The sequence below is a fragment of the Gouania willdenowi genome, unplaced genomic scaffold (assembly GCF_900634775.1).
Source record: "Gouania willdenowi unplaced genomic scaffold, fGouWil2.1 scaffold_340_arrow_ctg1, whole genome shotgun sequence".
Classification (NCBI taxonomy): Eukaryota; Metazoa; Chordata; class Actinopteri; order Blenniiformes; family Gobiesocidae; genus Gouania; species Gouania willdenowi.
The window spans coordinates 539-259,348 of record NW_021145103.1 but is presented as its reverse complement, the minus strand read 5'-3'; the positions used below and the strand labels follow the sequence as shown (position 1 = coordinate 259,348).

General features: G+C 36.3%; 12 protein-coding genes and 14 non-coding genes across 31 annotated transcripts; 10 read left to right on the top strand and 16 right to left on the bottom strand.

Annotated features, from left to right (window-relative positions):
- Positions 1-10,629: 10,629 nt before the first annotated feature.
- On the top strand, positions 10,630-16,967 carry LOC114459745 (spindlin-Z-like). Its single transcript, XM_028441905.1, has 5 exons — positions 10,630-10,734; positions 11,199-11,234; positions 12,530-12,789; positions 14,952-15,185; positions 16,140-16,967. The coding sequence occupies exons 2-5, from the start codon at positions 11,215-11,217 to the stop codon at positions 16,343-16,345; spliced, it is 720 nt and encodes a 239-aa protein (XP_028297706.1). The 5' UTR covers positions 10,630-10,734; positions 11,199-11,214; the 3' UTR covers positions 16,346-16,967.
- A 28,136-nt stretch (positions 16,968-45,103) lies between these two features.
- LOC114459735 (potassium/sodium hyperpolarization-activated cyclic nucleotide-gated channel 2-like) lies at positions 45,104-78,933 on the bottom strand. The gene is made up of 11 exons (XM_028441892.1): positions 78,915-78,933; positions 78,490-78,545; positions 75,311-75,496; positions 74,394-75,220; positions 71,713-72,136; positions 66,429-66,590; positions 58,790-59,008; positions 49,438-49,584; positions 49,092-49,332; positions 48,842-49,006; positions 45,104-46,561 (listed from the first exon to the last, which is right to left on the bottom strand). Exons 1-11 carry the CDS (start codon positions 78,931-78,933, stop codon positions 45,555-45,557), a joined length of 3,453 nt encoding a protein of 1,150 aa, XP_028297693.1. The 3' UTR covers positions 45,104-45,554.
- Positions 78,934-82,644: 3,711 nt separating this feature from the next.
- Positions 82,645-84,366, top strand: LOC114459752 (zinc finger protein 468-like). The gene has a single exon (XM_028441913.1). It carries the CDS (start codon positions 83,043-83,045, stop codon positions 84,357-84,359), a length of 1,317 nt encoding a protein of 438 aa, XP_028297714.1. The 5' UTR covers positions 82,645-83,042; the 3' UTR covers positions 84,360-84,366.
- Positions 84,367-85,269: 903 nt separating this feature from the next.
- Positions 85,270-102,416, top strand: LOC114459751 (SURP and G-patch domain-containing protein 1-like). The gene is made up of 14 exons (XM_028441912.1): positions 85,270-85,406; positions 89,396-89,561; positions 89,635-89,738; positions 91,771-92,019; positions 92,092-92,215; positions 92,288-92,409; positions 94,617-94,740; positions 96,023-96,345; positions 96,459-96,565; positions 98,672-98,849; positions 100,065-100,171; positions 100,721-100,866; positions 102,120-102,249; positions 102,390-102,416. Exons 1-14 carry the CDS (start codon positions 85,388-85,390, stop codon positions 102,414-102,416), a joined length of 1,926 nt encoding a protein of 641 aa, XP_028297713.1. The 5' UTR covers positions 85,270-85,387.
- Positions 102,417-104,467: 2,051 nt separating this feature from the next.
- Positions 104,468-127,754, top strand: LOC114459743 (serine/threonine-protein kinase STK11-like). Its single transcript, XM_028441903.1, has 11 exons — positions 104,468-104,489; positions 107,779-108,545; positions 112,691-112,774; positions 112,881-112,970; positions 113,210-113,342; positions 114,475-114,611; positions 114,707-114,834; positions 122,705-122,762; positions 122,852-123,045; positions 125,245-125,472; positions 127,622-127,754. The coding sequence occupies exons 2-10, from the start codon at positions 108,262-108,264 to the stop codon at positions 125,436-125,438; spliced, it is 1,302 nt and encodes a 433-aa protein (XP_028297704.1). The 5' UTR covers positions 104,468-104,489; positions 107,779-108,261; the 3' UTR covers positions 125,439-125,472; positions 127,622-127,754.
- Positions 127,755-133,121: 5,367 nt separating this feature from the next.
- Positions 133,122-148,173, bottom strand: LOC114459734 (voltage-dependent calcium channel beta subunit-associated regulatory protein-like). Its single transcript, XM_028441891.1, has 10 exons — positions 148,106-148,173; positions 145,093-145,243; positions 138,152-138,297; positions 136,958-137,019; positions 136,729-136,891; positions 136,483-136,669; positions 135,392-135,535; positions 135,110-135,284; positions 134,849-135,029; positions 133,122-134,766 (listed from the first exon to the last, which is right to left on the bottom strand). The coding sequence occupies exons 1-10, from the start codon at positions 148,171-148,173 to the stop codon at positions 133,122-133,124; spliced, it is 2,922 nt and encodes a 973-aa protein (XP_028297692.1).
- LOC114459756 (U5 spliceosomal RNA) lies at positions 140,042-140,154 on the top strand. Its single transcript, XR_003673456.1, has one exon. It is a non-coding gene; the product is annotated as a U5 spliceosomal RNA (small nuclear RNA).
- LOC114459755 (U5 spliceosomal RNA) lies at positions 141,492-141,604 on the bottom strand. The gene has a single exon (XR_003673455.1). It is a non-coding gene; the product is annotated as a U5 spliceosomal RNA (small nuclear RNA).
- Positions 148,174-153,481: 5,308 nt separating the features above from the next.
- LOC114459733 (midnolin-A-like) lies at positions 153,482-161,014 on the top strand. The gene is made up of 7 exons (XM_028441890.1): positions 153,482-153,701; positions 153,836-153,923; positions 154,008-154,070; positions 155,169-155,915; positions 156,007-156,097; positions 156,790-157,002; positions 160,573-161,014. Exons 1-7 carry the CDS (start codon positions 153,532-153,534, stop codon positions 160,722-160,724), a joined length of 1,524 nt encoding a protein of 507 aa, XP_028297691.1. The 5' UTR covers positions 153,482-153,531; the 3' UTR covers positions 160,725-161,014.
- A 1,417-nt stretch (positions 161,015-162,431) lies between these two features.
- Positions 162,432-166,832, top strand: LOC114459750 (cold-inducible RNA-binding protein B-like). Of its 2 annotated transcripts, none has more exons than XM_028441911.1 (7): positions 162,432-162,565; positions 163,148-163,258; positions 164,133-164,239; positions 164,320-164,425; positions 164,884-165,028; positions 165,105-165,154; positions 165,922-166,832. In XM_028441911.1, the coding sequence occupies exons 2-7, from the start codon at positions 163,159-163,161 to the stop codon at positions 165,933-165,935; spliced, it is 522 nt and encodes a 173-aa protein (XP_028297712.1). In that variant the 5' UTR covers positions 162,432-162,565; positions 163,148-163,158; the 3' UTR covers positions 165,936-166,832. The 2 variants fall into 2 exon arrangements, with proteins under 2 accessions (XP_028297712.1, XP_028297710.1); XM_028441909.1 differs by having other exon boundaries at positions 164,320-164,431.
- Positions 166,833-170,914: 4,082 nt separating this feature from the next.
- trnaq-cug (transfer RNA glutamine (anticodon CUG)) lies at positions 170,915-170,986 on the bottom strand. Its single transcript has one exon. It is a non-coding gene; the product is annotated as a tRNA-Gln (tRNA).
- Positions 170,987-173,274: 2,288 nt separating this feature from the next.
- On the bottom strand, positions 173,275-173,346 carry trnaq-cug (transfer RNA glutamine (anticodon CUG)). Its single transcript has one exon. It is a non-coding gene; the product is annotated as a tRNA-Gln (tRNA).
- Positions 173,347-174,001: 655 nt separating this feature from the next.
- Positions 174,002-174,073, bottom strand: trnaq-cug (transfer RNA glutamine (anticodon CUG)). Its single transcript has one exon. It is a non-coding gene; the product is annotated as a tRNA-Gln (tRNA).
- Positions 174,074-174,975: 902 nt separating this feature from the next.
- On the bottom strand, positions 174,976-175,047 carry trnaq-cug (transfer RNA glutamine (anticodon CUG)). Its single transcript has one exon. It is a non-coding gene; the product is annotated as a tRNA-Gln (tRNA).
- Positions 175,048-175,534: 487 nt separating this feature from the next.
- Positions 175,535-175,606, bottom strand: trnaq-cug (transfer RNA glutamine (anticodon CUG)). Its single transcript has one exon. It is a non-coding gene; the product is annotated as a tRNA-Gln (tRNA).
- Positions 175,607-176,320: 714 nt separating this feature from the next.
- trnaq-cug (transfer RNA glutamine (anticodon CUG)) lies at positions 176,321-176,392 on the bottom strand. Its single transcript has one exon. It is a non-coding gene; the product is annotated as a tRNA-Gln (tRNA).
- A 1,238-nt stretch (positions 176,393-177,630) lies between these two features.
- On the bottom strand, positions 177,631-177,702 carry trnaq-cug (transfer RNA glutamine (anticodon CUG)). Its single transcript has one exon. It is a non-coding gene; the product is annotated as a tRNA-Gln (tRNA).
- Positions 177,703-178,189: 487 nt separating this feature from the next.
- Positions 178,190-178,261, bottom strand: trnaq-cug (transfer RNA glutamine (anticodon CUG)). Its single transcript has one exon. It is a non-coding gene; the product is annotated as a tRNA-Gln (tRNA).
- A 2,413-nt stretch (positions 178,262-180,674) lies between these two features.
- On the bottom strand, positions 180,675-180,746 carry trnaq-cug (transfer RNA glutamine (anticodon CUG)). Its single transcript has one exon. It is a non-coding gene; the product is annotated as a tRNA-Gln (tRNA).
- A 319-nt stretch (positions 180,747-181,065) lies between these two features.
- trnaq-uug (transfer RNA glutamine (anticodon UUG)) lies at positions 181,066-181,137 on the bottom strand. Its single transcript has one exon. It is a non-coding gene; the product is annotated as a tRNA-Gln (tRNA).
- A 743-nt stretch (positions 181,138-181,880) lies between these two features.
- LOC114459744 (NADH dehydrogenase [ubiquinone] 1 alpha subcomplex subunit 13-like) lies at positions 181,881-186,311 on the bottom strand. The gene is made up of 5 exons (XM_028441904.1): positions 186,160-186,311; positions 184,494-184,572; positions 184,347-184,418; positions 184,187-184,256; positions 181,881-182,069 (listed from the first exon to the last, which is right to left on the bottom strand). The coding sequence occupies exons 1-5, from the start codon at positions 186,251-186,253 to the stop codon at positions 181,950-181,952; spliced, it is 435 nt and encodes a 144-aa protein (XP_028297705.1). The 5' UTR covers positions 186,254-186,311; the 3' UTR covers positions 181,881-181,949.
- Positions 186,312-187,419: 1,108 nt separating this feature from the next.
- On the top strand, positions 187,420-187,531 carry LOC114459754 (U5 spliceosomal RNA). Its single transcript, XR_003673454.1, has one exon. It is a non-coding gene; the product is annotated as a U5 spliceosomal RNA (small nuclear RNA).
- A 708-nt stretch (positions 187,532-188,239) lies between these two features.
- LOC114459757 (U5 spliceosomal RNA) lies at positions 188,240-188,352 on the bottom strand. Its single transcript, XR_003673457.1, has one exon. It is a non-coding gene; the product is annotated as a U5 spliceosomal RNA (small nuclear RNA).
- Positions 188,353-189,190: 838 nt separating this feature from the next.
- LOC114459740 (transcriptional repressor p66 alpha-like) lies at positions 189,191-211,834 on the bottom strand. 4 transcript variants are annotated; one of them, XM_028441895.1, is made up of 11 exons: positions 211,580-211,834; positions 199,394-199,869; positions 197,084-197,228; positions 194,514-194,642; positions 194,372-194,449; positions 194,148-194,267; positions 192,979-193,146; positions 192,625-192,883; positions 191,726-192,171; positions 190,345-190,612; positions 189,191-189,390 (listed from the first exon to the last, which is right to left on the bottom strand). In XM_028441895.1, the coding sequence occupies exons 2-11, from the start codon at positions 199,864-199,866 to the stop codon at positions 189,248-189,250; spliced, it is 2,229 nt and encodes a 742-aa protein (XP_028297696.1). In that variant the 5' UTR covers positions 199,867-199,869; positions 211,580-211,834; the 3' UTR covers positions 189,191-189,247. The 4 variants fall into 4 exon arrangements, with proteins under 4 accessions (XP_028297696.1, XP_028297698.1, XP_028297700.1 ...); XM_028441897.1 differs by having other exon boundaries at positions 192,979-193,143; XM_028441899.1 differs by having other exon boundaries at positions 190,483-190,612; positions 211,580-211,833.
- Positions 211,835-218,606: 6,772 nt separating this feature from the next.
- LOC114459746 (armadillo repeat-containing protein 6-like) lies at positions 218,607-225,552 on the top strand. The gene is made up of 8 exons (XM_028441906.1): positions 218,607-218,674; positions 218,891-219,035; positions 219,961-220,037; positions 220,133-220,712; positions 221,832-221,977; positions 222,047-222,178; positions 224,751-224,888; positions 224,961-225,552. Exons 2-8 carry the CDS (start codon positions 218,915-218,917, stop codon positions 225,171-225,173), a joined length of 1,407 nt encoding a protein of 468 aa, XP_028297707.1. The 5' UTR covers positions 218,607-218,674; positions 218,891-218,914; the 3' UTR covers positions 225,174-225,552.
- Positions 225,553-228,352: 2,800 nt separating this feature from the next.
- Positions 228,353-239,477, top strand: LOC114459742 (mitochondrial coenzyme A transporter SLC25A42-like). Of its 2 annotated transcripts, none has more exons than XM_028441901.1 (8): positions 228,353-228,649; positions 233,475-233,634; positions 234,675-234,786; positions 234,857-234,882; positions 235,875-236,041; positions 236,128-236,244; positions 237,116-237,267; positions 238,949-239,477. In XM_028441901.1, the coding sequence occupies exons 2-8, from the start codon at positions 233,554-233,556 to the stop codon at positions 239,272-239,274; spliced, it is 981 nt and encodes a 326-aa protein (XP_028297702.1). In that variant the 5' UTR covers positions 228,353-228,649; positions 233,475-233,553; the 3' UTR covers positions 239,275-239,477. The 2 variants fall into 2 exon arrangements, with proteins under 2 accessions (XP_028297702.1, XP_028297703.1); XM_028441902.1 differs by lacking the exon at positions 228,353-228,649 and adding an exon at positions 233,180-233,298.
- Positions 239,478-258,810: the final 19,333 nt, after the last annotated feature.

The following is a 258,810-nucleotide window of genomic DNA, read 5'->3' as shown; positions in this document are numbered from 1 at the left end:
CTGCCGGTGCCAATTTCCGGCTCTCATAGGGCGCTTGGCGGGGGTACACCCTGGACAGGGCGCCAGTCCATCACAGACAGTATATACTAAAGAACCGAATTTGAGAGAAAAATATACAAAACAACAAAAGTGCAAACAATTACAGAAAAAAACACTACACAAAAAATATACAAAATGACTCCAAAATCCTACAAAACAAAAAGACAGAATGTAAGGCAAATATAGAAAATAACAAAATTATACAAAAAGACAAAAAAACTAGAGAAAAATAATACTAAAGGATCCCCAAAAAATACACAAAATTACTTCAAAATCACACAAATCAACAAAAATGACAGGAAACACAGATAAAGTTTGTTTGTTTCCTGTGTTAATGTTAAATGTAATCAACAAAATTACTCCCAAAACAACAACAGATATACAAAAATGACTGAATAAAATACAAAACATTTTCTTTGTCATTTCCTGTGTTATGCTCTGATTGGTCATTATTCTAATGCTGACATGAATTTTGATCACGTGACCCTCAGATCTGGTCCGTCTCAGTCCTGTGGCCAACCTGTAGAGGTCATCTTTATCTCTACTGTATTTGCAGGTTCTTGTGGTCTTTTCACATATATTTGCTATATTTTTTGCTATATTTCACATGCTTTTAGCAGCTCTGAGTTGAATAAATAAATGAGCTGGTCTGTGTTTGTGATTTATAAATCTGGATCAGGCTCATGGTTGGATTCAACAGGAAAAGCCTTTGAAATGAAAGAGATTTGAGTGAATGAACACAAAGGTGTTCCTGCAGTGAAGTGGATGTGATTAGAATCACCTAAACTATGGACCTGAGTGACTCAGATGGTTTCAGCCTCTCTTCAGACTCCATTCATCAGTGAAATCATATGAAAGCTCTATTATGCTGATCAGATCAATGGATCCTCTCAGTGGGCAGATGTTGCTCCTAATGCATAATCTCACCTCCTGATGTTTCTATCAGACACGTCTACACAGCTGGATGGATGTCCCACATGGCTCCGCCCTAAGCTCCGCGGTTTCCCTCCACAGGTGAATCAAAGGATCGGATTTCAGAGTCAGTCAGCACTGGACCACGGACAGAGGACACACACACACTGAATACATGGAAATCAACAGTGATGCATGGGTTAACTGGTGGCCCGGGGGCCACATGTGGTCCGAATTCGGATCTTTTGTGTCCCCCAAAGGTAACACACAAAAGGACTCCCAAAAAGCACACACAAAATGACAGAAAAATGAACAAGAAGACTAAGAAATGATGAAAAATACACAAACAATAATTAAAAAAAAAATTGGAAATGAGAACAGAAATACATAAAATGACAAATTGTGAAAAATGGCACATAAAAAAAAATCCACAAACAGCAAGAACACACAATGATTTCAAAGATAAGACCATTATTCGTCCCACAGTGGTGACTTCAAATCACATAAAACAACAACAAACACATGCAATGTGATCTTGAAAAATACACAAAATGACTCAAACACAACAAAATGAGGACAGAAAAACACAAAATGACATTTTATTTGTCCCATAGTGGTGAAAATTCACAACAAATTTAACAAAAAAAAACACTTTTTAAAGAGAAAAAATGAAGAAGAAAAAAAGCATTAAAGAAAGATCACAAAAAACAAAAGCATAATTATTATTGTTATTAGTATATTAATGCTAAAGTAGTCATTGTTAGTGTAGTTTGTATCTATGATAATATAAAGCATTATTGTGAATGTAGGCGGACGTGTGCTAACCACTCCACTGTACATCCTAATAATAATAATGTATTACAATAGAGTGATTATGTGTATTTTTCTCTCAATACGTGTGTTTTTTATAGTAATTTTGTTTATTATGTTTGTTTTTTTTTTTTGCATTTGGAGTCATTTTGTAAAATAAAAAAAAATGTGTATTGTTATTTTGTAGTTTGTGTGTTCTCTAAGTCATTTTGTGTATTTTTTTTATCATTTCATGTGTTTTTTTCATTATTTGTATTTTTTGTTACATTTATTTTTAGTTTTGTGTGTGTGTGTGTGTTTTGTAATTGTCTCTGTATTTTGTTTTTGTTTTGTGTTTTGTGTATTTTCCTCTGGAAGAAGTGGCTTTGAGATCTGGGCCTCGCTGCTCAGGATGCTGCCCCCGCACCCTGACGATGAATAAACGTCAGGAAATGGATGGATGGATATTGATAATATTATTAGTGTATATAATAACAAATTATAAACATATAAATACATAGAGTATATTCTCATCATAAAACCATATTATTTTTGTCATAATGTACAGAAATAGAAAAATGAGCTGAGCGCGCGTGCGTGCGTGCGTGTGACACGCTGTGACGGAAGTCCTCGTCCGTCTATTGGCTGCGCTTTGGCGCTGGCCCCGCCCCCTCCCCGCATATAAACGGACAGATCGGACTCTCCCAGCCTACCCAGTAACACCAGCATCAGCACCAGCACTGGGAGCTTCAGCACTGGGAGCTGTCCGCGTGCACTGCCAACGCGCGCACGGTACCTCAAGGAGGAGGAGCGCGTGCACGCATCACGCACGCGCCACACCTGTTGTTCATGTCGGGAGGAAAACAGTGAGTATCAGATGTTTATGAACGTGTGCTTTAGTGGGAACCATTATGACGATGACGATGATGATGATGATGATGATGATGATGATGATGATGATGATGATGATGATGTGGGGGCTTTGATCTCACCACGATGGAAACTTTAGTGCAGCAGCAACAGGTGCTGATGCCTGTTGCTTCCTGCTGTGTGTGTGTGCGTGTGTGTGTGTGTGTGTGTGTGTGTGCGTGTGTGTGTGTGTGTTGTGTGTGTGTGTGTGTGTGTGTGTGTGTGTGTGTGTGTGTCTCCAGGCTGGTGGAGGAATCAGGGCGTCTCATTCAGCACCAAGGACAGCGACACACGCTGGATGCTGTTTCTTCTTCCTCTGCCTCTTCCTCCCAGTGTTCCCAGTGTTACTGACTGGAATGAACTCTCTCTCACCTCCATCCTTAACCTCCATCCACCCCCCTGTCCCCCCCCCCCCCCCCTCCTCTTCTGCGCTTGTTGCATAGCTACCAGCTCAGTAAAAACATGGAGGAGATGCTGGACACTGAATGTCTGACTGAAGGAGGGAAAGCAAAGCAAAGAAATCCTGTTTCCTGTTTTCTGCTCTGAGCGCCGACGACAACAGATATTTACTGTCAGATCTTCATCCTCCTCCTCTTCCTCCTCATCCTGTCGGTTTTATTTGAAAGGATGTTGAAAGGTTGGAGGCAGGAGGGAAACGTCCGCACGGCTTCAGAGGCAGGGATGGATGGGAAATGCATGTTCATATTCAATCATTATCTATTTGTGCTTCATTGTTTGTGATTTTTGAAAATACACAAAATAACAAACAAAAACGGACATAAAACACACAAAACATGAACAAAACAAAATTAGAAAAAAAAGGAGCAAAATTAAAACAAAATGAGAAAAGCAACAACAGAAACACACACACACACAGACACACACACACGCACACACACAGAGACACACACACACAATGATTTCAAAGGTACACAAAATGACAAAACAAACAACAACAAAAAGGGCAAACATTGTACACAAAATCAGAAACAACCACACACACTGTGACATTTGAAAATATAAAAAATGACACAAGAACAAAAAAACACAAAATGAGAACAAAAAGGGCAAAAATATTACACTAAATGAGAAATGACATACAAAACAACAACAAGAACGCACACAATGATTTCAAATGTACACTAAATGAAAGGAAAATACACAAAATACAATGGAAATACACAAAATAACAACAAAACAAGAACAAAAATTACAAAATGAGAACAAAAAAGGGTAAAAATCTTACACAAAATGAGAAATAATAACAAAACAAAAACCACACACAATATGACCTTTGAAAGTACACAAAATGACAAAAAAAACTAAAACAAATGTAAAATACACAAAACAAGAGCAAAAAACACAAAATGAGATCAAAAAAGGGCAAAAATTGTACATGAAATTAGAAATGTAATACAAAACAACAACCACGCACAATATGACTTTTGAAAAAACATAAAATTACAAAAAATATAAAGGAATTCACAACAACAAAAAACAAAACAAAAAAGGGGCAAAAATCACAAAATGAAAAATGCCATACAAAACAATAACAACCACACACTATATGACTTTTGAAAGTACACAAAATGACAAAAGCCTAAAAAATATAAAATACACAAAACAACAACAAAAAACACAAAATGAAATTAAAAAAGGGCAAAAATCTTACATAAAATGAGAAGTGATATCAATTTTTGATATATTTTGCTCTAAAGTTCCTCTTGAGTTCCTTGTTTACGTACCTTGTATTTTGTTGTTTTTCTTTCAGACCAAAACGAGGACGTATTGTTTGCTGCTGAGTGGAAGACTAGTGATTTTGTTGTTTTGCTAATCCAAGAACAACAAGTCCCAGTCTGCCTCTGAGCACATGCAAATCGCTCCACTGGACGTCATCAGAGCTGATCACATTCATGGAAAGTTATGTTCTTGTTTTTTGTGTTTTTTTCAGGAGAAATTTATTTTATTTTATTATTTCTTTGATCTAATTCCTTTTCTTATACTAATCTGAAATGTACCTGTTATTTTGTGTGTTTTAAGGTTATTTTTGTTGTCATCTCAAGTGTTTTTTAGTCATTTTGACTATTTCAGTTGACTTTTGTCTATTTTTCTTTCATTTTGTGTATCTCTGACATCATTGTGTGTGTTATTTCTCACTGTTCTATACCATTTTCTGTTCTCATTGTATGTGGTTAATGTTGTTTTATGTGATTTGAAGTCATTTTGTGTATTTTTGTCAAATGTGTTGCCAAACTTAACCACTGTCAGAAGAATAAAGGACTATCTTATCTTAAGTTTTTGTCTTTTTCTGTGTTTTTTGTTGTTGTTTTGATGCTAATTTTGATTATTTTAGTTGCCTTTTATTTTAAAATCATAGAAAATCGAAAAGAAAGGCTGCGATAAATTTTTTTTTAAAACCAATTTCTTACATATTTATTTAAACTTTTATTTTACTTATTTAAAAAAAAAGAAGCTTATTTGTTAAAACTTTACTATAGAAATATATATATACATTATAAAAAAAATGATTATGCATGTGTACGTTCCAAAAATGTGTAATTAAAGAGTAAAAAATACACAAAACGAGAACAGATTTACACCAAATGGCAATAAATTTAGTTGAGATAAGAAAAATTGTTAATTTCACTGCTTGGAAAATCAGGAACTTGGTTTTTCTTTGTTGATCTTTGTGAGTTTCTGGAGTTTTTGGTTGAAATTTAACATATTCCCCACATTGTGTGTCTTGTGTAGAGTGTTGTGTGTCCTTTTATCTCCTGAAATAAAGTGTGAACATGATCATGTGACGTGTACGTCTGCATTCATCAGCTTCTCTGCTCTTTATGCAGCTTTATTATAGGATGGCCTTCGATGAGTAAACTTTACTAAACACAGGTACGACACTTAGAGAACTACACACACTCATTAGTCATCAAAGGAGAGTCTCTGCACAGTGATGGAGCTTCAATAAGATCAATATAAATATCTGCCAGAGGAAAAATGAGGAGATCAAATGCACAAATTTAGAGAAAAATACACAAAAGTACAGAAATATATGCAAAAATAATGAAATAAATCTACAAATCATTCATAAAAATACCCAACAAGGCAACATTTAACCACAAAATAACTGAAAAATGTACAGAACGTTGATAACATTACACTGAGATAACTCCAAAAACTGACAAAACAACAAAAACAGAGAAAATGACGCCAGAAACACACACATTTACATAAGAATCAACAAAAGCAAAACAAGAAATGCACATTAAAACATATATAAACAAAACTAAGTGTAAACTGTATAAAATGTCAACAGAAATACAGGAAAATGACTCCAAAAACAATCAAGAGAACAAATGTACACAAAATAACACCAAAAACACACAAAATGACAGAAAAATGCTGAAAAAAGCAAAATCAACAAGATGACTCTGAAAATTATACAAAAATCAACAAAAACACATAAAATTAAAAAATATACACAAAAATAACTGAAAAAATACATATAATCAACAACAATACACAAAATGAAAACAACAAAAAATACTCAACACGACAACAAAAATATTGAAAATATATAAATTAATAAAAATAAAAAACAAAAGAGCAAAAAACATTTTTTTTTAAATTGAATTAGTTTCTTTTTGTTCAGTATAAACAAGGCTTTATACCAAAAAGAAAAAAATAAAAACAATGTCTATACGTGATGACTGAAGGTGTTAAGGCTGAAGTATTTTACTTATTGATGCCTTACCCCAAAAACACACACAATTCCAAAATACACAGAACCAAAGAAAAAGCAAAATGATGACAAATTCTGAGAGCTTACAACTGAGTACAGCAGGCAACAAGATAGAAAAAAATAAAAATACAAAATGAAATAATTCAGTTACAGTCATCATGAATCATGTCCAAGTTTAAACACACTAAGCCAAAGGATAAACAGAAAATAATTTTTCCTGCTTGTTTTATCTTTTTCATTCCTTCCTTTCTTCCCTTCCCCCAATCTCCCCCGCCCCCTTTTCTTTTTACCCTGTGTTATTTATTTAATAATATACATATTTATTTTTTCCTCCTTGACCTCCCCTCCCTCTTTGACTCACATACAGTACACACGCACACACCCTCACTATGCACATACACGTACTCTCATACATACAGTATGCATGAACACACATTTAAAACATAAAGCAAACACACAAATTAGCAAATAATAATCAGAATCAGAATCAGAATTCCTTTATTAATCCCAGGAGGATATTGCTTAGAAAATAAATAAATAAATAAATAAATATTTAAAAATAAGGATCAGATACACACACATTACAGTAGTAGAAAATAAAGTAGGATAGATCATACTAATAATAATAAATAATAATAATAATAATAGCAAAAAATAAATAAAATAATAATAATAATATGCAAATTATTTACAAATATGATACAGATATTTACAACAATCAAGCTGTGAGGTTACAGTTTATATATTATAATACAGATCAATCAAAATCAAAAGAAGGAAGAAGCAATTTTTTCTTTCTTTTCTCCTATTCTGTTATCAACTTACTTGGTTTTTTTTTCGATTTGACACACTCGCCCCTACAACCCACCACAACCCCCCCCACCGCATCCCGCCTCCCCGGGCCAGTTCCCCACATCGCCCTGTTTGTTCCAACCCTGAATCCATCACTTCCCTCGTATAACAGTTAAAACCAGCATTTCACTTCCCCTGTTCTGAATGTTTATTCAGTGTTCCTGATTTAATGTGAGATACATTAAAAAGCATTGTTCTTACCCTATACTGTCATGTTAATGTACTTGGTGTAACATGAAAAACATTCGAGGCAGGTTTGAGGGGCGAACCAGAGGGAAAGACTCTGTGCAGAGGAAAGCAGCCATAGATCCACCACACACAGATGTGTAATATAATATCCATATGACATACACACACACGCACACATCATTTCCTGTGTTAATGCTCTGATTGGTCATTATTCTAATGCTGACGTGAATGTTGATCATGTGACCCATCAGATATAATTACATGTTTTGTGTGATTAAAGTTGCCCGTTTCTCCTCTAAATGTTGTGTAAATCTTTAAAATGAACCAGATGTGTTTCATGTGTAAACCCAGTAAACCCAGTAAAGCTTCTCTGAAGTGTGTGACGACATCTTGGATCTATTTCTCCTTCTTGTTATTAATATTATTTCAAGTCTCTTCTCATGAACCTTGAAACTTTGCCTGAATCCTTATTGGCCAATCAACAGATGCACTTGACTCTTTTGTGTTGCCTAGCAACGCTAACCAGTCCCTGATTTTTTATATATGAAAAACCCAGGATGTGGCCAATCTGGAGCCTGGCAGGGTGCAACGTAGAGGAAAAGCAAACACAATGCAACCATCATCAGAGCTGGGAACATTACACAAATAAATAAATACAAAAAAATAGAATAAAAGTCATCATCACATGACGAGGGTCCAAACACAGCAATCAGATCAAGATTCACTCGACGTTCATTTAGTGATCAACACGTGAGTTTCTGTGAAGCAGAACAAAGACGATCAACCAGACACGTTTCCTGGTAACAAGGAACAAAAAACACTCCCTCGCTTTCATAATAAGAGTCTGAAACCTTTTAAACGTTAACTTTCACTCTCTGCACGCTGCTCCACTAAGAAGCTATTATTCTGGTTTTGACCTGAGGGTCACATGATCAACATTCACCTCAGCATTAGAATAACGACCAATCAGAGGCTGAGCATTAACACAGGAAAGTACAAAAGAAGTGTGTGTTTATGACATTAATTTGTGTATTTTAGTTGTCATTTTGTGTCTTTTTGGAGTCATTTCGTGTATTTTTGTTAAATACATTTCACCCTCATTTTTCACGTTGTGTTTTCTGTTATTTAGTTGTCATTTTGTGAATTTTTCTCTCACTTTGCATATTTCACTCTTATTTTGTATGTTTTTGGTATCATTTTATGTATTTGAATTGTCATTTTGCACATTGTTTCCTTATTTTGTATATTTTTGTTGTTAAGTATATTTCACTCACATTTTGTACGTTTCTGGTGTTGTCATTTTGTGAATTTTTCTCTCATTTTGTGTATTTTTATTGTTAAGTATATTTCACTCTCATTTTGTACATGTTTGTTTTGTGTAATTGAATTGTCATTTTGTACATTGTTCTGTCATTTTGTTGTTTTTTTGTGCCTTTTTGTGTCTTTCGCTCTCTTTTTGTGTGTTTTTGTTGTCATTTTGTGATTTTTCTTCTCTCATTGTGTATATTTTTTTATTGTTAAGTATATTTCACTCTCATTTTGTACATGTTTGGTATAATTTTGTGTAATTGAATTGTCATTTTGTACATTGTTCTGTCATTTTGTTGTTTTTTTGTGCCTTTTTGTGTCTTTCGCTCTCTTTTGTGTGTTTTTGTTGTCATTTTGTGATTTTTTCTTCACTCAGTATATTTCACTCTCATTTTGTGAGTTTTGGTGTCATTTTGTTGAATTTTCTCTGATTTTGTGTTATTTTGTGTTTGTTTTGTGTTTTTTGGAGTCTGTATATTTTTGTTGTTGTTAAGTATGTTTCACTCTCATTTTATACGTTTTGTATTGTTTGATTTGTTTTTTGTTATCATTTTGTGAAATTTTGTCTGATTTTTGTTTGTTTTCATTGTTTGTGTCTTTTTTCATTTGTGCATTTGGGTTTTTAGATGGTACTTCACTTGCATTTCTACATTTTTGATGTAATTTGTGTATTTCTGTTGTCATTTTGTACATTTTTCCCTCGTTTGTGCGTTATTTGACTGGTTGGTGGTGGAATTGTAGTGTGTTGGGCTGTTGCTGAGGAGCCTAGCACTATCAGGCAGATTGTTTCCTCCAGAAAACAGTGAGTGACGTGTAAAGGAAGTGCACAACGGGTGACAAACGGCCTCCTGTCAGTTTCCAGGAGCACAGACCTTGTGTAAAGCCTTGTTGTGTAGAGCATGGTTGTGTAGAACTATCTGGGCACTGAGCCCGGTGTGATGAAGGCCAACTGTTCCCAGCAAGCCGCGGCATTTCACTGCTGATATGTGCAAATCTAACGTAACTCCAGAATAAGAGAGACATTCACAGATCAGCTCTGAACACCACAGCCTGTAGCTACTGGGGCCACAAACATGTGATTATATCTGATCTAAGGGTCACATGATCTACATGTACGTGATCAATAAATGTGGTTTTTGGTTTTCAAAAGGAAACGCTTTGGTTTCAAGCATTGATCAAGTCAGACATGGGAAAGCTAAATGCAAAAAAGGACTCTAAAACACGCAAAATGACAGAAAAATAGTAAATACACAAAACAAGAGCAAAAGTACACAAACTGACAACAAAAACACACAAGATTATTCCAAAAACACACCTTAGGACAACAAAAAAAACACAGAATGAGATGAAAAAAAATAAACTACTGCAAAAATATTTATGACAGAAAACAACAGCAAAAGTACACAAACCACAACAAAAAGATGCAGGATTATTACAAGAAAACACACTTTACGAAAACAAAAATTAACAAAAAATACTCACAAAACACATAACGACAAGAAATTGCACAAAAAGTACTTGAAAAATACAAGATGATTCCAAAATTGTACAAAATACCAACAAAAACACACAAAATGACAGAAAAATATACATTACAACAACAAAAATACAGAGAAAGGATTCCAAAAACACTAAATGACAACAAAATGCAAAGAAATTACTCACAAAACAACAACAAAAACACACAAAATCTTTTATTCAGTATTTATTTCTGGGGCTTTATAAAAGTGTATTTCTTTCCAATAACTTGATCATTATTTAATGCCATAATTGATAAAATACTCGATTACGAAATATTTTACCGCTGCATCTAAGCCACATCCCCATTAAAGATTAAATAAACACACGAGAAGTTAGAAACCACATATCCCAGCATGCCTTGCGGCTCGAGGGTCTCTCTGGCCATTGTAGTCCATCCAGCTGCTGTTTCCGTGTTTGTAGGTGAAGGAATGAATCTGAGCTGAAAGATCAACACATGTGAACTTATAGCTCAGGTAAGGCTAACAGCTCATTGTATTCTTTCTAACACATCGACAACTACAAACACTTTATATAACCGTGATGTGTTTACCTTGTTTATTTCTGTTTATCTGTTATCAGCGGTGGAATGTGAGCTTCTCCGGGCGATACGGTTCCTTTTGTTCAGCTAAAGCTAGTTTAACAGGAAAAAACCGCAGAGCTTCACTTTAATTCACTGCTTCTCACAACAGGGGTTTTACCTCCTGTCTGACACCGAGGTGTGTCTATCAAACACCCGCTGTGGTCTAACACAAGAGCGGACATGTTACCGGTGTTTACCGCCTGCTGTGGTTACGTTTAAGTCACCTGTGTTAGCATGTAGCTAGCTACACTGATTAGCAACGGACTGTTACTGCTACAATTACTGTTGTTGTTGTTTACATCTGCTAGCCCGTTAGCCATTAGCCTGTGACTAATTTAGTTTTTCTGGATTCCACAGGAGAATTTATGGAAACATGTCGAAGAAACGGGGAAGGTAAGCTCACACAGACACTACATTTAGAAGGTGTGCCTCTGAAGGTGTACTGTGGTATCTGCAACCAAACCCTCAGCAAGTTTACATTCAGGAGCTCATTAAAGAGGCAAGTTTTAATTTTATACTCCAAAACTGGACGCAAAACAACAACAAAATGACTCTAACATTGTTCAATATAACCACAAAAACACAAAACGAGAGATAATAAACAAAAGGATGACAAAAATACACAAAATGACAGAAAAACATAAATACACAAAACAACAGCAATTCCAAAAACTCACCTTCCGACAACAAAATACACAAAACGATAGAAAAATATGCATTATGACAACAAAAATAAAGAGAAAGAACTTGCAAAACACAAAATGAAAACAATAGTGCAAGGGAAATACTTACAAAACGACAACAAAATTGCACAAAATGAGAGAAAATAAACAAAAATACAGTAAAAATACACAAAATGACAGAAAAGTATGCATTACAACAACATAAATACACAGAAAGGACTCCAAAAATACAAAAATGACACCAAAATGCACTAAAAGTAATCACTAAAGAAGTACAAAATGACAGCAAAAATATGCATTTTCGACAACAAAAATGTAAACAAAAATGCACAAAACGCACTCACAAAACAACAACAAAATATACATACTGTACGTAATATTACAACAAGAAAAATGCACGGAAAGGACTTGCAAAACAACAACAAAATACACAAAATGATTCAAACAAACACAAAAACACACAAAATGATAAAGAATAAACAAAATTACAGCAAAAAAAACACACCGTATGACAGAAAAATATGCATTATGAGAACAAAAAATACACAGAAAGGACTCCAAAAACACAATGTTGTGACAAAAATGCACAAAAAGTACTCGCAAAACAACAACAAAATACAAAAATGATACAAATAAACACAAAAACACTGAAAACGAGAGAAAAAAAATAAAATAGGAACAAAAAGAAAAAAAGGGCTGCAAACACACTATTACAAAAGAAAGAAAGCACCACACATTTACTTTATTTAAAAGCATTTACTCTAACAAAAAATAAATTAAAAGATGTATTTTTGAACAAAATCCATATTAATATATTGAGAAAAATGTATTTAATCATAAGCATTTATATATACAAATATTTAAAAGGATATTATAATTGAATACACAGTAGGGACAAGTTATTAACTTAGTTTTTACTCATTTATTTGCTCTGAGGACATTTTAATTAACCCTTAGACTGTGTGTGTGTGTGTGTGTGTGTGTGCGTGTGTGTTAAATAAACAGGAAGCGTAGCAGTGGGGAGCTGAGTGAGGGCTCTGCGTCCACACTCTGTCCTGATCCAGACAACCTGCTGGGGCGAAGGATCGAGCACACGTGGAGAGAGAAAGGAAACGTGACCAAGTGGAAAGGAACGGTTCTGGAGCGCCTCAGCGTCAACGCCTCCCTCTACATGGTCAAATACGATGGATTTGACTGCATCTACGGCATCGAGCTGTTCAAAGACAGCCGCGTGTCCAACTTACAGGTTCTCACTGAGAAAGTCGGTATGTCACAATCTCATCAATCAATCAGTTACATCACTGTCTGGCACTTTATCAAGTATTATTATTGCAGGCTCTGTCAATAGATCACATTTAATACTAGACCAGAGGCTTTTTATCACAGGGGGCGGAGCCACAAACATGTGATTGTATCTGATCTGAGGGTCACATGATCAACATTCATGTCAGCATTAGAATAACGACCAATCAGAGCATTAACAGTTTGTATTTTATTCTGTCATTTTTCTACATTTTGTTGTCGTGTTGTGTGTGTATTTTTTAGTTATGTTGTGTATTTGTTTTTGGGGTCATTTTGTTTATTGTTGTTGATTATATGTATTTTTTCCGTTATTGTTCTGTATATATGCTTTTTATTTGTTTATTTTTTTTCGCTGTTTGGTGTATTTTTCTCTAATTTTTTTGTGTTTTGGGAGTCATTTTGTATATTTTTGGAGTCATCTTGTGAATTTTTTTCTGTCATTTTGTATATATTTGTTCTCTTGTGTGTTTTTGGAGTCATTTCCTGTATTTCTGATGACATTTTGTACATTTATCACTTTTTTATGTGTATAGATGTAATTTTTTGCTTTTTAATGTATTTTTGTTGATATTTTTCTGTTGTTTGTGTATTATTCTGGAAATTTTTCTTTTTTTTGGAGTCATTTTGTACATATTTATTTTTTGTTTAGTCAGTTTTTGGATTTATCTCAGTGTATTTTTGCACATTTTTCAGTTATATAGAGTATATACAGTTTGTTGTGCATCAGAGCATTAACACAGGAAACAACAGTTTGTTTTTGTGTTTTATTCGGTCATTTTGTGTATTGTTGCTCATTTTATGTACAGGATATTTTTCAGCTATTTTTGTGTATATATTTTATAATTTTTTGTAATTTTCTGTGAATTTTGTGGGATTTTTTGCCACATTGTGTATTTATATATCATTTTGTCCATTTTTGTGGTCAGTTGGTGTGTTTTTCAAGCCATTTTGTGTGTTCTTGTTGTCATTCCAATGTGTTTTTGCTGTGGTGTTGTGTGTTTTTGTAAATGTTTTGCATATTTTTGTTGTCATTCCATATATATTTTGTATATTTTCCTGTAATTTCAGTGTATTGTTATGGTTTTGTGTGTTTTTGGAAATGTTCTGTGTATATTTGCTATCATTCTAAATACATTTCTGTCATTTTATTCTATTTCTCTTGTGGTTTTGTGTGTATTTGGAGATACTTTGTGTATTTATGTGCATTTGGAAGTCATTGTTGTTGTCATTTTATATATGTTTTTATCATTTTGTATGTTTCCTTTTATTGTTTCAGAGCCATTTGTGTGCATATGTGCATCTCGAAGTAATTTTGTTGTAGTTGTGCAGTATGTTTCTGTTATTTTGTGTATTTTTCTTGTGGTTCTGTGTGTATCTGGAGATAATTTTTGTATTTATGTGCATTTTGGTCATTATTTCATACAAGTTTCTATCATTTTGCTTTTCATTTTGTGTATTTTTTGTCATTCTATGCATTTGTTTTTATTTTGTATATTTTGCTGTCATATTTTCTCTTCTTAGTGATTGTTTTGTGTGTTTTTGGACCTGTTTTGTGTAAATTAGGTGCAATTCTGGAAGTCATTTATTGATTTTTGTTATTCTATGTATGTTTCTGTTATTTTTTAATTTTACTGTCATTTCAGTGATCGTTGTTGTGGTTTTGTGTCTTTTTGGACATATTTTGCGTGTTTTTGTTGTCATCCTATATATATATTTATGTCCTTTTATTGTATATTTGGAGTGGTTTTGTGTATATTTGGAGATAATTTGTTTATGTGCATTCTGGAAGTCATTTCGTGTAGTTTTGTTGTCATTCTATGTATGTTTCTGTTAGTTTGTATCTTTTACTGTCATTTCAGTGATTGTTGTTGTGGTTTTGTAGTTTTTTTTAGAGCTATTCTGTGTATTCTTGTTGTTGTCCTATGTATGTTTCTGTCATTTTGTGTATTTGTTTTGTGGCTTTGTGTATTTAAGTCATTTTGTTCATTTTTGTCATCATTCTATGTAATTTTCTCTCATTTTGTGTCTTTTCCTGTCATTTTAATGTTTGTTGTTGTGGTATTGTGTGTTTTCGGATCCATTGTGAATGATGTATCATCAGTGTGGTGTATTTCCTTCTCTGCAGTGAACAATAAGATCCGAGTTCCTCCTGGAGCCGAGGAGCTGGTGGGCCGAGCTGTGGAGCATCTGTTTGAGAAGGAGGAGGGGGGGAAGAACGAGTGGAGGGGGATGGTTCTGTCCCGCGCCCCCATCATGACCCACTGGTACTACATCACATATGAGAAGGACCCAGTGCTCTACATGTACCAGCTGTGGGATGACTATAAGGACGGGGACCTGAGGGTCCTCCCTGAGTCTGGTACGCACAGCATGAACAACAAAGCAAACTGTGCTTTTAGGGGTTTGTAGTCATAGTTTTCATTTCATTATGTGTGTTTATTTTTTATTTATTTATTTTTGGTGTGGTTTTGTCTGTTGTCTTGTCCTCTCATGTTTTTTATTTTTTAGTCATTTTTTTTTTGTTTTTAGAGTAATTCTTTGTATTTTTCTGTTCTGCGTGTTCTTGGAGTCATTTTGTGTGTATGTATTTTTAAACAACTTGTATTTCTTTCTTATTTTGTATGTTTTTTTAATCATTTATGTAATTTGTTGTGATTTTGTGTGTTTTTTGAATCATTTTGGGGTTTTTTTCCTCTCATTTTGTGTGTTTTTAAAAAAAAATTATTTTTTTTCTAATTTTGTATGTTTTGGGAGTCATTATGTGTATTTTTGTTGTGGCTTTATGTGTTCTTGTGGTCATTTTGTGTATTTTCTCTCTTTGTATGCTTTTTGAGTCATTTTATTCTTTTTGGAGAGTTTTGTGTGCTTTTGGAGTCATTTGTGCATTTCTCCCTCATTTTGTGTGTTCTTCAAGTCGTTTTGTGTATTTTTGTTGTGGGTTTGTGTGTATTTTGAGGCATTTTTGGTTAAAAGAAAAAAAAAATATATATATATATATTTTGTGTAGTTTCTTTTGTCTATCATTTTGTTGCAGAGGTTTTTTTTCTGTCATTTTGCATATTTTCTCTCTTTTTGTGTGTTTTTTTTTTAGTCTTTTTGTCTATTTATTTATAGTTATTAGTTATTTTGTGTATTTTTGCTGTGTTTTTGGATCCAGTTAGTATATGAGTTTCGGGGGCTGTAAATAAAATGAAATGAGGGGCTGCTCGCGGCCCCCATGTGTGACTTCCAATATATAATCATATCTGATGATTTAAGGCGACTCCCCCTGAACATTATTTTAATGGCTGTTCTTCTTCTTGTCTTTGTGCAGAGAACAAACACCTGCTGCCGGCGGACAGGAAGCCAGGGGAGGAGCCAGAGAGCCTTGTGGGTAAACAGGTGGAGTACGTGACTGATAACGGCCTGAAGAGGACGGGCCTGGTCATCTACCAGGTCCCCGCTAAGCCCACCGTCTACTACATCAAGTACGACGACGACGTCCACATCCACGTCTACGACCTGGTGAAGACCACCTAGGACTGATCCCTGACCCCTGACCTCAGGCTCGTTACCTGTCAGTGTTCACCTGTTCCTTTCCCTTTAAATGCTGACAATCAGCTTTTTCTTTTCAGCCGTTGGTGTAAATAACGACAGCAGAGGAACCGCCGCTGTCATTTTCTACTAAACATGACTCAGCTGTTATTTATTTCATCTAAACCCTGTGACCGTGTTGCTGGTAAGAAGATGATGTCGCTGTGCTTGGTGTGTCTTTTTGTAGAGTGTTAGAGTGACGTGCCCTTCATCATCATCATCATCAGTGTACAGTTTTTCTTACTCTACATGGAAATCAAGAAAAGAAAAGAAAGAAGATAAGTGTGTGTTTCTGTTGGATTTAACCTCAGAAATAGTGATTATTAATATTAGTATTACTGATTTTATTTTAAGATCAATGATGGTGATTATTTCCATCAGTCTTTGTACTTTACTATGACGTCCAAAAATTGGCCGCTGATATTCAGTATTTTGGGCTCTACTTTATGTTTTTGTTCTCGCCCTAAAACATTTGAATCGAGTTGCTCTTCCTTGTGACCCAGACTGTGTTTTGTTGTGTAAATATAATGAGACATTTCTATCAACGTTAAAAAAAAGCTGCTTGTAATTCAGTGATTGAGTGTCTGTTTGTTTCTGAGGATGCACGTGGGGAAAAAATGCACAAAATGACAGAAAAACACATAAAAGGACAACAAATAAACTCAATATTACTCTAGTAACACACAAAACTGCAATAAAAATGTACAATAAAGAAAATAACACAAAATGACTCAAATAACACACAATACTGCAAAAATATTAGTTTTCCTCCCAAAACACACAAAATGACAGTAAAATACACAAAATGCCCCAAAATATAAAACAGTGCCACAGATACACAAAATAACTCCAGAAACACACACAATTATGGAAAAAACAATTTGACAACAAAAATACACAGAATGACTGACAGAAAAGTACATGAAACATAACAGACACACAAAACATCGGAAAAATACATCAGAGGTAAAAAGAAAACAACACACAAAATGGGAAAATATGCAAAACTACATGAAAATACACAAAATGACGTCAATGCAAAATTATAGTCATTAAAAACTACCAAATTAAAAATATATATATAAAAAACGACAATCACGATTATACACAAAATGACCAAACCACACAAAACAATAGACACGATTGCAACAAATTTCACAAAAAGACTACTACTAACATAGAAAACAACAAAATTAGATGAAATTACACAAAAACAGCAAAAAAATGAGAAAAATACACTCACTGACCTAAAAATAACACAAGAAATGACAAAAAAACCTCAGAAACTCTTTGTAGTTTCCTGTGTTAATGCTCTGATTGGTCATTATTCTAATGCATACATGAATGTTGATCATGTGACCCTCTTTCCATCAAACAGATCAAATCAATGACGTCAGTAGATCAAGTACTTTGATTAACCACAAGATGTCGCTCTGAACACAGCATATTTCATCATTTCTCAGACAGGATGTACCTGATACTACTCAGAGTGATGATTCAGTGTCTGTTTCCTGTTCTGACCAGATCTGATGTTTAATGACCTGTACCTGATGGTACCAGGATCAATACATGCTTTAAAGGTTTGTATTAACTTTATATCTCCATTAATAACCAGTACAGTAGGTCACAATGAGATGAGAAAAACCTAAAGTCAGTCCAAGGTTAAACATGTTTATAGGTGTGTGTGTGTGTGTTCATTGATTTCCTTTTATTATACAGCCTCTATGTGCCCTGAGCCAGTGTCTATAAAGAGGAACATAAATAAAGCTATAAGGGATCTGATCTGAGGGTCACATGATCAACATTCATGTCAGCATTAGAATAACGACCGGTCAGAGCATTAATACAGGAAACAATGAGTTTGTTGTTGCTTTGTGTATTTTTGTAGCCATTTTATACTTTTTTCTCTAATATGGCATATTTTCGTAATTATTTTTTTTATTTTACTCTCAATTTGTGTTTTTTGTTTTGTGCATTTTTGGAATCGGTTTGTTTATGTTTGTTGTCATTTTGTATATTTTTCTCCATTTTTACATGATATTGTAATGTTTTTTATTGTTCTCTAATTTTGTGTGTTTTTGTTGTTGTTTTGTGTGTTTTTGTTTTATTAATTTTCCTTCATTTTCTACGTTTTTGTTTGTGTTTTGCGTATTTTTGTCGTCATTTTGTATAATTTTCTCTAATTTTGCACATTTTGTACTTTTTTTTAACTTTTCTCTCATTTTCTTTTTTTTTTTGTAGTTGTTTTATGCATTTTTGGATCATATAGTGTGTTTTTGTAATCTTTTTTTATTTTTCTCTTCTTTTTGTCTATTTATTTCTCTTCATTTTGTAATTTTTTCTCAATTTTTGTGTTTTTGTAGTTGTTTTGTACAATTTTGAAATCATTTTGTGTATTTTGTCGCATTTATTTTCCTTCATCTTATGCATTTTTGCATATATTTGTAGTCATTTTGTATATTTTCCTAGCTTTGTAATCTTTTAAAAAAAATCTCATTTTGTGTTTATGTTCTTGTTTTGTGCATTTTTTTTATATTTTCGTTGTTCTTTTGTTTATTTTTCTGTATTTATAGAATATGTTTGTGGCTTTTTGTTGTCGCCTGTTTTTGGCATCATTTTTTGTGTATTTTCATTGTTGTAATGTAGACTTTCCTGTTATTTTTTGTGTATTTCTTTACATGTTTGGATGTTTTCAATCAATCCTAATGAGTTTTTCTTGGTTTAAACTCGCTCACAGCTCACTTTGAAATGGGAAAACACCCAGATGAAGTATCTGGAATATTCTGAGTGTGATAAAGAGTTCCCAGAGCGTGTGAGGTCACCTGATGCTCAAACACACATCGTTTGATCCGAGTGTGCGTTTCCTTTGATGTGTAGATGAAAGCTCACATCCCTGCACAGCTGGGACTGTGTGAAATGGTTTTATTTTTGGCATCAGTCGTCCAAAGGAAAACAGAATCCGTGGAGAAAACTTTCTTTCTTTGACAAACTCGGCTCCTTCATCCATTCTAATAAATGCTGATCCCTGAGAGAGCAGCACGTTACACACTTTAGCATGAGAATAAATAACTGCTGACCTCCATGTGTGTAATTAAATCCCTCGGCGTGTGTTATGATGAAGTGGTGCAGTGGGCACCACACATTTATCCTTCATCTGCTGTGATTTATTCCAGCTGTCCTTCACAAACTAGCCTATGCTAGCTTTATGCTAGCTTTAGCAGCCACCGCTCATCATTTAAGGAAAGAACAGAAAAGACTGTTACCATGGTAACTAAGGTCGAGCAGCTAACCTATTTAATATCAGGGAGGACGAACCAGAAAAACAGTGCAAATAGAAAAATATTGTGACCTAATTCACTCTTTACTGTAAACAAATGTTTGTATATTTTATTAGAACAGAGACGGGAAACTTTTATCAAAGGGGGCGGGGCCACAAAACATGTGATTGTATCTAATCTGAGGGTCAAGGGCCTGTACTACAAAGCTGGATTTCCTCTTATCACTCTAACTTCCTGGATTTAACTGGTGTGTTCTGTACAGAGTAAAAAGTAGCTCAATTAAATAATACTCAAAGTAAAAGCTACTAGTTATGTTCACCCTTGATGTTTATTTTTGATAATAATTCTTGGTACGGTTCCCTTGCATACAGTAAACATCTCATCTATAAATCTATCACAATTGGAATTTTTCTTTCCACAAACACATCTGTATAAAATACAATTACTTTTTAAATAAATTAACACCAGTGAATTAAACTCAAAATAAAAACATTATCGGGCTCTAAGTATAGATACATTTATGAACTTTAAAACAGAGAAAATAAGCTCCATTCAATGATGTTTTGGCGTCGTGCATTACGTTTAATATGATTGGTCAGAAAGTAGAAAATCTAAAACATAGATATATTCCACCTTGATCATCTCACACTTTTATGCATTAACAGTGTCAGCAGCTTCCTGTCTGTTCTTCTCTTCCTGATGATTTTACTGCAGAAACAGTGTTGTTTTTGGTCTGAATTGTGGATTTTAATTCTTCACATTTTTAATGAATTATTCCTCAAGTTGATCTGCACAATTTCTCTGTGATTGTGATTGATCTGACGCCATAATACCCCCCATTTTGGTGACGTTCTGGCTACCAACAGAAAATATATAGACATATGTCCCATTATTTTCCCATCCACACTGTGGAACTTTAAAACTGTAAAATTCTGACATCACCACTGTTGATGATGTCACAGTCCTACTGATACAGTGATGACACTGGTATATGCTCAGGTGGTGGAGGGTCGTCTTCTGATCGAGAGGTTGGGGGTTCGCAAGCAGTACCTGACTATGTGTCGAAGTGTCCTTGGGCAAGACACTGAACCCAATGGTCGACTAGCGCCTTGCATGGCAGTCCTGTCCCACTGGTGTGTGAATGTGGGAGTGATTGGGTGAATGAGCTGATATGTAAAGCGCTTTGGGACTACTTCAGTGTGGTGATAAAGCGCTATATAAATCTAGTCCATTTACCATTTTACCATATATATATATCAGCCTATGCTGAGTCAGCTTTGGTGAATACCAAAAATGAGAAAATAGCACTCGTTGAAATCACAATATTGGTGGATGTGCTCCTTTAAGCGTGGTGGCTTATGGGTAATGTAGTCGTGGTAGGGAAGTGCATTGTGCGTGTGTCCCGCCCGGTACTCGTGCTGTACTCTTTACGTGTTTGTGACAAATCTTAAAAATAATACATTTTAAATAAAATAGTACACTGTGGTTTCATAAATCCCTTGACGGAGGTGCCGAACAGAAAGCTCTAACGAACCAGAATTGGCCCGCGAGCCTCCAGTTAGACACCCATGATTTAGATGTTGTAATATTTCTCAATCAAACATTGACTGTAGTATTATTACACACTAGAAACACACAGTGATGTTTCAAAATGTTCTCCCCAGCAGTGGTTTCTAAGCTAGCGTAGCATCTGAACTAACAGAAAAGACTTCAGAGTAATTATAATCAGTGATTATAATGAAATCCTCGCATTAATTGGTTCTTAGGATTGTGTCACAGCTAATTGACCCTAAGAATGAGGTGCATGTGCACAACTAATTAACCACAATCATAGAGGCGATTAGCGGTATTAGCATTATTAACAGTGAGTGTGTAAATGAAGAGCTAACATCAGATCTCTTGGCCTCAATTAGGAAAAATTATTATTATTATCATTGCAATTGTTTTTTTTCAAAGGCTCTTCCAAGACGTATTTGGAATGGGAAACGTTTCTCACAGCAGGGCCACAAACATGTGATTGTATCTGATCATTAACATTTAGCATTAGAATAATGAATAATCAGAGCATTAACACAGGAAACAACAAAGGTGTTTTTGGAGTCATTTTGTGTATTTTTGTCGTCATTTGTATAATATTTTTTGTCTTATTTTGTTATTATTTTGTATATTCTGCTTTCATTTTGTGTATTTTTGGAGTCATTTTGTGTCATTTGTTTTTCAATATTTTTTTGTTATTTTATGCATTTTTGTAGCAGTCTGGTGCTTTTAGAGTCAATTGAATCTATTTTGCTATTGTTTAGTATATTTTTCTATCATTTTGTGTATTTTTGTATTTTGTTTGTTATCATTTTATATATATTTTCATTTGATTTTATGCACCTTTGTAACCGTCCTGTGTTCTTTCTGTTGTTTTGTGTAATTTTGCATAATTTTTTGGTGGGCATTTTGTGTGTTTTTGGAGTCATTTTATTTATTTATTTTATCCTATGTGTTAATATGTGCATCCACTTACATCACTCAGTGGTCCTAATGTTATGGCTCAGTGTGGACACAGTGTGAGGTGTTAAAGCTGTTATTAATAACATGTCCCCTGAAGGGCTGATGCTATTTTTTGCTGCTGGATGTTTGTCTGCTAATGGGCGGGGCTCTGAGTCTTGCTCAAGGACAGTGGGGCAGGGCTGTTATATATCGACTAATGGAGATGCAATCTGAGCCATTCTGGTTCAGGACAGACATGGAGACCCTCAGAGGACACAGACCCTCTCTTAGTTCTACTCAGTGAGAAAAATCCTGATCAGAGCTGCTGTTTGATGTACAAAGGTGAATTAGAGCTGTATCGTGACTGTAATTGTAACTATAGAGCTGTATCGTGACTCTCTCTTTCCTCTCCAGTAGTTTTTTTGGACTCTTAACGACTGCCCACGCCTTCTCTCCACTGTTCCTCATCCTTTAATCTGTGTGTCCACAGCCCTGAGTCACTCTCTATCACATCTGACTCCTCTCCTGTCACGCTCTGCAGCTCTAAAGGTGCTGCTGACGTTACCACTAAACCATATGTGTCAAACTCAAGGCCCGGGGGCCGAATCCGACCCTTTGGAGCATCTAATGCAACCCTTAGGAGAAAATGAAAATGACAGAGAAAACATAAATCATTGTGTGAATGAAACTCAAACAATATTTGCAGGTGCTCACAGTTTCCCACTGCGTATATTACATGATTAAAGTCATTTTTACTGTTGAAAAAACTTAAAACTGTTACAAAATCCTATTATTTCCCTCAAATTATGACATAATATTTCCCTTTAGTAAATAGAAATTGGTCACAAAATCTAAGGAATTTAAATTGAAGCTCCTGTTGGGACTGATATCTGTCAATTATTGCTGGACATTGTTGATTTCTTACATATTTTGTATTGTATGTATATGTAGAAGGGTAAACTAGGGAACAATAATACGTATTTGGCCCCTGAACTAATATTAGTTTGACACCCCTGGCTCCAAAGATGCTGCTGACGTTCCCACTAAACCATATGTGTCAAACTCAAGACCCGGGGGCCAAATACGGCCCATTGGAGCATCTAATTCGGCCCGCAGGAGAAAATGAAGATGACAGAGAAAACATAAATTGTTGTGTGAATGAAACTCAACAATAGTTGGTGCTCACAGTTTTCCCACTGCTTATATTACATGATTACAGTCATTTTTAATGTTAAACTTTTGAAAAAACTCAAAATTCTTACAAAATTCTATGATTTTCCTCAAATTATGACATAATATTTCCCTTAATAAATAGAAATTGGTCACAAAATCTTGGGAATTTAAATTGAAGCTCCTGTTGGGACTGATATCTGTCAATTATTGCTTGGATATTGTTGATTTCTTACATATTTTGTATTTTATGTATACGTAGAAGTGTAAACTATAACAAAAATACGTATTTGGACCCTGAACTAATAATAGTTTGACACCCCTGGCTCAAAAGATGCTGCTGACGTTCCCACTAAACCACCTGTGTCCAACTCTATGATATGTGATATAAACGCCACGTTTATATCACATGATGGCAGTCATCTATTATCTGAAATTGTTAAAAGAACTGTCAATTTTTCCTAAATCCTGCAATTTTCTTTGAATTATTCCACAAAATTTCCCCAAATTACATAAAATTGGCCACAAAATCAAATAAATGTAAAGTGAAGATCCTGCAGGGACTGATATCTGTCACTTATTGCTTTGATATTATCAGTGTCGTACATATTAGATCATTATTTAAATGTGGAAGTGCAAACTAGAGTACAATAATGATTAAATTACTCATTTTTTCACTTAAATAAAATGTTCCGTATTTGGCCCCTGAACTAAAATGAGTTTGACACACCTGCTCGAAATGAATATTCATATACAATATGTACAGTTTAGCCTCTGAATAATGCATCAATGAAACTATTGACCCTGTTCCCACTTCACTGTTATTTCATACCTAAAAGATCGTCTGAACAAAGAGATGATGACTTTTATCACCGTGGGCGGGGCCACAAACATGTGTTTGTTTCTGATCTGAGGGTCACATGATCAACATTCATGTCAGTAGTAGAATAACGACCAATCAGAGCATTAACACAGGAAACTACAAAGAGTTTGTGTGTTTGTTGTGGCTTTGTGAATTTTTGTCATCATTTTGTATAATTTTTGTAATCTTTCTTTTTCCTTCTTCATTTTGTGTTTTTGTCTTTTAACTCTGTGTATTTTTGTTTTCATTTCGTATATTTTTTTCTAATTTTGTGTATTTTTGTAGTATTTATTTTCCTTTATTTTGTGTGTATTATTGATGTCATTTTGTATATTTTTCTGTAATTTTGTGTATTTATTTTCCTTCATTTTGTGTTTTTTGTGTATTTTTGTCGTCATTTTGTATATTTTTTGTAATCTTTTTTTCTTCATTTTGTGTGTTTTTGTTTGTATTCTGTGTTTTTTTAATCATTTTTCTTTTAATTTTGTTTATTTTTGTTGTCATTTTGTATATTTTTCTAGAATTTTGTGTATTTTTGTAGTATTTATTTTCCTTTTTTTGTGTGTATTTTTGTTGTCATTTTGTATATTTTTTCTCTAATTTGCTGTATATTTTCCTTCATTTTGTGTGTTTTTGTTCATTTTTTGTGTATTTTTGTTCATTTTTTGTGTATTTTTGTATGTTTTTCTCTCTGCTTTTGTAATTGTTTTGTTGATTTGTTGAGTTTAAAAAAAAACAAAAAACATTTTCTGTCATTTTTGGAGTTGAGATGATTTTTGTACGTTTTTCAGTTATTTCTTAAGTATTTTTGTGGCTTTGTGTGTATTGGATGCTACTTTTGAATCAGAAGTGATGACAACACTGGGAGAAGTCATGAGTCACATTGAGCTTTTTTTGATTTATCAATGGCTTTACTGTCACTTATATTGAGTGTTACTGATTCAATTTCCTCATTTTAACTTTGTCATATTTTGTTTCTTTATTTTCAATCATAATTTGCATTTTATGAAGATTTGTGTTCATGTTCAAGATGAAAAAAATCATTGTTAATCTCCATTAGTGGACTTCAACTAACCAAACACTCGCTGTCAGAGAGAAGTTGCCCTACGAAGGTTGATAACAACATGCTAATTTAAGCCAAGTGTTTTCAGCCTCGGTACGCGCGCACTCACATAAAAGGGGTGGAGATTGCAGCGTCTGACCAAACAATGGAGAACCTGGCAGAGCGAGCGTCTTTACAATGAATGGAGGAAGAGCTTATGTCCGCAACCCACTCAGTACAGGTCCGCGACCCACTTTTGGGTCTCGACCCACCAGTTGAGAATCGCTGTCCTAAATTATGTCATCAGTAAATGAAAGGATTTCATGATTGTTCTTTCCTAAACACAGCTGTCATATCTGTACCAACCAGGATTTTCTAACCATGGACAGGTCGTTTTCTAAGAGAGCTGATTGGTCAGGAGACGCGGCTTTAGTACTCACTAAGATCCTAGCTCGAACAAATCCTGGTCCCGACCAGGTTAATCGTTCAGCCTAAGTTACCATGGTGATTTAACTCTGTAAGACTTTAGCGAGCTTCGTAGGACAGCACACACTGATTAAAACCTGGAAGTTAGCTTGATAAGAGGAAAGCTAGTTGTTCCTGTGTTAACGCTCTGATTGGTCATTATTCTAATGTTGACGTGAATGTTGATCATGTGACCCTCAGATCAGATGTAATGTACCAAAAAAATAAAGACAATCCGACTAAGAATACACAAAAAAAAGCAGAGAAATTTACAAAATAGCAAAAATTCACAAAAGGACAACAAAAATACAAAAAAAAAAAACACAAAAATAAAATAGAAAATGAAAACAAAATCACATAATTAACCAAAAGTTGCACAAGACAACTAAAAAAAAAAACGAAACATTTACAAAATGACTCCAAAACCCAACTGTCATTTGTAGTTTCCTGTGTTAATGCTCTGAGTGGTCGCCCCCCTGTGATAAAAGCTTTAAAGAAAACACTTGATTCTCCATAATCTCCTTATCGTACGATCTTTACTCTTTTTGCTAATCTAATTGGGTGGAACTGCAGCTTATTCTCATTCTTCTTCTTTTATATGAGCTCCTTGCTGTGCAGCACACACACATGCATGAGTCACACACGTGTGCACGTTCTCCTTTGTCTCAGCAGGATCTCTGTCTGAGCCCAAACACACAGAGCCAGAGTTATCTCCTTCTCAAATATCCCATCATGCTCTATTTCTGTCCCATCGTCTCAGTCCAAGTCAGTGTGAAACCTTCATCAGATTATGTTTGGCTTCTCATTTACTTTATGTGTTGATGAGCTTCCCCCCCCCCAAAAACCTCATTACAGCAATGAGATGTTATTTTTATGTTCAAAAAGCAATTAAGTAATGAGACAGTGAGTTAATATGAAGGCAGCAGAGGCCAGTGGAGTGTGAAAAGGACAGAGAGGGATAAAGGCTGAAGGAGGCAGAGGATTATTTACACAAATGGAACCTCTCACATTGTCGAGTTGCACAAAAGGACAAAAATCTGCAGCCCAGCTCAGGCTTTTTCAGTCCTGCAGCAGCTCAGAGGACACGTTGTGGGGGTCACGCTCACTCATACTCATGGGGAACTGCTGGTACTAACAATAAAAATCTACAAAATGAGTCCAAAAACACACAAAATGACAGCACACACCCTAAATAACCTAGGGCATATAAAAAGACAACAAAAACAGACAAAATGACAGAAGAATAAACAAAACAAGGAAACAATAATGATGAAATGACTCCAAAAAAACATTAAATGTCAACACAATTACAAAAAATGGCTCAGAAAACACACAAAACAGCAACAAGAAGACGCAAATGATGTAAAAAGATATATAAAAGAAAAGTCACCAAAAAGAACACAAAAATATAAAAATCATCTTTTAAAAAAACACACGCAGAAAAACACACACAACATGAGAATAGAATGACACACAAAAAATGACAGAAAAAAAAATAATGATGAAATAACTCCAAAACACAAAAAATTCAACACAATGGCAAAAAACAACAAACCAAAAAAGAACCCAAAAATGTACAAAATGTGTCAAAAACACACACAAAAAAGACACATATACTAACTTTCAAAAATAATACAGATAATAATAATAGAATAATACACACAATGACATAAAAATGACTTCAAAAGCACGATCAGCAGATATAACAAAAATAATTCCAGACATACAAAAACGATGACTCAGAATTGTCAGTAAAACACACAAAACCATTGTTGTTTCCTGTAATAATATTTAGATTTGTTTATTATTTTATATTGTGATCCTCGAATCAGAAAAATCACATTTTGTGATGAAAGTTGCCCATCTCCACTCAGAGGATATTATGTGACTTGTGCGTCAATCCCACAATACTTTGCGCTGTGACGTCACACGTCGTAGCAACCCGGAAGCGCGCTAGTCTTGAAGATGGAATCGCTCGCTCCGGTGATGAAGCTCGTGGTCCTGCTCGCGTTTCACCTGAACGTGACTCAGCAGAGAAACGTCCTCCTCGTGCAGAACATCATCCGGAAGCGGCGAGCTCAGCGCGCCTTCCTGCGTCACATGGCGAGGCTTAGCATGCTGCCTTTACCGCCACCGATAGCCAGGAAAGTGTGGATGAAAGTGCGCGACAAGGACTGGTGGGAGCGCGTGGTTCTACTGGAGTACACCGACGTGGAGTGGACAGAGAACTTCCGCATGAGGAGACAGACGTTCATGAAGCTGTGCGCGCTCATGCAGCGCTATATGGCTCCCAGTGACGTCAGCGTGCGCACCCCTGTGCCCCTGACCATGCGCGTGGCCATAGTGCTTTACAAACTGGGCAGCGGGGCGGACTACAACTTCATCTCCAACCAGTTCGGGGTCCATAAGAGCACGGTGAAGAAGTTCGTGTACATGTTCTGTAGGGCCATGGTCCAGGGCCCCATGGAGCAGCTCATCAGGATCCCAGATGAGACGCAGGCGCAGGAGATCTCCCGGGGGTTCGAGGAGCAGCATCACATGCCTCAGATCATGGGAGTGATCGATCGGATCCACATTCCTATCCTGGCGCCTTCAGACGTGCTCCAGGACTTTATCAATGAGAAGAACTGGGCCTCCTACGTGCTGCAGGCGGTGGTGGATAACACGTGCAGGTGTGTCACTGGTCAGCTGATCACAACCACGTGCTTTCATATCAACACTTCAACAATATAGAGATAAAAAAACTTCCAAGTTTGATCTACAAATATCAATGGAAATTTAATTTAGATTCAATGTAATAAAAAACACAACTAAACTAGGGCTAAGACGATACGCAATATATCGGTTTCACCAGATCAATATAATTAAAAACAGGGGGAAAAAATACAGAAACTATGTATTAATTACTATCATATTTATTCAACTTTAAACTCTTAAGTTTTTCAAGTTCAAAACCAAATATACAATAATGGCATTATAAAACAGCAACAAAAACAAGCAAAACGTCTAAAAGAAAACCACACAAAATGGCAAAAAAAAAAAAAAATATATAATACACATGAAAAGTACGTGACCCGGAAGTGAAGCGTTACACATTCCGCGATAACTTTAGCTTTATAACACATAAAAGTCTCTAAATCCTCCGAAATGTCCGTCAGGAGGTTCTGTGCCCAACAGCAGCTAAAGCGAAAAGGACACGTTTCGGATGCACAGTTGGAAGCAGCGATCTTGTCATGCCGTTAGCGGCGGATGACAGTACACTTCCTGGTCATGTACTTTGGCAAATTGGTAATGGCGAAAACAAATAAAGGTGTTTGTTTTTTGTTTTCTGTACCCAAGCAAAAGAGCTTGAATTTGAAAAACAAAGTGTTTAACATTTTTTTCATTTTGGTTTTGGAAACAAATATGGGTGTTTTTTTTTTTTTTTTTTTTTTTTTTCCATGTTTTTGTTACATAATGAAAAACGAATGATTCTTATCCTTTCTCATCATATTCTTGACTAAATGAACCAAATCAAGGAGCTACTACAGTATATATGTGGGTTATCCACATTACTTTGGTTTCCTAGCACTGTGCTATTGTTCAAACACACAAGCATGTTTACATTTTCAGACGACGGGGCTGCTCTCTTCTTCTGAACAACATGTCCAGTAATAACCTCTGGTACAGATGGAGCAGGTGTTGCCAAGTAATTGCGTGCACTTGGAAGCTGAACTTTCTATCCAAAAGAACTTTTTCTGTGTCCATAGCTCCGCGCTGCTCTGCCTTTATCTGCAAACACGTGGATAGCCAACCACGCACAAGGTCTTTATCGGTGGTCGGCCTCCACCATTTGGGGCATTACTGCTTTCTACTGACACGGAGTGTGAGGAACAACAAGTTGGCCGCGTTAATCGCACATTTAAAAAAAAAAAAAAATAGTGGCATTAAAGAGAATTTGCGTTAACGTGTCAATTTTGACATCCCTATTAAAAACCCAATAAAATGACTTAAAAGATGTCGTCATTGACATGATTACACGCTCCTGAAGTTGTGCCAAACGTGCTTAAATGATTAATGTTGTAAACTGTTGTCATTAGTTTCATATTTCTGCTGTATTTGCACTGAAATTGGACACAATTTTGCATGAGATTTGGCATTTAGCTACATATTGTAAATGTGTGATATTGTCCCAAAAAAGAGGCTTGATTGATCAATTTTGTTTAAAAAAGAAATAAATAAATAAAATCTTTAATTCTTTGTTTCTTCTTTTAACATTTTTATTTTTTTCCCCCCATTTTTCTTGTTAAAATTATTTTTTCTTTTTGCTCCTTTCCTTTTTTTAATTCTCCGCTTTTTTTCTTCTGTTTATTTATTTTTTACATTAATTTTCCTGACTTTTTCTTTTTTCATTTCTTTTTTTTTTTTTACTATATCATTTTTTTAATTTTTAATTTTAGAAAATAATAATATTGACTTCCATTTCAGGAAGTGAATTCCGTATTTTTTTCACAATGCGATACTAAACATTTGTTTAGTTGACTTCAGTCTCTCACGCTGACGCTTGTTTCAGTTTCTGGAGCATCAGCTGTGAAACACCGGGTGGATCACGTGATGAGGAAGTTCTACTGCGATCTGACCTGTTCCAAAGAGCTGAGCTGCTTCCAAAGGTAGCATTAGCTCGCCGTTAGCGCCGCACTGTGTTGTTCCTCAGCTCTGATGTAAAGTGACGTCCATCTCTCCTACTCCAGGGTGTGAGGACAATGGAGGGACAGGACGTGCGTCTCCAGGTGGTTGGAGGACCTTCTTATCCTCTCTTGGACTGGCTTCTTAAAGGCTACGCTAACGCTACAGCAGAGGAGGAGTCGTTCAACATCTACCTGAACTCTCTACGCGCCACCGTGGAGAAAACGTTCCACATGTTAAAGTCCAGGTGGCGAGTTCTGCTGAAACGCAGTGATTTCCACTTCTCCTTTTCACCCACGGCCATCGCCACGTGCTGCGCGCTTCATAACTTCTGTCAGAGAGAAGGAGAGCATGTTAGCGATAGCTGGATAAGCTACGCTAAAGACTTGGACGCCTTCTTTCCTCAGCCGTGGGCGTCGGCTAGCGCACAGAGAGCAGCTAGTGGTAGCGTAGCGAGGACTGCACTGAAGAACCACATGACCAGACACTATCCACGGTGTACGGTCAACACTGTGCACGACTGACACGCCTTTATCCTTTTATACAAGCGTGAAAGAACAAGCTGAAATATTCTCGTCTTCTAAAGTGGTTAAACTAACATTTCCGTTTCATTGTCTTTTCCTAGTAATTAGACCCAATACAGGCTGTTAAACTTAACCACTTAACTTGTCATTGTTTTTATATTTATGCGCCGAAAACGTGAGCTGTTAGCTACACATGCTAATACTAACATTAGCCCACCAGTTTTACAGCTAAACAAATGGAGGAAACGTGTGATATTGTTTCAAATATAAACATGTTGATGAGGGTTTAGTCCATATCATAAAGATATTTACATTTCAGCAGGTGAAATGCTCATATTACGTCAGATTTTGTGCAAGAATTGACATTTCATATCCGTTTTCTCCAATTACCTAAAATCTGAGGCTTTATTTCAGATACTGGCATTAAAAATGAATGAAACCTCACATTCCAGGAGTTCAGTCATGGGTGTAAAGCACAACCCTGTCACTGTAGCCTAGGATTTCTGTTACAGTACAGCTGCTTTAGCTTAGCCTTCTGTTTATGTTTCACTTGATTTTTATTTTTGAAAACATATTTATTTTGCTATTTTAGATGGTTGAATATTTTTTTGTAAAATGTGACATGTCTACCAATAAAGTCAAGTTGGTAATTCACAATATTTTCTCATCTTTTTATGAATTTTCTATATTTTTTCTGTCATTTTGTGTTTTTGTTGATACTTTACAATGATACTTTCTGTCATTAATTGTATTGTTTTTGTGCCCTTTTTTGTCACGTTGTGTGTTTTTGTAGTTGTTTTTTCTGTCATTTTTTTGTGATTTTTGGAGTAATTTTGTGCATTTTTGTTACTTTAATTTTGGAATGATATGATGAATCTTTCTGTGTATAGTTCTTTTTTTGTCATTTTGTGTGTTTTTGGACTCAATCTGTGCATTTATTGGATGTTATATGCTACATGCAGTAGTGCACAGTGAATATCCAGCTATAGGAGAGTTAATAAGGCTAATAAAACATTGAGTCTCTCATTAGACACTCCTGAATCATGAGGTTTGGCTTCATTTTGTTGTATTTTTCATTTTTTTGAACCCACGCAGGTTTCAGCCTGGCTGTGTGTTCCCAGGTGAGGTGAGGGAGCAGTGATGATGATGGATGAATAGATGGATGCTGTTGGGTTCTTTTATCCTCACCCCTGAAATAACGGCTCACTTTAGATGCATCCACACACACGCATCAATCTCTTTTAAAGCCTTTGAGATGAGATTGTGTTTGAGCCGACATGGCAACATCTATAGAAACACAGGAAGGAGAAAAACATTGGACACAACGCAGCAGGCAGGCAAGGAAACTGAACAAAAAATGTGCAAAATTATTATTGAGAGAAAACACAACAAAAAATTCCAAAACTAAACCAAACATGAATGCCAGAAATGATCTCTGTATTAATTTTATTTTTGGTCTTTTGTCTTAATATTACTTTGTCTTGTTTTTTGTCATTTTTCATAGTAGCAATAGTATTGGATGAAAATGAACAAAGAAAAAAAAAAAAAAAACGACTGGAAAAAAAAAAGGATAAAGACCGAAAAAGAAAACAAAATAACCAGACAAAAAGAAAAAAAACTCAGAAATGGAAGAAGAAAAAAAAGTTTAAACCCAAAAACAAGAAAAACATCTGACTAGAAAAAAGAAATCAAGACTTTAAAATACATATATATATATATATTATTATCAAAACCCACAAAATAAAAATAAAAAACCCAGACCACAAACAAAGACAATAATGTGAATTTAAAAAAGTGTTCTAAAATTCAAATTTTTTTTTTTTTTTTTTCACTAGTGTCTGTGTTGTAGATTTCTTTTAGTAGCCCTAATCCTTTCCCGTACATTAACTTGAGAAAACGGAGAGCAAAAAAAAGAAAAATTCATTGTATGGCCACTCGTATTAAAAGATTTCTGAATAAAAATCAACAGCCATTAACATGAATGTGCAATGTGCTGCAGGGTATATTTTTGCAACAAAAATCTAAAAATGTAATTTATTTTTGTTATTTGAAATTCTTGGCACTGTCAGATTTCAGATCAGGAACATGTGTGGGTGGGGGTGTGGGTGTGGGTGGGGCAATCATTGAAAGTATAGAGAACAATACCAGTTTTATGGAAATGTAGGATGGAAAGTTTATGAGCTCAGTGTGATGAGTTAATAAGACGTGTGTGTGTGTGAGATGAATAGTCACACACTGTCAGTGAGTGCAGACCTTGACAGAGCAGAACAGATGAGATGATTCACAGGCAGAGCAGACCATTGTCCACAGTAAATATTATCAGAGAAAATATATGATGGAGGGAATTATTGAGCACATTTCTTCTGTCTCCAAAGAGGAGGAAAAATATTTCTGTTAACCCAACAAAATGACATGCTACGCTACAGCTGTGTCTGTAGATTCAGAACAGACATGAACAACTGACGTTTCCTCAAAGTAAATACGCAGAATGACATCAAAAATACAAATAAACTAAACAAAAACAATATGGCAACGAAAACTACACAAAATGCTTCAAAAACACACAAAATGAGATAAAAATACAGAAAATGACTCAAAAACATAAAATAAGAGAAAGATGTACAAAATGAGAAAAATACGCTATATTCCAATAAATAAAAAATAGACAATTACCATATACAAAATGAAAACATTAACAAAATCACAGAAAATACACAAAAGACAAACTAAAATACACAAAATGACTCTAAGATTGCAATAAGGAAATATGTAAAATGAAAAAACACACAAAACAAATCTAAAAACATACAAAATTATTGAAAAATATACATGACAAAACAGAGACATAAATTTACTCCAAAAACACACAAATAGATAAAATCATACGATTTGACAACAAAAACACAAAATTAGTGAAAAACACACAAAAGGAAAAACTGGGACCCAAAATTACTCCAAAAACACACAAAATAGATAGAATTATACAAAATAACAACAAAAATACACAAAATTATTTAAAAACACAAAATTTGATAAAATTAAACAATGAGGGAATATTTAAAATGAGAGAAAAATACACAAATTGACAACAAGTTACACAAAAATGACTCTAAACCCTAAAGCACCAACAAAATGACAAAAAAAAAAATCAAGAGAGAAAACAATACAAAAAACATAATCTCATTGTAGTTTCTTCATTATTCTGATGCTGACAAATGTTGATCATGTGACCCTCAGATCAGAAACGATCATATGTTTGTGGCCCTTGCTGTGATAAAAGTATAGCGTGATGCTAACATTGGTTTTTCTGCGCTTGTATCTAGTATGTGAAACTAGTACAGTGCCTGTCAGAAGTATGTATTCATATAGTGGGAGGAGCTTAAGTAGAGTTGTCAGTTATGGCCAAACGAGTATGTGTTTGAAGGTTGCATGTATAAAGAGGTGTACATACTCTGTACTCTGTAGTGTTGTGAAGGTGTTTATTTGTGGGTGCAAAGTCAAATAGTGTGTGAGACTTTGCTGGTTTAATTCTATGAGACATGATCATGATAAATTGATAAATAGTAGGGCTGGAGCTATCGATTCTGTTTGGAATAGATTAATCTAGCACTTTATCAATCGAATAATCGGATTTTTTTTTTTTTTTGCGTTTTTTTTAAGCAACCTAAACAAATAATGAAAAGGAAAATGACATGGCTGTAGAATGATCAAGCGTTTGGCTTTTATTTCTAAAATAAACAGCAACATTTGGCTCCAAAACTGAGCCCATTTATTGCAATTTAACCATGTAGTGTTAATAAGTGCCAGTGCCAACAATGAAATAACAATACAGTTAAGTCAACTAACTACTAACAAATAATATATCATTTCCGGGGTGAGCCTATTTGTTATGGTAACCTAGAAACGTGTGTGTATATGTGTTTGACAAACACTGGAATTATGTTTTTAGTCTATCTCAGGCTTAATAAAGTATTTCTATTCTATATCAGAATATTGTGCTGCTGACATTATTAGAATTGTCACAGTGATGATCAGAGACAGTGTTTACGATCCATAACACTTCAGAGACGTACCACAATATTTGATGCTACAATTTCTCTAATTTAAAGCCCTTTTTCTCAAATGTAAAGCTTTTAAGGCCTTACATGTGGCTACATCAAATTTAATACTTTACCTTTTTAAGGATTTAAAGACCGTCCACCCTTGTTTGTGTGTGCACGCGTGCCGTGCGTGCTTCAGATCACACTGCTGACGTCTCCTCTGCTGGCGGACACCGCTGGTACGAGGCTCCGCTGCTACACAGGCCGCTGCGTGTAGCCGCTGTAGCAATCTGAAGCTAGAGTTACAGCATCTACCAGACTATAACTGTTTGATTTACCTAAATCTAAGATTACCTGGCGGTCGTGTACTATTTTAGAATAATTACGCTGCAGGTTCACTGAGAAATTATTAGAACTGACTGAGTTATCTGCTGTTTTATATCCGTTGCTAACGCTAACCTCTGCAGCCACAGCCGACAGGCGCGTAGCCAAATACACATGCATATGTCAATATATCGAGGCTGGAAAACTTCAGCGTTTCTTTTTCATTCATTATGCTGTTAATTTATGTATTTAGTGATTATCGGCCCAGGCCGAAATTAGCGCTACATTAGCTTGTTTCAGCGACGCTTGTTGAAACAGCATGTGGATGCATCTGGTTCATATGCTGAATCATTGAAGTCGCATGCCAGGTATTGTTTGCAGTAAACACATGATTGCACCTTGTTCTCTTCATTTTTGAGGATGTAATGATCCCAGACTTTAGACGTTTAATGTCGCTTACTCTCCGCCATGGCGCCAACTGAATGCAGAATGTTTGTTGCGCACTGATGATGCGCTATAGTGGTGTGCGGTCCCTGCGTCATAGGAATGTAACGATCCTTCGAGGCACAATTTTTGCCTCGAGGAATTTTTGTAATCAAGTAACTCGATGAATCGTTTCAGCCCTAATAAATAGTTTGCACCAATGTTCGCTGGACTTAAGCAAATGGATAATAAATGTAAAAAACCCAGTGGGAAAATTAATTGCACACTAATATGTCACATACATCCAAGGTCCACATTAGGATATAAACACGTGGTGAAAATATCAGCGTTCATAATGCTGTGCGCGTGGAGAAATGTGCGTGTTTCGCTTTGAGCACAGCCGCTGCCATTGCCCGGCAATAACTTCCGGGAATTATTTGAGTCTATTTTGCACTTCCGTTGTTACAACTCTCTCTCTAAAGCGCTCTGAGTGCGTACAGCGTGGACTGTACGTCCAAGGTGCGCATTAGATGGTAAACGCGGTGAAAATATCAGCGTTTATAATGCTGTGTTCGCGGACAAATGTACATATTTACGCGGACTTTGCGGGCAAGTGTTCACAGTTCAGAGGCAGACGCCCCTCCCCCTCTCATGTACAGTCTAACCCGTGTCCAAAATCAAATTAAAATAAACATTTTGCAACACTAAATATGTCCAAAATAATGGATGCACACACTCGGACACTGCGCCAGGGAGATATGCGCGCCACACACATGTACGCGCACACACCGACAGACTGAGTTATTGATTTATAGATAGATATAGGAAAATAGAAAATCAGCGTGCGCTAGCTGTGCAAAATAGTACAAAGGTGAAGGAGACTTGAGATGGACAGGAAACCAGGAAGGAGCTAATTGTCCTCTAGAGGGTGTGTGTGTGTGTGTGTGTGTGTTATATGATTAATTGAAGTAGGACAGTCAGGGACGTTGTAGAGGACCAGCACTGCAGAGGAAACGGACTAGAGGACAGGGATCAATACTGTAACCCTTAATCACACCTTTTCAAAATAAAAAAACAGTTAGACATTCACCTTTATTTTAAAAACCTGCACCATTATTATTAAACAGGCCTAGACTGACTGTTAGGATTACAGTGTCCGTGTGTGTGCGTGCGTGCGTGCGTGCGTGTGTGTTTGTGTGTAGAAAAGAGAAAGAGGAGACATTGAAGGAATGAATAAGATGCTGCTGCTCCCAGTTTTGTCCTTGGACTGCCCTCATCTCTGACGCACACACGCACGCACGCACGCATACAATTTCATTTATAGTCCATCTCAGGGATGGACGCCATAAATCTGGAGGTTTGCATGCATGTGAGTTCACTTAACAACACACACATTTATACACACAGCTGTCTGAAGTGCTGAGAGCTCACACACACACACGCACACATGCACACACACACAGAGAGAGGCAGACATCTCATCAGGGATGCAGCAGAGCTGGTGTCTGCAGACAGAGATCTTTTCCTGTGATGTGACGTGTGATAGAACGAGTGTGGAGGTGTTTATATTTTCTTCTATTTTTGTGTATTTGTTTTTGTCATTTGTCTGGTGTTTATGTCGTTTCTTTGTTTTTATTAACATTTTGTATATATTTTTTCCTCATTTTGTGTAGTTTTAGTTGTGATTTTGTAAACAAAATGACTTTTTTTCTCATGCGGCCCTCATTCTAATTTTGTGTGGCCCCCAAAAATACACTAATGACTCCAGAGATTAAAAAAAAAAAAAGATGCTAAAAAAACAAACTGTCATAAAAAGTACATAAAACCACAAAAAAATGACATCATTCCAAAAACATAGAAAATAACAGAAAATGTACAAAAATGACAAAAAAAAAATATGCAAAATTGATAACTAAATGACACAAAATGTCACCAAAAATACACAAATGATTCCAGACATAAAAGAAGGCAACAAAATCTAATGAAAGTACAAAAAACGACACAAAACTAGATTGCATGATTCCAAAAACACATTGATTACGGACGTACAAAAAGACAAATCATTGCACACAAAGACAACGAAAAAGGCAAAATGACAGGCAAATACACAAATTAGTAAAAAATAAAATAAAAAATAAACAAAAAGACTACAAAATCATACAAAATGTCATAAAAAGTACATTACATGATTCTAAAAACACATAACAATGAAAACTTGTCAACAAAGATGATAAAAACACTAAATGACAGAAAAAAATACAAAAATGTCAATGGAAATGACAAAAAACACACTAAATGGAGATAAAATGACTCAAAATGTCAACAAAAACAGATAAAAAAGCTTGGTCCTTTCCTGTGATAATGTTCGAATTAGTCAATATTTCATATTATAATCTTTCTTCAGTTGATGGAAAGATAATGAACGAGTCCACACACACAAGTTGTTACGTATGCCAATGCGCTCATCTTTTTATTGCACAACAATGTATCGTCTGTTTAGGAAACGCTGAAACAAACATCTCCACTCACTGATAGACCGGCTGATGGACAAAGACCAGGGCGTGGCTCTGCGTTCCCAGAGGCCATGGTGGACAGGACAGCCTTTAGGCCCCGCCCCCCACATCCACTCTGTGAAGAAGCTAACCCGTGTTAGCGCTACGGCTCAGGCTGGGAGCTGAATTGCGCCTGGACGTCAACGGGAGTGGTGAATGGCGTGGAGTCGGGAGCTAAATCTTAGCGTAGTTAGCGTAGTTAGCGTAGCCTGAGATGGATCATCTGTTCTGTCCGTTAACGTCGTGCTGGAGGAGTGTGTATGTCCCATGTGGAATGCTACCAAGTCTACGAATGTGCTAGTCATTTTTGTAAGAGAACTTCTACTTATTTATTTATTTAATCGTCTACTACTTAGCTCGAACCAATGTCACTCACTTTCATTAAAAACCAATAAACGGCGTTATTATTATTCTGAAGTGGGACCAACGACCGACGTTACCGAAGGAAAGGCACAGGAACACGCACGTGCACACAAACTCAAGCACACAGAGTCCTGAAGCAGAGAGAAGGCTTTAGGGAAGCTAGCTAGGCAGGCTACAGTAGCTACGACACCACAACTCCAACCTTTTAGAGAAAGAAAAAAACAAACCTTTGTACACATGTCGGTACACGAGAACGTCTACATGTGAAGGTCCCACCGCATGCATGATGGTTTTAAACCATGGTCCACAGAGCTGGTGATGGCCGCGGCTTTAAGAAGTCACGCTAAGTTATTACGAAGTCTTTGTCGAAGTGTCGTTTTCTGTGCAATGTGTTTAGAGTTCCAGTAAAGCGCATACACAACATTACTTCAGTTATTGTGCGAACGTCACCCACAGTTTTTCTCTTTTTTTTCTGCTGCAAGCAGCTCATCTACTGTACGCCAGTGGTTCTCAACCTTTTCAGCCTGCGACCCGCCAAAATAAAGGTGCCTGAAGGTGGTTGAACACAGACATGAACAAAAACAGAAGAAAAAGTGGTAAAAAGGGTTAAGTGTCAATATTGGCAGAAAGTAGGAACAATTAGTTTAAACTGGCAAATAAAGGGTATGACAAACCATGAATGTGGCTAAATTGTCAAAAATAATCATGAAATATGGTGAAAAGAGGTTCAAAGTGACAATAATGGGTCAACATATGTAATGAAGTGTCAGAAAAGTAATGTAACAAAAATGCATTAAAAGGAGCAAAAACATGGCAAGAAAATTTGATGAAAATAGGTTGAAAAGAGTAAAAATAAGCAAAAATGGGCTCAAATTGTTCAGAAAATATTCTTAGTTTCTTGAAGGCATCTGGCGACACCCTCCCAGTGTCTTGTGACTGACCCCTAGGTTGAGAACCCCTGGTCTACGCTAACGTCTAGTCCACCAGAGGCCTCTCGCTGTAGAAAACGCTTCTCCCATACAGCAGTTTTGTGGTAAAAACACGACAATGTGCCCCACATCACTGTGTATACCGTATGTACACAACATGAACGTATACACAGAGTACAGCGCGCATAGTGTTGGAAGGCTCAAACCAACAAAAATGTGCAATTTTGTGTTTCCCTCATCGGGGAAAAGTCTTAATACTGACATTGTCATCGTAATACTAGTTTTCACTTAATCTGTTTGTTGTTTTTTTATACATATATTGCAAGTTGAAAATAAAAACACACATTTTGCAATTTTTACAGGCACACACACACATACCACAAAAATAGACTATGTGGAAACTAGAAGAAGTACTAGGCACAAGGTATATACAGTCCGTGTGCATGGGGCACATTGTTTAAAAGCAAACCCAACACATTGAAAGACAGAAGAAGAAAAAAGAAGAAGAATACCCTGATTTTGCTAACGTATCAACACCAAGGCATTCGGTACCATTATTAACTGGTACGGCGAGAATGAGAGGTTTGAAAACTTCGTCGAAAAAACTTTCTCAGGAGTCGTCAGTCAGTGTCAAACAGCTCAAGAAGAAGAACCAGGAAAATACATGTGTCACGAGGCCGGTACAGCGCCATCACTCGCTCAAACAACAGACTGAACACACACTAAACACAGCACGAACACGGACAGGAGTACATGCTTGGCCGGGCTGTACCAGCCTCGTGGATCATGATTCCTCCCCCCCTTCCATGCCGGATTCGCTGGAACGCAGTCTCATAACGCTAATGCCTGAACGTTGGTCCCTCGGCTCTCCTTGGTCTTTCTCGCTCTGACTGTGGACTCGTGCGGTCCTGATAGCAGCTTTTTAGGGCAGAATTCTGGTTTCAGCACAAAGGAAATCAGGGGAAAAGGACCAACTGATCGCACACTGCAGTCATTGTTTCCTCGCATGCATTCCTCGTTCTAAAGAAACACAAAATGCCAAAAAAAATGACTCCAGACATAAAAAAAGACATAAAAAGTAACCAAAAAGGCAACAAAATTATGCAAAGTGTCATTAAAAGTACATAAAACAACATGACTTGATTCAAAAAACACATAAATGACAACAAAAACATACAAAATGTCAACAAGATGACAAAAATTGCACAAAACTATAGGAAATATACACAACGACAACAAACACAAATGAAAAGACTCCAAAAACATGTGAACGGAAACATTCAAAATAACTCCAGATGTACAAAAAGAAAACAGAAGTGCACAAAAAGACAACAAAAAATGCAAAATGAAAGAAAAATACACAAATTTGATAAAAAAAAAAAAAAAAAAAATACAAATTAAATGACACATGAAATGTCACCAAAAATACAGAAATGACTCCAGACATTAAAAAGAGGGAAAAAGTACCCAAAAAACAACAAAATATCATAATAAGTACATAAAACGACAAAAAATACTTGACATGATTCCAAAAATAAAAACTTACAAAATGTCAACAACATAAAATACGCAAATTGACTCTAAAAACACAAAGAAATTACAGATAATATACAAAGCGACGGCAAAAAAATTAGGTAAAAAAAATGTAAAAATAAAATGACACAAAAATACACAAATCACCCCAGACATAAAAAAGACACAAAGAAAACCTCAAAAAGGCAACAAAAATCATACCAAATGTCATAAAAAAGGACATAAAATGACAAAAACTAATATCAACAAAATGACAAAAAATACACAAAATGACAATAAAACTGATTGAAATGAGAACAAATGTTGGTCCCTCAGCTCTCCTTGGTCTTTCTCGCTCTGACTGTGGACTCGTGCGGTCCTGATAGCAGCTTTTTAGGGCAGAACTCTGGTTTCAGCACAAAGGAAATCAGGGGAAAAGGACCAACTGATCGCACACACTTTCACTCACAATCAGATTTTGGCATGTACCTTTCCGATAGGAAAAGAGCAATACAAAGTTCCCGTGGTGCTGACGAAGCACGAAAAAAACGCGACTCAGTGCATGTCGTCAAACAGAGAAAGCCACGAAACGGATAGAAAGTATAAGATCGGAACAATGAGCCAAAGATTGAGAAGCCGTTTAATGAAGCCCTTGGAGAAAAAAAACAATCACCATCACCTTCGTCTGTGATTCACTCATCAGTAATTCAGTCACAAAGTGAGGGTTCAGAATTCACCACATCCTCCAATTTCAGGGCAAGTCAAGCCGGTTCGGGGGCCAAATACAAAGTGGTTTGATAATAGGAGGGCCGCAGATTTCAGTTGGAGGAAAGAACGCAATTTTAACGTCATCGTGCCCTAGATTACACTTCAATGTAAAAGTGACGGATTGTTAGGTACTGACAATGTCTGAGCAATAAGTGACAGATATCTTGATGTGTCAAAAATATTGCTGTAATTTACAGTGATTTTGAGGGGATTGTTTGTGAAAAATTGCACAAATAAATTGGAGTTTTTTCGACATTTTGTGGCTGCAGTCGTGTGACATACACGTTGGAAAATATTCTAGAATTTCAATAAATTTATGAATTTTGGCCAGACTGATCTGATATCTACTGAGATATCTAAATAAGGCCTAGTTTACACTACAACATTTTCAAATGATAATGCTAAAGTTTTGTTGCATTTTAGCTATGCATTTACACGATCGGGTTTAATTTGTATCTTTTTAACATGGACTCTGGTTGAACTCGGCTTGGATGCTGCGCGTTGAATGAACAGACAAGCGATGTGTTTGGATTAGTGCAATAAAGATGCACAAATGAAGCTGCTTGTCATGTTTCTAGTTGAATGCAGAACGGGTGACGAGTAAATAAAGTTGAGTTATTAAAGAAACTCACCTCGGATCAATTTACTTATTTGAATAGTGTCGATCTGTGATGGGTTCAGAGTTAAAGGGACCCTGCACCGTTTTTACAAATGTGGCCTAAAACCTTTGAAATGTCCGTATTAGAAGATCTATGCCTGGACAATGAAGCAGAGAAGAAGAGCTCTCCTAAGGGACCTTTACTCTCCCTTAAACAGTGCGCTGACACGCTCTGGTGGCTGAAGTTAGCGAGTAAATCAGGGACTATTGAAGACGCAAAATCCTGAGGATAGACAGCTTTTTGGGTGGGATTTGATCCATTTAATGTTTATCATTCAAAAAATAATAGTTTACTTCTTTTTTTGGTGGGTACAGTTGATTAAGCAAAACATTTCCATGATGATATTTTTTCAACGTGCTGAACACATATTGCACACATTGGTGTTCCTGTTGGGTCAGTTTGACCCCAAGCAGTTTTAGCTGTGTAATTGTGTAGTCAACAAAAAACCAAAGTGTTTGACACAAAAACTTGGTCAACGATTCTCTGAAAATCATTTTCTGGAGGCAAATATCCCTGGGGTCAGATTGACCCCAAGGGTGAAATGTGTTTGAGACTAATAGGAGGGTTAAAGCTGGAGAGTAGTCCCATTTTTAAAAGGCATTTAAATGAATATGGTCCATACTGTAATAATATGTTTTGTTAGGTATAGATCTTCTAATAACTACATTTCAAAGATTTTAGGCCCAAATTGTAAAAACAGTGGAGGATCCCTTTATAAAAAAAATCACACCGACACTAAATGACTGGATCCCGTGCATCATAAAAGACTTTGTCCCTTTTATTTTATTTACATGGCAGTTTGTAACTTATCTGCTGTCTTTTAATTTATTACGGCATACATTCAGTCGGACGCTTCAATTTTTATTACTATTATTATTATTATTATTATTACTGCGGCCACTCGTTTTGTGGTGATGAGAACACTAGCGCCCCCTGCGTCCCCACCTTCACCCACCCCCACATTCCTTCTCACTTCCCCTGGAACAATTTTTGGTTCAGGTAACAACAATAGCTCAGGTGAAGCCACAACAGCTGCTGGATTCTTTAGGATTTCACAATAAAAAGAAAGGAAACAAGAGAGAAGTTCACTTTCCTGTACACAATACGTATAGATATTTATACTCATATATATATATATATTTATATATATATAGGCGGGGTAGAGTATTGCAGAATTATATTGCATGTGTTAATAATAATAAAAAACAAAAAAAAAAAACCCCGAACAGAAACAGAAACAAACGTAAGTGTACACAACAGTAAATGGGCTGTTCAGTAAAGCTCAGATTAAATCCACCACCTTCGTATTCAGGCGTACAATCAGTGCGCTGGGCCGACGGCGAAACCACTTCCCAGATGTTTCATTTTAAAAAACACACACAAAAAAAAAAAAACAACAAAGAAAGAAAGAAAACAGGTCAGCGTCGCCGTCAGCGAGTGTCAAAAAAAATAAAATCGATGGAGCTCGGCTAAGCAGTGACAGAGTGAGTCAGTCCATTCTCTTCAAAACAACAAAAACACACACCCATACACACACACATAAACCAAATATATGGCTTCTAACAGTTGAATCAAGGCAAGTTAAATAAATGGCGTTTTCTTCTTTTTCAGTTGATACAGACACGACCACACTTGGTGTTTTGAGCTCAACTTTGGTTTGGGTAGAATAATACAATGAATATATTTATCCCTCCAAAACTCTTTTTCTTCCACTATTTACACATCGACGTAAGATCGACCAGCGGTCTAAAAAAAACACTATTCCCCACTAAGGTTTGAAAAACAAGATGAAGAGCGATGAGTTCTCTTTTTGCTACGACAGCTTGTACACACACACACACACACACACACACACACTCACTATGGGGCGATGATTGTAAAGTTGCACGTGTTAAAATACACTTTAGCAACTTTTTGCACTACTTAGCAACAAATCACATTTAAAAAACATGAATTTTTTGTGTTACTTTTGTCCAGATTTACAGCAATCTTTGAATAAGTTGTGAGCTATACTTTTTCTCGTAAAAAATATAATGTAAATGTTAAATATAAATTTAAAATATTTAATATAAATCTAAGTGGTAAGTCTAAATTTAAATGTTAAATCTAATGTTACATAATAAATCTAAATGTTTTATCAAAATGTTACATTTAAATCTAAATATTAAGTGTTAAATCTAAATCACTCGCTTGTTCGCGTAAATGACATTTTATTTTGGTACTTTTATTTGCATAATAGCTAAATATTTAGTTTCACCTGATACATTTTGATTTTAACATTTAGCATTTACATTGAACATTTAAATCTAAATGTTAAATCTAACCATTTATTATTTATATTTAACATTTGCATTTAACATTTAAATCTGAATCTTATATCTAAACATTTAATATTTAGATTTAACATTTAGCACATAGATTTAGATTTAAATTACATTTTTTACATTTAGATTTAACATTGACATATTTTTACAAGAAAAGTAATAATCACAAATTTCACAAATATTGCTGTAAATCTGTTCAAAAGTAGCATAAAAAATTCACATATGTTCTCTAAACGTGGTTTGTTGCTAAATATTGTTAAAAGTTGCTATTTATTTTTGCAATTTGCAACTTTACAATCGGTGCCACATACACACTTACACACACACACGGGAAAATAAAAGACACTGGGAAAAACACAAGAAACGCTTAAAATGTCATTGTCATTTGACCTCAAGTCCCTGAATTTCATTTTTGAAGTCCAGCTCCTGCAAGATTGCATTGCATGAATTCTACACAGTATGCAATAGTAATTACATTAATCATCTCTTTACAGTAACGACAGCAATATACAGTAGTTGGAAGCAGAGTGAAGGGGGTGATACTAAGACAAAAAGGCGCTGGCACAGTCGAACAGGCCAGTTCACCCCAGCTGATACTAGTTTTCATTGTATAGGCTCCTCCTTTTTCCGTTCTGCTGACTCCAGCACACAGTGCATCCAGGGCTAACGACTGGCGGCGCCGGCAGTAGCTGATTGGTCATCTAGCGAGGCTGACGGTGCAGCCGGGCTGACCTCAAAGTCCTACAAAAAAGGCCTCGTTCCTGAACTCTACCAGGGTCACAAGTTGGAAGACAGCCGGGATCTGGCAGAGTCTAGCTCCGGAAGGCTGACGATAGAATCTTTCTTTGGAGCTCCAGAGTCCGGAGGTCCTGGAGGTCCTGGAGGTCCTGGAGGTCCTGGTGGTCCTGGTGGTCCTGGAGGTCCTGATCCAGCAGCCGCTGCTACTACAGCCCCCGTCCCAGCAGGTCCAGCAGGAGAAGGAGGCGGCGTGGAGGCAAAGGCGACCCTCGGTTGAGCCCCCGCAGGTCTCCCCAGGCCTGAGGGCCCTGGCAAGCTAGGATGAGGCTGCAAGGAGGGTCCGATGGAGGTGTTGGAGGTGCGGGTGGAGGGCGGTGGACTGGGGGCTGCGGGAGACGCATATGGTTGTCCCTCCTGGGGTAGCGACGGTTGGGACGCGGACAGGGCTCGAGTGTCCTGGCTCAGGCTGCCCGCGTGCAGGGAGTGGGTGCTCTTGTGCCTCTGTTGGGCGTGCGTGGGGCTGGGGGCGTGGTGCTGCACCAGGGACAGCTGGGACCCCGAGGGCCCCGCGCTCGCCAAGTACGGGAAAGTCCGTCCCGTGGCTGCGAGCGGGCTCTGGACGGGCGGGCTGGAGATGGCGGACCCAAACATCCCTCCGAAAGTCATGGGGGGCTGAGACTGAAGAGGAGACATGGACACGGGACTGGACAAGCTCTGCATCACCTGGAACCGTCGAACCATCCGAGGAGACTGCAGGTGAGTGCCCGGACCCACCAGAGGGCTGGCCATCTGCGGACAGAAGCTCATTGCCACGGCCTGCTGGAGGGTAGCTATGGCGGAGCCCGATGGCGGCTGAGTTGGAGGAGCAAAGATGCCTCCGATGGAGGGCGTCATGGACATGGCCCGCGGACGCTGCAGGTCCACGAGCTTCACCATCTCACGGTCATACTTGACGATCTCCTGGATCATCTCGTTTTCCTGGTTGTTGAAGACTCCCGAGTTCAGGTCATGCTGGACTTTGTGCATCAGAATGGAATTCTTCTTACCTGCAGACAAACAAATCGATTAAGTACAGCTTCCGATTACCCGTGATCACAGAAAACAGACGGAAAACACAGGATTCACATTCAGAAATGTGAAAAACTTTTTTCCAGCAAGTTTATTTTGTCTCTTTAAATAATATGTTAAGGTTCCTTTTATTCAGACACCTGTTTTCAGGAAATTAACTTTGATCTCCTGACATGTTTCGACTGCCAGACTTCCTCAGAGGGGTCTGTTGATCGCGTTGATGTTTCCTTATTAGTTATTTTTGGGAGGGAATATTCTCCCACACCTGTGACCATCAGGCGACAGGGGGCATGTTTATGGTATTATTTCAGGAAGAGTTATGTCCAGTAAAGCATTTAAACATGGAAAGATAAGATAAGGAAACGGAATTGAGAAAACTTTGAAACCGAAATTCAGAGTTCCAAACTAAAGGTGCTTTCACACCTGTTTAATGGTAAATGGACTTAATTTATATAACGCTTTCTGACCACTGAGGTCGCTTTACAATATCAGCTCATTCACACACCAATGGGACTGAGCTGCCATGCAAGATGCTCATCAACCATTGGGAGCAACTTAGGGTTAATTTTGACAAGAAATTTTTAATTTAGTTTTAGTCTTTGTCTTTTGACTAAAATTATTTTTAGTTTTAGTCAAGATTTATTCATCTGATTTGTTTTAATTTTAGTCTTATTTCAGTAGACTAAAATACCAAGCAAGTTTAGTCGACTAAATCAATAACAGATTTACTGGACAATTTTTTACCGCTTGTATAGGAAACAAACTAAACCTACTGTAATTTGTGTGTATATGTAATATATAAAGCACAAATTTAAGTTTATTTCAACACAACTGTGTCTATTTCAATACAAAGCACTACTGAATACTCGCATCTCTCCTAGAGTGGCGAAGCCACACCCACTTCTTTACTTTTTGTAAGGAAGTGGGTCTGTTGATGAGGCCTTTTCTGCTCACTTCCTCACCCCAGAGTTGGTTGAGCCAATCAGAGCCAAACAGGAAAAAACGTCATAACCCCTGCGCAAAGCAGTATAAAAACAAACATGGCGGCTAACGCGGACTTCACCTTTGCAGCTGTGCTGTGCTCTGTTTTAAAAGACCTGGATATATCGTTGAAACAACAACAAGAAAAGGCTTTAAAACCGTAAGTTTGTACCGTACTGCAAGCTGTTTTTGTCTGGTGGCTCTGTTTAGAGAAAAAGAATTATGCTTGTTGCGCTATCGTCATCAGGTCTGCACAGTGTTTGATTGGTTGCTCTGCGCATGTTTGTCCCGCCCATCTCAATCACCTGTATGAATAATACAAGGAGATTAGGAATGATTCCAGGCTACATCTCTCCCGTTTTCTGATTGGATTTTTGTCACAGTTTATTTTCGTCTCGTCCTTTATTTGTTGACGATAATGTCAATCAATTTAGTCATATTTTTAGTCTCAATCAATTACTTTGGGAAGGGAACAGGGAGGAGAGATTCAAGGTAGAAAATGGAAGGGTGGGGAAGAGTTGAATATTTTAAAGTGAGAGTGAGATGTGAAGTGGTAGTTGTATATATTGTGCTTCTTGTGTTCATCAAGCCAGTCTGGTGACAAGTGTGAAGCTTAGGTATAATGGTGGTGGCTGTGGACAGAAGGAAGGAGTGAGTGGTAGTACCTAAAACAGGTATTTGGGATCAACGTGTCTAAGGTTAAGCCCAGTATGAGTTTTATCCCACAGCCCAAGGCGTGCCAGTGCATCATAGAACAATGTATGTGCAAGAACCGCTACTGTAAACCCAAGCGCTGCCCCGGGCCCAAATATGCAGCCAGGCCAGCAGAAAGAGCGGGGGCCAAGGAGCCCCAGGCCCCCTCCCACGGCCGAGCAGCCCCCCAGACGCCCCCAAGGTCCCAAGCCGAGAGGCAGCCACCGCCCCCCACATACACACCCATGAAAGCCCCAAGGAGCCGAGGACTCAGCGCACCCCGCCACCGACCCCTACTCTAGACTTTGTTTGCATGTTCATGCCAACCAAACGAGGATGACTATCAGAGCAAACAGACCATACAGTGTTTTAAAAGGTCTAGAGTTTGTCTGTGTGAATGGACCCAAAGTATTGAAAATGATGCTGGAAACAGAAGTAGACCATGTAAACAAAGCATCTAATCCAACTGATATTCAAGAAGCTTGTGTTTCCTGTGACGTGACTTGATTTCTGCTGGTAGAAACAGATCGATAGAAACTACAAAGCGTGGCTTTTAGTTTTTCCTTTTTGAAGGATTCTCTCACCAATGCGATCCAGTCGGTCGATGGCAACGGTCTCGAAAGCTCGTCTCATCATGGGGTATTCCTCTAGAACTTCATTGAAGTTGTCGACAGACAGCGAGTAGAGACGACAGTACGTCTCCGCCCGTACGCTCGCAGTTCGCCGACCCCTCGTCAATAAGCAGATCTCTGATGGAACGAAATCAGAACAAGTAGCAGCTTTAAAACTGTAAGAAAAAAAACAACTCTAATAGGCATAAAAAAACATTCTCACCTCCAAAATAAAAGCCATCGGAGAGTTTCATTGCAAGAGTGCCTTTGGTAATGACACTGCAGACGCCATGTTGGATGAAGTACATTTTCTTTCCGATGGTGCCTTCTCTTATTATATAATCCTGTGGCTGGAACACCTCGAACCGTAGTTTGGTCAACATCGCCGTCACAAAGTTTGGCTCCGCATTGGCAAACAGCGGCATGGACGCCACCAGCTTTCGACAGTTGAAGTTGACGATTTCCTACGAGGAAAAATGTCCATGTTTTTTGTTTTTTCGTGAGTCATTTACAAATATATCAACGTCGTCACTGGATTTGACGGCTAGTATGTACCGTGTTTGTCATACCTCTCTCAGTGGTTCGCTGAGCTCCTCCAGGATGCTTTCCTCATCAAACATCTTGCCCTGGTACCGGTGCTCATAATAGTCATGGATTTTCTGTCGGAAGTCTGCAGGCAGCTTATGGAAGGACATGTACTGCTCCACTTGTTTGTACTGTGAGAAAGAGAGTCGGATATTAGAAGGGAGAAAATATTTGCATTGACAAGACAAACCAGAGGAGGCAGATTCAGTATAAAATCAGCCCTTTACTAACTGTAATAAAGATTATTCCTCATTCTGCTCATATTTAAACTGATATTTCTCGTAAACTAAAAAAGAAAAAAGACTTGATTTCTGAAGAAAATGCAAACTCTTTTCGTCTCTTTCTCCCCTTCATTCTAAAACCCACCACGTCAATTTGGGGGCTCGTCCGGGATCAAATAACAAGCTTCAGAAATCTCCTTTTGAACCAATAAAGCTGTCCAGGACACACTTTAGAGAGCGATATAAAGTTGTCACAGCCCTCGGGGATAGAGGTATTCATCATTTGTATGAGCACCATCCAGACACTTGGCTGCTACAGATTAACTCTCTTTTGACATGTGCTTCAAAATATTTTCATGGGAGGGTTGTAAAACCAGCAGCACGTTGAAAAGCTCTCAGACATCGTGTCACAGATGAAATGTGAGCAACGGGAAGATGTGTCTGGTAGTTTGTACCGTAATATGAGGCGATAACCCTCTGAAATGGAAATAAAGTTCATGTGTTTTGAAAATAATTTTGTGCATTTTTCTTTGAACCTTTTAGTTTTTGGGGTTTTTTTTTTGCTCTCCTATGTTTTTTGTTATTTTGTGAGATTTGAAAGTGATGTGTATTTTTCTATCATTTGGGGATTTTTCATTGTAAATCTTTGTGTTTTTTGTTTATTATTTTTGTATGTACTTGTCATTTTGTGTAATCATTTGTCATTTCCTCTCTAAATGGCAGGTAATAGTCAAAAATGTTGATTCTCGCAAATTGGAAGTTGCAAATTAGTGATAATAATGTGCATAAAAGGCATTAAAATTTAATGGAGAAGTAGTGACAGATATGGAAGTAATGTAGCAAAAATGCATTAAAAGAGCAAAAATATGGCAAGAAAAAGTGATGAAAATAGGTTAAAAAACATTTTTAGCAAAAAAAAGGTACAAATGAGCAAAAATGGGATCAAATTATTAAAAAAAAAATATTCCTAGTTTATTATTCCCATTGTCTCGCCACTGACCCTAAGGTTGAGAACCCCATACGTTAACGTCTTGTCCATCAACATCCACCAGAAATAAAAAAGGTTAAAAGTGACCAAAAATGGTGGAAAAGGTGGTGAAATGGGATTTTAAAAACCACAGAAATTGGAGTGGGAAAAAATAGACAGAAAAAGTGGTAAAAAGGGTTCAAAATGTCAATATTGGAACAATTAGTTTAAACTGGAAAACAAGAGGCATGAGAAATATTGAATGTGGTTAAATTGGAAAAATAAGCATGAAATATGGTGAAAAGAGGTTAAAAGTGACAATAATGGGTCAACATGTGACATTAGGTGGAAAAGTGATGGAAAGTGCTGAAAATGTCTTATAAGTGGAAAAAATATGCAGAGAAGGCATTGAAATTTGATAAAGTGGCAGAAATGGGAGTAATGTAGCAAAAATGCAAAGTAAAAGTGATGAAAATAGGATAAATTATGGCAAGTTTTGTGTACTGTAGTTGCAGAAAATGGGTAAAAAAAAAATAAGCAAAAATTGTCTCAAATTCTTCAAAAAAAGATTCTTAGTTTCATGAAGGTATCTGGGGACCAACTCCATGGTCTCGCGACCCCAAATGGGGTCCTGACCCCAAGGTTGAGAATTCCTGCCCTAATAGAAACATAAGTTCATGCTTCATTAAACATGTTAAAATGTCTTAACATGTTCGAAGAAGTTTAGCTGAATGCTCTTATATCACTTTCTTGTATTTTAATAAATTAAAAAAATGAGGTTTATTGTAGCGAGCGCTGTGCGTCTCTCAGACGTTCACCTACTTCCTGTCACCAGAGGAAACGACCCCTGGTTCCACCTACTGTGGAGCTGTTAATGCTGCAGCTGTTGTGCATCCCACTGAATGGAGGTGTTGATTGTGAGCTATGGTTGGCTCTGTGTGGGAGCGAGGGGAAAAAAAAGTCCTCAAATGGACCAGACTGTGCTTGTTATGCTGGGTCCCAAAAAAAAAAAAGAGGTTAAATTAGCATTTTTCAGGATGTCACGGTGCACACGTTCGCTCTGTTCGTGACTCTTTGGATGAGTCCTACTGCAGTAGAGCCACACACGCATCACTTACAACCTTTCACATACATGAATCATAGATATAGCTACAGATATATACTGCTCCTGGTGTTTGAAATGAATTTTAATTGTAAGATCTATCAAAGAACATCTTTAATACTAGTCCTTTTCCAGCAGCCAGGAGATGGAAAAACTGCCCGTCTGTCATTGTGCTCGAATCATAGACAGTTATATTTAGTTCTTCTGTTTCTTTACAGTGAATGCTTTCTGAATTTTGTGTAGACATCATTTGATGCAGCTGGGTATGTAATCTGTTCATTATTTTCCTCTTTTTAAAGCAAAGATTCTCTGATCTGAGGGTCACATGATCAACATTCATGTCAGGATATAGAATAATGACCAATAGAAGCATTAACACAGGAAACAATAAAGGGTTTGAGTGTATTGTTGTTGAAAATTTTAAAAACCATTTTGTATTTCTTAGAGTTTTAAGTCATTTTCTGTATTTTTCTGTCATTTTGAGAATGTTTGCTGTCAATGTGTTTTTGTTATTTGTGTGTTTCTGTCATTTTCTGATTTTTTGTTATTTTGCTATCATGTCTTTTAAGGTTTTTTCTTTGTCTATTTTTTGTTGTTGTTTTGTGTATTTTTGTTCTTGTTTTGTCTCGTTTTGGAGTCGTTTTGTGTGTTTTTAGATTCATCTTTGCTTTTTTGTGTATTTTTTGCAGCTTGTTGTGTATTCTTCTGTAATTTTGTGAGTTTTTGGAGACATTTTGTGCAATTACTTTGGGGGACTCCCAAAATGAGTGTATTATATGATAATACTAGTGTATTTATGGGACTGTTTAAAGCTTTAAATGCACAATCAAGTGTCAGATTCCTTAGTGGAGTCCCATCAAATTCCGCCCTGAACATCACCAGCTTTAGTTTAGTTTAAAACGAGTAAAGGAGGTTAACGGCTCTCACTGACACTGCAGCTGAAGCCAGTTTGGATGAACTTAAACGATAACTCGACCTTGTCACAGTGGCTGCTTTAATGATGGCTAGCGAACCTGGAAGCTTTCCAGAATAAAAGAGGGAAAAAGCTTTGATGGAGCACCCAAATCTTCCTTTAAAAAGCCCTCAAAAAAGAGGTGAAAGTCACCTCCATTAGCCAAATGTAGCAAAGACAGGCAACATGTGACCCTTGGTCTAATTTTATTTAGCCCTAGAGACAAGTAAATAACATGAAATGAAAAACATAAAATGACAACAAAAATGCATAAAACCACAAAAACAAACAAAACACAGGGAAGATACAAAATTAATCCCAAAACCACACAAAATGACAAGAAAAATAGAGAAAATTATGTTAAATGTCGCCCAAAACTCATAAAATGAGAGGAAAGCTCATAAAATGACTCCAAAAACACACTAAAACACAACAAAAAAAAACAAAAGACAGAAAAAGATACTAAATGAAACACAAAATATCAACAAAACCACAAAAAAATTAATATATATATGTTAAAATACTCCCAAAACCCACAAATGAGAGAAACATGCACAAAATGACTCCAAAAACACACAAAGCCTCAATAAAAATACACAAAACCACACCAGAGTACTCAAAATTACTTCAAAAGCACAGAAAATCACAAAAAAAACATGATGGTAAATGTCTCCTAAAAACCACAAAAGGGGGATAGGAAAGTACATAAAATATTCTAAGACAAAACTAAAACAAAAATTCTCAAAACCACAAAAAAGATACAACATGAAACCCAAAACACATAAAAAGTCAACAAACCCACACAAAATGACAAGAAAAATACAAAACATTATGTTAAATGTCTCCCAAAAGCCACAAAATGATTCCAAAAACAAACAAAACCACAACAGAACTAACAAAAATACAAACAAAAAAATACACAAAGCAGAAAAAGATACAAAATGAGTCTGAAAACATACAAAATGTTAACAAAACCACACAAAAGAACAAGAAGAATACATAAAACGAATGCAGACATGTTAAATGTCTCTAAAACACAAAAATATGAGATAAAATACACAAAATAACTCCAAAAACACACAAAGCCTTTGTTGTTTCCTGTGTTATTGTCTCAGATTATGCTGACATTAATTGTTGATAATTCAACCCTTGGATCAGATATAATCACACGTTTGTGCCCATGTCTGCATAGTGTGTATTTGTTGTGTATTTCCATTTAAGCCACTTTCCGTGTTTAAAGTTTAGTCATTCTCTAAGTTTTCTACTTTAACAGCAGGACTGATTTCCTTCATTATTCCACCTGCACATTCATCCCACAGCTCGTCTCCATTTTAAAGTCTAATCCTGGTTCATCCAGGACGGTCTGCGTGGATGTTTAATTCATTCACTAAAGCTCCTCATTACATCATGAAGCACATTCACCAAAGAGCAGGAATCAGATAGCAGTGGGCTATCAGCCCACATAGAGGAATGAACAACACACTGTGTGTGTGGTTGGGGTCTCACACACACACACAGCTCAGAGGAACAGAAAGAGGACGAGGAGTGAAGAAGAGCAGCTGATTACACACATTTAATCAATGTAATCTGGGACAAACTACAGCTTCATTCATAAACGAGGCCTCAGATTTAACGTAATCACAAGAAAATGATTTGGGAAATACGGAATTCACTTCCTGAAACGCTAAATGGCAATAGCGTTATCATTTAGTTTTCTTTGAAGTAAAAATCAAGCATAAATTACAATTTGACACTAAATATATCCTCACATGTTTAGGGAAAATATCTCACATTTATACAAGACTGTTTTTTCTTAAACGGGTAAAAACAAAGAAACGGAAATGTAAATTCTTGCACAAAATCAGACGTAATTAGACGCAATGTGACAGATTTCACCCTCTGAAATGAAAAATAGCTGTTTACGGGTCTCCGATTTTTTGAGCAGTCACGAAAAAACAAATGAAAAATAAATTCATTCACATTCTTAATTTCACCCACTTCTTTTTTTTCCCTCTCTTGATTTAAAATCAGGTCCTTATATGACACAAAAACGTCTCACATAAATTTTTTTACACACTTACATACTATTTATATCCCGAAAACGTATGATAGAATGTCTAGAAAGTGTGAAAAACTGACTAATGTGTCAAATTCCGCCCATAATGTCATTGAAAATCTTGCGCTACGTCCTGTGTTCCAGTTCGACTAGTGATCGTGTTATTCTGTGACTGACAATGAATGCAGAGCTCCATCTGCAGTGTGTTTTTACAAATGTGGCCTAAAATCTTCGAAATGTATTTTTTAGAAGAAATGTGCTTAACAAAACACCTTGATTAAGTCGCTAACTTCAGCCACCTGAGCGTGTCAGCGCACTGTTTAAGGGAGAGTAAAGTTCCCTTAGGAGAGCGCTTCTTCTCTGTTTCATTGTCTACTACCAAACCACAGAGTTGGAACTGTTGCCTGGTTTTTAAGAGCCACCAAAAGCAGCACAAGTTGCCATTTTGACTGAAAAAGCTGCAAAATGATCTAAAAATCAGGCTGAATGCTTCACTCCGACAGAAAACAATGGGATGTTTACTGACAGTGGGGCAGTGTGACGTCATCAATCACGTTATTTCAAGATGGAGGAGCACAGGCTCTAAAACTAAAGTGGTCCCATTTTTAAAAGGCGTGCATAATATGGTGCATAATAATGTGTTTTTGAGGCATAGATCTACTAATAAGTACATTTAGAAGATTTTTGGCCAGATTTGTAAAAACAGAGGAGGATCTCTTTAGGAATCTGCTGAATATGAACCCGAACAGCTGCTCTTTCCTTCTGCCTCTGTGTAACTCTGCACTTTATTATGTATAAATAAGTCATGGGTTTTCCACCAAAGCCAGGAAACCAAATTCTGCCTAAATTTAACCTGCAGGGATTGAGCATGTGACGGCGCCGTTGGGTCCAAAATGGAGACGTCCACCCAAAGCTGGCTCCCTCTCTCTACACACACGCTAAAAAACGATAAAGGCTGATGGGGAGGCATTTCACTGCTCTGTGCAGAGTTTCTGTTAAATAAACACCCTCTCATCTTCATCCAGCTGCAGAAAATCTGACATCTGACCACAGAAAAAGTGCTTTACTCTTTTCTAAGCAGACAAACTGCTGCTGGGACTGAGAGAGGACACATTAGAAAGTATGTGAGGACATTCAAACCAAGCACAGAACTACTCCTAGCTTTTAAGCCAGGGCTGCTTTGAAGCCTCCAGAACAATAATCCAAACTGGTGAATAGGATGATTTATTTCTTTGGATATTTAACAATTTATTGAGGGAAAATGAAAGATATCTCCAGACATATCTGGATGTCTTTGGGGGAATCTTTTTGTCTTATTTTTGAATAATATGTTTAGGTTTCAGGGGCGCACTGTTCACTAACCCAACCAGTCAAAGCAGATGTCTGCCACCTCTGAATCTGGTTCTGCTGGAGTTTTTTCATCCCACTGTCGCTAAATGCTTGTTCATGTGGCTCTTGTTGGGTTCTTTCTTTCTTACTATGGACTCTATATTTTGTTAAGCGCTTTGAGATGACTGTGTTGTAATTTGCATGATATAAATAAAGTTGAATTGCATTAAATTGCCCGTAGGAGTGAATGTGTGTGAAAGTGGTTGTTTGTCAGTGTGTTGCCCTGCGATGGACCCCCGGCAGACCCCCACAACCCTGAAATAGGACAAAGCGGGTGGATGGATGTTAAGGTTTCATTTATTCAAACTATTGTTTTTCAGGAAATGTACTTTGACTTCAACTGTCTGCAGTTAGACAGAAGTCAAGGAAACGTCAAAGCAATCAGCAGACACCTCTGAAGAAGACTGGCAGTCGACAGTAGGGTTTCCTGAAAAACAGTTGTCTGAATAAATAAAACCTTAACATATGACACAAACTATTGTCAGAGCATTGATTTCAATTTGATTGAAAATATTAATAAACAGGCTGTTCCTCGTTAGCACATCGAGGCTAACATCTAGTTTTAAATATTTTTGAGTATTCTCCTCTTTTTGGGGGGGGTTCTTTTTACTGTTGTTTTTTGTGTTTAAGTAGATTGTGTATTTTTTGTTGTAATTAGTGAGAGTTTTGGACTCGTATTGTGCGTTTACTTCGAAGGCTGAACACAATTAGAGCGAGGATAGCATGTGGCCCCCGGGCCCCCGTATAAGATCCTCAGAGGGATCGACAGTAGGTGTCAGGACATTTTGTAATTTTCTATATCGCCAAAATAGAAATCTCTCCCCCCATCTGTGTCACTCAGGACAAACAGTTTGCAGCACATTTGAAAGCTTTGTAAACTAAACAAAGCCAAATAATCTTGAGGGAGTTTCACACAAAGACTGAAAAGATCCAAAGAGGAAAAACAACAAAGCTCAAGGTCTGGGTCTCCCACAGGTTCCCCTCCCCCTCACCGAGCTTCCAGTTAGCACATAGCACCTCTCAAGGACAACACCAGCAGTAAGGATGGAGGGATGTGGGGGGTGGGTGGGTGGGTGGGTGTGTACATTTTGATCAGGAGGTTAAGAGTGTGTGAAAAGGAAAGATCAGGAGATTAGGAGGGAAAATGGAGCAGAAAAGCATTTAAACAGTCATTTTTAGGGAAAAGGAGGAAGATATGGAGTGAAGTGTGAAGTGTGCAGGTTAAATATGGATCAGAGACGTTTAGAGAACACGCTCAGGTAGAGCGAGACGCACGCAGAGCGAGGGAGGATGACGAGGACGAGGATAGCGGCCATGTTTGCTTACGTCACCTTCAGGATGACATTGGCAGGACATGCCGGTCTGCTGCCTCATCAATTCTACTGCTGCACACACACACACACACACACTTCTACCTGGCCAATCACACCCACAGCCTGTGATTGGCTGCTGAGATTCAGCCGTGCTCTATCGTTTCCCTGCTGTTAAAACTCTGCTTAGAAACAGAACGACAAACACGTCTGCTCCACTAACAACACTGTAACAGCCACCAGGAACTAAAATAACACACACACACACTGACTAATCATCAACAAAGGCATTCCACTATAGATCAGGGGTTCTCAACCTTAGGGTCAGGATCCCATTTGAGGATGAGACACTGGGAGGGGGTTGCCAGATGCCTTCAAGAAACTATGAATATTTTTGAAACAATTTGAGCCCATTTTTGCTTATTTTTACCCTTTTTCTGCAACTACACCAAACTTGCCATATTTTAACCTATTTTATCACTTTTTCTTGCTCCATTTAATGCATTTTTGTTACATTACTCCCGTTTCTGCCAGTTCTCTGTCAAATTTCAATGCATTTTCTGCAATTTTTTTTCCAATTTCAAGACATTTTTGGCACTTATTAACCCTTTCCACTACTTTTCCACCTAATGTCACATAGGTTGAACCATTATTGTCACTTTTAACCTATTTTCACCATATTTCCTGCTTACATTTTGTACCAATTTAACCACATTCATGATTAGTCATGGCCATTATTTGCGAGTTAAAACTACTGTATTTCTGTATTTCTATTGTTCTTCTGTGTTTTTTAGGGTCATTTTTGTGTTTTGGGAATAATTTTTGTTATTCTGTTGTGTATTTTTCTGTCCTTTTGTGTGTTTTGGAGTCATTTTGCGTATTTCAGTTGTTTTTCTGTGTTTTTACAGTCATTTTTGTGTATTTATGTTGTCATTTTGGGTATTTGGAGTCATCATAGTCAATTTCTGTTATCCGTTTGTGTTCTTTTCTGTCTTTTTGTGCTTTTTGGTTGTGCTTTTGTGTTTTTGGAGTAATATTTATGTATTCAGGTTGTCGTTTTTGGTGTTTGTTATCATTATTGTGCAATTTTGTTGTCCTTTCATGCATTTTTCTGCTCTTTCATCTGTTTTGGAGACGGAAGAGAGAATCTGGAAAGAATCCCAGCAAGAGTGCAGTAAAAACATGTCTACAGGACTCCACATCCCACAATGCAATGCGCCGAACTAGTTGTGTGAACAAACACCTGAACATGCAGGACAGCACCTGTCAAGGACATCCCTGCTCTTTTTCTAGAGAAACTTAAATATAGAATGTTTCCATCTTGGTAGATAAAACTCACCTTTTCCTGGTACTGGCGTCTGGAGGAGTCCAGGGACTGGATGAGTGCAGTGGCGTGGCCGATGAACACAGCGTAGCACGTAGCTCCAACGATCATGCTCAGCATGGTGAGCCAGATGTCTGAGAGACTCTCTGGAGCCTGTCGACCATAACCGATGCACAGCATGTGGCTCATGGCCTTGAAAACAGCAAAGGAGTAGAGTTCTGACCACGTGTCGTTCTGTGGGAACATAAACAGACAGTTTGAGACATCAATGGAACAAAAGGAAACTAGAAATGTCTGATACAGATGAGAGCTGGAGGGATGGAGAGGAAGGAAGGAGAGACGAGAGGAGGAGAGGAGACTAGGAGGGGAATCCTCTGAGGTCTAATCAGTGAAGCAGCTTCTCCCTCAGAGAGGGATGATGGGAAACACGGCTAATACACACATCAGGAGCCGTTCTGTCATCAGTCTCACACACTAACACACCAGCACTCATCATCAGGCTGCTATTACACCACATGTGTCAAACTCAAGGCCCGGGGGCCAAATTCGGCCCTAAAGAGAGAGTAAAAATGACAGCGAAAACTTGACTCGCAGTGTAAATCACCTACTAATTCTGTTGTAGAAATCTTAGTCCCTACAAATACACAAATTCAATGAAACTGCACATTTTATATCACATGATAGCGGTCATTTTTATTCTCAAATTGTTGTAATTACTCTCGTTTACCAAAATTATACAATTTTCCTCAAATTATTGCCCAAATTAAATAATAATCAATAAAATTTAAGATCCTGCAGTGACTGATATCTGTCACTTATTGCTTAGATGTTGTTGGTGCCTTACATACTTTATATACTATTATACTTGGAAGTGCAGACTAGGGTAAAAGAATGATAAAATTGCTCGTTTTCCAGTCTGTGGTCCATTTGAGATTAAACTGGTCTGTATTTGGCCTCTGAAACACACAATAATAAGGAGGTTTTACCTAAAACACAGACAAGAACGTTTATCACAGTGACGCCACAAACGTGATGTTTCTGATCTGAGGGTCACATGATCAATATTCATGTAAGCATTAGAATAATGACCACTTATTAAACTTTTTCTTCTCATTTTGTGTTTATGTTTTGGAGTCTTTTTGTTTATTTTTGAAATAGTCTTTTGTGTTTTTGAACTCCTTTTGAGTGTTTCTGGAATTATTTTGTGTGTTTTTGGCATGATTTTATGTGTTGTTTTGTGTATTTTATAGTTAAGTTTTGTGTTTTTTAAGTCATTCTTTGTTATTTAGTTTTGTGTATGGTCATTTTTCTGTCATTTTGGGTATTTTTGTTGTCATTTTGTAGGTTTTGGTTATTATTTTGTGTGGTCATCATGTAATTTTTTGTATTTTTGTGTAATTTTTGCTGTCGATTTTGTTATTTTTCTGTCGTGTCATGTTTTATGTGTGTTTTTTTATATCTTTGTCTATTTTTGTTGTTTTGTATGTTATTGATTTTTTCTTTGTTTTTACGTCATTTTGTATATTTGTGTTGTGTTCATTTCCTGTACTTTTGTAGTTGTTTTGTGTATATTTGTTGTTTTGCGTGGTTTTTATGCCATTTTTTGTCTATTCTTGTTGTTTTGTGTACTTCTGTTGTTAATTTTGTGTGTTTCCAATATTGGATCTATAGTGTGTAATTGTGATTCATTCAGGAGGCATTTTGTTCTATTTACTTGAAATAATTCTTCCTAACAGTCCCACATGTCATTTATTCGAGCCGTTAAAATACACACTATGTATCAGGAAAGCTCGAATATGGAGCCCAGCCTCTGTAAAGAAGACATTTTGTCGAGTTAATGCATCTCCTCCTCCTTTTAATAGCAGCTCACTGTCCTTAGCATGAACTCACAACGGTGATGTCATTAATTCAACACACACACACACACAGAGAGAAAAAGGTAGGAGCTGAAAATGAGACTTCAGCATCGCTCTGTGAGTAATGAAGTTACATGTTTTAATGTTTGGATGCACAGCCTGGTGAAAAACACAGGAACTCTCTGATCCTGCATCATAGATAAATGTGTCTCACACACAGTCATTCACCTGCTGCTACAAAGAAATGCATTAACTCTACATTTTAGACACAGAAAGACACGGAAACACATGAACATGTTTTATACAAACTCAATCGCTTCCAAAACAGCTTCCGCCTCAATTTTTGTTTAAGCCTATAAATCGTAAAAACACTTTAAATGCAACATACATTATCATTATTTTTAAAAACTAATGCACGTCATTGTTATGAAACTATTTTAAACCTTTTATTGTGGTTATAAAATAAATGTTTACTAAGGGTGTAAAAGATATCGATTCACGTTAATTCAGATTATCTCACAAGTGTCACAAAATTTGATGAAATTACACAAAGAAAAATAAATTTTAAAAAATACACAAAAAACAAGAACTCACAAAATGACTCCAAAAACACACAAAACAACAAAAGTACACAAAACGACAGCAAGAATAGACAAAAATTATGTAAGAATAAGCCAAATTATTAAAAAAATAAAATAAACAAAGAACAAAACCGCTTAAACATAAAAAACACAAAACATGACATGACAGAAAAATAACAAATCGACAGCAAAATTTCAGAAAATGACACAAAAAATACAGAAAGTTTCATGAAGAACACACAAAACTAGTATCAGACAAACACAAACTGACAACAAAAAATCCCAAAATGACAGAAAAATACACAAAATGACTTAAAAATGTACAAAAAGTGCAATGACAAATTGTCGACAAACACTCCCAAATCATCAACAAAAACGACTCACAAAACCACAACAATAAATTTTCAATGACAAAAAAAAAAAAAACACAAACCAACATCAAAACCAGGCAAAATGAGAGAAAAAAATTGCAACACAAATGACTCTAAAACACACAAACTCTCTGTAGTTTCCTGTGTTAATGCTCTGATTGGTCATTATTCTAATGTTCTAACATGTGATCGTCAGATCATGTTTGTGATAAAGTTTCTGTCTCTACTCTGAACAGTTAAAGGTCATGCATTGCCAAACAGACATTGTTGATCTGAGCAAAGAAATAAAAACTAACAGGTTGAGGTATAAATAGAGCAGCAGCAGCAGCAGCATGTGGGAGAAGTCTAAAACTCTAAATGGTGTGTGAGCAAACAGTGGAGTGAAAAGGATTCAATAATTGATGAACCACCAGCACTCTGACTCTGAAATAGACGGAGGAGGATCTGGTGGACCTCCTCAGAGACTTCTGACAACGATCTGTTGCTAATAATCATCATCGTCTCCCTCCATTAGCCGTGGATCGTCTGGTTCACTGAGAACATTCCTGAGTGCTTTTCTCTCCGTCTCAGACACGATGAGTCATTATGTCACACAAATGTCAGAGTGAACAGCAAACATGGATGCAATCTAAGTACTCTGTGCTGAGGCTGTTTTATAGAGACGTCCACTTCAAAAACCATAACTTACAACATAAAAGAACCTCCAATCTTTCCCAATCATCAGAACACGAAAACACAAAAGATTACTCCAAAAAAACACAAATTGATTCCAAACGTACATAAAACAACAGAAAAATACACAAAATGACTCTAAAAATGCAATAAACAATAAAAAAAAATAACACAAATGATGACCAAAAAATACACAAAATGACACATTAAACTATACCAAAAGCACACAAATTGACTGCAAACTACACAAAATGACAGAAAAACACCCAAAATTCCAGAAACACACACAAGGATAATGAAATGAGTTTAAAAACACAAAAGATGATTTCAAAAATAACAAAAAGACTTCAAGAAACACATGAAATGAGTCCAAAAACAAAAAAAAACTCTTTGTTGTTTCCTTTGGTAATGCTCTGATTGGTTGTTTTTCTAATGCTGACATGAATGTTGATCATGTGATCATCTGTGTGTATCAGATCATATACAATCACATGTTTGTGGCCCCGCCCCCTGTGACAATAGGTTTCCGGTCTCTGGTGTAAAGTAATGCAGAGATGGTCAAACTGTGAAATGTGAAATTTTAGTTTTCTGTGCTTGGAGTCATTTTGTGTATTTTTGTTGTCAGTTTTTTTTTGTCATTAAGGGAATTTTTGTTGTCAATTTGTTTGTTTCTGGAGTCATTTTGTGTAATTTTGTTGACATTTTTGTGTCTTTGGAAGTGTTTTTTTTATATTTTTGATGTCATTTGGTGCATTTCTTTGTAATTTTGTATGTTATTTGTTATCATTTTTGATTGTTTTTGTGTTTTTATGTCATTTGGTGCATTTTGTTGTCAATTTGTGTGTTTTGGAGTCATTTTCTGTATTTTTGTTGTGGATTTGTGTATTTTACTGTTATTTTGGTGTAATTTGGTGGACATTTTGGTGTCTTTGGAGTCCTTTGGTGCATTTTTGTCATTATGAGTGTGTTTGGAGTCATTCTTGTATCCTTTTGATGTAGTTTATTTATTTATTTATTTAAACCATTTTTTTCTTCCTGTTGTATCATTTTGTACATTTTTAAAGTCAATATGTGTCTTTTTGTTTATATTCAGGTTGTTCTTGTTGTCATTTTGAGTCTTTTTCTGTAATTTCAGTTTGTATGTTTCTGGACTTATTTTGTGTATTTTTGCTGTGCATTTTTTTTATTTTTTATTTTCACCTTGTCTACACATGCTGTCATAGGTCAATATGTTTGCACAAAATGATGCTATGGTGTTAGCATTAGCCTCCTCTGCTATCAGTAGCAGTGGTCTCTATAATGCATTTACACTGTGTGAAATCACTTTATATTATTTTCTCACCACAATGAAATGAAGCAAACAGTGTAGTGAGAGTCTGTAAGATAGATTTCATGAAACCAGTGTTTGTTTTCTGTGTGAGAGAGAATAGATATGATTACTGTGGACACACACACACACACACACACACACACACACACACACACACACACACACACACACACACACACTCTCTTACTTATTGATGGAGGTTTGATGTGATACAAACCAATGTTACTGTATCTACTGTTACATGTAAACTCTAGTTTAATACGTTTAGTTAGCTATTAAAACAATAAGAAGCATCAGTTCAGGTTGACCTGCTTTCAAATGTTCACAACAGGCGGTCTGGGGGCCACATGTGGCCCTCAGTCTCATTTTGTGCGGCTCCCAAAACAAATTATCCAAAAAGTTGGAATGAATATAAAAGCCAACATAAAACATAAAAGAACTCCAGGAACGTGTTGACTTTTTAGAACCTAACTCATTTTAACCTTTTTGTGTACCGGTACATTTCTGTTCTTTTGTGTTTTTTTGGTTTATTTTTGTTGTTGTTTTGGGTTTTTGGAATACTTTATGTCAATCTTTTGATGTCCTTTTGTGTATTTAGTTGTCCCTTTGTGTATTTTGTTGTCCCTTTGTGTGTTTTGGAGTCATTTTGTGTATTTATGTGTTGTTTTAGGAGTTTGGAGTCAATATTGTGCTTTTTTTTGTCCTTTTGTGTAATCTTCTGTCCTTTTATGTGTTTTGGAGTCATTTTGTGTATTTGTGTTGTTCTTCTGGGTTTTAAGAGTAATTTTTGTGCATTTAGGCTGTCGATTTTGGTGTTTGGCGTCATTATTGTGCAATTTTGTTGTCCCTTTGTGCATTTTTCTGAAAAGTTGTATATTTTTCTGAAATTTTGTGTTTTTGTGGTCCTTTTGTGCATTTTTGTTGTTGTTTTTGTTATCTTTCCATCATTTTGTGTAATTCTGATGTCCTTTTTTGTAATATTTTTTGTCCTTTTATGTGTTTTGGAGTCTTTGTGTGTATTTTTGTTGTCTTTTTGTGTAATTTTGTGACCTCGTGGCTGAATACAGGCCTGAGATATTGTTAACAGTAGCCATAGTTATTAGTGTCCTTTATGTCATGTGTATCAAACGTGATTCTAGGGAACATAAGGAAGTAAAGATGGATAGATTTAAACACACATAAAATCGTTAAAAAATAGTAAACAATCTCATCAGCAGATTTAAACACACATTACTGTTGTAAAGCAGTAAAAGAACAAGAGTTGCTGTTCCTGGGTTGAGATTTACAACCAGTCCTGATGGCAGTGGAACACGTACAGGAGCCAATTAGTTAAAGCCTGTGTTGGAGCGCTGCCCTCGTGCACTGAGAACACACACACACACACACACACACCACTACCAACAACCAGCTTTTATCTCTCTGTGAGACCAGGAAACAAAGAGCACAGCTGCACCGTTTCTCTTTCATCTGTCCCTTTTTTTCTTGTCGTTTTGTGTGTTTTTAGTCTCATTTTGTGGTCGTGGAGTATTTTTCTCTTTTTGTGCATTTTTGCTGTTTTTAATTTCTGTCGTTGTTTTGTGTTTTTGAACTAATTTGTGTAATTTCTAGTTGTTATAAGACGATTTTATGTGTGTTTTTTTGGTGTCATTTTTGTGTTGTTTTGTCATTTTTGTAAAGAAGAGTTTGTGTGTTTTTTCGTTGTATATTTTTCTCATTTTATGTGTATTTGTTGTCGTTTTCTATATATTTGTGTATTTTGGTTATTTTCTTGTGTCATTCTGGCATTTTTGTGTGTTTTGTGTATTTTTGTCTATTTGTACGTTTATCATTGACGTTTATTTTTCTGAATGTTATGTCATGTTTTGTGTTTTTTTCTGTTTAAGTGATTGTTTCATGGTTGTTTCATGGGTCTTTGTTGTTGTTTTGTGTGTTTTATTAGTCATTTTGGGAATTGGCATTTTGTGTGTTTTAAAGGTATTCTGTGTGTTTTTGTTACTATTTAGTGTGCTCTTCATTTCATTTTGTGTATGTTTGTGTCATTTTTTAAATTTTTGCTGTGGATTTATTATTCTTTTCTGCATGTCATGTCATGTTTTGTGTGTTTTTTGTGTTTAGGTGTTTTTTTGTGTCTGTCTTTGTCATTGTTTTGCATGTTTTATGAGTCATTTTGTGTATCTTTGAGGCATTTCAGGAATTTTTGCTGTGGATTTGTTATTTTTCTGCATGTCATGTCATGTTTTGTGGGTTTTTTTGTTGACGTGGTTGTTTTTATGTGTCATTTTGTGTATTATTCTGTCATTTCTGGAATTTGTGTTGTCAATTTGTGTGTTTCTAAAGTCATTTTATGTATTTTTGAGTCATTTTCAGAAAATTTGCTGTGGATTTGTTTGATTTTTATGTGCTTTGTCATTGTTTGTGCATTTTTTATGTTCAAGTGGTTGTTTCATGGGTCTTTGTTGTTGTTTTGTGTGTTTTATTAGTCATTTTGGGAATTTGCATTTTGTGTGTTTTAAAGGTATTCTGTGTGTTTTTGTTACTATTTAGTGTGTTCTTCATTTCATTTTGTGTATGTTTGTGTCATTTTTTAAATTTTTGCTGTGGATTCATTATTCTTTTCTGCATGTCATGTCATGTTTTGTGTGTTTTTTGTGTTTAGGTGTTTTTTTGTGTCTGTCTTTGTCATTGTTTTGCATGAGTCATTTTGTGTATATAATTAGTTAAGGCTCTGCTGTCATATATGATCAGTATTACATTGCCCTGTACTAGATGTGTTATAGTTGCAACGTCAAAGTTCATTAAGAAGAACTTCTTGATGCTAAATGTGCTTCTACAGGATTTTCTCACCTCCATCTTGTTGAGGGACACCCAGCAGTCTGAGGGGAAGTCCTGCAGCATGGGAACCAGGAACTGGAGGCATCCGTCCCAGTGACACAGCAGCAGCATCATCGCTATCAGGTTAAAGATCCTCATCACAGCACTGGCCAGGTCGTAGGTCATGTGGAAGATCTGGAACACAAAGGGAGGAGTTAAAGTAAGCCTTAGAAATGTGCAGAATCCCCAGAAGGACCAAATACGTGACATCAGTCTCACGCTCTGTCCAGTCACTTGTCTTCAGTACACAAACAAACACACACACACAGCATGATGGACAGGGGGCTGTCAGTATCCCTAACAACTGAGTCAACGGCGGTGTCTCTCACGTCAATCACTCTCAGTCACTGGACATCATCCGATATCATCCAACATCATCCAACGCAGCCTCATCGTGTCACAACTGCTGCAGTCCTTTGATCTCCTCCTAGTCCTCTGGAGCAGTGGTTCTCAAACTTTTTTGGCTTTAATACCCTTTTCTCTTACTTTTGAATCCTAGTACCTCCCTTTAGTCCGACTAATACATTTTGCTCAGAATTCTGTGAAAAAACAACTATAGATCATAATGATGCAATCAATGAGGATAACACACAGTTTAAAGAATCTCATTTTGTAAATAATCAGAATCAGAATCACAAAAAACTTTGGCTACAGAATCCACGAGAGGTAATTAGAAAGGCAAAGAGTAGCATACATATATATATATATATATATATATATATATATATATATATATATAGATGAGTCACTGAAAATACTGAGAATCACTGAGAATAAGTGAATTTAAACTGTATTTAGTGCCTCCTGAATAGATTTATTGGTTTTAAGCACTGTTTTGTCACTGGTTCATCCATAACGCCATGTGCTCTACGTCATCTCTGATACTTCCTGTGTTTGATGCGCTCCAAGAGCGGTTGTGTTCACAGTGAACCTATTCACTCTAACGTTTGTTTGGAAACGCTCTGAGACCCACAGAAACAATTACTCTTGAATGATCCTGTTTGATCCGCTCTAGACTTGGTTTGCATGTTCATACCGACCAAACAAGGAGGACTATCAGACAATACGAGGAGGAGCATCAGACCAAACAAGGAGGACTGTCAGACCAAACGAGGAGGACTATCTGACCAAACGAGGAGGACTATCAGACCAAACGAGGAGGACCATCAGACCAAACGAGGAGGACTATCAGACAATACGAGGAGGACTATCAGACCAAACGAGGAGGACCATCAGACCAAACGAGGAGGACTATCAGACAATACGAGGAGGACTATCAGACCAAACGAGGAGGACCATCAGACAATACGAGGAGGACCATCAGACCAAACGAGGAGGACTATCAGACAATACGAGGAGGACTATCAGACCAAACGAGGAGGACCATCAGACAATACGAGGAGGACTATCAGACCAAACGAGGAGGACAATCAGACCAAACGAGGAGGACCATCAGACCAAACGAGGAGGACTATCAGACAATACGAGGAGGACCATCAGACCAAACGAGGAGGACTATCTGACCAAACGAGGAGGACTTTCAGACCAAACGAGGAGGACTATCAGACAATACGAGGAGGACCATCAGACCAAACGAGGAGGACCGTCAGACCAAACGAGGAGGACTATCTGACCAAACGAGGAGGACTATCAGACCAAACGAGGAGGACTATCAGACAATACGAGGAGGACCATCAGACCAAACAAGGAGGACTGTCAGACCAAACGAGGAGGACTATCTGACCAAACGAGGAGGACTATCAGACCAAACGAGGAGGACTATCAGACCAAACGAGGAGGACCGTCAGACCAAACGAGGAGGACTATCTGACCAAACGAGGAGGACTATCAGACCAAACGAGGAGGACTATCAGACAATACGAGGAGGACCATCAGACCAAACAAGGAGGACTGTCAGACCAAACGAGGAGGACTATCTGACCAAACGAGGAGGACTATCAGACCAAACGAGGAGGACTATCAGACCAAACGAGGAGGACTATCAGACAATACGAGGAGGACCATCAGACCAAACGAGGAGGACTGTCAGACCAAACGAGGAGGACTATCTGACCAAACGAGGAGGACTATCAGACCAAACGAGGAGGACTATCTGACCAAACGAGGAGGACTATCAGACCAAACGAGGAGGACTATCAGACAATACGAGGAGGACCATCAGACCAAACGAGGAGGACTATCTGACCAAACGAGGAGGACTAGCAGACCAAACGAACCCTGGAGCGTTTTAACCGCTCTAGGATCCGTTGGTGTGAATGCACCCTTAGTAACTGCTTATTTTGATTATCAGACAATGATGTGTTGGTCGCACACTGACACCCCTCACAGATCATCTTTGTCGCCAATCGTTCAATACTTTTACTTGATCTGTTTGAGTATTTCTTTAAGTTTGTGGCACGATTTCAATCCTGAAGAAGTTATCAGCTGACCTCCACCCATTCAGACCCCGCCCATCACTAAAGCGGTGTAAAAGCAGCCCTAGACACATTTTGACTTGTCATGTTGTGTTGCTTTGTGCAAAGATATTTTGTGAAGAAATTAGCTTTAAAAAGTCCCATGTGTTCTAATGATTGGTCATCAGTGCAGTGTCTCCCCTTTGTGTTCATTCTGAATACACGCCGAGCATCACTACCCATCATGCACTTCTGTGTGTGTGTGTGTGTGTGTGTGTGTGTGTGTGTGTGTGTGTGTGTGTGTGTGTGTGTGTGTGTGTGTGTGTGTGTGTGTGTGTGTGTGTGTGTGTGTGTGTGTGTGCGTGCGTGTGTGTGTGTGTGTGAGTATCACATCATATCTTCAGAAATCCAATTATCCAAAGGTCAAGTGAGCATCCAGATCCCACTGCACCAATTCACTGCTGCAGAATGCCAACGTGGGGCTGCTGGTGTGGCCCCCACCACAAGTCGAAGTGGAACGTTCTCATGGTCACATCAGAGGTTTTAGACTGACTGAGGGACTGAGGGGGCGGAGTCTCACAGATGATGTAAAAGCTGAGTGGCGATTAAGAGCAGCACAGGGTCATTGAGACTTTCTACAGTCTTCACTTCCTACGTTTACTGTCAGCTCCCTGCTAAACCAGAGGTTCTCAACCTGGGGGTCAGGATACCATTTGGAGTTGCAAGACACTGAGAGGGGGTTGCCAGATGCCTTCAAGACACTAGGAATATTTTTGAACAATTTGAGGCCATTTTTGCTTATTTTTACCCTTTTTCTGTAACTACACTAAACTTTCCATATTTTAACAATTTCATCACTTTTTATTCACTATTTTTGCACTTTTTAATGCAATTTCTGACACTTCTCCATCATATTTCAATGCATTTTTTTTTTTCAATTTCAAGACATTTTTGGCACTTTTCCACCTAATGTCAAATATATTGACCCCTTACTGTCACTTTTAACCTCTGTTCACCATATTTCATGCTTATTTTTGCCAATTTAACCACAATCACTATTTGTTATGTCATTCATTTGCCAGTTTAAAGTTATTGTTCCAATATTGACACTTTGACTCTAATTTGCAACTTTTAACCAATTTTTGTGGTTTTTAAAATACCAGTTCACCACCTTTTCCACCATTTTTTGTTCATTTTAACCCATTTTGCTTCTGATCAAAACATGGATTTACATCTTTAAGATGACTGTATACTATGGCACAAATAATAGTAAACGTCCTGGATAACAGTGAATATTATTCAGATGAAAAAAAAAATGTGGTTTTCACAGATTCATAGAACAATGGACCAACATTTTGCTGACTTTATGGATGGACCCCAAAAATCTCTCCCCTTTATTCCCCCTTATAGATGGCCACCTTCAGGTACAGTGGGGGTCCCCAGGATCTGGAACCTTCATTTTTGGAGTTGCAAGCTAATAAGGTTGAGAACAACTGTGCTATAAATGAACCTCTCCAATCAGTCAGTGACATACATATTCACAGCTAACGGTGCTGTGTTTACCAGCAGCTCCGTCTGACCTGCTCCTCCTCTGGGCTTCTAATTGATAAACGATGTTTGCTCTGCTTATTGGACCACCTGGTGGCACCAGTGGGACTGTCGGTGCAGACAGATACACAGGAAGGTGTGTGTGTGGGGGGGGGTGTTGTTGTGTGACAACAACTGTGATTATGCTGCAAAGTGTGTTTAGACTCACACCCACACACATATACACACACACCGTTGGTCACCAGCCAACACAAACATATTGGAGGCCAATCAACCAATCAGAAGTCATTTAATAAAATATATTCAGGATGTTTTGAGCTGATTGGACGAGAGAAAAAGACATGTTTCTCTTAGCGGATTGGATAAAATAAGATTATTATAGAAACAAGCAGCTAGTGGCCCCCGGCCCCCAAATAATAAATGTACAAAATGATGACAAAAACCTACACAGAGACAGAAAATACACAAAATGTCAGCAAAAATACACAAAATGAAAGAAGTCTGTATAATGATTACGAAAACACACAAGAAATGAAAATAGACAAAATAAAATCACATAAGAAAGTACTCCAAAAACACACAAATTGACTTTAAAATACACAAAATAACAGAAAAATGTACAAATTGATTTCAAGAAACCTGCAAAACAGCAAAGATAACACAAATGATGACTAAAAATACACAAAATGACACCAGACATACAAAATGACTGAAAAAAAAACAAAATGTCAACAAAATTACGAAAAAAAACACAAAATGATAGAAAATTACACATAATGACTCTAAAAAACCCACAACCCACAGTAAACATAACCCAAATGATAACCGAAAATACACAAAATGACTCCAGACATACAAAATAAGAGAAAAAATACACAAAATGTCAGCAAAACTACACAAAATGGTAAAACACCTCTTATTATTCCAGAAACACACAAAATGACCAAAATCTGTAAAATGATGACGAAAACACACAAAACAATGAAAATACACACACAAAAAGGAATAAATGTCTCCAAAAACACACAAATTCTCTACAAAAATACACAAAATGTCAAAAACTATCCAAAATGGTTACTAAAACTCACAAAACAACAACAAAAACACAAATTAACTTAAAAAAATAACACTTTAACACCCCAAATAATTCCCAAAACACGCACTAACTCTTGGTTGTTTCCTGTGTTAATGTTCTGATTGGTCATTATTCTAATGCTGAGATGAATGTTGATCATCACGTGTTTATAATAACAGTTGTGCGTCTCTGTTGTAGACCATGCGTGTGTTGTTCTTACCTCTTCCCACTGGTGGATGTATCGTATCAACCTGGACAGTCTGAGCAGCCTCAGCAGACTCAGGATCTTAGTGAAGCGAACAATCCTCAAAGCTCGAGCCGTTTTGTAAACCTCTGAGTCGATGCCTTTCTCCACGATGAGGAAGATGTAATCCACTGGGATGGAAGAGACAAAGTCTACGATAAACCACGTTTTCAGATACTGCTTCTTAATGGTCTCGGGGTCCAGGATGATGTCCGAGTTGTCCTCGATGATGATTCCAGTGCGAAAGTTGAGGACCAGGTCCATGAGGAAGAAGGTGTCTGAGACCACGTTGAAGATGATCCAGGGCGTGGTGGTCTCCTCCTTGAAGAAGGTGATCCCCACGGGGATGATGATCAGGTTCCCCACCATGAACAGCAGCATTGTAAAATCCCAGTAGAACCTGGCAGTGGCGTGGACGTGCACAGTGTGTAGGTGTTGTGTAGTTGTGTGATGTGAGTGTGTGAGGAGGGGAGAAAAGAGGGCGGGAGGAAGACGAAAATAGAGTGAGAGGAGAAAAGGGAGTTAGTGTGGAAAGAGAACGACACAGGAGAGTTTCTACCAAAGTGTAAACAAAGACCTGAGCCACATGTAGAGAATAATAATAAGAGAAGGAGAAGAAGTCACCTCAGACTCCACAGCTACTCAACTAAACAAGGAAATACATAACATTGTTTCCTTTTGGAACAAATACTTCAGTATAGGAGCATTTTATTAATTATTACCACAGCATTTTAGCGACATATTTAGAGAACAAGCAGAGAGAAAAATCTAAATTTGGTAAAAAACAATGTAATCTGAATATTACAAGAATAAAGTCCAACTCTGACAAGTAAAAAACAACACAAAAGGATAACAAAAACACAAAATGAGTTCCAAAGCACAATAGATAGACACAAAATGACAAAAATCTGCTAAATGATTACAAAAACACACAGAATTATGACAAAATCCCACAAAATTATGACAAAAACACACAGATTGACTACAAACTTACACAAAATAATGATAAAACACCCCAAGTAATTCCAGAAACACAAAAAAATTGTTTGAAAGCACAATAGATGGTTTCACACATTTTTAAAAATACACAAAATGACTCAAATCTGTAAAATGACTCCAAAACACAAAAATTTGCAAAATGAATTACAAAACAACAACAAAAACACATACATTGATGTAAAAAACATCCCAAATATTTCCAGAAACACACAAAAGGATGAGAAAAATATTTTAAAAATACCAAAATCTGTAAAATGTTTACAAAACAACAACAAAAGCACCTCAAATAATTATTACGAGAAGAAAGTCATAATTTTATGGGAATAAAGTAATAATACAATACAAAAATACAACTTTATTCCTTAAAATCAGTGATTCCTAAACTTGTTTGGCTCAGGTATCACCGTTGTCTTATTTCTGAATGGAAGTCCCCCCTTTGTCCAGCTACAACGTTTTGCTCAGAATATTCTTTTTTAATCCACTATAGAGCATAATGATGGCAAAAAAATAGGCATGACGAATCGTGAATGTGGTTAAATTGTAAAAAATAAGCATTAAATATGGTGAAAAGAGGTTAAAAGTGGCGATAATGAAGGTCAACATATGTGACATTAGGTGGAAAAGTGGTGGAAAGGGTTTAAAAGAGCTGAAAATGTCTTAAAAGTGGAGAATGTGCAGAAAAGGTATTGAAATTTGATGGAGAAGTGTCAGAAATGGGAGTAATGTAGCAAAAATACAGTAAAGGAAGAAAAGGGTGATGAAAAAAGGTTTAACTATATGGAAAGTTTGGTATAGTTGCAGAAAAGGGGTAAAAATAAGAAAAAATGTACTCAAATTGTTAAAAATAATAATAATTCTTAGTTTCTTCAGGCAACCCCCTCTGAGTGCCTCGAAACCTGTTTGTGAGAAAGTCAAAAATACAACCTTTGACATTTGTTTGTGGAGTAATTTCTCCCGTTTACCTTTAGATTTATTGATTCATTATTGATCTCTGAGCGTTACACTTTATGTATCTTTATCTGATCTATTACATTTAATGTTAGTTATTGTCCCCATGCAGCAGTTTTAAAGTGACCAGGGACACATGACGTGCAGGACGTGTCTCTGCTGACTCTGCGTTTCTGTGATAAACGGACCAGAGGGAGCTGTCCACTGCCTGTGGTGCTGAAACACAGCGACTCCTGTGACCCACATACAGCAGACCTGTGTCTAAGAAAAGGGCTGAGAGCCACACTTTGGTCTCCCCCCTCAATCTGTGGGAACATTCATCATCATCATCATCATCATCATTAAAGGGCAGGATGTGCACGCGGGACGTGACGTTTTCGCACACTTGGCTCAAGGTGACATTCCTTTAGTCGGAGCATCGGGTGCACACACACACACACACACACACACACGCACACACACACACACACACACACACACACACACACACACACACACACACACACACACACACACACACACGCACACACACACACACACACACACAGGGCTGGAGAGGGTTTGCCTGACAACAGGTTGTTTGAGGGATTTTTTGGGGCCTCCCTCACTGCCTCAGGTCCTGATCAGGACTGGTACCTGAGGGACTCCATACTGGGTCCTAGACTAAGTTATGGACCGTATGAAGAACCGGGTGGACCATGTGGTCTTACCTGAAATCGCTGTAGGGGTGTATGATCCAGTTCCCGGCGGACTTGACCCTCTCTTGCTCTCGCTCCACAGCTTTCTGACTGCCGAACATGCGTAATGAGAACTTGTTGACCCCGGGCTGCAGCATGCTGCTGAACTGGCGCTGCATGAAGGTGGCCTCGCTGGCCCCCCGGGGATCCGAGTCCTCCGCGGCCCCGATGGAAGAAGAAGAAGCTCCATCCTCCGTCTCCGGCTTCTGGAAAGTGACGGAGTTGCGCTGCGGCTGCGACTGCGCGCACGGAGGTGCGTGTCCGTGGAGCAGCGAGGACGAGGCTTTCCGGCTCGGCGCGTTGGAGAAGGACACCTTGGAGTCCCTCTTGTCGGGGCCGGTGCCTCCTCCTCCTCCTCCCGGGGTGATGGAGCCGTCCATGCTGGCCGTGGTGGAGTTACAAGCTCTACTCCCGCTCCTCTCCTGCCTGTTGGAGATGATGGAGCGCAGGCTCCCGGTGCCCGAGTCTCGCCTGCACTCCCCGTTCTTGTTGCATTTCATGTTGGAAGTCGGGCCGACGCGCGCGCTGCAAGCATCGCTCAGAAGCTCGAGAGCGAGCGCGTGATCCGCCGCGGGGAGGAGGGCAGCAGCAGCATCGCCCGGGCGTGAGTCCGACTCCGGCGGGAACGGAACGCACGGCGGGCTCGGGCTCGGCTCCTTGGTGGAGTTCCGCCTGGAAGCCGAGGACGAGGCTCCCCCTCCTGATGTAAAGTTCTTCATCCTGATGCTCCCTCCTCCTCCTCCGCCTCCTCCTCTTCCTCCTCCTCGGCGCAGCCGCGGATGATGCTGCTGCTGCTGCTGCTGCTGCTGCTGCTGCTGCTGCTGATGATGATGATGCTGATGCTGACACTTGGACTCTTCTTCTCCATCCTCCGCCTCGTCCATCAAGACCAAGCCGCTGCTGGCCGCCGCGGGCCGGTTACCGCCACCGCCGCTCCTCGGTGCGCATTTGGAGGTGACCGAGGAAGAGGAAGAGGAAGATGAGGAGGAGGAGGAGTGGGGGGCGCAGACGCCGCTCACCTTCCTCTTCATCATGGTGGCTGCTGCTGAAGCCTCATCCCTGTCCATGACATTGAGCTTGTTGTCCAGAAATTACCTCCAATTATGAGTGAAAGAAGCCAATCAGAGACCTGGAGCTACACAGCCAATCAGAGGCTACTTTTCACATTTTTTTAATTTATGTCACACATAAAGTCAATTTATATCCAATAATGAAATAAATCTAATAAACAAACTCCATTTAAAATGTGGTCATTATATTTAAAATAAAATTAGGGCGTTTTCTGACACATTTGGACCATGTCAACCTTCCTCCTTCTCCTCCTTTAGCTTCTACTTTGGTGTTTTTCCGCCTCCTAGCGGCCAAACACATGGAACACCAGGCAAACTAAAATGAGTGAGACACGATGTTCAGACTTTGGTGTGTTCTCCTCTTCTACCTTGTGACAATGCTGACAATGTCACATCATGGTCAGAAAGAGAACATCTGCACTGCAGCGTCACGCAAACACAAAGAGCATTAAGATTGAACATTTAGATTTACATTCAACATTTACATTTAACATTTAGATTTAATATTTAAATTTAACATTTAACATTTAGATTTAACTTTTAACATTTAGATTTAACTTTTAACATTTAGATTTAAATTTAACATTTAACACTTCTACCCTGTGACAATGCTGACAATGTCACATCATGGTCAGAAAGAGAACATCTGCACTGCAGCGCAAAACATAAAGAGCAGCAGGTTTGAGGATGAGTATGGATCTGTGGATTCACCTAGAAAACAAGAACACACATTTTTTTTTATTTGACCAGATTTACAGCAATATTTCTTTCTCATGTTAATATAGTGTCAATGTTAACTATTAAATCTAAATGCTATTTAAATGTGAAATGTTAAATCTAATTGTTAAATGTTGAATCTAAATGCTAAATGTTAAATCTAAATAAATCTTAATGTTAAATCTAAACGTTAATCGTTTAATCTAAATGGTGACTTTGCATATTAGCTAAATATTTTGTTTCACCTGGGACATTTAGATTTAATATTTAGATTTAGATTTAGCATTTAGATTTAGACATTTAACATTTAGATTTAAATGTAACATTTAGGTTTAACATTTGATGCATATTTATCAGACACAAACCCATTACCTTCCCTCTTCTCCTCCTCCTCTTTGTGCTTTGATCAATTTCAATTAGTAATAGTGAATTTGCATATTAGCTAAGTATTTAGTTTCACCCGTGAGATTTAGATTTTATATTTAACATTTAGATTTAACATTTAGCTTTAATATTTAACATTTAGATTTAACATTTGCATTCAACATTTAGATTTAGATTTTGACAGGAAGAGATGAGATGATGTATATTTATCAGACACAAACCCATGACCTTCCTCCTCCTCCTCTTTGTCTTTGTGCTTTGGTTGATTTAAATCAGTAATAACAGTTATGCTGCTTTTTTATTTACTTTCAGGCATCCTCCTAGATGTTCTTATGATGAATAAAACGCCTACATATGCAAACTTACTGAGACTCACACCAATGACCTCCTGCTTTAGAGGAACCATTGTTCTCTATTGTTCACCCACTCATCCTTGCATAGTAGATACTACATACTAATGAGATGGACCTGATAATATAAAATCAACATATTAGATATAAACACATATATACGATCAGCTGGTAAACAACCATGTGGGCAGCTCATCATGTTTTCCTCCAACACTGTTAATATTCACAGTGCATTACTGCATAATTGCACACACACACACACACAGAGGTCAACCAGTGCAGCTTTAAACGTATTTGTGCACTGAATAACACTGACTGTGCTGCACTATAATAGTGGTTTTATATCAGCGTATTAAGGAATTAGCAGCAGAGTGTAGGAATGCGCGTTGATAAGATTAAATACAACAAATCAACATTTCAGGGGTTCTCAACCTTGGGGGTCACAAGACACTGGGAGGGGGTCACCAGATGCCTTCAAGAAACTAAGAATGTTTTTTGAACATTAAAAATGTTTTATATGTCATGAGCTGTGTATTTTTGAGTGTTTTTATGCAATTTGTTGACATTTTTGTTGTTAGTTTTGTGTACATTGTTTTGTCAGTTTGTAATGCATATATTTTTCTCATTTTCTGTGTCATTTTCTATATTTTTCTGTTATTTATTTTGGTTAGTTCTTTCTGTATTTTTCTATTAAGGCATTTTTATCTGATATCTTTGTTCTATGCATTTTGGTTATTATGTAAATATGTATGGGTTTTGGCGGGAGTTATTTTGTACGTTTTTCTGTAATTTGTGTATTTTGGATATCATTGTAGTATTGTTGTGTTTATTTTGTGTGTTTTGAGGTATTGTCTGTATAATTGCACGTTTATGTTGAACGCACAAAATAAGACCATATTACTGTCATTTTAATTTGAAGATAAATTTTGTTTATAGAAACATGGATAACATAGAAACACGTTACATAGTTCAAAATTTATCTTGATTAAAAATACAAAGTAAAAGTAATCACCAAGTTTTTACAGACCTGGAAAAAAACAGGGATTTAAACACCTGGAAAAGGCAGAAAACAAGAGCCACGACTGTTTTAATCAGACCTTTACTGAAGAATTAATAAATCTCTTCTTCCGATTAGAAAGATTAATCATCAATTGATAACATACAGATCGAAGCGTGCTGAAAAATCCCATCTATGTGTCACAAAAGTCTTTTAAAATCCAACAGTGGGAAGCTGAATATTTCCTTTGGTGTCACACATTTAAAGAAAATAAAATCAACTATAAAACTAATACCATGTCTTCACATTCTCTGGTCAGACGTTGTGTTGACATTAATCGTTTAAAAAAGTCAAATTAATCTAAAACTGAGCAGTAATCCTCAGCTGAGTTTAAAGAAACAGAAAAGATCGTTTTAAAATAAGAAAAACAAATTGTGTGCAGTGAGTCTATGTAGGTGTAACGTCTGCTGTGGTAACCATGCTAGTTGGTGGCAGAGGTTTGATTGGCCTGTGAGGTCAGAGAGGAAGAGGAGTTCACTCCTGATGCTGACTTTGTGTCCGTGTTGGGATTTCTGAGGCTTTTCCGACACAAAGGACACGTAGCGTGCTGAAAAAAAACAAACAGATCATCATCAGATTCATATGAAATAAATCTAGGCTTTTGTGGAATTGTTTGTGAGGAATTGCAAGATTTATGGAAAAAAATACAGTTCTTTCTGCAATTTGCAATTGAAAATGACTGCATTCATGTGATATAAGCGTGGGAAAAATGAGAGCCCCTAAAAGTAATGTTTAATTTCACTAAAATAGTGAATTTTAGATTTTTACAACTGAATTATTTGGTAATTCTGCACAATTATTCATGTTTTCTCAATTCTACTGTCTCCCGTGGGCCGAATTGGATGCTCCAAAAGGGCCAGATTTGGCCCCCGGGTCTTGAATTTGACACAGGTGATTTAAAGAGCTGGTTCTCAACCTGGGGGTCTGGACCCCATGGGGGTTGCCAGACGCTTTTAAGAAGCTTTTTTCCGAACAAGTTGAGCCCATTTTTGCCCTTTTTCTGCAACTACACCAAACTTTCCACATTTTAAACTACTTTCATCACTTTTCCTAGCCATATTTTTGCTCCTTTTAATGTGTTTTTGCTACATTACTCCCATTTCTGCCTCCATCATATTTCAATATTTTTTCTATACATTTTTTTCACTTTCAAGACATTTTCAGCACTTATAAACCCCTTTTCTTTTCTTTTTTAACCACTTTTCTACCTAATGTCACATATGTTGCCCCATTATTGTCACTTAATCTCTTTTCACCATATTTCATGCTTATTTTTGACAATTAAAACCCATTTAGGATTTGTCATGCAAATTATTTGCCAGTTTAAACTAATTGTTCATACTTTTTAAGCCAATATTGACACTTGGAACCATTTTCAACACTTTTTTCTGTTGATGCTCTAGGTTTTGATAAAAAGCAAAAAAAAAACACAGAGTGCACATACCCGTTTGAGCCAAGGAATGATACAGTCAGTGTGAAATAAATGATTGCACTGAAGCTGCTGAACTTTCTCTCCAACACTGTAGTCGTCTTTGCACACAGGACACTCCAGACCAGCACCTGGATCAGAATACAGACCATCAACACAGACAATAAATAATACAAATATATAAGGACAAAAAAAATACACAAAATGAAACAAAATTACCTAAATGGCACATAACACACAAAACAGCAACAAAACCAAAAACTAAAACAGAATCAATCACTCCAAAAACATATTTTTTTAATTACAAAAATACATGACTCTTAACACACAAAATAGCAAAAATACACAGAATCACTCCTAAAACACACAAAATGAGACAACTACCAAAATAAAAGACAAAAAATAAAACAAAGTTACTATGAAAAAAAGAAAAAATACTATGAAAATACACAAAAGTACTAATAAGACTAAAAAAAAGACCAAACACACACAATGACTCACAACACACAAAACCACTACACAAGCCCACACAAGAAGACTATAAAAATAACTGAAAAACACATAAAATTACTGTAGAAAAATGCAAAATCACTCATTATGCACAAAAACACACAGAATGACTCAAAAAGACCACCAAAAAAAACCCTTAAAAATCATTAATAATGAAAACCAAAATCCACAAATTGACCCATAAAAGGCTGATGGACTAAAAAGGGTTCAATGTGTTTTATACTGACCAACGTGTTGTTCTGTGATGGGGATGATGGGAATATTCTTTACGTCTCTGTTGGCAGAAGGAGGACGAATATCATCCCAGGCCTGGAGTTTAAAACATAACAGATATCAGCTCATTGTATCATGTTTTAAATAATATATACGATGGCTTGTAACATGGCACAGGGCACGATGCGTATGCAAGACGCCTTCAGTGCAATTATGGCGCTCATAGTTAGTTATCCATAGACATTTGTTATGTATAGTCTAAATATTTTTTTACATGTTCCATGATGTATTCAATCCCATCGATGCCCAGAGTGAACTCAGGTAGACTGGAGTACAGCACACCCCTGAAAAACAACCAACAAAGAAGACAAATAAAGGTTTTGGTTTTTTATGCACAACAGGCATTTTAATCCTTGAGGGCTGCAATCCTGCATGTTTTAAAATGTAACCGTACTTTATTACAGCATCAGAAAAAGAAAAAGCTATTTTTGGTTCAGGAAAGTGAGGCAGTCCTCCACACCTCCAATATAACATTAAACTCTCAAGTTTATTTTAAGAAACACATCAAAAGTGTGAATATCTATAAGATGTTGGAAATTATTTTCCGAATACTAAACAACAAAAATTGCAAAATGACTCCAAAAACACACAAAATAACAAAAAATACTGAATATGACAAAGAAATACACAACATGAATTCCAAAGCATACAAATACACAAAAAACTAAAAATGTGCGAAATGAGAACAAAATACACAAAATTAATAAACACCAAAAACTGCAAAAGGACTTGCAAAAAACACACAAAATGGCAACAAAATACATAAAATTACACACAAATAAAATATACAAAATGACCACAAAAACACACATAACAAGAACAAAAATACACAAAATGAGGAAAAAATAAATACACAAAATTATTCAAAAAATGCACAAAACACACAAAATGTGAGAAAAATAAAAAAAGATTACAAAATATGCAAAAATATGTGGAAAAATATACAAAATGACAACAAATACACAAAATTAGGGTATAATATACAAAATGATAAAAAAAAAAAAACACTCAAAAAGACCAAAAAACAAACATACAAGATACATCTGCAGAATGACAAAGAAAAATTCACAAAATAACAGAAACTCCCAAAAAAGACAAAAAACCAAAGAAAATGAGAGAGAAATCTACAAAATAGACAAATAGACAACAAAATGAAAGTAAAACTGACAAAATGACTCCAAAAAACACAGTTTCTTTGTAGTTTGCTGTGGTAATGTCCTTAATTCTAACGTTGACGTGAATGTTGATCATGTAATTCTCATATCAGATACAATCACATGGTTTGTGGCCCTGTTGTGATAAAAGATGTACGTCTATGATCTATATTCTACAGTTGACTTGAGCTTTGATTTGTTGGTTCAACACTATAAATAAAATGTGTGTTTCATGATTTCGGAAATCAATGATCAAAACAAACCCAACGTTCAGTTGAAGCGCAGATAAATCAACTGGCTTTGCTCATCAAAGACTATTTTTAACATGTATTTTAAAACATGTTGATAACACATTTAAATTGTAATTAGTGGCTTTCATTGTAATTTAACATCCTGCTCCTCCTTCCCATATATCCATGACAATTATATAAAGAAAATCTGTTTCAGTCAGAAGGAAATAGTTACATGTTTTCTGGTCCAGCGTAAAAACAAAAGGTGACTAAAATGTTTCTTCCTCCTTCTCTTCCTCTTCCTCTGCAGCTCACGGTTCACAGGTGATGAGCTACACCTGAGACCTCATTAAGAAAACAATGTCACACCTGTGTAGGACATGTAGGCTACCTGTGGAGCTTTTTGTTATGTCAGAAGATTATGTTATTATATCTTGACAATAAACAGTTTTACTTTGGCTAGGCTTACTGTCAATAGTGACAAGACAATAAAAAAGTGATTCTAAAGTATTCTAAATATGAGAGCATGGAATAAAACATTTCTGTGTGTTATGTAGGATTTTTAAATTCTTGTCCAAAAATATTTCAAGTGTAATAATCATTATATATGTATAATGTTTTGCACATTATAGAACAGTCTTTGCATTGCAGCATTCGAATTATGATTAATCTGAGCATTAACACAGAAAACTAGTAAAAGGTTTGTGTGTTTTATTATTGTCTCTCATTTTGTGGATTTTTGTTGCCACTTTATACATGTTTTAGTAATTTTGTCTGGTTTCCTTGTTGTCATGTGCGATTTATTTATTTATTTATTTATTTCGTAATTTTGCACATTTTGAGACATTTTGTGTATTCTTAAGCTTTTTTAAATGACTGTATTTTATTTTTACAAATAAATACATCTATAACAATGACCTCCTTTGTCAGTGTATTATTTATTTGAACAGCAGGTGGCGCAGACCTTCACAGAATACTAACACAGACGGCGGAGACGCCGAAGAAGAAGAAACCGACCGGAAATAATGTAAAAAAAAATAAAACCGGTAATAAAAATATACCCATCATTTGTTCTCACGATAATTAATATATACCTACAGACGGTTATCTGAGCAAATAAAATGGACTTAGAGAGACAGCTGTGTGTTTTTGATGTAACAGGAACCGGAGACACAGTCGGAAGCAAGTCACTAAGTAATATGGGCACCAGATGAGACACAACCGGGGGCTCGTTGTTGGTTCAACATGTTTTTTTTTAGCACCGAGCAGCACTACAGACTGTTCTGTTTGTTTGCTGTGCGGCTGTCAGTCACTATGTCTGTCTATAGTCGTGATTATAAGATGTTTGTTGGTCAGAAGTGACCAAAGAAGCGTTTAGCCATTAGCTTAGCCACGGCTAACCCTTTGTGGACTACACACTGACGCTGCTGGGACTATGTGTGTTTTCAATGGCTTCTTCTACGTTTTATGGATCTGAAAGCGACATGTCATCACGGGATCACACGGAATCGTCTTCTGATGACATGATCGATCACTTTGGAGGATCAATAACAGAGAAGAAGAAGAATGAGGTTTGGAAACACAGATCCAAACCAAAGGATGTTAGTTTGAAGCCCAAAGCTTCACATGTGATGGTGAGAACTGATGGGAACCACAGACTGGGTCAGAACTTCCACATTAAGGAGGAACCAGAGGACTTCTTCGAAAGCCAACAGGAGAACCAATCGAGTGCGGATATAGTCGCTGTTATTGTGAAAACTGAAGAAGAAGAGGAGCAGCCCCAGTCCTCCCAGCAAAGACCAACCGCAGAAGACCACGTCAAGGATGAAGGTTCCACTGCCAGCAGCGGTCGACAAAGTCCACGAGCGACCAATGACTCTAGTTCACCATGCGCCAACATGGATGAATCGGAACTGTATGACTCTGAATCTGGAGCTAGCGATGACGATGACGACAACGAGGATGTGGATGATGAGAACAATTGGCCAGATAACTTCTCCGACTCTGAAGTCGAAACTGACGACGACTGGAAAACCAGAGTGTCGGGATCCAGCGAGAATGCCGACCTCGCTAAAAAGATTGTCAACTTCTCCGACTTTTGTAAACGCTTCGGCTCGAAGGGGCTGCTGCGGAAAAACAAGACTTATACGACGGAGAAAACCTCGAAGACGAAGGAGAAACCGTTTGCTTGCGACGTTTGCGAGAAAAGTTTCAGTCGCCGCGCGCTCCTGAAGCGCCACACCATGGTCCACACTGGGGAGAGACCGATTGGCTGCGACCTCTGTAGTAAACGATTTATCCACAAGACGCACCTGAAGAGGCACATGATCGTGCATACGCGGGAGAAGTCCTTCGACTGTCCCGCCTGCGATCAACACTTCACGCAGAAGTCCAGCCTCAAGGTGCACATGCGAGTGCACACGGGCGACAAACCGTTCAGCTGCGACGTGTGCGGGAAAAGCTTCAGTCGCATGATCAACGTGAAGCGACACATGACGCTGCACACGGGCGAGAAACCCTTCGGCTGCGACGTGTGCGCAAAAATATTCACGCGCAAGTCGACGCTGAAGTCGCACATGAGGATCCACACGGGGGAGAAACCGTACAGCTGTGACTTCTGCTGTAAATGTTTTAACCAGAAGACACACCTGAGGAGACACATTCGCGTTCACACCGGAGAGACACCGTTCGGATGTGACTCGTGTGGGAAAAAATTCAAACATTCCACGCAGTTAAGGAATCATGCCAAAGTCCACAGTGTTTAGAGTAATACAGTACATGTGTTCGATGGAGAACAAAATTAATTTTATTTATGAAAGACTTTATTAGTGCATATTATTGAAAAATATTAATTCGCAGTGGCATTTTTGCTTTTCATGTATTGTCAGACTGGAATAAATATTGCACATCTAAACATGTAAAAGTGCAACATCTTTTTTCTTCACACAGTGTCAAAAGAAATGTTTACGTGTGCTAATATGGCTTATGTATTGGTTATGGTAGCCTCGTGTGGGGAGTTCCAACTCTGGTCCTCGAGGGCAGCAGTCCTGCATGTTCTAGACGAGTCTTTCCTCTGAAGTCCTGGATTGATTTTTTTCAGATTCTTGTTTTAACGTTGGAATTCAGACAATACGTCTGGCTTTGAGTTACCCTGAAGGTGAGTAACAGCCTAAAGCAGTAATTTACCAAATTCTTTCAGCTGCACCTCCCCTTTGAAGAGTGAAAAAATACTCAGGGACCCTCCATCATGACAAAATGTTGGAAACAAAGTGTAAAAAAAAAAGTGACCCATTTACATATTTATTAATGTCATTAATGAATATGACAAGTTTTACAGAACTTAAATTGAAGTATTTTTATTATTATTATTTATTATCGGTAAAATTAGTTGTACAATACCGGCATATTGGATGTCAGCCAAAACTCCAATATCGTGCATCACTAATATAAATATTAGTAATATTAATACTAATATTAGTATTGGTATAAAAATGTATTTACTGAAACATTTTAATGCAACAATGACTGGATCCTTTTTATAAACTTTGGTGATAGTGTATATATGAATATTGTTGTTATAGAATAACATTTGAACAGAAAAGTGTTTTTTTCCAGTTCCCTCTACGCTTGGAAGAGAAAGCTTTATTATGAAAAAGTGATACCGGAAGTGTAATCCTTGTAAACTTCCTCTTGAGTCAAGACTTCAGCATTAGCCTAGCCTAGCTTCCTGAGGCCTCCGTGGTCCAGAAAGTGTGGATTTTGTGAGTAATAATTAATCCATCTTGCTGCGAGCATGGACTCCAGTGACACAGGTATGTTATTTAATCACATCTGCTTTATTATAAGTGTGTAAACCTTTATTTTTATGAACGCATAATTGATTTCATGTCGTTACTAGCATGAAAGTAGCTCACGTTAGCTCCGCGTAAGCGTTGCTAACCGATAGCTAGCTCCGTAAAAAACAGCTTTACTATTCATTGTACGACACCCAGCTTCAAAATAAGAAATAATATACAGTCTTAGCTTTTAACCGTGTAAAATTGTTGTGTTTTGACTCAATCAAAACGGGTTTTCGGTGTGTCTGCTCCCGTTTGGACCTGTCATATTTTACTGTGTCGTCTCAGATACAAACTCTTTGTTTACATCCTTTTATGTTTTTTAAGAAACCCTGATTAATGCAGTCATGTTGTGTGCTATGGTATCTGCAACTAAGGCATTAGCTTTTCATTGATATGGATGTGGATTTTTTAAAAATCTGATCAATAATATTAAACTTCTATACAATAGTAAACAGAAATCCACATTTTTTTTTTTACTTCTATTTTGATTTTTACAAACAAATCCAATAAATGTTTTCACTGTTTACAATATACATTTTTATTTATTTTATTTCTAATCAGTAATATAATTTTTTTTTTATAGCTAATAATAAACAAAATATCTCCTTTTGACTTTAAAAAAAATGGCTTTTGCTATTGGTCCGGACCTCAGACAAACTTGACTATAGTTCTGGCACTTGCATGCGCAGTAAGCCGAACAGAAGCACGAACACTTATGCACTGAGATCCAATGATCAGCTGTTGCTCACAGTTCCTTTTGCCCGCACAGAGCTGGGGAAAAAAGCCTTTGCACATGCAGCTCCTTGTGCTTGGAACACACTGCAAAGAGACTGGAAGTTGACTGAATTTTTATCCTTGAATGCTTTTTAAATGAAACTGAGAGAATTTGAGACTGCCTCAGTTGTCTGTAATTGTTTTATTTGATTCTTATGTTATCCTGTCATTTTAATGTAATGTAAATGTATTTCTGTTCAGTGTTGTAACTTTGCTGCCTCTTGGCCAGGACTCCCTTGAAAAAGAGGTTTTTAATCTCAATGGGATTTTTTTCCTGGTTAAATAAAGGTTAAATAAATAAAAATAAAAAAATGCTGGTAGTTCCGTTGTAGTGAAAAATAATTCTCTGCGTGAAAGTCTCTTGCAGGCGCATGCGCACTATTAGCGTAGTAAATATTTACACAAGTACAATATTTTTCTACCCTAATTTTTCCTACTAGATAAACCGTAATTCTAAACCGAACCCTAACCCCTAAAAATTAAAGGAAAGATTATTACCTTTTTTTTTTTTTTTTATCAAAATGACCGGCATGCATGCGCAGTTTGCCAGGTGCGCATGCCCACTGTCTACCGTAGGAAACTTTCACGGTAGGTTTATTCTACACTACACTGTCACTGCCGGACTTGTGTCCTTCTCGCTATAGTTTCGTCAGTTTTATTTTAGCTCTAACCCTAACGTAGGAAATACCCTAAAATGTTTTTTTTTGTACATGTACTTTTAAAAGTGGAATTTGCCGTGTTAAATATGTTAAAATGAAGAAAAAAAAACCCAAACCCAGGAAATATCCTAAAATGTTTCTTTTTTGTGTATGTATTTTTAAAAGTGGAATTTGCCATGTTATATATTAGGGATGTCCCGATACAACTTTTTCACTTTGGATATGATACCGACATTGCAGCTTTGCGTATCGGCCGATACCGATATTGATTCTATATATCAGTACGAATCATACATACTTTTATTACTTATTTTGTAGTGAGGAATGTTAGAAAAGGCTTGATCAAGTGATGTTACTCAAACAGAGAACAATAGTCAACAGTAGGTTACTTTGTTGGAGTGTGAACCACAGTCACTTATGGATAGAAGTGCGTGAGCAGAACATTTTATTGTAGAGCTTATATCGATGATTTTAGATGCAGCCCGATAAAATCCGATATTCGTTTTCTGGCTGATATCGGACCGATATCCGGTGTCAGTTTTGAATCGGGGCAACTCAACTCATTGAGTGCCATTCACGTCTATAGAAGTGAATTGTGTTTTTTGGCTGGGGTTGCTTGGAGACAGTGTGACAAAGCTCTCCGGTGAATATCTAACTTGTACCATGATGTAGTGACCAACTGGTGACATGTAGGTAGCAGCAGCACACTTTTGGATTAGAGATCACCCGTTATGGGCAGAGCTCAGAGGGAGAGGAAAGGAGTTTACGAGACAGAAAATGACGCTACGAGAGTTGATGCTGAAGTTCACAACAGCGCAACAGAGCATGTGTGGAACCTAAGTAGATTATTGAGAGTGTGTCGATGGTGAGATAAAACAATAAACTATTAAAAAAAAAAAAAAAATGGGGCAAGCGCTGACACTCGGCATGTCCGGGACGAGGAGGAAGTTGCGTGTGTGGGAACTAACAGGAAGAGAGACTTGGTGGAACGCCAAAATACAGTAAGAAATCCATTCAACTCTGACCCAGATAGCAAAATAATAATATTGTTGCCACCTAAAGCCCAGTCTCACTGTTGTTTTTGTAGTTTTATTGAAAATAAAACCAATGTTGAGGTGGCCCTAAAGCAAAAAAAAATCTTTCTAAGTCATTAATAGGTTTTTTCAGAAAAAGCTGTTTTTCTCAGGTTTTTGTCACAAACTGGTGATTTGTGTAAAACTTGCCTCTATTCAGCTGCTGATTACAGAAGAACGAAACAAGCAAGAAAGAAAAATATTTCTGATATAAATAGAGACTCTAATCTAGAATCTGGTGTCAGAATTCAGATTGTCATAGTACAAAATATTCTGTGGGTCTTTTAAAATTAGTCAAAATGCTCTAAAAAGGCTGGCACTGAGCAGGTAGAAATTTTGAAAATGGTTGGCACTGAATGAGATAATATGTTAAAATGAAAAAAAAACCATGTCAGAAGTGTGATTCGAAACCCACAACAGTGGAAGAAAACACCCTTAAGTTTAGCGCTTTAGACCACTCGGCTATTCTAACACGGTGTCAACACAGGTCTGGGTTCGGAACTATAGACACTTCGTAAAAAAAATCCCCAAAAAATGTTTTCACTGTTTTGCATAACAAACTAAAATGTTCATACCGTGTCATTTTTTTTACATCTTTTTATTTCTAACAATTATTTTGTAGATAAAATGTCAGTATTTCTTTTTTTACATGAAACGTTAAAACGATCAAGTTCAAACAAAACAAACTGCTGTAGTCCATGAAAAGTGACAAATTAAAACCAAATTGTACATTGAAGCACATTTAACCTCCAGCTTTTTTACCTGTAAAGATTAAAACAGCAATGCAAAAAATATACAAAATTACAGAGAGATAGACAAAAAGGACAACAAAAACACACAAATTTACTCCAAAGACACTCAAGATGAATACAAATATATACATATATTAAAAAAAACTTAAAAAACACATAAAACAACAAGAAAAATGACTCATAAAATACAAAACAAAAACAATACAGAATTGCTTTGTGTGTTTTTGAAGTTATTTTGTGTACTTTTGTTGTTGTTTTGTATATTTTTCTGTCATTCTGTATTTTTTGAGTTGTTTTGTGTTTTTTAAAAAAAATATTATACCAAAAAAAATGTTGTCACTGTTTTGCATAACAAACCAAAATCTACTTTTGTTTACAACAAAAACGCTGTTCACACTGTTGAATTTTCATCTTTTTATTTCTAACCATAATTTATTTTGTAGATCAAATGTCAGTATTTATTTTTACATGAAAGTTGTTTTATCATGATTTTAACTGATGATTTTAACCATAATGTATTGAATTTTCTTTGTATTCATCATGAAAAACACCTGTTAGATTAATTGTGTATTTTAATAGTTGTGCAGAAAATTGTGAGTTTTGATTGTACTGTACTGCGATTATGATCTAATATGTTGCCTCATTAAAGTATGCAGCCTTGTTCTTAAGAGTTTTATTTTACTTAATTTCATTTTATTTTGAAGGACGAGGAGGGTGGAAGTCCAAGCCGGTCCAATCGCAGAAAAACAAGATGAATCTGAATATTCTCCGTCAAGAAAAGCTCATCGCTCAGAAGAAGAAAGAAATTGAGGAACGAATGGCTGCTCAAGCAAAGATGAATGCTCAGTTAGCTAACAAACCTCCTGCAAGGTAACACACACACACACACACGGAGGTCTTTTATATTCAGCATCAGCTGTTGATTACATTCTGATCTCTTTAGTGCCCCCAGTGATGAAGCAGCTTCCTCCAATAAGTTTGTAAATGACGGAAGCTTCCTGCAGCAGTTCATGAAGATGCAGAAGGACAAAGGCAAACCATCATCTGGTGAGTATTTTAGGGGCTTTCAGGGGCTGAGCTTCACTGTTCGATGGACAATGAGATCCATTTTCAGCAATTTGCAGCTTTAAAATTGAATCATACGCTTCTAGAAAATAAATAAGAGTCATTGTTCCAGAAAACCACGCACATCACAAGTCAGTCAGTCGCTCTGACAATAGCTAAAAGCAAACAAACACAAGTCTCTATGAAATCCATTTTATTTTTTCCCAAAATCTATTTTTTTTTCCCCAAAATTTTGTGTTTTCCACATTTATTTTTTTTATTTTGTTTTTTTAAGAAATATTTAATCCTTTTTTTTAAGAAAATATTGGTTTTCAGCTCTTGTAAGGAAACAAAATAAATATTTATTAAAAAAGAAAAACATAATTAAGCAAAATGTATGTAAAAATAAAAATGTTATTTAAAACTGTGTAAGCTACAATTAAAAGGTTGATATAAGTTGTAGTGACATAGATTGATCTGATTATTTATAACATGTCTTATAAAAATGCACGTGAACAGCATTAATGTCACTCAATTTCCCCTCAGTGATCAATGGTTTACTGAATCTGAGCTAAGAAACAGACTTAACTTTGGCTTCGTGTCCATTAGCTTAGCTCATTAGCTTAGCCCTTTGCAATAGCTAACACAAAAGTGCGTCATATTCTGAGCAAAATGGTGACTCTCCATAGTTTATTCCCCAATGTATAAAATTGTTCTAAAAAGTCCTTTTAATGTATTTTTTCTTAAATAAAAAGGTGCACATATTTAGTTTATTAGTAATACATTAAACACATTTTTTGTTATTTCCTTTCCCACTAAAGGTACACTTTAACTATTCGACGGACAATGAAATCAATTTTCTGAAATCTCATATTTTCAAAAAACAAGAATAGCTAATAGTAAAACAAACAGCACAAACTGCTTCTCTTTTAGTCTTTTGCATTTTCCTGCTTTATTTTCTTATTACCGTAAGTTCCGGGCTATAAAGCTCACTGTTTTATTGGCCGCATTACAATCATTTAGCAATTTTCTAAGAAAAATCCACACAAATGCTGCTGCCTAACTTAGGCTGCGCCCTATTGGCTGATGAGGGTGCCCTTTAGACAACTCGGCCAATCAGAACTGGCAGGTAGGCGGGCTGCTGTACTTCTTAGGTTTCACGGAAATTTCCGTGTTTCAACTGATACTTTTCCTTTACTACATGAAGTCTCCTGCTCACTGCCCCACGTCTACATATCAGTCCATTTACAGCTTTTTATGGTCACTTTACTGAAACCAGTCTGCTACACCACTTTGTCCGCTCTTCTTACCGTGAACTACCGCGGAGCGATCACTGACTCTGAGTCAGAATACGGACGCGTTCGCTTCTGAACAAATCCAACGTGGTGATTTGGTAACTGTTGTAAATGCTGTTATGCTACTATTACAAACTGGCTGACTTTTACTGTAGACAGAGCAGAGATCAGAACAACCTGGGTACAGTTTGTGTCCAGGATGTTCTGATCTCTGCTCCGTCTGTCTATCCTCATTACGGAAGCATCTCCATCAGCACCGATCAATCCTGAACAAACCTAATGCGGTGATTTAACAACTTTATGCTGTTATCCTTCTATGAAAAACTGGCTGACTTTTACTTCATCCACGTTGCTGCTGCTGCAGAAGGCGCTCGCTCTCTCTCTCTCTCTGTGACAACATTTCTCAGCGTCGTTATGATGAGGCAGCTTGTGCATGATGACTGATCAGAATGATTCTGTGCGAGCAAGAAAGATTTAACGTTAGCAATTTCATTGTTCCACCTGGTCTAATGTGACGGAGCTCAATTTTGTGGCGTCATGAAGCTTATAAAACGAAGGAAAACTCCACAGTTTAGCCGTGTCATTGTTTAAGCCGCAGGGTTCAAAGCATGAGAAAAAAGTAGCGGCTTATAGTCTGGAAATTATGGAACTCCTATTATTTCAAACACCTGCTGTAGATTATCCAATAGAATTGTAATAGCCACCTCAAATAAACAATAAATAACCGTTTTCTTTTATAGTTCCAGGTGATACAAAGCCTTCCCCAGCCCCCGCTCCGTCACCTGAAGGCCCCCCGGTGCAGAAAAAGAGTGGTTTCTTTGGCCAGCGACCCGGCCTGGGTGTCAGCAGTATGCTGAGTCAGTATAAAGTCCAGTCCCAGTTAAAGAAGAACCCTTCCCTCAGCCAGAGGCCCAGTGTGTTCTGCTCTCCTGATGAGGAAGACGAGGAGGAGGAAGAGACGCAGTACTCCAAATTCTTAGACATGAAGGGTAAATGAAAGGGTTCCTTTGTAGTTTAATCAGCGTTTAGTGTGAGTAAATGTTCTGATAGTGTATTTAAAGTCTCTCCCCCAGAGGACTCAGACACCAGACTCATCATTGACAAGATGGCCTCGTTTGTGGCAGAGGGGGGGGCGGAGCTAGAGAGGAAGGCCATGGAAGACTACAAGGACAACCCTGTCTTCTCGTGAGTGTGAAATCTATCAGATTTTCATACTCTGTGTTCTCGTTAACTCAAACAAACCTTTTGTCTCTGTAGATTTTTATATACCAAAAGCAGTCTGGAGTATCTGTACTACAAACGACAGGTGGCTGTGTTGAAAAAGGATTTACAGCAACAGCAACAACAACAACAACAAGCAGTGAATGCATCAGAAACTGGTGAGTATACGTTTGGATTCTCACTGTCGTCTTCCCTCTCAGGACTAATTTCACATTTTAAACTTTAAAAAGATACGTATAAATGAATGAATGAATGTTCACTGACTAGAATGACATCATGACATGAAATAACAAGTGAAATGTTTGGTTTAGATTAGAAAATACCTTTATTACTTGTTTATAATGCTGTTTTATTCCTGCAGTCCATTTTTTTAAAATTAGATTGATATATATATATTGTTAGCAATAGATCGTCGAGATCAGACATGAGCAATTGGCAGCCCGGGGGCCACATGCACAGAATGACAGAAAAATAGACAGAATTTACTCAAGAAACACAAAAGACAACATCAATATGTACAGTATATCAATGTTGTCAAACTATTAATTTTTTTTTTTTTTTGCTATTAATCGCATGATTTCACCAAGTTACTCATGATTAATTAAGGTTTTTTTTATTTTTTTCTGCTAAAAAATGTTATCATTGTTGATAAGATAATGTGTTAACAGGATAATAACGTGTTAACGTTGACAACTTATAAATAGGTTACTTTATTTGTACTCGTAGGTAGATTTTCTTTGCAGTAAGGCGACAGTCCTTTTTACACACAAAACACAAGAATGTAACGGGCAAACCATGCATAGACTATAATACTTTTGGTTCCACTGTCATATAACTTAAAAAAAAATGACACGTAAAATACACAAAATGACATGAAAAATGCACAAAATGATTTAAAGATACATAAAGTAACAAAAAAAAACACACAAAATGAAAAATACAGGAAATGTTTCAGAAGAATAAACAAAAGGACACCAAAAATTTGAAAAGCACATAACTCCCAAAATACATAATCATTACAAAAATGCACAAAACACGAGGGAAAGTACACGTAATAACCAACAAAACACAAAATGAAAAAAAACCAAATACTAAAATATACACAAAATAAAAAAAACCCCGGTAAACATTTTTAAAAATACACAAAACGGCAACAAAAACGACAGCAAATACACAAAATGACTCAAAGCTACATAAAATGCCACGAAAAACACACAACTCCAAAAATACACAAAATTACTCCAAAAATGCACAAAACATTAAGAAAAACACACAAAATAAGCTACAAAACTGTGAAAACACACAAAATGACTCGAGAAAACTCACGGAACGTGGGGAAAAATTTATGACAGAAATACACAAAACGACAACAGAAAAAAACAACAGAAACTTACAAAATAACAACAAAAAAATACACAATATAGCTACAAAATGACTCCAAAAACACACAAACTCTTTGTTGTTTCCTGTGTTAATGCTCTGATTGCTCATTATTCTAATTGATCATGTGACCCTCAGATCAGATACAATCACGTTTTATGGCCTTCACTGTGATAGAAGTTGCTCATTTCTGATCGAGATTATATTCTGCGTTTCTCACTGATTTAATTTTCTCAGTTTGTTGTTGTTTTCATTGATATTTGCTAGGGGTGTCCCGATCGGATATCGGTCCGATATTAGCCTGAAAACAAATATTGAATATCGGATACAAATTTTCGGAGTTTACGATTATTATTTTTTTCAATTAATTTTTTATTTATTTTATTCAATTGTAGAATACTGTAGATATTATGTTGAAGGTTAAAAATTATGTAACCAATTGGTCAGTTGTTCTCATACCGAGTAACATCACTTGATTAAGCCTATTCTAACATTCCACACTACAAAATAAGTAATTATTATGATTTTATTAAAGAAAAGAGAGAAGAAAAAAAAAAGTATGTATGATTCATGCTGATATCTGATCAATATCGGCATCGGCCAATGCTCAAGGCTGCAATATCGGTATTATATCGGAAATGAAAAAGTTGTATTGGGACATCTCTAATATTTGTCATTCTTTAAGCTATAGTGAGAGTTACTTATGAATTAAAGTTCTCTTTTGAACTTGTAACTTGAGTTCATTTAGATACCATCACTTTTTCTAAATAATAGTTTGTTACACATTTGTTTTATTGTTTGTGGTGAAAGCTCGACGTGTTTTTATTTTTTGTTTCAAAGCATTTATAAAAGTGGCTCCCACTCTCCCCCCTTTTTCTTCTTCTTATCCCCGATTGGCTCTAGAGCGGTGCTATCTGAGGGCCACTTGAGTACGGTTCTGTAGTAGAGTGTGAATTGAGTCCCAGTACTAATAGGCTGCTTAAAGTCTCCCCCCCAGTGGACGCGGAAACCCAGCAAGTGGCTGAAAAGCTGGCCAGGTTTGTGGCGGAGGGTGGCCCCGAAGTGGAAGCCATCGCTGCTGAACGCAACAGAGACAACCCAGCCTTCAGGTGCGTCGCTACGTCTCAGCTATTAACAGTTTACTGTTTAAAGCTCATCATTTTTTTTTATCAGATGAACACACAGAGTAGGTCTCATAGATCTGTCATTTACAAATAGTTTGCTGGGAAAAAAGCAAAGGTTGAAAGGTTTGTTTTGATCTCCACTGTAAACATTCGCTTATTGACATTGCCCGAAAAGTTTGGTGCATTGCCTTGTGGAGTTTCGTAGACCACTGGTTCTCAACCTTTTCAATGGGGGACCCCCACTGTATCTGAATGTGGTTGAAGACTGAAGAACAGTCATGTGGAGACAGGGCCATCTATAAGGGGGAATAAAGGGGAGAGCTTTTTGGGATCCATCCATAAAGTCAACAAAATGATGGTCCATTGTTCTATGAATCTGTGATAACCACATTTATGTATTTATTCATCTGAATAATATCCACTGTTATCCAGGAAGTTTACTATTAGTCATCTTAAAGATGGAAATCCTTGTTTTAATCAGAAATAAATTGGGTTAAACGTGACCAAAAATGGTAGAAAAGGTGGTAAAATAGGATTTTAAAATACACAAATATTAGTTAAGAGTGGGCAAAAACGGTGTAAAAAGGTTCAAAGTGTCAACATTAGTTTAAAAGTGGCAGAAATGGGAGGCAGGGTTGTGGTAATGAAATCTAAAAAGTAGGAACAATTAGTTTAAACTGTCAAATGATGGACATGACAAATCGTAAATGTGGTTAAACTGGCAAAATTAATTATGAAATATGATGAAAAGAGGTTAAAAGTGACAATAGTGGGTCATCATAAGCAATTAAGTGGAAAAGTGGTGAAAAGGGTTTATAAGTGCTGAAAAGTCATTGAAATTTGATGGAGAAGTGTCAGAAATGAGAGTAATTAAGCAAAAATGCATTTAAAAGGAGCAAAATTAAAGGCAAGAAAAACGGATGAAAATAAGTTAAAATATGGCAAGTATGATGCAGTTGCAGAAAAATTGTAAAAATAACCAAAAATGGGCTCAAATTGTTAAAAATAATATTCTTAGTTCCTTAAAGACATCTAGCGACCTACTCCCAGTGTTTCGTGACCCCAAATGGGGTCCTAACTCCAAGGTTGAGAACCCCTGGTCTACAGGATTCCATATCCCACAATGCAGTGTACTAAACTTTTCTAACAATGTCAATAAGTGGAGATCCAAACAAAATTTAGACCTTTTACATCTTTATTTTAAACAATTGATCTTTGATGTATTGATCTACATTCATCCTTGGACTTTCTAATTTCTCTTTTTCAGTTTTCTTTACGACTACCAGAGTCCCGCCTACCGCTTCTACAAAGACAAATTACAAGAATATGGTGCTGCATCGTCCCAAAGCCTCTCACCTCCCAAAGCTGAGCCCCAGTCTGACGCTAGGCAACCAGTTGTTGCCTCCATACTGGGAACGGCTTCCACGCTCCTCAAACCCGCTGCTGCTCATGAGTCTGAAGCTCCGCCCCTGAAACGGAAAAGGAAGAGCCGATGGGGGTCCGAGGACGACCGGGTGGAGTTGCCCATCCCTTCCATTGTTGTTCCTGAGTCCATCAGTGCTCCAGACCCAGACACACCAGCTCTCTCTAGTACATACCAACTATTCTATTTGTTCTCTGGAATATTTAAACCAAACTTTTGTGTTTCGTTTTAAATAAATTGTTGCCTGCTTTGACGTTGGTTTACTGCTGTGTGTTGTTAGTCCAGGAGCTGAGAGGCCTTGGTTATAAGAAGGGGAAACCTCTGGGTCTGGTTGGAGTGACTGAGCTCTCTGAGGATCAGAAGAAACAACTTAAAGAGCAGCAAGAGGTACAAACGCATTTCATCTGCTGTAGGGCCTCTATTTTTCTGTTTCAAAACCTCCAACGTCTGTGTCACTAAAACTTCTTGAAATGGCAGCAAACCTAGGGCCCTATTAAATCCGTTTTATTTTTTTTTCAAATTCCGTTTTATTTTTTTCCCAAATTTTGTGTTTTCCGCTTTAATTTTTTAAATTCCGTTTTTTTAGAAATATTTTTTATTTTTTATTTTTTTAAATATTAGTTTATAACTCGTGAGGAAGCAAAATAAATACTAATAAATAAATAAATAAAAAACATAATTAAAAATAAAGTAACATACAATTAAAAGTAGATGTAAATTGTAGTGCCATGGATTATTCTAACTGCTTCTTTTAAATTATTTGTCATATAAAGATGTATGAGAACAGCATTAATGTCTCCCAATTTCCTCTCAGGGATCAATGATGTACTGAATCTGATCAGGTTTATTGATTAAGTTTTGATCAACTTAGTTTAAATTAACCTAATTTAAATTATCCTGATGACATCATTCCAGACCGTAAAGTCCACAAAACTAAATGGACACAAGGAAGCATTAGTTTTTTCACTACTAGGGGCCAGAATATTTGACAGTATCAGAAAATATCATTAATCTACAATGTTTCAGACTCTATAATCCCTGGTATTGATGGCCTCGTCCACAATAACAGAACAACTTGTCCCATGGATCTTCTGTAGCTCTGATGAGATGTTGTTTGATTGTAATATTTTAATAACGTTGCTCCAACAGACTTTTATTTTGTAAACCGGAAGTTCCCACTGAAGCGGTTGTAGTTGAGGTAGCTTGCTGACTGCGAATGTGTACCTACGAGGCACGGACAAAAGGCTGGAATAAAAAGAACTAAAGGACAACACGGACTGAGTTATTCTTAGTTAGCCAGGCACAACAGTTGAACACTGAGCAGGTAAAGATGATTAAAGTTGATCACGTTCTCACGGGGCACCGCTGCGCTACACGAAAAACGGACGGAGCTTTTACAGGCACAGCAAAGTTAAACGGGCACTTGGTGGCTCGGTATTTAGCAGTCAGTGATGATTTGTGTTGTTTTTGTTGGTGTAGGCGGAGTTTAATCCAACCAGGACAGGCCGGTGCACCTAATAAGAGGCCCCCGGTAACATTTCCCCATTAAAAAAACATTATTTGCCCCACGGTGACGGCGTTTCATGCCGATTCTGTCCATTTCCGCTTTTAACCATTTTCATTGGTCGATTCCGTCCGCGATTTTGTTAACCCAGATTTTATAGGGCCCGACAAACATGATATGGTGAATAGAGTCAACTTTGGTTATTGATTTTACATTGGATATGTTTCAGATAATTCACGGATTGTTTAAGTAGAGTATTGATGCACATACTGTGCTGTATTCATCTTAATCCCTTCTTATTTGCATCGATTTTTAGCCGATTTAGGAAAAATCCTTACATATCTAGTGACATGATCCCAAAACATTGTTTTTGAAACCTTTAATTTCCTCTAACCAGAGAATAACCCTCACGTTTTGCACAAAATCCCACACAGCCATGTGATTGTAATGCTTGTGCTGTGATGTGTCTTTGTACCAGAGCCTTTTTCACATTTGAATGCAGTCATAATAATGTGAACAGTTCAGATGAAGCTCTGCATTCATTTTCAGTCACAGGATAACATGATCACTAGTTGAACCGTGACATTTAGATGTTCAACAGGATTATGGACAGACATATTTGTTTGTGTGACACTTTCTAGACATTAAATCAAATAGTGTATAAATGTGTGATATTGTACTAAAACGTGCCTGTGAAGCATTTCTGTTTTATATTGGGGCCTGATTTTAAATAAACAAGGAAAAAAAATGCCTACGGTCAGATTGGTTTCCGTTTCAAAACGTGGGTTCCGTTTTTTCCGTCTGTTTTCCGTGATCACAGAAAATCAAAGGCCCTTCAAACCAGACCTGAACACTTTTCGTTATGAGAACTGCAACAATAACTTCTTTTATTTGATGAAACATCTCATTTTGCATCTCAGCACAATCATTTCCTTTGTTGCGTTAGCATTAGCATTCCAACAATCTGTGTCTTCGTCTACTTCGCTCAGATGCAAGAGATGTACGACATGATCATGAAGCACAAGCGTGCGATGGCCGACATGCAGCGTATCTGGGAGAAAGCCATAAAAGATCACCAGCACGAGTACGACAGCGATGAGGACGTGGACGATCACTCCGGCACATGGGAGCATCAGCTGAGAAAGATGGAGATGGAGAAGACGCGCGGTGAGTCCAATCCATTGTTATCACAGCGGGGCAACACAAACGTGATCATGACTGATCTGAGGGTGATTTTATCCAATTTTGTTGTTTCTCGCATTTTTGTTGTTGTTAATTCATTTTGTGTATCTTTTTTAATGTTTTGTGGGTTTTCTGAGTCTCATCATTTTGTGTATTTTTGGTGTCCTTGTTTTTCTTTGAATCGTTTTTCAGAGGGCTATGTTGTTTATGCATTTTTGAGTAATTATGTGTATTTTTGGTGTCATTTTAACTTAGTTTGTGCAATTTTGAGTCATTTTGTGCGTTTTTACAGTCAGTTTGTATATTTTTTCACATCATTTTGTGTATTTTTGAGTCATTTTGTAGATTTTTTTGTGTTATTTTGTGTGTTATTGATTGAATCATTTTGGCCCTATGCTACGAATCTAGATAATTATATCCTGGATTAATATCCATTAGCTGGATTCAACTAACCAAACATTTTCTGTTAGAGAGAAGCTGTCCTACGACGGTCGATCACAACACGCTAATTTATGCCAAGTGTTTTCAGCCTCGGTACGTGCACGTTCACATAAAAGGGGTGGAGATTGCAGCGTCTGACCAATCACTACAATGGAGAAAACTAGCAGAGCGAGCGTCTTTACATACAGCTTATGATCTTAAACAAATAGGCAAAGAGCAGCGAAGAGCAATAGTAGTGCTGCGCACCAGGAGGCGGAGCTTTTATACTCGCTCAGATCTGATCCACTTCATAACTTGGTCCCGACCGGTAAGGTGTTGCTTAAGTTTCAAATTATGAATAATTAAAATCCATAATTTAGACCAAAAACAACAGTGTTGTTACAGAAAAGGCAGGAATGAGAGAACACAGGCAGGAAGCTGCTGACACTGTTAATGTGATTTAGCCCCGTAAGACGTTAGCGAGCTTCGTAGTCTAGAACACACTGATTAAAACCTGGAAGTTAGCGCGATAAGAGGTAATCTAGCTTCGTAACATACCCCCTTTGTGTATTTCTGAATCATGTTGTTTATTTTTGGAGTCCGTTTGTGTATTTTTCATGTTTCTTTTTTGTGTATTTTTCATGTTTCTTTTTTGTGTATTTTTGAGTCATTTTGTGTATATGTTTTGTGGCCCCCATGGCACCCAGTTCATTATTTGTAATGCTCTATAGATGACTAAGGTTTGTAATGATCATTGATGTTCAAACCCTATGTTTTCAGAGTGGGCGGAGTCCCTGACAGAAATGGGGAAAGGAAAACACTTCATTGGTGACTTTTTACCTCCTGAAGAGCTGGACAAATTCATGGAAACTTTCAAGGCTCTTAAGGTTAACTTTTTTTTTTAATTAATGACTTTGAAGCTTGTATACATTTATTAGAAATACACTTGTAAAAGACTAACTAAACCCTGAGGTTTTGTCTGATGTGCATCTAGTGGGTGATTAAAAAAATGCTTTGATTATGGGCGGGGCTACTGGAGCAGTTAAGACACACACAGTTAATAAACTCAATTTTTGGCAGCTCTGATTAAATACGTATTTTATTTTCAATTATTTTCAATTTAATAATGTTCAATTAATCATTAGCATAGTTTACTTAGTTACTTCTTATTTCTGTATTTATTTAACAAGTAGGATTAACCTATTAACTAGAACAAATTGCTGCTGTAATTAAATAATTTACATTCCAACGCAGCCACAGCTGAATTGTTTTAAAGTGTTGAGCTAGAAAGCTGTTGTTTATGAACTGTTCTATACAAAGCAATAAAAATATTAGTAATAATAATTAATTAATACACCTCATACTAATTGAATGCAGAAAATAAATAAACGTGTGGAATACTTAAATCATTTTATTTTATTTTGTGTTACTTGTAGGATGGCCGGGACCCAGACTTAACGGACTACAAAGAGTTTAAGCTGACGGTGGAGAATCTGGGTTTCAGGATGCTGATGAAGATGGGCTGGAAGGAAGGGGAGGGGCTTGGTAATGAAGGGCAGGGAATCAAAGCTCCTGTCAACAAGTAAGCAACCACCACCATATTTTACCTTTACATGTATTTATAGCTTTAAAATCGGTGTGTCATGCTACAATTTTCATTTTAGTTTGGGTTTCATCGTCTTTCCCTGTTTACTTGACTTTACTGGCAATTAAACTTCCCAAAATCATACCAAACATGATAATAATGGAGTCCAATACTGTTATTATTTACATTTATAATAGAGGTCGACCGATATTGGATTTTTAGAGGCCGATGCCGATACCAATTTTATAGAAAAAGATTCAGCCGATGGCCGATATCTAAAGCCGATATTTGAGGCCGATATACTTTTTTTAAAGCACTTTGATTTTGAAAGACAATTGAAACACTCATATGATATAAATTTATATATTAGAAATTAAATTATATGCACCAATAGAACTGTGAATATTTATTGAACTTTAAATATACCCGTACACAACCAAGTAAAACAAAAAGTACAGGACGGGTAAGTAGCACTAAAGCAATGTGCAATGTGCAAGTAGTCGGTTTAAACTAAATACTTGTGTAAGGTATAACCAGTTTAACCACTCACTCCTTCCCTCTGTTCACAGCCACCACCATTATACCTAAGCTTCACACTTGTCATGATATGCACAACTACAACATCACATCTCACTCTCACTTTAAAATAATCAACTCTTCCCCACCCTTTCCATTTCCTACCTTGAGTCTCTCCTCCCTGCTCCCTTCCCCCTCACTTTGGTGTAACACTGCCCTCTCTTTTTGTATCATCCCTATAATAAAGTGTTCCTTACCCTTCCTTAGGGAGGGCTGGTGATGGTCAAAAATTTTTTTATATATATATTTCTTTTTTTGGCTGATTTTGAAAAAAGTCACAGGATATCACGTTCACTAGTCGATCCGTAACTTGTAGCGCAAGATTTTGAATATATTGAATATATAATTTGACATATTTGTCTACTTGCTTCACATCCAATCCCCTGTTTTCTGGTGATAAATAGTGTGTGAATGTGTAATATTGTCCCAAAACATGTACGAGTCATGTTGGGACTGATTTTAAATCAGGGAAATAAAGAAAAACGCTTCAGATTGATTTTTTCGTTTCACAACATTAATTCTGCATTCTCCGCGATCACAGAAAATTGGAGGCTTTAGTTATACGTATTGATGGTTTCTGTGCAGATGTAATCCCAAGTCTTAATGTTCCAAATGTGTAAATATAATCAGTTTTCAAACCGATTGACGGCGAGTGTTTATGTGTGTGTGTCCAGAGGAACTCAGCCTGTAAACGGAGCAGGATTAGGAATGGATCGTCCAGCTGAGCTGACGAAGAGTGACGATGAATACGACGCTTTTAGGAAGAGGATGATGTTAGCGTATCGCTTCAGACCAAACCCTCTGGTAAATATCTGATCCTTTTTGGTTTTTTCACTTTTAAAAATACTCATTATGCATATATTTTTATCCTAATTATTATCTTTCCTCTGAAATCTTCAGTGTTTATCTGAACATTTAATCTGCTCTATCTTTTTTCCCTGCAGAACAATCCACGGAGACCTTATTACTGATGTCCATCACTTTCTCTTTATGAGATTCTCTATTACACTCGATGCATTTTTCTGCATTTTATCCCTCGTTCACTTGTTACATTTTATTTTGACATGGCAACAACAGAACAAAGACTCTCTTAAAAATTAGGATGATTCATCCTTTATATCTTTATTTCCAACATTTGCAGTAAGTCCTCGATAGCCTGTGAAACTGTTTGTTTGAGTGCTTCAATGTCCAAAATAAATATTCCACTTTACTGAGACCTGAAAACACGGAGTCGTCACTAAAAAAAAACAAACTGAAGAAGAAACATCAAGGTGAAGATTCTCCCAGGAAAACAAAGGCGGGGAGTCTGAAAATTAAATTCCAAATAAAGAAGAAAAAGAAAGGTCTTTCCACATGTCCTTTGATCTCAAGTGGACCAGATGGGAAAAATCACATCTTCACACTTTAGTGCCACACTTTTAAAGGCCCAGTATTATGGAATTTTTCACCCATCTCCATTTGTTCTAAGAACCCCAACAACATAGTATTTGAGGTTTATTTTCTCAAACTTGTCTGTTTTCTGTTGTTTTAATCCTCTGAAATGTGACTTTCTGAGCAATTCTAAAAACAGGCTGTTTTGCAGCCTACTTATGCATATTCATGAGTGGGCGTGTCTGTAGACGTTGACTCCACACAACAGTTGATCACTAGCAATTTTCTTTTGCTATTCACACACTTATTATTGTTTTCAGCCAAAAAATTGCACATTACAGTAAAACATATGGCTATTTAAAGGTGCAGTCTGTAACTTGGAGGAGAGAGAGGACATGGCATTAAATTTGAACAAGTACAACTTTCAGATCCCTCCCCCTCCGCTGCTCTCTTGCCCTGCCTCCAAAGTCCCTCCTCAGGAGAAAGCTGGCGTGAATGTTGCTAAATGGCCAGTAAACCACACAGCAAAACCGATAAGACTGTCAGGTCACTTCATTAAGATATTGTCTGCTACTTTCTAATAAAACAACACCAACCAGTAACGTTAGTGTCAGAAACAAGCTAACGCTAGCCGGACTGTGTGTATTATCAGTCATTTTGTGTATTTTATTGTCATTTTTTGTGTATTATGAGTAGAGCTGCAACTAACTATTATTTTCATAATCGGTCAATAAATTAATCACTTAATCGGATAGTATGGTATCACAATTTACAACAACTCAATTTATTTAATTTGCAGTATTAGGTTAAGGCAAGGTAGTACATTTGCCCAACAGCAAAATGCACCACTTGTGAGTAAATTACACAAAACAGAATAAACAAAAAGATTAATACACAAAAGGACAACAAAAATACACAAGATGAGTACAATAAGCAGAAAAATACACAATGCCAATGAAAATACAAAAAAACAACAAATACACAAGATTCATTTCAAACAAAATTATACACTGAATGACAAATATATATATATATACAAAGTCAAACAAAATGACATTTCAAAACAAAAACAAATTGAGGAAAAACTACACAAAAATATACAGGAAACCCTTTGTTGTTTCCTTTATTAATGCTCAGATTGGGGCCTATTCTAAATGCTGACATGAATGTTGATAATTTGGCCGCTGCTGTGAAAAAAGTTCAAATTTTTCTCACATAAGTGTGAAGAAAAATCAATGTAAGCCTTACATTGCAGTACCCGTAGCTCCCTGTAGGTGGCAGTGTTATGCACACTTGTTCCTTGAATTTTTTTTTAGAATTCTTCAACAAAATTAGTTCCACGCCATTTATAATGTGTTTTATAAAACGTTAAAGTTTGAAACTATTCAATGGTTTGACGATTTTAGTCCTTTTCGGTCTGATTAAACGAGTTAAATGTGAACTTGATTAATGTTTGACGCATTAACGTCAGCGCTGTCAGTGCGAGGGGGAGGGGCCTGGGGAGGCGAAGAGGGCAAGATGGCGACAGCCTGAGAGCCAAGAGTAACACGGAGAAGTCTCAATCCTTTACTTAATTTCGTCACAGCGCAGTGAAATATCGCTTTTTATCCCGGGCGGACAGTGGAACAGGTGAAGAAGAGCTGCTGCGGGTAGCTGTGCTCACGTGGACGCCGGTGAGTGTTGGTTTTAAAGCGGACTCGGCTCATTAAAGCTGGAGTCTGAGCGGCTCGCTAACCGACGCAGCTCCAGTTAGCTTTGTGCTAGCTGCTCTCAGCTGCCTTATTTCTACTCTCACTGCACCGCGCTTATATATTTGAACTAATCATTCTATTTAATTCACTAGTGTGAAGTGAAACGCTTCATTTTCTGAGCTAGCTGCTGTCTCAGAATGATGTGAAGTTTGCCAATGCTAAGGCTAATGTGAATGTAAGTCAAAGTTGGCTAACTGCTGCAGCTGCTCGAGCTTCGTTAGCTGCTGCAGACACTCACTGTGACGATGTTACCCCCATTTAACTATAACTTATGCACTCCACCTCCAAATATGCCTTTATATATTAAACAAGCATTAGTATGTATATTATTTAATGGTTTGTTAGTACACGTTAGTATTTATAAAAAATCATTTTAGGATGCGCTAGTGAAGGTGTTGCTCTGCTTTAAATCAGAGTATTCCTAATCCTATATGTATTTATATCTGAGGGTCTGCTATTTTGTAAATATATATTTGTGTGTACCGTATTATTATTTATTTTTTACGGTATTGTGTTTTTTTTTTTTTTTTTTAGACATTCTGTGTTTTTCTGTTATTTTTGTAGTTGTCTTGCGTATGGGAGTAATTTTGTATATTTTTCTGTTTTGTGTGTGTGTGTTTTAGGAGTGATCCTGTGTATTTGTTTTTATTTTATGTTTTACTGTTTTGTATGTTTTGAGTTATTTATGTATTTTGTTATCATTTTGTGTTACGAGTCATTTTGCATATTTTTCTGTTTTTTGTGTGTTTTTATTTTGTGTTTTAGGGAGTGATCCTGTGTATTTTATTTTTTTCTGTTGTGTGTGTGTTATGAGTCATTTATCTATTTTTATCATTTTGTGTTTTTGTACTTTTATATATTTTATTGGAGTTTTGTGGGGTTTTTGTTGTAATTTTCTGTAATATATTGGTTTTTGCTGTACATTTTTGTGTTTAACTTAGGGGGGCCCTCAAAATTAGTCAGAGGGCCGCATGTGGCCCCCAGGCCACCAGTTGCCCATGGCTGGTGTTTGGTTTAGTTGAACATCCAACATCCTAGGGATTCTTTTTCCTTGTTTCTTTAGCTTTCTTGTAGATATAAGTTAAGAAAATATTAAATGATTCACTGAACTCGCCCGTAACTATTTACTTTACTAAAATTATAATTGAAATTAGGGTTTAGGCTTAAGTATTCAGCCTAAACTATTTTGGTCATGCTGTACATGAAATAATGGAAATGTTTTGTTTAATGGAATGAAATGACGAACTAAACTACTACTACTAAATTGTTCCTGCACATTTAACCTTAGGCCACATTTATATTTAGTTTAGTTTGTTTTTTAAAGAAGATAATCCCTCCATCAAATTCCAGGTACACTGTGTTGGATAAACTTTGCACTGCTAGCTTATAGCATATTTAAGAATTGATCGTGTGTATTTACTTTTGTGATGCCAATGTAAACAATGCTGTGTGTTTGAATAGATTAGCAAGAGTGTTTACACACGTTTCACATGCAATGTTAAAAAAAAAAAAAACACACACACAAAAACATATTAGATCTTCCTCTAAATGTTTTCCCTTATCATGGAATTTGTAAAAAAAAAAAAAAAAAAATTGAATGCATCGTTAAAATAAAATAAAAATGTTTGTTAGAGGAAAAGAAAATGGCACTGCACACATTGGGAATTCATAAATGGAACGTGAATAAAAAGTAAAATAACACAACATTGGCACAATTCAACAGAAATATTATCATAATACTAATAATCATGTAACAAAAAACAGCAACAATGTATGGGCTTGTATTTACAATATTTATATATCATATAATAATTAGTACTGAAATTTTAATCCGTGAATCGCTATTAATTTTTTTTTGCACTCCAAACAGTGCGGAATCTTTCTCATTTCATGAGTTCCTGATACACCCATAATGCTGATGCACAGACCACAACACAAGAAACAGGAGAACCAACGTACTGTATAAACTGCTATGTAGAACTAAATTCATCAGTTGCTCTGTTTATTTCATGACACAGATATTCTAACTATTTCGTCATGTACAGTTTCCATTTCTCTGGAATGTTCTGTACTAAGTGCTGTTTTTTATTTTAATACAAAAACACATTTGCTTTACAAAGTTTACTAAAAATCCAGTAAAGCATGATTATAGCTCAGTTAAATTTAAGTTAGTGCTTTGTGAAGAATTCAATTTAAATATTCGTTATTCATATTACACATTATGTTAGTACTCAGTGATGGAAATAATAATTGTTTGAGCTCATTTATTCTCATATACCAAAATACATTGCTTCTCGTGTCAAGTAATTGTTTGTTTTTTTTATTGAAGAAAAGAGAAAGGGAGAAAAAAAAGTGTGTATGATTCATGCTGATATGGGATCAATATTGGTATCGGCCGATACGCAAGGCTGCAATATCAGAAATTAAAAAGTTGTGTTTTTTTCACTTCTGATACGATACCAATATTGCAGCTTTGATTATTGGCCAATATCAATCCGATATCAGCCCGAATCATACATACTTTTATTACTAATTTTGTAGTGTGAAATATCAGAAAAGGTTTGATCAAGTGACGTTACTCAAACAGAGAACAATAGTCAGCAACAGTAGGTATGAGGAAAAACTGACCCATTTATTATTAACCAATTGGTTACATACATTTTAACCTTCAACATAATGTCTGCAGTATTATACAATTGAATGAATATAATATTTATTGGAGATTTTAGATGCAGTCCGATAAAATTCGATATTCGTTTTATGGCTGATATTGGACCGATATCAATATCGGATAGGGACACCCCTACTAATTATTAGGTACTTATGTAAATCAACTCATGGGGGCATGTCGACACGTTAAATATTAGCGTCCTACTTAAAAAAACCTAAAACTCCAGCTTTGTCCAGTTTTATGTCCATCAGAGGTTGCATTTTAAACATAAAAATCGCAGACGATCAGGATAATTTAATCGTGGAGGCCAAAATTGTGATCGCTATTAAAATTTGATTAATTGTGCAGCCCTTATTTAAGTATGTGTTTGCTCATTTTAGTAAAAACCTAAAACAGGATTTTCAGTAAAACTCCTCAAACAAACAGTTGGGAGTAAACAGGAAGTGTCAGTATTGAAAGTGTTTTGTTTACATAAAAAATGTCCTATTTGTAAATTTCAGTGTAATGTGGACCTGAAGGTGTTCTGATGTTTGACTTCAGTTTCCGGGCGTGAGCTGGTGGAAGCCCTGCTGACATGGAGGACACCTGAGGACTTCCTCTACACGTCGGATGGCTCACCCGACCCCCGGGAGCCGGACCTCCTCCCACCGCTCCACTTGGATCCAGTCCAGCGTCCCCCCTCCCCCATCGATGTGTCCTGAGAACAGGAGCTAGCATGGAGCGCTTAAAGGACATGTGCTATTGATTTTATTTGTAGGTGATAGAGAAGAAACACTACTGTAGAGTACGCCATGCTCTGGTACCTGCACTGATTGGTTCTGATGTTTACAGACTGGGATCCACCCACCTCCTACTTCCTGATAATGGCCTCTCCCAACTCTTGTGTTTCTAATAATTATTTTTTGCTAAAATAAGAACTTCTCGGAGCCCAAAGCTCACTGCTGAATTTATTACTCCACAGCAGAAATCTCTGCTATCTGCAGAACCTTTTTTTTTTTGCAAAGGAGGTCCAAAGTGTGCGACATGAGTTCTGAGGAGCTGCATCATCTGGACTATCTGAACGAGAACGAGCTGATGGAGATGGACACGTTCATCCACCGCATCGACTCCACTGAGGTGATCTACCAACCGCGCAGGAAGAGGGCCAAGCTCATAGGGAAGTATCTAATGGGGGACCTCCTGGGGGAGGGGTCCTACGGCAAAGTCAAGGAGATGTTGGACTCTGAAACACTTTGTCGCCGCGCCGTCAAGATACTGAAGAAGAAGAAACTACGGAGGATTCCCAACGGAGAGGCTAATGTGAAAAAGTAAGGGGTTTTCCTTTGTTCCTTCATGCATGTTTGCAACTTGCAATGTTGAAGAGAAATAACAAATACATAAATAACCTGTGTTTGAATTGAGGATCGACCCGTATGTTTTTTTGGGCTGTTACTGATTATTAGTAATAAAGGAAACCAATATATTGAACCGATATTCATTTGCTGTAAAATATTAAATTTTGGTGTTTTTGATAAGATATATATATATCAGACATGGGCAACTGTAAGCAAGCAAACAAAATGTCTCCTAAAAATATACAAAACGTCAACAAAACTTGAGACAGAAATATACAAAATGACAACGAAAACACACAAAACGCCAACAAATGTGCACAAAATGACATCAAGAATACTCAGGGTGTCCAAATACAACTTTTTCACTTTTGATACTATACCGATATTGCATCCTTGAGTATTGATCGATGTCAATACGATATTAGCATGAATCAATTGTCCGCAACAGGAGGTATGAGAAACTATTCCATTTATTATTAACCAATGAGTTGCAGACATTTAACCTTAAACAGAATATTACATATATAAAAAAATGAATTAATGGTTAAATTGGCAAAAATAAGCATGAAATATGGTGAAAAGAGGTTAAAAGTGACAATAATGAGTCAACATATGTGACATTAGATGGAAAAGTGGTGGAAAGTGTTTATAAGTGCTGAAAAGATTTGGAAAGTGAAAGATATGTGCAGAAAAGGCCTTGAAATTTGATGGAGAATTGTCAGAAATGGGAGGAATGTAGCAAAAATGCATTAAAAATAAGCAAAAATGGGCTCAGATTCTTCAGAAAAAAACATTCTTAGTTTCTTGTAGGCATTTGGGGACCCCTCCCACTGTCTCGCAACCCCAAATGAGGTCCTGACCCAAACGTTGATAACACCTGCTATAGATGAACACACTTCACTGTATTAAGGTAAACCTTGCAGTGCACAAGGCCTTGAAAGGCCCCAAAACTGTAGAAATGAGTAGAACCACAATATTTATATAGTTTTTGAGTAGAAAATGGTTCATAAATAGACTTAAACATTCGTTCATCTAAGGATGATTATAAATGCAGACATTTTTCTCCCTCTGAAATCTGTTGTCATCATGAGCTCTTTGTTCGGTGGAGTCCCTTGAAGGTTATTAATCCTCATTCGTTTTAATTCATGAGAGAAAACCTCAAGAGAGAAAATAGTACCGATTCCCCTCATCGGTGTATTTTTAGACTTTCTGAAATAGGATTAAGTCCCACATGTCGTCATATTTATGCACCATAGGACTAAATATGAGACGTACATGGAAACAGACAAAAGTAAATCTACCGTAGTTCAGAGATAAAGATCTGTTTGGTGCAGCAGTTTCCATAGTAACCAGGACAGCCCTGAGACGATGGCTTGATAAAACTTGTTTTTCCGGAAATATCCAAGTCATGTAGGACATCATAATTCTGGTAAAGATTAAAAGGATGAACATTTAAGTTCTTTAGTGCAACTTTAGTTTTTTACACTCAACAGTTTTCCATCAGATTTGACTTATAAAAAAAACTACAGATTCTTTGCTCTGTAGTTGTTTAAAGCTGCCAAAGTCAATATTTTATTATCAGATAAAGACAATGTGTAGATCAATAGATTAAAGATAATTTACTCAGGAAATAAAAACATGTTAAAGATTGAAATTAGCTTTCAAAAGTTTACGATCTCCACTGTAAACACCGTTTTATTGACATGGTGAGAAAAGTTTGGTGCATTTGAGTGTTTTTGATGTCATTTTTGTGTTTTTTATTGTGTTAAGTCATTTTCTTCTCATTTTGTGTCTTCGTTGTCATTTCATATCTTTTATTCATTTTTTGTCATTTTGTATATTTTTCACTCATTTTGTGTAATCTTGAGTCATTTTATGTGGTTACTTTACAGGCCTCACAAAATTAGCCCAAGGGCCACATGTGGCCCCCGTGCCTCTAGTTTCCAACGTCTGCTGTAGTGTACTTTATAGATATGCAGAGCTTGTCCTTCCTGCAGCCCGTGTGTCCTCAGCAGGTCACGCTTCTTCATTCAGCGCCTGCTTGTTAGCATTCCAGCCATCCAAATACTTCCTGTTTTTACAGCGTTGCTAGGATCTTTGCATTTAGCATGCTGCTGGTGCAAAGCCACAAGAATATTAAGTCTGCTTCAGAATGACAGAAGTGCACTAGTGCAGATGGTTCTACAATATGCACAGAGTATCCGTGTCTTTATATCAGCAGTAAGTGTCAGTAAGTAACTGAGTGAGGCTGAACACGGTGATCCATCCCAGAATAATCCAGCGTGTCAGTAGAAAGCATTCTAGTGGTGGGGTTGTGTTTAAGGCAAAAGGCCGACACAGCTTGATCTAACTGCAGGTCGATGAGGAGGGAACGGCTCCACAAGGTTTCCAGGTAGAAGACAAATGATGTTTCAGCAGCACAGTCAGGCCCTGAGAGCTTGATTTATTACACACACACACACACACACACACACACACACACACACACACACACACACACACACACACACACACACACACAGAAGCCTGTTATAGCTCTGACCTGTCACTGCACCATATACAGTGTCGCATAAGGAGAAGCCTGTATCTACATTCATAGTTACAAATATCACTTTTTTTCCATATATCTCTTCAACTACACCAAACTTTTCACATTTTAACCTATTTTCATCACTTTTTATTGCCATATTTTTGCTACTTTTAATGCATTTTTGCAACACTACTCCCATTTCTGCCACTTCATCAAATTTCAATGCTTTTTCTGCACATTTTTTCCACTTTTAAGACATTTTCAGCACTTATAACCCCATTCTACCACTTTTTACACATAATGCTGTCATTTGTTTTGTTTTTTGTTTTTTTCAATATCTGTATTTTTAATGCAATTATGAGTGTTTTCGGTGTCATTTTGTATTCTTTTCAATTACTTGTGTGTATTTGTAGTTGTCTTGTGTGTTCCTTGATTAATTTGTTATAATTTTGTGTATTTCCATGTTGTTTTGTACAATGTTCAGTTACTTTTGTTTAGGGATGCACCAAAATGAAAATTTGTGGCTAAAGCTGTATAAAATATAAACGCTTGGCCAAATATCGAATGTGGTGGTTTTTCACTATTTTTTTTTTTTTTTTTTTTAATAGAGCATGATTTTCCAGTTTCAAAAAAAGCACAAAGTTTTTCATTTAACCACATTCACGATTTGTCTTTCCCATTATTTGCCAGTTTAAAGTAAACCAATTGTTCCTACTTTTTAAATTGCATTACCCCTCCTCCCATTTCTCCAACTTTTAAGCCAATATTTACACTTTAAACTCTTTTTACCACTTTTTCTCTCCTTTTTTTGGCCACTCTAATTTTCAACTTTTAACATATTTCTGTGGTTTTTAAAATCCCGTTTCACCACCTTTTTTAACAATTTATTTTTGTGATTGTAAAACAAATTGATTTACATATGAAATAACTGATGTATCCTTGTGTCCATTTGTTTTTGTCTAAGCGTTTTGGTCTGGAATGATTTCATCAGGATAATTTAAATGAAGTTGATCAAAACGTAATCAGTAAACCTGCTCTGATTCAGTAAACCATTGGGGGACAATAATGCTGCTCTCATAAATCTTTATGACTTATTGTAAATAATCAAAATAATCCATGTCAGTACAACTTTGATCTCCCCTTGAATTGGAGCTTACACATGGTTTTAAATTACGTTTTTATTTTGACATATATTTTTGTTTAATTATGGTTTTTTGTATTATTTATATTGTTTCCTCAGAAGTTAAAACCTTCTGGAAAAAAATGACGAAATATTTTAAGAAAAATGTATTTAGAAAACACGGAATTTGGAATTTATAGGGCCCTACATACTGTACATGGATTTCTAGACTATTGATAAATTGTAAAAAGAGAGTTTATTTCTAAATCGTAATCTATTGATTGCTTATTGAATTGGCACTGATTTAGTTTCCGTCTACAGAGGTTTGTTAAAACCCTGACGGTTCACTTTAGTCATCAGGCAGCTTTTGTTGCTCTACTCCAATTGTTGTAGTTCATAAAATATAATAATTTTTGGTGTGTCTGTGTGTGTGTGTGTGTAATAAAACGTTCTTGTGTGTTTTCACAGAGAGATTCAGCTGCTAAGAAGACTCCAACACAAGAATGTGATTCAGTTGGTGGATGTTCTTTACAACGAGGAGAAGCAGAAGATATATCCTTCACGTTCTCAGTGTCACATTCCTTTAACATGTTAGATTATTTAGCCCTGTGTTTAACTTAAGCTGCGTTGGCAAACTTTCTCTTAACTCCAGCCGTACGTATATGGTGATGGAGTATTGCGTTTGTGGGATGCAGGAAATGCTGGACAGCGTCCCAGAGAAAAGGTTTCCAGTATTTCAAGCTCACGGGTACGTTTCTTTTTTTTTTTTTCCTCCACTTGATGTTTCTCCTAGTCCAGCAGCTATATTTAGCCTGAGCTTCATGGCTAAGTTTAGATCAGGGACTGCAGACCTTTACCGTTGCACTAACTGATTGTAGATTGTGTGAATATCTGCTCCCTGCCAGAGAGCTACTGAAATAAAATAGCTCAGATGTGATAAATTGTTTTAATCACGTCCATAAATCCTGTAATTGTGGTGTGTTGCAGGTACTTTTGCCAGCTCTTAGACGGCCTGGAGTATTTGCACAGCCAGGGAATAGTTCACAAAGACATTAAACCAGGAAATCTGCTACTGACCACAGACGGGGCGCTGAAAATCTCTGACCTGGGCGTAGCAGAGGTGAGTCTGACCAATCAGCATTCAGGACCATAGTTATACATGTTTGTGTCCAACTCAAGGCTCGGGATGTTAGATTACAGATTTTCTTGGTGTGATTATTGTCAGAATTAACTACAATTACCACAATTATTTTTGAATTATTTAATTTCACGTGAACACTCCTTATAGGTCTTGAATTTTCATTAATTTTCATCCTCGGATGCTCTCATATCAAAATAATACATCAGCAATGTAAAATAACCAAAAAAGTACAAGAAAAATGTTGAGAATCACATTTGGAATTAAGAAACAAAAAACAAATCGTATCTGCTGCGAAAACAATCCGTGAATGCTATTTATAAACATAAATATAAATTATATATTAACTACAGTATGTACCTCTCTCAGAGAAAACAGGAATTAAAGCTAACAGAGGAAAGTATATAAAAATATATAAATATTGGAAATATTCTGAATAAATAATATCAGATTATATATAATTTGAGTAAAATATATGATTCTAATTAAATCCTGAAATGTATAAAAGCAAAAGGAGGTGATGATTGGACATTTAAGTGAATTTATGGTTAAAGCCACCTATTGATTGGATATTAAATACTTAATATCATTTGCAACTGCGGCACATTGAAATTATTAAAAGAAATCAACAGTTTTTGAAATTCCTGCAATTTTCCTCAAAATATTTCACAAAATTTTCCCAAATTGAATAAAAATTGGTCCATAATCAACTACATTTAAGTAAATTTAGGTTTAAATTTACTTTTTTTCAGATATTACATACTTTAAATATCATTATACGTAAAGGTGCAAACTACGGCGCGTTAAAATTATTAAAAGAAATTTAAAACATTCTAAATCTTGCAATTTTCTTCAAAATATTCCCCAAAATTGTCCCAAATTATATAAAGATTTGTCACAAAATGACAGAAATTATAATTAATATCATGCATTGACTTCTTGCTTGGATAATTTATCTCACATTGTTGAAAGAACTCTGATTACACAAAATTTTAATTAAAAAAAATGGTACAAAATCAAGGACATTGAAGTGAATTTAGTATTTCTTGGATATTTTCCCACCTATAATCTGCACCCTGAACTAAAATGTATTGTTTTTCGTCGTGTCCTCCAGGCCCTTCACCCGTTTGCAGAGAGCGATACGTGCTGCACCAGTCAAGGATCTCCAGCCTTTCAGCCTCCAGAGATCGCAAACGGCCTGGACACGTTTTCAGGATTTAAAGTGGACATCTGGTCTGCTGGAGTAACACTGTGAGTAGACGAGACTAAAACTCTACAACCAGGACAAGGATGTTCACCTGCTGCTCACTCACAGCTTCACACTGATGTGCTTCTTTTGTTTTCAGATACAATATAACAACCAGTCTGTATCCGTTTGAGGGAGACAACATCTATAAGCTGTTTGAGAACATTGGGAAAGGAGACTATGTTATTCCTGAGGAGTGTGGACCTCTGCTGTCTGACCTGCTGAGAGGTACGTTTTATTTATTAAACCCAACAACCTGAAAGAGGAAATAAGCCCGCAGGTTTTCGGCTGGAATTAAAAAATAAAATCCTTGATTATGGGCGGAGCTTCTGGAGCATTTAAGACACACTTAGTTTATGCTATAAAATCTACATAGAAGCGAATTATCTAATCACTATCCTCTCAGTCCGTCGTACTCCACAGTGATGTAAGAAGCCACCACAAACCTCCATTCACAGGCAATAGCAAAATTAAATTGTAGTAGTTGTTTCAGCCCATATAGGGCATTCACTCTGACATTTTACAATAAAATACAACAACATTTAAAAACTTTGACTAAAATGTGAAAAGTTGTACTAGAATCAATCAACATGAATTCACACCAAATACATTTGATTTCAGCAGAAATTTTGGTTTTGGGTTTAATTACTCTTTAATGCAGTGTTGTTCAATCTAGGGCTCGTGACCCCATGTGGGGTCGCCGGAAATTCAAATGGAGTCGCCTGAAATATAAAAAAAACACTGATTAAAATAATTTTTTGGGTATTTATTATCTTTCTTTCTCAAATTAAAACACCACACTGTCTCAAACAAATGTAGTCTGTTTTCCCTTCCTCAAGTACACATCTAGTAAAATAACAATACAGTTTAAAAATTAAATAATTGAAAAGTTTATTAAATAATAATAAAAATTGTAATTATATTTTTGTAATTTTTAGAATAATATGTTTTTCGAATTAAAACTCCACACAATCTTAACACAAACTGTATTCTATACTTTCACTTCTTCAAGTAAGTAAGTAGTTTATTTATAAAGCACTTTTTGCAGATAAAATTACAAAGTGCTGTACAGAGTTGTGGTAAAAGTATAAGTGCAAAACAATAAAATAATAAAACAAGAGTGCATAAATATCATAAGAACAGCAACATTAAAGGATAAATAAAAATTAAAATCCAGTTAACTAAAAGCTTTTCTGTAAAGTGTAGTCTTCAGCAGTTTTTTAAAAGTGTCCACACAGTTGAGCTCCCTGAGAGACTGGTGCAGGTTATTCCAGAGTCTGGGAGCTACAGCCTGGAACGCCAGGTCTCCTGTAGTTTTAAATTTAGTTTCTGGGGTCTTTAGGAGACCCTGACCTGAAGACCGAAGGCATCGCCCTGATGAGTAGGGGCACAACAAGTCCGAGATATATTTAGGGGCCTGACCATGTAGTGCTCGAAACTTGAGAACTAATATTTTATATTCTATGCGAAACTTAACTGGAAGCCAGTGCAGAGTAGCAAGAATGGGGGTGATGTGGGATGTTCTAGAAGCACCAGTTAAAAGTCTGGCAGCAGCGTTCTGAACGATCTGGAGTCTGTTTAGGGTCGACTTATTAAAACAAGTAAAAACAGAATTACAGTAGTCAATACGAGATGATATAAATGCGTGTATGACCAGTTCCAGATCTGATTTTGATAAAAGATGCCTCACTTTAGAGATATTTCTCAGGTGGTAAAAACAGTTTTTAGTCAATTGACGACAATGTCCCTCCAAAGACATGGACTGATCAAAAACAACCCCAAGGTTTCTGAGGCTGGTTTTAACAGATGAGCCAAGATCACCAAGAGAGTTTTTAATTAGAGGGATGTTTTTATCAGGAGCAATGATCAGAGTTTCTGTTTTGTTTGAATTTATCTGGAGATAATTTGATGACAACCAGTTTTTGATACAGGATATACAGTCTAAGATCTCAGATAAAAAGTGAGACTCTGAGTCATTAAAGGAGCAGTACAACTGGATATCGTCAGCATAAAAATGATAAGACACGTTTTTAAAACCACGGATCAACCGACCAAGAGGCATCGGATACAATAAAAACTAAACAGGAACCAGAACAGAGCCCTGGGCTACTCCACATGACAGGTTGGACTTATTAGACATTACATCGTTAATAGCAACATTAAAGGTTCTTCCATTAATGTAAGAGGTAAACCATTGGAGAACAGTACCAAAAAACCCCATCTCAGATTTGAGTCGATCAACCAGTATACTATGATCTACAGTATCAAAGGCAGCTGTCAGATCAAGTAAAACTAAAACTGTGTAACGACCAGAGTCAGCGACCATCATCACGTCACTAGAAACTTTCAGAAGAGCAGTTTCAGTGGAGTGGATTGATCTAAAACCAGATTGATATTTATCATAAATATCATGCTGTTCCATGTATGAGGTTAGCTGCTTAGCAACCATTTTCTCCATGATTTTAGACATGAAGGGAAGCTTAGATATGGGCCGGTAGTTTATAGGCTCCCCCGGATCAAGATTGGGTTTTTTAAGAATGGGGTTTATTATCGCATGTTTAAAAAAGCTGGGGACCGAGCCAGATAAAAGTGAGAGGTTTATCAATTTTACCACCCAAGGACCAACAACATCAAAAATGTTTAAAAGCAGAGAAGTAGGAACAATGTCTACAAAGCTCGATGAGGATTTCATCTTTCCTACTAAAATCTGAACATCCTGTAGGCTGACAGGAGCGAAGGAGGACCATGAGCTCACAGGGGCTGATGCACTGCACAAGCTAACCAAGGGAGGAGTGATGCTAGCCCTGATATCTTGTACTTTATTTACAAAGAAATTTAAAAAATTGTTACAGTCCTCCTGTGTGTGTACAGACACATGGGACGGTGAGGGTGCAACAAGATTTTCAATAGTATTGAACAAAACCTCGGGGTTTCTCTTATTTTGCAAAACAAGATTAGTAAAATAAGCAGAGCGGGCATGCTTTATTAATTCATTTAGCTCCATTATCTTTTCTTTTAAATGGAGTCTGTGCACCTCTAGTTTAGTGGTTTTCCACAACCGTTCCACTTTTCGGCAGCTTCTCCTAAAGCTAAAAATAGCTTCATTCATCCACGGACAAGGTTTCCTATTAGAGCCTGGAGTATTTTTAGCTGGTGCTACTGTGTCCAAAACAGACAGACAATGGCTATTGAAGTTTGTCATAAAAGTGTCAACATCATCGCAACTAGCTAATGTAGTTGGATGGCTTCATTAAGAATGCGTCTCCGCTTTTTCACATTAGAAGTAGTCTGTACCAGTGTGATTGACAGATTAAATATGATACAGCAATGGTCGCTTATTTGTAAGTCTTCAATACCTAGATGGTCAATCATTAAACCAAAAGAAAAGACCAAATCTAAGGTATAACCTTTAGTGTGTGTTGGACCTGACACATGTTGCACAAAGTGAAAAGAGTCCATTAGAGACATCATCTCAGCTGTCATAGGACAGGACGAATTATCAACATGTAGATTAAAATCACCAAGGATTAATACACTCTCCAGCTTAACAATAGATGACATAAACTCAGAGAATTCATCTAGGAATAAACGAGCAGGACCAGGAGGTCAGTAAATTAAAACACAGTAAAAAGAGTGTTCATTTCCAACCTTACACATCTGGAGCTCGAAGAAGTTGAACGTGTTTATGTCCAACAGTCTGCAGCTGAAAGCGACTCTGAATAGGAGCGCTAATCCTCCTCCACGTCGTGTAAGCCGTGGAGTTCCAAACACGGAGCAGACCGTAGGACACAGCTCATTAAGATGAATGTAGTCATCTTCCCGTTGCCATGTCTCCGTAATGAACGTCAGATCCAATCCGCGGGACATAAAAAGGTCCTTCAGGAGGTGAGATTTGTTGGCTAGCGATCTAGCATTCTGCAAGCCGAGGCGTAGAGTCACTTCCTCGTCGGCCTGTGGAGAGCTGCGGCGCAGCGGACGAAGCCACCTGTGATCCACACCCCGATGCCGGTGACGGCATCTGCGGAGCGGCGCTTCGAGCGGCAGGTGACGCAAGCCGGAGACCAGACGCACTGGAGCCACGGGCTGAATCCACCGTAATCCATATGTTAACTGACATCCAGGATCAGTCCCAGGGTTTGACCTCTAGAACGCCTTTATCCTCAACAGGACTCCACCACGTTTACCCCGTTTTTTAGCACGCTTCCTCCGGAGAACAGGTGAGCGTAGCAGGAAGTCAGGTACTGACGCCAAGTGAGGATGAAGTCTGGATGTTTGATCCTTAGAGTTGAAGCCCAGACATACATCATGTGAACGATTAAGAAGAATAAGTTCCTGACAGTCGTAAACTATTTATTTATTTATTTATTTATTTCCGACATGGTTACATTCACTTTTTTTTTTTTTTTTTTTTTTCAGCTCAGTGATATTTTTGCACAGAAAACCGATCAGTGCGGCTACAAACAAAAGTTCAAGCAGAGCGGGCAGACGGCAGCCGGTACATGCTAGCGCCATCTTGTTAAGCGCGTTGTTCTTCAAATATTAATCTAGTTACTCTATCAAAATAGGGTCACGACGAGGGCTGGGCGATTTTGCCTAAAAAAGAAAAAAATCAAATTTTTTAAAAAGAAAAAAATCGAGTTGCGATTATTTTTGAATTTTTTTTAAATGACTCCAGACTTCAGATATATTATCAAAAGTGCAAAGAATAAATAAATGTAAACAAAGAGGGGGCTGTCTCACATCGCGCTACGGTAACCCACAAGGACGGAACACGAAAAAAAAAAAAAAAATCTTTTCTTTTTTTTTTTTTTTATTTGCCAAACAAAAATCGTTTTATCTAAAAATTTGATAAATTGTTTTAATCGATTTTTTTGCCTAGCTCTGGTCACAACCAAAAAAGCTTGGGAAACACTGCTTTAATGCAATCATCATAACTTTAATTATGTGTTGGATGCAATGACTCTGCTAGTGACAATTAAAGGATTTGTTTTTGCTTCAGTGGAAACCTAACAAACATTTCCACTTGGATCTTTGAACTCTTATTTTTTGGGAACCTGTTTTGTTAGGTTGTCTGGCACACAATGTTACACAACTGCTTGTTTTTCTAAAATAAACATGAAGTCATCCTACAATAGTGGGTTAAAAACTCCAGTTGAAACAGAGAGAGATTTGGCTTTTAAGAATAGAAAGTTGCTGAAAAAACGGGATTTGTTTAGTGAGACCCGGTGTCGTAATGTTTCAGATGTTTGTGACTCAATTTTTTGTTTGCTTTGTGACTCGTCACATTCACTAATACACAACAGTAGTAGAATTCAGATTCAGAATACTTTATTTTACCCTTTCAGTTGCATCCCGTCCAAGAAACATGACGACAATCGCATATAACTCGGGATGGGAATTGAAAACTGGTTCTTTCTGAGAACTGGTTCCCAGTAATCCAATTCCTAAGAATCGTTTGTTTGCTTGCCTGTCAATTCCGCTTACCAGTTTCTTTTACGTCACAAATACGTGATGTCACACGCAAGCAGCGTATTTTGGTTCTCAACTTGACTCATGGCGGAGAAGAGGAAAGGATTGCCAGCCTCTGGGGGGGCCACGCACTGGCAGCCTCATGTGGATGCTTCACCCACCTTTCCTATAGCTTGGGGCGAGGATGGACAGACGACCAACAAAGGCGTTGAAATATAATCCCTTCGCTCCGTTCTGAAAACAGTCAAATGACGTGTGACGACCTTGATTAGATTCAGTTCAGAAACAAAGTTCCAGCTGGCGGTGGGGAGCGTCTTTCTGCACAACACCCAGGTGATAGAGTAGACAGCCTTGGGCGGCCGACTTTGGGAGGCAATAATGATAAGCGATTTGTTTTCGATTCAGGCTAGCTCAATTATGATAGCCTTGAGTCCCGGGTCTTCCAGCAGTAATAGTAAGTAAAGTAAGCCGCACGTTCAACTTCTCCAAGTTGGAATCAACTTCGCGAAAACGTTCCAAAGCAGCTCCTGCTTGCTCTTGAGATCATTCACCATGAGTGTTGAGAGCCCTGTTCCATCCTTCAGAAATGACTGGCAGCCTTCCCAAAACAGCTGCTAACGTAATACGGACTTTGCAGGAAGCTGCCAGCTCCAATCAGCAGGATGCCTGCTACCATATTTTCAATCACGTAGATGTCTTCCACGGAAAGAACCGACAAGACACACAACTCGCCACTTGTTGCAAGGGTTGAGTGCATATCCAGCCGCAAACATACTTCTTGGACAGGCGGGCTCACCACTGCCAAATTCTTTTGTCAAAAAATTGGTCGATTACATTGAGAGACCAACTAATCATTTCCATGATTCCAGTTTTGTATGAGATGCAAATAGAGGCTCCTATTAGATTCACCAGACAAAACAAAGAAGCAGCAATGACAGATACGGGTGGGAAAAGAGGGAGCAGAGAAAAATGCGACCACCTTGAGGACCAACTTGAGCAGAGAACCTTTATAAAATTGTTTGAACTGAAATACGTAGCAGTTTGTTCTCAAGTAAGCTGCAGATTTTAGGTGGAAAAACAAATAATTTAAACAATAATGTGCAAGTGTGGGAAAACTGTAATCCCTGCAAATATTGTGAAGTTTTGTTGAATTTGTGTATTTGGAGGGAGTGAGATAGTGTAAGTATCTACAACGGAATTATTTGTTAAATTACACCAAGTTTACTCTAGTAATGGCGTATATCCCAATAAACTGTGCCTTCATTTCCATGTGCGTCCAGTAGATGTCGCTCCGACACTGCAGGAGGACGTGTGTGAGGTTTCCTCTAACAGTAGAAATCCCTCCGTCTGCTGACGTAGTTTCCATTGATCTGGAGCCTGTAGCTGAATACTAAACATGCTGCAGTGCTGCTGCTTCATGACCAGCCTCCGATTCATATTTGGAACACAATTGTATGGAAATCTCACATGTTTTTCTCCTTTTATGGAAATATTCCATTACAACACATTTGATTTCATCACATTTTCAACAGTTTTGTTTCACTTAGTGATTGTTCCCTAAGCCTGTGACGTCAGTGTTGAATGACGCAGCACCTCAGAGATTGTCTGTCCATAATTACAGCGTCTAAAATAAGCCCAGTGACACAAAATGTGTCCTTGGACATGCACAGAACTACCATCAGCTCTCTACATGATCCTCTCTTACTGTAGACTTATCTGTGCTTATGATTTAAATTGAAACAGCATCCTCTTCCTCTTTTCTAGTCTGTTTTATCCTTTAGATTCAGCACATTTTATTTTGAAAATTGCAATCAGTGCCACATAAGTAGAGTTGAATGATATGGACCAAAATTCATATCTGGGTGGACGCCCAGAATACCAAAAGGGTCGCCTGAAATTTCTAGTAATTGACCAAAAAATTTAGTTTTTTTAATTAAAATTACAAATGTAATTAAAATTAAGATTGAATAAAATTACATTTAATATAAATTAAATTAAAAATTGAAATTAAATTAGTTGTGGCTTATCGCTCACCAGAGAATTAAATAGAAAATCAATTTTAAATTAAATAAAAAAATTACGATTTACATTTTTTAGTTATCATACTTTTTCAAATGAAAATGCCACACACCATCTCAAACAGAGGTATTCTATACTTTCACCTTCTCAAAAATAAATCTAGTTATCAGGATAAAATTAAATAGAATAAAGTTGAATTAAAATAAAATTACAGTTTAAATTTTTAAAGTTATACTTTTTAAAATGAAAACATTTCACACGATCTCAAAAAATTGTATTCTGTACTTTCACCTTCTCAAATAAAGGGGAGTAAAATTTAAATTAAATTAGAAATAAAATTAAAATAAAATAAAAAATTACAAGTTATACTTTTTCCAAATTAAAATATCACACACAATCTCAAACAACTGTATTCTCTACGTTCACCTTCTAAAATATAAATCTAGTAACAACACAATATCACAAACTAATTGTAAAGGTTGGGAACCTCTGCAATAAAGTCTGACCAGAAAGACAATTCTGGGATAAATTTACCGATCAGTTCTGAATATTCTCCTAAAACGAGTATATTTTAATTTTTTAAAAAATGGTTTCTCCTCTTGTGTTTCAGGGATGCTGGAGTACGACCCTGTGAAGAGATTTTCCATACAAAACATAAGGCAACACAAGTGAGTGACCCCCACCCCGTCTCCCTATTTTGTGTTTACAATGACGCTAACGTTTATATGTTGGCTTTTTCATTGTCTCGCTATACTAGCTGGGTACGGAAGAAACACCCCCCGTCTGAGCCACCCGTGCCCATCCCTGCCAGTGCAGAGAGCAGAGACCCATGGAGGAGTATGACCGTGGTCCCTTACCTGGAGGACCTGCACGGCTACACGGAGGACGACGATGACGAGCTGTACGACGGAGAGGACGAGATTATATACACTCAGGACTTCACAGTGCCAGGTAGGAGCAAAAAACACCCAAAACATAAGATTTTACAACAGCAGAGGTGCAATTATCATCATTAGATTCCGTCTGAGAAGAAGTTTTATCAGTTCCATTTGGTTTCTGTTTCCTGTGACTGTTCTTCAATGTTCATGACTGTGTTTAACCACCTTTAGGTACAGTGGGGGTCCCTGGACTCTGGGACCTTTATTTTTATGGCCAATCCATGAAGTCAGCACAATGATGGTCCATTGTTCTATGATTCTGTGAAAACCACATTTATTTATTCATCTGAATAATATCCACTGTTATCCAGGATGTTTACTATTATTTGGGCCATAATATATAGTCATCTTAAAGATGGAAACCCATGTTTTAATCTGAAATAAAATGGGTTTAAAGGGACCATAAATGGTGGAAAAGGTGGTGAAATAGGATTTTAAAAGCCATAGAAATTAGAGTGGGCAAAAACAAAAAAGGTGGGGGGGGGGGGGGGTTCAAAGTGTCATTATTGTAACAATTAGTTTAAACTGGAAAATAATAGGCATGACAAAAGATGAATGTGGTAAAATTGACAAAAAATAATCATGAAATATGGTGAAAAGAGGTTGAAAGAGTCAGTAGTGGGTCAACATACTATAGGTGACGTGTGATGGAAAGGGTTTATAACTGCTGAAAATGTCTTTAATGTGGAAAAAATGTGCAGAAAAGGCATTGAAATGTGATGGAGAAATGGCAGAAATGGGAATAATGTAGCAAAAATTCATTAAAAGGAGCAAAAATCTAGCATGAACAATCAATTAAAATCAATTAAAATATGCCAAGTTTTGTGTAGTTGCAGAAAAAGGGTAAAAATAAGCAAAAATGGTCTCAAATTGTTGGCAACCCCCTTCCAGTGTCTTGCTATCCCAAGGTTTAGAACCCCTTAATTACACTACCGCAGCACCACCACAAACACATCCAAATCCTTCATTAGATCTGCTGACGGTCAACAGACAATGTGAAATACACAAAATGACAGAGAAAATATAAAAAGATGAAAACAAAAACACACAAAACCGGCATAAAATAGAAGTGTTTCCTGTCCTCCGCGTGCAGCTCACTAATGATCCTAATTAAATAGAGGCCATGACAGCGCACTACATCTCAGTGGTTTAATTACTCTGTGGAAGTTTGAATAAGCTTCTGAGCAAGTTTGTTTAATGAGGACAATGATGTCATTTATAGTCGCTGACAGAGGAGAGACAGCACAGTGTTACTTAAATCTTATTACTTTGTGCACTAGGTCTGGTCTACTGTGTATTTTTAACACATCTAAAGCTAAATTCCAGAAAGAAAAAAAAAAACTTTCTTTAGCTCTCTGTTTGGATTGATGATGAAAAGGTTTTTCTTTAGTTATTATTATTTTGTAATATGGAACAAACCGAGGACTGGGCTGTACAAAAAAGTCACAAAAATGGATTTAAAAAATATAAAAGTGAGGTCGCACACTCTTGATTTTAATAGTTATTGTTCAGTGTCTTTGTTTGGGTTTAGATTTCTTTGTTGCAAACCCATTTTTTCTAATATTCACACCCAACACAGCATAACGTGGATGGCTGTTTATCATAGGAATGGAATCCACACAAGGTTCCTGCTGCTTAACAGAAGGTTTTCCTTGCCGCCATGATGAATTCATGTTGGGTGTGGGATACATATGTATGTGTATATATGCATATGTGTGTATTCATAAAATGAAGAGTCCGTCCTTAAGACTGCTCTACTGTAAAGTGTCTTGAGATACCATTGGTTATGATTTGGCACTATACAAATAAAGATTGATTGATTGATTGATTGAATATTCCTCTCCTTTCTCTTTTTTAAGATAATAAAAGTCTTTAAAACTCAATTGTGATCTGTAATTTTAACATGAAGACAGAATCAATAACTTGAATAGACGACTTGAGCTGTGCCTTTTTTTTATCACTTCCACTTGTTTTCCAACTCGTCCAATCTGAAGAAGGAGATCCATTATTTGTTGCTAGGCAACAGCCACTTTTCATAAAAGCACTACCAGTCAATACTGGGATTCTCTGAAGTGGTGGCCCACATAAAGTGAATGGAGCCGTCTAATAATAGACACACAGAAGCACATTTTTTTTTTTTTTTTTTTTTTTTAATATTTTGCAGTTCTAGAATGTAAACGTTTCACATATTGATGTGTGCGTGTGTCTCCAGGACAAATGGCTGAGTTGGACGAGGACGAGGGAGATGTGGACCACAGTCCAGAAGTTTCTAAGCCGGTGTGTCTGAATGGGACAGAAGGAAAGGCCAAAGCAGAGCGCCGCTCCTCATCGTCGTCCAACCCTTCACGCAAAGGAGTCTCTACAACCAGCAAAATACGAAAACTGTCGGCCTGCAAACAGCAATGACACCCCCCCCCCCCATACACACCTGCACCACCTGGTGAGTGGGCGGAGCTACCGCCGTCTAAATATGTTTGTCCACATTGTAGCGTTTCGAAGCCATGACCAAAATTTCAGATCCTTCCCGGCGACGCCCACAGCTGCCGTGTGTGTGTGTGTGTGTGTGTGTGTGTGTGTGTGTGTGTGTGTGTGTGTTGTGTGTGTGTGTGTGTGTGTGTTGTGTGTGTGTGTGTGTGTGTGTGTGTGTGTGTGTGTGTGTGTGTGTGTGTGTGTGTGTGTGTGTGTGTGTGTGTGTGTGTGTGTGTGTGTGTGTGTGCGCGCGCGCGCGATGACTCACTCGCTCTGAGCTGAAGTGGGCTGATGTTTATTGTCTGCTGCTCATTCTCTCTCTGCTACAGCTTCATGTCGTCACATTTTCTAACATGTGCTTCAGTGGGAATTTCTTTAGAATCAGTGTCCGACTAATATCCACCGAAAATTCAATCAAAGAGATCCTCCACTGTTTTTACAAGTTTGGCCTAAAATCTTCGAAATGTTCTTATTAGTAGATCTATGTCTAATAAAACATCAATAAAGAAAAATCAATATTTTGCACCATATTCATTTTATTACCTTTTTTAAAAGTGGGACTACTTTACCGTTTTACAGCCTGTGTTCCTCCATCTTGAAATCACGTGATTGATGTCACATGGCCCCATTGCCCGTAAACATTCCTGTTGGTAGACTTTACACCGATCTGATCTGCTATATCGGATTGGCCGATAGTTTTTTATTTTACGCAACTACTGTGACCGGCTGTAATGTCTTCATTCTCCGTTCCAACCAATGACGTCATTGTCATGATGAAACTTCCAGTAGATGCTCCTGTTGTTTCATCATCTCATTTACACTGAAGACGTTCCACACCACCGACATGTTTGCTCTACGTGACACGGCTCTATAGTATTTCACTGGCATCTGTCGGTCAGAGCAGAGCGCTGGGTGAGGCACTTCCTTATAGTTTCTTTTTGATACCGGACATTTCTGTCCGTTTTAGTGGGTTGGTGGACACAGGTGCGTGTGCCTGTGCCCCACCTCTGCTATGCACCTATGAAAAGTAAAATCTACTACTCCTGCACTCCCTCAGTCACAAGCATGCGCCTAGAGGTACCAAAACATGTTATCGTTTGATTTCACATTAATCAGTACCAGGTAGTAAAAAAAAAAAAAAAAGTACTAAATTTGTTGCCCATCCCTCCTCATATGATCGGATCGGTGATCGTTTTTATAAAAACTCACTGATTGGTGATCGGCCAAAAAATCCTGATCGCGTAAAGCCTACCTGTTAGGGCCCGAAATGTGACAAAACCTGAATTGTTATATATATAAAAAAAAAAACAAGAGGCTGAGCCCAAAACGTTAAAACTTTGTGTGTATATATATATATATATATGTCATTATTTTTTCCCCTAATATTCTAGTAATTTTATTACATCGTAGAGTGAGTCAGTAATTTATGGATTAAAGGAATTATTGCCTCAATATAGAGCATAGTATCATACACGAATGTGTATGCGTGTATATATGTATAAGCCTCGGTAAGTTTTTATCTTTACCCTCATGTATACAGTGTGTGTGTGTATATATATATGTATATATATATGTATATATGTATATATGTATATATATATATACAAGGCAAGATATTTTTACGTTTTGGGCTCAGCCTCTTGTTACATTATTCACCAGTTGTAACATTTCAGTTGTTTGTTTTTTTTTCCTCTCTCTCTCCTCAGGTCGTTGTTAAATGTTGGGCTCTAACAAGCCCATTGTTTTCTTTTGGAGTGAAGCATTCAGCCATCATTTTGCAGTTTTTTTTCAGTCAAAATGACAACTTGTGCTGCTTATTCTTCCTTAAACAGTGCGCTGACACGCTCTGGTGGCTGAAGTAGAGAGTAAATCACGGACAGTTGAGGACACACAAACCCTGAGGGTCAAAAGTCTGTGATTATGGGTCACAACTGTTTTTATCCTCTTTGGGTAAACAACAGAGGTTTACATTGACATCTTCAACTTTTCCTGTTTTTTTAGAGCAACCAAAAGCAGAAAAACACGTTGTGTTGAATGTTGTCGTCAGATTGCATAACCTTCGCACACAGGTGTGTGTGTGTGTGTGAGTCTCACTGTGTGTTTTCCTCTGTTTTTCACAGGTCGTTCCATCCTCGTCTGTTTGGACTCGGAGTGATTAAACCTGCTGATGTTATTGATGCTGCCCCCAGCTTGGACCCCCACACACACACGCACACACACAGATGCACACAGAGACGCACACACAACACACACAGTCTTTGTTTTTTTGTTTTTACACAACCCCCCGATGGCCGTTTTTTAACCCGACATTTTGGCGTGTACAAAGTTCTAAATTTAAAAAAGCTGAAGTTGTCAATAATTCTGTATTCAAACCTCGTGGTGAGGATGATGATGATGATGATGATCCACACAAACCTTAAACCTGCATGCTGTACGAAGCTGGCGAAAGGGGGAGGAGCCTCCGATGGACTGAAGCCTCCACATCGTCACTGACCTGTTGGGTTTATTTTCTTTTGTTGTTTTTGTTCCATTGAGTTTTATTTTTGTTTTTCTTTTCCAATGAATATTTTTTAATTATTATTTATATAAAATATGTCCCAAACAGTTGTTGGATGAGCCTTTGTTTGAAATCCTGGTGGTGATTCTCCGTGTCGCTCACAGCTGAGTCTGTGCGTGGCGTCTGATCTCATCACGGTGGTGAACGTCGCCTCCTTTAGATGAGATGAGATGAAGCCTCGTCATCAGAGGAAACATCAGATAGAGGGTGAGTCACTGAGGGAGGGCAAGCGCACGTCACTGAGCATTTTCACAGCCATGCCACAGCGTGAGGACACACTGTGGGTTTGTCTCTCTGACGATACACACTGTACTTCAGCTGACATGATTCACACTGCAACAAATACTACTGAGGAATCAAAAGCGCTACATTTTCACAAAGATGTGCTTCAGTTTGCGTCTCGTACTCCGCATCACACAGATAAAAAAAAATCTCTGAAGACTACACAAAAAGACGACAAAAATGCACAATAGGACAGAAAAATTACACAAAAGTAAAGCAAAATAACTCCAAAAACTGTGAAATACAGAAAAGTACAACAAAAATATACAAAATGACAAAAATACACAAGTTAATCCAAACACATAAAATACACAAAAGTGACTCAAGACACACAATGACAGAAAAGTACAACAAATATATATAGAATGACAGGTTATCCCAAAAGCACAGAAAAATACACAAAACGTACAAAGGAGTCAAATACACTCAATTAAAAACCCAAAAGGACAATGAATTTACACACAAGGACAACAAAAATAACTGGAAATATAAATTACACAAAAATGACTCAAACACACAATAAGACAAAATGACACAAGCTACTGTAATCCAAAAGCAAACAAAATTATAGAAATAAAATACACAAAAATGATTCAAACACACAAAATAACATAAAAATACACAAATTTGCCTTTTTAAAACCCAAAAAGATGAAAATACACAAATGACTCATTGCTTTTTATTTTTATTTTGTGTATTTCTGTCAATTTTCTCTCCATTTTTTGTTACCCCTTTGTGTATTTCTCTTTTTCTTTGTGTATTCCTTGGATTTATTTTATGCATATACTTTGGGGACCAGATGTGGGCCCTGGGCCTCAGGTTTCTTATGACTGTTGTAAATCATCATCATTAAAGATCACACACTGCGGCACTCCAACGCACATTTATAGTTTTGTTTTTTTACAAAAGTAGATGATGGTGATTTGGTGTTTTGGGGTTTTTTTTTTTTTTTTTTTTTTTGAGTTAACAAAAATCCTCCAGAATCATAAATTGTAGTTTAGTTCTCTCTGTTGGTTCTATTACTGGGATCAGGATGAGATAAAGGTCTGTTTTAAAGCTTGTTTCTCTCCCAACAACAACAACAACATGGAAGCTCCAGGATACCAGCTCCTTCTAACTGCTGACTGAGACTGAGAAGGAGACTTTTGATCATTTTATTATTGATTTCAAACTTTGTTTATTGTTTTTAAACAATATTTCATGTTTTAAATTAAGCACATTAAATCAGTGTGTCTGTAATGTGCTTTACAAATTGGCTTCACCTAGTAGTACGTAAAAACATTACTAGTTGTCCAGTACTAGTTGACAATTCTGTGTTTATGGAAAGTCATTTGATCATAAATGTGATATCAACCATAGTTAATCTCTACTAGTGCATGAGTAGAAGTAAAAGTGTCACTAGTTAGCAATATATGCTAATGAGGGGCGGGGAAAGCCATCATTATGCTCTATAGTTTTTATTTTAATTTATAGTAGTTTTTTATGCAAAAAGTTGTATAAAAGGGAGTACTTGGATTCAAAAACAAGAGAAAAGGGGGTACTTGAGCCAAAAAAGTTTGAGAACCACTGCTTTAGGTCTACTAGTACTACTGGTGAATCTCTTGGCTTAAAACATCCTACTCATGTGATAATTTGAGTGTACTAATAGTACTATTAAAGAAAAAAGTGTTTTACTAGGAAGGTTTTGGATTTCAGGCCCAAAGTGTAATGAAACTATGATTATGAGGAATAGCCTACAAGGCAATCCAATTTATTCATGAGGTTTTAATTTGATTTGTTCATCTGTCAGAGATGGCTACAGTATTCAGCCTATCAGTATAGACCTTAGCAAAGCCTTGTAAAAATAATCCCCAAATAGCTCAATATTGACCACAAATAATATTTAATTCTGTCACTAATTGATGTTCATTCATCACAATCAAAAACATTTAGTTTTTAGATTATTTTTTAGTGATGCATGCATTAATAAAACAGGATAATAAAGCAATGATATCATTGGTTTTTGAAATGCTAAACAAATCCAAATCAGAAGCAGTGTCTAAACTATTGCATCCCTTGTTGCACGTCATGTTTGATAGTTCTGGTTTTGGTTCTGACAGAATGCAGGAAGTTGATCAGGGTCTCCAAAGGCTTGAAGAACCTTCATCAAACAAAGATGAGCTCTGGCTAGTCAGATTTGGTGATCCTGAAAAGTTTTTATCAGACTGATCCAATCTGATGTTTTAAAAGTCTCAAAAGTAAAATGAATTATGATCATGGATTGAAAAAATAAAAGGATTACCAAATCCAGATCAGCTTTATCTGGATTAAACTTTTACATAAACAGGACCCAGATGCCTTCAAGAAACTAAGTGTTTTCTTAACAATTTGAGCCAATTTTTGCTTATTTTGTACCATTTTTCTGCAACCACACCAAACTTGCTATTGTGTATTTTAACCTATTTTCATCACTTTTTTTTTTTACATAATTTTGCTCCTTTTAATGCATTTTTGCTACATTACTCCCATTTCTAGTAGTCACTAGTTGTACTAGTTGACCTAATGCAAATTAAGGAATTAGGAAGGATTAGAACCAAATCCAGCTCCCTGATTGGTTGCAGTATTTTTCGAAAGCCAATTGCAAGCTTGAATTTACTTTCCCCGCCCTCTTACTAGCATACTAGTTCATTAGTGACACCTTTGGCTTCACTAGTAAAGCATACTTGCGCACTAACTATGGTTGATATCACTTCTATCACATTTATGCTCAAATGGCTTTCCATATGTGTAACTAGCAATACTAGTAAAGCTTTGAGTTTTTACGAGTAACCTTTTAAGTCTACTAGTAACAGAAAAAATTGTCTAGTTGAACCAAAAGCCTTTAGTAGGAAAACAAAATGTTTGTGTTAACTAGTTGGCCAACTACTAGTAAACAGATATAGATAACGTAGGAGGGATTAGAACCAAAACCAGCATCTGGATTTGTTGGAATATTTTGGAAAAGAAGCCAATAAGAAGTGAAAATGAGCTTTTCTCTGCCCCCAGGTTAGCATATGATTCTATTAGATCTAGAAGTACAAGTGCGACTTATTTTTGTTAGACTTGTAAAGTCGTTAGTTGACCAAACTTAAGTGCATGTGTTCCAGATAAATGTACTTGATTTCACTGACATCCAATGATTTTATTCCATCGTTTCATTTATGCTACTCCATGGTTTTCTCGCTGCATTAGCTCCAGATTTCCAGCTGGAATGAGTTCATGATAAAATTCAGTTACTTCTCACACACGCTCCGTCTTAGACCCTCGAAGACCCTCGTGATGGGCGGGACAAGGACACTTGAGGACGGTTTTTGATGAGAGCGATGGGTAACCGCTGTTGCCTTTTCTTTTTTTCTCCGGTCAAAGTGCTTTTTGTCTTCAAACTGTACAGTATTCACACACACACACAGTAGCATGCTAAAGGTCACAGTTACGTCTGAAAATAAATATTTCTAGTAATGAGGAAGTGCATTAGCTCCACGTGTCACATGGCGTCACAGTGGCGGATAAAGTCTGAGAGGAATCACAAGTTCTGTTTTAAAGGGATTCTCCAATGTCTATACAAGTTTGGCCTAAAATCTACTTATTAGTAGATCCATGTCTAACAAAACACATTATTTAGCAACATATTCATTTGATTAACTTTTAAATATGTGACTACAGTTTTAGAGCCTGTTCCTCCATCTTGAAATTATGTGATTGATTGATGTCACACGGCCCCACTGCCTGTAAACATCCCATTGTTTTCTATTGGAGTGAAGCATTCAGCCAGCTTTTTAGATCTGCGGTTTGGTAGTCGACAATGAAGCAGAGAAGAGTTCTCCCTTAAACAGTGCGCTGACACGCTCTGGTGGCTGAAGTTAGCGAATAATCACGGACTGTTGAAGGACTCCCACCCAAAAGGACTTCTGTCCTCAGGGTTTGTGTGTCTTCAACAGTCCCTGATTATCAGAGGTGAAAGTAATTGATTACAAGCACACGTTACTGTAATTGAATTGCTTTTGCTTGTACTTGTACTTTTTTAAGTACATTTTTAATCAGTAATAATACTTGTTAAGTACGTTTGAAAAGAAGTAAAGTAATTTCTTACATTTCTACACCACAAGAGAGAGAGGATGATAATTAAATTCTCTGACCACATTTTTGACATATTTGCATCTTATGAAATTTTAATATTTGCATTTAAACATGGTAAAAGCAGCAGTATCATAATTAAATGTAAAATTTGCTTATCTTTCTAAGTTTATACATGAGATGTTTACTGTATACAGAGGGGGTGGAAATAACGAGTAACTTTTACATTGACTACTTTTTAATTGAGCTACTTTTTACTTGTACTTGAGTATTTTATGTATGACTTACTTGTACTAGTAATTTCAATCAAGTAACAGTACCTTTACTTCACTAGGACATATCAGTACTCTTTACACCTCTGGTGATTTACTCACTAACTTCAGCCACCAGAGCGTGTCAGTGCACTGTTTCAGGGAGAGTAAAGGTTCCTTAGGAGAGCTTTTCTTCTCTGCTTCATTGTCTACTCCCAAATCGCAGAGTTGGTAGTTGGAACTGAACCCCTGCAGTCACAACTGTTTTTATCCTCCCGACCTAAATATGGTGCATGACGATGTGTTTTGTTAGGCATAGATCTTTTAATAAGTACATTTCAAAGATTTTAGGCCAAACTTGTAAAAACAGTGGACAAACCTTTTAAGACACAAATGATGATGCCAGTTTTTCACTCAACGGATGATGTTGTGGTTGGTTCATATAGGGCTGAGACCAGGAGATGCTGCGTTAGCAGCTGTTAGCACGTGGTCGAGCTGCTCGGTACCTCGTAGGCTTCCATACAGCCGCTCCTCCACGCTCGTTGCCAGCTTGTCTGTCAGAGCACCATCGGCCTGGGACGCAACGTTCTGACTACTGTTGTTGTTCTTGTTGTCCACGCGTGGATCCGTGTGGTTCACGGTCGGGATGTTTGTGCTTTGTTCTGCGTTGGTTGCGTCACGAGGCGGGTCTCCTTCCGAGCCCTCGTCGTGCAGGTCCAGGCTCTCGGCTCGCTCTTTGGAGGCCTCCTCGCTCGCCTCCTCATCGGCAGCACTGGCAATGCGCGACAGTGTGCTGTGGTATCTGGTGTCCAGGGGATAGCCGGCACTGTCACCTCGCCTCAGGGGGGAAAACCTCTGCCTCTCCAAAGATGTGGGGGAGTACCTCCCTCCGGTGCTGGAGCCTGGGTCACTGTACTGCTTGTGTCTCTGCCACTGTTTCCGGAGGTGGACTCGGGATCGGTGCCTGGATCGGTACGGCGAGTCCTGCTGGTCGAACTGTGGGTCGTGACGAAGGAACTCGTTAAAAAGCGCGTCCGTCTTCTCGTCGATGCTGTAGTCACGACGGCGAAGACGGGGACAGTGTGGACTGGGCGGCTGTGGGACAGACTTGGTCAGAGGGGACGGCAGCTGGGTGGGAGTTTCTGGAGCTTTCTGCGGATGGAGCGACTTCAGAAGAAGTGGGCATGGCTCCTGGAGAGTCTTCTCCGTCATCTCGTCCTCCAGCTCCTCCTGGAACAGCCTGGCCTCCATGCTCTCACACACCGAGCCTTTCTTTCTGGAGCTAGTGAAGAACAGCCTGCGCTCGGACGCTGTCTTTCCCCGAGGGGCTCCGGGAGTCCCGAAGAGCCTCATGTCTTCAGGAGCTTTCGGCGGGGCTTCAATGGAGGCGTAGCCGCTGTCCATTTGCAGAAGCTTCCTGTTCACTCCTTCTCCTTCTCCTCCTGCTCCACCGCTCATCTCGCTGTCCACCGTCCCTCTGGTGGTGGGTGCCTCTCCCTCGCCGTTACCTTCAGGATCGTCGTCCAGGTCCTGGGACAAACAGCTGTCCAGGCCAGGCCGTCCTCCTCCTCCTCCTCCGCCCAGAGAAGAGACACTGTCGGCATCGCTGCGGATGGACTCCCTGTCGGTGCTGCTCTGGTCGGAGGAGACGTACTGCTCTAGGGATGCCCGCAGGCTCCAGATGTCTCTGTACAAAGAGGGAGGAGCTTCCAAACTCTCCTGACGAATCCCAAAAGAGCAAGACGAGCCCGAGTTTGTCCTACATCTGGCTTCGGCCCCCAGCACCAGCTCCTCTCCATCCTCCAGCTCAGTCTTCGTCCTCTCGTCTGCTTTGGGGTCTCCAGCTGCTCTCAGCAGGTTCTCAAACTGTTCCTGAAGAGCCGCCTCTTGCTCCGTCCCAAACAAACCGGACACGGATTCTGTGTTCTCATCCTCTGAGTCTGCTTTGAAGTCTCCTCCAGAGGTTCTCTGGTGTTCCTCCTCTGTTCCATTGACAGTGACCTCCCCCTGGGTCCCAGTGGGAAAACACGGATCGTCCTTTCCGATGCTGCCATTCATCTCCACCATGGCCTCCAGGTTCAATCTGCACAAAGCAACAAGCACACATTAATGAGTCATTCCTGGGATGAAACTACATGAGGATACGAAGCTGTTGAGATGTTTACCTGCTTAGGAAGACTGAGGAGGTCTCAGGATGGGACAAGGACTCTGCAGAGAGTGACTGCAGAAGAGGCGTCTGCGGGAAAGACTCTGAGGCGTCGTTCTGAGGAGACGAGTCGCCCTCGGTGTGCTCGGTGGTCTCGCTTGCCGCTCTCTGCCTCTGGAAAGGTTTTCTCTTTGGAGATCCTGATGATGGTTTCAACACAATGCGTTATCGTCTGACTGTCTTCAGTTAATGTTTGGTGTTCATCGCGGAGCACACAAACCTTTAGCATCCAGGCTAGCCGCTCGATGGTTGCTGTCAAACTTCCACCGTCTGAAGTAAGGGGCGATGCCTTCCAGGCTGGCGTGACGTCGCAGTTTAGAGAGAAAATGAAGCACCGATGTCTGAGGCCCCGCCCCCACCCTGTCTGCATCGTTCCGGTCTCCACAAGCCTCCGTCTGACCAGGAGACAGAAGGAGGTGAGGAGATGTTAAGGAAGGAGCCCATATTAGATGTATAGGCTAATTATAGTTAATGCTAATGCCAGCTAATGCTAGTAACGTACCGTTTGGGAGCATCTGCGCTGTGATTTGGTGACTGATGTGGACTTCCTTGGACTCTGGTCCAAGATGGTGGAGTGATGTCTGTCTCCAGGTAAACCTCCACTGAGACTCGTTCCCGTCCAATCATTGACTCTCCTCTCAGGGGGCTGGACAATAAAACAAGAGCAGCTGTTGATCTCTGTTGTTTGTTTTTTTACTTTAAGTCTGATCTGATTTCTGTGAAAATCAGAAAGGTTAAACTGGCTTTAGTTTGACCCAGTATGATCTTAGATGGACGGACCCAAGTAAATACATTCAATTGATTGGAGAAAAAGATCAATTTCAACATTATTGTGTCATTGTTTGCATTTCCACATGAAAATCACTTAATGTCAAGTACTGTAAAAAGTTACTTTGCTCTTTAAAACTCCAATTTTCTAATTTGTGAAAATTCTGTGGGATTATTTGTGAGAAAATCCAAGTCTGGCACGGAAGCTCTGGCGAACCTGATATGGCCCTCAAATCTTAAGTTTGACACACCTAGTGTAAATCTGTGCTTTTTTCTTGTATTTTTATTAACCTTTTATGTATTTTCTTTGTCCTTTTGAATGTTTCAGGAGATATCTTGTTAATTCTCGTGTATTTTTCTGAAAATGTGTACTTTTTTGCCATTTTTTCAAACTTACTCCGTATGTATTTTTTTGTCATTTTGAATGTTTTGTCATAAATTTTGTTTTTGTTTTCTCAGTTTTTCTGTAAATTTGCATGATTTGAGTCATTTTGCATGTATTTTTGTAATTTTGTATGTTTAGTTTTTTTGTCGTTAAGTATATTTTTCTAATATTTTTGATAAATTAAAAAAAAAATGTTTTTTGAGTTTCTTTGAGTTTTTTTGACACCTTTTGACTTGTTTCACTGGTATCAACATTTTACTTTGATATTTGCCATAAACTTTAATATGGATCGATATCAGTATCGGTTTTTCCAAGTTATTTTATCTTGAAAGGATCATGTTTATTTGTGGAATGATTTTAAATGAAAAAAATGAAGCTTTTTCTTGGTTTTAAATGTGATAAGTTCCTTATTAATTGTGGGTTCTGTGGGAGAGTCTGACCTTGTAGATGGCGAGGGGCGGTTTGGGGGCGGAGCTCTGGCTGATGTTGACTGTGCTGCTGTCGGTGGAGTCGCACTCCATGATGGTGAGGATCTTCATGTCGCTGGGGGCCGGGGGCAGGTGGAGGTGGAGGTGGGTGAGCCGGGCCTTCTTCAGGTGGTGGAAGTCTCCTTCAGTCAGTGTGTACCTGAGGGGGGAGAAGTTAGAGCTGCTGATGGGGGTGGATTCTAACCACCTGAGCATCACCTGCGTCCTTTGTCCTGCGTCGTCCTGTCCTGCTCGTAAAGAGCCGACTCGTTGAAGGAAACTCTGCGTCCAATGGATCCGGTGCTGATGAAGCGTTCAGACTCAACATCCTGACGACTTGACGCCGACAGAGCGTCAGAATCATCCAGACGGATTGTGATCTCTGCGCAAAGAGAAGGAAATGTTAGAGGAATCATTTCCATCAGTGTAAATATGGATGAACTCTGACCTTGTGTGGGCTGAGAATCCTCAGCGTAGGTGGTGTTTGTTTTCTCAAGGTCATCACTGGCTCTGCAACAACAACAACATCCAATCAGCACGTTTGACCTTTGCCTCACTTCTGTCAATTTGTGTATTTTTTCCTAAATGTGTATGTGTTTTTTTTGTCATTTGGTATACTTTTCTGATATTTTTGTACTTTTTTAAAACTGCTTTAATCCTTTTATGTAATTGTTTTGTCACTTTGAATGTTTCAGAATTAATTTTGTTTATTTTAATTGTCATTTTCTGTATATTTGTTCGTTTTTTTTGTCGGTTAGTATATTTTTGGGATCTTATTTTAGTGTTTGAGCCAATTTACTTATTTGTATGTTTTTGTTCTCATTTAGTGTATTTTTCTAATATTTTTGTACTTTTTTTGTAGTTTATGCATTTGTCACTTTTAATGTTTTGGAAGAGATTTCGTTTATTCATTTTTCTTTAAATTTGCATGGTTTTGAGCCATTTTGTATATCTTTACATCAATTTGTATGTTTTTTTTTTGTTGTTTTTTTGTCGTTTAGTGTATTTTTCTGATAATTTTGTACGTTTTAATTATTACTTTTATTAACCTTTTATGTACTTTTTTGTCATTTAGAATATTTCGGGAGACATTTTCTTTTATCCTTTTGTGTATTTTTTTGTAGATCTGTAAATGTTTTTGTCTTTTAGTATTATTTTCTGATATGTTACTAGTTGTTTTGTGTATTTCTTTTATCCTTTTGTGTATTTTTCTGGAAATTTGCATCGAGTTTGATTCATTTTGCAAATTTTTGTGTCGCTTCGTATGTTTTTTTTTTGTGTATTTTTCTGATATTTTTTTATTTTTGTTAACCTTTTATGTATTTTTTTGTATTTTTGAATGTTTTGGGAGAGATATTTTTGTTATCCTTTTCTGTAAAGTTTATTGTCATTTACTGTATTTTTCTGATATTTTCACAGTTATTTTTGTATTTTTATGAAGCTTTTATGTATTTTGTACATTTGCAAAGTTTTTGAGCCATTTCGTGTATTTATACTTTTTTGTTTGTTTTTTAGTCATTTAGTATATTTAGCTGACATTTTTGTACTCTTTTTTTTTTTTTTTTTTTTTAATTATATTACCCTTATGTGTTTTTTACTGTATTTTCTGTTAGTTTGTGAGTTTTTTGGAGTCAGCACTAACCTAGAGTAGCGACGTCCACCCATGCAGCAGCGGTGACAGAAGAGCAGCAGCAGAGAGAGCAGCACCAGAGTTCCACCAGCAAACACACTGAGCAGCACCAGAAGCAACACATAGTTCTCCACCTGACCAGCTGACACCGGCACATCCTGATCATACAAGACAAGATAAGACAACATTAATATAATACTATGTAATTAAACAGGATTACATAGAGAATCACACACACAACGTATTATTTCCATTTTATTATAAATACCAATACTTAAAAGTGGGCGTGTCGATCAACTGCTCGTAATCAGCAAATGCAGTCATAGCGTTTTAAAGCCACAGTGGGATTAAAAAAAAAAGAAAAGTCTAAATTTATGAGAAAAAAACCCTGAAAATAATGAAAATAAAGTCCTCTCACTAAGTCATAATATTAAAATAAACTTTATAATAAATACCAACACATTACGTGGACGTGTAATTAAAACACTAGTTATATTAAGCCCAATAAAATAATTACCAAATATAATCATCTTGCGTTTTCAGTTGTGATCAGATTTGTACGATGGCGTTTTAAAGCCACAGTGAAAAAAAGGAGGAAAAAGTCTAAATTTAAAACTCTGAATATTATGAGAATAAAGTCCTACAAGAAAAAAAGTCAGAATATTACAATTAAAAAGTAATTTCATGAAGAAGAAAAAAACCCAATTTATTATGCAAATAAAGTCATATTACATGCATATAATATGTACCAATAAAAATAGAGAATAACAACGGAGACATTCAACTAAACAGGATTACGCAGATAATTACACACAATATTTTATTATAAATATCAATACTATAAAGTCATTAAAAAAAGTAGTTATATTGAGACAGATAAAAGAATCACCAAATATATTCATCTCGCATTTTCAATTGAGATCAAATTTGTTTGAAAGCGTTTTAAGGCTGCAGTGAAAAAAGAGAGAGAAAAGTCTGAATGTATGACAATTACAATTTATTACAATTCAAAAGTTGTAATTTTAGGAAAGAAAAAGAACAGCTCATTATGAGAAATAAGTCATAATATTAGCCTAATATTAGTCCTAATCTTATGTGGTGGCTTCTTCCTCATAATGAATGTTACTTCCCGTGTGGTGAACAGTTACTGTATTAATAAAGTTTAAAAGTAAAGTTATACATTTGTAATCTAACTCCAACTGCTGTTTACAGTTTTAACTTCATTTATTTTTAGTTTAAAAACATTAGACTGAACTGTTTTCCTAAATCTTTCATGTTACAAAACAAATAAATAAATAAAAACAGAAAACTACAAATGTATCTTAAATCAAAACAGAAAAATTGTAAAACAAAACATAAAATATAAGACATTTAAAGCATTTTAATCAACTGATGATGTTAATCTACGAACAGACAAGGGAGAGCCATAGACTGTAAACAGCCAATGGGAGGACAGATAGTCAGAAGTAGCCAATCGGGAGAGGGGCGGGGCTTAGAGCTTCTCCAGCACCTTAAATTATAATTAAAGTAGTAAATCTTCTTCTAAATCATCCGTTAATATCTTTTAAATGTGTGTGAGTCAGTAGTTAGTTTTTTTAAATTGTATATTATGTGGCAGAAGTTATTGTTGCGTTGTATTTTTAACAGTGACGTCACGCCAAGCCATGCAGTGATTGGTCCTTTATGTTGAAAAAACCCGGAAGTGCGGAGTATCTGCACGGTCCTGTTTTTACCCTAAATTTATAAAATAAAGACATTAAACAAACCAATATAGATGTGAGTGTTAAATGTATGGATTGTATTGATCAGGATCAAAGTGAGGAAAGGTCAACATCAAGTCCAACCGTGAGTGACATGTGTGTGTGTGAGAATTAGTTCCTCTGAGGTTCCTATGTCGTCAACATCTTATGTTTCTCTTCAGATCGAATAAATCTTTCGCCTTTTACTAAAGATTTCCGTGGAGAGGAACAACATGAGTATTTCACAATTTTTTGATTCCCTGCTACCGCGGGGCTTCCTGTGTCTGTCAAAATAAAATGAAAAGCATAATTCTGCTAACGATACCATAATGTCTGAATATATGAACAGTAGGAAAGTGATTCGGTCGTGGACAGTTAAGGTGTAATAATACCTTTATTTCTAAAACCATTAAATGAATGAAGTTTTAAACTTTAAACAACAATCAGTAATATTCTGTGGGGATTTTTTTTAATGTATTTATATTAGTGGAATACACTTGTAATGTGTGTAATTGTTATATTACAGAAATACATGTATGATGTTCTGTAATATGAATAAATAAACTTCTAATATGAAATTAATAAACATTAATATTATGAGGGAAAATTTGTAGAAACATCTGGGGGTAGTTTATTTTTATTATTAGAAGAATAAACTTCTATAATTTAATATTTTGAGGGGAAAAGTAATATTACAAGAATAAAGTTGTAACATTTGAGGATGGAGTTGTAATATTTAATATTCTGAGGGGGAAATAAACACGTAAAAGTACCAGAATAAAGATGTAATATTGTGAGAAGAAAGTTGTGAAATTACAATTTGCAATATTCTGAGGGGAATAAATGTAATATTACGAGAATAAAGTTGTAATATTTTATAATATGAGGGGGTTAAACATTTGATATTGGAAAAATTCAGTTATAAAATTCTGGGGAAATAAACTCTAAATGTTATAATTTTGTTACAATTTATTTATTTTGTTGCTCGGGACTTATTTGAATTTATTATATGTTATATATATATATATATATATATATATATAATATTGGAGGGGGTTTCTCTTAAACTTACAACTTTTTTTGTAATATTCTGACTTTTTTCATGGGACTTTATTCTCATAATACGACGTGTTTTTCCTTGTAAATTCAAACCTTATTCTCAACGTGAACATAAATAAGATGTTTGTTTTTTTTTTACATCTGTATCATACATGTGTTTATTATTAACCGATGTTACTCTTGGTTTACACTAAAATAATATGCAGAACAATTTAATCAAGTTAATTACACTTTCAATACAATGTATTTTTATTGCGCCGTCTCTCGACTCCATAAATGTTTGTTAAAAATTTTTTTTGACAGTGACAGGAAGACATTTTTCCCCCTTCAGAACATTATACATGTATTTCTGTAATATTACAAGATTATTCCATTAATATTAAAGTTGAAAAAAATTCCCTCAGAATATTACAAATTAATTGTTGATTAAAGTTCCAATTTCCTTCTTTTCGCAATGTTAATTTTACACGTAATATGACATTAACATGTTATGATGACATGTTTCTGATGTCTATTAAGTTTGATAATTTCATTTTATTTTGACAGTTACAGGAAGCCCCACGTAGGCAGGGCATCAAAAAATTGTCAGATACTCATGTTGTTCCTCTCCACGGAAATCTTTAGTAAAAGGCGAAAGATTTATTCGATATGAAGAGAAACATGAGATGTTGCTGGTTAAAAAAACCTCAGTAGATCTCATTCTCTCACACACACACGTCACTCACGGTTGGACTCACTGACTCAATGTTGACGGTTTCTCACTTTGATCCTGATCAACACAACTCATACATTTAACACTCACATCTATATTAGTTTGTTTAATGTTTTTATTTTATAAAGTTAGGAGGAAAAACACGATCAGTCGTCTCCTCCTCACTTCCGGGTTTCTTACCCTCTCCTCTTCCAATTGGCTACTTCTGACTATCTGTCCTCCCATTGGCTGTTTACAGAGCGTGAGTAAACTCATTCATTTCTATCAGTGCTGCTGTGGAAAAAGGAATAAATGCAGCTTGGTTTGAAAGATGTGAAATAAATGAAGTGATTTAAATGAGTTTTAGTCAAAATTTGTAACTTTTTGGCGTTTTGTTTAAGAATTGTGTGAACACTTAAATTGGGGAATTTTTATTGAAGTATAAATATGTGTCGATGTGGATGATTTCATGATTTTTGATCTGAGTCATTTGTAGATTATTATTATTATTATTATTATTAATAATAATTTTAATTATTTCATTTAGTTACATCAAGTCGACACAAACCGACTACAAAAACACAGAAAAATATTAACAACGACACAAAAATACACTAAATTGACTCCTAAACCACAAAATCACAGTAACTCAAAAAACACGCAGATTGTAAAATACAATCTATATAAAAGACAAAAACAAAACACACAAAATGACAGAAAAAAAAATATAACAACAACAGAAATACATAAAATAACAGAAAAATACACAAAATGTACGGCAAAAACACAGAAATCGACAGCAAAAATACGGAAAAAAATATATAAAGAAACAAAAATACAACTCTAAAAACACAAAATCACAACAAAATGCACAAAATGACAGATAAATAGAAAAAATAGAAATACACAAATTTACTCAAAGCTACACTGAAAAACAAGAGATTTACTCCAAAAACACACAATTCAACTACAAAAACACATAAATTATAATTAAAGACACAAAATGACAGAAAAAAAATATATAACAATGACAGAAATACATAAAATGACTGGAAAATACACAACATTTACAGGAAAAACACACATATCGTCAGCGAAAACATGGAAAAATATGAATATAGACACAAAATTACACAAAATTGACTCCTAAAACACAATATGCCAGAAATAAATACACAAAATTTACTGCAAAAACATAAGAATGATAGAAAAATATACCAAACGACACCAAAAACACAAAATCAGAACAAAAACACAAAATTCAATTAAAAACAACAACAAAACACACAAAATGAGAGAAAAACAGACAAAATGACAACAGAAATGCAAAAATTTACTCCAAAAAACACACATGTCGACAGCAAAAACATGGAAAAATATAACTAAAGACACAAAAATACACAAAATTGAGTCCTAAAACACAAAATAGTCACAATAATTACACAGTAAGACACATGTTTATATATCTCAGCTGTGTTTTTCACCTGCTGAGGATGATTAATCGTTCTTTCTTTGAGTTCTGCATCAGTGATGAACCTCTTTGTCATATTAATCATTGCTGTGATATTTAGTGAGAGGAACTATTTGTTACCCTGACACACACACACACACACACACACTGCTACATTCCCACAGAAACAATGTGAATAACTGTGCTCTGATTACAGCTCTCAGTCTCCATCTCAGCTCACTGAGCGGTTCAGGGATGTTAATCCAAACGTCAGCGAACACTTAATTCAATTTTCAAGCTCCTCTCAATGAGGGGAAAACAGGCTAAATATGGACTTTGGAGGAGGAGGAAGATGATGATGATGATGAGCAATCCCAGCACAGCATCTTTTTCCTCCAAAGATTTTTCCAAAGAGGATGAAAGTGTTCAAAGGAACAAATGAATCCACAAAAAAAAAGCCTTTTACACAAAACATATTTTAATAGTTTGGATGTTACACTAATTTTGTGTAACTAACATTGGGGCCAACTGGGGGCCCCAAAATAAATACACAAAATAACACCAAAACACACAAACTGACAGGAAAATATGCAGAAAAGGACATCGATTTGCACAAAACATACATAGAAGACATTGAAATTACATATCGTTGATGCAAAAATAATAAAAATGTACAAAACAGATACACAAACACAAAAAACTGCAACAAAAATGCATAAGGACTCCAAAAAACCTACAAAGTTACTACAAAAGTATACTAAAAGACATTAAAAACACACAAAACTGCAACAGAAATACATAAAACGACAATCACTCTAAAAACAGACAAAAGACAACTATGAATTTCTTAACACATTTAATTACAAAACAGTTTTAAAAACACAAAAAACTGCTATAGAATAGCAAAAGGGCTCAAAAAAACATACAAAATTACAGAGACAACAAAAATACACAATAATACAACAAAGACACACAAAAGACTATGAATACATGACAGCAAAAATAACACAAAAAATTACAAAATGCTTACAAAAAACTGCAAAAAAGGAAAAGAACTCCAAGAAACATACGTAACAGAAATGTATGTGGCACTAGAACAGACTCACTAAAGCTTTCGCTGAATGTGTGTAACTGTGTAACTTAATCACATCGTCTGTTTTTACAAGCTCAGCAAAACAGCAACGCCTCAGGCTCCTCCATCTATAACACACTCCACAGTGAGCAACTAGTGGCAACACACTCCACAGAGAGCAACTAGTGGCAACACACTCCACAACAGCATCTTCACATAAACACACATCCTTCTACATAGGACCAAAAGCAAACACACAAAATGACCCCAAAAACACACAAAGTGACAGAACAATACTTTTTTTTTTTTTACAAAAAAATAGATGAAAAACCCAGCAAAAATACACAAAATGACTAAAAAACTGACAAAATTAAAGACAAATACACAAAAGGAAATCAATCATAAAGTAAAACAAAAATACACAAAATGACTCAAAAAAACACACAAAACAACAAAAACATGCAAAATGAAAATCAAATACACAACAAAACACAGAAAATTAGTGCAAAAGCACACATGAAAACTAAAATACACAAAATGATAGAAAAATATACAAAAATGACCCAATATGACAACAAAAATGGACAAAACAGAAGATGACAATAAAAATACACAAACTGACCGGAAAATGTACAAAAATACAACAAACTGACTCAAAAAGTACACAAAACACCACAAAAACATGCTAAATGATAGAAAAATGTACAATAAAAATGCACAAACTACAAGGAAAATATACAAAATTACATGAAAAATACACAAAATGACTCCAAAAACATGCAAAATGACTGCAAAAGCACACGAGAAAACTAAAATATACAAAATGATAAAAGAAATGTACAAAAATTACTCAAAAAACAGGAGATGACAATACAAATACACAACCTACAAAACAAATATACAAAATTACGTGTGTGTATGTGTGTGTGTGTCAGTACTCACAGTGGTGCTCTCTGTCAGGCTGCTCAGAGCAGGCAGATCATTGCTCATGGTCCACGTCTGAGGCAGGATTCCTGCAGAGAGGAGAACGTTCACAAATTCTTTCTTGCAACTGGAGCCCACATGCGGCCCTCCATCTAATTTTGCGCGGCCCCTTAAAGTAAACACACGATATGACAAAAAAATACACAAAATTTACCCTAAAACACTCAAGACGACAATAAAAATGTAGATGAATATACAAAACAACAACCGAAACACACAAAATGTACTGCAAAAACACACAAGTCAAATTAAAAAACAACACGCATTAAGTCGAAAAACACACAGAATGACAGAAAAGTATACAAAACGACTCCAAAAACACACAAAAATATCACTTAAACATAAAAGACAACAAAATGCACAAAATGACAGAAGAAAAATATATAACAGCAAAAATACATAAATTGACAAAATTTACTGCAAAAACACACAAGTTGACCACAAACATACCGTGTTTTTCAGACTTTAAGGCGCACCAGATTATAAGGCGCACTATCAATGAATGGATTTGACTGGGTCTATTTTCATATATAAGGCGCACCGGTTTGTTATTATTATTATTATTATTATTATTATTATTATTATTATTATTATTATTATTATTATTATTATTATTATTATTAAGACACATTAAGCGAAACAAAATAGTCAGATAAGTCAAACTTTATTCAACTCATTAACAATAATTCTCAACATTGTTCAGGTTTAACACATAAAATATAGAACATTACACTTACTTTTTCAGTTCAGTATGTTGAAGCACAGTACTGGTACACATCACTCCACGAGGCGTCTGACTACGGTAGCCCTGAAGCGCCAAAAATCCATCAAGCAGTGCAGCTTCATAGTTTACCAAAGTTGTGCTAAAAAATTTTGACATATTTATTTCACACATAAGGCGCACCTGATTATAAGGCGCACTGTTGATTTTTGAGAAAATGAAAGGATTTTAAGTGCGCCTTATAGTCCGGTAAATATAAATGACGACACAAAAATGACTCCTAAAACCCAAAATCACAAAAAACAACAAACATTGACTAAAAAAACCCACACGAAATTAGAGAAAAATCGCAGCAGAAACACACAGAATGACAGACAAAGATACAAAATGACCACAAAAACACAAAGAATGACAACAGAAACACACAGATTTACTCAAAAAACATACAAAATGACAGAAAAAAATGTATGAAATTATACCAAAAAGACTAAATGGAAAAGATTCACTCCAATAACATATAAAAAAAAAAACAACAAATGTATGACAAAATGCGAGGGAAACACATGAAAACAACAAAATATAGATGTATATATGAAAAGCTCTTTGGCCCCCATGTTAGTGGCCCCTGCAGTGATAGATCTGATGTAGTTTGTGTAACATATCATTAAAACACTGCTTTATCTTCAATGATTATTGTAATAAATGATCTTTCCTTAAATCACCGTACGGCTCATCTACAGTATACGACAAGCTGTCAAAACACATCTGCTGTGTGTGTGTGTGTGTGTGTGTGTGTTTACAGTGAGAGCAGATTGTGTAACATGGCTCCATAGACACTGCGACTCATCTATGTGAGAATCAGATTTTATGTAACAGCTCAAGGTAACACACACACACACACATACACACACACACACACAAACACACACACACACAAAAACACACACACACACACACACACCCTTCAACCTTCTTAGTATTTATTTAAAACATGTTTATCTTTTATATATTTTCTGTCATGAAGCACTAATTGTGTCAGTGAAATCAGAGGGTGTGTCCCATAAAGGGGGGGGGGGGTCTCCATCATAAATAAGTGTGTGGGGGTTGGGGGGTGGGGGGAGGGGGAGAAACCCTTTCCTCACATCGATCAGCACCAGCTGCTTCTAAAGCTGTTGGAATGAATGTAATCGATCACATTTCACTGATCAATAACTCTTGATATCACACTGACAGAATGGTGGAACATTGAATGATTTTATTCTAAGGAATTTGAAGAATTTTTGTTGAATTTTGTTTGTTGAAGTCGACCAAATGTTTGTTTATTTCAGAGCACGACTTTAGGAAAACAGTCCATGTTTATGGACAATTTAGTGTTTTTGTTTCCTTGTTATTTTCTTTTCTTTTTTTTTGGTGTGTTTTCTTTTTCTCATATTGTGTGTATTTTGAGTCAGTTTGTGTTGATTTTGAGTGTATTGTAAATTCCTTTGTTATTGTGTATATTTTTCTCACATTTTGTGTTTTTTGTTGTTGTTTTGTAAATGTCTTCATTATTCTGCATATTTTTTCTCTCAATTTACGGTTTTTTTTTTGTCATTTTGTGTTTTTTTATTGTCATTTTGTGCAGCTATTCGTTATATTTGATGTTTATTGTTGTTTATTGCGTGTTATGAGTCATCTTTTGTGCTTTTTTTTTTTAAATGTTAGTTTTCATTGACTGATTATTAATCAATGGGGCTGATTGATAAATATTCAGTTCATTATTTACTGAGTTCAAACACTGCAGAGTGGATTTAGGCGTGTGTGTGTGTGTGTCATCTTCTCACGACACACACACGCACACACACACGCACACACACACACACACACACACACGCACACACACACACACACACGCACACACACACACACACACGCACACACACACACACACACACACACACACACACACACACACACACACACACACACACACACACACACACAGGGGAGGAGGGGGATCATAACACCGGGATGATGATGATGATGATGATGATGATGATGATGATGATGATGATGATGATCCAGATGTGCACTCATGTCTTACAGTTCTACGCAGCTGTTAATGGAGTTCAGTTCTCAGCCGGAGGAGGAGTTGAGCATCATCATCCTCATCTTCATCCTCCGTCAGTCACGGTCGTCCCTGCGGGCAATAAACCACCCATTGAAACGTCGCATGCCGATGAACGTCCACCGTCTCGCGCTGACTCTCACCTCCACGTGTTACGTAATAAGGAGCAGCGCGTGCAGAGCTGTACCTGAGCCTCCGTCCACCACCACATGCTGTAGATCAGTCTAGAGTTATGAATGAAACCCACACGCCCACCGCCCCGCTACAGAGGCACCACGTGATGATGATGATGATGATGGTGATGGTGATAATGGTGATGATGATGATGATGATGATGGAGGAGGAGGAGGAAGAGGAGCGTCTCCATTCACAGAACTGGGTCTGTTTCACTGGATCCAGTGGGAGCTGATGTGGTTGCGCTTGTGATTGGTTGTTGTTGTTTTTTAGGTCGTGATCAATAATGTTCAGTGAAATTCTGGGTTTGATTCTGATTCTGCGCAGATGGAGAATTCTGTAAAGGCTCGTGCAGTTCCACACCTCAACCACGTGGTGTCAGTGTTGCTCTGTTGTTGTTATTCATCGTGATTTTGATCAAATGTCTTTAAATACAAGCTTTTCTTTCATTAGATATGTTTTTATTTTCTTTTGTAAACAGTAAATCTGTTTCATGTGTAAAACTATGACTTGCATTTCATTTAAAGTCCTTGGTTTTAAAGATGCAAATTAATATTTTAATTGTAATTTGATTTATTTGTGTTTTTTTGTAATAATTTTCGGCCACATTGTATATTTCTTTCTTTCTTTCTTTCTTTCTTTTTTTTTTTTTTTTACTTTTTTTGTTTAATCATTTTTGTGGCCACTTTTTTGTAATTTTATTTACTTTGTGTGTGTTTTTGGAGTCATTTTTGTTACTTTATATATATATTTTGCTTATTTTTGCTGTAATTTTATGTGTTTTTGTCTTATCTTGAGTGTTTTGTTGGCATTCTGTTAAATATTTTGAGTATTTTTTTGTCATTTGTGTATTTTTCTGTTATTTTGCGTGTATTTGTAGTAATTGTGTGGTTGTTCTTTTGTGTATATTTGTGGTTTTTTGCTGTTGTTTTGTGTGTTTTTCTGTCATTTTGTTCATTATTTGTAGTACTTTACATTTCTGGGGGTTTTCTCTATTTGTTTGTTTTTTACTGTATTTTGTGTATTTTTTCCATTATTTTTTGGCCGGGCTACCGGACTCAAAACGCCACTCACTTTGTTGTTGTTGTTATTGTTGTTATTGTTTTTGTTGTTGGTGTTGTTTTTGTTGTTGTTGTTGTTGTTGTTGTTGTTGTTGTTGTTGTTGTTGTTGTTGTGTACACGAGTTAAATAACTATGTCTTTGTTATTCGTGAACGGATAGGGCTAAAATTTGGTAGGTATAATCTATAGATCTGTATGCATCGCAAGATTTGGGGCCCAGGGAGTCCCAAGGTGCCAGGGGGCACCTGGGGGCCCCATTTTTCAAATGACTACTCCTCCATTAATGCACGTTGAATCGGGCTGTAATTTGACATGGATATTCTATGAGCGGATGTCAAGAGCCTCTTGAGACCTTTTTGAAAGGAGGGGAGCGGGGGCCTGGGGGCCCACCCCCTTTTAAAATTATCGGATTGTAGTCGTGTGATACATCGTTTCAAAGGTAATTCAACGTAGATTACAGTTTTATGTTGCACAACTTCATTTGTTTTACTTGGTGGAACTGACTAATTTCATTGAATTCTCAGGAAAGTGGTACGTGCTATTTGGAGCGGAGACGTTTCGCGGGCCCTGTAGTTCATCAGAACTTTTTTATGTTTACTATATTTAATATTTCTGGAGACATATTGTGTGTTTATATTGTTGTTTAGTATACATTTCTGATATGTGGTGTATTTTTGTTGTTTAGTGTATTTTTCTGATTGTTTTGTACGTTTATTGTCATTTTGTGTATTTCATTGTCGTTTTGTCTGTGTGTGTGCGTGTGTTGTCGTTTCATGTGTTTTCAGTCATTTTGAGTACATTTATTGTTTTTCTATTTTTCTTAATCTCATTGTATTTTGTTTTAGTTTTGGGGTTTTTTGGAGTCATTTTTGTTGTCACTTTGTATATTTTGCTCTCATTTTATGTATTTTTTGTCATGTATTTTTCTCTCATCTTGAGAGTTTTTTTCTTGACATTTTACAGTATTCTTTTTTACAATTTCATTTATCACACGGTTTTATCCAAAGCGATGCACAACACGAGTTGTTATGGTCACCAAAAACAAAACAAAACAAAAAATGCTTTAAATGTCTCTGCGTAAGTTCCAACTGATCTCATTCTGACAATCGGATCATGTTGAAGTATTTGAGTCCAACTTTCTCATGTCTGCAGTCTCTGTCTCAAATTCCCAGAAGTCCAAGGTACAGCACAGCAGAGTAAAAAATGTGAGGAATGTTCCACTAGAGGCCGAGAAAGGGTGGGAGGAATGTGTGTGTGTGTGTGTGTTCTTTGTGTTTGACGTCACAGCTGCATCTGGAGTCCAGGACATCCTGTGGAATTGTTCCTGAAGAATGTAAAGCAGCATCAGTTGTCTGATGGAAACGTTCCAAGGATGGAAAGAACTGCAGAGGAGGTTCTCTGAGGACACAAACTTTACACACTTTAACCATCTCATCCATCCAGAGATAAGATCAGACCAGGGGCATCAAACTCATTTGAATCAAAACGAGTGATTTCATCACTAAATTGCCTGAGTTTTTTGCCTCAACATTTAAATAGTATGTAAAGTATGTAAAGCACTGACAATATCAAAGCATTAAGTGACAGATTTCAGTCCCTGCAGGTGTGAAGCCCTGATTGTAAAGTTGCACATGCTAAAATAAACAGCAACTTTAGCAACAAACCACTCCGTGGACAGCGCTCGATTGTTTCAATGAGCTTTTATTTTGGTATTTTCCAGTGAATTGATATATGAGCTAAATATTTAATTTCACCTTGTGAGATTTAGATTTAACATTTAGATTTACATTTAACATTTAACATTTAGATTTAACATTTAGATTTAACATCTAGATTTAACATTTTGAGTAAACATTTATATTTATATTTAACATTTAACACTTAGATTTATTATTTATATTTATATTTAACATTTAGATTTAGATTTAACTTAACATTTAACATTTAAATTTAACACTTAGATTGAGATTTATTATTTAGATTTAGATTCAACATTTAGATTTAGATTGAAATTTTAGATTTTGCAATTAACATTTATATTTAAGATTTAGATTTACCATTTAAGTTTTACATTAAACATTTAGATTTAGATTTAACCTATAGATTTAAAACTATATTTTTTTTACAAGGAAAGTAAATATCACACATTTCACAAATATTGCTGTAAATCTGGTCAAAAGTAAAAAATTTCACTAATTGTTAGTTGTTCCAATATTGACACTTTGAACAGTTTTTACCACTTTTAGGCCGAGCTATTGAACTCAAAACGTCACTCACTTTGTTGTTGTTTACACTAGTTAAAATCACGACTCCTCTGTTAATTGTGAACGGATAGGGCTGAAATTTGGTAGTTATAATCTATGGATGTGTACGCATTGACGCCCCAAGGGGCCCAAAGGAAAAAAAACGAAAGTCAATTTCTCATTTATTTGTGAGTCAAACATTGCGATAGTTAGTGGTACCGAATCATTGAATCGGGCTGTTATTTGACATGGATATTCTATGAGTCAAGAGCCTCTTGGAGACCTTTATTTACTCAGTGGAACCGAGTCATTTGACTGAATTCTGGGGAACGTGGTACGTGCTATTCGGCGCAGAGACATTCTGTGGACCCGGCTGTAGTTCATCCAAACTTGTTCTTTCCATTTTAGCCCACTCTAATTTGCAATTTTCAACCAATTTCTGTGATTTTTAAAATCCCATTTCACCTTTTCCACCATTTTTTGGTCACTTTTAACCCATTTTATTTCTAAGTAAAACAAGGATTTAGACTTTTAAGATTATATACTATGGCCCAAATAATGATAACCTTCCTGGATTACAGTAGATATTAATCAGATGAATAAATAAATGTGGTCATCACAGATTCATAGAACAATGGACCATCATGTTGCTGACTTTATGGATGGACCCCAAAAATCTCTCACCTTTATTTCTCCTTATAGATGGCCCTGTCTCCACATGACTGTTCTTCAATGTTCATGTCTGTGGGCCAAGTTGGATGCTCTAAACGGCCAGATTTGGCCCCCGAACCTGGAGTTTGCTAAGCGTGTTTTATCCTGAGGAGGACAGAGAGGTGTAAGAGAAGCAGAGATGGAGGTGATGGAGGATGCAGTGACGCAGAGATGCTGTGAACAAAGCTATTTTTAGCCTCTTGTGAGAAGACACATGCACAAGCCCCTCCCCCTTCTCCTTCCTACGTCACTTTTACTCCAAGCCCAGCTTTTGTTCTCTGTGCGTCACGTGACAGAGGTGGGGATGGATAGGAATACTAATAATGCTGCAAAGATGGAAGAACTCAGAGTCTCTTTCCCCTCCCTAGGCTTGATGTGTGGGTGTTGATGGTGTTTCCCAGACATCACATCACTATTTACATTTCGACACACGCTTTGATCAATCAGAAAACCAATCGTTGAAGGGATTAGTCTTTGATGGATTTGTCTGATTTTTGTTTGAAATGGTGTAAAAAAAAAAAAAAAATCGGATCCAGTTGTTGTGTTATGTTATGTTGTGTTATGTTATGTTATGTTATGTTATGTTATGTTATGTTATGTTATGTTATGTTATGTTATGTTATGTTATGTTATGTTATGTTATGTTATGTTATGTTATGTTATGTTATGTTATGTTACGTCATGTCATGTCATGTCATGTCATGTCATGTTATGTCATGTTATGTTATTAAGATAGATAACTAACAGTGGAAAAACACACTATTGCCCATGTTGTATTATATTAAATCATATATCGTATCTAATTTAATATAATTTATTTTTTAATTTTCTTATGTTGTATTCTATTATAATATATTACATTATATGAGTCTATACAAAAATAGATTTAAAGTTTTAAATTTAGATCTTAACTTCATTTAATGTTATTTTATTATGACATATTATAATAAATTACATTATAGGAGTTTATAAAATAATAGATTAAAACATATATATAATTTAGATCTTTATTTTATTTTTATTTGGGCTGTATTGCATCATTTATGAATGGTAAGACTGGTAGAGGCGGGGCAAAGCTAAGTAACGAGAACTATCTCCTGATTGGACAATGTTTTTTTTTTTAACGCCGTAAGAAGCCTCACTCTGATTGGCTTGTCTGTGCGATGTGGGTGGGCCTTTAGCTATGACGCTGTGACAGGATACGGGTGTTTTACTCTCAGAGTAGAGCCTGAAAACCAGAAGAGATTCAACAACACACACTTTTTACTCCGTGCGTTTCAATCTGAGCACATAAACAAAAGCGTCTCCTCGGTTTTCAGGGGTTTTAAAGAGAATCGGGGTTTTTTTCTCCCCCCAAGAGGTTTTTATCAGCGTGTGTGCATGGATAAGGAGGAGCATCATCCCTCCATCCGTCTGTCCGTCACCTCCACCACCGGCCGCCCGGTGGAGCTCACCGTGCCCCGGGGGGAGACCGTGGACGGCCTGAGGAACCACATCTGCCACAAACTACGGCTGCAACGGGACAGGATAGCCCTGCTGCACAAAGACAGGTGTGTGTGGGTGTGTTCATAAAAATATAATGACATTATTATTATTATTATTATTATTATTATTATTATTATTATTATTATTATTATTATTATTATTATTATTATTATTATTATTATTATTATTATTATTATAGACACCTGACTGCAGGGACTCTGCTGGACCAGAGGGTGACAGATGGTAGCAAACTCACCCTAGTCCCAGCCATAGAAGCAGGTTTACTGGTAAGTCCCAATAATCAATAAATGTTCGATCACAGGTGGAAATATGCTGATTAAAGAGGCGCTTTGTTGTGTTTGATGATGCAGTGCTCCACTAGCAGGGCTGAGAGGAGCACCATGGACGTGCTGGAAGATTTGACTGATGTACAGGTAATTAAACAATTACCATTAACACTCCTATTGTCCTTGGGGTCAATTTGACCCCATTCAATGTTTATCTATCAACAAATAGTAGTTTACTTTCTTTTTCTTTTGATAGAGAATAACCCCAAATGAATTCTGTGAGAGTCATGAATGTGCACCCCCAAATTAGAAAATATTTGGGTGAAAGATTTTCAAAATACACTAATTCTAAAACTGGCGCTAGAGAACAGGTCAAGGTTTTCATTATCAAAGCTTTATTTATGGCTTCAACAAATAAACAAAGTGTCTGACACAAAAACTTGGTCGACAATTTTCTAAAAATATTTTTCTGGAGGCAAATCTCCATGGGGTCAAATTGACCCCATGGGTAAAATGTCTTGGTAATATTTGAGGATAATATGAGGGTTAAAATGATCAAATAATATTAATGTCTTTTAAATATATTCATGGACTTAGTTTAACCTTTCCATTCATCCACACACAAAATTGTAGAAAAATACACAAAAACAACATCAAAAGTACACAAAATGACAACAAAATGCACAAAACTACTCCAAATACACACATTATGACAACAAAGACTCACAAAGACACAAAATTACTCCAAATTCACAAATTACGACAACAGAAATACACCAAATGACAAGAAATGCTCACAAAATGATAGCAAAATACACTAAATGACAACATAAATACACAAATACACTCATTATGACAATGAAAATACACAAAATGACTACAAACACATACAAAATGAGAGAAAAATACACAAAATGACAACACAAATACACAATATTATTCCAAATACGCACAATATGACAACAAAACCACAATATTAATCCAAATACATGCATTATGACCACAAATGTACACAAATCGACAACAAACCCACACAAAATGAGAGAAAAAATACACTAAATGACAATAAAATACACAAAATTACTTCAAATACACAAAATGACAACACAAATACACAATATTAATCCAAATACATTTGTCATTGTTTGCCTGTTTGTAATTTTTGTACATGATCTTGTGTAATTGAAAATACGGGACATGTACAGTATGTATGACTATGCACTGTTGTGACTGTTTGTGTTGCAGATCAATGACTTCCTGTGCAGACGTTGTCCTCTCAGCGTTTCTCTACGTGTTGGCTCCTCCCACATGATGCACGTCCAGCTTCAGCTCTCCACCCCTCAGCCTGAGGGGGTCACCAGTGGACCTCTGAGCAGCGAACACTTCTCCACCTGGGCCCCCACCTCCAAGGACTCAACATTTCCGTCCATCCACCACACACCAGGAGCAGCTCCCTCCTCCCCATCTAACCCAGTCCATGGCCCCTCCTCCCCATCTAACCCAGTCCATGGTCCCTCCTCCCAGTCTAACCCAGTCCATGGCCCCTCCTCCCAGTCAAACTCAGTCCATGGTCCCTTTTCCCAGTCCTCCCAGTCTATCCATGGTCCCTCCTCCCTGTCTAACCCAGTCCATGGTCCCTCCTCCCAGTCTAACCCAGTCCATGGTCCCTCCTCCCAGTCTAACCCAGTCCATGGCCCCTCCTCCCAGTCTAACCCAGTCCATGGCCCCTCCTCCCAGTCTAACCCAGTCCATGGTCCCTCCTCCCAGTCCTCCCAGTTTAACCCAGTCCATGGCCCCTACTCCCAGTCAAACTCAGTCCATGGTCCCTCTTCCCAGTCCTCCCAGTCTATCCATGGTCCCTCCTCCCAGCTTCATTCAGCTCCACCTTCAGGTTCAACCCCACTGGTTCTCAGTCCCAAACCAGCTGCTGCACCAGTTTGTCCATCTGGTTCTGGACCTCAGAGTCCAGCAGCAGCCTCCACCTTCACAGAGGTCAACACACACACACCACATTACTCTGTAATAAAGAAAAGCCTTAAAAATGACACATTCCTCATTAATGTTCCGTGTTTTTCTCAAACAGACCCGTGATGATGACAATATGTCTCAACCTGGAGCCGTCATAGAAAGCTTAGTTCATCACTCTCCAGGAGTCTTCTCAGGGACTTTCTCAGGTACACAAGAGAAAACTACACACACACACACACTCATAGTATTAGAAGTTTATTCTTGTAATATTATAAATGTATTCTCATATCACAACTTTATTCTCATGCTATTTATGACAAGTTTATTCCCATAACATTTCAAGTATATTCTCATAATATTTTAAGTTTATTCTCATAATATTATAACTTTATTCTTATGATGTTTCAAGTTTATTCTCATAATGTTATGTGTTTATTCTCATACTGATGCTAAGAAAAAAGGTCCGCACAACTGCGTGGTTAGCTCCCAATTTCACTTTTAATTTACACCAAAATCGTGAGGTTTCGGGCTGACCGCCCTTCATCAGACATGAGTGATTTGATTGTGCTCTATTCTCATACTGATAGCAGTTTATTCTCGTAATATTATGAGTTTATTCTCATAATGTTATGAGTTTATTCTCATAATGTTATGAGTTTATTCTCATACTGATTCAAGTTTATTCTCGTATTATTATGACTTTTTTTCTCATACTATTACGAGTTTGTTCTTATAATGCCGTATAAATGCCGTTGTCGTAATTTGTTTAAAACAAACCAAAATAACATTTTAAGCAGAGCCTCTAGGAATAAAAGTCTCACATTATTTTCTCGCTGTGTGTTTTCTGTCCTATCAGTTTATTCTCATACTATATTATTACTGTTTTCCATCCTCTCAGGCAGTCTGACTCCTCGTAGTCAAAGTAGCGTCTCTCATCCTCGCCGTGGCGTTCTCATCATCCTTCAGATCCTCAATGACCTCCTCAGAGCAGCGTACAGCCACCAGAGAGCCTCAGCCCCCCTCCACCACCCAGCCTCACGTCTCCCTGAAGACAACCACGCCCACAGCACCACCACCTCCAGCAGTGTGAGACAGAGGCCAGAGCTGCTCGGTGAGGACACTGTTGACCAATGATGACCAATCTGAACATTGTTATTGTCATTTTTGTATATTGTTCTTGTTTTTTTATGTGTTTTAGTCGTTGTTTTGTATATTTTTGTTGTTTGTTTTGCTGGTATCATTTAGTGCATTTTTTATTTCATTTTTTCCATTTTTGTTGTTGTTTGTGAGTTCTTGTTATCATTTTGTGATCATTTTTTTCCCTCTCATGTTGTGTTTCTGATGTTATTTTATACATTTTTCCCTAATTTTGTGTGTTTTTGGTTATATGTTGTGTATTTTGTTGTCATTTTTGTTGTGATTTTGTGTATTTTTGCCATTGTTTATGTGGTCTTGGTATGATTTACTACATATAATGTGTTTTTGTTGTTGTTTTGTGGGTTTCTGTTCTTGCTTTGTACATTTTTCTCTCGTTTTGTGTGTTTTTGCTGTCATTCGGTGTGTTGCCATTGTCGTTTTATTTGTTTTTGGTCACAAGTTGTACATTTCGATTAAAGTGGCCGGCATTTTTCCTAATTACATATAAATTACAATCATTTTTTCATCCCCTTAAAATCAATTACAACTATGTTTTCAATTATTAAAGTTATATTACAATTAATCACAATTACAGAGCCTTTAAACGTATCCTTCCTCTTGTGTTAGCTTTCTGTTAGCATCTCGTATGATAACGGGTTAATTGGTTTTGACCCATGTCTTTAAACAGCTATAAAATACACTAAAATATATATGTAAATCCTTGTTTCTATCTCTTGGTTACCTTAGGCTTTCTTATCCATCAAAATATAGGTTTTAATATTTTTGTTGTTGCTGTCTGAGCCTTTTTTGTGTCAGTATAGCCATACATCATCTATTTTCTGACCCGCTTGTTCCTTTTTTCAGCTTTCATTTATGTCTTTATTGTTCATTTAATGTAGTTTTTTTTTTTTATCAGTGAAACATTCTTGGCACAGAACAAAGCATGGTTTACATTCAACACGTGGATACATAACCAAAAAAAATGAGTTCTTGGACAAAACACATAGAAACAGACGCTACTGCTACAGTTAAAGCAGGGGTTCTCAACCTTGGGGTCGCAATACACTGGGAGGGGGTCACCAGATGCCTTCAAGAAACTAAAAAATATAATTTTTGCCTATTTTTACTTGTTTTCTACAACTGCATTTAATTTGCCATATTATAACCTATTGTTATCACTTTTTCTTGCCATACTTTTGCTTTTTTTAATGCATTTTTGCTACATTACTCCCATTTCTGACACTTCTCCATCACATTTCAATGCCTTTTCTGCACATTTTCAAGACATTTTCAGCACTTATAAACCCTTTCCACCACTTTTCCACCTATTATCACATACTTTGACTTAATATTGTCACTTTTAACCAATTTTCACCATATTTCATGCTTATTTTGGCCAATTTAACCACATTCACCATTTGTCATGCCCTTTATTTGCCAATTTAAACTTCAATATTGACTCTTTGAACCCTTTTTACCACTTTTTCTGTTCATTTTCCCCCTCTCTAATTTGCAACTTTTAACCAATTTCTGGGTTTCACCACATTTTTTTACCATTTTTTTGGTCACTTTTAACCTATTTAATTTCTGATTAAAACAAGAATTTACATCTTTAAGATGACTATATACCAGTGGTTCCCAAACAGTTTGCCGTGATTATTATTTTGTGTATTCAGTTGTGTTGTGTTCTACTTTTGGAGAATCATGAACACCTATGAGTGAGGGCGGGGGTACTCATGGTATGACAAAAAGGCTCAAGGGGGGAACCACTGGTCTATAGCATGTAGCGGTGAACTCTGCATAACATGGGTCAACACAGCAGATCTTTTACATGTAAAATACTGCTTCAACAATAGGTCTGAACTACTCCAATACCTCCTTCACCACAGGTTTCATTCACTATTACATCAGAGCATTTCACACCTATTCAAAATAAGAGCCAATCCTGATTAACACAAAGGAGTTTAACCCACATTTTGACAACTGAGGTGTTAATGATATGCCTAGAGATGTCGTTGGCTGCAACAAAATCATCTTGTACTTACTTTGAAACAGTTTCCGTGTGATTCTCAATCAGAAAATGAAGTGTATCAGGAACTTTTAAAACCATTTTACAAAATAAAGAATTACAGGAGGTCTGTGACTGTGACTAACTTTTGGCAATAAATTGAGGCCCAAAACTTGAATTTTATACATGCAAAATATATTTTAAAAGTGGTAAATTCACAGGCCTGTTGTGGTGATTGTATGTGTGCTTTTGTATGGTGTCGTTTTAGCATCTTAACATTTACGTTTCAATGCACTGATTATAATGTCTTGTGTAAAAGCCCAACGAGGGACAAGAGTTGGAATTTAGCAATAGCTTTGTGATAAACATCAGTTACATCCACACTATTGTTACTCTGTAAAATTATATTATCACTGTTTAAATAAAATGCTATTATATCCAATTGACAGTTTTTTAATTGACTTTCCCATGCCAGTTACATTTATAAAGTCAATATTCTGAAAGTTATGATTACAACAGCAAAAGATGTTTTCAATTACTATTGTAATTATAATGATGTCATAATTGTAATTAATTATCGATTACAATTATATCTGACCCCAAACCTGAACTTCCTGTTATCAATTAGCAGTTTTTTCCTCTCATTATGTGTGTTTTTGTTGTTGTTTTGTGTTTCTGGTGCTATTTTGTAATCATTCTCTCATTTTGTGTTTGTTGTTATATGTTGTATATTTCACTCTCATTTTGTGTATTTTTATTGTATTTTTTTGTGTTTTTGCTGTTGCTTGTGTGATCCTTGTATGATGTAGAAAATTGTCTTTTATTTTGTGTGTTGTTGTGGTTGTTTTGTGTGTTTCCGTTGTTAATTTGTGCATATTTCTCTTGTATTGTGTGTTTTTGCTGTTATTTTGTGTATTTTTGTTTATATGTTGTATATTTATGCTCTCATTTATCTCATTTTGTTTGTTTTTGCTGTCATTCTGCTTGTTGCTGTTGTCATTTTGTGTGTTTTTAGTTGTATATTGATATGTTGCATATTTTTGCTTTCATTTCTCTCATTTTGTGTGTTTTTGTGATCATTTATATCTGTTTCTGTTGTTATTTTGTATATTTCCCCCTTTATTTTGTGTGTTATTGGTGCCATTTTGTGTATTGCTATGTTCATTTTGTGTGTTTTTGGTTATATGTTGTATATTTTGCTGTAATTCGTGTGTTTTTGTTGTTGTTTTGAGTGATTCTGGTGATGGTTATTAGTTTTGTTGTCATTTTGTGTGTTACTGTGTATTTTGTGTATTATCCCCCCTTAGTTTGTGTGTTATATTTTACTTTTATTTTGTATGTTGTTGTGTATTTTTCTGTCATTTTGTGTTTTTATTTAGGAGGCCGCACAGAATAATGTGACCCTTGGGTCTCCAGTTGCCATTGTTTGGGATACATGTTAAATACGTGTAACAGAGATTAAATTTGAATGCATAATATTTTGCTGAAGTTTATTTTTTTAAGTAAAACTTGTGCATTTTGTCATCCCTGTTGCAGGCCAGGATCTGCGTTTGCACACGTCTGCAGAGGAAAATCAAACGTTGCACAGTAAAGTGGAGCGACTCCAGCGTCTGATGCGTCAGAGGCGGCTTCGCAGGAACGTGTCACAAACCTCTGAGCCGTATCAACGACGTCATCCATGTTTGTAGTCGTCTACGTGAAGAAGACGATGTGTTTCACTGTGACTGAAGCCAGAGCTGCTGACCTTTGACCTACATTTGTGGAATGTCCGCATCTTTACATCCTGAGCTTTGACACTGAAGATGTGATTCCTGTGCTGCTCGCTGTACTTAGCGTTTGTAGTCCCAGTCTGTCCTTTAACTCAGTGGTTCTCAACCGTTTCAGAAAAATGATGGTCCATTGTTCTGTGAATCTGTGATAACCACATTTATTTATTCATCTGAATAATATCCACTATTATCCTTGAAGTTTACTATTATTTGTGCCATAGTATATAGTCATCTTAAAGATGAAAATCCTTGTTTTAATCAGAAATAAAATGGGTTAAAAGTGACCGAAAATGGTTGAAAAGGTGGTGAAATGGGTCCAAAGTGTCAATATTGGAGCAATTAGTTTAAACTGGCAAATAAATGGGAATGACAAATTGTGAATGTGGTTAAATTGGCAAAAAAATAAGCGTGAAATGTCATGAAAAGAGGTTAAAAGTGACAATAATAGGTCAACATTTGTGACATTATAGGTGGAAAGGTAGTGGAAAGGGTTTATAAGTGAAAGTTCTTGAAATTTGAATGAGAAATGCTTTTGAAAGAGCAAAAATATGGCAAGAAAAAGTGATGAAAATAGGTTAAAATATAGTAAGTTTTGTGTAGTTGCAAAAAAAACAAAAAAAGATGGTATGAAATTGTTAAAAAAAAAAAAAGAATTGTTTATTGAAGGCATCTGGCGATCCCCTCCCAGTGTCTCGCGACCCCAAGGTTGAGAACCCCTGCTTTAACTGTTGCAGTGTGTGTAGCGTCTGTTTGTCTAAGAACTCATTCCATTTGCTAATGTATCCAAGTGTTGAATGTAATCCATGCTTTGTTCTGTGCCAAGAATGTTTCACTGATGAAAAAATGTACATTAAATAACAATAAATATGCAACCTTGATTGTGAAACATTGTCACCATTGGCACTTTTTTCTTTATTAGGATATAATTTTTCCATCTTCCGGTTAATTTATAGCCTAATTGAAGACAAATTTTAAGAATCTGTATACCACAGCTTTAAATAAACTTATGACAATCCTCTTTAACTCTTTAGACATTGATTAATTTCATTTCATTTTGTTTTGTTTTGCTCTATTACTATCATTACATAATTTCTTTGGTAAAACTAACAATTATTGTATTGTGGGTAAAAACTGGGATAAAAAAGGTGTTACAATGATAAACTAGTTGAGTAAAATATAAATTATCTATCTATCTATAATTTTAATTCTGAATTAAAGCTCCCATGTAAACCATCTATGAAAAAGATACTTAATCTCCCATTTGTCTATAGCAAGACATACTTCCTACGGGCACTGCACTAGTAATTAAAAACTAATAAATCAGCCCTTACGTGTGTGTCCGAATAAAATACATACCTATGTTATGAATAAATCGTTTTTTTTTTTTTTTTCCATTACGAAGCTCTGTGAATGCACTGATAAAGCTCGCATGGTTCAATACAGTACTTCCAATAACGTTAAAAACCATCTAATAAGTGTTGAAGTGGATAGGATATATTTTTTGTGTCTTTCCGTCGTGGTTTTATATGTTTTGTTTTTTTTTTTGTTATATTTTTTGTACGTTTTTCTGTAATTTTCTAACCGCTGTTCCTGATCACAGCGGTAGTAGTGTTCTGTGGCCGGTGGTGTCGCTGTGGTTCCGTGTCCTCCCAACAGCCGAAGAAGAAGCGCCGTGAGCACTCAAAAGCGACCGGATTCTTTCTCTCCTCCTCATTCGATCCTCAGCGGAGCTTCAGTTTGTTTGTGACCGGAGACGCAAGGTAAACCAAGCCCACACACAATCACACAAATGATTCAACAAACGCTCACCGCCTGTTTTAATCGCGTATTACACATTACACGCGTTTTCTAGCTTTACAATGTGTATCTTACATTTTTAAGTGTAATTTAAATCATTAAAATCCTCGATATCTGCTTGTAATGTTTTCACACATCTTCAGATATGGTGCCGCGTGTGTTTGTTACTCGTGTTTAATGCGTGGTGTGGTGATAAAGCCGTGTTTTTTGAAGCCGTGTCGTGGGTGCGAAGTGTGAAGGAGGCCGCGCTGCAGCAAACAAAGTGCGGAGCTTCTACAAAATGGCGCCGAGAGAAAAACGACGCACCACGTTCACAGGCCTCAGGCTTTCTCTGTCGGCAAAAACCTCGACGTTTTGCCTCAATTTGTTGCCAAAAACAATTGCATTTTCGTTAAACATATATATTGTTTCGGAGTTTCTACTTTTTTCTTACAATGGCTTTCTTTTCTTACCTGGCTGCTTTGACCCACTTTTAGCTTTCATAACCGCATGGTGGCTAATGCTAACGGCCGCGGTTTTTTTTTTTTGCTTTCGTTTACCTACAGTTACATTAAACATGGGTGACGAAGGAAAGCTGTTCATCGGAGGTCTGAGCTTCGAGACCAATGAGGATTCTTTGGCCTCCGCCTTCGGCAAATACGGAGTCCTCGAGAAGGGTAAGTCCAGTCCACCAGAACCCGGCTTTAGGCCTTCAAAGCCCGGACAATAACTGGAGAAGGAGAAGGCCAGGATATTTCTAAAATTAACAATCTATGCTATTTACGATTAATTCGTGCAGATGTTTTAGATATATATTTCTCCAACAATTTTAACACAATTTAATTTAAAAAAAATTTCATCTAAATTGACATGTTACAGCAACCAAAGACGCTGAAGGCCCAAAAACAATCAAAATTAAGAAAATTAAATGTATATTGACCACAGTAAATAAATTTCGGGTCCGTTAAATATAACTTATTGCTTAACTAAAATTAACAAAAATTATGCTGGACTAGTTTCCAAAACTATATTTAACATCATCGCTAAACATTTCTCTTCAATTCCCTTTGAAAGTTTCTGACTGAAAATTTACAGCACTTTATTTTTTACTTTGAATAAAAATTAATATTTAAATATGTAAATTATCAATTAAATTTACTTTCATCTGATTTATTCCAATAAATTCCCCCCTTTTTTTTTAGTTATTCTAATAATGTTTTTTTGTATACAGTAGTCCTCACTATATTGAGTTTCACGTGCTTAATGTTTTCACCGCTGCATTCGCCCACCAGCGACACATTTAACTCTAAAATTCACTGTTTGTGGAAATGCGGAGCTGTTCTCCCTTTTCTCCTCTCAAAAACAAAAAGCTGGTGATTAGCAGCTAATGCTATCCTTGTCTTTATAGACTTCTCAAAATTAACAGCCTTAAAACATGTATAAATACAAAAAATAAGGCTGACTGCTTTGTGGATTTTGCCTATTGCAGGTTATTTAAAACGTAACCCCGCGAATAACGAGGGACTTCTGTATTTTAATTTTTTCCTCCAGTTGACGTGATCAGAGACAAAGAGACTGGGAAATCTCGTGGCTTTGGGTTTGTGAAATTTGACTGCAAGGAAGATGCTAAAGACGCCATGGAGGCTATGAATGGAAAGGTAACAATGTTGCAAACATTAAAATAACTAACATCTGTGAAAAATTGAGCTTTTTAAAAAATAATTACATTTGTTTTCAGACTCTCGATGGCCGTGCCATCCGTGTCGATGAAGCAGGAAAAAGCGGGCGCAGAGGGGGGTACAACTCTGGATCAAGAGGCGGCAGCAGATTTGGATCCCGTGGAGGTAGAGGTGGGAGGCCTAGCTCTTCCTAATTCACTTCAATCTGCACATCTGTTTAAGCAAAGGAAGTCTGAATGTGTGGAGCAAAACTAAATTATACAAAAAAATACACTTAAGATGAACACAAATGCAAAAAACATACACAAAATGACTCTCGAATCACACTACAATAACAACAAAAAATGACTGCAAAAATACACGACTCCAAATAACATTACAAAAATCATAACAATGAGTAAAAAATTGCATTTATCATGTGCACGTCCCATAGAATTAAATCTGGATAATCGCACACTATTTTATTTATACCCCTTATAACATAGAGTATGTACAAAAGGGATGTACATCTAACCTTCAAACAGACTCATTTGGACACAATTGACAACTCTACTTAAGCCCCCACTACAGACTTCTGACGTATGATCAAAGTCTGGATTTGATCATTTTCTCTTTTCTTCCAGGTGGATACAATTGTGAGAGAGGCTATGGTGGTGGCGACAGAAGCTATGGTGGCGACAGAAGCTATAACAGCGAGCAGAGAAGCTTTGGTGGAGGCGGATACAGGAGCGGCGGATATTCCTCCGGCGGCTACAGCAGAGACAGCAGGTAAGCCAAGACTTTATTTAGATTTCTGTTCATCCGATCAGACACATGCATGAATAACCTTTAATTCTGATTATAGGAGTCAAGGATACGATCGCTCCTACCGCGATGGATACGACAATTATAATGGTAAGTAGAAAGTTGCATATACATGAGTGCTTTTAGGCTTATGTTGGGGCTGTCAAATAATTTTAAACACTTCACATTTGAACACTGCATGGATTAAGTCACATGTGTCAAACTTGAGGCCCGGGGGCCGAATCTGTCCTTAAAGCATCAAACTTGGCCCACTCAAAGCTGAAATGACAAAACAGAAACGTTGCTTACATTACCAGCTAATTTGTAAATGCAAAAAATCAATTAATCTAATATTTGCAGCATTGTTATTGCATGACATCAGTCCTTCAGAAATTGTTAAAAGAATTGCCGTTTTCCTAAATTTATTCTGCTAAATGTTTCCAAATTTAAAACAATTACTGCAAAGACTGATATCCTCATCATTTATTCATATATTATTTATTCATGTATAATTTATTCATGGATTAGTTGAAATTACTCTAAGCATAAAATCTGTGGGCCATTTAAGCTCAAACTGGTCTGTATTTGGCCCCTGAACTAAAGTTTGACACCCCTGGATTGAGTGAACTGGTTAGGGTTTAGAACAGCCCCAACATATGATTGGTCGTACGCACTGTTGGCGCCTCCTCGTCTCTCAGTCCTACTGTGACTCATATCTCAGCTGATGATGGAGCTCCTTTTGATCAACAAACACAGTGAAGGGAGGAGGGGGCGGGGAGTTCCTAAATTTTTATGGGGTGGGGGTAAATTTGTGTGAAACTTTAGTGTTGGAAAAACTTTGCCGTGTCTTTACCTGTGTGCCCACTTCTTATCCTCAGCTGCACACGAGTAAACATCTCCCCCTGATTCAAGATCATCACTTGGCTGGCTGTATTTCAAAGATCCTCAAGAGAAAAAAAATGTCCACGTGTTTATTATTGCTGACTTTAGTTTTGTAGTTTTGTTGTTGTAGCTCAGCATCTTAAAAAAGAATGTAGCCATGAGTTCTGGTCATTCCTCTCACGTATAAAGAAAAACCATGTTAAAATTACCGCTCCATACCTTCTGATTGGCTGCTTTTGATTCCTCGAGTAAACGGTGTGACCTGGTTACTGTACAGTCCTTGTTCGTCTCGTGGCTTTTTGAACAGGCCACGCCCACCATCTTTGCTCTGAACTTTGTCCAAACGTCAGTGTTTCCTACTTTGATACTTTATTTTTGTTTTTGTTAATCTGACGGGGCTTGTTTTGGTTAATTTCCTCTCTCAGTTTTTTTATGACTGACCTACCTCCTGCCAGCTTTTAAACTGAGAGGGAAGAGACTTTTCCTCCAAAAGAAAAACACCTTTTTTGTGGCAATTTTATGCTCCTTTTTTTTTTTTACTAGTGTACACTTTAGTGTAGTCTAAAAGGCTCCTGTATGTTCAATTTCCCAAAAAAAGTGAATTCCTTTCAGACTGGTGAACTACACACCTGAAGTTGGCCGGCTGTTCATGAAGTTGCAAAATTGCACCAGTCAGTCCAAAGGTATCATTACTTCTGTGCTCTGCTCAACATCTGCATTTTTTGTTAATTAAAATGTGCTGTTAATGGACTAATCGTGCTCGCAATTTGACTTGAAAGCCTGTAACTTAGTTTCCCCACCGATAACGTCATCACCAAGGGATACAGTTTTGTATTTGTATGATCAACCTTTTTTTTCTTTGTCCGTTTGGCTTCATGGAGCCTATTAAACAGACTGTGGAAAATAATCTTGACCTTCCTTTTGCCTTCTAAAAAAAAGAACTACCAGATGAGTTTAACTCTTAAGTCTATAATATCTTATAAATTAAAGATGGAAAAGAAACTCAATTGCGTAGCGTATGATCGTTTTGGCTGAAAGACCCTAAAGGTGCATTTGAACTTGACGTGACTTCAGAAAACTAGTTAAGTTGTGCTTTATGCTCTTCATTGCACTGGTGACGTGCTGACCGGGTTCAGTGTGGCTAAACATCTTTTAACAAGTTAAACCCAGTGGAGTTACGTCTTTGTCATAAAATAAGACAAAATATTGTAATTAAGTCTTATAAAAGTATACTTATTTTCTAAATATGTAACCATTTAAAAAATATATATGCATTGTACTTAATCTTAAAATATTAAATTTAGATTATTAAAATTGACTTTAATCTCAAAATATAAAAAATGAATGATTTCTCTTAATCTATTAAAAATAATTTTAAGTAACCATATTTTGATGCTCTTGTCACTTTATTTTTGTAAAACTTCAACATTATGACCTTTAAAAATTGTTAGTTTACAGATCTGGAGAAACTGTCTAATTTTTTAAATTTTAACTTCCAGCGCAATCGAATCACAAGAGTCACATTATCTAGTCGCTGAAATCGTTTGAATCCTCCATATTTTTTGGGGGTTGTGGCGGCAAGAATGTAGAACTCTCTAGTGACTCATAAATCTTAGAGTGTTGACCAAAAGCTTCCAGTCCAATGAATTCTCTTTGGAAAAGACTTGGTGGGATTAAATATTGAGGGGGGTGGGTGGGTGTCTGGTGCCTGTTAACGCTTCATTACATTCAAGAGGGCAGCTACCTACTACTACCACAAGTCCTCATGGAGAGTGAAGTGTTGCGTCCACACCCAGGTGCTCCTCAGAGATGAAAGCTGCTCTTGCCTAGGTCTCATAAGTGGAGAAAGTAGGCCAATGCACGTGAGGTAAAAATCTCCTTTTGCTTTGCTCACATCCTTCAAACTCAGATCATTTTGTTGCCATGAATTCCTGAAAAGTTCGACTGTTGTTCTTCTCCTGCTTTAATGTCACCTGCAAACATGCCACAGCCTCTTCCACCACCTATCAGACTCCTTCCTGACAGTCCCTGTTAAATGGGGGAGGGGGGATTGTGCTCAAGTCCACTAAATCAAAAAAAAAAACGCATTGGCCTCCATCACAGGAAGCATTGTTTGCATTGGTCCTAAAATGGCTCCTGATTAGCGGTTAGCTTTAGCTTCTCCTGCACAGTTCAGTGGTGAGTTTCAAAGGGAGTAGTGAGTGAGTCGTGTTGCATGCAGTGACTGAGGTTTTTAATAAAAATGTATTGTTTCAAGATGTTAATTTTCCTCTTTTTGTCTTTTTAGGGTGACGTGACATGCTGAGTAATCACTGGTGAATCCTCACAGATGGCCTGAGATGGTCCTGACTCAGCAGATCTGAAGTAGGTTCAGACCAGTGGTTCTTCATCTTGAGATGAAACTTAAGACTAATGAATTCCTTGTGGTTTTCTCAGGTCCATAAGAACCACAGGACTCTGCAGCACGTCTGCTGGTGTTAAAGCACACTTTGAAGATGGAGCCATGGGACGTGTGTGAATAGTGGACTTTCCATTAAACTGGAACTAAAAATCTTTAATAAATCAATAAAATTTTACAAAGATGTTTTTGTGTTGTAAGTCCAACTCAATGAATCCAAAAAGCGGCTCAAAGTTGATTAAGGTCTATGGTAAGTTGATAATGTATTAAAGCCTGTTACTGACTAAAACTACCTGTCAAATCCATTAATGTTAAAAAACCACATTAATAAATGTCTTGTAGTAAATGCAGATTAAATAAGGCCTTTCTAATGTATTTAACATTAAAAAAAACAGTATTGGAATGTATCGACTGAATCTAATGCCATAAATTTTAATTTAAGGTTATTTTTCAGGGTCAAAGTTTAATCTTATTGTTAAACCTGTGATTATTTATGCACTAAGAGTAAAGGTTATAGGGTTTTTCTGATTTTCTTTATTTAAATGTAGCTTTTTTTCAATCTGTAATCCACTGGTTAGTGAAAAAAACTAATAAAAACCATTACTTGTTAAAAATCACATTAATACACTTGTCAAGCTCTAAGTCTTGTAGCCAAGTTTCCTTTGGGAGGAAATTACATGAATTTATGAAGGTTATGATTCAGAGTCTCAGTTTATTCTATTGTAAATAAAACTTGAGTTTAATGTAAACAAATTTTTACACAATAAAAGCAGCTTTTTTATACCTTTCAGAATCTTTTAATTTGTTTTGTTCAGTTGTAAAATTTAAAATACATCACTTGATCAAATCATAACATTTTAATTATGAAATAAGTAATGAGTGCATGATAATGGATTAATGATGGCTAATACTCAAGGCAGCAACATTGAGTATTGGAAATGGAAAAAGCTGTGTTCAAAACAGAGGTAAGGCTATAGTATGGCACAAAAAAAAAAGCAAACCTAGTGAATTTTTTTTCTCATCTATACACTAAAGACTTGTAATTGACATGAGGTTCTACTGAGACTTGAACACATCACTGGATTCAGTGTCCAGAGTGCTAACATTACACCATGGAACTCTAAAGACCCTTAAGATTAATTGTTTCCCATTTTTCTTCTGAGGAAAGGCTATAGTAAAACATAAAAAAAGGTCGAAAACATTTTAAACACCCCAAAACAGAGGTAAGGCTACAATAAGGCGTAAAGACCAGTGAAAAAATTTTAAACACCCCAATATGGAGGAAAAGTTATAGGAAAGCAAAATAACGGGCGAAAAAATTTCAAATGCCTCAAAACAGAGAAAAGGCTATAGTAAGGCATAAAAACGGGCGAAAAAAATGTAAACGCCCCAATTTGGAGGAAAGGCTATAATAAGGCGGAAAATTTTCAAACGCTTCAAAACCTAGGAAAGGCTATAATAAGGCAATAAATGGGCGAAAAAAAACTTAAATGCCCCAAAATGAAGGAAAGGCTACAGCAAGGCATAAAAAAGGCGAAAAAAATTTAAACGCCTCAAAACGGAGAAAGAGCTATAGTAAGGCAAAAAAAACGGATGGAAAATTTTCAAACGCCCCAATTTGGAGGAAAGGCTATAGTAAAGCATAAAAATGGGAAAAATTATTTCAAATTACTCAAAACGGAAGTAAGGCTATAGAAAGGCATAAAATGAGCGAAAAATTTTTAAATGCCCCAAAAAGGAGAAAAGGCTATGGTAAGGTATAAAAACGGATGGAAAATTTTCAAATGCCCCAAATTGGAGCAAAAGCTATCGTAAGGCATGAAAAAAGTCAAAAAGATTTTACGCGCCCCAAAACGGAAGAAAGGCTATAAGGCATAAAAACGGGTGAAAAATCTTTAAACGCCCCAAAGTGGAGGAAAGGCTATGGTAAAGCATAAAAACGGGGGAAAAATTGTAAGCGCATGATGCGCATCATGAGTTTCCACTGAGAGTTGAACTCAGATCACTGGATTCAGAGTCGAGAGTGCTAACCAGTACACCATGGAACCCATAAGGATAAACTTTGCATTTTTTTTTTCTCATTTCACGCTACAGCAAGGCAGATTTTTTCCAAAAATTTAATAAAAAAAATAAATTGAGTTAAGACCATCATTAGACCCTAAAAACTACTGCAAATATAATGCACATACTTAAACAGGGCTAAGAAAGCAGAAAGGCACAAAAAATGACAAAAAACTAAAATCACCCAAAATCAAAAGTAAGGCTATAGCATGGCATATTTTTTCAAAAATTTCGAAAAAAAAAAAATTGAGTTAAGACCATCATTAGACCCTAAAAACTACTTCAAATAAAATGCATATAGTTAAACAGGGCTAAGAAAGCAGTAAGGCAAAGAAACGGGTGAAAAAATTTCAAACGCCTCAAAATGGTGGTACGGCAATAGTAAGGCAAAAAATTGGGCGAAAAAATGGTAAGGCATTAGTAAGGCATAGAAATAGGTGTAGAAAATTCCAACGCCTCAAAATGGTGAAAAGGAATACAAATATTAGATATATTTCCAGAGAAATTAAAGTCCTGTGACTGATACAATGAGGTTCCACTGAGACTTGAACTCAGATCACTGGATTCAGAGTCCAGAGTGCTAACCATTACACCATGGAACCCATAAGAACAAACTTTGCATTTTTTTTTTTCTCAATTCAGGCTATAGCAAAGCATATTTTTTCAAAAATTTCATAAAAAAAATAAATTGAGTTAAGACCATCATTAGACCCTAAAAACTACTGCAAATATAATGCACATACTTAAAAGGGCTAAGAAAGCAGTAAGGCACAAAAAATGACAAAAAACTAAAATCACCCAAAATCAAAATTAAGGCTATTGCATGGCATATTTTTTCAAAAATTTTGAAAAAAAAAATTGAGTTTGGACCATCATTAGAACCTAAAAACTACTGCAAATATAATGCACATACTTAAACAGGGCTAAGAAAGCAGTAAGGCACAAAAAATGACAAAAAACTAAAATCACCCAAAATCAAAAGTAAGGCTATAGCATGGCATATTTTTTCAAAAATTAAAAAAAAAAAAAAATTGAGTTAAGACCATCAATAGACCCTAAAAACTACTGCAAATATAATGCACATACTTAAACAGGGCTAAGAAAGCAGAAAGGCACAAAAAATGACAAAAAACAAAAATCACCCAAAATCAAAAGTAAGGCTTTAGCAAGGCATATTTTTTCAAAAATTTTCGGAATAAAAAAAATTGAGTTAAGACCACCATTAGAACCTAAAAACTACTGCAAATATAATGCACATACTTAAACAGGGCTAAGAAAGCAGTAAGGCACAAAAAATGACAAAAAAAAAAAAAAAAAAAATCACCCAAAATCAAAAGTAAGGTTTTAGTAAGGCAAGTATTTTCAAAAAATTCAAAAAAAAAAAAAAAAAAATTGAGTTAGAACCATCATTACACCCTAAAAACTACTGCAAATACAATGCACATACTTAAACACAGTTAAGAAAGCAGTAAGGCACAAAAAACAAAAATCACCCAAAATCAAAAGTAAGGCTATAGCATGGCATATTTTTTCAAAAATTTCGAAAAAAAAAAAATTGAGTTAAGACCATCATTAGACCCTAAAAACTTCTTCAAATAAAATGCATACAGTTAAACAGGGCTAAGAAAGCAGAAAGGCACAAAAAATGACAAAAAACAAAAATCACCCAAAATCAAAAGTAAGGCTTTAGCAAGGCATATTTTTTCAAAAATTTTCGGAATAAAAAAAATTGAGTTAAGACCACCATTAGAACCTAAAAACTACTGCAAATATAATGCACATACTTAAACAGGGCTAAGAAAGCAGTAAGGCACAAAAAATGAAAAAAAAAAAAAAAAAAAAAAAAAATCACCCAAAATCAAAAGTAAGGTTTTAGTAAGGCAAGTATTTTCAAAAAATTCAAAAAAAAAAAAAAAATTGAGTTAGAACCATCATTACACCCTAAAAACTACTGCAAATACAATGCACATACTTAAACAGGGTTAAGAAAGCAGTAAGGCACAAAAAATGACAAAAAACTAAAATCACCCAAAATCAAAAGTAAGGCTATAGCATGGCATATTTTTTCAAAAATTAAAAAAAAAAAAAAATTGAGTTAAGACCATCAATAGACCCTAAAAACTACTGCAAATATAATGCACATACTTAAACAGGGCTAAGAAAGCAGAAAGGCACAAAAAATGACAAAAAACAAAAATCACCCAAAATCAAAAGTAAGGCTTTAGCAAGGCATATTTTTTCAAAAATTTTCGAAAAAAAAAAATTGAGTTAAGACCATCATTAGAACCTAAAAACTACTGCAAATATAATGCACATACTTAAACAGGGCTAAGAAAGCAGTAAGGCAAAAAAAAATGACAAAAAACAAAAATCACCCAAAATCAAAAGTAAGGCTTTAGCAAGGCAAGTATTTTCAAAAAATTCAAAAAAAAAAAAAAAAAAATTGAGTTAGAACCATCATTACACCCTAAAAACTACTGCAAATACAATGCACATACTTAAACAGGGTTAAGAAAGCAGTAAGGCACAAAAAACAAAAATCACCCAAAATCAAAAGTAAGGCTATAGCATGGCATATTTTTTCAAAAATTTCGAAAAAAAAAAAATTGAGTTAAGACCATCATTAGACCCTAAAAACTTCTTCAAATAAAATGCATACAGTTAAACAGGGCTAGGAAAGCAGTAAGGCAAAGAAACGGGTGAAAAAATTTCAAACGCCTCAAAATGGTGGTAAGGCAATAGTAAGGCAAAAAATTGGGCGAAAAAATGGTAAGGCATTAGTAAGGCATAGAAATAGGTGTAGAAAATTCCAACGCCTCAAAATGGTGAAAAGGAATACAAATATTAGATATATTTCCAGAGAAATTAAAGTCCTGTGACTGATACCATGAGGTTCCACTGAGACTTGAACTCAGATCACTGGATTCAGAGTCCAGAGTGCTAACCATTACACCATGGAACCCATAAGAACAACCTTTGAATTTTTTATTTTCTCAATTCAGGCTACAGCAAAGCATATTTTTTCAAAAATTTCATAAAAAAAATAAATTGAGTTAAGACCATCAATAGACCCTAAAAACTACTGCAAATATAATGCACATACTTAAACAGGGCTAAGAAAGCAGAAAGGCACAAAAAATGACAAAAAACAAAAATCACCCAAAATCAAAAGTAAGGCTTTAGCAAGGCATATTTTTTCAAAAATTTTCGAAAAAAAAAAAATTGAGTTAAGACCATCATTACACCCTAAAAACTACTGCAAATACAATGCACATACTTAAACAGGGTTAAGAAAGCAGTAAGGCACAAAAAACAAAAATCACCCAAAGTCAAAAGTAAGGCTATAGCATGGCATATTTTTTCAAAAATTTCTAAAAAAAAAAAAATGAGTTAAGACCATCATTAGACCCTAACAACTTCTTCAAATAAAATGCACATACTTAAACAGGGCTAAGAAAGCAGTAAGGAAAAAAAAAAATGACAAAAAACAAAAATCACCCAAAATCAAAAGTAAGGCTATAGCATGGCATAATTTTTTTTACAATTTCCAAAAAAAAAAAAATTACAAATATTTGATGTATTTCCACAGAAATTAAAGTCCTGTGACTGATACCATGAGGTTCCACTGAGACTTGAACTCAGATCACTGGATTCAGAGTCCAGAGTGCTAACCATTACACCATGGAACCTATAAGGATAAACTTTGCATTTTTTTTTTCTCAATTCAGGCAACAGCAAGGCATATTTTTTCAAAAATTTCATAAAAAAAATAAATTGAGTTAAGACCATCATTAGACCCTAAAAACTACTGCAAATACAATGCACATACTTAAAAGGGCTAAGAAAGCAGTAAGGCACAAAAAATGACAAAAAACAAAAATCACCCAAAATCAAAAGTAAGACTTTAGCAAGGCATATTTTTTCAAAAATTTTCGAAAAAGAAAAAATTGAGTTAAGACCATCATTAGAACCTAAAAACTACTGCAAATATAATGCACATACTTAAACAGGGCTAAGAAAGCAGTAAGGCACAAAAAATGACAAAAAAAAAAAAAAAAAAAAAAATAACCCAAAATCAAAAGTAAGGCTTTAGCAAGGCAAGTATTTTCAAAAAATTCAAAAAAAAAAAAAAAAAAAAAAAAAAATTGAGTTAGAACCATCATTACACCCTAAAAACTACTGCAAATACAATGCACATACTTAAACAGGGTTAAGAAAGCAGTAAGGCACAAAAAACAAAAATCACCCAAAATCAAAAGTAAGGCTATAGCATGGCATATTTTTTCAAAAATTTCTAAAAAAAAAAATTGAGTTAAGACCATCATTAGACCCTAAAAACTTCTTCAAATAAAATGCATATAGTTAAACAGGGCTAAGAAAGCAGTAAGGCAAAGAAACGGGTGAAAAAATTTCAAACGCCTAAAAATGGTGGTAAGGCAATAGTAAGGCAAAAAATTGGGCGAAAAAATGGTAATGCATTAGTAAGGCATAGAAATAGGTGTAGAAAATTCCAACGCCTCAAAATGGTGAAAAGGAATACAAATATTAGATATATTTCCAGAGAAATTAAAGTCCTGTGACTGATACCATGAGGTTCCACTGAGACTTGAACTCAGATCACTGGATTCAGAGTCCAGAGTGCTAACCATTACACCATGGAACCCATAAGAACAAACTTTGAATTTTTTTTTTCTCAATTCAGGCTACAGCAAAGCATATTTTTTCAAAAATTTCATAAAAAAAATAAATTGAGTTAAGACCATCATTAGACCCTAAAAACTACTGCAAATATAATGCACATACTTAATAGGGCTAAGAAAGCAGTAAGGCACAAAAAATGACAAAAAACTAAAATCACCCAAAATCAAAAGTAAGGCTATTGCATGGCATATTTTTTCAAAAATTTTGAAAAAAAAAATTGAGTTTGGACCATCATTAGAACCTAAAAACTACTGCAAATATAATGCACATACTTAAACAGGGCTAAGAAAGCAGTAAGGAAAAAAAAAAATGACAAAAAACAAAAATCACCCAAAATCAAAAGTAAGGCTATAGCATGGCATAATTTTTTTTACAATTTCCAAAAAAAAAAAAATTACAAATATTTGATGTATTTCCACAGAAATTAAAGTCCTGTGACTGATACCATGAGGTTCCACTGAGACTTGAACTCAGATCACTGGATTCAGAGTCCAGAGTGCTAACCATTACACCATGGAACCTATAAGGATAAACTTTGCATTTTTTTTTTTCTCAATTCAGGCAACAGCAAAGCATATTTTTTCAAAAATTTCATAAAAAAAATAAATTGAGTTAAGACCATCATTAGACCCTAAAAACTACTGCAAATATAATGCACATACTTAAAAGGGCTAAGAAAGCAGTAAGGCACAAAAAATGACAAAAAACTAAAATCACCCAAAATCAAAAGTAAGGCTATCGCATGGCATATTTTTTCAAAAATTTCGAAAAAAAAAAAATTGAGTTAAGACCATCATTAGACCCTAAAAACTACTGCAAATATAATGCACATACTTAATAGGGCTAAGAAAGCAATAAGGCACAAAAAATGACAAAAAACAAAAATCACCCAAAATCAAAAGTAAGGCTATAGCATGGCATATTTTTTCAAAAATTTCTAAAAAAAAAAAATTGAGTTAAGACCATCATTAGACCCTAAAAACTTCTTCAAATAAAATGCATATCGTTAAACAGGGCTAAGAAAGCAGTAAGGCAAAGAAACGGGTGAAAAAATTTCAAACGCCTCAAAATGGTGGTAAGGCAATAGTAAGGCAAAAAATTGGGCGAAAAAATGGTAAGGCATTAGTAAGGCATAGAAATAGGTGTAGAAAATTCCAACGCCTCAAAATGGTGAAAAGGAATACAAATATTAGATATATTTCCAGAGAAATTAAAGTCCTGTTACTGATACCATGAGGTTCCACTGAGACTTGAACTCAGATCACTGGATTCAGAGTCCAGAGTGCTAACCATTACACCATGGAACCCATAAGAATAAACTTTGAATATTTTTTTTTTTAATTCAGGCTACAGCAAAGCATATTTTTTCAAAAATTTCATAAAAAAAATAAATTGAGTTAAGACCATCAATAGACCCTAAAAACTACTGCAAATATAATGCACATACTTCAACAGGGCTAAGAAAGCAGTAAGGCACGAAAAATGACAAAAAACAAAAATCACCCAAAATCAAAAGTAAGGCTTTAGCAAGGCATATTTTTTTAAAAATTAAAAAAAAAAAAAATTGAGTTAAGACCATCAATAGACCCTAAAAACTACTGCAAATATAAAGCACATACTTAAACAGGGCTAAGAAAGCAGTAAGGCACAAAAAATGACAAAAAACTAAAATCACCCAAAATCAAAAGTAAGGCTATTGCATGGCATATTTTTTCAAAAATTTTGAAAAAAAAAATTGAGTTTGGACCATCATTAGAACCTAAAAACTACTGCAAATATAATGCACATACTTAAACAGGGCTAAGAAAGCAGTAAGGAAAAAAAAAAAATGACAAAAAACAAAAATCACCCAAAATCAAAAGTAATGCTATAGCATGGCATATTTTTTCAAAAATTTTCGAAAAAAAAAAAATTGAGTTAAGACCATCATTAGACCCTAAAAACTACTGCAAATATAATGTACATACTTAAACAGGGCTAAGAAAGCAGTAAGGCAAAAAAAATGACAAAAAAAAAAAAAAAAAAAAAATAACCCAAAATCAAAAGTAAGGCTTTAGCAAGGCAAGTATTTTCAAAAAATTCAAAAAAAAAAAAAAATTGAGTTAGAACCATCATTACACCCTAAAAACTACTGCAAATACAATGCACATACTTAAACAGGGTTAAGAAAGCAGTAAGGCACAAAAAACAAAAATCACCCAAAATCAAAAGTAAGGCTATAGCATGGCATATTTTTTCAAAAATTTCTAAAAAAAAAAAAATTGAGTTAAGACCATCATTAGACCCTAAAAACTTCTTCAAATAAAATGCATATCGTTAAACAGGGCTAAGAAAGCAGTAAGGCAAAGAAACGGGTGAAAAAATTTCAAACGCCTCAAAATGGTGGTAAGGCAATAGTAAGGCAAAAAATTGGGCGAAAAAATGGTAAGGCATTAGTAAGGCATAGAAATAGGTGTAGAAAATTCCAACGCCTCAAAATGGTGAAAAGGAATACAAATATTAGATATATTTCCAGAGAAATTAAAGTCCTGTTACTGATACCATGAGGTTCCACTGAGACTTGAACTCAGATCACTGGATTCAGAGTCCAGAGTGCTAACCATTACACCATGGAACCCATAAGAATAAACTTTGAATATTTTTTTTTTAATTCAGGCTACAGCAAAGCATATTTTTTCAAAAATTTCATAAAAAAAAATAAATTGAGTTAAGACCATCAATAGACCCTAAAAACTACTGCAAATATAATGCACATACTTCAACAGGGCTAAGAAAGCAGTAAGGCACGAAAAATGACAAAAAACAAAAATCACCCAAAATCAAAAGTAAGGCTTTAGCAAGGCATATTTTTTTAAAAATTAAAAAAAAAAAAAATTGAGTTAAGACCATCAATAGACCCTAAAAACTACTGCAAATATAAAGCACATACTTAAACAGGGCTAAGAAAGCAGTAAGGCACAAAAAATGACAAAAAACTAAAATCACCCAAAATCAAAAGTAAGGCTATAGCATGGCATAATTTTTTTTACAATTTCCACAAAAAAAAAATTTACAAATATTTGATGCATTTCCACAGAAATTGAAGTCCTGTGACTGATACCATGAGGTTCCACTGAGACTTGAACTCAGATCACTGGATTCAGAGTCCAGAGTGCTAACCTTTACACCATGGAATCCTTGACAGCACATATTTGCAATTTTTTTTCTGAGGTAGAGCTATTGTAAGGCATACTACAACCATTACACCATGGAAGCCTGAAGACCTTTGTTTTTGCAATTTTATTCAAAGGTAAGGCTATATAAGACATAAAAAAGTTGAAAAAAAAACACCCCACAACGGAAGAAAGGCCATAGCAAGGCATAGAAAAAGTCAACTTCCCAATTTGGAGAAAAAGCTACAATAAGGCATAAAAATGGGCGAAAAAATTTTGAGCGCCTCAAAACAGAGAAAGGGCTATAGTAAGGCATTAAAACGGGTGGAAAATTTTCAAATGCCCCAATTTGGAGGAAAGGCTATAATAAGGCATAAAACGGGCGAAAAAATTTTAAATGCCCCAAAATGAAGGAAAGGCTATAGTAGGGCATAAAACGGGCGAAATTTTTTTTAAACGTCCCAAAACGAAGGAAAGGCTATGGTAAGGCATAAAAATGGGCGAAAAAATTTTAAACGCCCCAAATAGGAGAAAAGGCTATGGGAAGGAATAAAACGGGCAAAAAAATTTCAAACGCTTCAAAACGGAGGCAAGGGTATAGTAAGGCATAAAAACGGGCAAAAAAATTTCAATTGCCTCAAAACGGAGGAAAAGCTATCGTAAGGCATGAAAAAAGTCTAAAAAATTTTAAACGCCCCAAAACGGAAGAAAGGCTACAAGGCATAAAAACATGCGAAAAAATTTTAAACGCCCCAAAATGAAGGAAAGGCTATAGTAAGGCATAAAACGGGTGACATTTTTTTTAAACGTCCCAAAACGAAGGAAAGGCTATAGTAAGGCAAAAAATGGGCGAAAAAATTTTAAATGCCCCAAATAGGAGAAAAGCCTATGGTAAGGAATAAAAACGGGCAAAAAAAATTCAAACGCTTCAAAACGGAGGCAAAGGTATAGTAAGGCATAAAACTGGGCGGACAAATTTCAATTACCTCAAAACGGAGGAAAGTCTATCTTAAGGCATGAAAAAAAAAGTCAAAAAAATTTTAAACGCCCCAAAACGGAAGTAAGGCTGTAAGGCATAAAAACGGGTGAAAAATCTTTAAACGCCCCAAATTGGAGGAAAGGCTATGGTAAAGCATAAAAACTGGAGAAAAAATTGTAAACGCAACAAAACGCAAGAAAAGTCTATAGTAAGGCATAAAAAATGTCGAAAATTTTTTAAACACCCCAAAACGGAGGTATGGCTATAGTAAGGCATAAAACGGGCAAAAAATGTTTAAACGCCTCAAAACGGAGGCAAGGGTATAGTAAGGCATAAAAACGAATGGAAAATTTTCAAACGCCCCAATTTGGAGGAAAAGGCTATAGTAAGGCATAAAAACGGGAAAAATTATTTCAAACGCCTCAAAACGGAAGTAAGGCTATAAGGCATAAAAATGGGTGAAAAATCTTTAAACGCCCCAAATTGGAGGAAAGGCTATGGTAAAGCATAAAAACTGGAGAAAAAATTGTAAACACAACAAAACGAAAGAAAAGTCTACAGAAAGGCATAAAAAAAAAAATCGAAAAATTTTTAAACACCCCAAAACAGAGGTAAGGCTATAGTAAGGCATAAAAACGGGCGAAAAATTTTAAAAGCCCCAAAACGGAGGAAAGGCTATAGTAAGGCATAAAAATGGGAGAAAAAATTTTAACCCCCCAAAACGAAAGAAAGGCTATAGTAAGGCATAGAAATGGGTGAAAAATATTTAAACGCCCCAAAACAGAGAAAAGGCTATGGTAAGGCACATAAACGGGCGAAATAATTTCAATTGCCTCAAAACGGAGGTAAGGCTATAGTAAGGCATAAAACGTCCGAAATTTTTTTATACGCCCCAAAATGAAGGAAAGGCTATAGTAAGGCATAAAATGGGCGAAAAAGTTTTAAACGCCCCAAAATGAAGGAAAGGCTATAGTAAGGCATAAAAACGGGCGAAATAATTTCAAATGCCTCAAAACTGAGGTAAGGCTATAGTAAGGCATAAAAATGGGCAAAAACATTATTAACAGCCCAAAACAGAGAAAAGACTATAATAAGGCATAAAAAAGGAAAAAATTATTTCAATTGCCTCAAAACGGAAGTAAGGCTATAGTAAGGCATAAAACCGGGCGGAAAAATTTCAATTGCCTCAAAACAGAGGAAAGACTATAGTAAGGCATAAAAAGTCGAAAAAATTTTTAACACCCAAAACGGAGGTAAGGCTATAGTAAGGCATAAAACGTCCGAAAAAAAATTTATACGCCCCAAAATGAAGGAAAGGCTATGGTAAAGCATAAAAATGGGAGAAAAAATTGTAAATGCAACAAAACGAAAGAAAAGTCCATAGTTTATAGGCATGAGAAAGCAAACATAGCAAATTTTGCCTCATCCATACATAAAGGACTTGTACTTGACATCATGAGGTTCCACTGAGAGTTGAACTCAGATCACTGGATTCAGAGTCCAGAGTGCTAACCATTACACCATGGAACCCTGTAGACTTTCTTTATTTGCAATTTTATTCAAAGGTAAGGCTATGGTAAAGCATGAAAACAGGCAAAAAAACACAGGTAAGGCATAAAACGACAAACAGTGGATTTTTTTCTTGAGGTTCCACTGAGACTTGATCTCAGATCATTGGATTCAAACTCCAGAGTGCTAACCATTACACCATAGAACCCTTGAAACAGCTGTTTGCCATTTTTGTTCTGAGGTAGAGCTATAGTAAGGCATTAAAACGGGAGGAAAATATTCAAACGCCTCAAAATAAAAGAAAAGGCTATAATCAGGCATAAAAAGAAAAGACATCATGAGGTTCCACTGAGACTTGAACTCAGATCACTGGATTCAAAGTCCAGAGTGCTAACCATTACACCATGGAACCCTTAAAAACAAGTTTTTGCTCATTTTTTTCTAAGGTAAGGCTATGGTTAGGCATAAAAACAGGTAAAACAATTTTAAATGCTCCAAAACAGAGGAAAGGCTATAGTAAGGCATAAAAAATGTGGAAGAAATTTACAACGCCTTGAAACAGAGGTAAGGCTATAGTGTGGCGTAAATTTGTAAACAGTGGCATTTTTTCTTATTCATACACTAAAGACTTGTAATTAACCTCCTTTCACCATATGTCATGCTTATTCTGGCAAATTTAAACACATTTACAATTTCTGGCTGTATATTCCGAACTTTTTCCTGCCACTTTTAAGCAAATATTGACCACTTTTCTGTCCGTTTTTGCGGACTTTAATTTGCAACTTTTAACCATTTTACGTGTTTTTTAAAATCCCATTTCACTACCTTTTCCACCATTTTTGGTCACTTTTAACCCATTTTAATTTCTGATTAAAACAAGGATTTACATCTTTAAGATGACTATATATACGATGGCCCAAATAATAGTAAACTTCCTGAACACAATGGATATTATTCAGATGAATAAATAAATGTGGTTATCACACATACATAGAACAATGGACAATCATTTTGCTGACTTTATGGATGGTACCAAAAAGTTCCCCCTTTATTTCACAATGTTCATGTCTGTGTTCAACCACCTTTAGGTACATTCTCTGAAATAGAGTCATTTAATTTAAAGTAAAAAATTTAAAATAAAGACATAAACCAGGATGAGGTTTGTAAAACAGGGAATAGTTTAATGATCATTTACAGGCTGGAGGTTGTTGGTGCTCACACGTATCACACGTACCACAGGAAGCCAAAGCGCTCGTGCAGGAGCTGCTCCCGGGGTCGAAGGTTAAAGAGCTCCTCTGACATAGGCTGGACCCAGCGGTCCGTGTGGAAGCAGCTCTCCCCCACCTGCAGGGAACCGCACATCATATTCACATTATGGTTTTCATACAGTCACTAACTACCACACTATACGATGCATTTAATACTGAGAATCTCCAATGTTTGGACCATTAAGAGTAAAACATTTTACATTTTCTTCAGACATGGCGTCCACTATAATTTGACGTTTTAAATCTACAAAATGACAAAAAAAATATTATTACAGATACACACACACACACGCACGCACGCACGCACGCACGCACACACACACACACACACACACACACACACACACACACACCACACACACACACACACACACACACACACACCACACACACACACACACACACACACACACACACACACACACACACACACACACACACACACACACACACACACACACACACACACACACACACACGTGAACAAAAACATTAGAAACGCATATAAAACGAGAGCAAAAATACACAAAACCACATCAAAAATACAAAAAAACAACAAAATGTTACAGAAAAGGAAAAGACAACAAAAATATCAGAAATGCATTGAAATTACAACAAAAAGAGAACAAACTACACAAAATGACAACAAAATATACAAAATACCAAGAAAAACAAATAAGACAAAAAAAAAACAGAAAAATACATATAAAATTACAGCTGTCACACACATTATCTCATTAAAACAGATAATAATTTTAACCCGCATTAAATGCATTTTTTAAAGTTACAGCAAAAAATACACAAAATACACAAGAAGACAGAAAATAACAAAAAAATATACAAAACAATGAAAACAAGCAAACATACAGAAAATGACATTAAAAACACGCAAATTTAGAGAAATATTTGCTAAATGATACCAAGAACCCGCAAACAACAAAAACACACAAAATGTGTCCAAAAACACAAAAATAAAAATATTAACAAGATGACAACAAAAAACAGGGAAAAAACACAAAAAACAACGAAAAAACAAAAACAAAAGACAACAAGAAACACACAAAATGAGAGAAAATGTAACTAAATGACACCAAAAGTAGATAAAATGATGTATAAATTTACTTAATGATACCAACAACACATAAACATGACAAAAACACACTAAATGACGAAAAAAAACAAAAAAAACAAAGAACTAGAAATAAACAAAATGATATGAAAAATGACAAAATGTGTCCAAAAACACATAAAATAAGAGAAAAAATTAACTTAATGATACAAAAAACACAAGATTGCTACAAAAATCGATGGCAATCACATAAATGTATTCAAAACAACAATAAAAACTAACAAATGACACAAAAAACGCACAAAATAAGACAAATTCACTAAATTATATCTCGACACCAAATAAAGTATCAATACCAAAAAATGAGTATCGGATACAATACCCACCTGCAAAAGTATCGATACTAACAGCGCCGTGTTCAACTCTTAATGTATCTATGGTTCATCTCCAGTTTATTTCCCTCGCCTGTTTCAACTGATACAACTTTATTCGCTGCTGCAGACACAAACAGAAACACGTCCAGCCCCTCCCCTCAGCTGCAACTGAACACTAATAGGGCCCTTTAAATCACGGTATCGAGCAATGAAAACTGTTAAATATGGAAATGGACAGAATCAACATGAAATGCCGTCACTGTGAGGCAAGGAATGTTTTTTTATGCGGAAATGCTCCGGGGACCACTGATGAGGTGCCCCGCCCTCCCCCTCCTGCCCTTGTTGCATTGAACACTGCCTAAAACACATCAAACACTGTCTATAATTGCCAAAAAAAAATCTGCGCAAATCATCACTGACTCTTAAACACAGAGCCATCAGTGCCCGTTTAACTTTGCTGTGTCTGTAAAACTCCGTCTGTTTCTCGTCAAGCGCAGCGGCGCTCCGTGAAAACATGAGTCAGCCACACCCCCCCGAGCATCGATATCGACTTTGAAATTCTAATATCGTGACAACCCAACCAAGAACACATAATCAACAACAGAAACAATAATAATAAAGCTCTGATTGGTCTTTATTCTATTGCTGACACTAATGTTGATTATGTGACCCTCAGATCAGGTACAATCACATGTTTTTGGCTCCGCCCCCGTTGATAACAGTTGTCCGTCTCTGTTGTAAAGTTCTCACCTTCCACCCAGGAACGTCCTTCATGAGAATGGCCTCCTCCTCCAGGTTTTCCCTCAGCATTCGTAACGCCCTGAGAGAAAAGAAAGAATAAAAACACGTTTAATTCTATGACACAACCTAAAAACATCCCGTTTTCTTCATGTTTCTTAAGATTCCAAACCTTCGGTCTTGTTCTGCCAGGATCAAAGGCATCATCGCTATCCTGGCTTCCAGCTCTTCGATCTGCATGCGCCTGAAACACACACAATAACACACACATGAACACTAACTAATCCTCAGTGAATGAATCAGTGGATGCTTCTCTCACCTTCTCTCTCTGTTCCACATAAACAGCCTGTAGTAGCCAAACACCATGATCCCAATGCCAATACCAAACATACTGTATCCTGTTGGGAAAGGAAGTAGTGATGAGAGCACAAACTGAACAATTAAATTACATTATTCTATTACTTTGAAACACTTCTTACATAGGATTTATGATGAGATTTAGCGTTCAGTTTAGAAAAGAAATGTGTGTTTATGGGCTAAGAATGTTGGCATTTAAACAAGTTAACGTGTCCACGTCGACTGTTTTGCAGTAACGTAATAAAGCGAACAGCTTAAGTTTAAAAGCAATATCATATTTATGCAAAACAAAGCAATACACGAATGAAACACGTTTGTTAATCTTCTTGTTTTTGTGGTCCTCAAAGTAAATACACAACTTGGCTCGAGGAAAATAAAAACAAAAAACAACTCCAAAAATACACAGAAATAACTGAAAAAATTTACACAATAACTCCAAAAATACACCAAATAAAAAAACAACATAAAACTATACAATATAAACAAGAAAAATGCACAAAACTCCAGAAACACACACACACAAAATGAGAGGAAAATACACAAGACCAAAAAAAAAACACAAAAAGAACAAACTACTAAAAAACACCTAAAAAATATACAGAAATAACTCTAAAAAATACACAAAAACTCCAAAAACACACAAAAACAAGAACAACAGAAAACTACACAATATAAACAAGAAAAATACAAAAAACTCACTCAATCACACACACACAGAAAAATACAAAAAATTAAAAAGATACAAAAAAAAAATCTAACTCCTTAAAAAAAAAAAAAAAAAAAAAAAAAAAAAAAAACACAGAAATAACAGAAAAAAACATTTACATAACTCATAAAAACAAGAAAAAGAAAAGAAAACTGTACAATAAAAATACATAACACTCCGGAAACACACACAGAGAAAATAAAAGAAAAGTACACACAATCAAAAAGATACACAAAAAGACTGAACTAGTAAAAAAAAAAAATTAAAAAAAATACACAAATAACAGAAAACATGCACACCTCCAAAAAGCCACAAAACAAGAACGAAATATATATATATATATATATATATATATATATATATATATATAGTATAGTATAGTATAGTATAGTATAGTATATATAAAACTGCAAACACAGAAAAGCAACAACAATAATACACAAAATAACAAAACTCTTCCTTATTTCCAGTGTTAATGTTCGGATTGGTCATTATTCTAAATACTCAGTGTGCAGGTCTCTGTAGTATTTCTACTGGTGATAAGTTAGTTTGTTGTATGTTACTAAATGCACACAACATAATAAATGACAATATTTTGACAACTGTCGATAAGGGTGCATCAGTGTATACAGTGTGTTAGCAGTGAGGTCACTATTATGACCTATTGGAACCTAAAGAAAGCTTTAATCAATGTTAATGACACCTCTCGAACATTTAGGACGAATTAAAACTTCTATATCTGCTGTAAACTTGGTAAACTCATGCATTAAAGGCTGAAAGTCGTTGGGTTTTTTAGGCTTCGTTCTGCACCGCAGCGGCTAACGCATTAGCACCAGTGGCCGTAAACTAAGAAAACGTGTATTTTAAAGGCTGTTTTTTGGGGGAACGTTTCGCTGTGTATGAGGAGGTTAACAACATGTACCGGAGAGTCCTCGTTTAGGGAGATTCCTCTTGTAATCAAAGGCAGCGTATCCACCCGGAGGAGGCATGTCCTGCTTCACCTTGGAGGCCGCCATCTTGCTTCTGCTGCCCAAACACAGCAGTTTCTTCTTCTACGGTTTTTCTACTTCTTCTTCTTCTTCGGGGATTTTTGTTTTAATGGCGACTAGCATTCACTTTGATGCATCACCGCCAATGTTTGTTATTGTGGACAGAATACGTCACATAGAAATGCATGTATATGATGTTGAATATCGTCGGGGAATATAATTGAATACAATTATCATTATTATGCTAATATTGCCACATCATTTTTTCCATTTGAAGTTTAATTCATTACATTTGTGAAGTAAATAGTATATATTGTGTTAGAGAATATAATTTATTGAAATATTACCACACCATATTTTACATTTAAAATGTAATTGATGAAATTTGTGTAGTACATATTAAAAGGTATTATATTATTTATGTGTGTAAATGTGTAAACGTATATTTAAATATGTTTGATGTGCACGTATAAACTGTATGTATAGAACTTTGTGCAGAATATATATTGAATGTGTATTGTAAAGTTAGTAACAGTTGCCTAATTATCAAAATATATATTATCTTGAGAGCCTTGTTTAGTTTGTTGTGATGGGGTAGATGTGTATATAAACGTTTGCTTCAAACTACACCCTTTCTGTTGATTAGTTGGACTATTGAGTGTTGTTTGTTCTGTTTTTCTGAAGACTGCTGAATTCTAATTCAAATTCTCTATTCGTCTCCTATAAGGTTGCTCTCTGGCGCCACCTGAAAAAATCGAGTTAAAACTGCAACTTTCCACTTTTCATCCTTTCATTTTTCCTTCAGATGCAGAGAAGTTCACCTAAAACTCCTTTAAATAACGTCCTTTGTGTCAAATATGCTCATCCCACAGCAGCACTGATAGAAATAAAGGAGTTTATTCACAACTCTGACGCACGCTGTAAACAGCCAATGGGAGGACAGATAGTCAGAAGTAGCCAATTGGAAGAGGAATGGTCAAACAACCCGGAAGTGCGGAGGAGACGCACGATCGTGTTTTTCACCCTAACTTTATAAAATAAAGATACTAAACAAACTAATATAGATGTGAGTGTTAAATGTATGGATTGTATTGATCAGGATCAAAGTGAGAACAAGTAAACATTGAGTCCAACCGTGAGTGATATGTGTGTGTGTGAGAATCAGGTCCTCTGAGTTCTATGTAACATTACAAAATCATGTTTCTCTTCATATCGAATAAATTTTTCGCCTTTTACTAAAGATTTCCGTGGAGAGGAACAATATGATGAATTAACAATTTTTTGATGCCCTGCTAACGCGGGGCTTCCTGTCACTGTCAAAATAAGGTATTGTATCAAATAAGGTGTAAATCACATGTATGATACCCGCAGCAAAATGATAAACTCCAGGGGACGGTTGTGAAAATCTACGTTTATAAGAAAAAACATGTCATATTATGAGAAACTGGCACAAGAAAAAGTGTCAGAATACTACAATTAAAAATTAAAAAACTAGTAATATTTACGGGGAAAAAGCAGTAATACTGATCTTTATAGAAGTGTGTATTTTTCTTTCTGTTTGCGTATTTTTGTTTTGTATATTTTTCTTTCATTTTGAATGTTTCTGATGTTATTTTTTGAGCCAGTTTGTGTATTTTTTGTATATTAATCCTTTTGTTTTCGTTTTCTGTGTTTTGCAAGTCATTTTGTGCATTTGTATTGTCATATTGGGATTTTGGAGTCATTTTTGTGTATTTTTCTTTTGTATGTCATTCCTCTCATTTTGCACGTTTTTGTTGTCGTTTTGTATATTTTTTGTTTCTTTTTTGCAGTAGTCATGTGTTTATGGAGTCAATTTGTGTATATAAGTCCAACATGCATGAGGAAAAAGTCATAATTTTAGAATTAGGTATATTTTTGATAATAGAATTTAGTTTGACTTAATGAATGTAAAAATTTTACATTCACAATGAATGGGAAATAAATATTTGATTTAAGTTACTTTTGGGCAGCTTTATTTTGACAGTGACAGGAAGCCCTGCATTAGCAAGGTATCTGAAAATTGTTGAATACTCATGTTGTTTCTCTCCACGGAAAACTTTAGTAAAAGCCGAACGATTTAGTCGATCTGAAGACAAACATGAGATGTTAGCGATGTTGGAACCTCAGTAGAACTCGTTCTCTCACACACACACACACACACACGTCACTCACAGTTGTATTCTCACAACATTACAAGTTTATTACTGTAATTTTTTTTGTTGCTCAAATAACTTTTTTCTAATGTTACAACTTTTTTCTTGTAAAATTACAACTTTTTCAACATAAAAATACAACATTATTTATCTAATATCAAAAGTTTATTGTCAATGTCTAAAATGTTTCTGGTTTTGCAATAAAATCACAAGACTTTTTTTTGTTTTTTTTTTAAATGTATTTAAAATTTTAATTCTTTCTTAAGGAGCTAGGGGGAAAGAAAGAAAACAAATAAACTTCAACCTAAGTTTTGTACAAAGCAATAAGATGATTGGACTGCTGAGGATGACGAGGATGAAGAGTTCGGCTCCTCCAAAATGACTTTAACAATGTGAACATTATGGTAAAATAAGCAAAATAAACATTATAATATTTAGAGATGGCGGGTCGGCATGCTGTTAAAACAATAAAAATAAAAATAAAAAGGGGCGGGGCTAAAAAAAATAAACAGCCCTCATACAGAATTAATTTAACACCAGTCCAAAAATAAATAATAAATTCAAAAGCTACACAGGTGATGGAAAATTGTACAACTTGAATTTAAAAAAGCAAAAGAAAGAGTCGTATTTAGTTTTTTTATTTGCTTTGAACGTTTGAGGGTGAATCCATCTGTGATTAAAGGCCAGGGGGAGGAGCCTAATGTGGCAAACATGGTGAAACATGAAAAATAACAACAACGTGACTTAAAACCTCAAGGAACACACAAAGGAAATAAAGGAGTTTATTCACTCAGGGATTGTAATTGCTTGGCGGTCCTGTGGAGCAGCTGTGGAGCAGCAGCAGAGTTTATTTCCAGGTGTTTGCAGCAGTCTGAGAGATGGAGGAGCGTGAGGGGATCATGTCCAGCAGGTACTCCCTCTGACGAGCGTCCACTGAACCAGACGCCTTGTGACCCGTCAGACTGGGGTTGACGTACGCCATGGTCACGCCTGCACACGCACCACAGAAGAAGAAGAAGCAGAGTAAAGAGTTTGATACACGACAAACTTAATCAGGACGGACTAGACACAAAAACATTTACATTTCCTTATTAAACGTTGCAGGGATTCAAACACACACACCAAGTCACAGAAAGAAGCTTCCAAATGATTACAATTGTCTCTTATTTTGTGTGTTTTTGGTGTCATTTTATGCATGTTCGGCTGTTCTTATTGTTGTTTTGTGTATTTTTCTAGTCATTTTGTGTGTTTCTGGACATTTTGTGTTCTTGGTATTATTTAGTATATTCTTTCATTGTGTGTATTTCTAGTGTCATTTTGTGTACGTTTACTTGTTTTCATTGTCTTTTTTTTTCATTATCTTGTGTATTTTTCTGTCATTTTGTGTTTTTGGACACATTTTGTATGTTTCCAATGTTATTTTCTGTATGTTTCTGCTTGTTTTTATTGTTGTTTTGTAAGTTTTTCTAATTTTGTGTGTTTTTGCCATTGTATGTGTGTTATTGGTATAATTTAGTAAATCTTTCTCTCATTTTGTGTGTTTTTAGTATCGTTTTGTGTCATTATTAAATCTTTCTATTTTGTGTGTTTATACTGACATTTTTCATTCTGTGTGTTTTTGGAGTAATATGGTTGATTTTTTTGGGGGTCTGAACTAAATCAGACGGAGGGCCTCATGTGGGTCCCGGGCCGACAGTTGCCTATGCCTGTCCTGTTGTGTTTTTTATTGTTTCAATAACACTTGGAAATTCCTTTTAGAACAATTGAAATAACTTTAAAGAAGAAAATAAAATAATCCACCGCACAGAAGGGGGGGTTGTATTTGGAGAATCTGATTGGCTGTCGTTAGAGTGGGGGTGTTTCCCTCCCCAGGATGAGGAGGAGGTGGTGGGGGCTACTGTAGGGACAGAGGCTGGAGTCGTACTGGTTTCACTGGTTCACTACCTGTGTTGCCGTGGCTCTGCTTCCTCCAGGCAGCGGCCGAGGCCCCGCCCCCCCCGCTGGCGTTCCTGTGGCCGGGGAATCCGCTGCTGCTGACCTTTGAACTCTGCACAGAGCGCTGGGGAACGTGGGCATGCTTACCTGGCCGACTGACCAGAGCGGCGGCCGCCACGGCACTCTGCAGCTGGGACGAGGAGGAGAAGGAGTGGGGGACGCCTCTGACCCCCCCAACGGAGGAGACGCCACGGGACACGTGGCCCTGGGAGCTCTGCTGAGACACACAAGAATGTAGAAAAACACCAGGCTTAAGTTCTAGAAATTTCCTACATTTCTACAATGTAACTCAAATACTAAATATTTTTTTCGTCTTTTGTGTAACTTTCAGTAATTCTGTTTTTTTCTGGACACGTTTTATGTGTTTTTAGTGTAATTTAGTGTAATTTCGGTGGCATCTTTCTTTGTATTTCTGGTTGTTGTTTATTTTTTGTGTTATTTTTTTTATTGTCAACTTGTGTATTTTTCATGTCATTTTGTGTGTTGAAATGCTCTGGTTTTTAATTATATTATTTGGAGATATGAAACATTTATTTAAAGTTACTCCCAATTTCTGGGTAACACAAAAAATTCCAATTGTTACCAGCCAATCAGCTGATATCCTGAAATACTTCAAACGTGCATCACTTGGGATCTTTGACTGTCTTGTCTTTTTTTAATCTTGTATTTTGATGGCATGAAGCAGTTGTGAGAGTTGATGTTAAGGTTTGATTGATGAACATGTAATCCTGTGACTATTACCTATTTACCATAGTATATAGCCATCTTAAAGATGTAAATGATTGTTTTAAGCAGAAATAAAATGGGTTAAAAGTTTTTTGTTTTTTTTTAAATGGTGGAAAAGGTGGGAAATGGGATTTTAAAAACCACAGAAATAGGTTAAAAGTTGCAAATTAGAGTGGATAAAAACAGACAAAAAAGTGATAAAAACAGTTTTTAAGTGTCAGCATGACAAAATAGTGAATGTGGTTAAATTGGCAAAAATAAGCATGAAATATAGTGAAAAGAGGTTAAAAGTCACAATAATGGGTCAACATATGTGACATTAGGTGGAAAAGTGGTGGAAAGGGTTTATAAGTGGTGAACATGTCATAAAAGTGGAAAAAATGTGCAGAAAAGGCATTGAAATTTGATTGAGAAATGGCAGAAATGGGAGTAATGAAGAAAAAATACAGTAAAAGGAGCAAAAATATGGCAAGAAAAAGTGATGAAAATAGGTTAAAATATGGAAAGTTTGGTGTAGTTGCAGAAAAAGGGTAAAAAAATAAGCAAAAATGGGCTCAAATTGTTAAAAAAACATTCAGAAATATAAACAGTGGTGTGTTCCCACCTGTTTGATGGTGTGATGGTGGAGGATGTTGGAGGCTCTGTTGGCCTGTTGGTGGTGGTGTTGGTGGTGTTGGTGCTGATGGGGGGCGGAGCCTCTAGCCTGTTGGTGCTGCTGTTGCTGGAGGGCGGAGAGTCTGGCCTGCACCTGCTTCATCTGCTGAGTCGCCACCTGCTCAGCCTTCGTCGTGGTCTTCGTCATCGTGGTCTGAATGAGTCGCTGTTCGATCTCCTGCTCCTGCTGCAGAGCTTTGACGAAGGCCGACTTCAGCCTATTGGTGTGCTCGGCCTTCAGAGCCTTCTTCTGATTGGACGACATGCAGTCCTCGCACAGTGTGACTCCGCCCTTTGCTTTGTCCAGCCTCCACTGGCAGGTGAAGTCAGTGCTGCACTGTGTGCAGGTGAAGGGCTCTTTGAGAACGTTCCTAACCAGAGGCCTCCCTGTTTTACCTGGAACACACACATATCATCAACACATCAAACAACCAGAAATAATACAAATAAAATAAAGATTAAATAGAAATAAAATAATAAATGTATTGAAATAAAAGAAATAAATTGTAATAAAACATCAAATAAATGAAAATAAAATAATACATTGAAATAAAATAATAAATACATTTAAATTAAATAAAAAATAAATCGAAATAAGAATATTAAATAAAAGGAAATAAAAAATAATAATAAATACATGGAAATAAAATAAAACAATAAATGTATATAAAAAAAATACATCGAAATAAAATCATAAATAAATTTAAATAAAATAATAAATACATAAACTTAAATAAAATAGTAAAAATATTTAAAATAAATAAATTTAAATAAAATAATAAATACATCTAAATGAAATAATAAATAAATTGAGATAAAACAGTGATTGAAATGAGGAAGCGGACATACTCCTGTGGATGGAGTCCAGCAGGTTGTGCACCACCTCCTCCAGTCCCACCAGGTAGATGAACTCGTTGTTTGCCGCTGAGGGCATGAAGTTAAAGTCTGGGGAGGGGGGTTTGGGAGGGGGGATTTCCATCAGGGTTTTCTCTAGTTGTTTACGAAGGGCTAGCTTAGCCGCGGCCTGACGGCTAGCTGGAGAGTCGTTCAGACCCACGAGGGAGATGCTGTTTCCTGAAGAAGAGCCTTTCAAACCAGATGAAGAACCCTGTGAGGAAGAGGAGGAGAAGAAGAAAAGGTCAGAAACATGAGGTGAACATGTGTCTCCAATGTTTAAAGAGAAGCAGTGAGTGAGGGACCAACCAGTGAGTTGGAGTTGCTGCTGCCCACTCTGAGGAGGCCCTGCTGGACCAGGCCCGTCTGACCCTGGGCCGTGGTGAAGGTTCTGGAGCCCCCCAGCAGGGGAGGAGGCCCCGCCCCCGAGCCTCCAGAGGCCCCCAGCTGCTGCTGCTGACGGAGCGCCTGGATCTGCTGTGGAGACACAGACACGGACTGAACCAGACCAGGACACAAACCAGGAAACAGGTCCAGGAAACAAGACCACGACAGTTGTTTTCAGTAAAAATGTGACCCACTGAAATATCAAGTGTGTATTGCTTAAAGGAGCAGAAAAATCCTAACTTTCTAGTTCACCTCGTTTTCTGTAATGAAGGTTCTATTGACAGTTTTCAGCACTTTTCCTTTCCACTCATTTTGTGTGTTTCTAATGTCATTTTGTGTATTTTTGCTTTTGTTTTCATTGTTTTTTTGCTAAATTTGCTGTTATTTTGTGTGATTTTATCAGTGTTTGTGTGTTCTTTGAATCATTTAGTAAACTTTTCTCTTATTTAGTTTGTTTCTGGTTGTCCTCTGTATTTGTTCTTTTGTCTTTTGTATTTTTGTTGTGTGTATTTTTGGGCACAATTTGTGTGTTTTTGGAAACATTTCGGTGTGCTTTTTTTCATTGTTTATGTGTTCTTAGTATCAATTAGTAAATGTTTCTCTCATTTTGTGTGTTTTTACTGTCATTTTCTGTATGTTTGCTTGTTTTCAATATTATTTTGTGAAATGTGTTATTTTCTGTCATCTTACATATTTTTCTGTTACTTTGTGTGATTTTTGATAATCAATTTGTGTAATTCTGTGCGTTCTTTGTATGGTTTAGTAAATCCTTCTCTCATGTTGTGTGTTTTTAGTATTGTTTAGTGTAATTTTGGTGTCATCAAATCCTTCTCTCACGTTGTCTGTTTTTACTGTCATTTTTGTATGTTTGCTTGTTTTCATTGTTGTTTTTCTGTTATTCTTTCATCCTATGTATTTTTCTGTCATTTTGTGTCTTCCTGGTACCATTTAGTACATTATTCCTCTTATTTTATGTGTTTTTGGTCTAATTTTTTAACTTTCATTCCACTTCATTCCATTTCACAGACAGGAGATCTCCCCTCACTTTCTCCTTGAAACGACACGTTGGATAATGGATGTGTTACTGGTACCTGTGAGCCTCTGACCAGCGTTGGCATGATGACCTGGGCTCCATGTTTGGATGAAAGCTGCTGCCCTCCTCTCACCAACGGAGGTGGAATAACGGTTCCTGAACTCCTTCCTGTCAGAATCTGTTTGAATAAAGCCAACACTTGCTTTGAGCTTAACTTAAACCTACTGAGTGTGTGTGTGTGTGTGTGTATGTGTTTGTGTGTGTGTGTGTGTGTGTGTTCACCTGTGGAGAGACTTTATTGTTTGTATTGGTTCCTCGTATTAAAGGAGGGGGAGCAGAAGTGTTGGATGAGTTTGAAGTCTGAAAAAAAAGACGACGGAAGGTTAGAGTCACTTCCCGTGTGGGGGTGTGGCTTGATGTTCACCTTCTGCTGAGCGTCGCGCTGGATTTGACTCTGTCTGAGTTTCTTCAGCAGCACCAGCTTTGCCTCCTCCAGCCTCAGCTCCTCCTTCAGCTGCTTAATGATCCTCTCTCTCTCCACTGGGCTGCTTTTCTGCACACATACACACTCAAATCATTCATGTTCCATCCCACATTTAGCTGTTCATGACTCCAAGACGCACTATTGGGGTTTAATCCAAGACGGAAACTGGCGGCACTCAAGGTAAACGCACAAAAATGACAGAAAAATGCACATAAAGACAACAAATGTGCACAGGAACAAATGAAAAGCACACAAATCAATAACAAAATTACACAAAAATTACTCAAAAAGCAACTAAAACAACACAAAATGACAACAAATATACATGAAAATAACTGAAAAGCACAAAAAAAACCCTAACAAAAATACACAAAAATGATTCCCAAAATCAACTAAAACCACAAAAAAACCTAAATTAAATATTACATAAATGTAAATTAAATAATAACTTCATTTAAAAAAATAATTAAATTGAAAGACAAATAATAAACAATTTAATTTAAATAAAAAATTAATTTAAAATAAATAAATACATTGAAATGAAACAATAAATACTTAAAAAAAACAAAACAGAAATATTCAAAATGACAACAAATATGCACGGAAATAACTGAAAAATAGACAAAACATCAACAAAAACGCACAAAATGAGAGAAAAATATAAAAAATGATTATAAAAACACAAAATTACAGAAAAATACACACAAGGACAACAAATGAGCACAAAATTACTTAAAAAAAAATCAAATGGGAGAAAACTCCAAAACACACAAAACAACATAAAAATTCAAAATGACAACAAATGTGCATGGAAATAACTGAAAAAGATACAAAACCACAAAAAATACAAAAAAATGAAATAAAAACAGTAACTTTCTGTGTTAATGCTCAGATTGGTTATTATTCTAATGCTGACTTGGGGTGGGAACCTCTGAGTACCTCACGATACGATACGCGATACAAAGCTCACGATAACGATTATCTCACAATATGACGATACTGCGATTATCGATATATTGGTCAGAAATCAATCTACGATAATCTATGACATAAGATAAAAATAGATTAAGTGAAAAGATACAATTTTTATTTTACATCTCTGAAAGACAATACATTGAAAAAGTGTCCAATGAACAGAGAACATTTCTGTAAATGTGTCAACATACCAATGTAAATGAATAAGTATCTCCAATAGTGCTTTGTGTAAACAGGGTCTTTCTTACCAGTGACACCATTATAGTGCAATATTCCAGTAAACAATATATTGGTTCCTTCAACAAACAGTGACAACTAGAGCTGGGCGATATATCGAATATACTCGATATATCGCAGCTTGTAGTCTGTGCGGTGTTGAAAATGACCATATCGTTAAACTCGCGGACTTTTTTTTTTTTTTTTTTTATAATTATTTTTTTTTCTTCTCTTGTCCTGTCCAGCATCGAAGATTACTTAGGTTATCAAGTTAAGCTTATTTTATTTTTTATGCTTGTTTGTAGATTAACTTTTATGTTTAGGTATTGTCTTTGAAGCCATAGGATTGTGAAATTAAAAATACCATACACTTTCTTTTCCACCATTTGATTTCCTATTATGCAGCTATTTTTTATTTTACTGATTTTGAAATGACCTGTGACATCCTGCACAAAAGTGTATTATATATATTTTTTTTAAATATCTTAGTGGCATTATGCACAAAAGGTGCACTTAAATTTAGTGTTGTTTTGAAATGTCATCTTAATGACAACATGCACAAAAGGGCACTATTTGTTTTTAAAATATTGTAGTGGCATTATGTACAAAAAGTGCACTTTAATTTTGTGTTTTGAAATGCCATGTGAGTTGCATCCTGCACTAATGTCTTGTTTTGAAATGTCTCTGTGACAATTTTGCACAGAACGTGCACTTTCTGTTGACAATTTTATGTTTGAGCCACTCACTGTTTAATAAATACAGTTATGTCAACTTTGACTTAGTTGTGATATCCCCTTTTTTGCATGAAAGTTTAAAATTGGCATATATTAATGCAGTATGATCAAGAATGTTTTAATGTAGACATATAGAATCATCATACTGGTGTGATTTTGTGCATCAAAGTGTTAATTCAAGGGTAATGCAAAATATCGAGATATATATCGTGTATCGTGACATGGTCTAAAAATATCGCGGTATTTATAAAAGGCCATATCGCCCAGCCCTAGTGACAACATTTCTGTGAAGACGTACCAGCACATTTTAGTGAAAAAGCAGAAAAGGTTTTGAAAAAAATAAATAAATAAAAAAATTAAATCGATCAATAATTGATCGTGCGGAAAAATATCGCAATATATTGCCGTATCGAGATATTGTCACACTCCTAATGCTGACATGAATAAAAGTCGTCCATTTGTGGGTTAAACATTAAGCTGAGCCACTTCATGGTTTCAACGATGATAAATGTTCTTGGGCAGGTGGTGAGGTCAAAGGTCAAAGGTCACGGTGGTGGTCTGTAGTGTGTGTGTGTGTGACCTCACCATCAGCAGGTCCGTGTCCAACTCTCTGCAGTGACTCAGCCCGTTCATTGGAGGACTCGCTGAGTCGTTATCTGACAAGATGATGACATCATCATCATCATCGTCGTCTTCATCAGGAGACAGAGGACGCTTTTCTTTTTTTATGCTGCACAGAATTAGAAGAAGGACAAAGACACTCATTAGACTATTGTGGGACAAAACAAATGAATCCTTTCATTTTTTATTATTTTTTGTATTTCAGAACTCATTGTGCGTGTTTTTATTGATGTTTTGTGTTGTCATTTTGTGTTGTTATTTTGTAAAATTTTGTTTGTTTTTTTTTTGTTATTTTGTGTATTTTCTTCTCATCTTGTGCGTTTTTATTATTTTGTGTATTTCAGGACTCATTGCATGTGTTTTTATAGATTTTTGTGTTGTAATTTTGTGTGTTTTTATTGTTACTTTGTGAATTTTGTTTGTTTTTTAAGTCATTGTGTATACTTTGTTCTCATCGTGTATGTTTTTATTGTTTTGTGTATTTCAGGAGTCTGTGTTTGTGTGTGTGTGTGTGTGTGTGTGTGTGTGTGTGTGTGTGTGTGTGTGTGTGTGTGTGTGTGTGTGTGTGTGTGTGTGTGTGTGTGTGTGTGTGTGTGTGTGTGTCCGTCCGTCCTCTGACTTAACACCACTATCATCACTTCCTGTGGACTAATCACTGCCACAATAAGTCACATGACCTCAAAGTCACGGTCACGTGACTCGCTCCTTCACCCCTCCCCTCCCTGCTCCTTCTACGGCGGTAACCATGGCAACAGCCGGCTGGAACCAGTTTGGGACGCAACTTCATTTTGTGCAAAGAGACTTTTAGGGTTCAGGTGGAGAGTGGAGGGGAAATGGTGGTGAGAAGGACAGGATTGAACGTTTTCACACACAAAACATGTTTTAAAAACTCACTTTGACAGAGAAAAGTAAGTGAGAAAAGTTGTTAAAGTGATTTTTTTAAAAAAAAAAAGCAACATATCTTTAAAACATCTTATTGATCAATTATCTGTATGTATGTTAACTGCACGTTTGCAACTTTTTGAAAGTTAAAAAAGCGAAAGTAACATTTGCACATGTGTAAAAAGGCCTGATTTGACTGATTATTAGATTTTAAGATATTTTCCGAAAGTAGAAATGATCGATTTTGCGTATTTTTTTTGCTCATCTTTATATTCTTCAGTCATTCTGTATATTTGTGTTGTTTTGTACTTTTGTTGCAATTTTGTGGGGTGTTTTTGGGGCATTTTGCATATTTTTGTTCTCGTTTTGTATATTTTCCTGTCATTCTGTATATATTTTGTTGTTTTGTGTGTTTTAGTTGGGTGGTCTTGGAGTAATTTTGCATATTTTTGCTCCTGTTTTGTATACAGTATTTTTATGTCATTCTGCATATTTTTGTTGCTTTGTGTATTTTGGGAGTTTTTGTTTGTATCTTATTGTAGTTGTTTTGAATATTTTTGAGTCATTTTTTTTTTTTTTTTTCTTTCAAACCATTTTGAAGAGATTATGAGCAAAGTTTTATTGGTTACACTTGCCAAACATTCAGTCACCTCAGGGCAAAAACAGCATGTAAATGTGTGATATTGTCCCGAAACATGCATGTAAGGCATTTCTGTGTCATTTTGGATTTTAAATACTGGTAAATAAAATTAAAAAAACGGTTTAGATTGTTATAATTTTTCTAAATAAATTGATAACACATTTAGTTTCTCACAGAACAGGAGTTTTTGATTTTAATTGAACTTATCTACACCATGTGGAAAATCATTGACATAATAGGGTTTAGTGGGTCTACTTCAAATTAATATAATTAGGATAATGAAAAACCAGTTAAATACAGTATTACCACCCTTATTGAAGTTGGTTATGATTTGGTTTAGTTGGTTTTGCTAAATACAGTTGAATTATATTTACAGAACTGAGTCCAATGAAAAATATTTTTGTTGGTATTAATCAACAGATTAAATTAATGTAAAATAAATGTTAATACGTTGAATTAATGTTTAAGTTAGCTGGACACTGAATGTTTTCGCTTGCACTTTACTAACTTATTTCCATTTTAATATTACTGCTTAATTAGTTCTAACACAACTGAGTTTGGTGGAAATCATTGACATAACCATATTAAATAAGTTCAACTAATTATTATTTCCTGAGTGTACACTGTATAAAGAGAAGGAATGTGGTCTAATAATGATGTAGTATTTATAATGACAGTTTCCTGTTGTACAGGATAAGCAGGTAGCAGTTGAAGTTATTTAAAGATAAACAAAGTTTAAAAATAGTTCCCACCCTCTGGAGGTACTCATGTCCACAGGCTGCTCTCCGGTCTGAAGTTCCACTTTGATGGTGGCTTTCATCTCCGTGGCAACCATGATGGAGGCTTTGGTCTCTGTGTGTCGGAGCTGCGTCCGTGAGTCGTTGGACACACTCTGATTGTCCGAGGCGTGTTCATCCGTCTGATGTCTCTTGATGACAATGTTCCCATCGTCCTTTGTGGGCGGAGAGAGCGGGGGCAGGTCCAGAGGTGGAGGCTGGCTCCGCCCCCTCTCCTTCTCCTCCTCCCCCTCCTGTTCCTGTTTCTGTGGGTCTGTTAGAGTCCTGTCTGTAGTGTCCTGGTCAGTTAGTCCAGACCCTGGGTCAGTGAGCTCACACACGTCCACTTTAGGCTTTTTGATTTCATTCTCTGAGTCGGACAGGGGGGCAGCCTCCCTCTCCAGCGCCCTCTTCTGGCTGCGGGTCTGACGGGCCGCCTCCTCAGACATCCCCTAAATACAGAATAGGAGATTTTTAAAACTGCTATAACAGCATAAATATTCACATGTAAAAACATTTGCATGCGAGGCATTTTGTGTCACATTGGAACCCGATTTTAAATTGTACCTGTAGTGTGGTCAGTTACATTACGTCTTCAATTATCCATCTTCAATTACAACTCAATTATGTTGACCAGTGTTTTTCCAATTACAAATAAATTACAATTATTTTTCCAGTGAAAGTAAATTACAATTACATTTTCAATTACTAAAGTTTTAATACAATCAATCACAATTACTGATCCTTTCATAAATAGGCCTATAAAACGTAACCTTCCTCTTGTGTTAGCTTTCTGTTAGCATCTAATGATAATGGGTCAGTTTGGTCGTTCTGGAGCCATTTTTCTGTCATTCTGTATATTTTAGTTGTTTTGTGTGTTTTTGTTGCCATTTTGTTGGATGTTTTGGAGTCATTTTGCATATTTTTTGTTCCCGTTTTGTATATTTTTCTGTCATTTTGTACATTTTTGTTTGTTACTGTTTGTTTTGTGTTTTTTTTTTGGAGGGGGGTTATTTTGCATATTTTTGTTTTTCCGTTTTTGTATACCTTTCTTTCATTATGCAAGTTTTTTGTTGTTTTGTGTGTATTTGTTGCAGTTTTGTTTGAGTGTTGTTCCCATTTTGTATATTTTCCTTCCGTTTTCCACAATCAGACCCTAAACTCCCCGCGACCCTGAAATAGGACAGAGTGGGTCTGAAAATGGATGGATAGATGGAGGCTCTAAACTCCCCAGATCAGATCAGTATCAATCAGACTTATATTTAGTCTGGAGGACAAGCAAACTGACCTTCAATGAGCTTCAGGGGACACAATCTGAGTGATCACCCCGCTTCCTAAGACAAAACATGTTGAATCACCATGGTCACATGACCACAATGTTGACTCGAGCACATGCTCAAAACATCCAATTATCCAAGTAAGTCTAAACCAAAAAGCTAAATAAACAAGATAAGTGCTCAGTTAAAAACAAAACGTGTGTGTGTGTGTGTGTGTGTGTGTGTGTGTGTGTGTGTGTGTGTGTGAGAGAGAGTAAATGAACTGGATCTCCACCTTGCTCTAAATCTGATACGTTATCAATGTATGTATTCATATTCAACTGATTTATTTTTAAGGAACAAGTCGATGGTGACATCATCCTCACAGAACTTTCTTTGACTCCTTCAGAACTGAGTCGTCAACTTCAATGAATAAAGCAACAAATCCTACAAACTTTTATCACAGCGGGGTCCACAAAAACGAGATTGTCTGATTCACATTATCGACAACATTTGTGTGTTTTTGTTGTCATTTTTTTGTTGTCATTGAAGCATTCTGTGTGTTTTGTGCATTTTACTCATGTCGTGCATTTTGTCAGGGTTTATATGGTCATCTTGTACGCTTTTGGTGTCATTTTGTGTATTTACTCTCATGATGTGTTTTTTTCTAAATATATTACTTGAAGGCATCTGGCGACCCCCTCCCAATGTCTTGCGACCTTAAATGGGGTCCTGAACCCAAGGTTGAGAACTCCATGCTCTAAGCAATCAAACTTTATGTTGCTCTGCTGTACCACAGTGAGTTCAAGCCCAAGGCTCTACAACTCTGGAAACTATGTTTTTACTTGTTGGGGGAAAATGAGTACAATTAACCCTTAGAACCTCTTCCTGTTCTGGTTCTGGCAGCAAGGAAACACGCACACGCGCACACACACACGGTGTGTACCGAGGATGCACTGATTCACAATAAACACACACACACAGTGAATCATGTGATAATGAAATAGAAAGTTTTATTATTATTACTCTGACACACATGACACGACCCTTCCCACAATGCACTGGGACGCACAAAGCACTTTCCCCCCCAGAACCAGTTTGAACCGGCTGGTTCGTGTGTGTGTGTGTGTGTGTGTGTGTGTGTGTGTGTGTGTGTGTGTGCAAGAGAAGCTGAAGCTGTTTTTAACCCCTCAGGTGCTGGAGCAGCCATTAAGGGAGTGTGTGTGTGTGTGTGTGTGTTGATGACGTCACATTTTTAATTTAGATACTGTGAATAGGAAACGGTGGGTGAGGATTATATATTACCAACCCCCCCCACACAAACCATCACACAAAACACACACAGACACACACATCCAGTCCTCAATCTGAAGCTGAAACTGACCTTATCGTTGTAATGGAGGATGAATGAATGGCTGAAAGGTGTCATATTTCATCTCCACGGCAGTTTCTTCAAGCACACGCACATACACGTGCGCGCACACACACACACACACACACAAAAAGTATTTCAGGATCTAAAAGTAAAAACTCAACCAAGCACTTCTAATAAAAACCGACCGATTCCTGCTGTAACGTCACCAGTCTAACCTTTACAATAATAATAATAATAATAATAATAATAAACTGGTAGTCCCTGGTTGTTTAATAATTGACGACAAAAATCTGAAACACATTTTATCCGATTTTCCCTTTCAAAATTTCCTCAGGGGCACGCCGGAAACATTGAGAAGGAATAGTAGTAAAAAATAAAAAATATTAAAAAAATCACGTTTTTTAAAAAAAAATGTCATTGATCAATTTGTTATTTTTAATAGAGAAGAAGAAGAAGAAAAAGAACAACAACAAGAACAAGAAGAATTATTATAATTATAAGTCAAGGACACATCAAAGTGATCAGCAGATGCCTCTGAAGAAGACTGGCAGTTGACTGATGAAACGTGTCAGGAGATCAAAGTAAAAAAAAAAAAAAAAAGTCTGAATAAATGAAATCTTAACATATTTTATGAATGTTTATCGATCGATGGCGTGAGCCGCTGTAGTGGAGGGTTAGCGACCGTTAGCATTAGCGTGATTCAATCCCATCCATTAGCCGAGCACCGTCGTAGCACTGTGTGTGTATTTGACTATTCTTTAATCCAGCGTCAGGTTCCTTTCACTATCACTATCTCCTCTTCCTGCTCCATGGAGTGTTTTTATTTATTTATCCTGTCGGTGATGTGTCACTAGCATTCCTCACAGCAGCACCAGTTACAGTACAACCCCCCCCCCACCCCACACACACAGATCTATACTTTGTGAACACATAATTCTATATCCCTCCAGAGGATCACACACTGCTGCAGCTACACGGCCTTGCAAAACTGCTGCATCAGCAAAGTGTTCTTATCATCTATTTATCCTCTGCATTGTGTCACATCTTTGTGCAACGAGAACAAAAACCTGACTGTAGAGCCACAATATTTATCATACTGTGTAGTCAGGTTGCAAATGTTTTTAAATAAAACTGATGCTGATATTTTAGACGATGCTTAGATATATTTCAACATCTCTGTTCTACTGGAAATATCAGCATTTAGAATAATAATGATCAATCAGATGATTAAAACAGGAAACAAAAACTTTTTGTTACAATTTTGTGTGTTATGACTTAAGAGTCATTTTGTGTTTTTTTCAGGTCATTATATGTGTTTATGGAGTTACTCATTTTGTTGTCATTTGTCGTTATCTTGGAGTAACTTTGTGTATTTAGCTTTTCTTTTTATCTTCATTCAGTGATTCTTTTGATCATTTTCTATATTTCTGTAGTCTTATTGTGTGTTTTTGGAGTAATTTTGGAGTTTTAGTCATCTTATCTGTCTTTTTGCTTAATTTTGTGTTTTTCTGTTGTCATTTTGTTTTTTTCTGCTGTCATTTTATATATTTTGTTTTCCCTTTGTGTATTCTTCTGAAATGTTGTATGTTTGTTGAATCATTTAGTCAATTTCTTCGTTATTTTTGTATATTTTTCTTTTAGTAATCTTGAATTTTTGGGGGGTTAATTTTGTGTATTTTTATCTGTTTTTGCAACTTTATGTTAATTTTGTGTATTTCTGTTGTCATTTTATATATTTTCGTTGTCCTTTTGTGTATTTTTGCTGTGATTTTGTAAATTTCTCTGTTATTTTTGAGTATTTGTAGTTGTCTTGTCTGTTTTTTGGTTCATTTTGTGTATTTCTGTCGTCATGTTGTGTATTTTTGTATATGTCTCATGTTTTTTCTTGTCCTTTTGTGTATATTTCTGTAAATCCATGTGTTTTTTAGTCTTTTAGGGCATTAGATGAATGGACCTAATGCCATTTAGGTCCTTTAACACATGCTTATTGTTACACTTCACAAGTTCTTTGTTCATGTGAACAACCGACGGTTCATTCCAGATCACCACAAAGAGGCAATAAAAATCCCCCCTCCACCACCATGCTTGATAAAAGCTGTTAAAGCTGTGCGTTAGCTCAGCTTACGTAACACGGACACTAGTTTTAATTAGTAACTTTTATCATTAAAGTTCTTTTGAAGCTCAAACAACAAAAACAACATCCTGAGAATGTTGTTAGACTTTGAATCATCCGTAAAAAAAAAGCTACAAATGGTAAGCAATAAACACACTGTTACCTACACACCACTGTACACAGGTATAAGGACTAAATTTACATAATCATGGAAAACAGAATTTAAATCACAATGTATTTTATCAATCCCGGGCAAAAATTACTTTGTTACAGAAGCTCGAGAAATATTACAGATAGAAAAAACGATAAACAAAGAAAATAATGAAAAAAGAAAATGTACATAATTAACTACAAGACTATTAATTAAGTGCATACATTACAGTAAAAAATAAAATAAAATAATCTCTCTATTAAATCAAGGAAGTTCTGCGTGCGCGTGTGTGTGCGGAGCGAACTTCTCCCCAACACGGTGTCTGTTCGACCTGAAACTTTTTTAACAGTTTCCACATAGCCCGGGTGTGTGCATCCGTTATTTTGGACTTATTTGGTGTTGCAAAACATTTATTTTAATTTTATTAAGCTGGGACGGTACACTCATGTTTACCCAGAAGTGAAACCTATTCAGCTTTTGACCTCAGTGTGAGGGGGCGCTAGTGCACCAATCTGTTCATTTAAAACCTCTAATAATCCGTAGAAGCAGACAATCCTCCAGTCCACAAAATAAGGTCAATCTTAAAAACGTTTTTGTACTGCTAAAAGTTATTTAAGTGTGAAACAAAATGTTTATTTTCATTTTGTTTTGAAATTACGACTCCCAATTTCGATTGCGTTGTGGTACTTCCGGGTCAGTTTTATTTTTCTCTCAAGTCTCACGCACTGGGCATCAGACACGCATTTCAACAACCTGTGACGGAGTATGTGCATGCGCGCGGCTGCTGCGTGTGCGTGCGTGCGTGTGTGTGAGAGAACCTATGGAGGAGCGATGGAGAGGGTCCCACACGGCAACCAGGAAGACAGGTAGCGAGACGCACACACGCACATCTCAAAACACGTCCTCATCACGCATAAGGTATTTATTTTTTTTTTTTTTTTTTTTTTTTTTTTTTTTTTTTTTTTTTTTTTTTTTTTAAGGATTTTTTTGGCTCTAGTGGCCTTTATATGACAGTTGCTAGACAGGAAGGGGGTGAGAGAGAGCAGGGAATGACATGCAGGAAAGGGTCCCAGGCCGGGAATCGAACCTGGACCCGCTGCAGGTGAGGAGCTATAGCCTCTGTAGATGGGGCGGGCGCTCTACCCACTGAGCTAAACACCGCCCCGCGCATAAGGTATTTATAATAAAAATATACTAAATGAGTAAAATAAAACAAAAAAAATAAACAATATTTATACAAAAAGCACACAAAATGACAACAGAAATGCACAAAAATATACAAAAAGGCTCCAAAAACACACAAAATGACTCCAAAAAACATACATTACAGAAAAATACACCAAACTACAACAAAAATATGAAAATGAGTTAAAATACACAAAACTAAATATTTATACACATACTCATTTGGCCATAATTGACAACTCTACTTAAGCTCCCACTATATGAATACATACTTCCAACAGGCACTGTACTAGTATTGTAAAACAATTAAAAAATACAAATACAATTAAAACAAACAATAGAATTTTTTTTAAAAAAAAAAACATTAAAATGTGAATAAAAATTTTAAATTAGAATAAGAATAAAGAATATAAGAATAAAAAGTAAAAAATAAATAGACGGAAAATACAGAATTCACTTTCTATAATGTGAATGAATATTTTTTTTTTATTTATCAAACAAAATCAAGTGGAAATTACAATCTGACACTAAATAAATATTGCCTCACATGCATGTTTTGGGACAATATCACACATTTCCTTCATATATTTACACTTGTGTATTGTCATGTTATATAATTAGTTTTTTCTTTTGTGTATTCTTCTAAAATGTTGTGTGTTTGTTGAGTTTTGATGTGTATTTTATCAATTTCTGTTATTTAGTGTATTTGTAATTGTCTTGTCTGGTGCTTTTTGGTCAATTTTGTGTATTTTTATCTGTTTGAGCAACTTTTAGTTCATTTGTGTATTTGTTTTGTCATTTTACATATTTTAGTTGTCCTTTTTTTGTGTATTGTTGCAGTAATTTTGTTCATTTCCGTTATTTTTGTGTAATCTTTGTTATCTTGTCTTTAGTTTTTTTGAATTTTTCTTTGTTTTTGCTGTCATTTTATATATTTTGCTGTCTTTTTGTGTATTCTTCTAAAATTGTGTTGAGTAATTTTGTGTATTTTGTCAAGTTATTTTCAGGTAGTTTGTGATTCTTTCTGTTATTTTTGTGTATTTTTATTGTACTTTAGGTTAATTTCTGTTGTCATTTTATATATTTTCGTTGTCCTTTTGTGTACCTTTGCTGTAAATTTCTGTTATTTTTGTGTATTTTTTGTCATCTTGTCTGCATAATCATATATCCCATATCAAAATATAATCTCACTTAACTCATTTAAATTAGGTTTTCAAAATAAAAGTTTGATTATCAAACAATGTATGAACACAAAATTCTAAAGCAACAATTATTTGAGATTTAATTGAGAGTTTTGTTGTCGTTCACGGCTAACATTAAAAACAATTTTTTTTACAAAGACAATAAACCACGTGAAACGTCGTACTGTGCAGCAACTGTCAGAGAGAGTGCATCATCCCACACGTTGCCCTTTATAAAATGTAAATTCAGCAGGTCACTATCACTGTGATCTTCCTGTCTTAGAAAAACTCTGATAGTGAAAACAGAAGAGCTCGTTCCTGACATCCTGCTGCTGGGAACCTACAGGAGCAATTCCACAGCTTAAAGGGCCCATGTTACACAAAGTTAACTTTTCTGTGCTGTAAACATCATTAAAATGCTATTAGGGCTTCATACACATGCCCAAAGTGTTTTTTTCATTGATCGTTAGTTAGAGGGTGATTTGCTCCTTTCTTACTGCAGGGCGAACCCAAACACCTCGCTACAATTTGATGACGCGTTCCCACTTTGATGACGAATTTGACGCGGCACTGAGCTGGAGAAGCCACGCCTCCAGGAAGCTCTCTGCCGTGATTGACATGTAAACAGACACGCCCACAGAAATGAGCATTTTAAGCGTCCTTCTTTCAGTGCTATGTATGTATTTTCTACAGTCTATATATGTACCGGTGAACGCCCCTCCCCCACACTTTGTCTCGTGTTTATAAAGCAACATGAGTGGGTGGGAGGAGGGTGGGTCATCCTCTGGCCCTACGTCACCGTGCGGGGAGGAGAAAGTCAGTGCCCCGTCTATAAACACGCCCACTCATTAATATGCATAAGTAGGATGCATAATCAGCCTGCTTGAGTAGAGTTGCTCAGAAAGTGACTTTTCAGAGGCTAAAACAGGCGAGTTTGGGGAAATAAACCTGAAACATTATGTTTATAGGGTTCTTAGAACAAATGGAGATGGGTGAAAAATAGCATGACATGAGAACTTTAATACAGATATCTTCAATGCAACAGAACGTCTAAATCTCAGCTGGGCTATATTATATATACTGACTGACTGACTAATAATATGTAACTGACAATGACAGCACAGAAGACAAGAGGACACACTAAAAAAACAGCTCCAACTTAAAGCCATCAACTTTTAAAATCCAAGCAGATCCACAAACATGTGATTATATATCTGATCTGAGGGTCACATGATCAACATTCATGTCATTATTTAGAATAATGACCAATCTGAGCATTAATACAGGAAAAACAGAGGGTTTGTGTGTTTTTTGTTATCGTTTTCTTTATTTAACAGGTCATTGTGTGTTAATGGGGTAACTTCTCCTGTGTTTTAAAACGAACTTTGTGTTTTTAGTTGTTTTCAATTTTTTTTCTGTATTTGTTTCGCCGTTTTGCATGTTTTCGGAATAAGTTAATTTTGTCAATTTTTGTTGTTAGTGATTATTTTTGTCACTTTGTGTATTTTTGTAGTCATATTGCGTGTTTTGAGAGTAATTTGGGGAATGTTTCTGTAATATAGTGGTTCTTTTTGTAATTTTGTAGTCCTATTGTGTGTTTGCAAAGTGATTTTGTAATTTTTTATGGTGACTTAGTGATACTTTTTGTCATTTTGTGTATTTCTGTAGTTATGTTGCATTTTAAGAGTAACTTTGTGTTTTTTTGTTGTGGTTTTTAATATTTTTCTGTATTTGTTTTGTTTGTTTTCTGAGTGATTTTGGGAATTGTTATTGTCATTTAGTGATTCTTTTTGTGATTTTGTTTATTACTGTAGTCTTATTGTTTGTTTTCATAGCAATTCCGTGAATTTGCTGTCATTTAGTAATTCTTGGTGTAATTTGGAGTGTTTCATTTTGTCCTATTGAATATGTTTCTGTAATTTAGTAGTTTTATTTATTTTATGAGTAATTTTGTTCATTTGTGTTGTTTTTTCGTGTATTTGTGCTGTTTTGTTCTGTGTTTTTTTTTTGTTGTATTTACTGTAGAGGAAAGCACCTTATCTGTTGTACTTTTTTTTACATTTATTTGTTTATCACATCCCAGCACAGTGGGAGGTGTATCACGTCTGTGTTTGCATGTTCTCCGTGGGGGGTATTTCATCAAAGTGTTCTCAGTAGAGCCAGGCTTATGGTTTAAACCTGGTTCAGCTAAGCCGTCTGTGACCACGCTGGCTTTTACCATTTCATCAAACTCTTCTCAGCTTGAAGCTCCCCAGCTGAGCCAAGCCAGCTGACAGTGTTTAGCTTAAGTGCACTACCTCATAAGACCCACAAAATCGATCACAGACTTAATGTTTAAAGAGTGACGACACATGCACTGCAGCTTTCACGATGAATGAGAAGCCAATAGGAGCCAATGCAGAGACCAACAGGATGTGATGTCACCTGTTACTGAGCAGTGAAAATAAATGACGGACACGTTAGAAAAACAAAAAAGTAGTAAAGGGTTAAAAGACGGTGTTATTTAGTCAATTTATCATAGTAAACAACTGAAACATGTGATCACACACTGATCATGTGCGTTCGATAAGTTTTTTAACACATGTCAGCTTTTAATATAAGAGATGATGTAACTCACAATTAAATTATATGTATTTTATTTATTTATTTATTTATTTATTCAGTTCATTTTATTAAACTTGTGAGTGTTTGAAGAATAGTTTGTTGAACTCAGCACTAAATGAAGAGCGGGAGCAGCAGCGGTGCTGTTGGATGCTGTTGGATGTCACATGTAGATGCTGCAGGTGCAGATGCGTGCACTGCGCGCACATCCCTTAAAGCGATAGTGTATCTTTGTCATTGGGAGCCTTAGTCTCTACCCTGTGACTGTCCCTGAAGCCCCTCCCTTTCTGTATATCCACATTATTAATCTCTGATCAATGAAGAGACATATTTATACTGTGTGGTAAACGGAGACGATGGATACGCACGTATCCTTATATATTATTACTGATGGTTTAAACACATGGAGACTGTGATATCTCATTAAAAATACGGTACACATTAAACATGTAATTGGACAATGATTCTATCGTCATTTGTATGGATTTAAAATCATATTAAAACATTTACCATGATTTTATGTTTATTTCCTTTTAAAATACCGTATTAAAGCAGTATTTTTATTTTTTTTTAAATAGAAGTCTTTTTGACTCCTTTCCTTTTGTAGATCTTTAATGAGTGTTTTAAAGCAATGACTTCTTTAATAATGATGACGTGGTTTCATGAGAGTGCGTCAGCAGCTTAAGCCAAGCCTTCTGCTTAAACCTGGTCGGGAGCAGGTTTGACCCACGAACTGTGTTACTATGGTAACCAAGGTGTTTTCTCGTTGATGAAACCGCCGTTCCAGTTAGAACCCGGCTTAACGGAGCCGGACTCTCAGGTTAAACCTGGACTTAACCCTGAGCTGGGTTTGATGAAATACCCCCCTTTTGTGTGTGCGTGGTTAGGCTAGGGGTTAATTGAACTACCCTTAGCAGTGAAGGGGTGGGAGTAAATGTGAGTTTGTGTAATTGTCATTAGCAAAAAATAATGCAATTAGTGATCATTAAAGTTTGTAATTGTGGTTTAAATTATACGTGTAAAGAATGAATAGACGAGTGCGTTATTCAGGAGGAGTGCTGTTAATTAGGGCTTTAATAAACCAAATCAGCAGAAGTAACTAATGTACATGCACAGAGCACTGGAGTGCACGTGGTTTAACGTGAACATTAAAAGCTTTGAAGTGCAGCAACGAAACCAGTTCAGCCCGTATACACTGTCAGTTTGAGTCTAAATAAACTGTTTTGAGTTTGGAAACAAGTGTGTGTGTGTGTGTGTGTGTGTGTGTTATTCTGTGGTTGTGATGATAGTGTGTTTCTGTGTGCGTGTGTTACTGTCTGTTTCTGTGTGTGTGTGTGTGAGTGTGTGTAGGATTGTGTGATTTTGTGTGCGCGTGTCCGTGTGTGTGTTACTGTCTGTGTGTGATTTTGTCTGTTTCTGTGTGTGTATGTGAATGTAAGATTGTGTGTGTGTTTGAGTGTGTGTGTGTAAGTGTGCATTATTCCGTGGTTGTGTGTGTGTTCAGCTTTAAGAGGAGGAAGACTATGGTTGTCAGAGAAGTAGGAAGATTAGCTTCCAGATACTAGCGCGAGCGACCCTGGGGGGGCGGCGGTGCGTTCAGGGGCGGCTCGGTCACCCCTAAAACCCCTGTGTGTGTTTCTGTGTATCTCTCTCTCTCACTCTGTGTGTGTGTGTGTGTGTGTGTGTGTGTGTGTGTGTGTGTGTGTGTGTTAGCTAACATTAGCGCCATCTCACAAAAACAAAACACGAACCCGGCTCTGGTTCTGGTTCCACCACCACATACAGAACAGACCACGTGCACACAGGGCAGAGAGAACCAGGACTAGAAACCAGTTCAGGGGACTCGAACCCCCCTGAGTCCACATCACCCGCACAGTCCAGAACCACCGAGACCAGAGACCAAAACCCGGTTTGGGGGGGGCGCGGGGGGGCTTTGAGGGCTCCACCAACCACACGGACAGGATTCAAACTTCAAACACACCGCCACTGGGACCCGGTCCCACCGGGACTCAACACCTCACCTCAGGGAAAAACCTACGAGTCGGAACTCGGACCGAGCCGCTGTTCCAACATCCGCATCAACTCATTTCAAACAGACCCAAACATCGGTCCCTGTCCCCAACCCCCTTCCTCCTCCTCCTCTGGTCCTCAACCTTTGGTTCGGTGACCCAGTCTTACTTTCCCGGCCCATTAGCGGCTCTATGCCACAGAAATGTGGAGGAAAAGCTTGTCTCGTCTCGGTGAGTCCGAATAAAAGCCTCCCCTCGATCCACTCACTAAAAAACTAACTTCAGGCTCACCTAAGTCCACTTCCGGGGCTCCTCGGTGGTCCGTGGTCCTCCGTGGGTCGACCGGTCAGTGGCTAATGTGATGTTAACCAAGATAAATCGGTGTTTTTTTTGTAAATCCAGGGGATATCCTCTTTTTTCGGCCCTCCCTCACTCCCTCACCGCGTCTGTTGCCAAATAATGAGCCTCGACACACACATGGAGCCGCTGCGTCCTCCTACTGGGCATGCGCACTGGGAGGACCAGGGACGACCGGATCATCATGGAAGTCACTGACCAGTGAGGGGACAGGGGTCCGAGAAAGACACACACACACAGAGTGACACACACACACACCACACATAGACACACACAGAGAGAGAGAGAGAGAGAGACACATATACACAGAAACACACATACAAACAAAGAGACACACACACATGTGCACAGAAACACACATACACACAAAGAACCACATGCACACAGAATAACACACACACACACACACACACACAGAATAACATGTGGACCATCATCAATCCTCTAATATCTGACACACACAATAAATGAGATAGACTACATGGTGTCCTGTCCTCCAGAGGGGTTTACACTGTAGGATAAGCAGGTATAGAATGATGAGATGAGTTAGTTTAACAGAGATGTGAATCATAGTGGCCAATTTAGCCACGCCCACTGAACTTCCCATGTCCCATGATTTTTCACAGATTCAGCTTTACGAGAACACAACATATTTAAATACGGTCCACATAAAAACTTCATGTGTTCAGCACAAATGGGCAACTCTAGTGAACATACAAAATTACAGAAATATACACCAAAAACTACAAGAATACGCAAAAGGGCAACAAAAACACACACATTTATTTCAAAAACTCACAAAACAAGTACAAATGGAAACAGAAATAACATGATATACAAAATGACAACAAACATGCACAAAATGTGTGAAAAATTACAAAATTGCAACAAATTAGCCTTAAATGACTCCAAAAACACACAAAGAGGTGACTTTTAACCTATTTTCAGCATATTTCATGCTCACTTTTGCCAATTTAACCACATTCTCCATTTGTATTGCCATTATTTGCCAGTTTAAATTAATTGTTCTAATAATGACGCTTTTAACCCTTTTTTTAAACCACTTTTTCTGTCTGTTTTTGCCCACTCTAATTTGCAACTTGCAATTTCTGTGGTTTTATAAATCCCATTTCACCTGCTTTTCCACCATTTTTGATCACTTTTAACCCATTTTATTTCTAATTTAAACAAAGATTTACATCTTAAAGATGCCTATATACTATGGCCCAAATAATACTTAACTTCCTGGATATTATTATTGTTGTTAATGGGTTTAAATTTAGCCACAAGTCAATATTTTCTTGATAAATAAATCTAATGAAGCACAGAAGGTTTGCATCACATGGGGCGTCAAACTCATTTTAGTTCAGGAACCAAACACAGAGTGGGAAAATGAGTAATTTCAACATAAATGTGCCCTAGTTTGCACTTCTACGTACTGTATATAAAAGATAAGTAAAGTACAAGCAGAACATGCACTGTGCGTAGGACGTCATCTTTCATGGGGAGCTACATTCTGCACGAGGAGACGCATTTGCGTGCATGTGCAATGTGTGACCAATGTTCCAAGACTATTTTAAGTCTTTTTTTTTTTTTCCGTTACTAGTAAACTATGGCCACGTTTACATTGGAGCTTTAATTCAGAATAAAAGTTAAATCCTCTTTAACCTGACTATGTAAACACTTCGTTCCCAATGCAAAGTTACTTCCGAAATAAACTTAAATCTGAATTATAATTCAGATTTGAATTATAATTCAGATTTATAAATCGAAATAAACCACCACCTATAGGTGGTGGTTTATTTCGATTTTAATTCCGAATTAAATAATTCCTCTACCTTGTAACCACTTAATTCTGATTTAAGTTAATTCCAGTCGTTCTGCACATGCACAACTTGCAGAGATGACGCGCTTGGTGACGACATAATCCAGGATGGCCGTCCGGACTCCACCAAGACCAGGACTGCGTCCGAATATTCCCTCCTATCTCCTTTCCTATCCACTGTTCCTTCACCCCCGGAAGTGTTTAAGTGGTGGACATGATAAAGACAGACAACACATTATTTAATAGTAAAAAGGGTTGTCAAGTGAAATGCATTATGTTATACAATAATTTTATACTAATTATACATTAGGGATTGGGTGAGTTGGGGGCCCTCAGCGAATTTGGATCCTGGGGCCCCCAACTCACCCTATCCCTATTGTATAATGTATAATTTGGTCAGGCGCGGCCCTGGTAAAGTAGGTACGCATTAAGAGGAGAAGGAGCTACACATACATTTCCATCATTTTGTGACCAGTTTTTTTTTAATTTGGGTACTTTTTGTTCAATAATTTGAGGGAAATTGCATGATTTTGGAAACATTGAAAGTTTTCTTTCATGATTTATGATCCAGCTGCAAATATTGTGGAGCTTTCATTGAATTTGTGTATTTTTACTTGTGTCTGCAGGACCCACCGGCTGCTCTAAAGGGCCGAATTTGGCCCTCAAGCCTTGACTTTACTTTGACACAAGTTCATTACACTGCTCATAATGTAACTGCTGATCAGAGAAGTGTGTGTGTGTGTGTATGTGGGGGGGGGGCATCTGGTCAGCATCTGGATGGAGCCCACACTTCCTCTCCTCGTGCATCAGGCCTGTAATGGCCGCCCCTGTTTCCACATGATGACAGTTAAAGTTAATCCTCATTAAATCGCACAGTAACAATACAGGAAGTGGAAGTGGCTGCTCAGTCACATCATGATGGGAGGGAGCACTATTTGGCAGGAAGCGGCTCCTTCAGAGCGGCGGCGTCTGAGAGACGATCAGAACCAAAGGTTGACGATGCATGCGCTCTGACCTCGAGCGCGCTGCACGCCCGCGCGTGCGCGTGAGAGAAAAGTGTGAACCATAAACAACAGTATAGGGTATTAGATTACATTTCAGATACAGTTTCGTGTAAACTATTTACAACCAGAAACATCACGTGATGTATTGAAACATTGATTTTTAACACATTTTTTTCCCCCAATTTTTTTTCAAATTTTTTTTCAAATTTTTTTTTTTTTTTTTTTTTTTTTGTGTATTTGTGACATACAATTTAACATTGCAGTTCGTTTTTATGGTGTTGTTTTGTTTTGAAAAATAATTCTTAACCAAAAACGACAATAAACATAATAAATCAAATTCTCTTTAATTTGAAGAGATTAAAGTCTATTTACAAGAGCTTATATACAAATAAAAGTTAAAAGTAAATGATAAAATTGCTGGACCATCGTTTTGGTCAGATAGTAGAACTTAGATTAACATGATAATGTAAAATCACACTTTGATTTTCAACTTTTTTCTCCAAAATAAGTCTTTTTTTGTATTTCTAGATATAAAATTCAACATTGCAGTTAGTTTTATGGTGTTGTATTTTGTTTTGAAAAATTATTTTTGTGCTACACTCAGACAGAAACCAAAATAGGATAATAAATCAATTATCGTAAATAAAATAACTTTTTTTTTATTTGAATAGATAAAAGCCTATCTACATGTGCTTTAAATAGAAATAAAAGTATAACGTGAATAAAAAGTGCAAATAATAACATTTCTGGAACAACCTTTTGATCCGATAATGGAAGCATACAAACAAAATGTGTGTTAAGTTACTTTTCTGTTCGTTTTGTAGTTGCCTCGTGTGTTTTTGGTGTAATTTTGGTGCAACAATTGTGTATTTCTGCTGTGTTTTGTGATTTGATATCTTTTAGTGTTATTTTTGTGCATTTCTGTAGTCCTTCTGTGTATTTTTCTGTAATTATATGTTTGTTTGAGTCATTTATATATTTTTGTTGTAGTTTTGTAAATTTATTTGCTATTTTTTGTGTATTTCTAATTGTCTTGTATGTTTTTTGATACATTTTAATGATACTTTAATCATCTTTTGTATTTTTTATTGACCTTTTGTGTATATTTTTATAATTTAGGGTGTTTTTGCAGTTTTATTTGTTTACTTTGGAGGTATACCAATATTAAACGGGCCCTCGCAACCACACGCATGTCGGGACTTGGCGCACGTTGAGGTGTGTTGCATGTCGGGCTGTGGCAGAAATTTTAAAGTGTTCAGACGTAGCTGACCATTTTCAAGGATTATATCACAAACTTTCCTGCAAAGTTCTGTGCAAACATAATGTCTATGATTTCCTTTTACCAATAGATAGCCAATCACTGCACTCCGTAGCCATGTGCTCGCTAGAGCCAATCGCTGGAGAGCCCACCTCCACGCCACACCCATTTTCAAGCATACAGTGATGATGTCTTCAGTTCTACCTGATGATGTCATCCCTATGTTCCAATGTTCTAATCCAATCACTGGAGAGCCCACCACCACGCCCCACCCATTTTGGAACATTGGAAGATTGGAATTTTGGAATATTAGAACACTGGAACAGTGGTCTACCTCTACAGTGATGATGTCATCAGTCCTACCTCTACATTGTTAATGTCATCAGTTCTACCTCTACATTGATGATGTCATCAGTCCTACCTCTACATTGTTAATGTCATCAGTTCTACCTCTACATTTATGATGTCATCAATTCTACCTCTACATTGATATTGTCATCAGTTCTACCTCTACATTGATATTGTCATCAGTTCTACCTCTACATTTATGATGTCATCAATTCTACCTCTACATTGATATTGTCATCAGTTCTACCTCTACATTGATATTGTCATCAGTTCTACCTCTACATTTATGATGTCATCAGTTCTACCTCTACATTTATGATGTCATCAGTTCTACCTCTACATTGATATTGTCATCAGTTCTACCTCTACATTTATGATGTCATCAGTTCTACCTTTACAGTGATGATGTCATCAGTTCTACCTCTACAGTGATGATGTCAGAATCCTACAGAATTTTTTTGCTGTACGTGAAACTAATTGTATTAGCCCTATTGAGTCATTTTGCCATTCACATGTGTAATTCCTCCAAAATATCAAATTTTCTCCAGTCCTAATATGCGTTCAAATTTTCATGAGTTTTTGAACGTGTTTAGGCCCTCAACAATGCAATCACTTTTTTGTAATAATAATAATAATAATAATAATAATAAAACGAGGTGCATTACAATACGTTGCTTGGGCCCTAATAATAATACATTTTACTTAAAAGTTATAAGGTACATTTAATATTTTGGCTGAGACTGATAATAAATTGGATTCTGAGTCACTGTCTGAGTGCAAAGCAATGCAGGGTCTGTTAAAAAATGTTCTGACACTGCGGTAAGGCCAAATAGACAGTTTCACAGATTGTCACATGGAATGGATGCTATCGGTTTGCAACGTGACTAGTTTGTCTATTTGTTTTTTGTGATGTACAAAAAACTACATCAGACGGATGTTTTTTGGAGTTATTTAGTGTGTTTTTATTCTAATTTTGAATTTTTTTTTTGAATTTATTATGTTTTTGTCATCATTTTGTGTTTTTTGTTGGAATTTTGTACATTTGTTGTGGTTGTTGTTGTTGTTGTTGTTTTGTTCCAATTTCTATTTTTTTCATGATTATTTTATTCCATTAATTTTATTTTGAATTAATGTCATGTTTTGTTTTGTTTTGTTTTAATCACAATTCAAGCAAATATGTTCATTAATTTACTCATCTAATTATTTTTTTTTTCTATACCTACAGGTTTGTGGTGTCTGCTGAAGCCAAAAAAAAAATCAATATTTGATTAGTCTCTGCAAAAGAAGTGCAATTTTGTTGAAAGAATATTTATTAAAAAAATGAACATTTCATAAAACCAATAATAATAATAATAAGAATTTTCAAATGTATGAAATATTTTTCTTAAACTCTTGTTGTGTTTTGCTGTTGTTTTTTTGTTGTTGTTGGTTTTTTTTTTTTTACATACATTTAAATTTTATTGTAAAATGTGTAAATAAAAAAAAAATGATTTGCGGACACAAAAGTTTAGACCAAGTTTTCCACCGGAGCGTTTATTTAAGCGGGACATCTTACGGAGTTTGCTATTCACGTTCGTTTGGCTTAAATCTCCTCTAGTGTCCAAAAGCGACATTACACTTAAGTTGTCCCCCTTTTTGGGCACAAACTAGTAAATTGACAACAAAAATACAGGGAAAAATACTAAAATTATAACCTAAAATGTACAAAACGACTCCAGAAACAAACAAAATGACAAAAAAGATTAAAAAAAAAAATACACACAAAACAACAAAAAAAAAATACAAGTTGACAGTCAAATACATAAAATGACAGCAAAAATACACAAATGGCTGAAAAAAATGCACAAAACGACAATAAAAATTCAAGAAAATATGCAAAGTTACAACCTAAAATATGCAAAACGACATCAAAAACAAAATAAAATGACAACAAAAACACAGAAAACAACAGAAATACACAAAAATGACAGAAACACATACAAGTTGACGGGAAAATACATAGAACGACAACAAAAATACACCAAATGGCTTCAAAAATTCACAAAATGACAGAAAAGTGTACAAAACTACAAAAGCAATACACAAAATGACTCTAAACACACAAAATGACAAAAAATAAATAATTAATTAATTAAAATGATAGGGAAACTATCTCAAATTTACCACAAAAACTGTATTAATGCTCTTATTAGACATTATTATTGTAATTTCTGACATTACAGTGAATAAAAGTTGCCCATCACTGCTTCAGTCTGTCTCCTTAATGCACAATGTACCTGCCAAATAATTCTAATATTAATCATATCAAAGAAGTAATTATTTAAAAAAATACCAATCTGTTATTGAGCAGTAAAACAGCGTTTAAAAAATGTAAAGTCATTACGTTTTGAAGGAAAGACGCCGTTGAACTCTCTCGCACATGATTGGCGGTTGCTCTTGTGCACCCGCCCAACGTGTGATGATTGGACAGTGAAATCCCGAGGAGCCAATCAGAAGATGAGTAGGGCGTGTCTAAAGCAGGAAATGCTTCAACGTAAATTGCGTATCTCTGTGTTCTATTGACTACAGACTAGAGGCAATTCGTCAGGGCGTTGGTAGGTAATGTCTCATATTTTTCTATAATTCAGTGAATTTATGTCGTTTAATAAAATAAAAAAAGACGTATGTGATTAGATTTTAACTCAGTTTACTAAAATTAAGCTATATGTATCACATATCATCGCCTGGATTACTGGACACACGCATCGGAGCCTCAATACGGACCGTCACATCACTAGATACCAGTAACTGTCCTGGTTATTTTATTGCAGAGAACTCGGCGAATCATTGGAAAAATGGCAAAAATGAGGATCACACAGCAAACATTTGATGCAGCAGTGAAAGAAAACATGAAGGAGTTTGAGATGGAGCCTGAGGAGGCTTTGAAGGACGCTGTGGAGCAGTTTGAGTCTCAAGGTACAAATGAGAAGGACATTATCACATATATTAATATTTTATAAGCAGTAATATATATATATATATATGATCATTTGACCCATTTCTAATCCCAAATTGACCAAAGTAGGAAAATCCTGCATTTTCTTGTGACCATAAAGGTGAAACTATAACAATTTGTGCTTTAGATTAAACATTTCTACACATGAACAACTGTATTTAAACCAAATGATAGTTTCTTCAAGTGTAGAACAGGTAACTTGGTATAATTTGTTGCGACCCTGGAAATAAACACAAAAGGAGACCAAAAAAAAAAAAAACATATTAAATGACAACAAAAATTAACAAAAGAACTACAAAAACACACAAGATAACTACAAAATCAGCAAAAGCAGAAAAAAATACATAAAACTACAAGAAAAATTTACAAAGTGACTCCAAAATCACATAAAACCAAAACACAAACTCAGAAAATGAGGGGAAAAAAAATACGAAATTACAACACAAACACACAAATGCATATATATATATATATATATATATATATATATATATATATATATATATATATATATATATATTAAACTAATGTGTGATTAAGCTGCATGGACACATATTTGACTGCATTTTTTTTCTTCTTAATCTTAACAGTTTTTGTTTAGGTTTAACATTTCTTTCTACATATCAACAACTCTATATAAACCAAGTTAGAGTTTCTTAAAGTGAAGAACAGACATGGGCAACTGGCAACCTGGTATAATTTTTGTCATTTTGTGTATTTTTTTGTTATTTAGTGTGTTTTGCATGAAACAGCAATAAAAATACACAAAATGACAACATGTATAACCAAAAACACACAAAATTGGAGCAGTTATTTGCTTAAAGCAGGTGGTACAATAATGTCTTGGGTCACTAAACCAAATGTAACAGTTGTGTTTCTATACAGATGTGGACCTGAGTTGTATAGTTAAGGCAATTCCAGCTGCTGACGATGAGGAGGAGCAAACACACGAGGTGTTACAGGTGAGTGTGGTGGTTTGTTTGCTTAGAAAATGCTCAAATGTTTCTGCTGCTTCATCCTTTCTTCTCTTCTGCTTCTTTTTGTTCTCTACGTGCAGGCTTTAGATTCCCTTAAACGAGGAAAGGACTCAGCGGCGGCGCTAACGGACGTGACATCAGACCTAAAGACTTTCACTGATCAGTGCAACCGTGAGTTTGCTCAAAGGTACCTGGCAGCCCAAAAAGAGGCATACCCCATCATCCTATACTACTGTAGGAGGAGCTATGAGGAGGAGGAGCCTGATACGCTGCTAGAGGCGCTGTCTGCGCTAGCCGCGCTGACGGACGGACTGCCTGACCTGCTGGACGCAGAGGGGCGGGACTTCCTGTTGGACGTGCTGAATACGTACGCTGAGGACGTGTCATTAACCCGCGTGGTCGTGCGTACGATACGTCACTTCTGCGTGAAACACGAGCAGAACAGGCAGGACCTGGTGAAGGTGGGGCTTCTGCCTCTGCTGACCAATGCCATCACACGACACAGTGGGTCTGGTAAGCTGGTCAAAGAGGCGTCTGCGGCGCTCAGGGTCATGACCTTTGATGATGACATCAGAGTGATGTTTGGACATGCCCACGAACACGCCAAGATGATTGTTCTAGAGCACAATGGGCTCAAGGTTTTAATCCATGCTGCAAAAGGTGAGACAAACACTGTTTTGTTTAATTATTTTATTTTATTTCATTTTATTTCATTTTATTTCATTTTATTTCATTTTATTTCATTTTATTGTTTATCTTAATTTTGTTATACTTTGCCTCATTTTATTTCACGTCATTTCTTTTATTGTGTTTTATCTTTTATTTTATTTATTTTTTAAAACAAGATTTGATTTTGTTTTGTTAGTTTATTATAGTTTTCTAAATATTATTTATTTTGAATTCCACTTTTGCAGAGGTTGCATTTACTGCTGCATAATCTATTTCTAATATATATTATTGCATAGTAAATATTTATAATATTATTTATATATAAAGTCTACATTTTGGAAAAAACATAAAAAATGATTAAAAAACAAATGTTTTGATGTACACTATTGTATGTTTTGATATAATAATTATTTATTATATTTATTTTATTTAGTCTACATTTTTGAAAATTATTAAAAATCCATTGATTTTATATTTTTACATTATATATATATATATTTTTGTGATTCATTAATAAATGTATATAGTTTGAATGTACAGTTATTATATAACATATATATTTGCATTATATGTTTAAATTATATATGTATTACATATATAATATATATAAAGTCTACATTTTGGAAAAAATAAGTGAATTACATTTATTAAAGAATAATTAAAAAACACATTGATTCTATATTTATATATTATATATAAGATTTTTAGTGATTTATTACATATTTTTTAATGTACACTTATATGTATTTATACTCGATGTTTATATTATATATTATGTAATACACACATTCATAATACTTTTTATATATAAAGTCTACATTTTGGAAAAAAATAATTTATTAAAGGACCCATTGATTTAATATTTTTATATTGTATATAATAAATATAAAAATTAAAATATTAATACATATTATAATTAATAAATATGTATTTATTATTATGAATACATATTATATTTATTATATCATAATGTAATTATATGTAATGCATGTTTATATATCTACATATATATATTGTTGTTTTATTATTATGAATACTGTTACATTTATGATTGTTAATATAGTTTTATTTTATTAATACTATTATTCTACCTCTCTCATCTCGTTCCAGCTCATCTTGACGACACATCAGTTCTGAGTGAGGTTTGTGCAGCGTTGTCTTGTTTGTCGGTGAGAAACGAATTCTGTCAGGACGTGTGTGATCTGGGTGGTCTGAAACTCATCATGACGCTGCTCGCTAACAGCTATGAAAAAGTGGTAGGTCGTTTTGTTTTTTAATCTACTTCCTGATCAGCTGTTTCCTTGAACCTGATTGGCTCCCTGCAGGAATTGGTGCGGCAGGTTCTCAGCGCCATACGAGCCATCGCTGGAAACGATGATGTGAAAGACGCGGTGGTGAACGCGGGCGGAGTGCAGCTCATTGTCATCACAATGAACAGGCACACCAACAATGCCGCTGTAAGTCATGCTAACACACTAACTAATGATATTAGTGTTCTTTGTTACCTACAGGTGACATTCAGATGACTTTAGTGCTATTAAACCTCCTGAAATCGTATTAAACATGATTATGGTTAATAAAGTCAATGACAACAAAATCACACAAAACGACAAAAAAACCACACGAAACGACATAAAAGCACACAAAATTACAGAAGAAATATATAAAAGGACTAAAAAAATTCTCTAAATCACATGAAACTGCATAAAAGGACAAGAAAAACACACAAAATGACAACAAAAATAATGGAATTGATAACTAGAACACATAAAACGACATTAAAAAAAACTAAAAATTACAGAAGAAATATATTAAACAAAAATGAAAATGACAAAAAATAAAGGAAACAATAACTAAAACACAAAACGACATCAACAACGACCAAAGCCTTTTTTCTTCACTACAGATGGTGTAGCGAGCATTTCAATCACTTGTTTTCTGGTGATCAATAGTGTGTAAATGTATGATATTATCCTGAAACATGCATGTGAGGTGTTTCTGTGTATTTTTGGAGCCTGATTTTGCCTTCAGATGTACTATAAGGGGTAATGCTACAAAGCTAGATAATTATATATTAAAATACATAATTCAGACCAATAACAACACTGGTGATGTAGTAAAAGCAGAAAGTAATTAATAGAGAGGTAATGTTTAAATTAGTGGGATTATAAACATAGAACAAACAGACACTCTGATCAGTTTCACTTTCTTTGCTGCTTTCATGCAGATCAGCCTAAATCGTAAGGTGGAATATATTTATATTTTATATTATCTTACAGGACTGAGGCTCTTTGCATCACCAGAATACATGAATGAATGAATTTATCTTTATTGGTCTGAAAGCGCCCGATGCACGCAGGCTTTATCAGCTGACTTGTCTTGCTTATTTTACTTTATCAGTCCATCAAATAAAAATCTCTGTTTCCTAAAGGATGTCATCAGTAAATGAAAGGTGATTCTCTCTCCTGTCAGCGTCGCATCAGATCCACACAGAGACGTGTTCACTCATCACCTTTCATTGGACAGCTCGCTTTCTAAGAGAACTGATTGGTCAGGAGGCTGGACTTTAGCACTCGCTAAGATCCTAGCCAGAACAAAACCTGGGCTGTGTCTGAATAGTCCCTCCTATCTCCTATCCACTTTTTCTTAACCCCGTGACGTCATCCACGGGTGTTAGGAGAGAAGTTAGGAAACGGCCATCATGTTTGTTATGACAATCAGACACACTTCCACTATGTGACGTAATAATCTGACGGCCGGGAAGGTTAATGACGTCTGCTGTGGTGAAAAAACTACAAATTTCCGAAAACGTACTACTAAAAGCACATTTATAACACTTTCCGCTGATATAATCTCAAATATCACAAGGTTTAAATGTAAATCAAAGGGAAAGAGGTTACCAGACTAGAGGAACAAAAGTGAAACTAAAAAACGTCACATTGAGAATGGTTGCTCACACTCACCTTTCACTCAGAAATATGAATTGTTCAATAAAACATAATGTGGCTAAAAACATCTCTGATCCCTTTTTCCTGAACGACAAAGTGTCTGTTTTATGTCAGTTATAATCCGATAATATGTCTTACATATAATAAGATATGGGTGTTAGATCATTTATTTAAAGTTGTTCAAAGCATTTTATTGCATTGGTCATTTACATGATCTCCGTTACTTGTCGGTCATCGTGAGTTTCCGTGAGCGCTCAGATGTGCGTGTCTCTTTAAATGTTTAAAAGTATTGTCTGGTCTCCTTTGGTAAAGGATGCATCAGTGTTTCCTAGACTAAAGGAAGCATTGAGCTTCTTTTCCTTAGCTTAAAGAGAACTTGGACGCTCTTTATCATGGCCACCACTGAAACACTTCTGGGGGTGAAGGAACAGTGGGAATAGGAGGGAACCATGGTGGTTTAGCGCCGTGAGACATTAGCGAGCTTTGTAGGACAGTACACACTGATTAATCCCGGAAGTTAGCATGATAAGAAGTAATCTAGCTTCGTAGCATATCCCCCAAATGTTGTCCCTGCACAGGGTTTAATGGACCCTTATTGTTGATGGTGTTGATGTTACAGGTGTGACATACTATAAACTAGGGGTGTCCCAATCTGTAAACGAATATTGGATATCAAATTCAAATTTCCATTTTTTTTTTTTTTTTTTTTTTTTGCAATTGATTTTTTTGTTTATTTTATTCAATTGTAGAATACTGTAGATATTATGTTGAAGGTTAAAATGTATGTAACCAATTGGTTACTAATAAATCGATCAGTTTTTTTCATCCCTACTGTTTGAGTAACATCACTTGATCAAGCCTTTTCTAACATTTCACACTACAAAATAAGTAATTTATTTATTCATTAATAAAAAAAGTAACAAAAGTATGTATGATTCATTCTGATATTGTATCGGATCAATATCGGTATCGGCCGATACGCAAGGCTGCAATATCTGTATCATATCGGAAATGAAAAAGTTGTATTGGGACATCCCTACTATAAACGTTAGGGTTTAATGGACTCTTATTGTCCATCCAGGTGTGTGAGCAGGGCTGTGCGTGTCTCTCCGTCCTGGCTTTACGTAAACCCGAAAACTGTCAGGTGATCATGGAGAACGGAGGAGCTCTGGCTGCTGTTCAGGCCATGAAGACTCACCCCAACGTGGTCAACGTGCAGGTAAAGTTAAACACCCACAGTAGTGATGATGAGGCTCTATTCACATGTTTTTTTATCTCCTCTGTGGAACAGAAACAAGCGTGCATGCTGCTGAGGAACCTGGTGTCACGCATGCAGCACCTGTGCCAGCCCATCCTGGATCTGGGGGCTGAAGCTCTGATAACTCAGGCCCTGCAGAAGCACCAGGACTGCGGGGACGTGGGTAAGGCCACTCTGAGGGACCTGGGCTGTGAGGTGGAGCTGAGGGAGCTGTGGAAGGGGAAACATGGAGGCCTCACCAACTGAGACACAGAGGAACTCCTCAAACTGTTACCATGGACGTGCCTGAACCGCATTTGGAGTACTTGAACTAGACTTTGCTCCATTCATACTTTTGTCCTTTTTTTGCCACGATTTTTGAAAACCAGATCATTCCTGACATTTATTCTTTTTGTTTTTATGTGGTTTTGTGTGTTTTACTTGTGGTCTCTATTATTTTTCATGTCATTTTGTGGATTTTTATGTTGTTTCTTGTGTTTATGTGGTGGTTTTATATATTTCTTCTAGGCTTTACACCGATATATTTCTCATTTTGTGTGTTTTAATGTTGTTTTGTGTGTTTTAGTTATCGTTTTCATTATTTTTCTTGTCATTTTGTGTGTTTTAGTTATCGTTTTCATCATTGTCTTGTCATTTTGTTTGTTTTAATGTTGTTTTGTGTCTTTTAGTTATCGTTTTCATTATTTTTCTTGTGATTTTGTGTGTATTTGTCGTTCTGTGTTTGTTACCGTTTCCATAATTTCTGTTTTCATTTTGGTTTTTTTGTTGTTGTAGTTTTCTATATTTCTTCTGTCAGTTTCTGTTTGTATGAATGACAAAAAATGATCTCGTTTTCATGAGAAAATGGCACGAAAATAAAGGAATGAATACCAGAAATGATCTGGTTATCAAAAAAGAACGTATCAAAAACCAAACGTATGAATGCATGGCCTCTTGGGCTTCAGTAGCTTTGTATACGTGTTTAAATTTTTTATGTTGTCCTCATTATAGAGATGTTTATAATGAGCGCATTGAGATGACTTTGTTGAATTGAATTGAATTTTACACATTGTAATAGTTCTATGGTAAATGTACATTTCTGTTTGCGGTCACACGTTAATAGGAACGTCAGTAGAGCAGATAACTGCCTTACACTGGGACAGACTGTTGTTCATATGTAATAAAATTCACAGGTGAAACTGCTCCTTTTATATGATCGGTTGTTTGTGTTTTTTTTTGTTCACATCCCTAAAGAGAACAATATTTTTCTACCCAATCTGCAAGATTAAGATAAAGCTGACTTATGTTGCTCCGCCTTTATCTTCCTGAGTGCACATGTGGGGATACCGTGAAGTTTCTGAGATAATAAACCAATTAAAGGGAGGCGGTTTGTACGGCTTTAAGGAAAACTCTAAAGATCTACAATATTTTCATGTCAACTTTGACAATTGATTTTAAAGATGTTAAGATATTGATCATTAAAAGCTACTTTAACTCATCATTGAATTGAGGCAAAGGTGTTTTTATTTGGGTTTTATTTATTTCTAATTATTATTACACTAACGTACCAAAAACTGGAAAGCATAAAGAGGATGAAATCAAAGAAAAAAGTTTTTAAAATAAACAAAAAAATACGTTAAAGGCAATAAACTGACATTTGGGTTTGATTCTTCTAATCAAATGATCATTCATTCATTCACTAACATTTTAGCTGCAGAGGTAACTTTTATTACAGGGGGCGGGGCCACAAATGTGATTTTATCTGATCTGATGGTCACATGCTCAACATTCATGTCAGCATTAGAATAAGGACCAATCAGAGCATTAACATAGGAAATAAAAAGTTACTGTTTTTGTTATTTTGTACATTTTTCTTAGTATCTTGTGTGTCTATGGAGTCACTGTGTATCTTTGTTGGTTTTGTATATTTTACTGTCTTTTGTGTGTTTTTAGGAGTAATTGAATGTGTATTTTCTCTCATTTCGTGTGCATTTGCTGAGATTGTGATTTTGAAATCAATTTTGTGTTTTTTTTTTTGTCCTTTTGTGTATTTTTGAAGTTGTTTTGCATACTTCTCTCATTTTGTGTATATTTCTTGTTTTTTATTTTTGGATTAATTTTGTAAAATATACTTGTACTTTTATGTATTTATGAAGTAGTCACTGTGTATTTTTACTGTATTCTTTGGTTTTTCTGTCATTTTGTCATCATTTTGAGTACTTTTTACCTTAATGTGTATTTTTTGTCTGATGTGTTTTGGGAGCAATTTTGTACATTATTTTCTCATTTTGTGTACATTTGCTGATATTGTGTGTATTTGGAGTCATTTTGGATATTTTTCTCATGTTGTGTTTTTTTGGATTCGTTTTTCATATTTATCCTGTCTTTTGTGTGTTTTTCCTTCATTTTCTGTGTGTTTGTTGTTGGTTTGTGTATATTGAGTATTTTCTGTGTATGTTTACTGTATTCTTGTATTTTACTGTCATTTTGTATGTTTTTGGGGTATGTGTTTTTGTTGTTTTTTGTTTTGTATATTTTTGTAGTCCCTTTACAGTATGTGTTTTGGGAGTCATTTTGTATATTTCTCATTTTGTGTAAATTTGTTGTTATTTTTGGTTACTGGATTTTTGCATTTTTACTGTATTTTTGTGTTTTTCTGTTATTTTGTGTATTTTTGTTGTTTTGTGTGTTTTTGAATCTGTGCATTTTTTTGTTATCATTTTGTGTATTTTTGTAGTCCTATGCTCATGTGTTTTGGGAGTAATTTTGTGGATGTTTGTTCTATAGTTTTGCACATGTTTCTGTCATTTTAAAGTATTTTTTGCTTTTACCCACATGTGGCCACTAGTTGCCTATGTCTGCCATAGAGGATAAGTAGATATTAAAGACAACACAATGATACATCCATGTATAGTTCATTTTTAAACAAAGAAAAAATATCCTCTTTATTATAAAGTCCATCGTTCTTTGCATTATTGAATAAAACACCTTTAATTCCATTTTTGTTCAAGAAAATTTCCCTGTGAGACCTCCATTCACACCCCTCTATATATTTATGTCTTTTTTGGGGTCAATTTGTGGCTTTTTCTTTCATTTTGTATATTTTTGTTGTCGTTTTGTATGTTTTTTGGTCTTTCTGTGTATTTTTGTAGTCATTTGTTGTGTTTTGGTAGTGATTATCTGGATTTTTGCTGTGGTATTGTATATTTCTTGGTCATGCTGTGTGTCTTCGTTGTCGTTTTGTATACTACTCTGTCTTTCTGTATATTTATGTTGTAATTTGATGTGTTTTGGGAGTAATTCTGTGTATTTTTGTTGTTGTTTTGTACATTATTTCGTTCTCCATTCACGCCCCTCTGCTCGACCTATCCCAACGGGCGCCACGCGCTGCTCGGACTACATTTCCTAGCATGCATCGCGGCTCGTCCTTGTCAAACGTCACCGTGTTTGCTACTCAGTGAGATCAGAAATAGAGCAGCATGGAGGGTGTCTGTCATCTAAAGTCACCGCTGGGCTGACTTGCACACACACACACGGAGGTTAGCAGTGCCTTTCACACGCACACGCACCGTCTGTGTAGTTTTTCTTTTTTTTTTCTTTAGCAGCTGTTTTTATCTTGTGTTTAGCTTCGAGCTAACAGCTAGCTGAGCTGTGCTAACTTTATTTTAAACACAGGGCGTGTAAACACACAGACAAGTCACACATATCTTTAAAATACTTTCTCCTCTCCTCACTCCAATAAGGTAAGACATTTTTATTTATATCAATGAATGTCAGTGTGTTAGTGTGTATTATTGTTAGCAAACATGATGAAAGGCTTCCATCATTGAAAGCAGTAGGAGTTAATGTTCGTTTGTTTGATTTAGTGCTAGTTTAAATGCGACCACACGCAGTTTGTGATATTAAAAGCAGGTTGAAATGTAACATGATCACCTCACACTGCATTTATACACAGCATTTATACACAGCAACATTTGTAAAATATAAATACATTAACTGAAAAATTATCAATGAATGAAAGAGTTGGGAAAAATATCGAATGACGGTATTAAAAATCGATGTTTTTCTCCCACAATTCATTTAAAAAAAAAAAAAAAAAAAGTTTTGTTTTTCCTTCCATGTCTGTATGTCTGTATAATGTGGTCATCATGGGTTAACACTGTGGTTCCCAAACTTTTTTTGCTGCGCCCCCACTTCGAAGAATGAAAAACACTCAGGGTTCCCATTGTGACAAAATGTAAAAATACTTTAAAAAAAGTGACCATTTATTAATTAAAAAAATACAAATTTGGACTATTCTTCAATTTTCAAAAAAATTGCCACTGCATATTTTTAGAACAGTAATACACCTCTGTGTATGTGTGATATAAAATATCAATGTGAAATAAAAACACTGTATATTCTCAATACGCTAAATATGATTTAAGACGAAGAAGTAGAACACACTAAATTAGAATAAGGAACTTTTATTAGGAACACTTTCAACATACGGACTTTAAAGCCACTGACAAAAATGAAAAGGCAAACAAACTTTATTTCCAGAAAAACACAATGTAAAAAATAAAATTAACAAATCACATATTTTAGTCCAAAAGGTCAAATACGGACTAGTTTGTTCTCAAGTGGGCCGCAAATTTTAGGCAAGAAAATGAGTAAATTCAACATTATTCTGCCATATAAATATATCTAAAGTAATGAGTTATACACAATATCTGATCTTTAAATTTGTGACCAATTTTTATGTATTTTGTGGAAACATTTGTGAAATAATTTTGTAAAAACTTTCAGGATTTTGGGAAAAGATAAAGATTTTTCTTTTTCAACAATTTGCGATTAGAAATGACTGCCATCATGTGATAAATAAAAGCGTTAGAAAACTGTGCTTCCTGGCAAATGTTGTGGATATTCAATTGAGTTTAAAGTGGATATAAAAAGTCTACACACCCCTGTTCAAATGCCAGGTTTTTGTGATGTAAAAAATGACACCAAGATAAATAATTTCACAACTTTTTCCATCTTTAATGTGACCTATAACCTGTACAATGCGATTGAAAAACAAACTGAAACCTTTAAAGTGGAAAAATAAAAAAACTTAAGATAACCTGGTTGCATAAATATGCACACCCTTAAACTAATGCTTTGTTGCAACACCTTTGGCTTTTATTCCAGCACTCAGTGTTTTTGAGTAAGAGTCTATCAGTGTGGCACATCTTGATGAGACAATATTTGCCAAAACTGCTCCAAATCTGACAGATTGCGAGGGTATCTTCTGTGCACAGCACTCTTCAGATCACCCCACAGATGTTCAATGAGATTCAGGTCTGGACTCTGGCTGGGCCATTCCAAAACCTCAATCTGATTCTGGTGAAGCCATTCTTTTGTTGATTTGTGCTTAGGGTCATTGTTGTGTTGAAAGATAAAGTTCCTCTTCAGCTTTCTAACAGAAGTCAGAAAGTTTTGTGCCAACACTGCCTGGTATTTGGAACTGTTCATAATTCCTTCCACCCTAATTAAGGCCCCAGTTCCATCTGAAGAAAAACAGCCTTAAAGCATGATGCTGCCACCACCATGCGTCACTGTAGGTATGGTGTTCTTTTGGTGATGAGCAGTGTTGCTTTTGCGCCATATTTACCTTTTGGAATTATGGCCAAAAAGTTCAACCTTGGTTTCATCGGACCATAACACATTTTCCCACATGCGTTTGGGAGACTTCAAATGTGTTTTTGCAAAATGAAGCCGGGCTTGGATGTTTTTTGTCTAAGATGAGGCTTCCGTCTAGTACCCATATCCCAGACATATGAAGGAGATGGGAGATTGTTGTCACATGTACTACACAGCCAGTACTTGCCAGAATTTCCTGCAGCTCCTTCAATGTTGTTGTTGACCTCTTGGCAGCCTCCCCAACCAGTTTTCTTCTCGTCTTGTCATCAATTTTGGACGGACGTCCGATTTTTGGTAAAGTCACTGTTGTGCCTTATTTTCTCCACTTGATGACTGTCTTCACTGTGTTCCATGTTATATTTATTTTCATGAAATTCTTTTGTACCCTTCACTTGACTGATATCTTTGAACAATGAGATCCCTCTAATGCTTTGAAAGCTCTCTGAGGACCATGGCTTGTGCTGGAAGATGTCGCTACAAAAATATCAGGAAAAGCTACGAGAACAGCTGAACTTTATTTGGGGTTAATCAGTGTGTGTGACTCCAATTTAACATGAGTTTGAATGTAATTGGTTAAATCTGAACACAGCCCCGTCCCCAGTTATAAGAGTGTGCACACTTTTGCAACATCATTCTCTCAGTTTTTTATTTTTTATTTTTACTTCACCTCCCTGAAAGGTTTCAGTTTGTTTTTCAATTGCATTGTACAGTTTATAGGTCACATTAAGGGTGGAAAAAGTAGTGAAATTATTTATCTTGGTGTCATTTTTTCACATCACAAAAACCTGGCATTTGATCAGGGGTGTGTAGACTTTTTATATCCACTGTATGTATTTTGGAAGGGCTGAGATCTCTACAACTGAATTACTTGGTATTTTACATTTTTTTTAAGAGAATGATTCATGTTTTCTATAATTTTGACTTTATCCTGCCAGCCGAATTTGATCCTCTAAAGGGCCGGATTTAAGTTTGACACGTGATTTCAATATTAGAGCCTGACCAATTAATCGGTCGAGCTCCTGTTGAAATAAACGCTAGAACTTAGAGTGACTGACTGGCTCATTGTTATGTTCATTGTTTTTTGGGACTATGAGTCTTATATTGTTTCTATAAGTGTTTGATTTACCTTTTGTTTTTTTTTAGTTACTACAATATTCATGAAATCATCCCCCAAGTATCTTGATAAAATCCAATTTTCCCAGCTCATTACTTTCACATTAAAGAAGCTGAACCCCTTTTCTCTATAATATCCAGAGGCCTAAATGTCTAAAGCGGTGCTGTCCAATATGGGGCCCGTGGGCCAAGGTTGGCCCGCAAGTGATTAGTTTTGGTCCATTGCCTATATTTGAAATTGTTATTTTTCTATATTTTTAAAATATAAAAATGTGCACAATGCACTACAGTGATTTATAATGAAAAAAAATCCAAAGCTGATGTCCAATTACATAATTTTTCTCGAGTTTTAAAGGATTGTTCAAGACTGGGAAAATGTAATATTTTGATCGTATAGGTGGGATATGTTGTGTCCCATTTTGTTGAATTTGTATTGTACTAAATATCTTTGAAGACATTTTGATGTTTTACAAATTTATGCCATGAAACACAAAAAAGAAGTTCTTCAATTTCAAACTACTTTAAGTGTTTATATTGCACAGTGATGTTTTTGGCATCATTTCATGCACGGCAACTTTAATGTTTAGTTTTTGGCCCTTCAATGAAAAGAATTTGGGCACCCCTGGTCTAAAGAGTTAAGCTGCGGTAATTATGTTAAAGATGTGAAATAAAAGAGCAAACAGAGCTGCTGTTGAAGGCTCAGTCGTCTTGGAAACTAAACCAATGCTGGCATTAAAACACGTGGGCTTAAAGCCAGAACCCTGAGTGCGTTCTCATTCATTCACCTCCTCACAACAATGGTTCAACCCAAACAGCTCCTCTTACATCCTCTACTTCTCTTTAGCTTTCACTCTTTAAAAAAAAAAAAAAATTTTCATTATAAAGGTCAAGAAAGGGTAAACAAAACTTAAAAAAAAACTGTTTCTAAAAAGAAGAAAATTTGATATTTAGAAGCCGTAAAACAAAAAAAGTGCCTATGAATGAAACAGTATGTAGTGCCCCCTGACTAGATTTATTTCTATAGTTTTTTATCATTTCCGGTCATCTCCCGCCTGGTGTGGGACCAACACTGAGCCTTGTGTTTTCAGTTCATGTTCTAATCAAGATCATTTGCGATATTATTTTTTATTATTATTTTAACTAAAAATAAACATTATAAAAACATTTTTATTGCTTTTATTTGTCAATTTTCCACTCTCTCTCTCTTAAGTACCCCCTGTAGTGCCATCGCGGCTAGGGATACACGTACCCCCGTTTGAGAAACACTGCTTCAAAGTACACTGTAAGAGCCTCTGCCTCAGAGCAGTTTAACCACTGCCACAACCTTCCAAGGTCACAGACTAAAGGTCACAGTAGAGAAAAGTGCTTTTCCTTTTGCTTCAGTTAAAGTTTTCCCAGAACAACGTGTTCAGTGTGTTAATGTTAAGCTGGTGTGAGTTCAAAGGTCACACAGAGCTGACTTGTCCTGTGAAATGATTGGCTAGTAATTATCTACACACAGGTGACAGGATCTTTCTGTGGCAGCTTCTGAAGTCGCTCGAATCGTCATCAATGCCTCAGGTTATCTCGATTGTGGGAAAAAGGTGGTGTGAAATGTGAGCAGGGGGCGTGTCTACAGGTGTGACACCTTTCACCCGCGACAACGACTTAAGGGTTGAATGTTGTGGGTTTAATCTACATGCAGGATCAGTACAGGCATGACTTTGTTTGTAGGATTGAACTTTGAACTTTGTGTTTTTGACTGTTTAACTTGAAACTGATCCTGGTGTCCCATGTCCTCTGATTTCTCTGCAGCTCTGTGTTTGTGTGTAGCTGAAATCTCCCCCCCCCATCCTGAGTCCATGCTGTGTGCGTTCAGTGTGTAGTGTTTGTTATGGGGAGTGGAGTCAGGGAGCAGCGGGCATCACTTTCACAACAAGAAGTGCTGCAGAGGGCTCCTTACACACACACAGAGGTGATATATCAGCCACAAGTGAATATTTTACTTATTTGAAATACACCACTTTAATATTATCATGTCAGTGTTATGGTTTACACACAAAAAAACAAACAAAATGACAGATTAAATGTATTAATGACAACTAAAACGCACAAAGTGATCGAAGAATGCGCACAAAATGAAAACAGAAACACACAAAATGTCAGAAGAATTATTTAAATGACAACAAAAATGCACAAAATGACAATAACTCTCAAAATGATAACAAAAACACACAAATTAACAACATAAACACACTAAATTATATTATTTTGTTTTTCACTCAGCTTCTACTGAATATTTAGTATTAACTTTATAGAAATAAAATGATTGTGTAAATAGGATTGCCATGTTTAAAAACATTAGATTTATAGATTCATATATTACCTGTGTGTATAGCAAATATGAGCAACAGGTGGCCTGGGAGATACATGAAATTTGTCTCAGAGCCAAATGTAAATACACAAAAAGAACGCCAATATTACAGTAAATGACAAAAAAAACACAGAAAATGACTGAAGAAATATACAAATGACAACAATAACGAACAATATGACAACAAAAATACATGAAATGACAAGAAAAACACGAGATGACAACAAAAACAGTAAATGATAGAAGAAATATATAAATCATTAAAAAAACACAAAATAATAACAAAAATGTACAAAATGCAAATAAAAACACACGAAACCACAACAAAAACAAAATGACAGAAGCAATATGCAAATGACAACAAAAACAAATTAAACAACAACATAAACACACGAAACAACAGCTGTAACAAATTAAACAACAACAAAAATCCAAAAGATTACAACAAAAACGCACAGAACAAGAACAAATAAGGATTATGAGGTAAATATGACATATTTGTCCATTTGCTGCACTTGTAATTCATTTTGTCTCACGTTTCCAATGGAAAAATATTGTGTTAATGTGAGTTAATGTTCCTTAAACATTCATGTGGGTTTTTTCTGTTGATTGTAACTAAACGCTGACACGACTCTGTGCAGGGAGTGAAGAACTCTCGCTCAGTGCTGAACTCTCTGTTCTCTGGAGCTTTAGCTGGAGCTGTGGCCAAGACCGCCGTCGCCCCATTGGACAGAACCAAAATCATCTTTCAAGGCAAGTCGGACACTGAACATGTTTTGACTCCTTTTATTTTATCTTATCTTGTTTTTTTTTTTTCTTTTAGTGTCTTCAGCTCGATTTTCTGCTAAGGTACGTCAGACTTTTTTCTGTGAAATTAATTTTTTGGATCATGTTTGTTTTACAAATACAGAGTAGCCAAGAATAGAATACAGTTGTTTGATATTGTGTGTGTGATGTTTTCATTTGAAATATATATATATATATTTAAGTTCCTTGAGCTTTCTGCCCCTTCCTGCACTGTATATGTATCTATTTCTGCGATATTATGTATTGTTTTTTCAATTGTGCAAAATAAATAAATATGAATTAAAATGATTTAAAATGAAATTGTTTAATTTTAAATATATCAAAAAATCATTAAAAAAGTTTATTTTAATCATTTATTTTATTATTATTATTATTATTTTTTTTAAATATTAAAAATTAAAACATTTTTATTTTATTACTATATATTTCAGGTGACCCCATTTTATTTTCAGGTGTAGATTTTCAGGTTGAAAAACCCTGATTTAGTGACAAATGATTCCAAAAAAAACACGAACACAGGAAACGACAAAGATTCTGCATTTATGTTGTTTTTTTTTTTTTTTTCATTTTTGTCGTTTATTGTGTTTTTGGAGTCATTGTGTATTCATGTTGTCATTTTGTGTATTTTTGTCCTTTTATGTGTGTTTTTCGGTTATTATTGTAGTCATTTTTTGCGTTTCTGTCGTTTTTTTGTTTGGTTTTTTTTTTTGGGTCTTTTTGTGTTTTTTGTTGTTTTTGTTTAGTTTTTTAATTATGTCCTTTTGTCTATTTTTTGGTAAGTTTATGCTTTCATCTTGTTCTTTTGTGTGTTCAGAGCCATTCTGTGTATTTTTGTTGTCTTTTTGTCTATTTTTCAGACATTCTGTTTTTGTTATTTTGTTTTTTGTGTGTTGTTGAGTCATTTTTGTGTACATTTTAAGCCATCATTTTTTTTAGTTTTGTCATTGTGTGTTTTTTTGTATGTTTTTGGTGTGATTTCTGTGCATCTTTGGAGTCCTTTTTGTATATTTTTATTGACGTGTGTGCGTCCATAGGAAGCCTACAGGCTCATCTATCGCACCTACCTGAAAGATGGCTTCTTCAGCCTGTGGAGGGGAAACTCTGCCACCATGGTGCGCGTCATCCCCTACGCCGCCATCCAGTTCTGTGCCCACGAGCAGTACAAGGCTCGGCTGGGTAGCTACTACGGCTTCCAGGGGGCGTATGTTGGCCACTGTTTCCTTAAAACCTTTCACATCCTCTACTCTTTTAAAGTAATAAATACAAGTGCTGATGGCTGTGTTTCAGGGCCCTGCCTCCGCTTCCACGGTTACTGGCGGGATCGATGGCGGGGACGACTGCCACCATGCTGACGTATCCTCTGGACATGGTGCGAGCCAGGATGGCCGTGACGCCCAAGGAAATGTAAGGCTGTGTTTGGATAGATCTGGATTCATCGTTACTTCCACATGATAGATAATGTCTAGTTTAGTACAGGCCGCCAAAGCACAAAAATGACAGAAAAATATACCCAGATAACACGAGATTACACAAAATGCCTCCAAACAACAACTAAAATGCAGAAAATGACAGAAAGATATGAAACATAACGACACACAAAACAAGACAGACATGAAAATACACAAAATGACTCCAAAACACACAAAAATGACACATTGAAAAATGACTGAAAAATGTTATTTAAAAACAACCAAAAACAATAAAAAGATTTCGAACAGCAAAAATACACAATTCTGTGTTTTTGAATAATTTTGTGGATTTTTTTTAATTTTTTAAAAATATTTTTGTTGTCATCTCGTGTATTTTTTCCCCGTCCTTCTCAGTAATTTTTCTGAATTTTTGAAGCCATCATGTTTTTTCTGTTTTTCATTTGTAGTAATTTTGTCTGTTTTTCTGTAATTTTGTAACCTTTTTTTAAAATATATTTTTGTTGTCCTTTTGGATATTTTTGTGTGTGTTTTTTTTTTTTTGAAGCATCATGTTTTTTAATAGTGTTTTTTTTTTGTCGTTCTTTGTGATTTTGTCTATTTTAGTTTTCATTTTGTGCATTTTTCTGTCATTTTGTATGTTTTTCTGAGTCATTTTGTGTATTTCTGCAGTTGTATTTGTCTGACACCTTCTTTTGGGGGTCACGTTTTGTAATAGTGTAACAACAATATGCAGGAGATACGAGTGCTTGTTCACTCTTTCACTTTTCCATCAGCCTTTCATGTTGAATAAATCCACTTTGATGCACGTCTGTCTTCTGATACTCTTTGTTTTCCTCCCGCTGCAGGTACAGCAACATCCTTCACGTGTTTGTGAGAATTTCCCGAGAGGAAGGTTTAAAAACTCTGTATCGAGGTTTCGCTCCCACCATGTTGGGCGTGGTCCCCTATGCTGGCCTCAGCTTCTTCACATACGAGACACTGAAAAAACTACACGCAGGTACTACACGCCACTCTTTCTACCTCTATATACTTATATATCTATACTTATCTATCACCTCTAATAAAGTTTTAGCAGCTAAAAGTTATAAGGTAATAAGAAGAAAAATATGAAAAATGTACATTTAACATGTTTTTCATTAATCACCAACATCATTAGGCTTTAGTTTGGCTCTTTGTGAAGATTAATTCTAAACATTTGCACCAATAGAAGGAGATATGACTTCATAACAGAGTGATCAGGGACTCCTGTTTTCTGTTTCTGAATCCATTTCAGGGTTTAGCCGTTTCCGTTTGGTTTTCCTTTCATTTTCTTTCCCTCTTTAGATTTATTTACTGGATATTAAACTTCTAGAAATCATGGCAAACATGATAAATACAATTTTTATATTTGAGAGGGCGGTGCTGAAATCACACCAGACTACGTTTGCTACATTTGCTAGCAGTGGCGCGCCGTGCATTTCACACCTGGGCCTTCATGCGAGGTAGAACAACGGTCAACCCCAATTAGCGGCCAGATCCGGCCAGCTGGATCCATTTGTCTGGCCTGCACCGACCCACTGACACTACTTCACAAACTGTCATCATTACATGGACAGAAGTGTGATGGATGGATTGTGTTTGTCGTGTCACTGCAGTCTACCTCAGAGCTGTCAACGCTGTCACCGGCTTCCCCGTGTGACGCGTTAAAAATGGCTGAGACCGTTTCGGTTTTTCGTCTTCGCGCCGCCGGTAAAGAACGGTGTCCCAGGTGTAATGGAGGCGTGGGAGCAACACCATTAACAGGGGCGAGGAGGGGTCATGCATGCTCCCACGCACAGGATATGAAGGGTCGATATGTTGGAAAATGCGAGAGCTTGTAGAATGTGATGTGAGCTTATGTATAAAAATTCCACACTCGTTAAATTGATTTTATGTCACAAATGATGGGAAAAAATGTGAACCTGTAGAGTTAAAATTTAAAGCCACACTGTAAACATGAATAAGTTACCACAACTCACAAAAATGAAGGCAATCGACTGCCTCAATTTTTAAAAAAAATTAATAAACTCAAACGTCAAAATTTTCCAGAACATTAGAGTTAGTGAGTTTCGTGTGTGTGGATTTTTGATACAAGTAAATGTTTCTACAAGTGGTTCCATTTTGCAACATATCTACCTTCATAGTGGGAAACCATTCTTCACTAAAACCTGAGACTGGAAACAGTGCAACCAAGAGGAAAGCTATGAAAACAGTATCTATGAGGAATAATTTAATATATATTTGTGGAAAAATATATAAAAAATAAATGTATATTCTGATGTTTAGAGCAGCAGAGAAGGCCTTGCTGGCCCTGACGGCCCACCACTGCTTGCTAGTTAGTTAGCATTTTCAGCGAAATCCCACTCAGCCGCATTCATGTGAGATTTTAAATGAGATTATGAGCAAAAAGTGACATCTTTGTCCGTTTGCTACACATGCTTAGCATTTAGTCACCTGTTTCTGGGTATAATAGGGTGTTAATGTCCTAGAACGTGTATGTGAGGAGGACATTCTGTTGCAAATTAAATAAATAAGAAAGAAAAAAAATATTTTCGATGGTGAATTCTGCGTATTTCCGTGCGTTTCCTGCGCTGACTGAGAACAGGAGTCCCTCTAGGTGATTGATCAGGTTTCTCACAGAGCTCGTCTCTCTCATATAGAACACAGCGGACGCTCTCAGCCGTACTCGTATGAGCGCCTGGCGTTCGGAGCGTGCGCGGGCCTCATCGGTCAGTCGGCCTCCTACCCTCTGGACGTGGTGCGGCGCCGCATGCAGACGGCGGGCGTGACGGGCCACACGTACGGCTCTGTGCTGGGCACCATGAGGGACATCGTGTCGGAGGAGGGGCTTATCAGAGGACTCTACAAAGGCCTCAGCATGAACTGGGTCAAAGGGCCCATCGCCGTGGGAATCAGCTTCACAACCTTTGATCTCACGCAGATCCTCCTCAGGAAGCTGCATCAGATGGGCTACATAGGACGATAGGCCCCGCCCCAGGGGGAGGAGTCAGCAGGAACATATCATTAACACTCCTCTTCCAAGAATCAATGTGCAATATGGTAACGTGTTCACACACACACACACACACCACTTCCGTTGCGAAAACCCGGTGGCTGGGAAGTGTCAGGTGAATGCATTTAAAGAAATGAACACAAATGCAAAAAGGTCACAACACGAATGCAAAATGGCTACAACGGAAGTGTTTCCGACGGACCGGTATTACAGACGGACACGTTTCTGGCGGATGTTTTTAACCCACCAGAACAGTTAAGAACAAGAAGAAGACATCGAAACGCGTATGAAAGTAAGTGAAAGTAGATTAGGATACTCATATTTTTCATATCAGGCTATCATATGCGACTGTAATACCGGTCCGTCGGAAACACTTCCGTTGTAGCCATTTTGCATTCGTGTTGTGACCTTTTTGCATTTGTGTTCATTTCTTTAAATGCATTCACCTGACACTTCCCAGCCACCGTACATTTCCCTCTGTGATGTTTTTAATAAATTAATTCATTTTATGTTAAGAGGAATTTTTTTTTGTGTGTGTCTTTAAACATACTAAACATTAAAAACTTCAGTTTTTATCACAAGTAGCATGAACTGGAAAGAGCCTAATGTAGATGTGGGCCACACGAATATTTTGTGCAGCCCCAAAGTAAACTAATAAAATGACTCCACAAACAGGCAAAATTACATAAAATGACAACAAAACTCTCAAAATAAAGACAAAAATAAGCTAGAATAATAGAAGAATTTACAGAAAGAAAAATACACAAAATGATAGAAAAACACACAAAATGACAACAAAAATACCTGAATAATTTACAATACGAAAACAAAAACATAACAAAAGAACTCGTAATACACAAAACAACCACGAAAATACACAGAATGGCTGAAAAGTAGACATAAAGACAACAAAAATGCACAAGAGTATTAAAAAATACACTAAATGACAGGAAAACACACAAAATGTAGACAAACGCACAAAATGACTACAATAATAAGAGAAAAACAAACGGAACCTTATCAAAAATAGACAAAATGACTCGTACTACACAAAACAACTACAAAAATACACAGAATGACTGAAAAATAGACAAAAAGACAACAAAAATGCACACAGATGACTAAATAAATACACAATATCAGAAAAAATTACAAAACGAGAACATAAATACACAAAAGGACTCATAATACACAAAACAAGGAGAGAAATACACACAATGACTGAAAAATAGACAAACAGGCAACAGCAACGCTCAAGATGACAAATAAAATAAACAAAAATTACAGAAAAATGTACAAAACAACAAAAATACACAAAATGACTCTGATCACTCAAAAGAAGCACAATAATATTCAGAATGACTGAAGAATAGACATAAGGACAACAAAAACGCACAAGATGACTAAAAGCACTAAAATAACAGAAAAATATGCAAAATGACATCAAAAGTACCAAAAGTATAAAAAACCTCGACCCTATAAAAGCTATATATTAATATAAAATTTTATTATTAATTATCTTTGTAAAAAATGAAAATAAATATACAGAATGACAACAAAAATGATCACTTAATTAATAACAAGATGAATACAATAATACAGGAAAATAAACATATTGACTCAAAAACACAAAATTAAGAAAAAATATGCAAAATGACACCAAAACACAAAGCGAACGCTCACGCACAAACTCTTTGTTGTTTCCTGTATTGGTGTGTTTTAGGAGTTATTCTGTTCTGAATGATTCTGTAATTTTGTGGGTTCTAGAGTTGTTTTATGTGTTTTAAGATTCATTAAGTCGACATGAAAATACACAAAATGACTCCAAAAACTCTCAAAACAACTGAAAAATACACAAAATGACGGAGAAATACACAATCTCCAAAATTACACAAAATGACGAAAGGAAGAAAATGCAAATACTTTTTGTTGTTTCCTGTGTTTGTGTGTTTTTGGAGTCATTTGTTGTAGTTTTGTTTTTTGGAGTCATTTTTGTGAATTATTCTATAATTTTGTGGTTTCAACTTTTTCTGTCATTTTGTCAATAATAAAAAGACACAAAATAACTCCAAAAACATACAAAATGAAAGAAAAAACAAAACAAAATGCCAGCCAAAAAAAAACGCACAAACTCTTTGTTGTTTAAGGTGTTAATGCTCTGATTGGTCATTATTCTAAATGCTGACATGAATGTTGATCATGTGACCCTCAGATCAGATATAATCACATGCTTGTGTCAAAGTTGCTCATCATTAGAACCTGTTATGGTTCATATCGTGAACGTTGTTCACCTTTAAGTGCCTCGTGTGGAATATTTTGTCGTATTATTAAAGGAATCGTTGCCTTTCTGATGATCTCAGCGGTTTATAATTGATCTAAAGTAACAGTGGGAGTGATTTTAAAGCACATTGAATGAAGAGTGTTTTTTTTTTGTAGCACGTGTTTAAATGTTTTTGTTTCTCTTTGGAAAAAGTTTTTGTGCAGAACACGTGACAATCATCGGATGCCAAAACGTTTCCAGAGATTAAAGATGTTTAATCAGAGTTTAAAATTTGCCTTTAACAACAAAGATTGACAGAAATATTTAGGTTTGAAGTTTATTTAATGTAGTTGTGCAGCTTTTCTCTGCATTTTAGTGTTTTTTTGTTTTGTTTTGGTGCCAACATGAATGTATGAATAATAACTGACAGTCTGTGCTCTGTCTGTAGTGATGTGATGGTGATTAATATTTGTTTAGGAAGATTTAAAATGTCTAATAAAACTGGATTTTAACCATAGATTTTGTATTTGTGTTATTTATAGTAAAACATCACAAGAAAATAAAGCAAAGAATGACAGAAAATCTTAGTTTTTCTGTCTTGATATCAGGTCATTAGTGGAACTGACCAGTAGGTGGCGATGTAACACTGCTGTGGACGAGTCTAATGTTTTCTTTAATATGATTTATCCTAATTTGGGCTAATGTACTTGGTTTTTTTCGTTCAAACCTCATATTTGTGATATTTCCCAGGTTTATGTCAGATTTATTTGATCAAAATGAAGCCGGAAACTCACTACCAGGACAATAAATATGTACAATACACAATTATAAGCAAATTTACCTAAAAAACGACATTAAATGTGCACAGAAATACAACAAAATATATGTTACAACAAAATATGCAAAATGACTGCAGAAACACACACAAAGGACAATAAATGTGCACAAAAATATAATAAAATAAACTTTGTAGCCGAAAGTAAGCAAAATGACTCCAAAAACACACAAAACGGACAATAAATACAAAAAGAAATACAAAAAAATGTTAATAAATTGCAATAAAAAAGTTAACATCTCTCCAAAATAGACAAAAAGAACAAAAATATGCACAGAAATATGTGATAAATGCTACAACCAAAAATAAGCAAAGTGACTCCAAAAACACACAAAAAGACAATACATGTGCACAAAAATATAAGAAAATAAACAAAGTTATAAGCAAAATGACTCCAAAAACACACAAATACAAAACAATGGAATATACAAAGTAACAACCAAAAAATAAATAAACAAAATGTCTACAGTTTACTGCTTTGACATCAGTTTGAATTAATTCTCATTATGGGTTAGAATCTAAAATTTCATTTCTGAATTTTTGTTATTTGAATTTTTGTTGTCAATCTGTCCTTTTCTTTTTTTTTTAAAAAAAAATTTCATTCATGTAATTTTTGTGTATTTTTATTGTTTTGTGTTTATTTTTGGTTGTAACTTTGTATATTTTCATGGTATTTTTGTGGATATTAATTGTCCTTTTGTGTGTTTTTGAAGTCATTTTGCTTATTTTCGATAGTTCATTTCTCCACTGGAGCTCCTGTGTTTTTGTCTTGTAATGACTCCCTGTAAACACTAGGTGTCAGTAGATGATGTAGATTGAACTGCCTCCTTGTTTGTGGCAGTACTCAGTTTTACCGACAGGTGGCAGCTGTTAGAACTAACGGTCAGTCCACCGTGAACTTGACCGTGACACACACGCACACACATTGTTTTACAATAAATTAATTCATCGTCAGATTAAATAAATGATATTTTTTTATCTTTATCCAATAGGAAACATTTGATTTAATCTCGTTTTTACACAAATATTTTAGCTGCACATTTGGATGAGTTAAAAAAGAAGAAAAAAGGAGCAATGGACTAATTATTAGAGACTGGAAGAGGGTGGATGTGGTTGCCATAGTTATCTGGCATGATGCCGGATGGAGGCGGAGCCAATTTGTATCCATTCAAATTTGACAATGGTGCTCAGAAAGCAGCGAGTGTTCAACACTCAATTCTCTCTTTGTTGTTGTTATTATTATTATTATTATTTTGTTATTTCTTATTTTGATAACTAATGATGAATAACACATTGACCTATTTGTTATTATTAGTCCTCCTGAACAAATGTGAGCTTAAACACTGGAAACAAAGACTTTTTTTTGTGTGTGTGGCCATTTTCTGTATTTTTCTTTCATTCAGTGTTTATTTTGTGTTATGAGTGATTTTGTATGTTTTTCTGGCATTTTCTGTATTTTTTATCGTTTTGTTATTGCCGTGTTTTTGTTTTGCATATTTTCCCGTTTTTGTTGTTTTGTGAGGACAGAAACACATGAGAGACACTTTCATAGAGATTTTGTGTATTTTTGTTGCCGGATTGAGTATTTCTGTTGATATTTTGAAGAATATATATAAATAAAACAGTTCTGAACAATTTTTGTTATTTTATTTATTTTTAGGTTATTTTGTGTTGCTTTTGTTGCCGTTTTGTGTTTTTTCAGTCATTTGGTCTATTTTTGTTATTTTATTTACTTTTTAGGTTATTTTGTGCTTTTTGAGTAACTTTATGTGGCTGTTGTGCATTTTTGTTGCAAATTTGTGTTTTTTCTAGTCATTTTGTGCATTTATTTAGGGGGGGCCGCACAAAATTACAGACTGAGGGCCTTCATGATGATGATAATAATAATATTAGATTAAATTAAATTAAAATAAATAACGTCCCACTCATTGTTTTGTTTGGACTCCTGTTCTGCGTCCTGATTGGTCGTCTCTGTTTGTGCTGTAGTTGCTTCTTTATTGTGTCTGTTTTGTCGTCTTCTGTCTGTGTAAATGTGTGTTAATGTCTGTTTTTTTCCTTTACTGAACGTTTATCGCCGGACACAAATAAACCCAATGTTTGTGCTTCCGTTGGCATCATAACATTTCATTTTCTCTGACGGTTTTTAAAGGAGATAAAATTATTTGAAGCGTGTGTTCAGGTCATTGTTGGAGAATTACGCTCAAATTAAACACTTAAAAATGACATTTTTCTTACATTTCTTTATTATTATTAGATTCATAAAAAAATACAAACATGTTTCTCGATCTGAAATATCAAAGAATTCTCACAAAGTGCACATTTTTTTCCCAACGTGTGCAAAATATAAGGAAAAATCATACAAATTTGTACAAAACAACTCGAATACACACAAACATGTAAAATGACATTATTTTGCAGACAAGTGTCACATTTATATTCATAATCACAGTCAGTTTATTAATTAAACATAAATTAAACAACAATCACAGAATGAATTTCCATCAGTGTTCCAGGTGGAATCTCTCAGCCAATCAGAAGCTTCTCTGCCCGTCGTCTAAACTGCAATAAAACAAGAAGAAATAGAGATGAGTGACCTGAGCACAATAAAAATAGGGCGGAGCCACGGGCACGACAAGCAGTCACTGTCTGTGTTAATGTCTGCCCTCTGTAACCTTTGACCCCTGACACGTGTGTGTGTGTGTGTGTGTGTGTGTTTCTGCTGTCTGGGTTTTGCTCCGTCATGGCTGAACAAGAATTGGTTAAACCAGACATGTGCAACATGCAGTCTGGGGGCCTTATCTGGACCCTCACCCTTATTTTGAGCAGCCCCCAAAAGTTAACACAACAAAAATGATGACAGAAATACGCAAGTCAGACTTTTTTTTGGAGATTTTGTGATTTTTTTTTGTTGTCAAATTTGTGTATTTTTAAAGACATTTGGTGTGTTTTTGTTGGTATTTTGTGTGTTTTTGTTGCTGGTTTCTGTATTTCTGTTGTTATTTTGTGTATATCTGTTGATATTTATATTGATTATGTCATATTTGATAAATCAAATATGTCTTTATTTTTTGGAGGACTTAAAACACACAGTCTCACTAATATAAACAGTTTTTCTCAACAAGGACACAGTTAAGGTGAGATTTTTTTTGGAAAGGAAGCTCCACTTTTTGTATTTTTCTCTTATTTTATGTGTTTTTGTGTTTGTTTTGTGTTTTCTGAGTCATTTGGTTTAGAACAAATACACCAACACACAAAAATGCTCCGAAAAATGCACGATTCGACAGGAAAATACACAAAATTGCTCCAGAAACTGACTACAAAATGGCAATAAAAACAAACAAACTGAGAGAAATTTGTACAAAATGACTCGGAAAAACACACAAACCATTTATTTTGTTGTTTTATTTATTGTTTGGTCATTTTTTTGTGCATTTTTGTAGCAATTTTGTGCATTTACATAGATATTGACTGAGGGCCTTCATAATAATAATGATGATGATAAAACAAATAAAATAAAACGTTTCAAACAAACAGTCAAACACTGTGAATATGGTCACAGTTAATGCGAGATTTGTATGTAAACCTCCACCTTTTTTCCACAGCAGGCGAAACACACACACACACACACACACACACACACTCACACACTCATTGTGTCCGTCCAACAAAGACGTCCCCGTTCGTCGCCCCTCATTATAAACACGTCATTGGATCACAGCTCGTGTGAATCCAGACTCTGGTGTGTGTCTAAGTGTCCGTGACTGAGCCCTGAATGGGTGGCCGCTACACACACACACACACACACACACACACACACACTCGGCCTATGGGAATGAAAGCCTCAGAGGGGCGGGGTCAGAGGTCAGACTGTCTGTTATGTCCTTCTCACTAAGACGTGATGTTAAGCAACGCCTCAACAAAACAGATAAAAACATATCTCACATATTTATTTATTCATTTTATTTATTCTAGTTACTTAATTTATATTAAAACATAAAAATCAGATCAGAATTGTAAAAATATTTGCTCGTAAATAAAAATAAAAATATGGTAAATCCATAGTTTGTGAGGCCTCAACAAAACTACACAAACTTAACTGTGTGTGTGTGCGTGTCTTTGTGATCATAGATCAATAAATAAAAGGTTTGATGTTGCTGCTTAAAACATGTGTGCATAGTGCATTGCATTGTGGGATGTGGAGTCCAGTAGACGGATGAATAGAAGTGTTTTTTTTTTTTTTTTTTTTACTTCATTCTTACTGTGATTTTTTTGTGTTTGACCCTTAAAAACTCCAAAAATAAAAGAACAAAATACAGAATGGTAATAAACAATACACAAAAGTACTGCAAAAAGATACGAGACATAAAAAAAAAAAGACTATGAAAAACACACAAAATTACAGAAAGAAACACAAAAGCAAGACAAAAATACACAAAGATTCCAAAAATATCAGAAAAATATATAAATAACGACATTACAAATACACTAAAGAACATCAAAATACACAAAATGACTCCCAAAACACACAAAAATAACAGAACAACATGGTAATAAAAATACACATTACTGCACAAACATAAAAATAAACATGACAAAACAAAAAGAAAAAAAACTGAATTAGAGGACACACAAAAGCATAAGAAAAATATGCAAGACGACAAACAAATATCAGAAAAATCTAAAAAACAACATTGAAAATATACAAAATGTCTCCAAAGTAAACAATAAAAACAGAAAAATGTGCAAAATGACTTAAAAAAACATACAAAATTACAGAACAATACACAAACTGACTACCAAAAAGAAAAACAAAAAAACACAAAAACGACAGCAAAACACACAAAAATACTCCCAAAATGGCTCCAAAAAAACAGAATAATATACAAAATGATAAAAATACAGCTAAAAACTCTAAATGCTTCCAAAAACATACAAATTAAAGAACATCACACAAAATGACAACAACACACAAAATCATTTATTCTTTCCTTTCTTAATACTCAGATTGGTCACTATTCTAAATGCTGATGTGAATACTGATAATATGACTCAGGAAATTTAAAAAAAATAAATGTCAGGGGAAAACGTCCTGCTGTTAATGGGCAGCCTCAAAACAAGAGAAAAGAATATTGTCTTTAAATAGAGAAGAAATATGAAATTCCAACAAAATGCAGATGACATTTTCCACTTTGAAAATAATCACTTCACAATTAGATATTTAACACATACTAAGAACTTTAATGTGGACAAAACGCGTGTTTCTGAGTGGTGATGTGTTAATAAAACACAGAGTAATTCATCTTGTGGATATTCATCCTTTACCTACGACGACTCTACAATAAATCCTCCTCCTTTATTTGCCCCAGCAGAACAAACTGTGCATGTAGGAACAGAAATAATATTTCATTCAGGCATTTGTGTTGACACCTAACAAAGGCAGGAAGCAGCCTGCATCAGCATAAAAACAAGCCTAAAAACAGACTAAAGTAGAGCAGGAGCTCCACCGTGGAAATGTGTCAACGATCAGCAGAAAAAGAGAGAGTCTGATGAATAAATGAAGCAAAAGCCAATGCGCAAGCTAACATGTTCATCAGAGGAGGCGGGGCTTAGTATTCACGTGATATCAACCATAGTTAACATCTACTATAGAGGTGGGCGACTTCTATCACAGCAGGGGCCACAAAACTGTGTGAGTGAGAGCACATGTGGTCACATGATCAACATTCATGTCAGCATTTAAAATAATGACCAATCTGAGCAATAACACAGGTTAGAACGAATACTTTTTATAGTAGTTTTGTGTGTTTTTCTGTCATTCTGTGTATGTTTGTTGTTGTCTTGCTCATTATTAGGAATTTTGTGCATTTCTGTTGTCCTTTTGTGTATTTTTCCTGTAAAATGTATGTTATTTTGGAATCATATTGTGTCTTTGTGTTGACATTTTTTGGAGTAATTTTTGTGTATTTCTGTTGTCCTTTTGCTTCTTTGTTAGTACTGTGGGTTTGCAGGGTCATTTTTTGCATTTGTCTTCTCTTTTTGTGTACATTTCATGGTATTTTCTGTAATTTTGTGTACTTTTGAGTCATTTTGTGTATTTTTGTTGTCGTTTTGTAGTAGTTTTTGGAGTATTTTCTGTGTTTTTGTGTCTTTTTACCTGCAATGTTGTAATTCCTTGTATTTTGTAATGTATTCTATCTTTTAATTTGTGTATTTTTTCTGTCATTTTATACGTTTACTTTGGGGGCCGCTTAAAATTAGACCAAGGGCCCTTGTCTGCTCCACTAGCACATGTGGTTTATTAGTGTACGACTACACTTTACTAGCAAAGCAAAAAGTTTCACTCGATGGAAAAGCATATTAAAGCCTGCCATCGGCTTAGTGAAGGTTTAGAGTAGACCTCACTAGTGAAGCAAAATCATTTACTAGTTAACAATTATAGGGTCATTTCAACTAATTTTCAGGACAACCCACGCACTTAGGTCTAAAAAAAAAACTCTGATATTTTTACCAATTGTTCTGTAATTATTCAATATTCACTCTGTAAATGTTTAGTTTAATCAAATTAATACTTTTTGAGGTATGGACAATTTAGTGAGGGGGGTGTGTCCTTATTTTTCTTCCATTTTCAGCTTCCAGTATCTCAGGAACTACATCACATAGGAAAGGTAAATGTGGTATATTAATACAGCTCCACCTACTCTCTCAGAATATACAAAAATATCTGCTATACATCCTATCTGGTGGATATGCCAGCTCCTAGTAAAACAGTGAGTATGTGTTTTGGGTCTGGAACATGTTTGGGCCTTCAGTAAATAACTTAGCATACGCCTCAGCTCCCTGTAATTCTATCAGCTTAGAGCTATGAACATAGACTGTTCACATCACTAATGATTAGTCACATATATGCATTGGTTCTTAGGTGACGCGCTCTGGAAAAAAGAAAAAATACTTCTTTTTTTTTTTACCATTTCATTGGCCAATAACTGCAGGAATATAATAAGAAATCTGGTATGTTTTAATTTATAGTATAAAGGTTATTCTTTCTTGGGTTATAAAACATTTCATTTTTCATTTTTTATTTTGGATCCCAACTTTGGGTTATTTCACCACTCACAAATATTGAAAATCCTTTACATGAGGCCAGTGTAGCTCTGCTCTGTCTCATTTTTTTCTCTAGTGAAAATGAAAAATATAAAAAAAACATTTTCTCTTTTTTAATACAAATAAATTAGGAGGGTTTCTAATCAAATCCAGCTCCCTGATTGGTTGGAGTATTTTTAGAAACCAATGGGAAGCCAGGTTTTACCTTTCCCCGCCCACTTTCCCCACATATCCTATTTATATCTGCTGCTGAAACTCTGCAAATGTCCTCATTGTGGGACAGATAAAGGATGTCTTATCTATGTTATATAATCTAGTAAAACTAGTAAACAAAAAATAGTCTACTTGTTTATTATTAGTGACTCTTTACAAGTAAAGTGTGCTTGCACTAGTAAACCAACTATGAGGACGAGTAGAGATGAACTATTATTAATGCTCAAACTGATTTCCATAGTCATTATAATTTGCATTCTGCAGGACCCAGACAGCCCCCCCCCCCCCCCCACACACACACACACATACGCACACTTCTAACCCAGACGACCATGATCCCACCCTGTCTCTGGCCTTGACCTCTTCACCTGTTCCTACAGAGGGGTCCGTACCAGTGTGTCCATGGTTCCCACGCTCTGAGAGACCAGCATCAGCTGAGTCTGTTCCAGACGTTATGCAGATGTGTTTTGGTTCTATTGTGTCTACGACGGCCCGGCTGACTCTAAGTGACCTCGTCAGAGCAGGACAGGCTGTGGTTCTAATCCCACTATAGGTCTGGTCCTACTGGTGATGACCAACATTTTGATTTTGGTTCTTCTAATAAAAGGCGATATCTACGTCTGATTGGCTCGTTTCACGCTCTGTTTTACTTCTCGTTCTGTTTCCTCCGGCACGTTTAGGGTAAAATTATGACACTGCTTACTTTTCCTTCCACTTCCTCATCTTCCTCATTCCCCATTGGCTAACAGCAGCTCAGTGCGAGCTGATTGGTTGGTGTGAGGGAGACAAACACTGATGTGTGTATGTGTGTGTGTGTGTTTAAAGTCATTTGCAGTGTGAAGCTGGTTCCCATCCTGTAAGTGGATGTGCGCTGCAGAGCGCTTTTAGCGCTCTATGCTAATGCTAATGAGCAAGGCAGATGCACCCGCCCCTCGTTAAAGGTCCCTCCTTAGAGCAGAATAATAAGGTCTCCACTTACACCCCCAATTATCACCCCCCCCCACAGTCTAGACCCCACAATCCTCTCAGTCCAGACACCCCCAAAAAACCTCCTTCACTTCCACACCCCCCCACCTCTGCTCCCACGACAGAGCAGACAGACGGCGGGATATGAATAAACGCCATTATGCTGCTCACGTTAGACTTGACTGTACAACGAGCAGCTGCTAATGCTAGCGCTGCCAATGCTAGCACTGCCAATGTTAGCGCTGCTAATATCACTCCACATTTGAGCTAACAAGGCCTTACATGTACTCAAACTAGGTTCACGAGTATACACAAGTACTGCCATTGGTTTTCAAAAATATCCCAACCAATTAGGGAGCTGCATTTGATTCTAGTCCCTCCTACTTTATTTGCATTAGCTCTACTGGTACTGCTAATGTGATTTTTTCTTTACTAGTACTACTAGTTAGCTTTATATGCTAATAAGATAAAGCAAATCCAGCCTTGCGAAATATTCCACCAATCACGGAGCTGGATTTGGTTATAATCCCTCTTACTATTAGCTCTACTAAGTACTACTATCAATCTATTGACTTTATTAGTATTACTAGTAGACTAAAACAGTCTACTTGTACTACTAGGGAGATACTGTGAGTGTACTAGTAGTACTATTAAACAAAAACTGTATTTACTAGTAAAGGTTTTAGGTACTCCAGTACACGAATAGACTTTACTAGTAAAACAAAAACCCTCAGCTGTGTTACTAGTACTACTAGTAACTGGTAGTGGTAAAAACTCAAAGCATTATTAGTAATACTACTGCTTTACTAGTAAGATGTACTCGTGCACTAGTGCACCAAAAACCTTTACTAGTGAATACATTTTTGTGTACTAGTATTGCTAGTAAGTTTAGTAACAGTAAGTGTACTCGTACCACAAGTACACTCAAAATATCTCACTAATAGAACTAGTAGACTGTTTTTAGTTTACTAGTAGTACTAGTGAAGCCACAAGTAGTACTAGTAGACCTAAAAGTGGGAGGGATTATAACCAAATCCAGCTCCCTGATTGGTTGGGATATTTGACAAGCCAATGGCAAGCCTGAGGTAGCTTTTTCCTGTTCCCTTATTAGAATATCATGCTAATAACTAGTAGTACTAGTGACGCTTTTTTCTTTGTAAAGTGTACTTGCACACTAGTAAACCAACATTGACTACTTTAAATGTGAGTACTCATCTTAACTTTATGTTATTCATGGTCAAACGTCTTTCCTTAGGCTCCGCCCTCAATATAAATCTTTCTTTATAAGACGTAACAGGATGAAGGTTTGTTGTCGTTATGCTAAGTTTAACCTGCTAATCTACGCAGCGGCTTCGATGCTTCACGGCCGCCACAGTTTTTATGATTTCATCAAACCCGTTTTTTATGATTCTATGATGTGGCCACATCAGATGTGTTCATTGGTCGCCATGGTAACCAGATGAGGCTAGTCTCATGTTAGCATGTCTGGAGTGTGTGTTGGGCCTGTGGATCCTGTCTTAGTGTGTGTGTGTGTGTGTGTGTGTGTGTGTGTGTGTGAGCACCGTCTGATGAAACAAAGCTCTGCCCCAATCTTTTGTACAGTGACACATTTGCAAGTCAACATTAAGCGCCATATGGTAGTGTGTGTCCACACACACACACACAAAAACAACTAACCGACATGTTTGTGACATGTTTATGGTTTTTGGCTCCATTTCTGCGTATATATCTGACATTTAATACATTTTGGAGTTATTTGTGTGTATTTTTTATGGTTTTTTATGTATTATTCTGTACTTGTGTGTTCTGAAGTGATTTCATGTGTTTTTGTCCTTACATTTTTTTTTCTGGCCTTTTGTATGCTTTTCATTGTAATTTCATACATTTTTGGAGCTAGTTTTGCATATTTTTGTTGCTTATTGTGTTTTTGGAGTCGTTGCTGTGTTTTTGTCAGTCATTTTTGTGAATTATTCTGTAACCTTGTGTGTTCTGGAGTGGATGTGTTTTTGTAATTTTATGTGTTATAAGAATAATTTTGTGTATTTTAGTTGTTTCGGTTTCTGGACTAATTTTGATTTTCTGTCACAACAACAAATTAACAGAAATGTAAGGAAAAACACACAAAATAACCAAAACTCACAAACTTATGAGCATACATAGATATATATACTGTAACTAGTAGCACTAGTGATTCTTTTGGACCTCCAGAGGAAAACAACAGCGCCATCACTGCCATCAAACACGCTTTAAACGCTGTGGCCAAAGCGGCCTACAAACGTCTAATTATGGTCTCACGCCAATCAAACGTTCTGAGGAGGTTATTCTAATGCAATTAGGCCTGATTTACATCAGACTCATGCTAACGTTTACACAGATGGCAGACGATGGAGACGCTCTGCCGTCCTTGGCACGACTCGTCACCAGCAGCCATTTTGTCTGAAGCGGTGCCCACGAGCGACCTGGATTCACTGAGACCATGGTGACAGTGGTTTTTAAAGGGGGGGGGGGGGGACACATGCACACGCAGCTCACTCATGCACACGCAGAGCTCACTGATGTTCTTCAGCGAGAGGAGGAGGAAACTGAGCCCATCAGTGTTTTCATCTCACTTTATATGATCGGAAACTGGTCCTGATATTAACCGTAATACAGAAAGTTATATTTAGATTAATGATGGGTGACTGACATGTGATTGTATCTGATCAGAGGGTCACATGATCAACATTCATGTCAGCATTAGAATAACGACCCATCAGAGCATTAACACAGGAAACAACAAAAACGTTGTGTTTGGAACATATTTTTCTTTCATGTTGTGTGTTTTTGTTGTTGTTTTGTGTATTGATCTGTAATTTTGTTTGTTCTTGAGACATTTCTTGTGTTTTTCTGCATATTTTTGGACTCATTTTGTGTATTTTTCTGGCATTTCATGTGTTTTCTGAGTAATTTTTTTTCTATTTATGTTGTTGCGTGGGTGTTATGGAGGCATTTTTGCGTATTTCATTGTTATTAAGTGTGTTTCTGGAGTCTTTTTTGTGAATTGTTTTCTAATTTTGTGTTCTGGAGTATTTTTGTGTTTATGTAATTTTAGGTGGGGTTTTTTTTTTTGTCATTTTGTGTGCTTTTATTGTCATTTACCATGTTTTTGGGCTTATTTTTATTCTAATTAAGTTGTAATTTTGTGTGTTCTGGAGTCGTTTTCTGTGTTTTTGTCGTGTTATGTGTTTTAGGAATCATTTTGTGTATCTTTCTGGCATTTTGCGTGTTTTTATTGTCATTTATTGTGTTCTTGGAGTCATTTTTATTGTTGTTGCATGGATTTTCGGAGCCATTTTTGTGTATTTGTCAGTTATTTATTGTGTGGGGTTTTTTGGAGTCCGTTTTGTAAATTAATCTGTATTTTTTGTATTTTTCTATACTTTTGTGTGTTTTACACAAGACAACAACAAAAATGCACACAATAACTCCAAAAACACACACACAATGAGAAAAATGAAAAGAAAACAACCACAAACTCTTTGTTGTTTCCTGTGTTAATGTTCTGATTGGTCCTTATTCTAATGCTGACATGAATGTTGATCATGTGACCCTCAAATCAGATGCAATCACATGTTTGTGACCCCGCCCCCAGTGACAAAAGTGTACATCTCTATCTAAATATAGAAACCTTAATGGAGCAGAAGTAGCAGAACACTCAAAGCGATACGTACCGTTTTACCTTCTCTGTATTTTTTTTGACATTTTGTATGATTTTGTGGTAATTTTACATGTTCTTAAATAATAATAATAATAATTTTTTGGCATTTTGTCTGTTTTTGTTATCATGTGTTTTTTAGTCATTTTTGTGCCTTTTTATTTATTTGTTTCTTTTGACTCAGTTTCGTGAATTATTCTGTAACTTTGTATAATTTTGTTGTAATTTCATGTTTTTTAGGAATCATTTAGTGTGTTTTTTAAAAACACAAACTCTGTGTTGTTTCCTGTGTTTTTAGGAACCGTTTGATATATTTTTTAGTTATTTTAGGTATATTAGTCGTCTTGAGTGTTTTTAGAGTAAATGTGTCCATTTTCTTGTCGCCCTTTTGTGCATTTTTCTGTATTTTTGTATGTTTTTAGTTTCATTTTTTGTTTTTTGGACTTATCTAAGTCTAATTTAGGTGTCATTTTATATATTTTAAAGTTATTTTATGTAAATTTAGTCGTCTTGTGTGTTTTTAGAGTAAGAGAAGTTCATGGAGCAGAAATATCAGAACATTCAAAGCAATACGTACCGTTTTACATTCTCTGTGAGCTCCAAAGTCACTTTGCTGTGATCTTCATCCATCGTTGAGTTTCAGTCGTATTTATTTTAAAGGCGTCTAAAAAGGAACCAAAAGCATTGTTGAAGAACCCTGGACGTGAGGTTTGAACAGACACGCGTCTGTGGATCACCATGGCAACCGTTCACCAAAGTAAAGATCAAACTGTCTCTTTGTCAAATGGAAAATAAGCAGTGCTCCCAAACTGATGTTTAAACAGCCAGAGGCAGAGAGGGAGGGGGGGTATGTGGGGGTACATAGGGGGGGTGATGTGTCACTCTTCCAACTGAAAAAAAAAAAAAAAAGGAAGATCCCTCCTGGCAGTCGTTCAACGCTCTGTGTTACGTATTATTTTGAAAGAAAAACCCCTCAGCAGAACCACACACAGCCAGTCCAGGGTTGTGGTGAGTGGGTTGGGGGGGGAGTCCCATCCTTTGGAGGCCTGGGGGGGGGGGCACTGTAACCAGCAACTATCGATTCCTCGTCTGTATCTCCAGAGGTGATTCCAGCCTTTAGGGGCCTTTATTCATCCATCCCAGCCCACTCACACCCTCACTGGGGCCCCCGATGGTTCAGCACCCGGCCGGGCCCTGCATGGCGGTGGGATCCACGGGAGGAGGAGGAGGAGGAGGAGGGGAGGGAAGCTGAGCTGAGCGCCCACGGCCATGATGATGATGATGATGAGCTGCAGCAGGTCTCTGGGTTCAAACCACCCACCCTGTATGTTTCCATCTGTAAAACAGGGAGAAATAGAGCGTCTCACCTTTGGCTCTCAGCTTTCCCTGTGCTGCATGCTAATGCAAATGTAAACGCTAACACTTTGATTACAAATATGTGGGTAGAAAACGCAAAAGTTGCTCCTCTGTAACCTGCCCTGGGGCGCCCAACGCTGCTGCACGGAAACAAATGGAAATCCTCCTTGTGCGCCATAAAAAAACCAAAAAGCTTTACCGTTCATTTCACTGGAGCTAAACGTTTGGAATAAACTAACGTGTGTGTGTGTGTGCGTGTGCGTGTGCGTGTGTGTGTGTGTGTGTGTGTGAGAGAGGATTCCTTTGGTGCTAAGCATGTGAACAGAACCGTTATCATGCTAATGGCACGCAGCCCTTTATGTCTCTCTTTGTTCTTTTCCATGAGAAAAATGAGTCGCCGGGGCCTCAAACCACACTCATAATATACAAAGTGTGTGCGTGTGTGTGTCATGGCCACATACACACACAGCCGCGTACACACAATATGCTGTCATTTCATGGGTTTTTGGAGCCATTTTTAAAGTACTTTCTATGTATTTTTTTTTTTGCATTTTGTGTGTTTGTAATTGTCATTATATGTGTTTTTGGAGTCATTTCATTCTATTTCTGTCATTGCGTGGGTTTTTCATCCATTTTTGTGTATTTCTTGACATTTTGTGTGTTTTTGTCATAACTATGTGTTTTTGGAGTCATTTTTGTAAATCAGTCTGTAATTTTGTGTGCTCTATTGTCATTTTATGTTTTTGTAATTTTAAGTGTTTTTGTAATTTAAAGAGTTTTTTTTGAGTCATTATGTGTATTTTTCTGCCATATTGGTGTGTTTTTATTGTCATTTAATGTTTTTTAAGTAATTTTCTTCTAATAATGTATATGCGTAGGTTTTTCGAGCCATTTTTGGGCATTTAGTGTTTTTTTAGACTAATTTTGTGTAATTTTCTGGCATTTTTGTGTATGTTTTTTAGTCATTTCTCTGTGTTGGGGGGGGGTTGGAGTCATTTTCGCATAATTTCCAGTAATTTCTGTGTATTTTAGTTGTGGTTTTGTTTTTTGGAGTCGTTTCATTTGTTTTACTTTCTCTGAGTTTTAGGAATCATTTTGTGTATTTTTCTGGCATTTAGTGTGTTTTTAGGGTCATTTTCATCTACTTTTGGTTTGGTTTGGTTTTTTGGAGCCATTATTGTGTGTTTCGTTACGTTGCGTTGGTTGGTTATATAAAAGGCGAGCGACCCGGGTATTGCCCCCCCCCGGATCGCCCAGTGCAGGGTGGGGTGGGGCGATGCAGGGAGAGAGAGTGGGTGAGCTGTAGCTGGAGTGAGATTCAGACACAATGCTCTCATTGAGAGGATTCAGACGTGGGTGTTAACTCACCATTCCTTCACACACAATGGGGCCCCCACTAGAGCCGGCGTAGGGGACAATGTTAGCTCAGGGCAGCCCTCCACCCGGCCAGGGAGAAAGAGCGCCATTATCAAGAGTGGGGGGTGGGGGGGACTGTGACCCTTGGCTTTGGACTTGGGGAACAAAATAACACCGACATCTCTAATTGTTCGCCAAAAGAAAGGAATGTTTTTGTTTATTACGTCACGAAAAATGCTTCAACTGACTTCAGACGAGGAGGACAGGGATTGGCTGGAGAACGTGTAAACCCCGAAATAAACATTGTCCACCAACTTTCAGTGAAAACACCAGAAATGTGTTGGGAAGTCACTTTATCTCAAATTGATTCTCATTCCAACACAGTGTTTTATATGTATTTCGTTGTCATTTTGTGTTTTGGGGTCTTTTATGTGTATTTTAGGTGTAATTTTATACATTTTTCAGGTATTTTGTGTATATTTGTAGTTGTCTTGTGTGTTTTTAGAGTACATTTGTGTATTTTTGTTGCTCTTTTGTGCATTTTTCTGTATTTTTGTATGTTTTTTAGGTTCATTTTTGGAGTTATTTATTGTATGTGTGTTTTTGGTGTCATTTTACATATTTTTTTTGTTTTTTGTGTATATTTGTAGTCATCTTGTGTGTTTTTAGAGTGAATTTGTTTATTTTAGTGGTCCTTCTGTGCATTTATTTTGTATGTTTTGTACCATTTGTAAGTTTTTTAGTTTCATTTTGTGTTATTCATGTGTATATTTAGTCATCTTGATGTGTTTTCAGCCTACATTTGTGTATTTTTGTTGTCTTTTTGTGCATTTTTGGACCCATTTTTAGTATTAATGAGCGTCATTTATTGTATTTCTGGTGTGTTTTTGGAGTCATTTTGTATATTTGTGTTTTTCACAAGTAATTTTGTGTGTTTTTGTTATTGTTCTGTGTGTTGTTCCTGTCGTTTTGTGCATTGTTGGAGCCTTTTTGTGTACTGTATTTATGTCTTTTATGTTGTCATTTTCTATTTTTGGAGTCATTTTGTATATTTTTGCTTGTAATTCTATACATTTTCCAGTATTCTTGTGCATTTCTGAGTGTTTTCATAGTCATTTTGTTAATTTACATTGAGGGCCACACAAAATTAGTCCTACGGCCGCATGTGGCCCCCGGGCCACCAGTTGCCATTCTGTAGGATTTGAGAGGGAGGCTGCTCTATGTGTATGGAGATCCCGAGTCTCTCTGGGAGTCTAATAGGATCGTGTGGCTGCAGTGGGATGTTATTGTGCCAATGTAAAGGATTACACTGGTAAACTGGTAAAACATTTACTACGTCCTGTGGAGAAGCGACCAACCAGTGAACAATGAGACACTGCAGCTGACGCATTTCATCCCTCACTAAATAGATCCAGGATTTTATTCACATGCATGTGCACGGGCGAAGTGAAAATGGAGCCGAGGCTAAAAAAAAATCAGAAACTAAGGCCAGTCGCCGCTCCAGCATTAGAAGGTAATGTGGGCAAATGATGTGTCCTCCTTGTCTGTCTCCATCCTGAGTGACAGTTTACAATCTGTGAGGCAGCAGCAGACCCAGCAGGTCCACTTTCTGCCTTCATACAATCCCTCATTTCACCACCAATCTCTCTCTGTCTCTGCCCTCCACCTTCATCTCTATCATATTCATCGTTCCTGCAGCACAACGGCCTCTATTCTACGTCTACATTT

Coding starts and splice junctions, on each gene's coding strand:
- LOC114459745 (XM_028441905.1), top strand. CDS start 11,215: ATGTCGAAGAAACGGGGAAG. Junction 11,235..12,529: donor ATGTCGAAGAAACGGGGAAG/GTAAGCTCACAC, acceptor TTAAATAAACAG/GAAGCGTAGCAGTGGGGAGC. Junction 12,790..14,951: donor GGTTCTCACTGAGAAAGTCG/GTATGTCACAAT, acceptor CCTTCTCTGCAG/TGAACAATAAGATCCGAGTT.
- LOC114459735 (XM_028441892.1), bottom strand. Junction 66,591..71,712: donor ACATCCACCAGTGGGAAGAG/GTAAGAACAACA, acceptor TTTGTGTTCCAG/ATCTTCCACATGACCTACGA. Junction 49,333..49,437: donor TCAGCGAACCACTGAGAGAG/GTATGACAAACA, acceptor TTTTCCTCGTAG/GAAATCGTCAACTTCAACTG.
- LOC114459752 (XM_028441913.1), top strand. CDS start 83,043: ATGGCTTCTTCTACGTTTTATGGATCTGAAAGCGACATGTCATCACGG.
- LOC114459751 (XM_028441912.1), top strand. Junction 92,020..92,091: donor CAAATTCTTAGACATGAAGG/GTAAATGAAAGG, acceptor GTGTATTTAAAG/TCTCTCCCCCAGAGGACTCA. Junction 92,216..92,287: donor AAGGACAACCCTGTCTTCTC/GTGAGTGTGAAA, acceptor TTGTCTCTGTAG/ATTTTTATATACCAAAAGCA.
- LOC114459743 (XM_028441903.1), top strand. CDS start 108,262: ATGAGTTCTGAGGAGCTGCATCATCTGGACTATCTGAACGAGAACGAG. Junction 108,546..112,690: donor GGAGAGGCTAATGTGAAAAA/GTAAGGGGTTTT, acceptor GTGTTTTCACAG/AGAGATTCAGCTGCTAAGAA. Junction 112,971..113,209: donor CCAGTATTTCAAGCTCACGG/GTACGTTTCTTT, acceptor GGTGTGTTGCAG/GTACTTTTGCCAGCTCTTAG.
- LOC114459734 (XM_028441891.1), bottom strand. CDS start 148,173: ATGTGGTGGTGGACGGAGGCTCAGGTACAGCTCTGCACGCGCTGCTCC. Junction 137,020..138,151: donor GGTGGACGTCGCTACTCTAG/GTTAGTGCTGAC, acceptor TTGTTGTTGCAG/AGCCAGTGATGACCTTGAGA. Junction 135,030..135,109: donor GGCTAGCCTGGATGCTAAAG/GTTTGTGTGCTC, acceptor AACCATCATCAG/GATCTCCAAAGAGAAAACCT.
- LOC114459733 (XM_028441890.1), top strand. CDS start 153,532: ATGGATAAGGAGGAGCATCATCCCTCCATCCGTCTGTCCGTCACCTCC. Junction 154,071..155,168: donor AAGATTTGACTGATGTACAG/GTAATTAAACAA, acceptor TTTGTGTTGCAG/ATCAATGACTTCCTGTGCAG. Junction 156,098..156,789: donor CTTCTCAGGGACTTTCTCAG/GTACACAAGAGA, acceptor CCATCCTCTCAG/GCAGTCTGACTCCTCGTAGT.
- LOC114459750 (XM_028441909.1), top strand. CDS start 163,159: ATGGGTGACGAAGGAAAGCTGTTCATCGGAGGTCTGAGCTTCGAGACC. Junction 164,240..164,319: donor TGGAGGCTATGAATGGAAAG/GTAACAATGTTG, acceptor ATTTGTTTTCAG/ACTCTCGATGGCCGTGCCAT. Junction 164,432..164,883: donor TGGATCCCGTGGAGGTAGAG/GTGGGAGGCCTA, acceptor CTTTTCTTCCAG/GTGGATACAATTGTGAGAGA.
- LOC114459744 (XM_028441904.1), bottom strand. CDS start 186,253: ATGGCGGCCTCCAAGGTGAAGCAGGACATGCCTCCTCCGGGTGGATAC. Junction 184,573..186,159: donor CCCTAAACGAGGACTCTCCG/GTACATGTTGTT, acceptor CTTTCCCAACAG/GATACAGTATGTTTGGTATT. Junction 182,070..184,186: donor AGGACGTTCCTGGGTGGAAG/GTGAGAACTTTA, acceptor GGTTCCCTGCAG/GTGGGGGAGAGCTGCTTCCA.
- LOC114459740 (XM_028441895.1), bottom strand. CDS start 199,866: ATGTCTGAGGAGGCGGCCCGTCAGACCCGCAGCCAGAAGAGGGCGCTG. Junction 194,643..197,083: donor TGGACACGGACCTGCTGATG/GTGAGGTCACAC, acceptor GTATGTGTGCAG/AAAAGCAGCCCAGTGGAGAG. Junction 189,391..190,344: donor GCAGAGCCACGGCAACACAG/GTAGTGAACCAG, acceptor GTGCGTGTGCAG/GCGTGACCATGGCGTACGTC.
- LOC114459746 (XM_028441906.1), top strand. CDS start 218,915: ATGGCAAAAATGAGGATCACACAGCAAACATTTGATGCAGCAGTGAAA. Junction 219,036..219,960: donor GGAGCAGTTTGAGTCTCAAG/GTACAAATGAGA, acceptor GTTTCTATACAG/ATGTGGACCTGAGTTGTATA. Junction 221,978..222,046: donor CTAACAGCTATGAAAAAGTG/GTAGGTCGTTTT, acceptor GGCTCCCTGCAG/GAATTGGTGCGGCAGGTTCT.
- LOC114459742 (XM_028441901.1), top strand. CDS start 233,554: ATGGGGAGTGGAGTCAGGGAGCAGCGGGCATCACTTTCACAACAAGAA. Junction 234,787..234,856: donor AACCAAAATCATCTTTCAAG/GCAAGTCGGACA, acceptor TTTTTCTTTTAG/TGTCTTCAGCTCGATTTTCT. Junction 236,245..237,115: donor GCCGTGACGCCCAAGGAAAT/GTAAGGCTGTGT, acceptor CTCCCGCTGCAG/GTACAGCAACATCCTTCACG.